The sequence below is a fragment of the Tamandua tetradactyla genome, chromosome 1 (assembly GCF_023851605.1).
Source record: "Tamandua tetradactyla isolate mTamTet1 chromosome 1, mTamTet1.pri, whole genome shotgun sequence".
Lineage (NCBI taxonomy): Eukaryota > Metazoa > Chordata > Mammalia > Pilosa > Myrmecophagidae > Tamandua > Tamandua tetradactyla.
Window position 1 is genome coordinate 98,442,717 of NC_135327.1, and position 266,169 is coordinate 98,708,885.

The window sequence follows — 266,169 nt, forward strand, 5'->3', positions numbered from 1 at the left end:
ATAGATTCCTGTCCTTTAACCCAGTGAATCTGTGGCACTTTGTTGCAGACTCCTGGCAAACTGAGACAGGGTAACTAGTCAAGGCCACCATTGACATTGGTGCAGGCACTGGGGACAGGATGGGAAAACCATAACCAAAGTGATCTCTGTTAGATGGTGTGAATTCAGAATGATCCACTGAAAGAGCCTAGCGAGCTTGATGAAGGCTGTGTCCCATCCTTCTGCCTCATCCCCAGCTTGTCCTTCCAGAATTTCCATTAAGTGTCAATTTTTGTACCTACTGAGCTTCCAGAAGATTCCCTACTGTACAGCTGTGAGCTGGGGCTCCTCAGCCAGCCACATCCTTGTCTCGGGACACATGGGGATAGTGAGCACAATAAAAACTAACAGCCTTTTGAAACAGACCCAGAAAGCAATATCTCCCCAAGAATAAAGTAGATGGTCTTGGTTTGACGTATGGTCCCATGAGAGTAAAAGCACTTTTACTGCCACTGAAGCTTCCTTTTCCCAGGCCAGAAAAGCCAATATGAGAGAACCACCAGAAATGAACCTAACAGACTTCAGTTCTGTTCTTCTAAGTCTGGGCCAGAGCATGCTGCCTCAACTGCCCATGGCCCTGTAGTCCATGGACTGACCACCGGGCACCACCTCCCTGTATGACGATAGCCAAGTTTCACAGATGTCCTTCAGAAATGGTTTCCATCCTTAATCCAACAGGGTTTCTCTGAGTGTTTTTAGCAGTACGTTATGCATTATGAGACCATGAAAATAGCATGGTAGTCAGAAACAGATCTGGATTGGATTCATTGATTAAACAAATATTTATGGGCATATTGATTAAACGAATATTGTAGGCAATGCACTGAAAATACAGCAGTAAACAGAGAGAGATGACCCCCACCCCACCGCCAACATTCTCACTTTCTGTGGGAGAGAAAAAAAATTAACACGCGTACAAATAAATATGTAATATAAGTTCAAATAATGATAAGTGCTAGTAAAAAAAATTCGAAGCAGAAAAAGAGGCTAGAGAGTGATTATTTTAGATGAGGTTGAAAGGGTAGAATTGTTGAGACCTGAATAAGGTGAGATCCTGACAGAGGAAACAGATCCTAATGGGGAGGGATGCGGAATGGACTTGGGGTATTTGCGGAGGTGGTCAGTGGGGCTGGGCAGAGAGTGCAAGAGAGAGTGCCAGGAGATGGTTTGAATCCCAGATCCTACCGCTTACTAGCACAGGACTTTGCTCAAGTTATTTAATCTCTAAGGAACCGTTAATTCCTTGTAACTAATAAGTTTTTTGGTCTCAAGTAGCAGAAACCAACTTTGAACTAGGCTAAACTAAAAAAGGGAGAATTTATGATAAAGACACAAGAATGTCTTCCAGAAGGCAAGGGCCAGGAAAGAAGCTGGGATTGGGAGAAGGACGTGAAGCAGATTTGGGGCTCACCAAACACCACCACCCACAAAGCAAGACTTCATTCTAAGGCTCACTGTACTTCTCTCTTCCTGACAGATTTCTTCTCTCTCTACAGCCTGCTTCTCTGTCCACATTGGCCTCCCCACAACTACTGAGCTTACTCCTTTAACCCAATGCCAGCTGTCCCCATGCCAGGCCTCTGTTCTGGTCCCACACCAGCGCTGAAACAGGGCTCAACGACATTCCAGAAAGAGCCCTCACTCACCAAAGCATGAATGAGTCATCTCATGAGTTCATAGGAAGGGCAGAGCAGGGGTCACCCTGCAAACCCACAGCAAATTCTTCACACCCCTCTCCTGCTCCCAAATCTTCCCAGCCACAGTGCTGATCAAGAGTGCTTTTCTTTTTTTTCCTACCCAAACACAGCACCCCACCCCACCAGGCTTCTCAGTAAATAGAAGCCTCACCTCCCCCACACGGCTTTGGTAAACAGGGGCAGCTTTGGTAAATAGGGGCATTTCACTTTCTTCCAGCTTCCGTAGCTGCAGGTGAACGCGCAGCATCACCCATTCCACCGTAGCAGTCAGCAAACAGACTCCTCCAAATGGCAGGACCCACTCTCGGAGAGGATTAATTTTGCTTTACAAATCACAGTTCCAGCCACAGCTACCTCTGAATCCTGATTCCAATTTTCTAAGAGAAAATACCCACTTGGCCCACCTAATGTCATATGCACATCTCTGGTTCAATCAGGCTGGCCAGAGAGCAAGGTTCCCTTCGTGGAGGGGTGTAGGGGGCTGAAATTCCTAGAGAATGCAGCATCCCTTTTGAGCTGGACAGGCATGCCCAAGGTGCCCTATGCACTCCTTACCATCAAACAGGGAAAATTCACCTCAGGGCTGTTGTAATAGCTAAACAAAGCAACATGTGAAAGGGGCATTACACAGTGTCTGGCCCTTAGTAAATGTTTCTTGTCTCCTCTCTCAAGAAATAAACTCCAGAAAATTATTAACAACAGTATTTAAATGTTGTTCTATCTCCCCTCTGCTAGGTAGATTCTGGTTTTATCTGATGGGGAACATCCCCTTCCACCTCACACTCCCATCTGGACCTATGTCCCACATTCCAGGCTCCTAAACTGCAGACTGGAAGTAATCCACTGGGGAAAGAACAGAGAAGCAAGGATTGGAATTGGCTTTGAAAGGGGAGTCTGGAGAGTCTGAGTGAGTTGCAGAGAGAGGGGCTTTAGGACAGATTGGGGGTGGGTGGGGTGGATATGAAGAGAACTGAGGAAAGAACGTTTGGAGAATTGCCAGCGTGGGCTATGCATTGGATCCCCTCTAATAATACTGGGGAGAAACCAGTAAGATTGGAATTCCTTTTTACTTACTTTTGACGGCTGGAATATTTCTTTGACTGCCACAGCCTACTGAGACCAAGCCAGGTGGGTGCCTGGATGCTATTTTATCTGCATATAGATAAAAGCCTTTCCTCCAGGAAATTACCATATTTGGGGAATACAAGCCTTAAACACTTAAACAAACTAGGCATGAAATGATTGAAGCATAAAGGCAATATAGCCTTCAGTACTGTATTGATTATAATCAGAGATTTAGACTATCTCTAGGGTGGTAGAGGTAAACATGATTTGCAAAATCTTCAGCCGATTACCTCTGGGCATGAAAAAAATTTATGGAGATTCTTCTGACATTTAGACAAACGATCCATTCTGTGTGAAAAGCAAGTTTCCTCAAAGGAATTTCTAAAAAATATGTTTGCTTTTCCACTGTGCAAACAAGAGTTTTTACTGATGTAGCATTCAGTATAAGAATGCCTTCCAGATCGCCCATGTACCCTTTCACAAACAATCTTTGATGAAAAATTAAACAGACACTAAAAGACTTCCTGCTACATAGCTAATGAACAGACAGGAACACATTCAGGAAACTTGAGTCAAATTGAAAATTTGCATCTAGAATCCATTAAAATAAAAAAGTGTATGCCTTTCAAAATTCTGATTTTAAAAATAATCTATTCCACGGAATGCTATGTAGAAAAGAATGAGCTAGATCTAGATGTATTGAAATGCAAACAATTATTTATTGTTCTTTTTTTTAAAGCACTTCACAGAACAATATGTTAAAGAAATCCAGGATGACAAAAAGGAAAGCAAGGAGAGGCCAACCAGGTATAAAAGAGGGTCAGGTCTGCCAGCAGAGGCCCCAAACTGTTTGGGTTGTAGGAAAGTATTATTGGAGTAACTATGCAACCTCTACATCTCTATAGGGGTTACACAAAACACTTGACTCGCAGTGCCCAGCTCCCTCAGTACCTATTTGTAAATATTAATGTAAAAAAAAAAATCCAAACTCTATATATGCATATTCTTGCATATGTCTATTAACGTATATATGCAAAGTCAGGTAACCAGAAAGATAAATATATAAGTTGTTATCGGTGCTTATCTTTGAGAAAGTAAACTGGGATGAGTGGGGTGAAGTGCTAAAGGGGAACTTTGTTTTACTCTATTTCTCTATCTGAATCTTTTACAATAGGGATGCAGTCACATTGTACTTGGTAATTAATCCTCATAAAAAAATTTTAAAAGTAATTCTCAAATGTTGTGGAAAATAATTTTAAAAATAGATATAAAAAATCACCAATAATCTTACAATTTAGATATAACTATTGCTCATAGTTTGTTATATGTCCTTCCAGTCTTTTCTTTCTACATGTTTTTAAATTAATTGAGTCTGTACTGAATACACAGTTTTACACATAGTTGTGTATCCTGTCATATAATTTTTCCTTGTCATTTCATTGGGTGCATTGTCACCTTAAGACAGAGTCAAACAGGTGGAATTATTGGGTCAAAGAGCATGAACTTCTAAATTTTTTTATGCATATTGCTAATTTGTTTTCCAGGAAGGTTGACCAACAACCTTCAGTTTGGGTAGCAACATATCAAAGGATCTGTTACTGTATTCTTGCAAACATTGAGAATTATCAATTTAGAAACCATAAAAAAATGCCACCTGATTATTATTCTTAAACTTTTTATTGAAGTATAAACACACAGCAAGTACACCGAAGTGGTCAGCGTCCAGAACAAGAAAGAGAATGAAATTCTCGCCCTCAGAAGCCCTCCTAAACCGCCTTCCGGTGATGATGTCCCCGGGAATAACCAGTATTCTGACTTCTAACACCTTAGATTAGTCCTGTTTCTCCCCTTTTGTCACAGTATTCCATCTTATAAAAAACTGTATCAATTTATTTATTTATCCATTCTGTCATTAATAGAAATCTGGAGGGGGTTCACTTGTGGATTATGACCATTTCCTTGGTGATGTTGGGCTGTTTGTGTTTCTGTTGGTGACTTTTTTAGGCAATTTTGTTGGGTATTGGAGAAGAAGTGCTAGGTCAGGTGTATTGGCTGTTTAGATATATATTCTTCTGTAAATTGTTTGAGCAGTTTGCCCATTTTTCTCTGGAATTGTCTGTCTCTTAATGAAGTGTATAGATGACCTTTTCCTGCTCTTTGGGTTCTTATTCTTTAATGGTGTTTTTTAATGAACGAAAGTTGTACATTTCAAAAGACTCCAGTTTTTCCATTTTTTTTCTCCTCCATGGCTGATTTTTGGGTCTTATTTAGGAAATCTTTGTCTACCATAAGTTCTGCTCTATTCTCTTCTGCTGTTTGATTTTTTTATTTAAATTTGCATTCAAACATTTTAAAAGTAGTTAAACCATATTTTCTTTTGTGATATTTTCCATTTATTTTAGGTCTAAAAATTATTCTCTTATTTTGCTATTAGAAAATATATACCTAAATTTTCTTCTAAATTGTGTGGATTTTTGTTTTTGTGTTGTTTTCTTTTTTAACATTTGGCTCCTTAATTCACAAAGAATTTATTTGGATGATATTGTGAAAAGGGAATCTACATTTATTTCCCCCTCTTTCCCAATGCTTTGGGATGCTTACTTTATAACAGAGTGAATTCATTTATATCCTATAATTTACTTCTTAACTTTCGTGTTATAAAGAATTTAACCTTGCCCAAGAAAGGTCTGGCTTTTCCCCTCGGTTCCTGGCAGGTGACCTCTAAGCACTTAGAATGTCCTGCCTGATAAAAGTGTCTTTTTTTAACCTGGGGGCCTTGGGCCATGCCAGATAATCTAACAATGTGATTCATGGTGAGGACTTTGGGTCACATGGTATCAGCGTTCCCTTGGAAGGGGTGGGTGACAGAGGTTAGCCACACAAGCAATCGACCCTGTCCATGTGATGGAGCCCCAATAAAGATTTGGGACATCAAGGCTTGGGAGAGTTTCTCAGGTTGGCAATGCTCCACACTTGGAGGACAACTGGAAGCTCACGTTTGGGACTTTCCTAGTCTCTGCCCGGTGTACCTCTTCCCTTGGCTAATTTGTATCCTTTCACTATAATAAACAGTGACTTTCAATATAAAAGCTTTCAGTGAGTTCTATGAGTACTTCTAACAAATTTGCAGAACTGAGGGTGGATCCTGGAGATCCCTGAGCTTTGCAGTTGGTGTCAGAACTGAGAGTGGTCTTTCGGGCTGTCCTCTTACTTCACAGCTGTCTATTACAACCCATTATATCTTGTGGTAGGTTCAGGTGTCAACCTGGCCAGGTGAAGGGGCCTAGTTCTGTTGCTGTGGACATGAGCCATTGGCATGTGAAGCTCATCTGTCACTGATTGCATCTGCAGTCAGCTAGGGGGAATGCCTCCTGCAATGAGTGATGCTTAGTTTAGTTGGCTGCATGCTTAAATGACAGAGCTCAATGCAACGCAGCCCAAGCAGCTCAGCGTACCACATCTCAGCACTCGCAGCTCAGCCTAGGCCTTTGGAGGTGCAGAAAGGAATCATCTCCAGGGAAAGCTGTTGGAACCTAGAAGCCAGGAAAGAAGGTCAGCAGAAACCGCCCTGTGCCTTCCTATGTAAGAGAGAACCTCAGATGAAAGTTAGCTGCCTTTCCTCTGAAGAATTACACGTTTCTAACTAAATAAATCCCCCTTTATTAAAAGTCACTCCATCTCTGGTGTGTTGCATTCTGGCAGCTTTAGCAAACTAAAACATATGTCAAAGCTGAGTTGTATGTCAGTTCTTTATACGGTGATCATTGATTTTAAATATGTATTTTTAAATTGCCTAGGAATTGTTCCATCATTATTCATCTTTTTCCAACATTGTTTTGACCATATTAGTCTCTTTACTCTTCTGAGTAAACTTTGGACTCATTTTTTTCAACTTCCAAAAAACTCCTTTGAGATCATAGGTTATAAATTAGAATTCTTGAAATCAATAACAATAACTTGCAAAGAATATGGTTTCGTTTTTGTTTTTTGTTTTGTTTTTAACATATCCAGTCAAATTTTATCTTTGAAAAAGCAGTTCAACACTAGAATTCAATAACCTAATCTAAATATGCACTTGACAATGAAGCACACCTGAGTATGGGGTATAAAAAGGTTTCCAAAAGAGCCATCTAGTACATCATCTCCAAATACCCAAATAATAAATCGTTTCTGTAGATTTTTCATTGAGTGAAATCATAAACAAAGAACTGAAGATTTATTGCTGTGATAACAAATCTGTAGTACAGTAGTATGAATCTTGGGTATTAAGCATAATCAATTGAATCAAGTTAAGAAGTTGAAAATTGAATAATTTTTTTTTTCTTGGCGTGTAAAAATCTACAAGCTTGGGCGGTGCAATGGTGGCTTAGTGGCAGGATTCCTGCCTGCTATGTGGGAGACCTGGGTTTGATTCCCAGTGCCTGTCCATGCAAAAAAAAAAAAAAAAAATCTACAGGCCAGTTGCCCCAAGAGCAACTGAGATATCTAACTTGTCCAGTTGAGACTAGACATTATGTTAAACTTCCATTTCTTCTGAAGGCCATAAAAATTATAATTCCAATAGCCCACAAACCAAATAAAATTTTTTTAAAAACTGTAGAAAGAAATTAAAACTATCCTCAAAGAGCCATTTTTTCCCAGCCCAATTTCAGCAATTTTTTCCCAAGGGGGAAAAAAAGCATTCATGACTATCACAGATGAAAACAAAATGAATGTCATTGGAATCAGTTATTTTCCCTACTAAGGTATAAAATCTATATAGAAATTTGATACTATACTTTAACAAATTGTACTTATAGTTCTGATTGAATTTTCTTTAAACCCTGTTTAATATAGTTTTAAAAACTGTTGTAAAAATGTTGTTTTCATGATTTTGAATCTGGTTCCAGTTCTTCATCATTTATTATTATATCAGTATTAATCTACTGGCTACCAATTCTAATCAGGAAAAAAATCTTGGAAATCTCTTTATCAGGATAGCACATTCAGCAGAAATTACTGACGTGCTAGCAAACCGTACAAAGTGCAGCTCTCCAGAAAGCACATTTTGTTGGTTGTTGCATTGTCTGAATATTCTTTACAATGATTCTTGATGAAAGACCCTTTCAATCTTGTAAATATTAGTGTGCACAGTCTCACTAATATGTAGTTTCACGTCCTTGGGCAGGAAGGCTGGTTCACAGCTAGCGAAAAGCTAGAGGAGTCTAGGTTTTAATGGCTAATAAACCTTACATCCTGCAGAGTAGGAAAGCACTTTTCCTTTATTGCTACTTAAGAATGTGGCAGAATGTATGCTGAGGTAGCTCAGTCAGTCCTTATTCTATTTTTTTGTAAATTTGCTCTCAAAATTTTTCTAGAAGGGTGACATTTCTAAGAAGCTGCTGCTAGGACCGGCTTCCATTGAAGTCCCTAACGCTGGGCACCTGGCTCTCCTCTTCTGCAGCCTTATCCAGGCCCTGAGTATTGTCCACGTGCTGTACGGGTCCTTTCACTGTCACACTCCCACAGTTGGTTTCTTTCCAGGTGGTGGATTTGAGCACAACCCTGGGCCATTAGGTTTGGAAGCATCCGAGCAAAGGTCATCTGTTCTAATTGCTTTGTTGGCAGTATAAGAAAAAACCTGATGACCTCCCATACCGCGACAGTTAAATATTCCAACTTTTTCATTCTCTTTTCTAGCCATGTTATCCAGACACTGATTTATTTCTTTATGACATATCTCTCCCAAAGAGAAACAGTGACGTAGAACTTGAGAATCAGAATAAATATTCTCCAGGTACCAAGAGAAAGGTCTGCCTTGTACGTTTTTTCTTAGACCGAGTCTTGATGATATCGCTCCATAAGCTACCTTTGTAACACCTGGGAAAATTATGTAGAAGAAATTCTTGAATGTATCCATCCAAACTTCTGCAAGTCGTCTGTTATTGATAATCTGCCCTGGAAATTATCTCCTGGAATTGTGTAAGGTATAGCTTTATGAAATACATGTCCAACAATTTCCAAAGTACTTCCACACTGCCAAATCCTAAAAGAAATTTCTAGGTTTTCTCCTCCCCCAAAATCCATTCCAGTATCATATGTTCCAATTTCCTGAAAGTAATCTGTCTGTTGACAAAAGGCTTCCTGCCGTTGTTGGTGCTCTGACAGGAAGAGTCGGATCCCTTTTTCTTCTGTCCATTTCTCCTCGGGGAACGGAATACCAGCGAAAATTGAGCTACCAGTTGAATCCACCATAGGTCATATCAGAACCTGCCATGTGCTCAGAAGTATCTTTGCTGACCATGTCAATGACAGGACATGCTACTGTTCTCCTGTCACGTTTGCCCTGGCTAAGAGAGGCTCAAGCCACCCCGCTGTACACTCACAATGAGCACCTAAGAAGGTCATCTCTTTTTTTTTTTTTTTTTAGAAAGTGATTTTCTTGTTGTCCCAGGCTGGATGTCACATCTTTCTAAGGCTCAAGCCAGAGTCCACTGCAATCCCGCAGACTGAGGGGAAAGAGAACGTAAATCCAGTATTGTACATAATTATTCCTTCCTTTATGAGAGAAGAAAACTTTCTTTTGCCAAATAGGAGGTTTGCTCTACAAAGGACAGTAGGACGAATTCAGTTCTTAATTGGGGTTTCAGGGAAAGCAAAAACACAGAGACTGAGCATCTTCCCTCTGCGCAGCTGAGAAGAGCTTAGGTGCAGGAACCCCCCAATAATGTGTGAGCACATTTAAAGCAGACAAACAGTGGGGGAAAGCTATTGTTTTGTTTTTTTTTATTAATTAAAAAAAAATTAACTAACACAACATTTAGAAATCATTCCATTCTACATATGCAGTCAGTAATTCTTAATATCATCACATAGATGTATGATCATCATTTCTTAGTACATTCGCATTGATTTAGGAAAAGAAATAGCAAGACAACAGAAAAAGAAATAAAATGATAATATAGAGAAAAAATAAAAATACAAAATACAAAAAATATATATAAAAAAACAAAAAAAACTATAGCTCAGATGCAGCTTCATTCAGTGTTTTAACATAATTACATTACAATTAGGTAGTATTGTGCTGTCCATTTTTGAGTTTTTGTATACAGTCCTGTTGCATAGTCTGTATCCCTTCAGCTCCAATTACCCATTATCTTACCCTATTTCTAACTCCTGATGGTCTCTGTTACCAATGACATATTCCAAGTTTATTCTCTAATGTCGGTTCACATCAGTGGGACCATACAGTATTTGTCCTTTAGTTTTTGGCTACTCTCACTCAGCATAATGTTCTCTAGGTCCATCCATGTTATTACATGCTTCATAAGTTTATTCTGTCTTAAAGCTGCATAATATTCCATCGTATGTATATACCACAGTTTGTTTAGCCACTCGTCTGTTGATGGACATTTTAGCTGTTTCCATCTCTTTGCAATTGTAAATAATGCTGCTATAAACATTGGTGTGCAAATGTCCGTTTGTGACTTTGCCCTTAAGTTCTTTGAGTAGATACCTAGCAATGGTATTGCTGGGTCGTATGGCAATTCTATATTCAGTTTTTTTACCTCAAAGAAGTTCATCTCTTGACCTTTACACACAGCAGCACTTTTTAATCTAGCTCTGCTCAATCCAGGATATTGTTCCATTTGAATTACATGAACCGGTGCTTTTAATTTCATCACGTAACTCTAGAGGTCTTTTCAAACAGTCTCTTTCACTGGCATCATCCACCAGAACAATTTCTTGTAGCATGTTTCTTGGTGAGCAATTCATGACACCAGGGACTGTTCACAGAGCTGTGATCCAAGCCTCATTGTGGAAAACAACCTCAGTTGTTGTGGGAAAATTATCTGGCTACACCTTTGTTTTACATCCTTCTAACCTAACAACTGGTAAAGATCTCTTGAGTGCAATTATCTCACTCACCATTAAATTGAACAGATGGATTCCAAACATCTCTTTCATCTCTTCTTGATCTTCCTTAGGAAAGATGACTTGTTCCCCCACTTCTCCAGGACCTTCATGAGGCTTTTATACTGGTTCTAGAGCATTCCCAGCAGGAAGTCCTCTTTCCTTTTTTTCATCACATTTGTTGCATTCACTGATGTAAAGCAGTAGGAACATATCCAAGAATACCTGATCAAGGAGATGGCTAGGACCACCTTGCAATATGCAAATTTTCTCATGGTATTTTAAGTCAAAAGCAAAATTTTAAATATATATGTTTAAATAAATAATTTTATATAAATTTGTTTTTATTTTATAAATTTTATATAAATTTATTTTTAAATTTATATAAATTTATTTTATAAATGTTACATAAAATTATTATATATGAAGTTAAAAATTGTGTAAAAATACACAAATATCCTGAAAATTATTCCAATCCAGTTTCATCAGATAATATATTCATAACCCCAAAGTGGCTTTTCAAATGAATTCATATCTGAAATCCACATGTCCCATATCTCCTCGGTCAACGAACTAAGGCGGTGGCGAGCATTCCTCGGGCCACCCCGGGTGGTTATGGCACGGTCCTGCGGGCGCTACTTTAGAGCCATTTCCCGCCTCCTCAGCCATTGTCCGCCTACTCGGCCACTGCCCTGTTTTTTATTTCCCTCCCCTCCTCTTCTCCTCCCCCCAAATCCATTCCAATATCATACGTTCCAATTTCCTGAAAGTAATCTGTCTGTTGACAAAAGACTTCCTGCCGTTGTTGGTGCTCTGACAGGAAGAGTCGGATCCCTTTTCCTTCTGTCCATTTTTCTTTGGGGAACAGGATGTGCTGCCTCCTTGGCCACTGCCCTGCTTTTTATTTCCCTTTCCTTTCCTTCCCTTCCCTTCCCTTCTTCCCTTCTTCCCTTCCCTTCTTCCTTTCCCTTTCCTTTCCTTTCCTTTCCTTTCCTTCCCTTCCCTTCATCAGCTTTATAATGAGATCTTGGTTATAAATTGAGTGGTGATTGATTCTTGGCCCACTTTCTTGTCAGATGCCAGCAAACTGAAGTTCCAGGAGGCAGTCCCAGCTCGGGTAACAGGAAGGCATAAGGCTCTGTGTTCCCAGTATCTTCCATGCCAGATTCCATAGAATGTATGCCAACTAATGAGGTGATTTCTGGAACCTTCCTGCTGTCCTACCAGTCACAGGTCTCAGAATTGCCTCCATGGATATTTAAGCGAAAGCAGACAATTGCAACAATATATGGGTAGGAGATGGTCAGATTTGACTGGACCAGCAAGGAAATCCAAGCCAACTTGCACAGGCTCATTTCAGCCAAGTTATTAGCTTTGCAATAATTCAATTCCACGTTTTATACAGTTGAAATTTTTGAACCCCACTTATAGTGCCATTACAGTGTATTTTGACACATGGTTGATTTCATATAAATTGCAAATACATATGTATCTATGTATTTTGTTATTCCAAGGTATTTATAGTTATTTCAAGATATTTTATACTTTTAATTACCATTCTAAATAAATTTTAAAACTTTTTATCTCCTTTTGTTTTTAAGCACTCCATCCCAGGATTTATTTGCTGCTGTTGTACAGCGCTAATTTCCCAAGTCCTCCCCAAATTACCAAATTTAATTATAATGCATATACAATGCAAGCAGGAAAGCACAAATCTTGCCTGAGCTAGTGATGCTGATTGAAAGGCCAGACTCACACATTAACTAAGTAAAATGATGCTATCCAGATGCTCATTCAGGTTTCAAATTCATGCTCATCAAAATGACAAATAGGTCCATTGCATGGCCTTTCCATGTCATGTAGATAATCATTACTCCAAATATGAAGTTCATGAATACAAAGAATATTCTGCTTTTGTTTGGGTTTTGCTTTGCTCCTGATTGTTTGTGCCACAGTTGATTTTAAGTTTCTTGTTCTTGAAAATTAGTTGGACATTTGCATGGTTCATGAAAGTACCTGCTTGAGACCTGGCTGCAGGCTGTAGGATGGGGGCCATTGGCCTTTTGCTTCAACAAAGGGCTCAGCTCAGCTTTTCACTAAGCCTCACATGGCCACTTTTGTGCCACATTATGCCCTCTAATATGCAGGTTACAGAGCTAGGATTTTCTACATCTATGTAGCTTTAATCAGAGCACTTTGCAAAAGAGGTGGCAAGAACAGGGGGGAAGGTAGTCAAAAGCCTGGACTTCAGAGGCCTTGGAAAGACCCCCTACCCCAAATATCACTCCCGCTTAGATGCTACTGTTCTCAACATCCATTATCAACATTCACTATCAGTAATTAGCTAATTACTTCTGTGCTAAACACTCTTGTCTCTCTTCAGACATCATTTAATATGTAAATTGGTTTTGGAGGTGTAAAGTCATTAACATCTTACTTTGAAATAGTTTCTCAAAATTGAAGAAACTGTGACAATTTGAAAGCTGAAGCCCTGGGGGATGGAGAAACCCTCTGAAAAAGTGGGGGTATGGGGACGTGGGGGGTGGGGATGGTGCGTGGAGAAGTGGAGGAGCAGTACAAAGAGCTAACCAACCTGCAAAATCTGAGGGAACAGCCCCCATGTGACGGCCATCACTTTGGGCACCAACAGTACGTTCTGGGTCCCTAGCTCCACCCTCACTCCAAACCAGCTGGCTACAAATTCAAGGGTTCCTACAACCAGCCTCAGGTTCGATAATTCTCTACAAAGACTTATGGGACTTGCTGAAAGCTACTATACCCACAGTCATCTACAGGAACAAGATACAACCAACCGAAGAAAGAGACACATAGGGCAATCTGGAGGGGTCCAAACACAAGAACTCCCATTGTCCTCTCCCCATGGAGTCATGGGCAGCACTACCTTCTTCTGACCATAATGTTGACAATATGCATGGAATGTTGCCAAGCAGAGAAGCTCACAGGAGCTTCTGTCATCAGAGATTTACTGGTGCTTAATCACATACTACCCACATAGCTGACCTTTAGTCTCTACCCTGCTGCAGGTCTGGTTTGTATTTTAGTCATGAGCTCCTGTGGAGGTCAGGACTGATACTGCATGGCAAAACCTCCATAGAAGTCACATTGTTGGACTATCAGTGGCCAAAGTCTCCAGGCAAAGACACTTCTATTAGGCAGAATATTCCAGGGAATATTTCCTAATCCTCCTGATTTTGTGTTGTCTTTGTTCTTGACCGCTTACCCAATCTACACACTCATTTCTTCCCAGGACACTACAAAATGTAGGAGGGCAATGAGGTCTTTTGAGCAAAACATGGACTTCAGAATCTGACAGCTCTGTAGGCAAAGCCTGTCTTTGTTTCTTAGCAGGCAAGTTTGGGCTTTTCATTAAACCTCAGTTTCCTTGCCAGTACAGTGGGAATAATGGCAGAAAGGCAAGGTCCTGGCAGGAAACCAATGGCACACTCAAAATGGGTTATTTGATAAGAATTTAATAAAATTTAATAAAGGGATTATTACGAAGCTAGGGGCAAGATGTAAAGAAACCCCAGGAATAGTGCAGTTCCTTAATGCTAGAAACAGTGAAGATCGTTTCCAACTCTAGACCTAAAGAGATGAGGGATATAGGAACAATTGCTAGAACCCAGAAGGAGCAAGTCATGTTGAGAGCCTCCAAGACTGAGCTTTTCCATCCATGGAACCTGATGTGACTGTACAGGTGGGGAACTGGGGCAACAGGTAGCCTGTGCTCACTCATCTCCTCCCTCTCACCTTCTGCAGGTACTTCCCATTTGATGAACCCAACCAGAATCCAGAGGGTAAGAGAGCTGGTAGATGAACCTACAGATCTTGTTGAAACACAGCCTCCTGGGCCCACTTCTAGAGTTTCTAACTCAGTGGTGGTGGGGAGGGCAGAGACTTGATTTTGCATTTCTAACAAGTTCTCAGGTGATACTGATCCAGGAGGGCTGGGAACCACATCTGGAGAACCACTGATGGTCTGGGGGCACTAAGGAGGGTGGACAAAGGTGGGGAGTGACTCTGCAGGAGCAAGTGGTAGATATACAGCAGAGCCACTGTGACAGAGCAACTATGTCCCCAGGAAAGAAGCATGTTCTTAATCTTACCCCCATTCCTGTGGGTGTGAACCTGTTGTAATTAGGAGTTTTTGAAGATATATTTAGTTAAGGTGTGGCCAATTGAATCAGGACGGGTCTTAATCCTATTACTGGAGGTCTTGTAAAGAGAAAGCCATGAGGGAGGAGCTACAAGCTGGAAGTCAGTGGAGAAGAGAAAGGAGAGGACAATGCCAAGTGTTGGAAAAACCAAGGAACCCAAGGATTGCCGGCCAGCCACACTGCTGCAGACCCCAGGAAGATGCAAGCCTCCGAAACCGTGAGTCAGTACATTCCTGTTGTCAAGCCAACCCATTATGTGACATTTGTCACAGTAACTGGGAATTTGACACCCACTTTTAGAGTTGGTACAGGATTGCATAAAATAATGTGTTTAAAGTGTTTGTCATGCTATAGGTAAATATTCCCTTTCCTTCATTTCAGACTTTAGAGTGCTCTTTGACTCCTCCTAAACTTTTTGTTTCAATCAAATGCTTTGCTCAGATCTCCAAGACCTGTAATCCTGACCAGAGCTTCACCTCACTGGTTGGTGTCTGGGACTTCTCCCAAGCTCAGAGCACTCCTGTTCCTGCTTCAAGTTTACTCAGCTTCTGGCCCTGGGATTGTTCCTCTCTGCAAGAGAGTCACTTTCAGTCTGACGTACTGACACTTTCTCTTTTGTACCTGATACAGATTTTCTCTTTGGTTCTCAAGGCTTTGTTTTCTTTTGTTTTAAAGAATTTATAACCCAGCAGTCGTGAGACCTATACCTTTAAACTTGTCCCTTTTGAAATAAATATTTTGAAATAGGGATGGTTTCTTTTTCTTCAAAGAGCTAAACAAAACAATATATATATATTTTAATGTAAAATATGCCTTGGCTATAGCATTTCCTTTCAAATCATCAGATTCTAGCCCCATTCATTGTCTTTGAGCTATTTTATAACTCTTTGCAAGTAACTGATGGGTAACTGTAATTTGTAAGTAACTGTCCTGTCTGGTGGTGATTTTAATGGATTTCCTCCCCTCTGTGGAAAAACCAGTTTTGTCTCTGTTTGCAATTCATTTCAACAGTCCTTTATGTCTTATAAATCTGTGTTGTGTTAAAACTTTTTAAAAGTGGCACTTTGCCCAGCTCTTGATTTCTAAATGCCATGCTACATTAAAAGGACTTCTTGGAGAAAAGGCTGATGTCATGTCCAGGACAGAAAAGGTGCAGGATGATTCTGGAACATCTGATTGCACCAAAAGGTAAGGAAGAGCTCAAGAAATGATGGGGACATGTTGAAAAGGACCCAGGAGCCAGTTTGAAGGATCCAAAACTCAGACAATTTGGACATCAAAATAAATAATGATGGCAAAGGATTTAACCAACTAAAATAAAGTAAGATTCCATGAGTCCACCCTGATTAGATGAAGTATGCAAACATACATTCATACAAATGTGAAGGAGAAAGAAAAGCTTTTCCTTATAGTAGAAATCCAGTCAATAAATGTAGAAAGAATGACGGAATTAGAAAATCATCATTTTTGATAACCATCATAAGAATAACTGATTCTGATAAGAATCAGAAAAGGATCCTAAAGTGTAGATACAATTTTAAGAAGTATTGTTATTTCCATAGTTTTGAAGTATCTCCCACGAAATACTTATTCATTACAAACAGTTAAATAGTAACTTTGCAGTATAGAGATCTAGCACACATTTCCTTAACAAGTGGTCAAAGTTATCATTACCTTCATGGAACATAAGGATGTCATGTGCTTCCTGATACACTGCAGAGAAGACCTCAGCATCGCTTCTGCCATAACCCTGCCATCCTCTAATCATGAGGGCAAGAGCACATAAACTCAAACTGAGTAAACATTCTACAAAGTATCTTGACTGTACTAAAAAGAAAAAAGTCAATATCATGGAATACAACAAAAGAATTAGGAATTATTCCAGATTATAAGAAACTATAAAGATTACAACAATTAATGCAACCTTGAATTTTCTTTTGCTACAAAAGATGCTATAGGGACAACTGGCAAAATCTGAATAAGGTCAATAATACTTTAATAATGTTTAACATTATTAATTTCCTGATTTTAGTCATTGTGCCATGGTTATGCAAGATAATTCTTGTTCTTAGAAAATAGCCAGTGATGAAGACTGAAAATACTAGGTGCCTTTGCAACCTGTTCAAGGTCCACCACTGATTACTGTGGTACTTGGCTGACCAGGCCTCCTCTCACTCTGCGATTTTTTCCCTGGACCCACACTGCCTCCAGCGACTGTCATAATCGAATACTGATTCAGTGAGACTAAGATCTCAGAACTACCTCGGGTTATTAGAAGCCTCCCTGGTAGGTAGTATTGCAAGAGAAAATAGAGAATGCACAGATAATTTTTTTTAGTTGTGCATTTATTTTTTTTTTTAATTTTTATTAATAAAACCAATCAGCATACAATATGAACATTCTTTTTCAATGTTCAATTAATGGTAGTTTGATAAATACACCTATTGTTTGATTCCAAGTTGAGCCATTCTCTGGTTAACTGGCAAATCTCTTAACCTGGGTAAGAACCAGCCTCCTCCTCAGGGGTAGAAATTGTTCGTTGCCTTCTCACTGGTCATTCTATCCCACCCCTCACTCCCTCAGAACAAGGTGATAACTCTTAATTAGTCTAAGCCAATTATGATAATTCCATTGCCTCTGCCAGTAATTTGTTTAGGAATTGGTGTGTGGCACAATTTTAGCAAATGAAACATCAGGGGCCATCTGCTGGTTTCCCTCACTCTTAAAAAAGGAGCACAAGGAAGAAGCATTTCCTTTTCCATCTCTAGATTTTGCTTTATTTTGCTGGTGGTGCCTAGAGCAGCAGCTTTCATTTGCAGGCTACAAAGGAGAAGCAGGCTGACAGAACAAGCTAACCCAATGAGGAGCAGGAAGCTTAGAGAAAGTGGGTAACCACTCTGATCCTCTAAATTACCTACAGTGGACTGTATGGTGGCTCCCAAAAGATATGACCATCTCCTAATACCCATACCCTGCAATGTTACCTAATTTGGAAAAAGAGTCTTTGTAGATGTAATTAAATAGATGATGTAATCATCTTGAGGTGAAATCATCGTGGATTAACTGGATGGGCTCTAAATCCAATGACAAGAATAGCAAGTTATTCATTTGTGTTAGAAGAGGAGAAGACATGGACACAGGAGAAGGCCACAAGAAGACGGAAGCAGAGATTGGAGGGATGTGGCCACAAGCCAAGGAACACCTGTAGCAACCAGAAGCTTTAAGAAGCAGGGAAGGATTCTCCTCTATAGGGTTTGGAGGAGTTGCAGCCCTGCAGACACCTTGATTTTAGACGTCTGGCCTTTAGAACTATGAGAGAATAAGTCTCTGTTGTGCCTTTAGAACTATGAGAGAATAAGTCTCTGTTGCTTTAAGCCTGTAAATTTATGGTAATGTGTCACAGCAGCTGTAGGAAACTAATACATTGTCTAATCAGAATGAAGGCTCCGTTAGGGTGGGAATTTTTGTCTTGTTCTGTTTTATCTCAAACATTCAGAACGTTGCCTGGCATATAGCCCATGCTCAATAAATATTTGTTGAGTAAATGGACAAATGATTGAACTCTGGAGCCTCCTTATAGTAGAGATCCTACTTATGTGAGCTAATAAATGGTCCTTATCATTCATATTGACTTCTCTATCACTTCCAGCCAAAAGCGCCCTGACTGACACATCCCCTGTAAATTAGGGTCACTGTTAATGTCATATGTGCCCCATGGGGTTGTTGTGTGAAAGCACTTTGGCAATTCATGTACTAAATGATGATATGCAGTAAGTGGGAGGTATGACTCAGAGGCCCTTAAGTGCTGGATGCTTAAATAACCACCCCTCTGAGTCCAAAAATTAAAGAAGTTCATATACATTCCTTCTGGGCCTTAACATAGCTGTAATTTTTGTTTTTGACAATAAGCTAAAAATCCCAGCCTCATTCAAGTCTTTTCAGTAAGCTGGAAATTACAAAGCTTTAAATCCAAGGGAAAATGGTCAATAGAAAGGCCTTTAGTAACTGGAACATTAAAAGCAGAGTTAACAATGCTACAAGGTTTCATTTTCTGGCATTGCATTTTCTTAGCAGCATGTCATCTGTGTTTGATTATTTGTCTCAGTCCAGCAGGTGATTGTGCTTCTAGCTCCCTGTAGAACTGAGTGCTGGTTTCAATAAGAAACTAAGGCCTTTCTATCATCTCTAAGGCATTACTTAGTTACAGTTTGGGCAAACTCTTAGCATATATATACAAGCAACCATTACTAATTTCGTTTTATGATTCTAGCTACTATAGAATTCCTTTCCCTGTGAAGACATTTCAGGAAATTAGAAATTAGTTTATTTTTTTTCTGTCTAAGCATGTTTTGAAAATTTAGCCCAAGTTAAGTATTGCTATTACTTGGTCTTCAGACTGCAAAATCTTTCACACCGCAGTCTCAGAGATATAGATTAGAACTGTGGTGGTTTGAAGCTGTATGTACCCTAGAAAGACACATTCTTAAATTTAATCCATTCCTGTGGGTGTGAGCCTATTTTAACTAGGACCTTTTGATGAGGCTACTGCAGTTAAAGTGTGACTCACTTCATTCAGGATGGGTCTTAATTCTATTACTGGAGTCCTTTATAAACAGAATGATAGAGAAAGAGAGAAAGCTACAGGAAGCAAGAAATGAAATCAACAAAACCCAAAATAAAATGGAGAGACTCACAGATGCTGCCATGTGCCTTGCCATGTGGCAGCGGAGCCAAGGATCTCTGGCTGATGATTTTCAGGAAGAAAGCATCACCTTGATAATGACTTGATTTGGACATTTTCTGGGCCTCAAACTGTCAGCCAATAAATTTCCATTTTTAAATCTGTCCCATTTCATGGTATTTGCTTTAAGCAGCCTAGGAAACTAAAGGATCTCTGGAGAAATGTCTCAGGTCCTTTGCCCCATTTTAAAAGTGAGTTGTCTTTCTGTTGTTGAGTTACAGGAATTCTTTTTTATTATATATTCTGTGTATTAAAACCTTACAGAATTGTCACCTGCCATGCCAGAGACCCAGGCTCGATTCCCGGAGCCTGCCTATGCAAAAAAAAAAAAAAAAACAACAACTTTATCAGATATATGATTTCTAACTATTTTCACTCATTCTTGTAAGTTGCCTTTTCATTTCTTGTTAATGTCCTTTGCATAACACCTTTTAATTTTGATGTAATCTAACATACTTTTTCTTTTGTTGCTCATGGTTTTGGTGTCCTACCTGAGAATCCATTGCTTAATATAAAGACCTGAAATTCTCTCCCCCACCATTTTCTTCTAAGATTTGTATGTTTCAGCTTTTACATTTATGTCATTGATCTATTCTAAGTTTATTTTTATATATGGTGTGAGACTCAAGGACCAATTTCATTCTTTTGCTTGTGGATATCCAGTTTTCCTAGCATCATTTGTAGAAAGACATCTTTCCCCATTGAGTAGACTTGGCACACTTGTTAAAAATCAATTGGCCATAGATATAAGGGTTTACTTCTACACTCTTAATTTTATTCCATTGGCCTATTTGTCCTTTCAGATGTAGTTTTAAAGAGTAAACAGTATTCACTAGTTTCTTCTGATTTGGGGTAATATAGGTATACTTACTATTGATAGGTGACCTAATTTCCCCCTTCCATCCCACTGCGGTGCATTTTAAACCAGCAAACTGAAAGGTTTCCAGCAGTGGTTCCCAACCTTACCTGCACATCAGAATCTCTGGGGTGTGGAGATGAGGAAACTTTAAAATGCAGATGCCTAGGGCACATCTTCCTAGATTAAGATTCAGTTTGTTAGAAGTGGTTCTGCGAAACAATATTTTAAAACACATTTGAGGTGATTTTAATGTGTAGCTGGGTTTGAAGACTTCCGTTCTGGAGTTTATTTGTATGAAAAATGGAAGATACACTAAGAAACAATGAATTCTAAGAGAAGAGATTTGAAGAATTTCAAATTTGAGCTTCATCTAAGAACATCCTCCAATTCAGAGAGGAGGATCAGTTGTGGGTACATTATGGTTTCACCAAGTCCTTAAGGGTATGAATTCTAGGAAACGGGGCTTCAATAAAAAAGCAAACATAAACTGGAGATGTGATTCGAAATGGCAGAGTAAACAAGGGGTTAGCTATCCTTCCCCTCCAATTCTTACTGAAGTACAGAACGAAGATGAAGGATGTAGTAAAACAAAACAAACCTGATTAGTAGAGAGAATAGAAACATGGACTCCACTGAAGATCAAATCAGAGGAAGAATGAGCCAAGGGGTTCAGAGAGCATGACAGAAAGATGGGAAAAAAAGAGAAAAACTAAAAGTCATGGAGTACAGATCTAAAGTTGTTAATAATTTTGTTAGAGGCCCTCCAGAGATGTAGAAAAGGTAGAAACAGCCAAGAAAGTGTTGAAAAATCTCCCAGAGTTGAAGAAATAAGACTCTTTAGTTTTATTAGGGCCTACAGAATACCAAGCGGAATTAGTGAAAAATTTAAAACCACTCTTAGACACATCCTTGTGAAATGTTTGAACTACAAAAAATAAAGAGAAAGTTCTAGTCAGGGCAAAGGAAACATATTACTCGTATTGGAAGACTCAGAATCAAATTATCTGGGGTTTTTTTTCATCAGAAACAGTAGATGGTTAGAAAAAAAGGGATCAATTCACTACCCAGGCAAACTAGAAATCAAGTATAAGAAAATAGAAAGAAATTTTCAGATATGCAAGAATTTGGAAAGTTTACTCTTCACAGAAGACTTTGTTAAAAAAAAATTACTCAAGGTTGAAGTCTAGCAAACAAAAATAAATCCAAGAAAAAGAAATACATTGAATACAAGGAAAATTGATGGAACAAAGAACCAGTAAATTTATATTTAAGTCCAAATAATTAAATATGGATGATATTATGGATAGTATGGATTTTTGAGGCAATTGTTAAGAAAAAGACAAAATTAATTTTAATAATATTGCTTACTTAACCCAAAACATCCAAAGCATTATCATTTCAAAATATAAGTATAAAAATTATTAATATATTTCTCATTCTTTTTTTCATACCAAATCTTGGAAATCCAGGGTGTATTTTCAATTTACAGCATATCTACCTAGACAAGCCACATTTCAAGTCCTCAATGGCCTATGTGTTCACTGCTACCATAATATACAACACAGATCTCAAGGTAAGATTTCAGATGATCTTAAGAAAATGGAAGTGTAGGTCAGAAGTAAGAGAGAAGACATGCTGAGAGTTGAGTGGGCAACAAGTAAAGATTTTGACAATGATAAAAATTAATATTCACCAATGCAAATAGAATGTATAACTTCTAAAACACTGGAGAAAATAGTGCAGCCAATCAAACAAAAGGCAGGAATTTAAAAGAAAATTAAACAACAAAACATGTCTGATAGTTAAAAAAAATTATAGTGCATCCAAACTTCGGAATACTGTGCAGTCATTGAAGAGAAGGAGGGATGTGTCCGTGGTCAGCTGCTGTCAGTGGCCCCCGATGATCCCTGGTTCCTAGCATTCATGCACTTGTGTGTTTCCCTCTCCTTAAGTGTGGGCTGGACTTGTTGACTCTCTTTTAATGAACAAATATGGCAGAAGAGATGAGCTGTCACTTCCAAGATCAGGTTATAAAACAAATGTGGTTTCCATCTTGGGTGCTCTTGGAACACTCCCCCTGGTGAAGAGTAGTATCCATGCCCAGAGACTATCCTGCAAGGCTGTGCCACATGCCAAAGGACTGAGGCCTGTCAGTAACCAGGTGAGCGAGCTTGGAAGCAGACCCACCTCCAGCTGAGCCTTCAGATGAGAACACACTCCAGCCAACAGTTTGACAGCAACCCCATGAGAGAGACCCTTTGAGCCTGAGGCACCCAGCTAAGCTGCACATGAAACCCACAGAAACTTACAGGATAATAAGTATTTGTTGTCTTATGCCACTAAGTGACGGTGTAATATATCAGCAATAGCTAAATAATGCAGTAGTTAGATATTATCATTAAGTATTAAGAAGACCAATTGCTATTTAGCACATATACTATGATTCCATATATATATATATATATATATATATAAAATGCAAAAATAAAAATATACGACAGAATAAGATTTATTGATATATGATTATTTGCTGCCTTTTCCTCTCTCTCTCATTTTCTCGCCACATACAAGTCAGTATTTACTTTCCCTCATCCCTTTTAGATGCTGAGCCAGGAGAAATGCATATAAAGAGACCTGCCAGAAAGTAGAGGGAGTTTGGTGAGAGCCCAACCCAGTCTACACAGTAAAGAGCTGGAGGTGAAGGAGAAGAGATAGAGAGAGGAGAAAAAACATGCATGAGCTGGGGCTTGACCAAGATTTTTGTGTTTCAGTACATGAGAGACCCCAGAACATCTCTGAGGTATAAAGGAAAAGGGAAGTAGGGCAGTGCAACGGCAGCTCAGTGGCAGAACTCTCGCCTGCCATACTGGAGACCCGGGTTTGATTCCTGGAGCCTGTCCATGAGAAAAAAAAAGAAACAGTGTATGGGGATTTTCAATGTTATGATGTATGTTATGTGTACGTTATGAATTGCATCACTGTTAAGTGTTTTTAAGAGATGGGTACACAGATTGGAAATGCTTTTTAATTTAATATTTTGTGGGTGGACTCTTTTTTCTTTGAATTTAATTTTATTCAGAGGCTGGGTTATGTGGGAAATAGAATTTATTAGGATTATGTATGGATATAGGTAAATATTGGTACATAAAAACCTTGTAAGGAAGCAGGGACGGTCTTTCATTTTTTTATTCCATGTTGCTCTGTATTCAAATTTCAAAAACAAACCTACCTTTTTAAAAGATAAAAATCTGAAAAGATAAAAATCCAAGGGACCTATTTCACTGAGACTTCTGTGAGATGTTGACAGTTTTTTCCCCATGCTCCGGGATTTTGAAGCATGGGGAAAAAAGGATGACAGTTTCATAAGATTTTTGGAACACCCCCTAAACAATGCTCAAAAGGCAATCTGTAAATCAGGTCAGAGCCAGGATGCAGAGCTAAGGGAACTCTCAAATACTGTTGGTGAGAGTATAGACTGGAAAAAACAAAATCACTTTCTGGAAGGTAGTTTGGCTTTTAAAATATCTGCAGGCAAGTCATACTTCATCCCCACTCCTATGGTGGCCAAACAGCTTAGTTACTTTTTGCCTATTAAAGATATGCAAATGCTCAGTGGCCTTTAGTTTGCTCTGCTGTAATAATTTGTCACGTATCTCCCATGTACTTAGCACTGTGCTAGCAGCCATGGGATTCAAACATCTGACAATATTTGTCCCTACTTGTCAATCCTTAAAAATATGATCAAGGCAGATGAGCAAAAATACATGGATAGTATTGGCAAAGTCCCTTGAAGGATGAGAGAAAAAATATGGAACTATTAAACTTTACCATCAAAGAATGCCCTGATACTGTGTCAAACATTAGGGACACCCAAATCAAAAGGCCAAGCCCTTGATCTTGAGACTAACTCTTGTGAAGCTTATGTAGGTAGCAGAGAAGCTTAACCTACCTATATGTATACCTAAGAGTTACTTCTGGAAGACCACTTTTGTTGCTCAGATGTGGCCTCACTCTCTCTAAGCCCAATTCTGCAAGTGAAATCATTGCTTTCCTCCCTAAGTGGGACATGATTACCAGGGGTAAAAGTCTCCATGGTGGCGTGGGAGATGACTCCCAGGGATGAGCCTGGCCCTGGCACTGTGGGATCAACAATTCTCTCCTGACCAAACGGGGGAATAGAAGTGTAACTAATAAAGTACCAGTGGCTGAGAGAGTTTAAATAGAGTCGAGAGGCTACACTGGAGGTCACTCTTATGCAAGCTTCAGGTAGACATTGCTACCTATCATAATTTGCTAACCCCTAACCAAAACCATTCTAGCCAATCTTAAAGAACACCTAGGGCAGAGTGTACGGGTGGTTCAGTGGTAGAATGCTTGCCTTCCATGTGGGAGATACAGATTCGATTCTCAGACCATGCACCCCCCTCCTCCCCCCCAAAAAACACCTATAAACATCAATATATAAGGTTTTACAAAATGTATAAGATTCATGCACTAGGGTAACTTTCCAGAAACCTACGACCTCCAGATGGGTCCCTGGACCAGATACATCCTGAAACCTAGAGCACCCAGTCTCTCCAGAATATCAGCTAGTTCCATCTCCCTACACCATATAATTGACAGCCCCTTCCAACATGAAAAAATTAGAATGGCCATAGCCCAAACACCCCCAAAAGAGTGGGATAGAAAGATCAAAGGTGATAGTGGAGTTATACAGAGAAGGAAGGGTTTTAGAAACAAATACGATTGCTAGATCATTAATTTGATATTTCTCTTAGTCTCCAGTATCTTAGAGCAGCTAGAAGTAAAAACCTAAAATCGTGGAATTGTAACCCATACGAAACTCTGAAATCTGTTCTACAACTAACTGTTGTGCTGTGCTTTGAAATTTATTGCTTTTTTGTATGTATATTTTCTTCACAAAAAAGAAAAAATCAATTGTTATGAGAAAAAAATATTTATGCCTTCTAACCTCCTATATTCTGGGGCACCTAGAAGGAAAAGAGGATGGTATGGTGGCCCATGACAAACTCTAGTGTATGTCCTGTAACTATTTGTTGGAGAGTGGTTTGAAAACTATTACTTTTTTCTTTCTTTGTTTTGTAATGTTATATTATACAATAAAAAAGTAAAAAAAAAAACAAACACCTTGTCTATTAAAAAATATATATATGGATAAAAATAAATAAATAATAGGGGGTATGGGGTAAAATAAATAAGGTAGATTGAAATATTAATGGTCAATAAGAGGGAGGTATAAGTATGGGATGTATGAGGTTTTCTTTTTATTTCTTTTCCTGGAGTGTTGCAAATGTCCTAGAAATGATCATGGTGATAAATACACAACTATGTGATGATATCGTGGGCTACTGATTGTACACCATGTATGGACTGTATATGTGTGAAGATTTGTCCAGAAAAATATATTTTAAAAAAATCTGATCAAGGAGAGAAAACAGACCCAGCAAGCAATGTGACAGTGTTGGGTGTACTGAGACCATATACAGATGGTCAAAGTATGAAACTCCACGGTACGTGAAAGCAGGCAATCACCAGGCCCTGCTAATAGAAACACCACCGCAGCAACTAACCAACACTCGCTCTACACCAGGCGTTGTGCAACCGCTTCACTTGTGTTGTTCCCTTTACCGCTCACAATGACCCTACAGGGAGATCCAAGGACTCTGAATCACTTACTGCTGTGAGTGGCAAGGCCAGGGCTGCAATGCCAGCCTGCCGGCCTTCAGAAATTGAGCTGGGCAAGGGCAAACTCCCTATGGATTCAGATCGACTGGGGAGACACAGCAGGAAGACCGAGCCCACCGTGGGCCTTGAGGGGGTGGCAGGTGCGGCCAGATGCAGGGAGGCCCTCAGATCTCGCCATGTCAGCACAGAGTCCCTGGGGAGTTTTCCGTGCATCGGGGAGACAAAGGCCCTGATGGGAGAGGAGGAAAGTCATAAACTAAGAGTCCTACGGAAATTCCTTGCCGCCGGATGTTTATACCTTTAGCTAACGTTGTTAATATCGTTCCAGCCCCAGATGAATATAATTTCAAAAGATTTAGGTACCATTTGCTCGCTGAGTGCTAGCCCAATTGCATCCTGATGCCACAAAATTCTCTCCCACATTTTGCCCTTAGTGGCTTATTGTGTATGCTTTTCTGGTTTTGCTGCTGTGCAGACTGATTTTTGAAAAATGAAAAATATAGAAAAGCTCAAAGGGTACTACAATATCAGTGTAACTCACTATACAGATTTAACAGATGTTAGCATTTTGAAGTGTTTGGTTCAGATCTATTTTACTCCTAAAAAATAAAACATGACAGATAAGTTACTTTCTGATGCCTCCTTCCTCTTGTAAGCCAGCACTTATCAGGTGCTGAGTATGTGTCCTTCCAGCCTCGCCTTTGTAGCTTTATCAGACATGTATGCTGTGTCTTTCACATAGATCTTAATTGTTTGCGGTCATAATACTTGTCCTTTGCTTTCCAGGTTGGATAGAAGCCTGTGGTATGGACTGCACCTGGGTGAGGAAGCTCAGGTCGGGTTTAACAGGGCTTGAAGGCCCAGCAAAGGCTACTCCAGATCCTGGTTTTCTGTATTTTTAACATGAGAGAGGGAGCCTAGGAAGCAATTCAACAAATATCAGCAGGTGTAAGACTATGCATTTCCTTCTTTAACAGGAATCCTTTTTCCTCAAAAAGCTTTTGGGAAAGTGAAATTGGACTGATGTAAACATTTTTTTTCAATAAACAGCAACCAAAACACAGTAGTATAATATTTTTCTATAAAGTCCTCAGTAATGTAAGAATGAATTTGTAAGATTCATTTGATGTATAAAGTGCTTACAAATCATTATTTTATTTAACATCTTATAACATCAACCCAGTGAGGTAATTTGGGCACTTATCATTATTTTCATTATTAAAGTTTCTAACTGAAAGCTGGAGAGGGTCAGAGACTTCCTTAAAATCAACTACATCCTTCCCTCCACTCATTCCCCTCTTTTCTTCTATCCATCTATTCTTTTAACAAATGTTTATTGAGCACTTACTTCATACAAAGCTCTGTACTAGTTCAGAGTACAGAGTTAGTTAGCTAAAAGTTAGCAAGACCCTGACATTCAAAAATTTTGAAGTGTGTAGGGGAAAAAGATCAAATAAGCATATAAATTAATATGAAATTATAATTTTGACAAATTGTCACAGGTGAAGACTATAGTGCTATGATAATATGTAACTTGATAATGAGACTCAAATCTAGTTTGCTCCCAATTCCCTGCACCTTTTACTAACTACCCCACGCCTCCTGGGAAGTAGCCAAAATCCCATCCTAAAGAATATGCTGTAATCTTGCTTCTGAAATTTCCTTTCTTGTAGATCACTGTATGTGTATCACAGTTGTCATTACTGGGGTATAGCAGCACGGAGTCAGGCTTCAGATTTAGAGAGCCCTATTTTCAAATGTTCATTTTGTCACTTTCTATGTCTGTGACATTGGACAAACCATTAAACCTTTCTGAGCTTCAGTTTCCTCGAAAGTAAAACAGAGGAATGCTAGTAGTCCATGTTAGCACGTGGCATATAATGCCCACGCAACAAATGATTGTTACCATTACTTACAACCAAGAATGTTAGTTCTTGTTAACTACGGACACTCAAACCCAGGGAAATCGGGTGGTTTGTCCAGAGTGAGGGCGAAAATCTGATGTCTAAATTAGAATGTTGTGCTATATGTTCATGAAATATTCCTTAAGATAAGAAATAAATGTTGTAAGTTTGAGGACAAATAAAAAACAAAGGAAATAAATATATATACAAAAGAAAAGGACAGGGTCTTGGGTGTTTGTGTTTATGGAGCCATCATTTTCTGTAAAGAAATCCGTTTGAGTAAGAAGCTTCCAGCTAATGCACTTTAGCTGTATGTCTTAGCAGAAGAGGGAGTGGTGCTAGGATTCTCTAAACACCCTGTGTTTCTGGAAAGCTTAATGTCAGGATTTTTATTCCTGGAAGAGCACGACAATAGATTTTCCCATTTACATTCAGTAAGACAATTATCCACTGATTATAATGCATCCTAACCCTCTGGAGATTATCTGGGCATCATTTCTATTACATTCTTGGCTACTGGCTACCACTTCTTTGATGTCTCAGCATTATCCAGAGAAGGAAATTATTGCCAATGGATCTACATACATCTGATGGGTTCTTTGGAAGGAGGCTATAAAGGTGCCAGCTGAATGGCCCAGAGAGCCCTGCACATGCACACAGGTGTAAGGGACTAGGGTTTGAACTGGACACTGAAGACTGGTGCTGATCCTGCCTGACCAACTCACATGCTGTGCAACGCGGGCTGGCCACCAGCCCCTCTTAGCTTCAGCTTCTGCACCTTGGTTTCTTGTATCTGTCACATAACAAGTGCTTCTTAAGTGTTTAGAAGGTTCATTTCTAGGCCATATATCTGGTCAGTGATACACTGGTGCTAAAACTAGGGTTTCTCAAACTATTGACATTTTGAACCGGGTAATTCTCTGTTGCTGGGGGCCGCCCTGTGTATTGTAGGATGTTTAGCAGCATCCCTGGCCTCTCCCCACTAGATGTGAGGAGCACTCCAACCCCACTTGTGACCAAATGGTGATGGTCCCTTTCCCCAAGCAGAGAGCCACTGACTCAAACCCAGGTCTGTCAGCCTCTGAAGCCCACAGTCATTTACTACCCTGCATTGTTACTCATAGATACTTCATGATTCCCCTGCTTTAAAAAGGAATTTACACAAGTTTTTTGTTTTTAATGACAGTCACATATTATAGCCAGTGGTTAAGCCTAACTGTAGTCAGTGACTCTTGTCATTGGTTATACAACTTCCCTCTTTTGGCCTTTTGATCCTTAGTGGAAACTGCTTTGCCTCCCACCCACTCCCACATGAGGTGCCCACTGAGTTCAGGGTCCCCTTTCTCCATTTCATCCTTTTTCTACCTTTAGATGTCTTAAAGTTTTAGCAAGTTAACATATTGTTATTTTGGAAATAAGGAACAACATTTTGAGTTGAAAGCATGGGGGCCTCATCAGCAATCCTTAGCTCCAGCTGCCCATTGACACCATTTGGGGAATTAAAAAAATAAAAAGATCCCCCAGACCGACTCTTGGGGGTTCTGACTCAGTTGGTGGGGAAGGAAGGTTATTTTTAAAAGCAGGTGACTATCATGGACTCAAGTGCTGAGAAAATTTTTAAAATCACCAGAGTAGTCACTGCATATGCTGCGCCTGTCAATCAGAATCACCAGGGGGAATTTGTGAAAAAAAAACATGTTATCGACCCGGGGCAGAGATATTAATTGGGTACTTCTGGGGTGGGGTCCTAAACTTTTCACCTGGCAATAACCTAGGTGATTCCAGTACAGGCAGCCCACGGACCTCACTTGGAGAAACACTGCCAGGAATTTAGTTTGCAGGAGTCAGACTGGGTTCTGCTACATACAAGCAACTTCACCTAGAGTAAGATCTGAAACTTCCGGAACCCCAGTTTCCTAATGTGAGAAATGGGGATAAAATAGAATGCACTGCACTGAGTTTCTGTGTGAGTAAATGAGGCGTGGCACCGATATGAAACCTCAGCAAATGTTTGTGGTCATCATGCCTGAAGTCCTTGGAGTCCTAAGCAATCTTGATTATTGTCCTTACTAAGTGTTTTTTGTTTGTTTTGGAAGTTAAACCTACCAGTACAAATTGTTTATAGATTACTTTTTAGACAGGGGGAGAGGTATAACAAAGTTGGCATCGCCCACAGGGGTGCCTCCCAGCTGGCCTTGGCACTGTTTGTGAATATCTGCCTCTCTTACGAGTGTAAGCACCTCCACAGAAATTTCTCACGCCACAGCACCTGATCCCTCTCTCCCTTTCTGTGCTTTGTACACCTTTATAGAATTGAATGGCCAGTACACTAAGTAAGGTATTGAATTTACCGTGAAAAACCAAGATGCTGTTGATTTCCCCTCTGTTTAGAGTGAGGTACATTCTATCTCTTCCACTTCCAATCTGCAGCCTGATCCACAGAAATCCATAATCACATTTGTAAAAACAATCAAACCCATCACCTCGCTGAAGGACAAACTCCATGTGAGTGTAGATCATGCTGTTACCCCCACATCAGAACTGCAGCCACTGAGGAATGTGTGTGAGTGTTTGCTGACAGCATGGAGTTGTTTCTCCAATAAGAGCACTGTTTGTAAATGTGACTTCTACCTCCCAAGGCAAACAATGGACTTTGGACCTGTGCTTCAAGATTCACAATTACTTGACTTTACATTTCATGCTGACTAATAACATTGATGAGGAGACAGAGAGAACCACAAGATGGGTGTGAAAATACTATATGCCACTGAAGAATCAGACCCTTGTTTTGGAACACAGTGACTACCATGGGTCCATTATCATTATCTGATTTGACAAAGGTCTCACTGACCCGTGTTGGACATTCATCGAGCAGTCCTAGAATGTTCTCCACACTAGCGGCCTCCATCTAAACAAACATATTTCTCAGCAAAACACAGCTTTATTTCCCTGAAAGAAGCCAGGTGGGTCCTGCGTGAATACACAGCCAAAACAGCAAAGAGAGCCTGAAAATGCAGCTGCTCAGTCTGTTCTTGGGAAGGAAAGAATGAAGTTTGTTATATCAATAGTGTTAGTATGCAAGCAAGCCATATTCTAAGTGTTTAGAAGACATGCAGAAATCATTAACACAGCAGGCCTGAGACTGCTGCCCTTAGAAAGACCTGCTGGCAAGTTTAGTTTGGGAACTTAGCTCACTAGTCCTAAATTGTTTGGACAGTGTGGTTTAGCCGACTACCTGCTTTGCTTCTGGGAGTCTGAAATTTTGGTACATGTTAGACAGAGAGTGATTATGTGACCAGCCCCCAGTAAAAATCCTGAGCTCTGAGCCTCTAATGTGCATTCATACCTGTCATCATAACTAGTTGCTAGAGGAATTAAGCATGTCCTGTGTGACTCCACTAGGAGAGGAGTCTTGGAAATTTGTGCCTGGTTTCCACCAGGTTTCACCTCACACACTTTTCCTTTTTGCTGAATTTGCTTTGTATTTTTTGCTGTAATAAATCATAGCCATGAGTTCACTATATGCTCCTCTTGGTAAATCATCAAACTTAGAGTGGTCTTGAGAATACTTACCAAAGAAGAAGAGTTGCTAACAGAATAAAAGACTCTTTAAACTAAATGCTTACAAAAACTTGATGCCTGATATCACTGTAGCTTTTAAATTATTCAGGTTTGGTGGAATTGTGAAATGGTGCAGTCACTGTATTGCATCCAGGCCAAACTTGGCATCACAAAGACAGAAAGAACCTAGGCCTTTTGATGAAATGTTTGAGCTGCCTAATGAACAAACTCTGAGATCATTTTATCTCCAGACTTATTAAGTGAGATATTATATCATCTTCTTCTTGCTTAAGTGGTTTTTAATTGGGTTTCTATTAATTGCAGGTAAAGTATCTTCAAAGGATCATAGGATTATAATTTTTGTACCTTGCCAGTAAATTTGGATAGTAATTTCAAAGGATTATAGGTACTGATATGCTTGCTTCTAAGTATATACTTTTCACAGACAAGTTGATTTTAGATTCTAGCAATTCACTTCATTATTTTAACAATATGTAATAACTAGAGCTAGACAGTTACTTTGAAGTGCTAATTTCATGTAAATGTGATATTCTGAGTTGCTGTGGATCAATAGTGAATTGTGTGTAATAAAGAGGATCGGCAGACAGGGTACTTTTTTTGATCAAAGCCTCATGACACGAATCCTAACAACACTAGGGATAAAGGAAGAAGTTAACACAAAGTTGGAAAAAACCTGCTTCAAGAAAGGTTAAAGTCTATACACCCAGGTCCCTAGTTTTCATTTCTATCTAAAGGGAAAAGTCTAGGGGAAGTGGTCTACGGCAGGGTGGAAGCAGCCAACCGAAGCCTATCTCTAAAGTTTCATTTGATGTGGCTTAGTAGAGTTGAACATTCCAAAGAATAGGGAATATATTTATTGGAAAAAAATTTTATGTAAAAATCAGTTAAATTGTAACCCTGGCAAATGGGAACTTTAAAGGAGATGGTACTATTCTCATGGCTAGGTAAGATGATGTGTATGAACTGAACAGCTCTACCCTCTTTGTCTACTGGGCCCACATTGTTTAAAAGTTTAAAGTTTATTCCTTTGGGCTTCTATCCTTTCCTTTGACAGATATTTGAGTGCCTGCTTGATGCTAGGTATTGAAACAAGTACTAGAAGTTAAAAACATACTGGGTCCTCATTTTGTGGAACCTACCATCCAGTTAGGAGATAGAAGTAAGTATAATTACAACTGTGATAAGTGCTACAAAAATTATAAGTGCTATAATTACAACTGTGATAAGTGCCAAGTTCTAAAAAAAGCATATAATAGGACAAGTTGACCTAACTTTGAGAGTCAAGGAGGACGTCACTGAAGAAGTAATTACTGAATGAAACCTATAGATTGAGTTGGCATAAATTAAGTGAAGAGAAGGGACAGTGCATTCCAGGCAGAGAGAGGAAATGGTCTGTGCAAAGGCCCTATCAGAGAGAAGTAAAGTCCTGGCAGCGGGTCAGCTTGAGAAGAGAGACCAGGAAGGATATCTTGGAGCAAGAGGAAGCTGACAGATGCAAGACCATGTAGGGCCTTGAAAACCATGTAAATAGTTCTTCTATATCCTAACAGTGATGGGAAACTGTGGAAGAAGAGTTTTATGATCAGATTTGCATTTAAAAAAATCACTGTGATTGCAAAGTGGAAAATGGCTTATAGGAGAGTAAAAGTGGTTTCCTGGAAAACAGTCAGAAGTCTGCTGCAGTTTTCCAGGAAACAAATGATGATGACCTGGTCTAGAGGGGGGTAGCTGGTGGAAATCGAGATGGGGACTTATGGAAATTGGTGGACTAGGACTTCTGGGATATCATATAAAAACTGAAATACACCAAAGTGGATAAAATACATAAAACCTTTTTCTGAGAAAATACGTTGGAGATTTGGAAGAAAAGACATGGTAGATATTATGGCATGGCTCACTCAGCTTCTAGCCTAACCTCCTTCTAACGTGCATTCCTGTACTGTGAAGTCTGGAAAGCTGAAAATAGCCTCTCTTGCAGTCAGATTTGCAGATGTGATTTGGGTTGTGCCAATCAGACACACTGATATTAGATGTGAATTCAAAAACGAGGTCATAAGGGAGAGATACAGGACCAGAGGCCTACATTTTGCTGGTGTGGCTCATAGCAGAACAGATGTGGTTCAGATGGTGTTTCTGATTTGACATCCAGCTTCCTGACAGTGGCCAGAGCAGCAGCAAACCTGACAGCCCAGATCTCCACTCCTGGCACATAAATGCTCAATACATTTGGGCTGTTACTGCTATACTTAGTATTCACAGCAAACAACAATATGATGCCCATGTGCTGTAGTGACGGTACACCCTGACCACTAAGGTAGTTCCATCCTGAAGGAAATACTGTTTCATGGTTTAATGCACATAACATTGGTGTCTCTATACTCCCATTATGATCCTTTTAAAAGCAGCCTATGGTCCCATAGTATAACACGCTAAAAAAATAAACAACAAACAAAAAACAAACCCAAAAACTGGTTCCACTAAATGTTCAAGAGAAAACTTGCCTCTTGTAACTAAAAGTGAGCAATCTTCCTTTAAAAATCCCTTAAATGTTACAATACCAAAAAATGACTCACTAAGAGTAAGAATGAATGGTGACCTTCAGTGTCTCGTTAACCTATGCAGAAGCTGTATTTGAACCAGGAAACCTAACAATGTTGCAACTTCCTCTACAAGGATAATTTTACAGTAACAGATAAGAATTTTTGATCAAAATTTAGTAGATTGAAATGCTAGTGATTTCTATTTCTTTTTCTGAATTGATGCAAATGTTCTAAGAAATGATCATGATGATGACTATACAACTATGTGATGAAAAGAAAAAGAATGTTCATAACGTACATTGATTGGTTTTATTAATAAAAATTTAAAAAAAAGAATTTTTGATCAAAAGTTAAAAATGTCAACAACGGCATACAGGATATGACTCTGCTCCTAATTCCCAAAATAGTTTCTCCCGTCTCTGAATTTTTGGTACCTATCTGAGGACATTTCTATCTCTTAACTTATACAGTGGTTATTTATATACATGTCTGATCTCCCCAATATACGAAATTTTAAAAGTGAGGGAGGAACACTCACTGATCTCTAGCCTACTAAGAATGGTCCCTTACACAATGGAGGCAGTTGACCTATATTTAATGAAAGAATTGGTGAATTCTTGTGGAAGCCTCAGTTATAAGCTTACTAACCCATCTGAAAGAATATTTACAAGGAGTTCATATGCATACTCCTAAACACTTTGATTCGTCTTCTAGATAAAAATGGTGGGAAAAGGTTAGTAGGAATGTATAGGTTGGGGGCAGCTGCATCACTGATTCAGACAAGTGTTTTCTTCCTTTGCTTTCCATTATCATACCCTGTCATAGGTGATAGATGTGGCAAAAAATAACTATTTAAGAGGGAAGGAGACCTACCCTACTTACAGGCTGTATAATTATCATCAAGATGTTGGAATTCTCTGGGCCTGAGTTTTCTACCCATAGTAGAGTTTGATGATGTTAGGTTTCGTGGTTCAAATACAGCTTCTGCATAGTTTAAGGAGATATTGACAGTGAAACTGGAGTTCACTATTCATTCTGACTCTCTCTATATATTTAGTTTCTTCTTGTCACATTTGTCTTGTGGTCACTATTCTAGAAAACTGAAGCTGGGAGGGATCTTGCCTGGCAATTCACAATTCCGTTTTATCTTATGTGCCAACCCTGATCTATTAGTACTGACTTTCTGAATCACTATGTTGGGAAGGATTCTGAAGCCCTATTTAGGCTCAGTGGGAGAGACAGCGATGATCTAATAGTAATGTCTGCCATAAGGTAGGGAAGGGAATGGCAGACAATAAGCCAAGATATGTAACCCCTGATCTAGCCCAATGCTTTCACTTCACAGGAGGAAAATAAGACAAGAATGTCAGGTAACTTGTCTATGGTGTTGGCTAATCAGTAGCAGAACCAGACCTAGAACCCAGTCTCCTTGTTTTCTATTTATTTTTCTTATATATCAAGCTCTAATGAGACTTTTGATTTCCTATGTTGTCAGCATTTGCCATCACGTATTTGTGTAGTTTTTCCTCCTTCTCTAAATCATTTTGAACTTGTCCCAAACTGTTCATTTTTGCAACTTGAGGGCATCTGAATTTTAAACTATATCTTCAGCCTGATTTGTATATTTCATTTCCTATTTTGCCATTGGAGAGGCAGTAGAGTTCAGCGGTTAAGAGCATGGGCAGTGTAGTAAGAGTGTCTGACTTGGAATCCCTGCTCTACACGTAGCGGTGTATGCCCTGGGTCAAGCTACTTAATCTTGTCTTAGCTTCCTCATGTGATATAGGGATAATGATTTTACCTCTGCTTGAAGTGCTCAGTGTCAGCTATACAGAGAATAATATCATAAACAGGATCATTCCTTTATCCCAAGATGAAAAAAAATTAATTGATAATTACTTTAGGGACATATTACCTATTAGGATTTGTAATGAGTGTGAACTATGAATGGTCCCTCAATTATGAAGCAGCTGCTTTGTCTGTAGGATTAGTGGAGATACATCTAATAATACTAAGTATTCATATAACCATAATGATTTGTACCAGAACCTCTGAGATTCAGAGACTCACACATAAAAAAATCACCTTTTAACATGTAAAAATTAATCTTTTTATTAGCATAGTACTTAATCATGGGCTGAGCTTACAATATGCCAGGCACTGTGTGAATTGCTTTTACATGGACATTTTAATTTACTTCTTAGACAACCTTAAGAAGTTAGCATTATTTGATTCTCATTTTACAGATGAGGTTCCAGGAAGCAAAACTTGCTAAGGTTCGCCCTCCAGAAATCCATATGCCTAAGCACTTTCCTCTACTGCCTTTTCATCTGTGGACACTGACTATGCGGTGGGCCAGTGGTTCTCAAGCAGGGGTGACTTTGCCTTCTAAGGGACACATGGCAAAGTCTGGACGTCAGGAGTGTGGCTACAAGTCCTACAGTGCCATGAACAGCCTCCCCTGCAACAAAGAATTATGCAGCCCAAAATGTCAATAGTACTGAGGCTGAGAAACCCTGTGATAGGCTATAGAGCAATAGTTTTCACACAGATGATCACTCTTTCCACAGCCCAGTAGGTACAATTAGTATCTCCATTTTACAGACAAGGAGAGATGGTCTCAGAGCCAGGAAGTGGCCAAACCAAGACAAAAACTAGGTAGTTTGTATCTAGAGGCCTCCTGGATTTCCTGGCCGAGACACCCCATCACGAACAGCTTCCTTTGCTAACAAAACGTGCATAATCAAGTAACATCTGCTTAGCTAGGATGCATTTTAGAAGCCAACACCCTTTAACTGAGCAGGAAACTGAAAATTCCCACCTTGGTGGGGGTGCCTCCAAAGATTAAAAAAATATATTTCCCCACAGTTCAGAGAAAAGAGTCTCTAGAAATTCTTACTCATTGATCTTCATCTAGGAGACATTCAGATCGTGGCTTTAAAGAAAAAACCTAAGGAGAAAGCTAATTTTAGGCCACTAACAAGCTTTTTCAAGAATAATTAGCTCTGCGTGGGTTTCAACTGTAATTTTTTTTTTCCATTTGTTGTAGGAGCTGGAGAGCCTGGAAGCTTATTTAGAAGAGGAAATGAAACTATGAAAAGACAGTAAAAAGAGATTCCTCTTTTTGGGGGGAGGCAAGGCACAATTTGAATATGAATAATCTCTCATCTTATTTAACTGCCTCAAGTACGAACAGAAATATATATATATATATACACACACACACACACACACACAGATATTTGGAAGAACTTGCCAAGAACGGGGTGTTAGTTTCAACAATAAAGCTCTATGCAAATAACTTCCTCTCGAATTCAAGGCTTTTCTTAAGCAGAAAAACCAATGCTAATAAAATAGCGTGGGGGTTGGAGGTGGAGATAGGAAAAGAAAGACATAAAAAGCTTGAAGGAGGGAAGAGCGAGCTTCTCTGTCAGAGAGGAATTAGTGAAAAAAAAAAAAAATGTAAGAAGACGGGAAAGACTGAGTTGCTCTGGCAATCGGGACCTGGCAAGGCAAGGCGTCTCCCTGAATTCGGAATGAAGGGCCGGAGCGTCAGCCAGATGCACTCATGCGCCCAGCGTTGGTGGGGAGCTTGGGAACTGAAGGTGGGGGTGGGATGGAGTGGAAGGGGGGTGGTTAAGAACCTCCCAGTCATTCGATTTTAAATCCTTCCATGAGGTTCTCCGTGTGCGGACGTGGGAGCCTGATGGTGGGTACTCGCCGCGACTGGTTCTGCAGCACTCCAGCAGCCCCGCTGCCCGCCGCGTACCAGATCAAAAGCTTTCCCAGACATTCCGCGGTGGTGACGGTTCCAGAAAGCCGAGCCCCGAGCGCGGCGATTGAAAGACGAATCGCTTGACTCCGGAAAGGGCCTCAGAAACGTTAATCAGTGGTCAGTTTGGAGACTGGAAATGGGTCCAGCGCCGCAGGTAGCGGGGTGGGAGACCCCAGCGCCTTGTCTGGAGAGTCGCACACATCGCCCAGCTTGTTCCGCAGGCCTGATGGGTCTTCGGGAAGGTTAAATGCCATTCATTTGCCTTTCCTTCTGCCTGGAACCGTCAGGACTAGGGCGTGGCTGCTCCTTCTCAGAGTCAGGAATCTGCGTTAGAGCCACCTAGGCAGAGGCCCTCCCCGGGCGTGCTGCAGCCTCTATCACACACATCACCGTGCTGGAAAGCTCAGTTTAGCCTTTTCTTCTGTGCTCATAGTTCATCAGCATTTCCTGGTTTGTCTGTATATTTATACATTCTTCTCTGCTTATTATTATCTACGTCCTCACTAAAATGTAAGCTCCATGAAAGCAGGAACCTGGTGTATTGAGTGCATGCCCATAGAGGGCGCTCAGTTAATGTAGGTTCCCTTCCCATCCCGCCACCCGCGACACTCGACGGATTTCCAATCTCCAAATTGACCCCAGATTACCCGATGCTTGCATTTATGCTTGGTTCAAAGGAGAGGAACAAGCAGACAGTGAAGTCTGTTGGGCTTTCCTGTCCATAAAGGAGGTCTGGCATTTTAACTAGAGCGCTTTTCTCCCTCTCGCACATGACCTGCACAGAAGACCCAAATTCCCACTAAGTTCTCCTGTTTCTCCGGCATGAATATGCATTACTGCCTCTGGATGTCGGGGTTACAGCCTCGGGCCCTGGTCCCACAACGATTCTGTCCGTCATCCGTCCCTACAATCCTCCCTTCATCACGTATTTTGTTCGTACTCGACCGGATTGCTTCGGTTGGACTCCGTCAAGAGGTCGAGTCCTCTTCTTCAGTTCGATACATATGCCTCCTGGAACTTTCTAAAACCACCCTCTGACGCCACTGTCGCTTCTTCCTCCTTCCCTAGACCAGAAACGCCATTCGAGGCACGTTTATTGGGAACCAGCAGCGCCCGCGTTGGGCAGTTGGGACCCAGGCCCCAGCCCCCTCTCAGCTCCCACCTCCCTCAGCCCTTCCCACCTGTCCACAACCCGGACTCTGAACTCCTCCGACTGCGTCATGGAATCCGCCGGCGTCTTCCAAAGGGATAGCCCCACCTCCTTCCTCAGGCTTGACTCCTTATTGGTGGAAATGTGAATCACTCAGCGGCCACAGCCCGCTCTCCCCGCTCGGCCCCGCCTCCAGGGCCGACCCAGGCTCCTCCTCGGCGCCCCGCCCCTCCCTCTCCCTCCTCCAGTTAATCGGCCGAGAAGTTCTGGGCAAAGTATTGGGAACTGGCAATACTTTGCTCGCGGTCCCGGTGCGAGCGAGCCCGGGACGGGGGAAGGAGAGCCTAGCGCAAGGTGATAGAGCACAGCGCGGCCCCGGCCCCGCTGTCCGCCTGTGGGTGGCCTTCTCCACCCTGCCTTTTTGCGGCCGGTGCGGGAATTGTCAGCTGGGCTTTGCAGGGTAACTGAAGAAGCCCGGTTTGCTTGATCTCCAGTCTTTGCGCTGAGCTGGGAGCCGGGCAACGGGGAGCTAGGCGGTGTCCTCCGGTTGTGGAGCGCGCAGGTAAGCGCTAGGGCGTCCGCCACAATGGTGCGAGGGTATGGTGGGGATCCCGCCGCCGGGCGGGCTCGGAAGGGGCTGCAATTTCGGGGGCGCCATGGGCCTCCGGGGGCTGGAGTTTGACTGGGGGCTGTGCCTGCTGTCGCCCGGAAAAGAGCTGGGTGGTGGGGCAGCCCCTAGCCAGGGGGAGCCGCCCTCGTCCCCGCGTCGGCGCCTCGGGTGATAAGGGCCAGGGGCTGCCCATCCTAGGGCTGGGTCCTTAGAGGGACTATTGGGTGGCTGCTGACTGGAAGAGCGTGCGGAGCGCCGGGTTCTGGGTCCGCACGCCCGAGGATGCGGCGCCGAGCAGCTGCCCTAGGTAGCGGGGAGACGCCGAGTCCAGGCGGGAGGCACAGGAAACCCGTCTAATTGGGCCGAGCACGCGACTAGACCACATGAGCGGGATGGGGCGCGCCGGCTCGCGGGCTCGTCCGCTTCCCCTCTCCCGGCCTGCTCGACCCTCGGCTCGCTGGAGCGCTGTGCCCTGGCTGGGAACCCTGAGCACATCTGCCCCCTTCGGGCTTCCTGGCGAGCTGGGAAGCGTTTGCAGCCGCTGGAGTCGCTGACGGGCACTGTCGTAGGTCGTCCACATACTATTTGAAGCGGCTTCTTTGGCAACGCACCTCGCCAGCCGCCTTCTGTACACTGGTGTGCGCGTCCTCCACCTCGAGACGACCACCGTATCCTCAGTCGGGACTCTGAGCCAAGTGGGCTGTGAAGTTGTCGCTTTTCCCATGTGTCCAGGAACTACTGTGAGGTGCTTCTGCGTCACTCTCCCCTCCCTCCCCAGATATTGCACTGACCCTCAATGTTTTGGTACTGCGAAAGGGGTATTTAGAAATAATTTAAACTGGAGCTGCAAAAGAGATACGTCCACAGATTGGCTTCTGATCACACACACTCTACCCCAAGCGTTATAGAAGGTTCCCCTTGCCTGCCATGGGAGACCAGACAGGCAAGCCTGGGCTGAAAAGCACCCAAGCTATACGACCATCCCTCCACCAGACCATCCCTCCACCAACTCCGTGGCACACCATCCTGTTTGGTTTCTGCTTATCTCTCTCTGAAAGCATCTCCTTTGGTTAGTTACTATCTGCCTTCACCCACTAAAATGTAAGTTCCAGGAAAGCAGACACCTCATCTGTTTGGTTTATGACTTGATCTCCAGTGTCAAAAACTGTGCCTGATACACAGTAGGTGCTCAAAAAATATTTTTGGGATGAGTGAATGAAAATCTCTGTAAAATGTGAGAAATGGTGATTTTATGCAGGTTTGGATTTTCATTTTTATCTTTTTTTTTAATGCTGGGATATCAGGAGCTCTTATTTATTGAGTACCTACTAAGTACCAGGACATGTACAAGGCACTCTGTAGAGATTACCTCATTAAACATTACCCTAGTTTTATTAGTTTGGCTGTTTTAACCGCATGAGAAAATGAGGCTCCAGTAGGTTAACTAACTTTCCCAAGGTTTTCCAGGATTCTCGCCCATTTTTCTGTTGTGCTGAGTTGCTTCCAAGAAACTAAAATGTGCTTTCTAACGTTACGGCCAGTAGATATTTAATTTTATTTGTAGCAAAAGCCACTGCTTAGCCAAAGGAAAATTTGTTATTTAATTATGATTGATTTATATTTCTGGTAATAGCTGATAGTTATGCTGTAGACAAGATACTGCAAAGCTGCTATTGGCTACAATTCCTTATTTAAACTTCACCATCCTGGCAGGCAGTCATGTGGAGTTGTCTCTGCTTTACAGATGAAGAAACTGAAGCCTAGATTCAGGGACTTACCCAGAGTCAACAGTAAATTGCTAAGCTAGATATTAATAGTCTTTCTGACACTCCACCTTACCTTCCTTCCACTGTAGTGTAATGTGTCTTGCCCCCGCTATTTAATTTGATGTTAACTCATTATGGCAGAGCCCAATGACACAATGTATTACAAAACGAAGTTGGGCTATAGCTGGTGTCAATATCAAGTGTCTAATAATACTGTTTTCAGAATTGTTTAGAGTCTTACCGCCATTGATTTTTATGGTTGAGTTTATGGTTTGTGGGCCTGGGCTTTTAATTTAGGGGAAAAGGAAATTTTCCTTTCACTTAAATCTTTTAAAAGGCGAAGGTGTGCACTCTGAAGAGAAATCCAGTTGATCTTTACTCACTGTGGTAAATGAAGAGCTTTGAACAGTAATGCTTTATGCCTCTTAAGGAAAGTGATGAAAAGTAGTACCTCTGTTCTCATGTGAATGGAGAGTTGAAAACTATTACTATTTCCTAAAGCATCTGCAGCAACCTTCTAGTAAAATAACTCTCTCTCCCATTCTCCTTCCCACCCTCCCTCCTTCCCCCTTGAAATCGAGGGAAGGGGAAATTGAAGAGGTGTGGCATGGTTTCTACTTAAAGGGCGGGAATTAAGGATTTCTTTTTTTCCTTCTACTTCCATTCTGGTTTTATGGGTCAGAGATAGTATTTTCTCACTCGAGTGTCTGAATAATTGTAATTACAATTGTAATTTATAATGTGCTTCTCTGCAGTGCTTTATCTTCTTAACTGTTAATTCCATTCCAGAGAGGGTTGAAGAACCCTCCAACCTAGAAAGCCCTACAGAAGGGAAGGAGAGAGGAAGGGTGGGAAGGGGAGGGGAGGGGAGAGTGAAACACTGGGGAAGATGGAAGCTGTTGAGCTGAAAAAATCTTCCATGCATAACTGAGAGTGGTTTTTGGTTGCCTGCAAATTCCTTTCCTATCTAAATCTACCTATTAATCAGCTCTCTGCTCTCCCCTGGACCTTTTGACTTCCTCATTAATACTGTTCAGACTGCGTTCCTGCAAACCCCAAATTCTGTCCCACCTTCTCAGTGCCCTTTGCCTCAGTACTTCTGGTTGCCACTGCAACATCTTATTTCAGGGTCTTAGGGACTTCTTCCCACTGGTGGATTTTCCTACCTCGCATTGCTAAAAATTCTTTAGTGGCTTATCAAAATATTGATAGCAGCAGCAGTAGTAGTAGCTGCTGAATCTTGATGTGCCAGGTATTGTCCTAGCCCAGAACAACACTGAAGCAGCTCATCAATATACAGATGAGGCCAGGAAAAGTCCACCACCACTTTACAACTAATATATGAGCTGAGACTCAAACCCCAGCTCTTCTCTCCGTCCATTTAAGTAAAGACCTCTGAGGCTAAAGCCAGGATTCTGCAGTCAGGCTCAGTCTCCTACCTTCTTCCACCGTTTCCCCAGCCTTGTGCTCTGGCTTATTCATCAACAAAGCCCAACACCTTTGTCCATGTGCTTCTGTCACTTAGAAAGCACTCTCATCTTCTCTCCCATAAAAGCCTACATTTTACAAGGCTGAGCTCATAAACCACTTATGGCAGAATAATCTCTCTGAAACTAATCTTGTTTTCATAGTTTGGAAACAAGAAAATCCTGTTTCTGACCATGTAATATGTTGTTAGATTTCTTTCCTTTAACGCTTTGTAACTTCCCCACCCCCCCACCTCCTCCCCATAGTGCCTTATAGCCTAGTTATTTATGCAAATGTATTCCCTCCCTTATAGATTTTAAATACCTTGAAGGTAGAGTATGTTTTCATCACATTTTTGTTCTTCACATCACCAAGTGTGCTGTCCTGTATGTAGAAGGTGCTCAATTTAAGAAAGAATACAAAACAGTCACCTCTAATTAGAGTCTGTTAAAATAGTCTATGAGAAAAGTAATTGGATTGTGGCATTTTGTTTTCTACTTTTTAAAAAGTATTTTCCACAATACTTTACTGGCTTCAACAATTTATTGTGAAACAGTAGAATTCCTAATTATTTGAATCCACGAAAAGCACCTATTCTGGCTGTTCTCGCCTTTGGACCATGGAAACATTGCAAGACATCTCAAATCCACATATATAACAAACATTGTGGAATAAATATCTTGCATTTATAGGCACTGTAACATATATATATAAAACAACAGCATTATATATGTATATATATATGAAATGCTGTTGATATTTTAAAATGTATTAAAACTGTTACTGTATCCAAACTAAATTTTTGACAGTATGACAGTATTTTATTGGCTAATAGATATTGCTAACTTTTAACCTGATTTACAAGATCCTTAATGAATTGGCTCTTGCTTCTCTGTCCTGCCTCAAAGCTCACCAATCTCCAGTTTCCTCTGTATTTTCCAGCGGCCTGGAGCTAATTACAGGACTCCATGTGTCCCGGGGCCATGAACAATGTACTCCACACCCCCAGTTTTTTCATAATCTTCTGTCCTTATTCACCTGGTTGATTCCCACTCATCCCTGAAGTTTCAGGATGCCTTCCTCTGCCTCCTTCCTGTTGGAGTGGGAATAAGTGGCCCTCTGTGCTTTTCTGTTTCCTGTGGAGCACTTACCATACTGTTTTGTACCCATTGGCCATGTGTCTGAATCTTACTCTAAACCAGTGTTTCTCATTGGGCTTACATAAGAATCACTTAGAAATCTTTTAAAAATTTCCCCTTTCCCAGGGCCTGTTCTCAACTTTCTGGATCTTGGCCTGGGGTGAAGAGAGTTGGTCACTAGAATTTTGTTTGATACTTTAGAGGAGTCTACTAGCTCTTTATTATAGGAATCCATTATTTATTTTAAATATTTTTATTGATAAATCTTCACACACATACATTCCATACATGGTGTACAATCAATGGCTCACGATACCACTGTAGCATCACATAGTTGTGTATTTATCACTATGATCATTTTTTAGAATATTTGCATCACTCCAGGAAAAGAAATATAAAGAAAAACTCATGCATACCATGCCCCTTACCCCTCCCTCTCATTGACCACTAGTATTTCCATCTACCCAATTTATTTTACCCTTTGTCCCCCTATTATTTATTTATTCTTTATCAATGGTTTTTTACTTATCTGGATAAAGGGAGCAACAGACACAAGGTTTTCAAAATCACACAGTCACATTGTAAAAATTATGTCTTTATGCAGTCCTCTTCAAGAATCAATATTTATTAGTTGTATCTTAAATATACTGTTGCATGAATGTAGCTTACTTTATCCAGTTACTTCTTTTTTTATAACAGCTTCATTGAGATATAGTTCCCCTACTGTATAATTCACCCATTTGGAGTGTGTACAATTCATTGGTTTTTAGTGTATTCACAAAGTTGTGCAACAATCACCAAAATCAATTTTAGAACATTTTCATTCCCCCCGCCCCAGAAGAAACCCTGTACCCTTTAGCAGTCATTCCCCATTTATCCCCACACTCCCCCCCACCCCCCATCCCCTGGCAACTACTACTTTCTGTTTCTGTGAATTTGGATGTTTCATATAAATGTAATCTTTTTGTGTCTGGCTTCTTCCACTTCACATGTTTTCAAGGTTTATCCATGTTGTATCATGTGCCAGTATTTCATTCCTTTTTATTGCCTAATAATGTCTCATTGTATGGATATATATATAATATATAAAGTGGTGGATGTTTCCATTCATTACTTGATGGAACTCATATTGTTGTCTAAAGCTCCCTGACAGATCCTAATGAGCAGTTGAGAACCAACTTGGATGAAATGCTATGATTTTTAGGATGTGCTTCAAAATCCAAGGATAGGGAGGGAGTATAGATGAAACAGGAGTGTCAGTGAGTTGATGACTGGTGAAGCTGGGTGATGAACTTCACCATCACGATGGGTTTTATTATGCTCTTTTCTTTATCTGGGCTCCCCACCATGGCAAGCATTGACCACATGTACTGAGCAGCACTCAGAACGAAACTAGTCCATATGGAGATGTGCTGTGAGTGTAAAGTACTCATGGAATGGTGAGAAATTAGTATGAAAAAGAATGTAAACATATCCTAACAATTTTTAAATACTGATTACATGTTTAGGAATGATAATGTTTTGGATGTATTATGTTAACATATGATCAAAACTAATTTCACCTGTTTCCTTTTTCTCATTTTAATTGGCTACTTAAACAATTAATTACATATGTGGCTTTCTGTTGGACAGCACTGCTCTATACTTTTGTATTTGTTTGAAATTTTCCATAAAAAATTTTTTTTAAACAATGTCAAACTCATCTGAATTTTAAGGGAAAAGGTCAGGAATAAAATATTTTCATAAAGAGGTCCTCTATAAAAAGATCAGGAATATTGATTTGTTCAAAGATAATTGTTTGCAGAAGCTTAGAGCAGGCAACCTGTAGCTTTCCGATTTCATATCTCATTCCTGACCTTATTGCATATGTGTGAAAAATTTAAGAAATCTTTTATAATAAGTAGAATAGCAACCCAAGGGAATAGAAGAATTGCCTGTATAATTATTTATCTAATTCTTTTTGTTTTGAAGATGATGAAATATTCCCTTATCTTGGAAAAATATAGAATATCAGTGGTAATTTTGTTATTCTTAGTCACTTTGTTCCCTGATTGAATTTTCCCTTAACTTGCTTTATAACCACCTCTTCCTAACTATATTGTTTATTTGAGAGCCAAATCGATTGTTTCTAGACTCCCCAAGACCCCTCAAGTATGGGTGGAATATGATTCTTAAATAATAATAAAATGTATGGATTTAAAGCTGAGATGCAAATAGCTTTCTCATAAAATTTCTTTAGACCACAATTGTGGTATTATCTCAGTGCCAGTGTTTACTCACAAAATAATAGCCAAGGTGGTAAGCCCAGTTCCCTGGCTTGATGTGGACTAGAACATAGTCTTCTCTGTGGTTTCTGAGATCGTGGGAGCGGATCTGAATTGAAAGGCAGTTTCGGTGTAACTCAGGGCAAAATCAGATTGCGACGAGCAGCCCAGCAAAAGAGGATTGTGACCGTTAGTAAAGCTTGCGGTTTTGTTTATTTTCTGCAGTTAAAATACTGAAATCTGTTTTTGGATATGTGGGTAAAACTTTTTTCAATGATAAAATTTCTCTATTGATATATGAAAAGGAAGCACTGTCAGATTCCCATACTTGTTTTCTGTCCTGATACCAAATGCTATCATATTCACAAGAAATTAAAAGTTACTATGATTTTCTTTCATACATTTAGTAAGTATCTACTGAGTACATACTATGTGCTAGGCGCCAGGCTAGGGTATGGGGATACGGTGATGAATGACAGATGTGGACCTTCCTTCAATGAGCTTGTATGTCCAGAAGAGGTTATCAACATTATACCATTACTTAGAGAATTTATTAATTACAGTGGGGATATGTGGCTCCGAAGGAACAAGTTGGATTTTAATAACTACTCTGGAGACAGTAGTTCCATTGCCTCATCATAGTCATGATGCGGCAGCTGAAGGTCTGAAGAAGGAGGGGGATGAGATACGCAAAGCCCTGCCCTTTTTGAATCTTTCTACCAATTGTAGGAGTAGGGACTGAGTAGGGGCAGGAGCTTAACACCCCTTCACAGGTTTGTATAGTATCAGAGGATTGCTTTCTCTGATACTATACACATTCAAATACATAAGCAGGTTTATTGGTTAATGGGAATTAAATTCAGAGTTGAGTCTTAACCGTCTTTGTAACTGAAACTGAATGAGATCTAACAACCTTAGCATAGCACTGAGAGTAGCTTATAATAACTTGCTTGTTCCATTTCTAGTGTAACTCATTTGTTTAGCATCTGAGATGAGGTATGTTAAGAGATTTGAAAACCTAAAGCTATAAGGAAAGGCCACTTGGGTAATTTTCACAGGTTCAGAGCTGCTTCAAGCAGATTTCTGGGCATATAGAGAATTAATTGATGTTTCCTTTGGAGCTTGCTGACTCACTGGGGAATGGGGAACTGTCTAGTCTTTAAAGGTGGCTATAATTTAAAGAACAGTAATCATGATGGCAGCCAGTAACTCTTGAACATTTCTTGTGTGTCAGGCTGAGTGCTTTACCCAACTACCACGTTAGATCTTCCTGTAACTTGTGAGGTGGTTATTATCATTTGAATTTACCAGTGACAAAACAGAGGCTGGGGAGCAGTTACTTGCTCTTTGGTTGTCCAGCATCCATCTACTCCTTGTCCGTTTGAGAGATCACTTCTGGTTTCTAGATACAGTTTCCTGGGACCAGAATGAGGGCCCCATCCCCCTCATCCCAGGCCAGATGCCCCCATCCTAGACTCTGAGTCCTGTGCCAAGAGTAAAGGAGATTCTGCTGCCGAGGGTGTGTCCTGACCAGGCCAGTCCTGTCCATACAACATTGCTGTGGGCTGGGTGCCTGGGTTCGTGGCCTCTGAAGCCGTGCCGGTCCCTGCCCCACCGACCTTCTCAATTCCTTGAACTCCTGGTATTTTTTCAGTACATTTTCTTTGGCTTCATTTGCTACTTTGGTTTTTGTTACCTCCCTCCAAAGAATCCTGACTAACCCCGGTGTGTTAGTTTTCAAGCTGCTGGAATGTAATTTCCGGCACCAGAACTGGAATTTAAAGGCACCAACAAGAGGTTCCCTTCACTCAAGAAAGGCCGATGGGTTAAGAACCCTTCTGTCAGCTGGGTGGTCATGTGGCTGGCATCTGCTGGTCCCTTGCTCCTGGGCTCCGTTGTTTTCAGCCACTGTCCCTGTGGGGGTTCCTCGCTTTACTTTTCTGGGGCTGGCTTTCATCTCTTGGCTCCCCTTGGCTCCCTCCAGGTTCTGGCTTTCTTAACATCTCATGGCAACATCTGCTGGGCTCCGAGCATCTCCAAACGTCCGTGTCTCTGTTCACCACGTATCCACATCTGTATCAGCTCTGCTGTGAAGTTTCTGTCAGCTCCGAGGCTTCTGTTATTTCTCTCACTTCTGTCATTTCTGACTCTCCAAAATGCTTCTTCTTTTAAAGGAGACCAGTAAATTAATTGAGACCACCTGGAATGGGTGGAGTCACATATTCATTTAATCAAAATTTAGTACCCACAATTGGATGCGTCACATCTCCATGGAGATAATCTAATCAAAAGATTCCGCCCTACATTATTGAATCAGGATTAAAACATGACTTTTCTGGGGTAGATAATATTTTCAAGCTGGCACACCCATCCTAGAGAGGGTTAAGCAAATAGCGTGCAGTCACGAAAAGCATGTGGCAGAGCAGGGCTCCATTTTGTCCCTATTGCCAGGCCCCTTGCACAGAGAGCCTCTCAGTGTGGTGAAGCCCTGGACTGGGGGCAGGGGGTCAGAGGATGGATCCAGTCCTAGTGGCTGGGCTCTAACTTTGTGTAACCTAGGACCACTTACTGTCTCTTTGGGCGGAATTGCCTGGATGAGATAAATTCTACACATAATCTAAATGGCACTCGACTTGAGACAGTTTCCTCCTTGAGATTTTTTTGATATCCTGTGTCCCAGTTTCTAGAGGCTTTCAGTTTGAGACTTTGGTTTACCAAGTGTGGTCTCAAGCCCAGCAATATCAATACCACCTGGCAACTTGTTAGAAATGCAAATTATGGGTCCTCACCCCATGCCTACTGAATCAGAAACTCTGGGGGTAGGGGCCAACTACTTGTGATTTTACAGGCCCTTCAGGTGATTCTAATGCACACGAAAGTTTGAGAACCATTGGGCTAAGGCAATTTAATTTTATTAAAAAAAAATTATTATGCCTAAGGTGCTGTCCAGAAGTGGGGACCCTGCAAAGGTTAATTAACTACAGCTCCTACTTTCAACGAGCATTCACTTCAGTTGGGGAGACAAATATAAAAGCACAGTTGTCTGGTACAAGAAGGGGTGTGTTACCTGCTATAAAGGAGACATGAAAGAATTACAAGGGCACAGATGGGGCAAAGGGGGACACTTTTGCAGAGAATTGAGTATTTGAGCTGAACCTCAAAGGACTGAGACCAAGGAAGGAAATGGAAGGCCAAGAAGAAAGGGCATTCCATGTAGAGAATGTAGCAGGAACCAAAGCATAACATTTTAAGGGATGATAGGCCCCCCAGTATGATAAGGGGAAGGACTGTTTCAAAAGGAAAGTGGTAGGATATGGGAATGGAGAGTTAGGTTGTGGCCAGACTGAATTGGGTCCTGAATCCCATAGTAAGAGTTTGGACTTTATCCTGTAGACAGTGAACAAGGGAGGAAGTGACATGATGGAAGCTACCTGTACTTTGGTGGTGGCAAAGAGGATCGGAGGCTGGGTACTGAGGCACAAAGTGATGACCACAGTGGGAGAGGAAAGGAAAGGGACACCACTAGGAAGTCTTGGAAAGTTAAAATGACAGCCCCTATGAACTGGGGCCTGGGGGTGGGGGTAGGGATTGAGGGAGAGTTCAAAGATGATTCCATAGTCAATAAAGGACAGGTTATTTAGTAAATGGCGTTGGTAACATCTGGCAAAAAGTAAAATTAGAGCCTTATGTTATACCTTTACCCAAATAAATTCCAAGTAGGTCAAAACTTTAACATTAAAACAATTAGGAACGAATAGAATTCCATTTTAATATTAATGGAGAAGGAAAGGCCCTTCACAAAATGACATAAAATCTAGAAGCTGTAAAATAAAAGATTGATTAATTTGACTACATAGAATTTTTTTCAGGGCCAAAGACAATCAATCAACTTAGAAAGAGTTCCGACAAATCAATAAGAGAAAGAGAATATAAACAGACATTTCACAGAAAGTGGCAAATGACTCTTAATTATGTGAAAATCTTAATCATAGAAAGAGAAATGCATATTAAAACTTTTAATGAGATGCTATTTTTCACCTGTCACATTGGCAAATATCCCAAAGTATAATATTCTGTTGGCAAGGGCTTAATGAAATAGGTAGTTATATATTGTGGTTGGAAATATAAATATAGGTTCAGTCTCTGTGGAGAGCCATTGGCAGTATCTGTCAACATTGGAAATGCAATTTTTTTTGAACCATCAATAACCATTCCAGGAATTTTATCCTACAAATATGCAAATGTGGAGAATGATGTACGTGCAAGGTTGTTTATTGAAGCTTTGTTTGAGTAAATAAATGGTTATTTAATAAAATATAATAAAAATAAATAAAATAGTGGAGCAGTTAAAAATGAGTCAGCTCTACATCTACTGATATGGAAAAACTCCCTGAGATTTATTGTTAAGTTAAAAAAAAAAGCTATAGAATATGTAGGTATACGGTATATATATGGCATATGTATATGGTTTGTAGGACACACTTGCATTTGAGTAAACATGTACCCATATATATATATATATATTTTTATATGTGAATATATATGTATATTTATACATTTATACATAGGCCTATACATAAAATGAGTGAGCTGGAGCTGACTCACACCTGCTTTGTGAAGGCCAGTTGTGCACATCTCTTCTCAACTTCTTGGTCAGTAATTTCATGTTGGTAACTTGAAATCATCCATAATGGGAGGATTTACACCACAGCAATCAACAGATGCTACATCTAGCATGCTACAACAGATGCTAACAGGGCTTTAAAAAATTTTTTTCAGAGTGCCAATTGTTTAACATGTGCTAGCACCCACTGTGTATGTATAAATATGAAATATATCTTGAAGGATACACAAGAAATTGGTAACAGCAGATCTCCCAGGAGGGGGACTGGGTGGCTGGAGAATAGGTATGAAATTTAAACTGTACCTTTTGAATTTTGTCCCAGGAAAATATATTACTTATTTTGAAATAAATATATAAAGCAAACATAAAAGTTACTCCAGTTTCAGGCCCACATGGCTTTTAAAAAAATTGGTAACATATATACAACATAAAATGTGCCATTTTACATATTTTTAAGTATACAATTCATTGGCATTCATTACGTTTACAATGTTGTACTACCATGAGTACTTTCTATTACCAAAACTTTTTTATCATCCAAAATGGAAACTGTAACTGTTAAGCAATAACTCCCCATTCCCCCAGCCCCTGGTAACCTCTGGTATACTTCCTGTCTTTGTGAATTTGCTTATTCTAGATATTTCGTATAGATGGAAACATACAGTATTTGTCTGCTTGTTTCTGGCTTCTTTCACTTAGCATAATGTTTTCAAGATTCATCCTGTTTGTGGCATGTATCAAAACTTTTTTCTTTTTTATGACCGAGTAATATTCTATCGTGTGAATATACCACATTTTGGTTATCCGTTGATGGCCCCTCAGGTTGTTTCTGCTTTTTGGCTATCGTGAATAATGCTGCTCTGAACATTGGTGTATGAGTATCTGTTCGAGTTCCTGCTTTCAGTTCTTTAGAAAAGAAACCCAAAAGTGGAATTGCTGGATCATATGGTAATTTTATGTTTAATTTTTTGATTTACCACCAAATTATTTTCCACATTGGCTTCACCATTTTATATTACAGCCAGCAATGCATGAAGGTTTCAGTTTCTCCACACTCTCATCAACACCTTTTATTTTCTGTTTTGTTTGTTTGTTTTAAAAGCCATTCTAGTGGGTTTGAAGTGGTATCTTAATGTGGTCTTTTATTTATTTATTTTTAATCACAGTTAAGTGGAATTTGTTCCAAGAATGCACGGGTGGTTCAATATAAGATAATCAATGTAATATACTACATTAATAGAATCAAAGATAAAAACCACATAAGCATCTCCGTTGACACAGAGAAGGCATTTCACAAAACCCAATCATTTTATGCAGAAATACGCTCAGAAAAATAGGGGTGTAAGAGAATTCAACTGTTTAGTTTGTAAGCTGCTGGAATGCACTATGCCAGGAACAGAACACCTTTTAAAAAGGTAAATATATTAAGTTGCAGGTTTGCAGTTCTAAGGCCATGAAAATGTCCAAATTAAGGCATCCAGGGAAAGATACAGGGTGACATCTCCTAACTTTCTCTTCAGACCTTTTCAGTGGCTTCCCTGGGGGTGTTTTCTATTTTCTCCAGCAGGGTCTGGCTGTGAGGTCTCTGTTGGCTCTGGTAAAATGGTTCCCTCTTGAAGGACTCTTCCTTTAAGCGACTCCACCTTGAATTGGTGGAGACACATCTCCATGGAAACCATCTAATCAAAAATTATCACCCACAATTGAGTGGGTCACATCTCCATGGAAATAATCAGAAAGATCCCACCCAGCAATGCTGAATGAGGATTAAAGGACACGGCTTTTCTGGGGTACATAATAGCTTCAAACCAGCACATCCCCCAACATGATAAAGGGCATGTATGAAAAATCCACAGCTGGCATCATACTCCAATTCAGTGTGGGTTTTTTTTGGGGGGGGGGTGCATGTGCGTATTGGCCATTTGTGTATCTTCTTTGGAGAAATGTCTAATTAAGCCCTTTGCCTACTTTTTTTTTATATGTTTGCACCCTCAGGACTATTCAACTGATATAGTGTATGTGACTTTTGTATTAATTATGGTGCCTCTGACTATTATAGGGGAAATGAGAAAGATGAATAAATTGTAAGGGAAGAGAATGGTTTTGGTTTTGAACATGTCAAGTTTGAGGTGGATAGGAAATATCAGTGTGCAAATGTCCAGCAGGCAGCTTGGGAGAGTGGACAAAGCAGGTCTTCAGTTCTGGGAATCAGCAGTTTAGTTGAAATTATGATAGTGCAGACATTTCCAAGGGGGTCAGGAGGACTCAACCTGTATAACCTTTCAGAAAGGTCCTGGGATAGAAAAGAAGACACCTGTATCGCCATGGGGAATGCTATCCAAGAGGTAGCAGGAGGGTAATTAACCAAAAGGAGGACATTATTATGTTAATAATAGTGGCTGCCTTTTATGGAGTGCCTCCTAGAAACCAGACTCTGTTTTTGGTGCTTTTTGAAAAAACATAGCCTGATTTAATTCTCACAACCACACTATGAGGTGGGTACTATTTCAGTGATGACAGATTATTTGAGGAGGGTCATTCCAAAGAATAAATCAGGCAAGGCTTCATGGTAACAATGTTGTAGAGACAGACCTTGAAGTATGGTAAACTTTCAGCAGGTAGCGGAGAGAGAGAGATTTCAGGCAAAAGGAGGAGGGTTATGTGATGTGGCTGGAGGGGAGGGATTCACAGGAGGCTGAGGGCTGTGCATGGCTACTTTCCTTTTCTTATTAGAGAGTCACAAAATGTTTCTGAGCTAGAGAATATGCTTTAATCAATTCCACTGATAGTTAAGTATAAAAATTAAATATTTCATTACTATTACTTTTCTTGTATGTTTGTTATGTGGAGAGGGATGATAGGAGACTGAAAAAAGTATGAAATGAAAAATTTGTTGTAGATAATGTAGACGGCCTATGAATGCAGGTATTGCAAGTGTCTGCAAAAGTCAGGGTATTACAGACAGTCTCAGTTCTTATTTTATTTTATTTTTTTACTTAATCAAGCTCAATTTGTGGTAGTTTTTTTTCTTTTTCATCTGTCAGTGCATTATGGAGGCTGTGTTTTCCAGAATATTGTGAATGGGGGATAATCAAAGTGAAGGTGAATAAAGAAATGATTATTTGTTGACTTATGTATATGAATTATTTATTAATTATGCCCAAGAAGTCATGATCCTACTTCGCAAGGTGGTAAGTCCTGCCTCTCTTCTTTAGAGAGATCCTTTGTTTGCACCAGCAATTCTTTAACTTTATAAATATACATAGTGTAAAATGTCACCAAAATTAGGTTTTCAACTCAATCTTTCTCTAGCCCAGAGTTGTCTTTATGTTTGTTACATATGTGTCATTAAGTAATAATACCAATAAGTGACAAAGAAGAAAGGGGTAATGGTGCCATAAACTTGGTTCAGAAAAAGAACTGCCTGGACTTCTTCATGCAGACCTGCTAATGCCTCATACATCTGACTTGTAATTCCTGTTTTTCTAGTCTTGAGCCCATGGGCCAAAGTAGCATTCCATTTTGTTTGTTACTTCAAGTTCCATATCATTTGTTCCTTGATTAAGGGCCTGGAAGTCTCTTTTGTTCTCTAGCCTCCAAAAGGTTTTGTTTTCATAGGTATATGTAGATAGGTGTAGCTAAGTGTTTGTGTAAGGTGACTACCTTTTCTGAACCAGAAACCAGGACATCTTTGCCGGACAAATGCTGGGTAACATAAGAACAGGACGTTGAAATTTAGGACTCCTCTATAATATGCATGGAGTGTGGTCCCGAGAGACACCCCCGTTTTGCTTGCTATGAACTTCACAGACTACTTGGGCAAAATAACCATGTTCAAAATAACCAAGCCACACACTTGGGTCTTGTTCTAGCTCATTAACTTAGGCTGCGGCTTCACAAGCTATGGGCTTCCCCATGTTGTGGGTAGTACTGTTTTCCCTCTCCTTCTCAGAGGAGTTGAGTGAGAAAAAAACACATATTAATGGATATGATGGCGGCTCTGGAGGAAGCAAGGGCCAGATGATGGCTGACTGGGCAGGGAGCCAGCTGGAGGGGTTGTGCACATAGAAAGGGGACAGGGGTGATAGATTTCTCTGGGCCTGTGTCTCAGAACTTCAGCAACACCAGAACTACCTGGAAGGCTTGTTAAAACACATTGCTGGGCCATACCCCAGTCTCTGATTTAGTGGATCTGTGGTGGGGCCCCCAGATTCTGCATTTCTAACATGTTCCCAGGCTAGGCTGAAGCTTCTGGTCCAGGAACCCCTTTGTGAATCCAAGCAGTGATTCCATGAGCAATAGATAGAGTCTAATTTGGGGAGGAACCAGAGAATGTCAGATTGTCATAATCCCTGATTTTGTATGGCATGTCCACCTTTGCAGATCAGTTTAATAAAATCCTTTGCTTCTCACAATAACACCGTGAGTTAGGCAGGACTGATATTAACCTTGTTTGTACAGCTAAGGAAAAATCAAACCGAAGATAGGTGAGTAACTTACCCAAGGGGCAAATGGCAGAACTGAGACTTGCATCTAGCTTCTGACCACAGATATAGTGCTCCTTCTACATTGCATTTAAAGCTAGGAAAGAGTTTACCCATCATCTGTTCTGATAGTTTTCAGAGTTTGTTTGTTTTAATCACACCCCCTCTCCCCACAAAACATAAGTTTTACATGTTAACCCAGTAGGATATACATACATATATGTATGGAATTGAGCAGAAGTTTCATATAACAATTCTTACCTTTACTACTTTCTTTCCTATTGTATTCCATGTCAGTTATTTAAATAGACTTTGAATTTTAGAATAGTTTTAAATTTACAGAAAAGTTGTGAGGATAGTACAAAGATGCCTCTATGCCCCACATCCACTTTCCTCTCTCATTAAAAGTTAACACATTAGTATCTTATTATTAACATTAACATCTTAGACTAGTGGTATTACAATTACACTAATGTCACAATTAATGAACCAATATTGATACATTATTGTTAACTAAAGTGTATACTATAGCCAGATTTTTAAAATTTTTACCTAGCATCCTTTTCCTGTTCCTGAACCCCATCCAGAATACCACCACTACTTTTAGTTGTCGTGTCTCCTTAGGCTCCTCTTGGCTGTGACAGTTTCTCAAACTTTCCTTGTTTTTGATGACCTTCACAGTTTTGAAAATTACTGGTCAGATACCGTAGAGCATGTCTCTCCATGGGATTCATCTGATGTTTTTCTCAGGATTGAACTGAAGTTAAGGATTTGGAAGAAGAATCCAGAGGTAAATACTGTGCTGGTCTCATCATAGCAAGGGTATGTGAGATATCACGAGTGATGTTGACCTTCATCCCTTCAGTGAGTAGTGCTTGTCATGTTTCTTATTGTGTCCTGGTGTGAAAGGATGTATGTCCCCTAGAAAAGGCATGTTTTAATCTAAATCCCATTTCATAAAGGCAGAATAATCCCTATTCAATACTGTATGTTTGAAACTGTGATCAGATCATCTTTATAGAGATGTGATTTAATCAAATGTTGTTAAGCTGGATTAGGTGACGACATGTCTCCACCCACCCACTTATTAAGTGGGTCTTGATAAGTTTCTGGAGTCCTATAAAAGAGGGAACATTTTGGAGAATGAGGTGATTCAGAGAGAGCAGAGCAGAATGACATAGCCATGAGAAGCAGAGTCCACCGGCCAGTGACCTTTGGAGATGAAGAAGGAAAATGCCTCCTGGGGAGTTTCATGAAACCGGAAGCCAGGAGAAGAAGCTAGCAGATGACGCCGTGTTCACCATGTGCCCTTCCAGCTGAGAGAGAAGCCCTGACTGTATTCACCATTTGCCTTCTCACTTGAGAGAGAAACCCTGAACTTCATCGGCCTTCTTGAACCAAGGTATCTTTCTCTGGATGCCTTTGATTGGACATTTCTATAGACTTGCTTTAATTGGGACATTGTCTCGGCCTTAGAACTGTAAACTAGCAACTTATTAAATTCTCCTTTTTAAAAGCCATTCCGTTTCTGCATATTGCATTCTGGCAGCTAGAAAACTAGAGCACACTGTAAAGTCACTCTTCTCCTCTCACCCCTTTCCATATGGTACTCTTCAGATACAACCCACAGTTAAGGACTGGGTAGTTATGCTCCACCTGCTTGAGGGTGAAGTATCTACATAAATTATTTGGAATTCTGCATGGGATATTTCCCATTTTTTGTATTTGTTCTAGTTTGCTAGCTGCTGGAATGCAACACACCAGAGACAGATTGGCTTTTAATAAAAGGGGATTTATTTTGTTAGTTCTTCAGAGGAAAGGCAGCTAACTTTCAACTGAGGTTCTTTCTTATGTGGGAAGACACAGGGTGATCTCTGCTGGCCTTCTCTCCAGGCCTGTGGGTTCCAGCAACTTTCGCAGGGTGATTTCTTTCTGCATCTCCAAAGGCCTGGGCTGAGCTGCCAGTGCTGAGATGAGGTATGCTGAGCTGCTTGGGCTGTGCTACATTGTGCTCTCTCATTTAAGCACCAGCCAATTAAGTCACACATCATTCATTGCAGCAGGCACACCTCCTAGCCGACTGCAGATGTAATGAGCAACAGATGAGGTTCACGTACCATTGGCTCCTGTCCACAGCAATAGATCTAGGCACCATCACATGGCCAAGTTGACACTTGAATCTAACTACCACAGTATTCGATCTGTATTTATATCAGTTTAGACTTGTGATGGTTAGATTCTGGTGTCAACTTGGCCATGTGATGGTGCCCAGTTGTTGGTCAGGCTGGTTGATAAATCATCAGTCAGTTGATTGCATCTGTGGCTGATTACATCTATGATCAACTGTACAAGAGATAATCCATTCAGTTTGATTTGATCCAATTAGTTGAAGTCTTTTAAGGCAGGAGAGAGAATTTTCATTGCTTCTTCAGCCAGAGAGCCTTTCTTCTAGAGTTCATCGAGACCCTTCATCAGAGCTGCCAGCCTCACAGCTTGCCCGATGGATTTTTTTCATTTAACTTTTTTTTATTGTGAAATATAACATATATACAAAAAAAAGAAAAAAGCAATAATTTTCAAAGTACATTCCAACAGTCATCTATAGAATAGATATCATAGTTTGGTACAGGTTACCATTCCTCAGTTTCAGGTTTTTCCTTCTAGCTGTTTTGTAGTTTTTTTCACAATTTGGATTAAAAAAATATATTTTTATTGAGAAATCTTCACACACATACAGTCCAACCAAATCATGCAACCAGTGGTTCACAATATCATTACATAGTTGTGTATTCCTTACCATGACCATTTTTAGAACATTAACATCACTCCAGAAAAAGAAAAAAACTCATACATACCATACCCTTCCTCTCATTGAATCACAATATTTCAATCTACCCTATTTTTATCCTTTATCTCCCTATGTTATTTATTTATTTTTTATCCTTTTTTTCTCCTCTGACCCTACCCTGGATAAAAGGAGCATCAGACACAAGATTTTCATAATTTCACATCCACATTTTGAAAGCTGTTGGCCTATGGATTTTTGACTCTTGCATCTTAAAAATCTTCTATTTACAGATAGCTCCTGTTTCTCTAGAGAACCCTGACTAATACAGGAATATATATTTTATACTTTGGATTATAATCCAAATGTACTTATTTGTTCTGTTCAGATTGTTCTAGCTTTGGCCATTGTGAGCTCAGTTGGTTCCAGTATCCCTTTGACAGAGCCCATCATTGTGATCTTTTTGAGTATGACCTTACTTTCTGTTTCTGGACTCATCTTGTATGTTCCCTAACCCAGCTCTAGGAGGTTTTTGTTTTTAATGCTGATCTTGATCTGTCAAATGTATCTCACTACCCACTACCTGGGCCACTAGCCACAATTTGAGACATACTCACCCAGTTCCACCCCTCATATGTTAAAGATCAGGAAATTGGCACCTTGAAAGGTTCAGTGGTTCATATCCAAGGTCACACCTACGTAGGAGGAAAGCCAGCACTGTGACCTAGCCATCTGGACTTCTGTCCTGTACTGACAGATGCAGGGCACAGGATGGTTTGACATTCTTATCATCTCACCCAAGTCCTTGTCTATAGACAGTTACATGTGAATTCTGCCCACCCAGGTCAGAGATAGTGCAAAAAGATGCAAAGGGTATTTGGCCAACCTTCCTTGTGGAGGTTGCATTGGAAAGTCTGAGTTATCCAATCACAGTGGAGTTTTGTAATGGTGGACAAATTAGAAACCTACAGCATACAATAGCTGAGGTCAGCACTTCACAACTGAGGTTTGACACATGATTGGCCTCTGTTTTGTAGGGGAAGAGGGGACAGAACTATTTTCTGCCTTTCCTATGGGGAAATCCAGAAAGAAGTGAGCTCTAGCAGCATAATCTCCAAATTTGACTTCCTCCTGTGGCCTTCTAGGATCCCCAGAGACTAAGTTGAAGAGACAGGATTTTGGAGTTCTAAAGGCCCAAATAACCTGGTATTAGGATGTAGTATAAATAATCAGCTACACTGAGAAGCATATTTTCCTTTGTGATCGATAGTAGTTTAGATAAAGGGAATTGTAAAGGACAAATTTATTTCTTACTCATCTCTCAGGATGTTTTATTTCAAAATACATATTTTTTTGTTCTTTTTGGAATTGAAGGTGGGAGCTATGGTTGAAGAATTCTTCTTCTAAAGGGTTTTAAAGGAATAAGGTAGCAGTGAGGTATTAAGACATTTTGTTTGTAAGTGATAGAAACCCATCCAGCTTAGGGACAAATTAAAAGAAAATGGCTTATGTAGTGAGCAAATCCAAGAGTAGCTTCAGGAATGGCTGAACCTAGGGGCTCAGATTGGTTCATGTGCACCCCTTTTGTTGCCTTTTCCTAGCCTGTTTTCATCTGCCTACATTCTTTGGCAGGTTTTCTCTGTACCAGCCACTTAGCAGTCAACAACTTTATTAGTTTTGCAGATGCTTGTTGGTTCTAACTGTCCATGCCTGGGTCTTGAACCTGTCACTGGGGCACTGGTGGCCAGGTCTGGATTGGGTTTTCCTTTAGGAACTAGGGATACAGCTGGTTCCTTAGAGGAAGACGGAAGTACTGTTACCAGAAGGGGAAGTTTCTTGGGCCAGCAAAAATTAATGCCCACCCATTCTCAGTAGTGTAGGAACACTCAGGATGAATGCTTGATGAATGGGTAAATGCCCAACTTCCATGCTACCCATAGTTTTGTTTATTCAGTCCCCTACTAATCCATTTATTTTGTGGACTTGGGAGTTCTAGAGAGACTTCCTTTTCATTCCTTGATTAATGTACTATCCTGATTGCCAGCCTTTGTTAGGCCTCTAGCAAATGCTGCTTCTTACTATCCCTTTTGCTCATTTCAAGGCTAATCTGTTAGTCTTTGCTAGAATATGATGAGCCTTTCTTCTGTAAACCTCCACATTTATTGTTTAATCACATCAGTGTTGGACAATTTATGGTTGATCTAGCTGAATGGTCACCATAGATCTTCTGACAAATCTGTTTTGCTATTGGGGCCAAGAACATAACTTCTGATCTTTCTTTTTTCTGACTCAGATCATTAGTGGTTAATTCTAATCCTTCCTTTTTTTAGGGAGAGAAGGATAAATCTTTTTATTTGTAGATGAGCCAAGAATTATTAGTAGCAGGTTTTTAAAATTTTTGTTTGAAAGTTTGATTATTGAAGTCCCTTTGGCTTCTTTTGTTTGTTGTTACCTGTCTTCTGCAAATATCACTGCTTATTAGCACCTCTTTTGCAGGTAGAAAAAGTAAGATTAAGGGTGTAATTAAAATCTTGACAGCATCCCATGGTTTTTTCTTGTTTTGCTCTGGAGGGGCTGCCTACTCGATTTTTCTGTGCAAGACCAGTTTCATGTAATGACCAGCATGAATTGTGTTGGATTATCTGTGGATTCCACTTAAGCAGCCTTTTGGTGTCTCCTTTTACAGCAGGAAGTTGAAATTTGTCTTCAGAGACATCTTCCTCTGGAAGATTTCAGTTTTTTCCTTTTACTTCCCTATTCAGTTCAATCTGGAGCAAATTAAAAATGAATTAATGCCAAGTTGAAAAGAGGGGAAGTGTTTGGGTCTATTATCAGACCCAGAGTCCCTATTATCACTATATTTCACAGCTGAATAGAAAAGATTTTTAGAAATTTGTCTCTATTAAAACAGATAATCAAGTTTGCTATACATTGATTTTTTTTTTTAATGGAACAGGTGCTCTCATATATTTTAATTTTTATGTGAAAAATTTAAGGCAATTTATGAAGGCTGTATATCAAGAATACTTCAGTGAATCTTTAGCCTTATGCCAAGTTTTCTGGGGTTCTCCAGAGAAACAAAGAACCTGTTTACAGGTGTATGTGAATATTATGAAATTTATAATAGGAATTTGCTCACATAACCGTGGGGATTGGCAAATCTAAATTCTGTAGGACAGGCCACAAGTTGGGCACTCTGGTGAGGTTCTCAGTGAATTCCCCAGGAGAAGCTCACTGGAGTAGAGATGGAAATTCTTCTTTCTGACTGCTGAATTCCTCCGTTCTTGCTTTAAAGTCTCCAGCTGATTGGATGAGATGTCTTTCATTGCTGAAGGCAATTTCTCTTGTTGGTTGTAGATGTAACCACCCATAGATGCGATCAACTGACCAATTATTTAAATCTACGAAATACCCTTACGATTACAACCAGGCCAGTGCTTGTTTGACCCAATAACTGGGCAACATAACCTAGCCAAGTTGACACATGAACTTAGCCATCATATTAAGCTATTTCATTTCTTGGGTCTCCAAAAAAATAATTTAAAAATACAGAAAAAGAAACGTATTCTGAAAGTGCCATTAACCAATCATTAGTCATTAGATAATGTAATGGAAAAAATTATCCAGTATTGCACATTGATTTTTGTATTGGCTAGTTTCTGTGTTTATTTAAAATAGTTCTTTACTAGTTCAATGCCGTCCCTTTTGTTTTTTTTTAATCTTCAAAATATTTGTATCTAGGCTGTGGTCAAGATTCATAAAAATATCATTTTGCTTAGGTTTTTCATTCATTTATACAACACACAAACAGGGCATGCCTTTGTATCATGAGAATATTTTTAGAAGACTAATGAGGTGGAAAGATTTGTGTTTTATTCCCTTGGTTTCCCTCTGTTCAGACACCTGCAGTTGCCATTAATTACTACTCCCAGGGCTCTGTCCCTTTGTCTGTTGTGCAGCTTTTTAAAATAATACTGGGAGGAAAGCTGGGTGCTGAAGCAAATATCTGCTTTGGAATAAATTGATTTTTTTCTTTTCCTTTTTTGGGGAGGGGTGGGTAGCTCAAAAGAAGGTTCATTTAAGAGTAAAAGCTGTTTTTCTTAAACAGGCATTTTTTTTCTTTTCAAATTTTTCTTCAGTCTGTTCCCAGTATGAGCGCCTCTGGTTACCTAATTTTTTTCTTAATCCAAAAATTTTGAATACCTTTTATGACTCCTGCATTGTTTCAGAAATAGAGAATGTTTGCTTTGTTCAAGATCTCTTTTCAGTGGTTCTTGGGCCAAACCAGTGCAGATCATTTGAGTTGGAAAGTGGCTACTCATCAGCCTGGCATTTAAAAAAATTTATTCATGGAAGAAATAAGTATGTTCTCATTTAGAGGTTTAGCCTATTGCTTTCCTTTTAGGTAAACTTTTTTTTTTTACTTTTTGTTTTTATTTTTTATCATCACAATTGCCTTTTTTTAATTTGTAAAAAATAGCATATATACAAAAAGCAATAAATTTCAAAGCACATTGCAGCAATTAGTTGTAGAACAGATTTCAGAGTTTGGTGTGGGTTATGATTCCATAATTTTAGGTTTTTACTTCTAGCTTCTTTAAGATACTGGAGACTAAAAGAAATATCAATATACTGATTCAGCAGTCCTTGCTTGTTAAACCTTACCTTCTCTGTGTAACTCCACCATCACCTTTGATCTTTCTCCCACTCTTTAGGGGAGAATGGCTATGTCCATTCTAACTTTTTCATGTTGGAATATGAAATATTTCATATTTCATTGATAATATGGGATAGGGGGATGGAACTAGCTGATGTTCTGGAGAGGCTGGCCCCTCTGCATTTCAGGACTTTTCTGGTCTAAGGACCCATCTGGAGGTTGTAGGTTTCTGGAAAGTTATCCTAGTGCATGGGTGGCATCTTATATAACACCCTAGATGTTCTTTAGGATTGGCAGGAATGGTTTTGGTTGGGGTTTGGCAAGTTATGGTAGGTAGCAATGTCTAACTGAAGCTTGCGTAAGAGTGACCTCCAGAGTTGCTTCTTGACTCTATTTAAACTGTCTCAGCCACTGATACCTTATCTGTTACACTTCTTTTCCCCCTTTTGGTCAGGATGGTATTGTTGGTCCCACACTGCCAGGGCCTGACTTGTCCGTGGGAGTCATCTCCCATGCCACCAGGGAGACTTTCACCCCTGGATGTCATGTCCCACATAGGGGATGGAAGACAATGATTTCACTTGCAGAGTTGGGCTTGGAGAGAAAGAAGCCACATCTGAGCAACAAAAGAGGTCCTCCAGAAGTAACTCTTAGGCAAACCTATAGGTAGCCCACTTCTCCACTACGTACATATGCTTCACAAGAGCAAGCCTCAAGATCAGGGCTTGGCCTGTTGATTTGGTTTGTCCCTAATGTTTGACACAGTATTAGGGGTTTCCCCAGTGGTAAAGTTTAATAGTTCCATATTATTTCTCCTATCTTTTAGGTAAACTTTTAAATTTAAGTATAACATACTTGTAGAAAAGTACACAAGGTGTAAATGTATAGTTTAATGAATTTTCATAAGATGAACTCATCTACATTCAGATCAAGAAATAGAATGTTACAGGCTCCTCTGAGGCCTCCTTCATATGCCACCCCCAGTCCCTATCTCTATTCCCAAAGGACGGTGGCTACCCTGATATATAACACCATCATTATCCTTGCCTGTTTTTCTCATTTATATAAATGGGATTTATGGGGTCTGTGAGAGTCACTCATATTTTGATGTGTTGAGTAGTTTGCTCATTTGTACTGGTAGTAGAATTCCACTGTATAAAGATACCAAAATTTATTTATCCGTTCTATTACTGGTAAACATTTGTTTTTTTCCCATTTGGGGCTATTATGACCAATGCTGCTGTGAACATATTTGTACATGGCTTTTGGTGAACAGACACCAGCATTTTCATTGAGTATGTACCTAAGAATAGAGTTGCTGGATTACAGGGTTGGCCAATGTTTATCTTTAGCTGATTTCCCCAAACAGTTTTCCAGAATGGTTGCAGTTTACATTTCTTCTAGCGATATACAAGAGTTCTAGTTGTTCTACATTTACACTTGATATTTTCTGCTTAACCATTCTGGTTGATGATAACGTAGCTCATGGTTTTAAATTGTGTTTCCTTGATTATTAAAGAAGTTGATTGACTTTTCATGGACTTATTGTACATTGCTTTAAAAAAACAGTGATCTTAGCTGTGTTCTTTGGTCATTTAAATCACAGCCTGGATTTCAGTGTTTAAAGAAACAGACAACCAAGTATTAAACAAAAAACCTAGGGAAAAAATTGATCAGTATTTGTGAATTTGTGATATGAACTTCTGGGGCAAAGAACAAGTCTTATTTCCTCACCAGTATTACTGTGTTGTTGTGGAAATGTAAGGATATATATGCAACTACAGACTTTGTGATAAAGTTTCTTATCCCACACTAATTGAGTTAATAGTTAATGCACTGGATATCATAGGGAATGCTAAAAAGGTGAATATAGTCTTGGACCTTCAAGAAGCTCAGATATGTACATGACATTGTGAAATGATGCTGTTATGGAGCATTGGTGAGGAAGATGGGATTAAGCCTTACGAGAGGAATGCATGGACATTTCATAAACATAGGAGCCTTTAAACTGTGCTGTAAAAGATTTTGTGAGTACAGGTGGAAAATTTGTGAGTGGAGGTGGACATTTCTTTCAGGCTAAGAAGTAGAGAAGTTCCAAGAATATGACCTGTTTGAGGTATAGCAGGTGTCCAAGATGGCTGGATCATAGAATGTGCAGAGGGATATGAAGGAAGAACAATGTATTAGAAATTAAAGAGAGTGAAATAGTTTTTCTTAATATTCAAACAGAAGCTATCAAACAATTAAAAAAAGACCAAAACTCAGTAGAAAAATAGGTAATGGGTATGAACAGATAGATCACCAAAAGGAAATAAACTCAATCTTCATAATATGAAAAGATGCTTAAAATGATTCATAATAAAAAAATGCAAATTTAAGAACATGGAGATTGTGTCCTAGCTGAGGTTTAAGAAGACTGTCTGATAAGAGATGATATTCAGAAATGTGTGCAGAAAGTTTCCTTCATTTGTGGCTGGCAAGAGAATAAATTGCTATAAACCTTTATGGAGGGCAATCTGACAATCTTTTTCAAGCTTGAAAATGTGTACAGTATCTTACCCAGCAATTCTCCTTTTAGAAATGTACGTTAAAAGTATTTACACTTGTACAAAAGGATATGACAGTAAAAGACTGTTTTACTAAACATGTTTTCCTAAACATGTTTCAATGGAGTACTGTGATATAAATTATGGTTCATCCATTCTATGACTTCCTGTGCAGGCAATGAGAAGAATGAGGCAGCTCCCTCTGTACTGATAAACTGGCATGGAAAAATCTCCAGGACCTATTGTTAACTGGAAAAAAGGAGGTGCAAAAAGTATATAGTGTGATAGTATTTAGGTAAAAATTGGGAAGGGAAGGAAACACACACATGTATCTGAAAAAATAAATATAAAATTGATTGTATTGGCTGCTTCCTCAGAGGAGAATTAATTGGCTAGAGGACAGGGATGGAAAGACGACTTTTTATTGTACAGACTTTTGTAATTTTTGAATTTTGGACCATGTGGATATATTACTTATTTAAAATAAATAAAATAGCCCTGCCTCCCCTAAAATAGGATTGAGATCATGGAGAACTCTGAATTGTCATCTAAATTTCCATGTTTAATTAATATTTGGTGATGTATTGGGGTTGATGAAATTCTTTCATGTGCATTCATTCTCACTTTTAATGCTCACAGTAACCAACAGTGGTTGGTTTCTATTTTACAGGGGGGACAGCTGAGACTCAGGTATTTATTACAAAGCCATTCAGTAGCTGATATTAGATTTGAGAACATCAGTAGTATTATTTAAGAAATATCTCACTATAATTTTGTTATTAAAAGGAAAAAAAGGCAACAGGTGCATGGGTAGTTCCGTGGTTAGAATGCCCACCTTTGATGCGGGAGACCCGGGTTTAATTCCTGGACCTTGCCCCCGCCCCCCCCTAAAAAAAAAAAAGAAAGAAAGAAAAGGAAAAAAAAGGCAGAAACTAGAAAGTATTTTTAGGCTGAATGAATATATTATACTGAATCATAGTAGTTGAAGCTTAATAATTGGGGAAGTATTTATTAGCAGTTTTTATCTAGACCTTTATCTGCTTACTCTTGTACTATGATCAAGTCTTAGCTGTTCACTCCAGATTAAAGTTTGGTTTTAATAGACACTTTCTTCATCAGTGTATGTGCTGGTTTGAAACTGTTGTATACCCCAGAAAAGCCATGCCCTTTGATCCTCATTTAATATTGCTGGGTGGGATCTTTTTTATTGTTTCCATTGAGATGTGACCCCCCCCTAATAGTGGGTGGTAACTTTTGATTTGATGGTTTCCATGGAGATGTATGTATACCCATTCAAGGTGGGATTGCTTACTGGAGCCTTTTCAGGGGGAGCCATTTTGGAAAAAGCTTTAGATTCCACACAACCAGAGACCTTTGGAGATGCAGAGGGAAAATGTCCCCAGGGTAGCCTTATGAAATGAGGAGAGAAAGCTAGCAGATGTTGCTGTGTGCCCTTCCAACTGGGAAAGAAACCCTGAACTTCATCAGCTCTTTCTTTGATGTTAAGGTGTCCTTCTCTGGATTCATTAATTTGAACATTTTTGCAGCTTTGGATCTGTGAAGTTGTGACTTTGTGGGTTCCCTTTTTGGAAGCCATCTTGTTTCTGGTATATTGCATTCCTGCAGCTTACAAATTAAAACACTGGGCAAAACAGTTGGAATTCATTTTTAAAAAAGGTGGTGAAGGTCTGATATTTTATTTGCTTAATGCATCCTATGGATTTGTTTGTTTGAAAGATCCAGAAAGGTCATCCTCATTTTTTATTGATGGGAAGGAAGGCATTGGATTTGTTTCTTACAGACCTCAGGGTGATGATGATGAATTTATGTGTGTCTGTCTGCTCTGCCACAGTGTCAGCAAAGACCAGGCAAATGTGCCCAACATGAGTGAGTTAATGTGGCTGTCATAGAATCTGTCCCCTTCCTTCCAGAATAGCAGTTTCCTCTCTTAGGATCTATTCAAGCACAGAGACTGGTGGTGATTATAATGGTTAGAGTAGCAGTTAAATATACTCCATCTTATTTGACCTTTTGGCACTAGGTGAGACAGATAGGAAATGGCTTATTCTAGTTATACAGATGAGTGTATATAACAAGAGAGGTGTAGTTATACATATGTAAAAGGATATGTCCACAGTCTCACCTTTTTAAGTGGTGGAGTAGACTATGAATCCAGTAACTGTGTTAAGTAGAAATTCAGTAGAACAAGAAAATGTAAGGAAACATTTTCATGACCTTGTGTTAGGCAAAGGTTTATTAGATTTCATACCAAAAGCATGAGCAGCAAAAGAAAAATTAGATAAATGGAACTTAATAAAAATTTAAAACTTTTGTACATCAAAGGATATTATCATGAAAGTAAAACGACAGCCTTCAGAATGGGAAAAAATATTTGGAAACCAAAAATCAGGGTTTATTAAATTTCTAGAATATATAAAGAAATCATTCAACTCAACAATAAAAGACAAACAAGCCAATTTAAAAATGGGCAAATGACTTTTCTCCAAAGAAGGTGTACAAATGGCTAATAAGCACATGAAAAGATGCTTAACATCATTAACCATTAGGAGAATGCAAATCAAAGCCACAATGAGATCCCATTTCACACCCACTGGAATGGCTACTATAAAAAAAAAAAACAGCAGGAATTAAGGTGTTGAGAGGCTATGGAGAAATAGGAATGCTCATTCATTGTTGGTGGGAATGTAAAATGATGCAGCCACTGTGGAAAACAGTTTGGCAGTCCTCAGAAAATTAAGTAGAGAATTATCATCTGCTCTAGAAATCCTACTTGTATATTCCAAGCGATTGAAAGCAGGGACTTGTACAGATATTTGCACACCGATGTTCATAGTCTCATTTTCACATTATTCACAATTGAGGAAAGATGGAAACAACCCAAGTGTCTATCAACGAATGAATGTATAAACAAAATGTGATATATGCATGCAATTGAATATTATTCAGGCATAAAAGGAGATCACCCTGGGACAGGCTTTGTGGTATTTTAGATATACAGCAGCTATATTATTATTATTTTTTAATATTTATAATGAGATATTTTCCTGCACCATACAGTCCATCCTAAGTAAACAATCAGTAACTCACAGTATCATCACATAGTTTTGTATTCATCACCACGGTCATTTTAAGAAATTTTGCATTGCTCCAGAAAAAGAAATAAAAAGACCCATACATCCTATATGCCTTACCCTTCCCTCTCATTGACAGTCTACTCCAATTTATGTTTTTGCCCCTTGTCCGACCCCCCCCCCATTACTTATGTATTTTTTTGCCCTCATTTTTTACTCATCTGTCCCATACCCTGGTTAAAGGGAGCATCAGCCACTAGGTTTTCACAATCACATGGTCACATTATAAAAGTTTTATAGTTATACAATCATCTTCAAGAATCAGGTCTACTAGAACACAGTTCAACAGTTTTAGATACTTCACTCTAGCCAGTTCAATGTACCATAAACTAAATATCCATTTGTAAGTGTGCATTTAGAGAGACAGGCCACATGTGAGCAACTAAAGAGGTTCTCTGGGGTTGACTCTTAGGTATAATTATAGGTAGGCTTAGCTTCTCCTTTGCAAGAATAAGTTTCATAGGATGATCCCTAAATTGAGGGCTCAGTCTTTTGAATTGGTTGTTCCCACTGCTTGCAAGAATATCTGAAATTCTCCAAATAGGGAAGTTGAGTATTTGCTCTTTCTTCCCAGTCCCCCAAGGGGACTTTGAAAACATTTTTATTTTCACAGCAGCTTTATTAAAGCCTTCACATGACTGAGTTCATGCATGAGGTTAGCTATGGGTCACTCTCATCCTGGGAGGAGTCAGCAAGTTTTTTCATGGAGATTGATCCCGGGCCTGCTAGAAATAGAATTTTTTACTATTGATCTGGAGTATGAAGTGGAAATTATACTGTCCAAATCCCATACCTCCTTTATTCCCTCTGCTAATTCTTTCCGCTTTGATCATTTGACAAACATACTGGGCTCTTTGTTGTTCTTCACTCAAGCACCCTCCTGCCTCGGGGCCTTTGTACTTGCTACTTTGCAGATGGCACAATTGGTTGGTAACTTGGAAGTAGTTGGGATTCAGCCTGATCTGGTAGCTTCTAGCATAGGCTTTTCTGAGCAGGGCCAAAAACTAGTTTGAATGGAAAAGATCTGTGAGGTCACGGTAACTGAGCTGCTCAGCAATGGATTGCTAAAGGAACATAATGATGTTTTCAGAAATGTAAATTCTGTAGCTATTTATCCATGCCTACTGATATGCCAGGCCCTTTGTGGGTGCTGGGGATACAACTGCAAAGTTCCTGCCCTCAAGGAGTTTGCATTATAAGCAGATAAGTAGAAATGTCAGGTAATGGTAGGTGCCATGGAGAAAATGAAAGCAGTGCTAAGGTGGTTAGAGAGTACGGAGAGCTGGGGGTTGCTATTTGATTTTTTTTTTAACATTTTTTTCATTGTGAAAAATAATATATATGCAAAAAACCAATAAATTTCCAAGTACTTTTTAACAAGTAGATATACAACAGATTTTAAAGTTTGGTATGGGTTACATTTCCATGATTTTTCATTTTTTCTTCTAGCTATTCTACAACTACTTGTTGCAGTGTACTTTGAAATTTATCGCTTTTTTGTATATATATTATTTTTCACAAAAAAAAGAAAAAGAGAAGAAAGAGTATAATAGAGAAGATAGTATTTAAAAAATGAATATGACTGCTGAGTCAATATATTATAATATCTTTAGGTCTCCAGTGTCTTGGAGCAGCTATTTGATTTTAATTAGAATGGTCAGAACCTCTCCTGTAAGGCAGCATTTTTTTTTTAAGATTTAAAAAATATTTTTATGGAGAAATCTTCACACACATGCAGTCCATACATGGTATACAAATTGTGGTTCACTATTTCATCACATGGTTCTATATTCATCACCATGATCGTTTTTTAGAACATTTGTACCACTCCAGAAAAATAAATAAAAAGTAAAAGGAAAAAACTCATTTATCACATACCACTTATTGCTCCCTCTCATTAACCACTAGTATTTCCATCTACCCAATTAATTTTGTCCCTTAGCCCCCCTATTATTTATTTATTTTTTTTATCTATACTTTTACTCATCTGTCCATACCCTGGATGAAAGGAGCATCAGATACAAAGTTTTCACAATAACATGGTCACATTGTGAAAGTTATATCTTTATACAGTCATCTTCAAGAATCAAGACTACCGGAACACAAGCTCAACAGTTTCAGGTGTTTCCCTTTAGCCACTCCAGTACAAAAAGGGATATTTATATAGTGTATAGGAATAACGTCCAGGATAACGTCTCGACTCTGTTTTAAATCTCCCAGCCACTGAAACTTTATTTTGCCTCATTTCTCCCTTTTCCCTTTTGGTCAAGAAGCCTTTCTCGATCCCATGATGCCGATTCTGGCTCATTCCGGGTGTTTGATCCCATAATACTAGGGAGATTTACACCACTGAGAGTCATGTCCCATGTGTGTGGCAATGATTTCACCTGCCGAGTTGGCTTAGAGAAGAGGACACATCTGAGCAACAAAGAGATTCTTGGGGGTGACTCTTAGGCCTCATTTTAAATAGGCTTAGCCTGTCCTTTGCAGGAATAAGTTTCATAGGGGTGAACCCCAAGATTGAGGTCTTGGCTTATTTTTTTGTCCCTATTGCTTGATAGAATATCAGAAATTCTCCAAATAGAGAAATTGAATATTTCCTCCTTTCTCTCCAGTTGCCCAAGACTTTGCAAATACTTCTTTATTCACTGCCCTTATTACTCTGGGATATATTGGGGGCATCACACTAACCTGGACAAACCAACAAGATCTCATGCCCAATTCAAGATTCCTGTACTGATGGTGTTCAACTTAACTGAACATACAAGTTAAATTAGGTAATATGGCTACCCAAAAATATAAATCTTATATCAAATAACCATCTCTCCTGTAAGGTGCCATTTGAGCAGAGATGAGAAGAAAGAGGAGAAGCACAGAGGACACTAATGTCTGGAGGAAGATTGGTTGAGGGAGAGATAACAGTGCAAGGGCCCTGAGGCAGAAGGGTGGCTAGAGTGAAAACTAACAAAGAGCCTAATGTCGGTTTGTGGAACAATTAAAGTGGAAAGAATTAGCAGATGAAGTATAGGAAGTATGGAATTGGGACAGATAATATATAGATATATATAGATATAGACCATATAAGAAAAAGAAATGTAAAATGTTCATCTATGAGGAGGCATTAGAGGAGAGAAATTTATAGTGATCCGTTGGCCAGTTCAAAACAAGAGTCTGGTCCATGGAAGGAGAGTCTTTGTCGAGAAATATCTTTAAAACCAAGGGAATGGATGAGATGACCCAGAAAAAATGTGACTGAAGAAGAGACATTTATGTATTGTGCAGAGGAGAAGTGGTCAGTGATAGAAACTTGAGCCTTCGTTCCAGGCAGCAGGAGGAGCACAAGAGACAAGAATGCCCCTGAGATCCGCAGAGTCTGAGGAGCCAACTTGAAGGCCTTCTTGATGTTTGTGAAGGGATTCATCAGAAAATGATGAAATCGTGACCATCCTTTAATAGCCTTTTCCTCTAAAGTTTACAGAGCACCAAACAATTCTGTGATGTGGTTCAAGATCAATATCTTTCTTCACTTTTCGAACACTGTAACTCAAAATTGACGCAGCGATGGGACTTATGCAGAGTCACAGGTTTGTCTGCATCAGAGTTGGGACTTGAACTTAATACTTTTGACTCCCAAGTCAATCTTCCCATTAAACTGAGAAATGTATTACTGTGACATGGGGGAATACTTTTGAGAAAAGCAGAATTTAAAATTACATGTACAGTACGAACTCAATGACAAATCAGATAAGTACCTAGAAAACATTCTGGAATGAAATACAACAAAATTTTATAACTCTTGCTAGGTGACAGGATTATAGGTGATTTAAATGCGTGTCTTTTAATACTTTCAGGTAGTGTGAAATTTCTGCAGTGAACATGTTTTCTGGGTTGAGCCTGTAGTCTAATGGGTTTTGTTTGGATAAGAATTTCTTTATGGGAGGCTTCTTCTTTCAAGGAAGATCATGTACCCACACTCTCTGCCTTCCGTCCTGTAAGGAGGATTACCTTTCTCTGCTCCTCCGGACGGCCATCCAATTGTGCGTGGAATCGCAGCTGCTCTTCCTTACTCAAAGGCCTTGCCCTATGGATTTATCCCCTCTTTCCTGCATTATCAATTTCTCCATCTAGTGGATCATTCTCATCAGCCAATAAATGTGCAAAATATACCCTGAATCCAATCCCTCCTCATCAGCTCATCATTGACCTAAGCCATCATGTCACCTCTGGTCTATATACATAAAACTATAGTTCTTGGCGAAAGTGACTATATAATACACACACACACACACACACACACACACACACACACACACACACACATACACATAGCATAACTATGAAAGAGGAAGAAAGGTCTTGTATGCAGAAAAGCTTTATGTGATTTTGTTTGGATAAGAATTTTCTTTCAGGCAGGCTTAGGTTCCAAGGAAAATCATGGTACCCGCACTTTCTGTCTTCCTCCTTTTGGAAGCCCTTTTGGGGCTGCTACCTCCAGTGTTACCTGGAGACTTTGTCTGTGTATGTTCTAAGGTCTTTCCTGATTACCAAGGAAATGTTTCAGATTGTCCATCACTATTGTTATGTTCATTAACAAGAAGATGATTTTATTCACCATCTGTTTTGTCTAACATTTTGTAGCAAGAGTGATCCTGTGACACATGCTGTTTCTTTCCAGTTCCTGCCATTGAATATCTGATGGAGTATTAGGAGACATTCCTTATTTATTAAATAGAGCCTCAGTTGTACCTTTGTCTAAAATGACTTGGGGTTTTCTTTTCATTCATTCATTCATGCAGCGTTTATCAATATCGAGCAACTACTTTGTGCCAGTTCTGAAGCTAGGTGGTGAGCACACATATGCAATTTCTGTTTAAATTGGACTTCCTTCCATGGTTATGGGCTATTTAATCAGTTGGCTACTGCCTGACTGCTTCCTAATGTGCTTAATCTACTTTCTGATGACGCTAATCTATTTGTTTCATACTGAGAGTATACTCAGTTAATAAACTTTTATTCAAGATGAAGATTGAGAATCTGGCTATAAGTCACAGAATGCAATACTTTAATAAGAGACATTTAAACCTACATTCTGAACAGCCTTTCCTGCAGGGATAGGAAATTAAAACCTGCTAGTATAATTTTCTTTGAAAGAAACTCCTGGGAAAGTTTGCTTGGTTTGGAAGGATATGGGTTAACTCATTGGTAGAGCTGACAAATGTACAGTTTAGGTTGTATATTGGGAGTCAAGCTAGAGCCAGAGCTACTAGAGTGATGAGGCAAAATGCTCAAGTGAAGGTTTTTATATTTTCAGCCCTTTAGGTAGTAATATGTTTGAAAATGCCCCGAGTTAGTAATATGTTTGAAAATGCCCAGAGTTAAAGTGAGGTGGGGGTAGAGGGAATTGGTGGGGAAATGTTTTAAATCTGGGAAACCTGATGGTATGACTTCATACATCTTGTTTATAGGTTCAGCTGATGGTTTGCATATTGGTAGGGCTGGGCAATGTTGGAAATTATCTTGTCTCTTCCTGGCTTTAAGCAAGTTCCAGAAGCAAATATCCATGATCTCCATAGGGTTGATGTAATGCACAGATTTTAAAATGTTGTGGGATTTCACCTTTGAACATTCACATGCCTAGCGTGAATTGCATTGAATAAGATGAACAACTTGAGTGCCCAAGTTGTTTAATTGTTTCTCTCTTAATTCTGTTTAGACTGTTGATCCTAAGCCAAATAAAATATTAGTATTGTTGAACAGAATTGAGTGCCTCATACTGGTGCCCGATTAGTTCAAGTGCCTCTCGTTGCATTCAGAGACTTTATCCATGTCTGAGATCTCCTTTCAGAGCATAAAAGAATGGCCTCTCTAACTCCTGTCCTTCTTTTAGTTAGTTGATGCTATAATCCAGTTAATAGTGTTCCACGGGAAGTGTTGCTATCAGTGATACAAAGGCTTTCTCTACATTCTTATTCATGCTTGAATAAAATGATTCCCCTTTATGTTTTAAAAAATGAAAACATTGGAGGTGTCGCTGGAAGTGCTTATTCATTCAAGCTGAAGATGTACTGTGGGTGTTATGTCTGATGACAGAGAGCTTTTGTAGCAGGTTTATGTCTAGAGTGTTTTGTTTGTGTTTATGTGTGTTTGTTAAGACGGAAGTTTTTAATAGAGAGATTAGTTTCTGGTGGAGACCTAAACACAATCTGCCTTTGGGTTGAACTTTTTTCCTCTCCTATGGTACCTTTTGTTATTATTTACATGGGAGAAAAAGGTGAAATCTTTTTCTTCCCCATTTCAAGATATATATTTTTATGCTCATTTATTACATCTTTACCAGTAAGTTGGGAACTTGAGGGAAAAGAAAAGTAGAGAACATCACCCCTTCTGTGAGAGAGAGAAAGAAAGATGGTGAGGGATCATGTGTACATGGGCATGTGTGTAATAGTCAAGTTTAGATTATAAATACCAAATAGTCTTCTGGTTTTGTAAGCCAGATTTCTTTCTCAGCCCTAAAAGGGTTTTTATTTTTTCTGTCAGCATTCACAGTCATAAATTCTATGTATGTGTTTAATATAATGCAGTGACTTTGGTTTGCATTTACTTTTCATTTATTTCCCTTTTTGACCAGAAGAGATATAAAGTTAAATATAAATTCTGAATGCATAATTGAAAAAGTAATTATGATTTACTTGTTACTTCAGCAAAGAATTGCTTTTATTTAAAGCCATTTTTATTTTTAAGGAATTTGAAAAATGTCCACTTACAGATCCACTTATGTTAGGCCATTATAAATGTTTTTGAAATAAGATTTTGGTTGATTTCTTTGTCATTCTGTTTCCACAATTCAAAATCTTCTTCTCTTCTGCCCACTTTTCATCCCCTAATTTCACAATAATCAGTAATTGGCGTTGGGAGTCTTTCTTGGTTGTGGGGAGGATTGACTTAAATATTAAATGAATAAATATTAATGGTAGGCCTTTAATACAATTTCATGTAAGTGTGGCTTTGATCTGTTATGTAAAATTTAAAGCTTAACTTTATATAAATAAGAAACTTAACTTTTTTTAAAGAACTTGGGTTCAGTGCCTGTGAGTTTGTGACTTGATTTTTGAGCATTGACTTTAAGCAATGTTTTGTGGTGTCCTGAGCTCCAGATTACTTTGAAGTATATAATCATTTTAATTATGAGCAAAGTAGTTCTGAAGGGCCCTCTTTCTTTCCTTTCACTCCTGTCAGTTTGGCCAAGAAGTTTTAATTGTTCTATGTGTTGAACTAAATTACTTTTGCTTTCCCCTTTTGGGAGCTTTAGTGAGTTTAATTTCAACTTAAGTTATAAGGACTTAAATCAATGTTGATGCTGGCATTTTGATTCTCAAGAAATTCCCCTTCCTGTGTGTGTGCACATATCTTTGTGTGTATGTGTCAGGGTGGGTGGATATTTGTTCCACTGATCCTTGATTGCATTACTATATGTTTTTACTGGTAAAGAAGTACAGTGTGTTAAAATCAGGGGTTTTCCAAAGAGCTCTGGTGCAGTGCTCAGTATTCCCACTTTATGGCCTGGCCCGGGAACATAAATCATTTATAACAATATTTCCATGGCAAAACAGATTGCGAATTCCAAGTAATTGATTTACGCAGGAATTAACTGTCCACTTGGAAGAACTGGAGAAAGAACAGCAAACTAATCCCAAAGCAAGCAAAAGGAAAGAAATAACAAAGATTAGAACAGAAATAAATGAAATTGAAAACATGAAAACAATAGAGAAAATCAATAAGACCAGAAGTTGGTTCTATGAGAAAATCAATAAGATTGATGGGCCCTTAGCAAGATTGACAAAAAGAAGAAGAGAGAGGATGCAAATAAATAAGATCAGAAATGGAAGAGGAGACATAACTACTGACCTCACAGAAATAAAGGAGGTAATAACAGGATACTATGAACAACTTTACGCTAATAAATACAACAATTTAGATGAAATGGACGGGTTCCTGGAAAGGCATGAACAACCAACTTTGACTCAAGAAGACATAGATGACCTCAACAAACCAATCACAAGTAAAGAAATTGAATTAGTCATTCAAAAGCTTCCTAAAAAGAAAAGTCCAGGACCAAGTAATTGATTTACAAACATACTTTTTAACTATAATATGTCGGTAAATTGGAGACTTTTTAAATAGTTCAGTAAGGTTAGGCAATCTAGTGAGAATGACCTCATTGCATCTCTGGGTAAGGACTTGTTTGTCAAATGAGCTTATTATTATAATTGGTGGGTATTGAATCATTCCCCTCACAAAAGACATGCTCAGCACCCACCCTCTGAACTCTCACCCTCTGATCCTGTGGGTATAAACCCATTTGTAAATAGGACCTTTGAAGACATGATGGTTTGAAGCTATATACACCCCAGAAAAGATGGCATTCTTAAAGCTAATCCATTCCTGTGGGCGTAGACCTTTTGTGCATGGGACTTTTTGATTATGTTATTTCAGTTGAGGCATGACCTAGTGGGTCCTAATCCCATATTGGAGTCCTTTAGAAGAGGTGAAATTCTGAGAATCAGAGACGCAGACAGAGAAGCTGAGCGAGGACACAGAAGCTGAGCGAGAAGGACATGAACAGAAGCTCAGAAAGAAAGCCACCAGTGGAGCAGCCAGAAGCTAAAAGCAATGACTCCAGGGAGAGAAGGGCCAGCAGGTACCGCCTTGTGCCTTGCCATGTGACTAAGGAGTTCAGGGTTGATGCCTGGATTTATACATTTTCACGTCCTCAGAACTGTAAGCTTGTAAATTAATAAATCCCCCCATTTTTGGTATTTTGCCGTTTAGCAACTTTAGCAAATTAAAACAGAAGATGTTATTACTTAATTAAGGTGTGCCCAAACTGAATTAGGGTGGGCCTTGATCTAATATAGCTGAAGTCCTTGTAAACAAAGGAAATTGACACAGAAGGGGATGCCACAGGGAACAGGCAAAAGCTGAAAATCAGTAGAACTGGGAAGAGAAAGATGTCATGTGCATTACATTATGATGGAAAAGCCAAGGAACCGCAAAGGTTGCCAGCAGCCAGAAGATACCAACCCAAGGAGGAAGCAAGCCTTCTAGCCTCTGAAACCGTGAGCCAATAAATTCCTGTTGTGAAGCCAACCCATTGTATATTTGTTTTAGCAGGTAGGAAACTAAAAACAGTGATTATCTTTTTGAAATCGAACGCTCATCAACCACGCTATCTCAGGTTGTCTCTCTCTTCCTGTTTTTCCTGCCGTCCCACTTGAAAGGCCTGGTCCTATTTCTTGACCATAAAGTTAAAAGGCTTAGTTTTATAGTACCAAACCTTATTTGTGTGATGGATCACTAAGCTTCAGATAAGGAGGTGGTCCCCTTCTTAAAACTGAAGAGGTTGTCCTCATCATGAACATAAAATAAGAAGTTCTCTTGGAGTCTTGGAATAAGAAAGCCATAAGGGATTTTAGTTCATTTCCTTCAGTCTAGACATAAACTGAGACCTAAAAATAACCTAAACCACCACTGCTTTGGTTGGGGATCCCTGAAGGCAGAGTCTGAAGAGAGGGATTGGGTACAGCCAGTCTATCTGGGAGGTGACCCCAGGAAGCAGAATGAGGGAACAGGGAGAAGAGCGAGTCAAGAAAGGAAGAAAAGCCAGTAACAAGGGCATATTGTGAAGGTTGCTGCTATAGGCAATTGGGGATAGATTCTGCCCCCAGATTCCTCCCTCTGAAAGACAGGAGGCTGGCACACTTATATAGCCATTCCTTTAGCCCCAGGTTGCACCTGGGAGTGTTAATCCTCCCATGCTGTGGGCTACCCTTATCATCAGCTTCAGAGAAAGACCTGAGGAACAAATGAGGCACCTGTGTTGCCTGCAGTGGGAAGCTGTCTGCTTGAGTCTACCTTGTTTGTAACAACCCACCATGGCAATAGCTGAAGTCAAAGTGGACCAAGGAATATGACAGGGGTCATCAAGAGCATCTACTGTAAACACCAAAAAAAGATTGGTTAAATAATGTATAGCCAACATATTTCATTGAATCAACAAATTGAATGAAAGATCCACCATTAGTTTTTGTACCACTAAAGAAGAAAAATATGTTGCCAAGTAAACAATGATAGCCAAGAATGTGAGACATGCCAAGTGTCAGAGATGTGAAATTGTGGGGAAAAGTTTCTCCTAAAATTGATAAAGCATGCTATATAATGAATACTATGAAGCTGTGCTGTAGGTCTGTATGCCTTAACATGGAAAAATATTGAGAGTATATTGTTAAATGAAAATTGCAGGTTATACAACAATATGTAAAGTATGATACCTTAAATGTAAATAAGCAGGTTAGTCAACTCTAGATGGATTTATACCAAACTGCCAACATTAATTCTCACTAGTATGTGAGATTACTTAAGATTTTTCGTAGTAAAAGTGTACATGATACCATGAAGTTAACAAAGAAATAGAAATAGATGCACAGAGACTCCCTGACTGTCGAGTCTTTTAAGTCATTGACAGATCATGAAGGACAGGTCTAAAACATTTTCTTGGACGTTGTTTAATTACTTACTCTTTCTGTTGACTAGGGAGCAGCTTTAGGAATAACTGGTTTTCTTTGGTGAATCATATGCAACTATAACACTTTGTATACACACCTCAGAAAAGTTTTCTCCTAGGCTATTTTCACCTATCCTCTCTTCTCTTCTCTCATTAGTCAAGATGCTTCAGATCCCTCCCACTGCTCTTGTGACACTCAATGAAAGTTGAGTGGCTTCAGTATTGGCCCAGGCAAATAAGAACTCAAAGAAAGATACAGAACTAAGGATCTGGAGGCCTTTAGTAGATATTTGTGGATTATCCACTCAAAGAGAAGATGGAGACTTCTTCCATAGACTAGATAATAGAATTGTAGTGTGGAAGAAGGGGTTCTTAAATATTATCCAGTCCAGAACCACCATCTGATGCTGTAATCTCCTACACAACTTTGCTGATAGGTATCATTTAGCCTCTGAAGGGTTCTACGGTGACAGAGAGCTCAGTACCATTGGGTGAAACTCATTCCAGCTATGAGCTATGAGCTATCTAATTGTTAGTAGGGTCTTCTATTCTTTTTCTTCTTTTTAATGATAGGCTCAATCTGCTGGCTTTATTTTCTATCCATAAGCCTTAAGAGTACTTTCTGAAGTAAAATAAGTCTGCTTTCTTCTGTAAAGCAGTACTTTAAATATTTGAAAACAGCTGGCTGTCATCTGAGACTTTTCTTTTTTAGGCTTATATTCCCAGACTTGAAACCACTTAAGAGTTTTCTGTCTTTTCCTCTCTTGGATAGCTAAAGGAGAATGATTCTCCATTACCTGTCCAGGATTTTCTGGGGCTTTGAGTTTGTTGTATATTTGGTCAGTTTTCTTATTTCCATCTTTTATTTCCAATAAAAGATTTATAAGTGAACATTGGATTTTTTTTCTTTTAAAAAAATTCATTGAGGTGAAAGTCTCATAACATAAAACTAACCATTTTAAAGTGAACAGTCCTAGGGCTGTCCACGGTGGCTCAGTGGCAGAATTCTCACCTGCCATGCCACAGACCTGAGTTCGATTCCCAGTGCCTGCCCATGCAAAAAAAAAGAAGAAAAAAAAATCTAGAATAAAAAAATCTTTTATAAAGTGAACAGTCCTGTGACTTTTTAAAACTTATTTAATTAAAAAATTTAACAAATGAAATAAAACATTAGCATATATAATCAGTAATTCACAATATCATCACTTAGTTGCATATTCATCATTTCTTAGAACATTTGCATCAATTCAGAAAAAAAAATAAAAAGACAATAGAAAAAGAAATAAAATAAAAACAGAAAAAAAAGATTATATATACCATACCCCTTGCCCCTCGCTTTCATTGATCACTAGCATTTCAAACTACATTTATTTTAACATTTGTTTCCCCTATTATTTATTTTTATTCCATATGTTCTACTCGTTTGTTGACAAGGTAGATAAAAGGAGCATCAGACACAAAGTTTTCACAATCACACAGTCACACTGTGAAAGCTGTATCATTATTCAATCATCCTCAAGAAACACGACTACTGGAACACAGCTCTACATTTTCAGGCAGTTCCCTCCAGCCTCTCCACTACATCTTGAGTAACAAGATGATATCTACTTAATGCATAAGAATAACCTCCAGGATAACCTCTCGACTCTGTTTGAAATCTTTCAGCCATTGACACTTAGTCTCATTTCGCTCTTCCCCCTTTTGGTCAAGAAGGTTTTCTCAATCCCTTGATGCTGAGTCTCAGCTCATTCTAGGATTTCTGTCCCACGTTGCCAGGAAGGTCGACACCCCTGGGAGTCCCTGTGACTTTTAATATCTTAAAAATAAACTGTGATATGACTCTGTGTCTTTGTCACATAAGTGGTTGGAGCTCTTTGGGGCCAGTATAGGGTCTGCCTGTCTACTGTCACCAGCACACATCATGGAATCTGGTTAGGGGTAGGAGTTCAGCATGTGTGTGTATTTATACTTGTTCAAATCATAGTTTAGTTTATAGCTTATTTTTATATTCACTTTCTGTTTAAAATATCCTTTCTTTCATATGAGAAAATACTATGTTCTTTACACAGAAATAGTAACTCCTAGATATATTTGGCAATTTGATACCCCCCCCCCCCACCACTGCCCCAATATAAGTAAGTTGTTGGCGTGAGTAGGAATGAATCATTATGCAAAAATTGTGAGGTTGGGAGTCATTCTTTGTTTGTGACTGTGGAAGGGTATTTTCTGTGACAGGAGAGTGTGTAACTTTCAGGGGAAGCCACGGGGGAATCTTAATCTGCAATTGGGAACACTGTTCCAGAGGTTTTTGGTTTTCTGGTGTTTGAGTAAAGCTGGGTTGCATATATCCAATGGGTTGATTCCTTGGACCAGAACATGGAATGATGCTTGGAAGAGCTTTATTCAGAGAGTGTCCTGAATGCCTTTTTCTCTATTTTAATACATTTTTGGAAGGAGGTTAGTGAACAGTAACATATCCCACCCTTAGGAATTCAGTTTTGCTTTTATTTTCTAAATCCTATTTTATAGAATTGTGGAAAGTCTTACTTTGAATAGATCTTAGAATCATTGAGTCACCCCTCCACCTGATGATTTCATCCTTCCTGCAACACCTTGACTTATCATCATCAGGGAAGAGAACTCCCTGTCTGTTTTTAGACAGCTCTAAGCCTTGCTAGAACTCAGCAGTCCAGCCTCTGTGGTAAGAGATTGATCTCTTTGTTTTAGCAAGTTAAAGGTATGAATGGGGACAGGAAAAATGAACTGTAAGGCTCATCCTTTTTACTTTGAGCTCAAGCCAAACAAGAAACCTTTATGAGTTTCCTTTGGGTGCTGTGGGAAAAAGAAAAAATTTTAAAAGTCAGTCCTTAACCTCATAGAGCTAATGATATAGTTGAAGTCAGTCTCTGTCTCACACATCCACATCCACACCTGCTGTAACAGCTCACATATCCAAAGGATATAATGGAAAGTGAAGTCCAAACATACACGAGAGGTGAGTGGAGGAAAGAAAAATCATTGCCACCTGGAGTTGGTAAGGTGGCCCCTGAACTTCTTAAAGGTGGCTTTAAGAAGTGGGCAGGACTTCTATGGCTGTGTGGCGTTTTGTTGCTTAAGAGTCCACAAGTCCAAAAGCTGTTTTATAACCCTCTTGTTCAGCTAATTAATTAGTTAAGCTTTGCTTTTTAACAAGAGGTGATATTTGGACTGAACAAAAGTAACACATGATATGTCTCTCATAATGGCCCATATCTAAAATACAATATTTTACCTAACCACAATTTTCAAAATGAAAAAATACTGTGACAGTTTTATAAAATGACTAGAAATTCTACTCTCATTGACTAATGGGTCTAGGGACCCTCCTCTTGCATGTAAGTCAGTTTGTGACTACTTCAACCAATAGATTACGGCAGAAATGATGCTGTATGACTTCCAAAGTGGGGTCATGGAAGGTGAGGCAGCTTCGGCCTCCTTCTCTTGAGACAGTAGTTCTGGGGAAGCCAGATGCCATGCAGAAAGATGACTACCCTGCGACTGTTGCACTGGCTGCATAGGCTTTCCAGTGCACAGTCCCAGCTGAGCCCCCATCATGTTCAAATTCAGGCACTACTTTTCATGCAAACATTTAATAAGTGCTTACCTTGTGCCAGGTGGTGTTCTAGTGCCAACTGAGGTGCTAAGCTTCAGGAGACCAACAAGTTGTCACTGTGGTATCTAAGTCCTTGGAGTAGTACCTAGTGCTGACTAGGCTTGTTGAATGAATGCTGGACCTGGCATTAGGTAGGCAGAGCACGCACCTGTGCACACACATACACATGCACAGGATTCTGTCCTTAGGAGAGAGAACAGGATGGCAAGGGGCTGGAAACCAGGGAGGGGGAGAATGAGTAAATTAAATGGACATGTTTAGCCTGGAAAAGAAAATAATTGCTTGAAAGATGGAAGGATTGTCACCTCGAAGAGGACTGGTGCTAGTTTTTGTTTTTGGTCTCTGTTTGTCATCAAACAATTTGGTAGATTTATTATCGAATAACCTGGCAGCTGCAGTTTTGCCTTAAGAATGCTGCATGCTGAAATACAAGAGAAACATTGATGATGGAATTCATCAGAAAAAAAAAATCAGACACTGACTCCATTCATGCCAGAATTATTGCTTCATGTTTTGTGATTTCTGAAGATATTTTTTTGCAATAATGTGATAGATCTAGGTTGTTCATTAATTTGAAATGTCACAATTAAAGAGCCTCATCGAAGGACTTCATTCAGGAGTTATGTACCTTGTCAAGTGAAAACAAAAAACAAACAAACAAATGCCATTTTGTGATACAAGTCTTTGGATAAAATAGTGCAAACAGAAGAGCCCTTGGCATTCTCTTTGGGGCAGTTAGGGGTGGAGGAGGAGGACAGGTTAGGTTTATTGAAATTTTAATTCTTAAAATATCATAGTATTTGGAAACACTTGAATTTTCTTCTTATTAGCGTCACCACAATCTCAGTAATTAAATCATGTAAGTTAAATGTAAATGGGAAAAGGGAGGGTTTTGCTCAGTGTCTCACAGTAAATATAGAAAAGTGTTATAAGCATTTTTGTAACCAGGCTATTGCATTTTAGAATACGGAGAATTTACCCATCTCTTGAAGTTAAGAGATTTAAATCTTTGGTTTCTCCCCATTTAAATTATTTTAACTTATACCTGGCTTTAGATGGTGTGTTACTCAAGCTTCTCTAGAGAAACAGAGCCAACAGAGGTATCTGTAAAATGAGATTTATGAAGGTATCTCACACAGCCATGGAAATGGAAGAGTCCAAAATCCATAGGGCAGACTGTAAAGCTGGCAGCTCTGATGAAGAAGGGTCTGGATGAACTCCAAAGGAGAGGCTTGCTGGCTGAAGAAGCAGTGAGAGTCTCTCTTCTTCCTTAAAAGTCTTTGACTGATTGAGTTATCTTATTGTGGGAGACATGCCTTAGTTGATCGCAGATGTAATCAGCCACAGATGCAGTCAACTGACTGATGACATAATACACAAGCCTTTCCGTTGCTGCAATGGTCAGGCCAGTGCTTCCCTGACCAGACAACTGAGCAGCATCATTTGGCCAAGTTGACACCAGAACCTAACCATCACAGATGGACAAAATTTTAATTTTTTTGCTTGGTTTTATTTGCCTATTAAAGGAAATTATTGCTTACTTATTGTCTCCTATCCATAATAGGAAGCCTGATTGAGTAAAGGATTCGTAATAAAACTGTGATTGTCTCTTCTAATTTGTGTTTAATTTGAAGCACAAGAAATTTGCTAAACTGACTTCCCTGGAATAAAATGATTATGTCAAGGAATGTTCAGAAAGAAGCAACCAAAGCCACATCTGTTTTTAATATTTATTCTAGGTAGTGACATTTTCAATAGTCCACCCAATTTAATTATGTCATGATGAAGAAACAGCATCAAGGAACATGAAAGCTTTTCTTCGAGTCACATTTCCATTTTATTAAATTCTGCTTGCCTGGTTTCTTTCAGAATTGAATCTGTTTATTAGCATGGCTTTAATATTAGATGGGTTTCCTTGGAGATATGTATAGATATGGAGGTATAGCGTTGGCATTGATCTTGTCTAGTTTAATGGAGTTCTTCTTAAAAGGCTATGGTCTTATTTAGTCTTTAAATTTTTCTACAAAAGCAAATATAGAACCTTGGAAGCTAAAATTTCAGATAAGTTTGTGGTTGTGAATTTGGTGCTTTGTTGTGGGTGTATGGTGGTTTGAAAGGAAGTATGTCCCCTAGAAAAGCCATGTTTTAATCTAAATCTCATTTCATAAAGGCAGAATAATCCCTATTCAATACTGTATGTTTGAAACTGTAATCAGATCATCTCCCTGGAGATGTGATTTAATCAAGAGTGGTTGTTAAGCTGGATTAGGTGACGATATGTCTCCACCCATTTGAGTGGATCTTGATAAGTTTCTGGAGTCCTGTAAAAGAGGAAACATTTTGGAGAATGAAGGAGATTCGAGAGAGCAGAGAATGCTGCAGCACCACGAAGCAGAGATCATCAGCCAGTGCTTTGGGGATGAAGAAGGAAAACGCCTCCTGGTTAGCTTCATGAAACAGGAAGCCAGGAGAAGAAGCTAGCAGATGATGCCGTGTTTGCCATGTGCCCTTCCAGATGAGAGAGGAACCCTGACAGTGTTCACCATGTGCCTTTCCAGATGAGAGAGATGCCCTGACTGTGTTCACCATGTGCCTTCTCACTTGAGAGAGAAACCCTGAACTTCATTGGCCTTCTCGAACCAAAGTATATTTCCCTGGATGGATGCCTTCGATTGGACATTTGTTTTAATTGGGACATTTTCTCGGCCTTAGAACTATACACTAGCAACTTATTAAATTCCCCTTTTTAAAAGCCATTCTGTTTCTGGTATATTGCATTCCGGCAGCTAGCAAACTAGAACAGGGTGTCATTATGGAGGTATGGAGGTAGGGCAGAGGTTGGGGGAAATGATGGTATTTTCAGTTATTTCCAATAGGCCGACCAAAGGAACAGACTGTAGGTCAATGAACCCAACAGATCCCAATCCCAATCCTAGAAATTTAAAGAAAGTTAAACTTTGAAAACTGTAGAGAAGTAAAAAAGGAACCTGGGAGGGAAATATTAATGACAACTTGTTCAGAAACCAATTGAATTTTTGTTTCTGTTTTTAATATTTGTTCCATGTTTCCTCCAAACTATCCCAAGTGCAGTTGTGCCTTGTTATGATGAAACCTAATCTTTGGAAATGCTAACTAAATTATGGGGCAGATTTGACATAAAAACCTGATAACTATTTTTACAGTCTCCAGGCTGTTTTCTTTGGTCATGCATTTCAACCGATTAGTATGCTCAGATTACCTCATTTACATCTGTGGGTGGACATGTCTCCATTAGATCATTTTTCTCATTTTCTGTTGTATTTTACAGACATCTTTACATTTTCACAGCTGTGAGTGTGTTCAGTATTAAATATCAGTTTAGCTGTCCCAGAAGGCCAAGAAATGGTCTTAGGAACTTCATGAGTATCCTCCTGCTCCAGAATCTTTGGAAGAAAGTGGCCAATTTAGAAGCTGCAGACCTTTTTTGTTACTTTTTTTCTGGAATGAAATGACTGAATCAATAGACTCTGAAATGGTTTCTCTTTTCCTTTAAACTTATGAGGTGTAAGCAGACATTTAAAGTCTGCCTCTGGGTCACGAACATTTTCATCCTGTTTACCGTGTCATGATATTGCCATGGTCTGACCCAGAGCATGAGGGATGGAAGGTCAGATCTTTCAGCATGAATCTGACTGTTGAGCACTGGATGTGTCACTATAGGAGTGTAACCCATGGATGTGGTGTAAATTGGTTAAATCACAAAACGCATGTTCCCATAACCAGGATAAGGAATTAATGATGTATAGAATTTCAAATAACCAGTATATGAGGAAATATTTTAAAGTTAAAGGGAAAGAGTTTTTGAGGTTACATTTAACCTGGAAGTTTTGTCTAGTACAGAGTCATTGTTCTGTTTGGAGCCACAGAGAGAAGACAGTCTCTGCAGGCAGGACTTACTATAGCATCTTATCTTTGTAGAAGGAGCAGTAACAGTACTCTCCTCCTTGAGTTCCTGCTTTGCACAGACATTTGTAATACTGGCCCTCAGCCCTTTAACACAACTGTGAAATCTGAATAGGAATGGTTTCTTTGTGTTGCTCATTTGATGGCAAAATCTGAACTGAACTGAAGTGTCAGACTGAATAGATTTTGTTATATGGAAACTCTTATTAGATTATCTCCACAGAGATGTGGCTCTACCCATTCCAGGTGGGTTTTGATTAGTTTCCTGGAATCCTTTGAGAGAGGAGAAATTTTGGAGTGAGCCTCAGAGCCACGAGAACCATGAGAGCTCACACAGCCATAGAACTTTGAAGAAGAAGAAGAAAAACACCCCTGGGGAGCTTCATGAACAAGAAGCCTGGAGAGAAAGCTAGCAGACATCACCATGTTCATCATGTGCCTTGCCAGTTGAGAGAGAACCCCTGAACATTATCGGCCTTCTTGAACCAAGGTTTCTTTCCCTGGATGCCTTGGGTTGAACATTTCTATAGCCTTGCTTTAATTTGGACATTTTCACAGTCTTACATCGTAAACTAGCAACTTATTAAATTCCCCTTTTTAAAAGTCATTCTGTTTCTGGTATATCGCATTCCAGCAGCTAGCGAACTAGAACAACTGACATGAAGCTGTTTATGGTCCTTATTCCACTGAAGAGGAATAATCGCATACCTTGCTGTAAAAACATTAATGTGCTTAATTAATGGGCCTACAGCAACATTCTATAATTAAGCACATTAGTGTTTTTATAGCAAGGTATGCGATTATTCCTCTTCAGTGGAAGAATGTTGCTGTAGGCCCTGCTGGAGATGTTATGATTAAAACATTGCCAGATAAACAAAAGCTGAGGGAATTAGTTGCCTTTAAACCCATCCTATAAGAGATGCGAAAGAGAGTTCTACAGGTTGAATAGCAAAGACAGTAGACAATAAATCAAAGCTATATGAATTATAAAGCTGTCCGGTGAGGGTAATGACATGGATAAATATAAATGCTAGTGCTATTGGATTTTTGGTTTGTAACTCTGCTTTTTACTTACTATAGGATCTAAAAGGCAAATACATAAGATTTGATGATATAATATATAAAGATATGTATATATAATTTATAAAGATATAATCAATTTGGGATTCATGATATGCAAACATGTAATTTGTGACAAGCTACATAAAGGTAGCGAGATGGATGGATATAGGAGCATGGTTTGTGTGTAACACTGAAGTTAAGTTTATGTCAAATTAAAGGAGATGTTTATAGATTTAAGATGTTAAATTTAAGCCCCAGGGAACTTCACAGAAAATATGGGAGAATATGCAAACTCATAGAGACAGAATTAGAGTAAAAGGAGCCAGAGTTGGGGGCATAACGGAAGGTGGTGAGGATACTGCAAAATTGTGCATGTGATTAATCTCATTGAATGGTATGCTTGGGAGAGGTTGAGAAAGGAAAGCTTATATTGTGTGTAAGCTTTTACCAGAATTGCAAAAAAAAAACAAAGCAACTAAAAAGACAAGGACAATGACAATTGAATGCAATATATGAGGACATGACTCCAGGGATGAGCCTGACCCTGGCACTGTGGCATCGACCATGCCTTCCTGACCAAAAGGGGGAAAAATTGTCACAAAATAAGGTATCAGTGACTAAGAGAGTTCAAATAAAGTTGAAAGGCTATTCTGGAGGCTACTCTTATGCAAGCTTCAGCTAGATATTGCTTTACCATGGTTTGCTAACCCCCAACCAAAACCCTTGCTGCCAACCCTAAAGAACAACTAGAGCTCTGAGTTCTACAAAGGTTCCATACACTATGATTAGTTTCCAGAAACCTACAACCTCCAGATGGATTCCTAGGCCAGATAAGTCCTGAAACCCAGAGGGGTCAGCCTCTCCAGAATATCAGCTAGTTCCATCCCCCTATCCCATATTACTGACAGCCCCTTCCAACATGAAAAAGTTAGAATGGGCATAACCCAAACACCCTTACCGAGTGGGATAGAAAGATCAAAAGAGAAGGTGGAGTTATAACAGAGAAGAAAGGATTTAACAAATGAGTATGACTGCTGAATCATTATATTGATATTTCTTTCAGTCTTCAGTGTCCTGGAGCAGCTAGAAAGAAAAACCTAAAATTGTGGAACTGTAACCACACCAAACTCTGAAATCTGTTCTATAACTGCTTGTTAAATGTGCTTTGAAATATATTGCTTCTTTGTATATATGTTATGTTTCACAATAAGAAATAAAAAATAAATGCAATATATGATTCTGTGTGGGATATAGTAAGGGAGGGAAAAAGGCTCAGAAGAACATGTGTGACTTTGGGGCATATGAAAAAAATTAGAATGTAGCTTATAAGTATGTCTGTTACATTGCTTGAGCTTGATAAATACACTTAAGATGCTTACATAAGTGAATATCCTTTGTTCTTAAGGAATGTACACAACAATGTAAGTGTTAAAGGAAATGATGTATGCAACCTACATCATTCAGAAAATGATTGATGGATGGATAAATAGAAAGATAAAGCAAATGTGGCAAAAAGTTAAAATTGGTGGATCTGGATATCGGGAAAGTTCTCTATATGTGGTCTGTATTATTTCTTTAATTGTTCTGTGTGTTTGAACATATTTCAAAATAAAAAGGTTTAATAAAAGGGAATTCTGAAATATTTTTGGCTTCAAAGTTTGGGAATAAATATACATACACCGAACAGGAAGTAAAATGGTCAGAACCATGGAAACAGAAAGCTTTGAACTTTGCATTTGTCCTAATTTGACATTTCAGAGACTCTGAATTTTCTACAGTAAAGTAGATAAGACCTGATACCAGGAAGTTCCTATTTTGGTGACAATAAGCGTGGAATGTGTGGACTGCCATGGGACTGAGAAGAACCGTCTAAAGGACATAGATTCAGGAAGCGAAAAGGGGTCAGTGTCAGGATAGGAACTGGACACCCCTGGCTACTAGTAGACGTCATGCTTCAGTCAGGAAGGGTGGGTCTTAGCTGTATTCAAAAGTGTGTGTGTACAGATACACACATATGTCAGTCTTTTATGAGAAGGTCTATACTTAGATGGTTTGGTAGATGTGGTTCAGTTCATTCTGTATTATATGAGTGCCGTTCTTTTCAAATAATCCCATTGTTTTCTTTATGAAGTTCTGAGGTACAAGAACCTCTTGAGACAGTTTTAAGGAAAAGTCACTTGGGTCTGGCAGACCCAAAATGCATTTTTGGTGGTGCCCACAGTGTGTGGAGCAGATAAGCAGGAGGCCTTATAGAACAAAGCAGATTTTTCCTGTTGTGTTACATAGAGAAATGTGAGCAAGGTACAGCCCAGGCAATCAGTGCTTACGGAGTAAAGAATGTTCAAGAAGGTTGTTTGTAAAAGTGATGAATACACAACTATGTGATGATACTGTGAGCCACTGATTGTATGTATACATTGGATGGATTATACAGTGTGTTAATCTCAATAAAATTGCATTAAAAAAAAGATACAGCCCATATCCTTGGAGAAACAGACTGGTGACAAAATTACCTTGCGTTTAGGATAAGTGGAGTAAACTCAAAAGAGAAAGTTGGAATGGAAGGTTGGAGTCAGAACTCAGGAGGGGCCTCAGTGCCACTGGTACATAGTTTGGACTTTATTCTGTATGTTATTTGTTCTCTGATTTTGCAGGTGGAGGAATCCCAAGTAACAATATGCCATACTTCAAATAACTGAATATGTTATTTTATGCTATGTGAGATATCTCTTCTATGTGATTCTAGTATGGACAAGCGGTAGTAGATGCCAAAAGTTAGAAGAATTTGAAGGGAAAGAAATTTAAAATGGAGGAAAAGTTTCCATTGTATCTATTTTTTTTTTCTTTCTGCAATTTGAGAACAGGTGACTAATATTTGATTTTAGTGGTTGGGGACACTGTGATCCTTGATACAGGGGCTGTAGGACCTCAAATTGAAAGCCAGTGCTCTGGGCAATGATGAGTCACTGAAGGTCTTTGCACAGAGAGGGGTGGCATGATTAGATAGAGGCTTTAGGATGGTTGGGGTGGTTTGAATGCGAGAGCCCAGAGATAGGCAAACATGGAAGGAGCTGTTGCAAGAATGCAGGCTGAAGCAGTGGTTGCTCCCTGCACCATCAGATGAGTATTAGAAATAGAAAGAAGGGAAATGCCATAAGAGAAACTTTAAGAAATATCATAAATGCAATTGGTTTATCTCTACTTTTCTCATTTTTATTCTTCAGAGGCACTTCTAAATGGATATGAAGAAAAGCCCAATGAGGAGGATTTCTAGGCTTTTCCTAGGGTTTAAGCCAACATTTTGTATATCTGTGTAGAGGGTTGTTTGCCTGAAACTGTCACCTGAGCTAATAGAGTGCTCCTTCTTAAGGAACCTGTGTGATTCAGCAAGTACTGAAGAGTTAAGAGTTGCCTGGGAGGTGTCGATTTTCAGTCCATAGCTTTCTCTGCTTTTCCTCGGTGCACCTGCTCTGCTGTTAACCTCACCTGTGCCTATAATAGGGAATCGTCAGACATATTTATTCACTGTTCCCCATTTCCTCCTTCACCTCACCTCAGCAACCCACTCAGAAGCTACACCCTAGTACTCTCATTTCTGAGCTGGGTAACTCTAAATTGCCTTTTCTTCTGGTCACAACCCCGTGTCTCCCCCATCTGTTTTTTTCTCTCAAGAGGTTCTTCAGACTCACTATTCATTTATTCCCTTGACCCCCACTCTGTTTTCGTAATCTTTCTAGCTTTTTCTTCCTATTCACTTCACTTGCTTCTTGAGGTACCTGGACTACATAGCTATGTTACTCCTTTGCCACGGGTACTAGTAATTTCCTCACCCCTCTGATGTCCTGTAGTGTTCATCATTTTCCCCATCTCTGAATCACACAACAGTCTACTTTCTCTCTTCTCAGACCAGAAGTCTGATAATTGGGTCCCTTACAAACCCATGGTTTTATTGTTCACAGAACCCTTGATGTTACTTGGAAATCTTTTTGCTGATGCAAAGTATATATCCTTTCCCATTTTCTGTAGCAGCTGTTCCAAATCCTAACTACTTTCTTCAAGGATACAGTTTTCTTTCCCCATTTCATTTCAGCATTTGACTTTGTCATTTTGTCTCGAAAACAGAAGTCCCTAGGAAGGAATTCTCCCAACTTCTTTATACACAGTCTCCAGAATTATCTCTAGTTTTCCTCTGCATAGATTGAGCTGTGTTACTTCACTCTAAGACAGCCCTGTTTCCCAGGGGCTCCTTATGCCATCCCCAGCCTTTTTCCGAAGGGTCTGGTCCAGATTATTCCCTTTCTGTATTTTCAGTCCTTCCTCTTTATTAACTTCTTCCATTCGTCCTATAGACAGGTTCAGGTTTCCTGCTAAAGTAAACAAAAACCTTTTGATTTTACTTTTCTCTTTGTACTACTGTCCCTTTTCTGTATTTTCCTTACTTTCTAGAAGCAGCTTGTACTCCCTCCCTCTGTTTTGTCACCTCCGAAATACCCACCCTAATTTGTTTTAATCTAATTTTCCTTTCTTTCTCTCCTACATTTGTCTTAGGTCACTGAAGACCTCACTACTTGCCTCTCATCTTCTTCCTTGGCCTGTCTATATCTCTTGATACTGTTGACTCTTATATCAGTTGGGATGAGTTTGGCTGCAAGTTAAAAAAACCCAAGTAAAAGTAGCTTTCATAAGAATGAAAGGCTACATAAAAGAGATTGCATCATTTACTATGGCAATTAGTGTTTATACTTCTTTTTCTTTAGCAGCAGGATCCTCTATTATTATTATTTTTTTCTGGGCACATTACCTCAAAAACAGCAAACAATGACAACAAACCTCATTATCCCACCTCCCATGCAGCTAGGTGTGGCCATGTGATTCAGATCTGGTCAGTGAATGTTAATTAGGAGTATTGCGTGAGACGTACAAAGAAATCTAATAGAGAAGAAAATCATTTAGCTGGAGTAAATCTCTTTTGGGTCATCTTTCTTTCCTTCTTCTGGCCTTTAAATCTGAATGATGGCTAAAATTTCAGAAACCATCTTGGACCCTGAGGTGATTTTTGAAGATGAAAGTCAGCATAGAGTTAGCCTAAGTCCTTTCTGACCATAAAGCTGCCTTATCATCTTTGAAATGCTTACCTCTGGATTTTTACATGGGCAGGTAAGTTCTTTGTTTATTCAGGACACCAAATGTAGTTTCTAACAGATAGCTCTGCTCTCTTACCCAAGTAGAAAACTATGCAGTTTTCCTCTCTCCCTTTTACTCCCAACATCCTAAATTATGGATTATACTTTGGAAATATCTCTTGGTCCTGAAAACAAGATAAAAATATGTCAAGAGTACCCATTTCACACCCATCAGATATTTTACAATTAAGCATTTCAAATATACCAAGGGTGGGTAAGGACATGTAAAATGGAACTCGTATTTTGTTGATGAGAGTATAATTTTGATCAAACACTTAAGGGGATAATTTGAATAGCAGTTAAGTTCAAGGTATTCTTACTTTATAACTCCATGGACCCACAGTTCCATTTCCAGGAACTTAAAATTTTCCTGCACATGAATCAGGAGGTATGTATACTCTGCTGCATTTTTTTTGTTACAACAAAAATTTTAAGTGGCTTAAATGTCCATAAACAGGATATGAGTATATAATTTTCATATTATATGTGAGCATATAATATATTCAATCAATGGAATTCTATAGAGCAATTAAAATGAAAGAACTAGAGCTATATGTATAATTATGAACCAATCCCAAGATAAATGTTGAACCAAAAAATTGTGTTACATGACAGTATGATGCAATTTATATAGTTAAAAAAAATAAATAAAATTTTCTTCACCTGTTCTCTTCTGTATGACAATTGCTGCTGCTACCCTTATTTAGGACCGCTTTTTTTTTTTTAATCAAGTGTATCATGAAGAGTTCAGTGATTCACCTTCTTGATCCATTCTCTCTATTTGACACAGCTATCAGTTAGTCCTTTGCTAAAAAATATATACATTTAACAGCAACAACAAACCTCAGGCTTCCTAGTCATATAGGATAACGTAGTCCACACTGTTGTCATGGTATTCAAGATTGTTTCCAGAATCATCTCCTTCACTCCTCTCCTATCCCATCCCTAGTGGCTTCTCAAAGTTCCTCTGCCACATGTTCTCACCCTTTCTTATGGAAAAACCTTCCCATCCCCAACTTTCTCTTTTGAATCAGGCAGAAGCCAAAATAAAATCTTCAAAGCCCACCTCCGGAGTCAGCCTCTCTCCAGTGTCTTTCTGCCTTCCCATCCCAAGGCAGAATTGGTTGTTTACTCTTCCGTATACTCCCAGAACATGACTCTCACTGATGATATAAGCACCTGGCACATCATATGCAGTTCTGACTTTGCTAAGAGCTGGTTCTGTGCCTTATGTATCTTAAGGTCCTTAGAACCCCTTTGCATAATTTTAGCACACAGTTCATGGTCAGTAAAGGTTGTATTGAAAGAACATAGCTGATATTTTCTTTTGGATATTGTGAGAGAAAGTTACTCCTAACTATAATCTATATTCACTGTCTCAGCGTCCTTTGAAAAATTCACACAGTCTAACCCACTGAGCTTCATAGGGAGGCCTTTTCAAGTTCATCTCTTATTGGAACCAGCTGCTTAAGTTCCTCTTTGTGCTAAAGTTGATAGAAATTGTGTTTTATGCAGTGATAGAAAGGATTGTGCGGTAGAGATCAACCAGGAGACTCTCAAAAGCAGGTGATGATAAAAAAATTCCATCCTTGAGAATGTACATACTTATTTTGTTTTTTCCCTTGCTTTATAAAAGTAATTCTTATTCATTGCAAAATAAATATCAGAAAATATAGAATAGAAGTGTGGAAGAATAGAAGATTTTGGTGTATTTAAATTTTTTAATTTAATTTTATTTTTTGCTGGGCACATAGAGGTGCACAATAATTATATGAAAAAGGGATCATTCTATACATTCTCCTTTCCAACCTGCTTTTTTAAAAAACCTAAAGTAGCATGAGTGTTTGTCCACATCAACAAATAGAGCTGCATCATCATTCTTTTTAAATTCAGGTAAACTTGTACTGTAAATTATGAATCTTCAGTGTATAGCTATATAAATTTGATAGATATATAACCTGTTTACCACCCAGATGAACATATAGAGCCTCTCTAGTAGTTTCTTTGGAGTGATGGAACAGTTCTGCAACTTGATTGTGGTGGGGCTCACGTGAATATGTACATACGTTAAAACTTATGCAACTCGCAACACACAAAATGAATGGATGTAAAAACTGGTGAAATCTGAGTAAGCTCTGTAGTGTAGTTAATTGTACTGTCAGTCCAGTGTTAACTTCCTGTTTTTGACTGTAATTATTTATGATGTTGCTGTTGGGGAGAGCTGGGTGAAGGGTATACTAGACCACTCTGGACTATATTTGCACCTTCTTGTGAGTCTATGATTATATTAGAATTGAAAGTTTAAGACAAATGCTCTCATGCTTGTTCCATCATTTTTTTTTTTTTAACAAATGCATTTCATTATTTATTTAGATGTTTAAACTTTCGCACTAAGTTTTTACAAGCTGGTGAACACTGACAAATTATTTCTCCCACAGAACTATAACCACACATTCCCAGACAGTATAAATATATGGTTAAACTAACATTAATACACATCACGATTTATCAATTACATAATAAAACAAATTATCAAATATAAAAATATTAAGTTATACAGCTCAAAAGGCATTTAAAATATTAGATGTCTGCTGAATCAGTAGAATCCTTCTTTTTTTGCAAGAGAGTTTGGGGATAAAAGAAAAAAATGACACTTCGAGCAAAAATAGTTGGCGAACAACTTCTAATAGTTATGGGAAAAAATTACAAGAATTTCCGCAGAAATTTTGATTAAGAATTATTGTAGCTACCCTAACAAAGTATCTCTACCTTTAAAAAAAGATTTACTAAATTAAAAAAAAATTTATTTTAACATTTGTTCCCCCTATTATTTATTTTTAATCCATATTTTTTACTCATCTGTCAATATCGTAGATAAAAGTAGCATCAGACACAAGGTTTCCACAATCACATAGTCACACTGGGAAAGCTATATCATAATACATTCATCTTCAAGGAGCATGGTTACTGGAAAATAGCTCTACAGTTTCAGGCACTTCCCTCTAGTCTCTCTTAATATACCTTAAACTAAAAAGGGAATATCTGTAAAATGTGTAAGAATAACCTCCAGGATTACCTCTTGACTCTGCTTGATATCTCTTAGTCACTGATACTTTGTCTCATTTCTCTCTTCCCCCTTTCTGTTAAGAAGACTTTCTCAATCCCTTGATGCTGAGTCCCAGCTCATTCTAGGATTTCTGCCCCACATTGCCAGAGAGGTTTACACCCCTGGGTCCCATGTAGAGAGGGGGAGGGCAGTGAGTTTGCTTGCTGTGTTGGCTGAGAGAGATATAGGCCACATCTGAGTGACAAAAGAGGTTCTCTGGGGGTGACTCTTAGGCCTAATGTTAAGTAGGCTTAGCCTTTGTTTGCAGGGATAAGTTTCATATGAACAAACCCCAAGATTGAGGGCTTGGCCTATTGATTTGGTTGTCCCCACTGCTTGTGAGAATATCAGGAATACTCCAAATGCAGAAGTTGAATTTTCCCTCTTTCTCGCCATTCCCTCAAGGGGACTTTGCAAATACTTCTTTATTCACTGTTCAAATCACTCTGGGATTTATTGGGGGCATCACTCTGAACGAACCTACAAAATCTTATGCCCTATTCAAGGTTCCATATACTTATGGTGCTCAATTAAACTGTTCATGTAAGTTATATTATATTATAAATATAATAATATAATATAACATATATTATAAGTTAAATATATTATTATTAATAATATATTATTATTTAAATAATAATTCACAGGACAGTAATAGAAGGGATTCTTTTAATTCTTTTAAAAGTCTCACATGTAAGTTAAAGTTTTAAAATATGAATTACCATGTGTTTTCAACACTCTGCAGTATTGACATTCCTTTGTTCTTTCTCATGCAAAAACATTTTTAACTTGTATACTTAGTCCCTACTGTTGTACACTCTTAAGCATTCCTAGATTGTACCAATCTCAGTCTTTATCATCTATCTTTCCTTCTGGTTTCATTTGTGTCCCAGCCCTCCTCCCTCTATCATTCTCACATTCAGCTTCATTCAGACATTCAGCTTCATTCAGTGTACTAACATTATTGTGTTACAATTAGGTAGTATCGTGCTATCCATTTCTGAAGTTTTACAATCAGTCCAGTTTCACAATCTGTATCCCTTCAGCTCCGGTGACCCAAAATCTACCCTATTTCTATCTCTTGATGACCCTCTGTTCTTAACTGAAATTCTCCAAGTTCATTCATTAATGTTAGTTCATATCACTGAGACCATACAGTATTTATCCTTTTGTTTCTGGCTAATCTCACTCAGCATAATGTCCTCAAGGTCCACCTATGTTGTTATATGCTTTATGACTTTACTCTTACAGCTGTATAATATTCCATTGTATGTATATACCACAGCTTGTTTAGCCACTCGTCTGTAGATGGATGTTTGGGCTGTTTCCATCTCTTGGCAATTGTAAACAATGCTGCTATAAACATTGGTGTGCAGATGTCCATTTGTGTTCTTGCCCTCGTGTCCTCTGAGTAGATACCTAGCAATGGCATTGCTGGGTCATATGGCAATTCTATACTTAGCTTCCTGAGGAACCACCAAACTGCCTTCCACAGCAGTTGTACCATTTGACATTCCCACCAACAGTGGATAAGTGTGCCTATTTCTCCACATCTTCTCCAGCACTTGTTGTTTTCTATTTTATAGATGATGGCCATTCTGGTGGGTGTGAGATGACATCTCATTGTGGTTTTGATTTGCATTTCCATAATAGCCAGGGAAGTTGAGCATCTTTTCATGTGCCTTTTAGCCATTTGTATTTCTTATTCTGAGAAGTGTCTGTTCATGTCTTTTGCCCATTTTGTAATTGGATTGTTTGTCTTTTTCTTGTTGGTTGAGCTGAACAATCTCTTTACATATTCTGGATACTAGACCCTTATCTGATAAATCGTTTCCAAATATTGTCTCCCATTGTGTAGGCTGTCTTTTTACTTTCTTAATGAAGTTCTTTAATGCACAAAAGTGTTTAATTTTGAGGAGTTCCCATTTCTTTCTTTTTTTCTTCAATACTCATGCTTTGGGTGTAAGGTCTGGGAAACCACCTCCTATTATAAGATTTATAAGATATTTCCCTACGTTTTCCTCTAAAAGTTTTATGGTCTTAGATATAATGTTTAGATCTTTGATCCATTTTGAGTTAAGTTTTGTATAGGGTGTGAGATAAGGATCCTCCTTCATTCTTTTGCATGTGGATATCCAGTTCTCTAGGCAACATTTATTGAAGAGATTGTTCTGTCCCAGGTGAGTTGGCTTGACTGCCTTATCAAAGATCAACTGTCCATAGATGAGAGGGTCTATATTTGAACACTCTATTTGATTCCACTGGTCAGTATATCTACCTTTATGCCAGTACCATGCTGTTTTGACCACTGTGGCTTCATAATATGCCTTAAAGTCAGGTAGCGTGAGACCTCTGACTTTATTTTTCTTTCTCAGGATATTTTGTAACTATTTGGGCCACCCTGCCCTTCCAGATAATTTTGGTCATTGGTTTTTCTATTTCTGAAAAGTAAGTTTTTGGGATTTTAATTGGTATTGCATTGACTCTATAAATCAATTTAGGTAGAATTGACACCTTAACTATATATAGTCTTCCAATCCTTGAACATGGTATGCCCTTCCATTTATTTCTTGTAGTTTTCTTTATATAGGTCTTTTGTATCCTTAGTTAAATTTATTCCTAAGTATTTTATTCTTTTGGTTGCAGTTGTAAAGGAAATTTTTTTCTTGATTTCCCACTCAGATTGCTCATTACCAGCGTATAGAAACACTACAGATTTTTGAGTGTTGACCTTGTAACCTCCCACTTTGTTGTGCTCATTTATTCACTCTAGTAGTTTTGTTGTGGATTTTTCAGTTTTTTTGTCATATAGTATCATATCATCTGCAAACAGTGAGAGTTTTACTTCTTCTTTTCCAATTTTGATGCCTTGTATTTCTTTTTCTTGTCTAATTGTTCTGCCTAGAACTTCCAACACAATGTTGAATAACAATGATGACAGTTGACATCCTTGTCTTGTTCCTGATCTCTAGGAGGAAAGTTTTCAGTTTTTCCCCATTGAGGATGATGTTAGCTGTGGGTTTTTCATATATTCCTTTTATCATGTTGAGGAAGTTCCCTTCTATTACTTTCCTGTGAAATGTTTTCAACAAGAAGCGATGCTGAATTTTATCAAATGCCTTTTCTGCATTGATCGAGATGATCATGTTGTTTTTCTGCTTTGATTTGTTGATGTATTACACTAATTGATTTTCTTATGTGTACCATCCTTGCATACCTTGGATGAATCCTACCTGGTCATGGTATATAATTCTTTTAATGTGCTGCTGAATTTGATTTGCAGGAGTTTTTGTTGAGGATTTTTGCATCTATATTCATTAGAGAGATTGGTCTGTAGTTTTCTTTTTTTGTAATATCTTTGTCTGACTTTGGTATGCAGATGATGTTGGCTTCATTGAATGAGTTAGGTAGCTTTCCCTCCTTTTCAGTTTTTTTGAAGAGTTTGAGCAGGATTGGTAATAATTCTTTCTTGAATGTTTAGTAGTATTCACATGTGAAGCCATCTGGTCCTGGACTCTTCTTTTTTCGGAGCTTCTTAATGACTAATTCAATTTCTTTACTTGTGATTGGTTTGTTGAGGTTCTATTTCTTCTCAAGTCAATGTTGGTTGTTCAAGCCTTTCTGGGAAGTTGTTCATTTATCTATATTGTCTAGTTTATTAGCATAATGTTGTTCATTGTATCCTCTTGTTACCTCCTTATTTCTGTGGGGTCAGTGATTAAGTCTCCTCTTCCATTTCTGATTTTATTTATTTGCATCCTCTCTTTTCTTCTTTTTGTCAGCCTTGCTAAGAGTCCATCAAGCATTGATTTTCTCATAGAACCAACTTCTGGTTTTGTTGATTTTCTTGATTGTTTTCATGTTCTCAATTTCATTTGTTTCTGTTCTAGTCTTCGTTATTTCTTTCCTTTTGCTTGCTTTGGGGTTAGTTTGCTGTTCTTTCTCTAGTTCTTCCAAGTGGACAGTTAATTCCTCAATTTTTCTTCTTTCTTCTTTTTTGATATAGACATTCAGGGCAATAAATTTCCCTCTTAGCTCTACCTTTGCTGGGCATCCCATAAATTTTGATATGTTGTGTTTTCATTTTCATTTGCCTTGAGATATTTACTGATTTCTCTTGTTACTTCTTCCTCTACCCACTGGTTCTTTAAGAGTGTGTTGTCGAGCCTCCATATATTTGTGAATTTTCTGGCCTTCTGCCTGTATTAATGTCCAGCTTCATTCCTTTATAATCTGAGAAAGTGTTTTGTATGGTTTCAGTCTTATAAAACTAATTGAGACTTGCTTTGTGACCCAGCATATTGCCTATCCTTGAGAATGATCCATGAACACTTGAGAAAAAGGTGCATCCTGCTGTTATGGGGTGTAATGTTCTATAAATGTCTGTTAAGTCTAGTTCATTTATTGTATTATTCAAATTCTCTGTTTCTTTATTGATCCTCTGTCTAGATGTTCTGTGCATTGATGAGAGTGGAGAATTGAAGTCTCTGACTGTTATGGTAGTGTGTCTATTTCTCTTTTCAGTGTTTGCCTCATGTATTTTGGAGCACTCTGGCTCATTGCATAAATATTTATTATTGTTATGTCTTCCTTGTTGAATTGTTCCTTTTATTAATTTGTTGTGTCCTTTTTTGTCTCTTTTAATTGTTTTACATTTGACATCTAATTTGTTGGATATTAGTATAGCTACTCCTGCTTTTTTCTGATTATTGTTGGCATGAAATATCTTTTCTCAACCTTTCACTTTTAACCTATGTTTATACTTGGGTCTAAAATGCATCTCCTGTAGACAGCATATAGATGGGTCCTGTTTAATCCATTCTGCCAGTCTATGTCTTTTGATTGGGGAGTTTAATCCATTAACATTTAGTGTTATTACTCTACAGGCAGTACTTTCTTCTACCATTTTGCCTTTTGGATTTTATATGTCACATCTAATTTTTCTTCCTTTTATCTTTACTGATAGTCTTTATTTCTACACTCTTCTCCATACCTCTTTCTGCTGTCTTTTCCTATCTGTCTCTAGTGCTCCCTTTGGTATTTCTTGCAGAGCCAAATACTGTTGGTCACAAGTTCTCTCAGTGATTTTTTGTCTGAAAATGTTTTAATTTCCCCCTCATTTTTGAAGTATAATTTTGCTGGTTATAGAATTCTTGGTTGGCAGTTTTTCTCTTTTAGTATCTTAAACATATCATATTACTGTCTTCTCACCTCCATGGTTTCTGCTGAGAAATCCATGCATAATCTTTTTGGGCTTTCCTTGTATGTGATGGATTGCTTTTTCTCTTGCTGCTTTTGAAATTTTCTCTTTCTCTTTGAATCTGACATTCTGATTGGTAAGTGTCTTAAAGTACATCTATTTGATCGGTTCTGTTTGGGGTATGCTGCAATTCTTGGATCTGTAATTTTAAGTCTTTCATTAGAGTTGGGAAGTTTTCAGTGATAATTTCCTCCATTAGTTTTTCTCTTTCTTTTCCCTTCTCTTCTCCTCCTAGAACACCCACAACACATATATTTGTACGCTTCATGTTGTCATTCAATTCCCTGAGTCAAATTCTTTTCCCTGTCTTTTCTTTTGTTTTTGGATTTCAGATGTGCTGTCCTCCGTTTCACTAATCCTATCTCCTGCCTCTTGAAATCTAACATTGTAGGTTTCCATTTTTTTTTTTCATCTCTCCTACTGTGCCTTTCATTCCCATTAGTTCTGTGATTTGGTTTTTACAGACTTTCGATTTCTTCTTTTTTGTTCGTCCCTTGCCTTCTTTATATCCTCCCTCAATTTGTTAATTTGATTTTTGATGAGATTTTCCACATCCGTATGCACATCCTGAATTAATTGTTTCAACTCCTGTATCTCATATAAATCGTTGGTTTGTTCCTTTGACTCGGCCATATCTTCAATTTTCCTAGTATGATTTGTTATTTTTTGCTGGCATCTTGATATTTAATTTCCTTAATTAGTTTATTCTGGAGATTGTTTTCACTTTTTTTACCTAGAATTTTCTTGCTGGATGACTTTTTTGTCTGTTCTTTGACATTCGATTTAGCTCATCCTAGACCTCTAGATTAGGCTTTGTTTAGAAGATCAGAAATTTTCAGTTTGTTTCTTGCCCTACGTGTATGGTGCCTTTTTTTTCCCCCTTGGGAGGGTCTACTTAGATATTATAGACCCCAGTCAGATTTTCCAGACCAGACTGGCTTCCTCTCTGGAGGAAAGAGTCGTCTGCATCAGTTTTCCCTGAGGGTCAGACCCACCAGGTTGAAAGACTTTTCTATGAAGCCCCTAGGTTGTGTTTTTCCTATCCTGCCCAGTATATGGCACTTGTCTGCCTGCCAAGTCCTACCAGCATAAGGTCATGATGTGGTACCTTTAATTTCAGCAGACTCTCCCTGCTGGGGGCATGGTTGACAAAGAGGAGAGTTTGTAGGCTGGCTTTAATCGCTTCAGTTTTCCAGACCCTGGGGTCTAAATTCCTTGACGGAGGGATTCCACCTGAGCTGGGCCCCTCCCCTCTCTTGGGGAAGGCACAGCTTCCAGGAAATTACTTCCTTTCACCTAACCAGCTCTTTGCCTCTCAGACAAGCTTAATTCTGCCCTTGCCTGGGGCAGGTGGAGCCTGAAAAGCCCTGCAATTGTATGCAAAGAACAGTCAAGCTGTAGAAACACAGCCTCAGAAAAGAAAAGAAAAAAAAAATTCTTTTCAGGGCAGGACTCCCCTGTTTTTCGGGTTTCCCAATCAAGAGCTAAGTTAGTATGTTGCTCTGTGTATCTCCAGGTCCTGTGTGCCCCCTCCTTTCCTTCAGAGCCCAGACCTTTCTGATCTGAGAGAACCTCTGTTTTTTTTTTCCCTTTTTCCATCCGGCCTGCCCCTTCTGAGCCTGGACAAAACCCAGCAACCTCAGCTTTTACTCAAGATTCATCTGAGCTGGGGGCCTATTTTTATTAGTCAGAATTTGTTAATTAATTTCACAGTTAGAGCTTGGTTGAGCTCAGCCCCTTGCTGTTAGTAGTTTCCTTTCCCCTCTGGGAAGCAGACTATGGGGGAGGGGCGCCGGCCTCTATGACTTGGGGGACTCACGGTTCCGGGTGGTATTGCAGCCAATCCAGCTTGTCCAGACTGGGATACGCTGTGTGTCCAGTCACTGATGTGGCCCTAGCAGTTGTCCTGTACTCTTCCTGGCTATTTATTAGCTGCTCTGGAGGACGAACTAAATTCCACACCTCACAAAGCCACCATTTTGGACCCTCTCCCTGTATTTACTAAATTAAAGAGCATATTCTACATGTTCTGCACAAGACAAAAGCAACATTTTACTCAAAATATTTAATAGCCCCCTCCCATTTATTTGTCAGGCCCTCCTGGTTAAGTTGCACCTCAAAGTGCAAACATTAAATTAACTTCAGGGTTTTTTTGTCTGGAGGCATTAAATGTCGATTTTCATAATGGAGGTTTTCTCTAACATCACAAAATGAGTTATAGATATTAAGTAATCACCATAAGACTTGGTGAAAATCTAACAAAATTCAATGGCTGTGCAAACCTGATGTACACTGGTACAAATGTGGGTGATGTAAACATGAGGTCAACAGGTAATGCTTGCAATGTTTGAAATGACTGAAGGAATAAACCACATAAGGTCTAGAGTGTTCATAGTTTCCGGAATTTTAAATTCTGTGTGATACTAAAATATACAAGTATTGTGCTGGGTATTTTGGCACCTAATCTCTCTAAATTTCTGATAAGATTCTGTCATGAGAAGAGATTTAAAAGAGGACTTATAACTCAGTACTGCATGATTTCAGGAAAGGTCAACTGTTACAAATGATAAGCCCATTTTAAATGCTGACCAGCAAGAAATCTTTTGCTACGTGTCCAAACAAGCTAATTGTAACCCATACATAGAGGCTGCAATTCTGTCAGACTTGTAGCATCGTGAAACTGCTTTCCAGTACTTCTATGAGAGCTTCACTGGACTTATTCACCAACATGTTGGTTAATATATATGACAAATTAGGTCCTTCTTCTCTCAAGTTCCACTTCCAAGGCAATAGTATGAGGCACCCTGGTTTTATTGCATGCAGCATTTGTTTCTGTGACCACTGGAGTCTTTGAAGTGCAGCTGTATCTTAGGATGATGCTTCTCCAAATGCAAAAGCTGCTTGCTGTTAAAAGCTTCACGCCGTTTTTGTCTTATGAACTATCCTGCATCTTCATATTTCATTCCACCTTCAGTTAATACTAGGGCAACAAGCACTGGAGCTCTCCCAAGACCTGTAAACACAATGAACATCAGTGCAGCCACCAGGTGCACATGAATGCCTTCTTTTTCTACAAGAGCAGTGTCCTAAGTTGCTTCACATACTCTCACTATTGTTCTAACTCCATACTTCTTAAATTCCTCTACAAATTTGCTTATAGTTGCATCGGTCAGATTGTGTGTAATAAGAAATCTCGTGTTTTTGTATGTGACTTCCACAGGAGCTGGGCGGTTCATTTGAGCCATGTTAATTTAGTTTAAAAACATTCAATACAGGTGGGCCACTGTGGCTCAGCAGGCTGAGTTCTTGCCTGCCCTGCTGGAGACCCGGGTTCGATTCGGGTACCTGCCCATGCCAAAAAACAAAACAAAACAAAAACACTCAATACAGCTGTGAAAGAATTCTAAAAATTGAATACAGAAACAATGTAAAGAAACTGAAGTCTGCTCCAATATACTCCACTTGAAATTCTCAGTGCTTTGAGTGTGAAGTTGGGAGTAATGGGAGATGACATGAACCTCCTAACTAGAAGCAGCGATTCTTCAATCCAGCAATACTGAGGCGATGTAAAGTAGTGCACTGAGGTTTACCCCATCCAGATCAGAGCTCTTGTAAAATGCTCTGCAGATTTCAGTTCAGCACTTCTGTGTCCACGCTTACGGGGCTTTCTTGGTGGAGCAGTAATGAGTTTCTACCGTTCACTTATCTGCATAGAGGCCGTGCTGTGCCTGGCAGTGTTCTCCACTGCCCTTGAGAAACTCCATAAATGTGCGACCAAGAACACCACAGAAAGGAATATGTTTACTCATTGAAGATTGTGGCCTAATCATACAGCCATCCCGAGGCGGTGGCGAAACAGGTGGCAGCGGTGGCCGCGGCTGCAGGACAGGAGTGGCGGTGGTTGTCGCAGAGTGGCGACGGTGGCACCAGCCTCCACCATGCAGTGAGCAGCTCCGAGGAGAGCACCCAGCCAGCCGGCAGACAAGGGAGCCAATCTGTGCGCCGAGGCCTGTTCCATCATTTTTAATAGAATGTTTTATATGTCATTATATAGATATACGGTAAATTATTGAACCATCATCTTCTCATTTAAACATTTCCCATACTTTTTACTGTTCATCTCAAAGTTGTGTAAATACTATACACAGCTTTGAGAATGAACAACCTTGCACATATTTTTCACAAAAGCTTTTATCTTAAAAAAAGAAAACGCAAATACAGGTTCTCGTAAGTCATTTCCAATGGCTACACACAATTTTCAGGAGCATCATGTATTATATAAAAAATACTTAGAAAAGATTCATTTAAGGATAAGTTGCAGAGCAAACTCAGCTTTACAGTCTTTATTCAAGGGATAAACCTATGTGACGTTAGCTAAATTTTCATGGTGCTGTTCATTCTGATTTCTAATCTGATTTTGAGTAGCCCAGCCGGGGCACAGGTTTCTTGAAACCATAATGTACTTTATGTTAATCCTTAGTGGTTAGAGATCAGAAGATAGATATGTTTTTGGTAAAGCACGTGTTAAATAAGGGTTATTTTCCATTTTGTAGAGCTGGTACCTTATTCTTAGCAGTTGAGGAAGGTTTTTTTTTTTTTTTTATAGTAGTATTCATTTACTTATATTCTAGTGATAATTATGTCTTTGATCCAAGTAATTTGGTTATTTGTCATTAATGCTTATAACTCAGACACATGAAAGGATTATAATGGAAAGATGATTGGTTCTTAGACTTCCAGCAAAGAGGACTTAACACTTATCAATAAGATCAGTGTTGAGCCTGCTGTGTTTGCCTGTGTAATATTTGAATAAAAATTTCTTGAGGTAATTAACAGTGGTGTTTTTCAAATAAGATTTAATTTTTCACATAAATACTGCTCTTACCTGACCATATTTTCCATCACAGCCAAGTCCTTACTCTTGGCTCCAGCTGAGATAATTAACTTTCTCCCACTGTTACAATTTTAGAATATTATACCTACAGTCTAAATGCCTTCTTCCATTAGAGCCAGCCATTCCATCCCTTCTTTTAAATTTTGCTTTTTTCATTTTATCCATGGAGCCAGGGAAAAATTGTTAACTTTGTGAGTTACACATCTGTTGACTTTTCTTTTTAAACAACTTTTGATCAGAACTGGGAGCAAATGCAAATACTGGTCTCACTTGGAGAATTTTCTTTATGAAAAAGAAAATTTTCATTCTTCATATGCAACAAAGTTAAAGCTTTGCTCTACGACTAGTTTTACGTGGGAAAAGATGCATAATCAGAAATCTTACTAATGACCTAAGTCATGAATTGTGAAACTCATCTTATTTGGGTCTTTAGGCTGACCTATGGATGTCCGTATCTTTATAGTTTTCTGGATGTTTTTTTCTCCTTTACCAGTTGTGCTTTTTTTAGTTATTCATAAACTCAAGATACTGTTTTACATGTGAAATTACTCTATAGATGTTCTAGTTTGCTAGCTGCTGGAATGCAATATACCAGAAATGGAATGCTTTTAAAAGGGGGAATTTAATGAGTTGCTAGTTTACAGTTATAAGGCCGAGGAAATGTCCCAATTAAAACAAGTCTATAGAAATGTCCAATCAAAGGCATCCAGGGAAAGACACCTTGGTTCAAGAAGGCTGATGAAGTTCAGGGTTTCTCTCTCAAGTGAGAAGGCACATGGCGAACACAGGGCTTCTCTCTTGGCTGGAAGGGCACATGGCGAATACGGCGTCATCTGCTAGCTTTCTCTCCTGCCTTCCGGTTTCATGTAGCTCCCCGGGAGGCATCTTCCTTTCTTCATCTCCAAAGGTCACTGGCTGGTGGACTCTCTGCTTCGTAGTGCCGCTCTCTCTGAATCTCTCATTTTCCAAAATATTTCCTCTTTTATAGGACTTCAGAAACTAATCAAGACCCACCCAAATGGGTGGAGACATGTCGTCCCTTAATCCAGTTTAACAACCATTCTTGACTAAATCACATCAACCAGGGAGATGATCCAATCACAGTTTCAAACATACAGTATTGAATAGAGATTATTCTACCTTTATGAAATGGGATTTATATTAAAACATGGCTTTCTTAGGGGGCATACTTCCTTTCAAACCAGCACAATAGATTTTGGGACTAAATCAGAATTATCAAGAAAGAAAACATTTTCTAAAGGGCGTATATTTGTGTGGTTGCCTTTTTTTTTTTTGACATGGGCAGGAACTGAGAATCGAACCCGGGTCTCCAGCATTGCAGGTGAGAATTCTGCCACTGAGCCACTATTGCACTGCCATGTGGTTGCCTTTTGCCTTCTAGATTTGTTCTTTTAAATATCTAGAACATCTGAAATCTGTTCTATAACTAATTGTTACAATGTGCTTTGAAATTTATTACTTTTTTGTATATTCATTAGTTTTCACAAAAAAAAGTCTTTTGTGATGGTAAAAAAATATATATATATATTCATTCCTTCTAGCCTCCAGTGTTCTGGAACATCTAGAAGGAAAAATCTGAGTTGATGGAATGGTAGCCCCTGGCAGATTCTGGGATCCGTGCTGTAACTGCTTGTTGAAGAGTGCTTTCAAAACTATTGCTTTTTCCCCCTCTGTTCCTATATATGCTATATTATGTGATTTAAAAAGTTTAAAAAAACTCTAGAACAGTGTTAGTTAATTGTCAGACTGAGATGCCTCATATTTGACTCCCTCTTCTGGGGGTTTGCTGGTGGTACTAATGATATTTCCCCCCTTGAACACATGTACTGAATGTTCCTATCCTCTTTAGTCTCCATTTAAACCTTGAGCTGTGAACTCCCATCTCGGTTGGGCCCCATTTCTGCGGGCATCTGCCTGCTTGGCCTGCTATTACTCTGAATCATTGCTGGCCTTATGAAACTATTTTGGGCAGCCCAGCCTTTCCGTTCTCCTCCCATCTCCGTGAAGCTGGAGTTGCTGCAGCATCATCAGACCCAGCATGGAATTTGAATGTGAGGGAGAGAAGGCACACTGGTGTGTGACCTAGCGGTCCACCTCATAGGACAGTAGGGATCTGCCCCACTGCGGACACTTGGTATCTTGAAAATTTTCTGTTTTCAAGTCATCTCAGAAAGGTCTTTTGAAATGCTTAAAATTAAGGCAGTTTGGTCTTTCCCCCTTTTTCTCTCATTCTCTGTAGGGTGCTCATGGTGCTTGTTTGGTGGGTGGTGCTCCCTTGCTCCTTGGCTGTCCCCTGCCTCAGTTCTGTGGGCCGCAGTGTGTCTCTTGACTGGATTACTTGCTCTTCCTGTAAGTGGTGCAGCTTGGCACGTGGAAGAGCATGGCCTCCAGGAGGCAAACTTGCATCCACATCCCAGGGACTGTGTGCAAATCCCTCACCTTATTAAGCCTCAGTTGCCAAAGCTTTAAAATGGGAATAAAAATGTGCCCGCCTCACTAGGTGGTATAAGGATTAAGATAAGACAGTAAGAACTGTCAGTCAAAGGTCTCTACAACTATGAGACTACTGGCTGGAACTATCAGTGAGGGAAGTCCTTTGACCTTTGTTAAGGGAACGCTGTATTTCATCTCTTAAGTATTTAAATTTATAGATCAGTCACTGAGACCCAGAGAGGCAGTGCTTGTATCTGGCTAGTGTGCGTAAGAACAAGCGTGAGAAGCCAGATTTTCTAACTCCCAGTTTCAGTGTTTTTTTCCACAAAACCGCATAGTTTCCCTGTATGTTGTTGTCTCAGGGCTATGTTTGAATCATTCTCAGTTTTGGTAATGGAGGTATTTGTTAGTCATCAGAAAATACTTTTCCCTCTGTATGTATACTTTTCGTATGTCTGTATCTGTCCTTCCATATACATACTTTTCTCCCCTTCCTCATCCCTTAAAAAAAGTAGTTTATTAGTTCCCTGTTGCTGCTGTAACCAATTTTAAGTGGTTTAAAACAATGTGAATTTATTCTCTTAGAGTTAGAGACTACTCTAGAATTTTAAAACCAAGGTGTCACAGGGTTGCTGCATTCCTTCTGAAAGCTCTTGGGGAAAGCCCATTTCCTGTCATTTCCATTTTGTAGAGGCCACCTACATTCCTTAGCTTGTGCCACCCCCCCCACCCCCCCCCCCACCCCCCCCCCCCCCCGCCCCATCACATCTCCTTTTCTCTCTGTTTCCATTGTCTCACCACCTTCTAATAAGTCTGATTTCTTGCCTTCCTCTTGTAAGGATTACATTGACCCTACTTGATAATCCAGGATAATCTCTTAATTTAACTTAATCCCATCTGCAAAATCCCTTTGTCATTTAAGGGAACATTCACAGGTTCTGTGGACTAGGAGGTAGACATTTGGGGGCTGTTACTCTGTTTACCACAGACACCTGCCTTAGAGCCTCAGATTCCCAAATTATCCTTCTTTTTCAGTGTAGTTCTGAATTTTTCCAAATCAAATCACATTGTCTGCTCACATTTTTGCTAGCCATTTGTTCTCCTCTCTCGTGGCCCCTAGTGCATACCTTCTTTTAGAACAGACCTATTCTAGAAATAGAAGCACTGACACCACCTACTCAAATCACTGTTCATGGTTCTCAGCTTCTTATGTTGAGGAGGGAATGGTTGGGGAATGGATGTCTGGGACATTCTGTCTTCCCACTGCTTACTTTCTGCCTCTGAATATGTACTTCCTGTGATAACATTAAATCATTTTTGGAATTAAAAAAAATCATCTTCAGATTTTACCATGTTTGTATTTGGGATTTGGGTTGAGGAAAGGTTTACCTTGCAGTTTTTGGCTAAAAGTCATATTTGAATTACTGTCAGCAGAAATCTCATTGATGAATTCATTTAGTCAGGGGTCCTTCTTTTAAACCTGAGGTCCCTACTCTCCACCAAGGCCTTCACTTTTCTGGGAAGATTCTAGGAATCCAACTTTCATTAAATTTTCAAGAGGTTTTGATCCAAGAAAGGTTAATGTTGATAACAGGTGGGTTGTTTTCTATTTTCCCTCACAGGCAAAAGGCCCTTGAAAGTACACTGCGTGTATATATATATATATATTTTAATATGCGATTTCTTTTAGCTGAATTCCCTATTCATATTGAAATAGACCTCCCACTGAAACCCATGTCTCTTTTTGCTGTCAGAAATAAAAGGTTTATTTTATTTCTGCTGGCATATTTTGAGATATCTTTAGAAACCTTTGTTTGTATAATATAATAAGATGTGGGAAACCTTTGTTAAGTATAATTTGAATCTTGGAAAAGTGATATATAATTTGTTTGTTTAGACAGGAATTGAAGATTAAATGTCTTATTTTTCCCCCCATATTTCCCTGAACAGCAGATGTTTTATTTGCAGATTTTTTACTTTCTGTACATATTTTCTTTGGAACTGAAAAAACAAATTTCCTTCAGTGTTTTGCAATGCATCCCATTCCCCATTGATACTATTTGCCCTCTCTTTAACTCCTTTTCTTACAAAGAATGTATGATGTTTTCCTTTCTTTACCATTAATTTTGCCTTCTTCACCTTTCCTTACCTTTGTCTTGCCTAATGGGGACCCAGAGAGAAGAGGACCAACTTTTGAAGCTTGCTTAACTTCCATACATTGCGAGATATGTGGGGCTTACCAATAGTAGAGAAAGATTGCAAAATATCAAATGGCATCCCAGGATTTTCTAATTGAGCCACAACATATAATTTAAAGTTTAGAGAGTAAAATATAAATGACCAAAGGTCATTATTTCACTTTCTTAAAAAGGTTTTTAAAAACAGGTACAATTTAGAATCAAACGCAGATGACTGTGAAAGGGAATGCATCAGCTGTACCACGTGGACCTAACCTGTCAGGTGAAGGGTTATTGATTTGGCAGGTCAGCTTTGAATGCCAGTCAAAAGAGACAACCTTATATGAAATACCTAGAATATACAAATTCATAGAGACAGAAAGTAAATTAGATGTTACTAGGGGCTAGTGAGAGAGGAGTGGGGAATTACTGCTTAATGGGTACAGGGTTTCTGTTGCAGGTGTTGGAAAAGTTTTGGTAATGCATGATGGCACGACATTGTGAATATAATTACACAATTGAATTGTATACTTGAAAGTGGTTAAAATAGGACATTATTTGTTGTATGTAAGTTTTCACAATTTTAAAAAAAAATGAAGCCTTACATTGGATGGAATCTCCTTTCATGACAGGTTCTTGTTTTGTTGTTGCTTTTTAATAAATGATGTTTTGAAGATGATTATTCCTTTGGCATCAAATAAGATGTACATAAATGCACTTAGAAAACCTAGGGGCACTATGCAAAAAATAAGGCTAACTGTCATGAAAGGAGTTTGTTGCTTTTGACTGAACTCATTTAAGTTCATTTTTGTTTAGAACAGCGAGGTATTCAGGTTCATTTGGTCCAATTTAATTATTTTATAAATAGGAAAAACATGACATAGATGGTCTTTACAGCGTATTGCAACTAATTACTGACGAAGTTAGTGATAAAATTCAAAACTCCAGACTCCTGACCCATGGTTTTTCATTATACCATATTGCCTGTGTTCCATGGAAAGGGGGAAAGGCTGAAGGTTGAAGGAAATAAATTTCAAACCTTGTAAATTAGACTACAGTGAGGTATACTTATACACCCACCAGAATGGCTAAAATTTTAACAACTATCAGTACCAAGCGTTGACTACCAAGTGTGGCTGGTGGGGTATACAAAAGTACAGCCAATTTGGGGAGCTGTTTGGTGGTTTCTTATAATATATGGCCCCACAATACTGCTCCTAAGTATTGACCCAAGAGAAAGACTTACACACAAATGTTCATAGCAGCTTTATTCTGTCAACCAAAAACGTTCATCAGTGGTGAATGGATAAATTGTGGTATATTTATACAAGGGAATACTACTCAGTAGTGAAAAGGAGTGAACCGCTGATATAAAGAACAATCTGGCTGAAACTCAAAAACACTGTGCTTGGAAAAAGAAGCCAGACACGAAAAGAATATATACTGCATAGTTACATTTATGGAAAGTCCTGGAAATCAGATCAGTGATTGCCTAGAGTGAAGGTAGAAGTTAAGTGAAAAGAGTGTGAGGAAACTTTTTGAATGAGAGAAATGTTCTGTATCTTGATTAAGGTGGTGGTTACAGAGATGTATACATTTTTCCAGACTCATCAAATTGTACACCTAAAAGGTACATTTTATGTATTTGCCTCAATAAACTTGGTTTAAAAAAAGAGAGAGGATAATGAGAGGCTAAGGTGTGAACAACAAAGCACAGTTATAAAGCACAAAAATATTTTCACCATACCATTGAGTTTTCTCTTGCTCCCCCCTGTCTCAACAGAACTGTGGTCCTTCTGTTATCATCCCTTGGTCACTTGCCTCAGAGCACAGATATAACTATATGCAAGCATAGCACTGTGAAAAAAACTGAACATTCTGCCCATTGACATTTCTGTGAGCAAGTTTCTTCATGTCCAAGCATATTCTGCCAACTTAAGTAGTAGTAATCATGAGAATCATTTAGAGCTTCAGTTATTAATTCTTTAGTTTCCAAATTTTTACCAGCATATGTATATATGCAAATGAAATAATATCCCAAGATGCGCCAAGTGCTGTCCTGTTCTCTAGGAGGAAGTTTAAAGGATTTGTAGCCTGAGTAGGTAGAATTTATAGCCATATTCTCTGTTTAAAAGCCTAAAAATAAAAACGTTGGAATCACAGTTGGTGTGCCGAGTCATATTTTAAATTCTGTAAGTCTGTAGCTCAGAGAGATGCTGTTCAGAAAACCCAACTGCACAGACAGTTTATCTTCATCATGCCACCGTCCTGCCAACTTCTTTCTTTGGAGTTTTCTTTCAGCAATATCTTGGACTAGATCTGAAGTCATATGAGTCCTTGAAATGAGTTCTAGACATAAGATGAAAGCAACGTTGCTTCTGAGTCATAGACACTATTTCTGAGTCAAAGTAGCGGGCTTAAGGCTTATTAAGTAACTCCTGAAACCCAGGGCTTACTGTGGAGAATCTAACTGAATAAAAAAATTAGTGATTATGTTCATTCAAGTTTTTTTTCGTTTTTTTCTCTCAGCCAAAACAAAATAAGGCTAACTATTTTTTGTTACTGTCAGCAACCTTGCTTTATGGTCTCACTTATTAGTTCATTCACCAAAAATGTATTGAGTGCCTATTCTATGATGTGTGTTTTGCTAGGATCAAGATATAAACATGAATAAGAACAGTGTCTGACCTCAAGCAGTCTAGGGAGACAGGCATGCAAATACTTCACTGTAATAAATATAGTTGCCAGAATCACGTATGTGCAAAGGTATATCCCAGTGCATTCATGCTGGGTATGTCAGGGAAGCTTGGCCAGCAGGCCTCTTTTCAGCTGCGTTCCCACCCCCACCCCATGCTGGCTACTGTACCACGCCCTTGTGAAGGTGGGGTGGCTGCTGCACAGGCTCAGAGACAGTTTGTGGGGAACTGGAAGTGGATGGTATCCCTGGAAGGTGAAGGTGGGATGAGTAGTTACGGCATTTGAGACTAACGTGTAGCACAGACAGTGTGACTCTTTGTCTTGTAAGTGGGTGGTCCTTGATCCAGGCGATTATGCATCACAGTGGTCTGGAAAGCTTTTTAGAAAATGTTCAGACCTAGATCCTAGAACTGCTAGATTAGAATCTTCAGGAAGAGGATGTGGGCATGTATATTTTAAATCTGTCTCCATAGATGATTTTGATTTACAGCCAGATTACCTATTGTTTGCAGATAATGAGGTTTCACTGAAGAATTTTGAATAGGGGCATGCCATGAACTGATAGTTAAAACTGGAAAGCTTTTTATGAAATGGTGTCCAACTTGCAGACACTGCTTCTGTAAGTACAAATGGGTCTCTAATTTTTCTCAGTTCAGAACACCTTGGGGTTATTTGTTCTAGACATAGGGAAATAATAGGCTGCCAGAGCCTTGTAATTATACATTACATTCCAAGCCTGGGATAGGAGCTGACCTGGTAATTGTACTGCCCTTTCATCAGACCTCTTCATGCAAAACTGAGGCTGGTAAGATTTCACTCAAAGCTATTTACGGATCATTTTAATGAAACTGAATAAGCTTTTTCTCCTTACTGAATAAGCTTTTTATCTTTCTAATTCCAGGTGTGTAATCCTGCCTTAAAAGTAATCTGTAGAAACCAAAACAGTTATGGAACCCAACCTTTTCCACATCCCAAATATGTATAAAATAATAGCTACAGAAAATCTGCTTTGAACAGTCTGTTGGTAGAACCTACTTTGGTTCCTGCTTTTGTCCTCTTGATAGATAACTCAGTGATGCTGTTTGCTAACAGTGATGCAAAAAGGCAGCAAAATGGTTCAATCTCAGTAGGAACCGCTGAATGCCTTTTTCGCCCTCAGAAGCTAGAGAGTGCCCTTGCAGGGGATAATTTCTACTCCAGGGATCTAACTTGGAGAGAAAGCTATTCTTGTAGAACTCATTTGAGATATTTCAATGTTTCTTGCTTCCATCAGGCCTCCCCAGTGGCTACTTGGAAGGAAGAAAGTTTATGTCATTCAATTAAAGGAACACTAAGAAAAGGAGTTGAAACTGCCTTGCCTCTTTGAGTATTCTGTCTGGAATTGGGGTATTTCTTCTATTCTTGAAAATACCCAGCCAGGTATTACCATAGATTGGCATCATCCTGGTGTTCCAAGGTTAGGGGGACAAATTAAGTCAGACAGGCATGCTGGCCTCCATGCAGGAGTTTTCCTACCCTCCATACACACCTGGTAGAAGTGAGTAACTCAAGGGAGTTTGTCATTATACCTGTAGGTAGGGTCAGTAAAGAATCTACTAGGATAATTTATGTTGGCTCAGTGCGCTCACGTATGTGGTATTTAAACACTCAGCTCCATGGTCATATACACATTTATTAAAATGACATATACCTATTAGTCATCTTAACAGCATTTTTTAATGTTAATTGCATGTTTAGGTCCATGGTGCTCTTATGTTGTAAAGATCAGAAGACATAACAATGATGAATTACTATGCCTCCTTCCTTGTCTCTTTCACATACACATCTATATGCACATAAAAATATAAATGAGAAAAGAGGGCACTAATAATAACTATATATAGTTGACTTGTATTCTCCCTAAAGAAGGGAAAACCAACCAAGAAACAAGGACAGATCTGATTCCTGGACAGAACCCTCAACCTCATAACTCTAGGTAAGTGTCTTGGGAGAAAAGGTATCTTGTTGAAGATAAAAGCCATCAGATTGGTGAGCCTGTCACAGAGGAATCAAGATCCCAGCATCTAGAGGTAGTTGACATCGGCCAAACACTTAGAAATGCAACTGGTGCTCTAGGAAAGCAATCAGCCCCCATCAGAGTCTCAAAGCACCAGTTCAACCCAGCCTGTTCCGAGATGGGCAGACACTGAGGAAATGGTTGTTAAATGTCAGTGGGACAATATGGGGAAGAAATTTGGCTGGACCACTGCTTTTCATAGATTCTCTAATTCTGTGCAGGAATTCAAACTGGGTACTATAGTGATAGGAAAGTCACAACTTAAGGAAAATGAGAATGAAAGTGTAGAAGGGCTAGACTCTCACCATTTTCCCCATTATTTTATGTTTAATTTTAAGTTATTTCATATAGCATCTTGAAAATACATTCTCATTATTAAAATGTTGAAGAACAAAATTAATTTGATTTCCCATGCAAATAGAGCCTCTGCCATTTCGTTAGGTATTTCTTTGTATCTCTATTTTCTATGTACATTTTTATGTAGTTTCAATGTACATTTTTACATAGTTTAGTACTATTTATTAGTATTAATAAATTAATAGTACTAAATACTATTTAGTATTTTTCTCCAAACATGTTCACTTTACATGTTATGGTACTCTACAAACATTTTATAAAATACTATTTCATATTCTGGTGTTAATTTGCTTAATTTCTCCTCTGTGGTTGGACATTGAGGTTGCAGCCACATTTTCCCTATTACATACTGAGGTAAAGGGTAAGAGCATATAATCTTTTGATTCTGTTTCTGAATAGATTTTTTTTTCCTATTTTGATGCTGTCAGCAATATAAATGTCAAAACTGCCAACCCTTCTCCTTATTAGATAGCAACATTTAAAACAATTTTTCTAATATCATAGGTGGAAAATAGTGTCTGAAACTGGGTTAGGAAAGAGGAGACTTGATCGGAATGATACTGGAGTAGCTCATGGAGCCTCAGGGCAGGAATCAGACTCAGCTGGACCTTGGGAGGGCCTGAAACGTGGCAGAAGCCCTGTCAGTCTCTCTCTTCTCCCCACCGCGGCGCCCGCCCCCTTGGTCTCTCTTCATCTTGTCTCTCTCTGTGTGCCTGTTACTTTGGCTCTGGCTCAGTCTCCTTGCATACATGTGTTGTCTGTCTGTGTGTCACTCTGCGTTTCTCTGTGGTCCTTTCTCTCTGTCCTGCTGCCCCTGTGCCTACATTTTTCTTCATCTCTATTTCTCTCTGCACAGGATCAAAAAATAATTGCCCCTGGCATTCCTCCTTGTTTCCCAAGTTCAGTGGTCAGCAGAGTCTGCAGAGCCAGCTGTGTCAGGGTCCCAAACTCAGGACAAAGAGAACCTGATTGTCTCAGGTCGGTCAGTGTAATGACTGCCCTTGGTTTGGTGTCACCCAGCATCCAGGTAGGGTCGGGGTCTAGACTAGACGCTGGGCCCACCCTGAGAGTTGGAGGGGACGGTTCTCAGAGAAGGGAGCTGAGGAGAGGACGCACTCTCATGGCACCTGTGAAAAGACCATGTGTTTTCCCTATCTTGATGCAAGGTGCTCCTCTCTGCACAGATGGATCAGCAGGCGCGCCCTGTGTTCTTTTGTGGGCCTACTGAAGATGGTGAAGACAGGTCTCTTGATAATCTGTCTCAATTGATGAAAAATATCTTGTAGGATTAGATTTGCAGGATCCCTAAAGTGAAGAAGACTTTGCTTAATTGGCCCCCCAGCTTATACTGCAGAGAACCTCCGTAGTCATGCTTTTGATGTTGGTTTTTTCCCTTTCCTTTTTTTTTTTCTTTCTGTCACTAAAACTGTGATTCAGTTCTGTCACATCTGCTCTTTTTTAGCCCCTTGCATTGACCCTAAGGTAATAAACTTGCTTTGTATTCAGAATTAACCCAATGTTTTTCAAGGAGATGGGCTATCTATCACTTTCACCCAGAGATTCTGAGTGATTGAGCGTGTGGCGGCAGCAGGTTCTGCACAGGAGACAGAGACCTTGTCCTGGATCCCCGAAGCAGGCCTGGGGGTTTAGGCACAGATTGCAGGCTTGGGAGACGGGCTGTGAGTCAGAACCAGGTGGTTAGGCTGAAATGAGGTCAGACTGATGCCCCGAGGCAGATCCAGGCCCAGAATGAACGTCAGACGAGAACCCGGAGTGTAGGGGCCAGGCGATGGTGGGAAGAAGGCTGGGGAGGGTAGCCTAGCGTTTCTCCATACTTCCTAGGGATCGGGCGCTTGTTGGAGGTTCTTCTCCAACCCTCAGCACTCACCATCCCACCCCCTTCGAAACCAAGAAGAGCACAGAGGCTCTCCCTTGGAGTTTATTGTAATGATATGTAATGATGTATGTATTTATTTAATGTTTGTGGAACCAAATTCTAAAAGCACAAAGGTATCCACAGAAAATGTAATTACCCTCCACCCTCGTCACCCAGGCACAATTCCCTGGGTGAGGAAATTGAGGCACAAAAGGAGCAAATTTGCTCAAGTCACGTAGTTAGCAGGGGTAAGCCTGCCTTTATGACACCAAAGTTTCTATTCTCTCCCCTCCATCCTGCTGCTCCCAGTTGGGGCTTTTTGTAACATAATATAGTGTAGTGTTTGTAGATTATTATTTTAACCGCCTATTTTCTCATCTAAATGATCTCTTTCTCTGAGGCCAGGCCTGCCCCATTGGTGCCTATCAGGGTGTGTGTCATTACTATACAGTATTTTAAAAGTAACCTACATCTCAGTTCTAAAGGTATTTAAAGATATAGAAGGTTCCAAATATTTTTGAGGTGCCTGCTGTGTACCCCTCTCACTGCCAGGTGTTGGACGCGTGGCACTGAAGAAGACAGAATCTCTCTTGATCATAGGAGGCATGCATGAGTTGCCTCAAGTTACTGACGTTTCCTACTCTATTTTTCATATTTCTTCCCTATGAATTTCATATTTCTTCCCTATATATATATTTAATCTTTTTGTGTGTGTGTGCTATATGGCAGGGTCACATTTCATTATTTTTCCATGTGAGTATCCCGCTATTGCAGCACCATTTATTGAATTTTTTGTCGTTTGTTGTTGGTTTGCTTTGGGGGAAGTGCATTGCCCGGAAATCAAACCTGGGTCTTCCGCATGGCAGGCAAGAATTCTACCACTGAACTACCCCTGTACCCCCCAAATATATATATTTTTAAATCCAGTGGTTTGACTTTGTACATAAATGTTTTATTTCAGCAGAAAATTTTTTAAAATCCCATAAAGCGAATGCTTTTGTTTATTTTTATTTTTAGTTAGGCAGAACTGTATTGAAATTAGAACATCCTAAGGGTAACAAAAAGCCCCAGGCCCTCCCAGACTTAAGAGTCCTTGTGAAGGATTCCTTGTGTCTGAATGGGAGTGGGCTGAGATGGCCAGTGAGGACCAGTCCTTGTATTTGCCCACTAGTGTAGAGCACCTGGGAAATGATGGGCCCCTGAAAGCACCCCCCTTACTTCCTGATGCTGCAGCCGGGTGTTGCCCTATTCTGGAGTTAGAACTTCCATTTTCCCCAGAAAAGAAGTGATATCTCTCCACTTTAAACGCATGCATAGACTTCTCTGGGGTGCCTGTATACATGACCAGCTAGCAGATTTCTATGAAAAAGTGTGTATTGAGTTTCGAACAGTTAACTCACAGTTATTCTTTTGGGACACAACCTCTCAGAAGGTGAAATTATCTGTGTTTGCGCTATTGATCTAGCTCTTTTGACCATAGACAGTGGAGTTGGGGCTTTTCAGGAGCTTATTATACTGATTTTGGAAAGTGATGGGTTGGTTTATGTGAATGCATATGCACACATGTATCTCTTTTAACCTATGTGGTACTATTTCCGAGAAGTAGAGTTGTAGGAACTGACTTTTTTTTTTAACGTGGGTCTGTATCTGCTAAATGTAAGTGAGGCATACAGATAAAAAGTCAACCGTTTTAGAGCGTGGAGGTCACTGACATCACATCCAGTTGGGCTTTTTAGTCTTTCTGTAATAGTTTTAGTTAGGCCCCTTGTCAACGAGCCTTCTGTGATCTAACTTGGTTCTATCTACCAGGAAACATAGAAGAAAGCCTTCAAGATCTCAGAGGATCCCACGCTTCATTTCTGGATACGCGTGTCAACATCCTCTCAAAATGAGGAGGAGTCTCCATGATCTCTTTCTATGTTCTAGAATGACTAATGTGAAAGCCACGATAAACAGGTGTTGTTACAGTTTTTACAGGTGTTTCCACATGTTGAAGTTGACTTTGACCCTTGACTTTTTTTTTTTTTTCTTCTTTTGGCTTTTACAAAGGGAATTTATTAAGTTACAAGTTACTATTCTAAGGCCATGAAAATGTCCAAATTAAGGTACCAACAAGGGGATACATTCTCAGAGGAAAGGTTGCTGGCATAGGGATTTCCTCTGTCATATGGAAGGCACATGGTGAAGTCTGCTGTCCTTTTCTCCTGGCTTCTGGTTTCAAATGGCCCTCTCAGCTCCTGTGGATCCTTCTTGCTTCTCCCTGGGAAGAAGTGTACAAACGTCCATTCATGTTCCCACTGATCTTTCCTCCAGGTATGTACGTAGCAGCGAGGTTACAAGATCATATGGCAACCCCACCCCTAGCCTCCTGTGGAACCACCACACTGCTCTTGGGAGGGGCTGCACATCTCAGCTTCCCCACCAACAGTGAATAGGTTCATCTCTTTCTCCACTTTTTATCTAGCACTTGTTTCTCTCTGTGACCCTTGACTTTTGTTATTTCATTCTTTCCTTTCATGATTTCACAAAAGCAAATAGATTCAGAAGACCTTATGTGGTCTGACCTGAAGTTATTGAGTCCCCTGTTATCATTTTGCCTATTTGTTTTCAGTTGAGCACACTATTTTAAAGTAGTCATGGTTTTCAAAAACTTTTCTATTGGAGTTTCTTCATCTATTTCAGAAAAATTCCCTGTTGAATCTTAGGACTAATCCCAAGTATTGCATGTCTGATTCCATGTAATTGAAAGATTATTTTGGGGGTAGAGGTTACTGGGATATAATTCACATACCATAAAATTTATCCTTTAAACTATACAATTTAGTGATTTCTAGTATATTCACAAAGTTGTACAATCATCAGCATTATCTAATTCCAGAATATTTTCATTTCCCCAAAAAGAAACTCCATGTCCATTATCAGTCTTTCTCCATTTTCTCTAAACCCCACACAACCACTTCTGCTTTCTTTCTTGATGCCTATTCTGGACAATTTCATGTATGTAGAATCAATAAATGGCCTTTTGTGTCTGCCTTCTTTCATTTAACATATTGTTCACAAGGTTTATCCATATTGTAGCATGTTCAAATGCCTCATTCCTTTTTAATGGCCAAATAATACTCCATTGTATGATATGCCACATTTTGTTCATTCATTCATCGATTGATGGACATGTGGGTTGTTTCCACATTTTGGCTATTATAAATAATGTTGCTATGAACATTTGTATGTACATTTTTATGTGGAAATACATTTTCTTTCTGTTGAGTATATATCTAGAAGTACAACGGCAGTCACAGGGTAACTATATTTAACCTTCCAAGGTGCTACCAGACAGCTTTCAAAAAGCATTGCACAATTTTACTCTCCAACACTAATTACCAATATTTTTTATCATTATAGCTAACCTAAAGTAGATATGAAGTGGTTTTCCATTGTGCTTTTTATTTGCATTTCCCTCATGACTAATAATGTTGAGTAACCTTTATATGTTTGGTTTTTTCACTATTTTTGTAGTTTCTTTGGAGAAATGTCTATTCAGATCCTTTACACATTTTTTAATTGTTTTTTTAAAATTTTAATTGTTGTAAGAATATTAAAATATGCTCAGTATAATATTTTTTACTTTATTTTTTACTTTATTGATAGTGTTCTTTGAAGCCCAAATGTTTTAAATTTTGAAGACATCCAATTTATTTTTTCTGTAGTTTTTTGTGCGTTAGGTGTCATATCTAAGAAAACATTGCTAAGTCCAGAGTCATGAAGATTTACACCTCTGTGTTCTTCAAAGAGTTTTCTGGGTTTAGCTCTTATATTTAGTCTTTGGTCCATGTTTAGTTCATTTTTATGTATGGTGTAGGGTAAAGAGCCAGCTTCGTTCTTTACATGAGAATATCCAGCACCATTTGTTGAAAATCAGTTGGCCAGAAATGAATGCGTTTATAACTGAGTTCTCAATTCTATTACATTGTTCTATATGTCTGTCCTTCTGCCAGTACAGCAGTATGTCTAGATTACTGTTGCTTTATAACATGTTTTGAAATCAGGAAGTCCTCCAACTTTATAAAGGTTATTTTTTGATGTGGTGTTGAGGCTTTGAGACATCTTTTCTCTGTCATCATAAAGTTATTAGAAATGTGACTTTTCTGAAGTGTCCATAAATTCAGTTTCAGTTCTAACTTCATTTTCGTGTGATCAGGCAGATTCCAAAAATTTGACCACAGGCTCTGTCTCAGTTTTTTTAATTATAAATGACATTTAAAATTCAAGTTAAAGGATAATTCTGGGAATTAATATAATGTAACATGGGTAGAAACATCCAGCATGGTGCCTGGTAAATAGGCTCAAAATAAATGTCAGCTTCCTGTCCTGTCCCTTTTTCATAGGTACACAGGGTTTCTTTATATCTTGTAAGACGGTTCTGAAGTCTTACTTAAAATCAGCCTTCTTTCAAGTAGAAACTGTCTGCTACAGCGTCATCGTATGGTTGACATTGCTGAATTTTCTACTGTATTGCGTGGTATTGTTTATTAAAGGATCATAATGTTTCAGATTTAGTTCTCTGCTATCTCCAGTTTCTCCAACAACAGAGTCTGACACATAAGATCACAATAAACATTTGTTACATGAATACTAAATGTTGGTCCTGTTTTTTTTTTTGTTTGTTTGCTTGGGTAAATTCGGTGTTAATTGCATGAAAATATGTTCCCAAGTAGGCTTGAACTACAGCTGCACGAGTATTTAATTTCTGAAGTATTTTCCAAAAGATTCTTTTAAGCAGTTTCTCCAGTTAACTTAGGGTTTTAGAATGCCTCAAGTAGCTCTTCTTTCCTCCTGATGGTATTGTAGTTCCCGTACAGATTCCTCCTGCATAGGCTCATTTCTGACTGAAATAAAAAGGTTCAAGTCTGAGCAGTTAACTTTGGAAAGCTGTGGGAAAGGGAAAGAGTGGGTCAAGAAATTAGGCATGGGGGAATAGACGTGATATTGAAGGATGAAAGAAGGACTTTTAGGGAAAATGGAGTCAGTCAGGGAAGCATATTTGTAGTCTCTGAACATTTCTTATGGTTGTTATGTGATAATCACGGTTTCTCATGACTTTCTAGACCGAAAGTCTAGACATGAAACTATAAACAAAGAGTGTTCAGGTGTTATTCCTGGCTGTCGCGAGCCTGATTCTTAACCGAGAAACTGCCTGTGAGTGTTAAGTTGTTATCCTCATGGTGTAGTCTTTAAAGGCTTAGTTTCTTAGAGGGAAAATTTACTGCTTTAGAGTGCAAATCATTTCATGGGCTCATAGGGTAATTGAATTTTAAAGCTAAGATCTCAGGCTGAAGGATGGTTTATGAAAGTTCATTCGAAGAATGTATTCCATGGTCAAATAGGTTTGAAATGAACTCAAAGTTTGGTTTTGTATTGGTTTCTTTTAACTGCAGGACCTCTCAGAGTCTTTAATGTGCCAAGATGTAATATGTGTGTTCCCGGGAGGGAATGTAGAGCGGCAGTCCTCAAGAGGTCTGGTCTGTTATTTTTGCCCCCAGAGAGAGCCCTGTGGGGAGTGGTTTTCAACAGACTGCATTCTGAATAATCACGATCCAGGCTAGCACCTTTATTTTTCAGAGGTAGAGTTTGATTTCTTAGTCTTTGCTAGTTGCTGTTTCCAGGAAGAGTCATTTCTGCTGGTATATAGAAGCCAGCTATGTCCTTTGTCTTATTGAGAACTGCCACAAAAGTGAGAGTTTACATTAGTAGTTACAACCAAATTCATAACGGACTGTATATTTTTATATGTAACTTTTAAAATACACTTTCAGCTCCTAAATTAGTGTTTATTTTTTTTTTTTTTTTTTTTTTTTTAAAGAGAGACGGAGGAAGGGAAGGAAAGACAGAGAGAAGGAAGGAAGGATGGAAGGAAGGAAGAAAGGGAAACAACTTTTTAAACATTTTCTTGTTTTATTGTATTTTGTTTGTTTGCTTGTTTTTTACATGGGCTGGGGCCGGGAATCGAACCGAGGTCCTCCGGCATGGCAGGCAAGCACTTTGCCCGCTGAGCCACCGCGGCCCGCCCGAGTGTTTATTTTTATTTGTTATTTTGTAGAGCTTAGTCTGTGTGGTACCTGATAATCTAATCTACTGAATTTGTAAAGCTATTTCTATAGCTTTGAGTCTGATATTCCTAAAGATTGAGGAGAGGAAGAGTCTGGAGAGGAAGGAACCATACAAAACAAGAGCATTGACTTCTGCTGTGAATTAAGCAAAGCATAGACATCCACTTTGTTTGGGGTTTTCAGATGAGCTTGATATGACTGGAATGCATTTTGGGGTACTGTGCCAGAGCAAACCATATACTGTTAAAACATGGGAACTGGCCCCTTAATACTCCCAAGAATTCTTCCTTCTTCCCTCACTCTGTGCACCTATCCACTCTTCATTCTTCGATGTCATCTAGTTGGGTTTATTTAATTTTCTTTAAAAAAGAAATAGAGAGAGAGATGGGGGAAAAATTAGAAGAGGTCTGAGTGGTATAGCTGCCCACACTCCAAGTAAATCCAGTTTGTGTGCATTGGTGTATGTCACATGTGGTGTAAACAACAGCACAGGATTCCCAATGTCACTGGTTTCATGTCACGCCTCTAGTTAAAAGGTCCAGACACCACTGGTTTTCTTATCTGCACTACTCTGCTTGGGGACTGCTAGCAGGTGTGATATTAATCAGATTCATTCTTTGGTGAGCAGGTCTATGATGTCTCCAATGCCTGAAACACAACCAGAGACCAGAGGGCCAGAGCAGGAAGAGGAATGAGACAGGTGTTGAGTCAGAATCTGAGGTTGGTGGGTGTTGGGAAAATAAAGAAGCATGGAGCAGGTAAACATTTTAGGAAATGAACCATGTAAATCAGGACTAGTTTTTCTCTTTAATTTCAATGATATGCATTCTTTATATTAAAAAAAAATCAAGCAAAACAAAAAAGTTCAAAGGAGAAGGCAAATATTACCCCAAATTCCTACCACCTATAAAATAACCAATGTTAACATTTATTTCAGATGTCTCTACACATATTTATAGAGAAATGATGAATAGAGAGAACAATAGATGAAGACAAATCATTATATAAGACTGAAGTGAAACTGAACTTACTTTTAAAGGTAAAATATTCAGTTTGATCATAGTTGAATTTAACAAAAGGAAAAGAATTTGCCAATCTTCTGAAAAGTAATTTTTTATCTTAAGAGTATTAGTTCTTTTAGATTCAGAAGAGAGATGAAAATCTGATAGGCTGGCATGATAAACAATTTAACACTCTTTTCCAAGATCTGTAATGATAAATCAGTATCAGTATCATCTCATTAGATGTAAACTCACGAAGAACTTTTAAAAGTTCTTTAAGTTCAACTGTAGATACTTTAGAATATTACTTTCCCTACTTTTGAGATAAAATAAGTTTTAGTTAAAACTGTCTTCTAACAGGTAGTGTTGAAGGAAAGGGGCAAAGTGCATCACTTTGATAAGCTAGCTAGTGCTCTAGTTGTAGGAAATTTTTAAAAATAATAAGCCATGCTCCTTGTCTTCAGTTGCTTCTCATCTATTCAAATCTCCTGCATAGTCAGCATTAATGCTTTTAAGTTTTTCTTGCCTTTTTAGCTCTAGTCTACGAATAACCACCCTAGTTTTTAAGGCTTTCTCTGCCTCTTCTTTTATTTGTAATTTTTATTGAACTTATACTAGATTAAAAGCATTTAATGTTCAGTTTCTTGCAGCAGTCCTTTCCCTGAGAGTGAGTAAAACTTCCTGCATTCTCTTTTCTCCCCACCTATACAAAATACATTCTCAAAACTAGTGGCTCATTGCTTTCTTTCAGGGTTCTTTGAAAGCATTGTTTATTATTACTTCTGTGATTTTGAAGGACAGTCCATAATATATCTGGGGAACTTAGTTTAGTTTAGTTTTGTTTTCTTTATTAAATAAGTGTGTTTATAGAACAATCATGCATAAAATAGAGGATTCCCATATACCACCTTGCACTGGTGTGATAGCACATTTTTATAATTGTGCTATTTGCTTGAAGTCCATAGATTGAAATCCATGGATTTAGAAAATTTTTATTCTGTTTACCACATATACAATTTAACATTTCCTCTTGGGAACTTAGTTTTATAGAATATATTTAAACTTAGATTCTCAGTCCTAGGATTATTTTTAGTAAGGTGAACAAACAAACTTGAAGTGTGTGCATTTGATCCATGAGCCACAGGGCTATTTAGTTGCATGTTATTTGAGAGTATTCAGTTAGCTCTTGTGGAGTATCATTCACCCTTAGCTTAATGGTTGCATTTCTGAAAAGACAATTAGTAGATTTTTATGGGTAGTAGAGAAATTGTTTAAATTCCCATTCACAGTTCATAGTGACTCAACTGACAGTCTTTTTAAATAAGCAATGAAATGTTGTCTGTGGTTGCCAATTGTTAAAATTCTATCCTGCAATTCTTAAGCAGTTGTCCATTAAGGGAGGACAACACCACCCATTGATTAAATTCAGACCACAAGGTATGATTTTACTCTCTTGGGTGGAGCCAGCTCTGCTTTGCATTTTTGTTTTGCATGGGCATCGAACCTGCGTCTCTGGCATGGCAGATGAAGATTCAGCCACTGAGCCACCATCGCACCACCCTGCTTTTGCATTTTAATTTGATGAAAATTAGATGCAGAAGACTTAAGTCTGGCGTTAGATACTAACATGAAATTAAATGCCAAACTAAAAGAAAGCAGTTCTTTGGAGTCAATCTTCCTTTCATTTCTAGGTGCAAAATTTTGTTAGGGTAGTGTTTCTCAGTTCTCGCTCTGCATAAGGATTATTTGGGGAGCTATTCAAAATGCCTCTGCCCTAGTCTCAACTTCAGAGTGTCTGGTTGAATTGGTGTGAAGTAGGGCCAGGCTTTGGTATTTTGTAGAAACTGTCCAGGGTGATCCTGTCATGCAGCCAGGGTTGAGAAATATTGTGTGATGACCCCTATTCCTTTCCGATCTCAAACCACCCCCCCAACTTTGTCCATTATGTTCCTCTCTATCGTCATATCCTACCCTCATCTTCAAGGTTCCCCATGGACCACCTCTTTCAAGCTTTTACTCACAACCCCAGCTCCACTGTTCTCTTCCCTTTGCAACTGCCCACAGGCCTGCTGTGTATCCCACCCTGAATTGTGCTCTGGCTTGTTTAATTTATGCTGGTCTTGTCTCATTTCCTCTCTTGATTAGTCTTCTGCCATTTACTTAGTTTCCATCTTTTAATGGTTTGCACAAACAGTAGTCAGATAATAGGTGCTATGTAGTTATTGAGTATATTGATTTTTATATTTTTATAAATTTTGAATTTTCAACATTATGACTATTCTCTATTACCTTCCTCGCTTTTCACTATAGCTTTCTTTATTGGCCCATATTTATCCATAAGTATTTCTTCCTTTGGAGACATGGAAGGATGAGGGGGAGTATAGGTAAACTGCAGAAGGAGGAAAAGCTCATTCCTGATTTCACTGTTCAGGAGTAGAGTGGGCTGACCCCTCCTCAGTGAGAACATTCAGTCATCCAGCTGTAGAGTGGCCCTTTGGACCCTGTGGTGACAATGCAATGTAAAGAGGGCCATCTTCATGACTGAGGAGTGGATCACTTCTATCAGATCTTTTGGAGAAATTGGGGTGATAATATACTCCTTTCCTCCCCTTCCTCCTCAACCTAGAAAGAATACTTTCCTTGTTTTGTCAAATACTGAGAAGGATATTCACTGCCAGTGTTTCAGAGGTTGCTATTTTTGGAGAGATGGTTGACAACTTCCTGATAAGTGGTTCAGATATGTCCCACCATTCCTAGTTATAAGGCATACTACCTTCGTAAAGCCTGTATTATTTGGGCTATGTCTCTGTAACAGACCCAAAATTTAAGTGGCTTTTACAATATTGAAGTTCATTTCTCTCTTTCATGTAACTGCCTGTCCTCATCCAATGACTTTCATTCTTGGGTCCACTAGTCTTCATCTTCCGGCCCTTAGGAATGGGGAAAGGACAAGCAACACATGCATATTTCTTTTCAGAATTATGACCTGAAGCACTGCTTCTGCTCACATATGATTGGCAGAACTTTAGTTGCATGGCTTCAGGAAGCTGCAAAGAAGGCTGGGAATATAGCCTCTGAATAGAAAACCATGTACCCAGCTAAAGAGAACTGATATTAATGGACAAGAAGCAACTGCAAGTTTGATAACTTCCAAAGACATCAGATCTAGCAGTTATCACTCCTGTTTGCTGGTTTGGGTAAAAATACACTAAACTGTTAAAAGAAACCTCAAATGTAGCACTAGTTATAGGAAAACTAAAGGACTTGAGGGGTATATGTGGTATTTTTAACCTTTCAGGGGAAGGTAGATGACTTGGAAGAAGATACAGAAACAGTACAAATATCAGGAGCAGAAATAGTGTTGAAAAAGCAGCATTTGGTTTTCAGGGTGGACTCTTGGCATCTTTTGAGGACAAGTATGTTTGGCATGGGATTTGCTAATCTGATCAGGAGAGTTGAACAGAAATTTGATGGGAAGGAAAAAACATTAAAATTTAATCAGATGGTGCTCCTTTTATCCAGGACAGATGAGTTAAAAAATATGGATTAAAAAATAAATAAATAAGAAGGTGAGGATAAGAGGTAAAATAAATTGAGTATTTGGAAAAAGTATCCCAGTTGTACCATTGTACAGAAATTAGCCTTATTGGCTTAGAAACATTAAACTTAATTTTGTTCCATTTGTACAGGGGTAACACACTGTATTAAATATGTAAGATCTTATCTACAGAGCTTTGATTACAGAAACTAATTAATAATTCTCTAAATAATGAAAAACAAATCAGTTGGGTAGGTGGAAATACTAGTGGTCAATGAGAGGGAGGGGTGATGAGTATGACGTGTGAGTTTTTCTTTTTTCTTTTTGTCTGGAGACAAAAAGATGTTCTAAAAAATGAATATGGTGATGAATACACAACTATGTGATGCTATTGTGAGCCATTGATTGTGCACCATGTAGGGAATGAATGTGTATGAAGATGTGTCAATAAAAATATTTTTTTAAAAAATTGAATCACATGGAGCACAATTGTCCTAGCAAAGGTAAGAAAACCAGTAGCAGAGGAGAACGTCAGTAATTCATAGAAGAACCACCCAGGAAGCTGGTTGATTATAATACTTGTAGCTCTTTGCCATTACAGAGTCAGAGAACTAAGCAAAGTAAACTTGAAACATTAAAGCTGGGACATTGATAATGATCAACTGATTATTCTCACCAGGAAGGATGGTTCTCGTGATAAGAATATTATTCTAGAAAAGAATACTTTACAGAAGTAGGCCTCTGGAAATCCAGACCCTAAGAGTGAACCCCTGGGTAAGGGAAAAAAAGATTGCCTTTAGATCAATATTATGGACTGCCATTCAAAGGCTATGGATGATACTTTCTTCTCAGAGAGAATAAGCCTGGGATGGATGACAGATGTGTTAAAAAAAAAAAGGAGCTTCAATCATAATTTCCCACTGGATGTCTCATTCTTTTAACCACTGATAATCTCTTGGTTTTCCTTGCTGATCACTTAATTTTTAGAAGACTGAGAAAATAATGCAGAGATTGATCTCTCTAGCTTCTTCCTGACCCAATGAAGAAGGATTGGCAAATGATGTAAAATGGCAGGATTCTGGAGATGAAGTCTTCAAGGAGGGGGCTGCTTTGGGCATAGATACACACTCTAGAAATATTTCAAATAGTTCAGAGAAAAAAAAAACAATGATCTCTCTCAGAGCCAAAGACTTAAAATGACAAGGAAGCCCCCCCAGAGAAGGGATAGCTAACATATGCTGAACTATCTATGTAATCCCAACTGATTCCATTGAAGAGGAGAAAATGAAGGCTCCTGTGGCAATAAATGAAGATGTTCAATCTAGCTCAGCAATTCAATCTAGCTCAACAATTCTTGCTACCATCCCTTGTAAATTATGTGTCCACAGAATGTAGAGATGGGTGAAGTGTATGTAGTCCCTGAGTGAGATGTAGACCTAACTTCTAGTAGTCAGGAAATAAAGAGTGTGTCAAAATTCAGGAAATACATGACTGATACTTTCAGTTGGTGCAAAATTATAGCAGGGGTTCAAAATAGAAGCATCACCATGGTGGGAGGTAGGATTCAGAAAAGGTTTCATGACGAAGGTGGTGCTTGTCATGGGCTTTAGAGGATGAAGATAATTTCCACAGATGGGAGACACAAAGGGGTGAAGAGGAATAGCAAGGACAAAGTCAGGGAGATAAAATAGGGTGGGTGGGGAGGCCTTGGGGAGTACAGAATATAGGTATATAAATGAGAATTTGTAGAAATGAAGCTTGAGTAATGGCTGTATCTCACTGGGCGTGCATGATTGGTTCAGTCATATAATGCTCACCTTCCATGCAGGAGACCCGGGTTCAATTCCTGGATCATGTACCCAAAAGAAAAAAAAATGTTATTTTACTGGGAAACTGCAAATTAGCTGGAACTATATTCCATTGGTCTTTATGCAAGCTTTTTTCCCAGTCTGGGAGCAAAACCTGTTTCTCAAGTAAAACCTGGCCAAGTATATAGAATACAGATTACAGGCCTAATAGATTAAGAAGTGGCTTTGTTATACGCCAGTGTTTCAAATTTCCTGGTTAATATTAAGCTGGGTTTTTTGTTTGTTTGTTTGTTTTTGCAGCCAGTGGTAATGAATAATGTGACTTTTGTCTTTCCACATCTAAGTCTTATTCCAAAGTAAGCCCTCTGCTTTGAAGGTCACACTTGTGTTGGGGGTTTTGACAAATGTTAATAGACTGAAAGACAAAAATGTTTTAATATCTGTAGAGTCCTTACTTGTTTTTGCTTAAAAGAGGAGTGGGGGATCTTATCTTCAGCTGTATAGAACCCTTGCAGGAAGCCAGAAGAGGAAGAAATGGGATTAATATCTGGTGTCTGTGCTCTGCAAACCAGACTCTTTATCCTCATTTGCTCACTTAATCCTTGCAATTACTGAGAAGAGGCTATTACTGTTTCCCATTTTATACATTAAAAACTGAAGGGTGGAGGGGTTAATCCATTTGTCAGGTTCACAGAGTTGATAATCAGGGAGCCCCAATTCAAACCAAGGTCTGACTCCTATCAAGGCACATGCATGGTGCAGCTTGTGTCCTTTGCTTTTTTCTTCCCAAATCATGTATTCTATTCCACCAAATGAATATGTACAAAATAAGCCTTAAAATCACCCTTGTTGCCAAAACATTTGGTAGTGCATTGGTCTAGTATTCTTCCCCATTCTTGGTGGAAATCAGAAGGCTCTTTTTCCTAATAGAAACCAGGACAGCATATGCTTGCGTGCTTTATGCCCATTTGACTTTTAATTAAAATACCATTTTACTCTCAGGTAGCACATGAGATTTTGTTGGTTTGTCCAGAGTGATCCCCTGATGAATCCCAGAATGATTTGATCAGTGACTGGAAAAGTATTTGCAAGCCCCCTTCAGAGAATGGTGAGAGTGGGGAGAAATTCAACTTCCCCAAGTTGAATTCTTGATATTCTCACAAGCAGTGTGGACAACCAGAGCTAAAGGCTGAGCCCCCAGTCTTGGGGTTTGTTCACATGAAACTTAACCCCACAAAAGATAGGTCAAGTCTACTTAAAATTTAGGCCTAAGAGTCACCCCCAAGAGAGCCTCTTTTGTTGCTCAGATGTGGCCTCTCTCTCCAGCCAATATGATGAACAGTCTCACCACCCTCCCCCTCTCTGCGTGGGACATGACTCCCAGGGGTGTGGACCTTCCTGGCAACGTGGGACAAAGATCCTGGAATGAGCTGAGACTCAGCGTCAAAAGACTGAGAAAAACCCTAGAATGAGCTGAGAATTAACATCAAGAGACTGAGAGAACCTTTTCGACCAAAAGGGGGAAGAGTAAAATGAGACAAAGTGTCAATGGCTGAGAGATTACAAAAAGAGTCGAGAGGTTATCCTGGAGGTTATTCTTACGCATTAAGTAGATATCACCTTGTTGTTTAAGATGTAGTGGAGAGACTGGAGGGAATTGCCTGAAAATGTAGAGCTGTGTTCCAGTAGCCATGTTTCTTGATGATGACTGAACAATGATATAGCTTTCACAATGAGACTCTGTGAATGTGAAAACCTTATGTCTGATGCTCCTTTTAGCTACTATACCAACAGAAGAGTAGAACATATGGAATAAAAATAAATAATAGGGGGAACAAATGTTAAAATAAATTCAGTTTGAAATAGTGGTAAATGAAAGCGAGGGGTAAGGGGTATGGTACGTATAGTTTTTTTCTCTATTAGCATTTTATTTCTTTTTCTATTGTCTTTTTATTTCTTTTTCTAAATCGATGCAAATGTACTAAGAAATGATGAATATGCAACTATGTGATGATATTAAGAATTACTGATTATATATGTAGAATGGAATGATTTCTAAATATTTTGTTTGTTAATTTTTTTTAATTAATAAAAAAAGTTAAAAAAAAAAACCATTTTACCTGACCCTGACCCATCGGCTTTTCTAGGGTGCATGACAATGGGAAGAGAGACCCCAGCTCACCTCAGAGGCACAAGTAGGGTTTCTGAGTTGACATAAATGCATCTGGCTTTTGACAGCTGTCAAAATTGGTGGCCTCCTGAGATTTCAAGGGAGGGGAGTGTCATAAACCCTCTCCCCACCACTTGGCTTCCAGATAGTTTGTTAAAATGGAAGCGAGTCTCAGACTGCATCTTGTCCATACCTCACATACTTATATTGGGAAGAGGACACAACCGTGGTCATACAACCTGCTTCTGTGAAGTTGGCGGAGCCCTCACTCTGTTCGTGGGGCATGCTGACATGACCTGCAAGAGGGACTTACTCAAGGCAGATGACCAGACTCCAGCAGGAGGACCTACTCAACCTGCCCAGATCCCGGTCCAGGGACTGCCGAAGCCTCGGGGCTGCTGCAGTGTTGTAATTCTTGATCTGGGTGGTGTTTAGGTGAGTGTTTACAGGGGTAAAATTTCATTGAGTGGTATGTACACTCAAGATTTTGTGCACTTTACTATATACCTCTGTAAAAAAGGGGAAAAGAAATCATTCATCTTAAGTTGTTCCCAGTCTGTAAGCAGGGGAACTATTTTATATTATTCAAACCAATAAAAACACCTAGAGTTAGAGGTTTTCCATGGGAAGGTCACTTGGAGGGGTGGAAGGGTCTTTTGTATGTACTCTGTTCATCATCGCCTACACCTCTGAATCAGCGGCTCTGACCTGAGCCCTTTTGAGGGATTCATCATCACCCTCTCTGGCAGGCCAGCAGAATGGGGTCAGCGAGCTGCAGAACACACCATGGTTGAGTGCGGTTCCTCTTCGCCAAGGCACCCTTCTCAGGACTCCTACCACGGTCCTCTCTCTGGTGACCCCCAGCCTTTGGGGTCCTTAGGGTGGAAGCAATACCTGCCTCACTCCAGGTGACCACCTTGCCCCTGGAGCACCTTACTCCGGGGCTACGGCTGCTTTCATTCCTTATTCTGCGCTATTTTAAGCCTATCCTTTCCCTGGAAGTTAGCTGCTTTTCTCAACCTTTAAGCTGCCCTTGGTAATTTTAATTGAATTCCTTGTGAGGATAGGCACGATTTGGGGAGCAGAAAGATATTCTTTGCTCAGCACCCTCAGATTCAGCCCTGGGGGTGGAGGGGATTGGGGCTGTGGATTAGATTCCACCTTTGCTCCTCCCTGAAGGGGGACTGGGGGCTGGGGGTGGTGCTGCAAGAGGGCGTAACTCTAAGTGCCAGCTCGCATTGGCCTACTAATACCTTAGTCCTAGTAGCTGTTGCCTCACAAGTGAAAGTTGGCAGGATTAAGAGAGAAAGAGGACTCTTTTTAGTTTCCTCTGGGACACAGTTATGGTGGTTCTTGATTTGGCTCAGTTTTAGAATTCTCATGACTCTCATTTCATTGCCCACCACTTCGCAGGCCTCCTCTCATTCCATACTCTCCTTTGTAAGAACCCCAGCCTTGAAAAATAATAATAATAATAAAACCACTCAGTACACAAACAGAAACCCTTGTTTGTATTCCTAATCCAATGTAGAATGAGTAGCCATAGCAATGGCTGTCCCTCCCCCCCTCTCCCCCACGTTTCACCATTTGGGGTTCCCATCAGGGTTTTTTCCCTCCTTTCTCTAACTGCAACAACCAATACTATTATTAAAGAAGCTGTTGATTTATTCTTACAGCCTGTGTTGACAGTTTTCAACCAGATTGCATTTACTTCTACTTCAAATACAATTAGTCAAGCACCCATAAGTAAAGCTAACTGTATGAAGAGGCTGATGTTGGTTTTCTTTTAGTCTTATTTATTGTTGAATGCAATATATAATAAACAAAGGCATTTGGAGAGTTATGTAAGAGAAATGTGGAAATTTAGTTCTGTGCATACAGGTACCTTAATTTTATTTTCTGAGATTTTGATATTTCTCACCATTGCCTTGGTTTTGGTTTATGGTTTTAACAATAATTGTTTCTTTTAAGACCTAAGTACTAGTTAAAGGTATAGGGAGTTTGAGTGTTTAATGATCAATCAAAAGCATGATGTCATATCTAGCTGGATCCTGCACAATCGTATAACACTCTTCTTTTAAAGTTAGATTATGTGTATACGACTAACCTGATGGATTGGATTTAATTTTTGTTACTGTTGTTAACATGCTTGGGGAAGTTGTAGACATTTATTTGAACTCAGAACTCTGGTATTCTAAACCCAAACAAAGCATTTTAGTCATCCATAACTTAGGGCTGTGGACGAAGCCCATGACAGATACCACTTTAGTGGTTCTGGGGCCACATGTTTCCTTTCTGCGTTCTAGAAGCTCTCCAGCAGAGCAGGACTCTGAAAGCCTGCAGGGGTTGGGGGTGGCAGATGGTAGCCCAGCTACCAGTGGTAAGGGGTGTCCTTGTCTCTGTCCCTGCCAGCCCTCTCTCCCCTCCCTAGTAACTTGGAAATTGGTATGTGCTGCAGAGAGAAATGGAATGTTACCTCTTCCAAGCTAGCTGATGATTTTCTCCCTCCTGAGTATAGTAGAGCTCCAAGGTTTCTCTGGTTCCAGAGGTGGGATGGTAGCTGTTATCACCCAACCTGGCCACTTGGGGAGTGCTAATTTCTAGCACCAGGGTTGGAGGCTTGGATCTAGTCCTGATTCAGCCTTTTGCCTGCTGTGTGACTGGGAGAGTTACCTAACTTCTCACAGACTCAGTTTTCTCCTCTGTAACATAGAGACAGTGCTCTCCCGTCACACTGTTGAGTAAAGGAGATGGTGCATGTGGGACGTCATTCATATACTGCCTGGCAGTAAGTGGTATGTACTAAACAAACAATCAGTGTGTTAATTATTAATTTGCTAGTAGATGATATGAAAATTCTGCTTTCTCTCATAGTTTTTGTCACACCATGTTATACGTTTACAGAAGGTGTTCCCCCAAACCTTTGGGAGGACAAAGCCCTTATCATAGCCCCCCTCTCCCCCCAAAAAAAACAGAAAGGAATTTTGTTGTCGTGTTGGTAAAATACACTAGCACAAAATTTACCTTTTTAACATTTTAAAGTATTCTATTCAGTGGCATTTAGAACATTTTCAACGTTGTACAATCAACACTACCATCTAGTTGCAGAACATTTTCATAATCCCAAAAGGAAACCATGTATTAATTCAGCAGTCACTCTCCATTCTTTCCTCTCCCCAGCCCTGGACAACAGCTAATCTACTTTCTGTGTGTATGGATTCGCCACGTCTCAATGTTTCATATAAATGGACTCCTATAGTACATGGCCTTTTGTGACTGACTCATTTCACTGAGTTGTACTGTTTTCAAGTTTCATCCATGTTGTAGTAAGTATCAGTATTACACGGCATAATAATATTCCTTATTTCTATATCACCTTTGGTGTATCTTTTTCTCGTTAACTAGGATGGGAATAACTTCCTGTTGGATTATTATCATTTTATTATGCCGTCCTAGTGGGTCTGAGTGGATCTCACTGTGGTTAAGGATGATTTTTTTCAGCATTCATTTTGTTTATGTTTGGACTCAAATTTTCTTTCTAAGGTTCTTAAGCCTTACCAACAAAGCCACATGACAAACCACCAATAGGAGTGGGGTGTGAGCAGTTTTTCCTTTACAGCCCCTGCTGTAAGTAAGCATCTTGGCTTACTTACAGATTACACACTGTAATCTGCAGTGTGGATAAGCCGCCTGCAGACAATCGATGGTTATTATAGTTGATATCTGATCTCTCTCACTTTTTCTCTCTCTGCTTTTCTTTTGGTTTTAGGAGTTTTCGTCCGAGTCACCCAAAATGCTTTTAAAGCGCATTGACTAAGAACTGACCCCCCAACCTGTGTGGGGGCACCCATCCTTTTGGCTGCAGGCTGCTGCTTACATTTTGACTGTCTCCATGCCCAGTGACCAGCTGCTTATGATGAGTGACGAGAAGAACCTGGGGGTGTCCCAGAAACTGGTCTCACCTTCAAGGAGCACCAGTAGCTGCTCCTCTAAGCAGGGAAGTCGACAGGTAAAGTTTAACTAATGTAAATTTAAAAATGCAAATCTCAATTCACCAAGAAGTTTGCAAATTAAAGTGTGTGAATTTATGTGGGAATTCCTACTTCTCTCAGGATAAGAGCTCAGTCATATCTTAATTTAAAAGAAGAGTCAATGCAAGATAATTTTATTAATGTAGTGTGAGTGCTTTCCAGGTGGAAAAAACTGTATTTAGCTATTTGTGTTATTTTATTCATATCCCACAACCACATAGAGTTGTTTTTTTTTTTGCAGTGGGCTGCATGGTCTGTGGAAGGCAAGCATACATAGGGTTTTGTAATATGGCAGGATTAAGAATATTACTAAGAAAATTTGCATTGAGACATAAACAAAATCATTACTGTAGAGAGGATGTGGAGAAATAGGAACACTTATTCACTGCAGGTGGAAATGTAAAGTGGTACAACCACTGTGGAAGATACTTTTGGCCTTTACTCAGAGAACTAAATATTGAGTTGCCCTACAAGCCAGCAGTTCTGCTACTCGGTATATGCCCTGAAGATCTGAAAGCAGGGACATAACAGACATTTGCACACCAGATGTTCATAGTGGCATTATTCCCAATTCCCAAAAGATGGAAACAGTCTGAGTGTCCATCAGCAGATGAATGGATAAACAAAATGTGGTATGTACATATGATGGAATATTATGTAGCAGTAAGAAGGAATGAGGTCCTGAAGCATTTGACAACATGAATGAACCTGAAGGACATAATGCTGAGTAAAATAAACCAGTTCCAAAAGGACATATCACATGATTTCACTAATATGAACTAACTAGAACATATAAATTCAGAGTCTTAAAATGTAGACTGTAGTGTAGTTAGAGATAGACAGAAGCTGGAGAAGGGGGAGTGGTTACCTAATATGTGCAGAATTGTTAATAAAGTTGAGAGTAAGTGTTTGGGAATGGATAGAGGTGATGGTAGCTTGTTATTAGGATTATAACTAATAGCGACTTATAGGTAAATTTGATTGAAAGTGGTTGTGGTAAAGTCAGGTATGTAAATAAATACTTGCATGAACTACAAATGTAAAAAAATAATAGAGGGATATATGGGAGAAACATAGCTATTGCAAACTATGGGTGTGCTGATTTGAAAGGAAGTATGCCCCCTAAGAAAAGCCATGTTTTAATATAAATCCCATTTCATAAAGGTAGAATAATCCCTATTCAATACTGTATATTTGAAACTGTAATAGATCATCTCCCTGGTTGATGTGATTTAGTCAAGAATGGTTGTTAAACTGGATTAGGGGATGACATGTCTCCCCATTTGGGTGGATCTTGATTGGTTAATTGGAGTCCTATAAAAGAGGAAATATTTTGGAGAATGAGAGATTCAGAGAGAGAGCAGAACGAGAAGCCACAAGAAGCAGCGAGTCCACCAGCCAGCGACCTTTGGAGATGAAGAAGGAAGACGCCTCCCGGGGAGCTTCATGAAACAGGAAGCCAGGAGACAAAGCCAGCAGATGATGCCTTGATTGCCATGTGCCCTTCCAGCCGAGAGAGAAACTGTGACTGTGTTCGCCATGTGCCTTTCCAGATGAGAGAGAAACCCTGAACTTCATCGACCTTCTTGAACCAAGGTATCTTTCCCCAGATGCCTTTGATTGGACGTGGTTTTAATTGGGATGTTTCCTGGGTCTTAGAACTGTAAACTAGCAACTCATTAAATTCCCCTTTTTAAAAGCCATTCCGTTTCTGGTATATTGCATTCCGGCAGCTAGCAAACTAGAACAGATTTATGGACTATAGTTAATAGTAATATTTTAATATTCTTTCATCAACAGTAACAAATTTACTGCACCAATACTATGGATAAATAGTGGGGGGTGGGGGATTAGGGGTATGGGAGGATTTGAGTTTTATTTTTTATTCCTATTTCTGTTCTAGAGTAATAAATACTCTAAAACTGATCATAGGGATATATGTGTAACTATCTAATGTTATCTAATGAGCCAGTGATTGTATACTTTGGATGGTTTGTGTGGTACGTAAATATATCCTAAATGAAATTGAAAAAAAAAATTTTTTTTTAAATAAATACTATAAAATCCATCCCTAACCATAGTAATATCTGTATTTTCCCCATGAGGAAGTGACTCATACCTACCAGCTTACTTCCCATAGATACATAGCCAGTAACCGGCAGAGAGAGAAACTAAAGCTCAGTCTATTTGGCTCCAAAGCCCACACATTCCTTCTGCCCTGCTAACCAAAACAAACACACACCAAAATCACTTTTCCGGTAATTATAATGTCCCTTCCTTCTCTTCCTGCCCCTCACCAAACCTTTAATGACAGCTTCTAATCACTGGTTGCCCTATTAGTAACTTTGATTTTCACCTGCTTAATTTCTCTAATGAAGAAGGGAACCTAATCAATAGAGAAATGGTCAGAAGGAATTAAGTAGGAGGAAAAAAGAAGAGAAACAAAGAACTTTTAAATAGCTGTCAATTACATGTTGTTTCTTGGTTTTCTTTCTGATAAGTTGGCAGAATTGGCCTGTTTTTTTTCTTTTGCATGGGCAGGCACTGGGAATCAAACCCAGTTCTCCGGGCATAGCAGGCGAGAACTCTGCCTGCTGAGCCTCCGTGGCCTGCCCTGAATTGGCCAGTTTTTAGATCAATGGCAGTAAATGCACTTTAATCGTTATAATTCTTCCTCTACAGTTAGGTAGTAGAAAGAGTGAGCTGTCAGAAAGCTGTGGGTTCACGACTGAAGTGGTCTCTGAGCCATTTCACTACCTGTTGGCTGAGCTGGCTTTGCCTTCCCCCTCCTGGGAAGTACCGTGACCTAAGTCCTCTGTTCCAGATTTGGAAGCAATGATCAAGCCACCACCCACCGCGGTCCATTCACGTACCTGTGACACATCATCACGGGTCTCCCCATTTGAACGTTTCCTGGAACAGGAAGGTGTCACTTCACAACCCTACTTCATGACATTAGAACCTAGGATTTTAGAAAAATCAGAGTCTGCCATAGGCCTGACATTTGGGGAGCCCGCTAAGGTTTCTCATGGGGGCTTTGGAAAAACTTTTCCAGCACTGTCATCAGTTCCTCTGGGGCCTTAAACAAAAATGACTAAAATTAGCATTTCTTACACTTTCAATAGTTAGTCATTTGGTCATTTATTCATTCATCTAATAGGCACCTGTTTTTTTGGTTTTTTTTTTGACGTTTCTTTAATTGTGAAATATAACAAATATACAAAAAAAATCAATAAATTTCCAAGTACATTTTAACAAGTAGTTATAGAGCAGATTTTAAAGTTTGGTATGCGATACAATTCCATGATTTCTTGTTTTTTCTTCTAGCTGCTCCAAGATACTGGAGACCAACAAAAATATAATGATTCAGCAGCATACTCATTTGTTAAATCCTAACTTCTCTGTTATATTCGTCCTTCTCTTTAAATAAAATACATACATAAAAGCAATAAACTTCAAAGTACATCACAACAATTAGTTGTAGAACAGATTTCAGAGTTTGGTATGGATTACAATTTTACGATTTTGGGTTTATACTTCTAGCTGCTCTAAGATACTGGAGACTAAAAGAAATATCAGTATGATGATTCAGCACTCATACTCATTTGTTAAACCCAACCTTCTGTGTACAAGTCCACCATCACCTTTGATCTTTTTCTCACCCTTTAGGGTTATTTTGGCTACACCAATTCTAACTTTCTCATGTTGGAAGGGTTGTTGTTAATATGGGATAGGGGGATGGAACTAGTTGATGTTCTGGCAAGGCTGGCCCTCTGTATTTTAGGACTTCTCTGGTCCAGGGGCCCATCTGGAGATTGTAGGGTTTGGAAAGTTACCCTAGTGCATGGAACCTTTGTAGAATCTTATATGATGCCCTAGGTATTCTTTAAGGTTGGCAGGAATGGTTTTGGTTGGGGTTTGCAAGTTATAACAGGTAGCAATGTCTAACTGAAACTTGAGTAAGGGTGATCTCCAGTGTAGCCTCTCAACTCTATTTGAGCTCTCTCAGCCACTGATACCTTATTTGTTACATTTCTTTTCCCCCTTTTTGTCAGGATGACATTGTTGATCCCATGGTGCCAGAGCCAGGCTCATCCCTGGGAGTCATCTCCCATGCCGCCAAGGAGTCTTTCATCCCTGGATGTCATGTCCCACGTAGGGAGGAAGGCAATGGTTTCCCTTGCAGAATTGGGCTTAGAGAGAGAAAGGCCACATCTGAGCAGTAAAAGAGGTCCTCTGGAGAGGTGACTTGAAGGCATACTTATAGGTAGGCTAATCTTCTCTGGCTACATATATAAGTTTCACAAGAGCAAGCTTCAAGATCAAGGGCTTGGCCTGTTGATTTGAGTGCCCCTCATGTTTCGCACAGTATCCGGGATTTCCCTGATGGTGAAGTTCAGCAGTTCTGCATTTTTTCTCCCATCCCTCAAGGGACTTTGCCAGTACTTTTTGATTATCTGCTTAATATACTCTGGGATGTAGCCAGGCTTTACATTAACCTATACAGGATTAGAGGCCCTCATTCTTATTTCAGGCTCCCTGTGTTTGGATTGTGTAAATGATCTGTCTGGACAGGTTGAGTTAGGTTATGTGCTACAGAAAATTTAGGTTCTGGACATAATAAAACTTTCTTCCTTTGGTCTCAAAGAATAGGAAAAGTTCTAAAATACAAGCAATGTCTTCCTTACCTCTGTATTCTGAATTACCTTAATCCCTACCTGACTGGCTTCATTCTTAATCTTTAAACACCAGGTTATTCATATATATAATAGCCCCTCAAAACCCAGAAATAACAATTACCACTCCGGACTAAATGTGACTGCTATAAGAGCTTACAATCTAGGCCCCAGTTTTCTTATAAGTGTTTTCCAAATACGATCATACAATATTTGCTCTTTTGTTTCTGGCTTATTTAGCCACACCAAATATCCAACAGGTTCATTCACATCGTTGCATGCTTTACAACTTCGTTCCTTTTTGTAGGAGCACTGTGGTCGATCATATGTTTACACCATCATTCACCAATCTACTTCTCAGTTAGTGCATCTGTCAGCCATCTCCATCTACGGGGCCTCGTATGTAATGTCCAAAGTCCACAGTCCATCAACACTCAATTTTAGATAATTTCATTGTTCCCAAGAGAAAGATAGCCAATAAATGCACCCTCATCAAATAATAGTCATCTTTTACATTTAGGATCTCCCACTTAAATATGCATGTAATGTTGCTTTCTAAATGTAAACATTTGGTTTTCCTCTATGGCAGAGCAGATGGAGAATTTAATACATTTATTTATTTTGGCTTTATAACTACTTGTAAAGACATGTTTAATTTTGATACCCATTTTTTCATTCCATCCCTTTCCCATCTTTCTTTTAAAGAGAGACGTTTTGTCGCAGGATTGGCTTAGCTTTTCCTCCATGTTGTCCACCTTGATAGTCCATGTCCATTATGATACCAAAAACTGGCCCACAGTTGGCCTTCAGTTACTGAAGATGCCTCCCAGATGCCAGAACCTTACACTCTTGCTCCCTAGCTCTTAGGGTATAGTCATATTCGATGGTCTCCTGATTGTTAAATTCTGTTTAGTGCTAAATATAGTATGCTTCCAGTCATTTTAGTAGGAAACACATAATGAAGAATTTCATTTGAGAAATATTAAAATATAGCTGATGAAGATAATGTGCAACAACTGACTTGTTTTTAAAACCCAGTTAAATTATTTTCAACAATAACAAAGAATGTGTTCTGTAGTGGATTATTTGCTTCCTTTACTCTTTGCAGATCATAACCATACATATATATATATTTTTTTTTTTTTTTAACATGGGTAGGCACCGGGAATCGAACCCAGATCCTCTGGCATGGCAGACAAGCATTCTTGCCTGCTGAGCCACTATGGCCCGCCCTCCATACGTATCTTAGTGGACATGTATTTTTAAGTCATTTTCAGGTTGCTCTATTCTTTTCATTTCGTCTGGAGGAGATGCATCTTCTGATACTGATTTTATTGGTTGTCTTAGCACTAATTTCCTCATGTGCTTTGGAATCATGGTGTTCAGTCTCATCTTGAGTTGGCTTCTTATGCATTCTATGTCTACACTCACCCTGTCTCATCTGGGGATTTTGCCATTACCTGGTGATTTTGCTGTTTTCTGAGGGGTTTGCCATTGTCCGGGAATTTTGCCATTGCCTACTTCCCATCTCAAAGGGCTCCAGGCCTGCAGCTAGAAGCTTCTGTTCCTTGGCTGGAGTCACATCATCATGGAAACAACCTAATCCAAAGGTCCCACCCAACATCTCTGCCCCTCACAAGATTGGATTAAAAGAACATGGGCTTTTCTGAAGCACGTAAAAGATTCAAATCAAAACAGTAACAGAAAAAAAAATTTTTTTAAACCATGGAACTACCCTGTACAAACAATGAACTGTAACTTAAACCATGGACTTTAATAGTACAATTATAAAGATGTGCTATATATCACTTGTAACAAATGTTCCACAGCAGTGCAAGTTTTGGATTGTTGGGTGGTGTATAGGAATCTTGTATTTTGTGCATGATTGTTCTGTAAACCCACAACTTATCCATAAAGGAAAAAGAAAATCACACTGAGATGGCATTTCACACACACTGGCCATGACCAATATATTTTTTAAATTGAAAATCGCAAATGTTGGCAAGGTTATGGAGAAATAGGAACCCTTGTACATTGATGGTGAGGATGTAAAAGAGTGTAGCTACTTTGGAAAACAGTTCATTCCTCAAAAAGTTAAACAGCATTACCATGTCACCTTGCAATCCCACTTCCTAGGTATATACCCCAAAGAATTGAAAGCAAGGACTCATATAGGTATGTAAATACCAATGTTCATAACAACATTTTTCACTGTAGCCACAAGATAGAAACAACCTGTGTCTATTGGCAGATAAATGGATAAAGAAAATATGGTATATACATAGAATATTATTACCCATTAAAAGAAATGGAGTTCTAATGTATATTTCTGCTTGGAGGAACCTTGAAAACATCACGGTGCCATTGTGAATGCAACTAATTCCACTGAATTAAATAATTGAGAGTGGTTACAATGGAAATTTATATTGCATATATGTTTCCACAATAAAAATTTAAAAAAACTTATCAAGATAGTTTTGATTGGATGGAATGCATAGTGATTAGAACATAAATTGCAGAATCTTGATTCTACCCATTTATTCATTCTGTGACCTTGAACTCCCCAAGCCTCAGTTTTTTCATCAGTAAAATTGAAGTAATAATAATTTTCCCCCGTGAAACTAAAACACTTAGTTTCCCAGTTGCTAAAATAAATACCATACAATAAGTTGGCTTAAACAACAGGAATTTATTGGCTTGTTATTTTGAGGCTAGGAGAAGTCCAAACTGGAGTTGTCAATGAAGTAATACTTTCTCCCCAGAGACTGTAGCATTCCTGATCTGGCTGCTGGCGATCCTTGGTTGGTACCTTTTTTGTATTAGGCAGTGGATTCTCTTGACTTCTGGCTTTTACTCCTCCCTATGGCTCTTTCTCTCTCACTCTCTGGCCTTTTCTATAGGATCTCCAGTAATAGGATTAAGACCCGTCCTGATTCAGCTGGTGTGGTGGTTTGAAGCTGTATGTGCCCTGGAAAAGACATGTTCTTAAATCGAATCCATTCCTATGGGTGTGAACTCATTGTAAGTAGGACCTTTTAATAAGGTCACTTCAGTTAAGGTGGGCCACCTCAACCAGGACAGCTCTCAATCCTGTTACTGAACTCCTTCATAAGAGAATGAAATTCAAGCAGAGAGAGAAAGCCACGAAAGCAAGAAGCTGAAATCAGTGAAATCTGGAAGAAAAGGGGGAGACCAGCAGATGCCGCCATGTGGCCGAGGAGTCAAGGATCCCCAGCGCCCGTCTTCAGGAAGAAAGCATTGCCCTGATGACACCGTTATTTGGACATTTTCCTGGTCTCAGAACCGTGAGGAATAAAATCAGTTTGTTTAATCCAACCCATCTCATGTTAGCTGCTTTGAGCAGCCTAGGAAACGAAAACAGTTGACCACACCTTAACTAAAATCAACATCTTCACAGGATCCTATATACAGGGAGTTCACCCCTACAGGAGTGGTTAAGATTAAGAACATGTTTTTTTGTGGTACATAATTCACAGCGTTTAACCCAGGGAGAAACTCATAGTAGGTACTGAGGAAAATTAATGTTCATTTTTATCATTAGAGTTAGCATTAATTTTAACTTCATTCTTAATTGTTGAAAGTATAAATACTTATAGCAAATAGTACTACTTTTTCTTTCTCTAGAAACTTTTGCAGCGATCATACATGTGCTTACTTAGACCTGGCTGTCTTTAATGTAGTACAAAACAGTTTTATGGAAGAATGTAATAGAATGTTTAATAATTTGGCTGCATTTTTTTATCTTCAACTTCTGGCATAAATCTATACTTAAAATAAGTGAAAGAAGTCAGTGATTCCTTGCCCTGACATGGATGGTAATTTGTTTTCCCCTCAATGCCTATACTCCTTTGGGCACAAGCCTAAGCCTTCCCTCATTGGTTATAGCTGCTTAGAGCACTGTGTTAAGTAGGATTCTGCAGTTGAGTCTGGGTTCAGTGAGTAAGAAGGCCACATTTTTCTATGCTTTGTAGGCATTGGCAAGGAGGGTGGCAGCGTGAGTGCCATATTTATCATCCCTTAGTGACACTGGAGAGTTGAAATCAAGAGATATAACCTTTACATTCTGCTATTGGGAGAATTTTTGGCAAGTGAAGTTTTGCCTCCATAAAATAAAGGAAAAACTCACCCCCACCTCCCCTCTCAGGGATGTGGTAAGAGAAAATTGAGTGTGTTCTGTAGCTAAAAGGTGTTGAAATTCTTTGGAGAAAAGTTCTCTGTAAATTTAATAAACTCTTACAATTACATATGAACTGCCTTTAATCTGTCTGATTCCGGAGCCAGAGCTGAGACGGCCCAGTTTCAAAGGTGCCTGACACTATGCAGAAGGAATCAGTCTCTTTGAAGTAGACCGCTTTTCAGATACAGTGCCTTTGGAAGTTAATTTTATGCATCTACTGGGCTAGGTTATATTGTCCAGTTGTTTGGTCAAACACTGCCCTGGCTATTGCCATGGAAATATTTCATAGATAAGATTAACATCTACAATCAACTGACTGTATGTAAAGGAGATGTTCTTCAGTAGAGATGGTGGGACTCAGCCAGTCAGTTGGAGGCCTTAAAGAACTGAAGGTTCCAGCAATCAGAAAAGATTCTCCTTCAAGACGGCACCATGGATTCCTGTCTGAACCTCCAGCTTGCTAACTCCCCTTCGGAAATTCTGACTGTGAACTTTAGCATCATCACTCTTACTGGACTTTCCAGCATGCTGGCCTGCCTTACAGAATTCAGACTTGCAGCCCCCAGAATGGCTTGAACAAATTCCTTAAAATTTAATAACTCTCTTTATATGTGTGTGTAAATATATATATCCTGTTGATTCTCTGGAGAACCGTGACGAATACAGGGCTTTTACAGTACAGGAAACTTTTTCTTTTTTAGGTAGGAAATTCCCAACTAAAGGAACCCAGCCTTTAAAAAGTTGTTGGTTCCTTCTGACTATCTTAATCATATCCTATTATTTGTAGGGTTCAACTTCAATCTCGACATCAATATTCTCACCCATTCCAGGCTTTAGCTGGACATACTGTCCTTCTGGCTTTCATGATTTTTTTGACAAGAATTTTCTTTTATTGCTTTAAAACTTTTTAGATGATTTAAAAAATGTAATATGTGCTTATTATAGATTATTTATAAGATACGTGCAATCTGTATAAATTGTGGTGCTCGCGTTTACTTTTAAGTGGCTGCTGATAGGCCAAGTACAGTGAAACCCTTGGTTATGAAGGTCACCGATGACATTGGTGAGTGGCTTCCTTGGAGCTGTGGAAATGAAAGACTGTTCAAGTTAGAATAGGTTCAGAGAAATAAGACACCCCAGTTCTACCTCGTCCCCAGATAGGATTTGAGAGAGGCCTTCATAAATTTTGTTTTGGCATCTTGGGCTTGACTAAGTCCATGTTTAACACTGCCATCTTCTCTCCCCACATGGCTAATTCTTTTTTTATTACTTCATGGTTCTTTGTGGACATGGTTCTGTTTACACATCTATCTCTCAGTACCTAGCACGAGGCTTTGCATATGGCAGCTGCAAATTATTGGACTGAATTAACTGGATGCCAGGAAATTAAATTTCCTTGTACCAGAGGCCTGGAAAGATTTCCTTCTATCAGAGGGATAGTGAGCACAAGCCTAAGCCTCCTTCCCTCGGGGACATATTGTGAGGCTCCATTAAAAAAAAAAAAAAAAGACTTCTCCATTGAGTTTATTTTGGCAAAGAGTGAAATCCTGAAAGGCTTCTGCTATATCTGTGGTCTGTGAGTGCACTATTCTATTGGAAAGTATGGAGCAGAAGTGGTACAAGTCTTCGTCATACACCAGCCTGTGCTCCAACTGGCTCTGCCTTTTGCCAGCTGGGTGACGCTGCCATGTTATGTAACTCCTCTGAGTCTTGGTCTCTGTTTCTCTCTCTCTCTCTCTCTCTCTCTCTCTCTCTCTCTCTCTCTGTTTTAGGTATGAGATTTGAGTAATTATGCCTACCTTTCAGGACTGAGGTAATAAATAGAAGTACCTAGCCGAGCACTTGATTTAGAATGCGTGGGTTAAAGTAATGAATGAACACGCGTGCAATTGTTGGGTAGAAAGAGTATTCACAAAGCTCTATAGATACATGAAGTGGGTTAAGGGATATAGTCTATGTGGGAGAGGAAATTGCTATTTAAAAACTGTTAAATGTGAGTAACCGCAATTTCCCCTTGTCTTTTCTCCACTGCCCCCTTACTTCCTAGAACTCTCAAAGAAACATATTTCAGAAGCCAGATTGAGCTAGATAAAGATGAATGAATATGTATTGTCTTTATTTAAGGAGTCCTGTATGCCCTAAATTTTATTTCTTCAACCAATATCTGCTGAGGACTTATTAAAAGACCCTAAATGAGGAGATGTGAATCTACGAGGGACAGGACAGCCTAACAGACCATTACAAATAAATTGCCTCTTGATTGGGGGCGGGGGGCTGTGAGTTGTAAGGAGAGCTGACCTTCATGCTTTTTTTTATGTGTTGCTAACATTTGGTATTTAAGTCAAAGTGAATCATGCTAAAATAAATTGACAAGTGCTTCACTCATGATTACAGGGGATTTGAAATAGAGAGTGCTCTTGCTAAGTTACGTCTGTATACAAATAGGCGATTCCCTCCTGTCACCCCTGCTATCCTGAGCTAAACTAAGGTCACTTTTGTGCTCCCCCAGAGTCACCTGAAGAGTTTATTTATGCAAACTATAACATTATGCTGCACTCAGGGATGCCAGGCTGGCTGGGCTCTGTGCCAGAACCCGCAAGACACGTGAGTTGAATGCAAGAGAACTTACCAGGGAATGAAAAGCGAAGGAGGGCTAGTAATGTCCAGGTGTTTATAGTATCAGCTGTTGGTGTATTGAAAACACTTAATCTCATTTGTTTCTTTTAAATCATGTGTTAAAGACCCTGAAATTTACCAGCTATCTATTGTAAGGATGAGCTGAATAAACACCACAAGAAAGACCAGTTGAGGACGAGATACCTTGGAAAGGTCACAGTTGTGTCACATTGTTCTTTGTTGGTTGTAAAAGATGAGAAGTACTGAACATGGACTCTGGAGCCAGACAGCCTGAGTGAATTCTGGTCTCACTGTGTACAGTTAACTTTGGGGATGCATTACCTAGCCCCTCTGTCTAATATCCTATTAGGTTGTTACAGGGATTAAATAGGTTAATATGGGCCAATTGCTTAGTTAGAAGAGAGCCTGGGTGTAGGAAGTGCCGCAGAAGTGTCTGATGAATAAACGTTCACTTCCCATAAGCAGGGGAGCCCTGGGTGCCCTGCAGCACCTCAGGGTGACTGGGCTGCTGCTTTAGAATCCTCTGAGCTGGAAGGCTGGGTGCAGAATGCACAGTTGGACGCCTTGGCTTATATCCAGGCTACTCATGGAGGAAAAGCTGGCAGGGGACACCAGAAGTTAGCAAGCACTGATAGCATCTTTACAGCTCATAATATCCTTTCATGCTCTCCTTTGCAGTCTTAAAATAACCCAGGGAGGTCAGTATTGTTTTCTACGCTTTAGAAGGGAAATAGGGCCCAGAGACATTAACTGGCTTGTTCAGTGTCACACGACAAATAAGTGACAAAGAGACCCAGTGCCATCTACCTGGAGAACACTGGGTTTCTTCAGATGCTAGGGGCTTCATCCAAAGTTAATTCAAGTTCTGCATACAAACAGTTGTTACTATAAATAAACCAGCATAAGCCAGCATCTCTGTGAAGGCTGGGACAAAAAGAGCATGAATGAGTGAGGCAGCTTTACACCTCCCTGAGGTCTGTTTGCCTGGAGCTGTTTCTGTTTTTTTTTTAGTATATGTATCTTTGCATCTTAGTTTTCTAGAGTCTTATTGTCTGACTCTTTTACTTCTCTTTCTTACTCTCTACCTTTTGACCGTATCTGTGGTTGTGGCATTGTATCCTAAAGGTAGAAAGAGCAAAGAAATGAAACTCAATTCCCAGTGTATTGCCACTTTTAAGTCTTGGAACAAAAACAGTGGATATAGGAAAATGTTAAAACTTCAGCTAAAATTAGTAGTCAGGGCTTCCTTTATTCTCCATGTCCACAAAACAATAGAATGTCCAATCCATCCCATTCTCAGAAGGACAGAGAAACTGAACTCATAAAAGTCTTCTAGAGGTTGCTAAACTTTTTCTTCTACTCTCAGTTCCAGATAAAAAACATAGTAAGTATATCTTAGTGAGTTTTAGAAATAGCACTTTGTTAAAAACTATGTTGGATGCCTTAAGAAAATAATTTTATTTATTCATCATTGGCCCTGGCCGTAGTGCAGGATACAGGAAGGCAGAACACTGACTCAAACACCTGTTCAGAGTGCAACTTACCAGCTATGCAGTTACTGGAATTTTCTCTAGAAACTGTTGATGCAAATGTGAACTGCACCGACTCAACAGTTCTTTCCTGAGGAGGGGACAGTCTGCTTCAGTAATTTGATCATATTAAGATACCACAGTTCAGAAATGACTTGGTAAGAAGTAGGAGAGAGGCAAAACTGAAAGCTTCCCTGATGTCCCTCTGAGGTCCTCTGTACCTTGGCCCTGCTGTTGAGTCCAGCTGTGCCTCCCTAGTTCATCTCTGGCCTAGTGGTTCCTCTTGCCTGCTGGCTGAGTGGTGGGAACTTGCCCTTGGAAATACAAGCCGTGTCATTTTTCATAGCACTAATTATTAGATATTCAGATGGTCCATCCTTTATGCAGAGCTGGGATCCAAGAACCTTCTTAATTGAGAAAGAGACATTTAAGATGAAACCAAAAGTCCAATTCTGATTGAAACAGAAATCCAAAATTGGTCTGGCATCCAGATAAAACCGTCACTATATTAACTGAAAATCTTTTGGCAGGTATTTCCATGCCTGACAGTCCAATCATCAAAGATGATATTGATGATCCTGAGGCTTTAGAAGATCACAGATGCCTTTAAAGTCATTAAAAAGTCATTAAGGTTGGGTATTTCCTGGTGATCTTTAAAAACCTAATAAACAGACTAAGCAACTCACTCATCAGTCATGCCAGATAGAGGTAGCTACCAAATTTCCTTCCCCAGCACTCTTAAGCTGTAGGGAGAGTGAAAGTTTAAATCGTTTTCTATTTTTGACATCATTGCAAGGGCAGAGCTGAGAATTCAGCCTTTGAAAGGTACATCAGAGATGTACACATGGTAACAGCTGTGCTGGAGGGATGTGCTCTCAGCAATATGGAAATGAACTCTGCCAGCTCATGGGCATGAAGAAATGCTTAGCTGCCTTTCCAAGTAAAAACAACTTTCTATATTTGGAACTTTTAGACATTCAGTAAAACAGACCGAATTTAATGCCGGATGTCAGTGCCAGACTGTCTTCAGTTAAACTGAAGCAAAACACTAAGAAGCCACTTTCCCCTGACCTTGCCATGGTTCTCTCTCCACCTGGTAATCATGGTGACCTTTAAGGCTGACACATCACAGGATGGCACATCTGCCCAGTGGTGTTGGGGACCCAAGTCCACCCTGCACCATGAATCTCAGGGTCTTCAGCTTAAGAATTGTGTCCTATTGCAGGCTCACCGGGTGTATGAGGGACAGCAGGGACAGCAGGAGACACTGCCGGGACTCAGTCCCTTTAATCAAGAGAAACCGACATCTCTATTTTTTATTCCTGTTCCAGATGAGTACCAGTTTACTCCAATCCAGCACACATAATTAAAACCCCCCATCCTGAGGGGCTTGGTGGGGCCCTTTTTATATCCTCTTTTTTCCCTAGACTCATACATTCCAGTAAATACTTATTTAGGGTTGAAGTGCCCCAAGCAAGACGATTATGATTAAGACACAGTCCCTATTCTCACTAAACCCACATTGAGTGAGGAAGGCAGACACCACAAGGGCTAGTGCTGTCATTAAGGTTTGTAAGTGTTGACTGTCATCAGGGGAGGGAGAGAATTTCTTCCTGGAGGAGGAGGTTTAGGGTTACGTGAAAATTCTCCAGGCTAAAAAGTAGACCAGTCAGCCTTCCAACTGGAAGAAAGTGAATCAACAAAATTTGGTAGCATTAAAAGTCATGGGCTAATTTCTTGGCCCCTGTTTGGTGGGATTTCAGGATAGGAGGCCTAGTAACCCAGAGCAGGGTTCTAGACCTTAATTATGTCTGTGCATAGGGTAGTCCTTCTTAACTCCTTCAAATTGCTTCAAGATCTCAAGTTCTTTCTGAATTTACCCACGACCATCTCCACATTGCATGGGATTTATTCCTTGTTCGTCATCAGAACTTACATATTTAATTTTTAGTAAAATATGCAACATGCTGTATGTGCCAGAATGATTAAAAATGTAGGTTCAGAGTGCAGAACAGCTCCCGGGGCCACGGCAGGGAATGGACACACAGCGTACCCCAGTCTGTACTGGCTAGACTGACTTCGAGACTCTGCTGTGGTGAGATCCCCGAACGGCGCGGGCTTCCCCGAGCCGCGGCAGCTGGTGGCCGGAGCTCCTCCCTCCCTCCTTCCCGGGCCGGCTGAGAGTCTCGGAGAGGCAAGTTTCCCAAGCCGCGGCAGCCGGCGCCCCTCTTTTGCGGGCGGCTTCCTAGACCGGCTACGAGTCTCGGATCAGAAGGCTACCCAAGCCACGGTGGCCGGCAACCGGTGCCCCTCCCCCACGGTCGGCTTCCTGGTCCGGTGGCGAGTTCCCCAGGCCGTGGCAGCCGGCGACCGACACCCCTCCAGGGAGAGGAGGAAATTTCTGACAGTGGCAGGGACTGGGTCCAACCAAACACCAATAGGGGCATTAATAAAGGAGCCACAGGGTCCCCTCAAGCCGCGGCAGCTGGCGCCCCCACCACGCGCAGCCCCTCGGACCAACTGAGAGAATTGGATCAGAAATCCCCAGGCCGCGGAGAATGGTGACGGGGGGGAAATCCCTTCCAAACACATGAGACAAACGTGTGCCATGAGCACCACCTACTGGGCAGGATAAGAAAAACAGAACCCTCTTCCAACCTGTTGGATCCAACACCCAGGGAAATCTGACTAAATGCCCAGAAACCAGCAGAAGATAATGGACCACGCTCAGAAGATTGAAAATATGGCCCAGTCAAAGGAACAAACCAATAGTTCAAATGAGATACAGGAGCTGAGACAACTAATGCTGAATATACGAACAGAAATGGAAAACCTCTTCAAAAGTGAAATCGATAAATTGAGGGAGGACATGAAGAAGACATGGGCTGAACAAAAAGAAGAAATAGAAAAACTGAAAAAACAAATCACAGAACTTATGGAAGTGAAGGATAAAGTAGAAAAGATGGAAAAAACAATGGATACCTACAATGATAGATTTAAAGAGACAGAAGATAGAATTAGTGATTTGGAGGATGGAACATCTGAATTCCAAAAAAAAACAGAAACTATCGGGAAAAGAATGGAAAAATTTGAACAGGGTATCAGGGAACTCAAGGACAATATGAACCGCACAAATATACGTGTTGTGGGTGTCCCAGAAGGAGAAGAGAAGGGAAAAGGAGGAGAAAAACTAATGGAAGAAATTATCACTGAAAATTTCCAAACTCTTATGAAAGACATAAAGTTACAGATCCAAGAAGTGCAGCGCACCCCAAAGAGATTAGACCCAAATAGGCGTTCTCCAAGACACTTACTAGTTAGAATGTCAGAGGTCAAAGAGAAAGAGAGGATCTTGAAAGCAGCAAGAGAAAAACAATCCATCACATACAAGGGAAACCCAATAAGACTTTGTGTAGATTTCTCAGCAGAAACCCTGGAAGCTAGAAGACAGTGGGATGATATATTTAAATTACTAAAAGAGAAAAACTGCCAACCAAGACTCCTATATCCAGCAAAATTGTCCTTCAAAAATGAGGGAGAAATTAAAACATTCTCAGACAAAAAGTCACTGAGAGAATTTGTGACCAAGAGACCAGCTCTGCAAGAAATACTAAAGGGAGCACTAGAGTCAGATATGAAAAGACAGAAGAGAGAGGTATGGAGAAGAGTGTAGAAAGAAGGAAAATCAGATATGATATATATAATACAAAAGGCAAAATGGTAGAGGAAAATATTATCCAAACAGTAATAACACTAAATGTTAATGGACTGAATTCCCCAATCAAAAGACATAGATTGGCAGAATGGATTAAAAAACAGGATCCTTCTATATGCTGTCTACAGGAAACTCATCTTAGACCCAAAGATAAACATAGGTTGAAAGTGAAAGGTTGGGAAAAGATATTTCATGCAAATAACAACCAGAAAAGAGCAGGAGTGGCTATACTAATATCCAACAAATTAGACTTCAAATGTAAAACAGTTAAAAGAGACAAAGAAGGACACTATATACTAATAAAAGGAACAATTCAACAAGAAGACATAACAATCATAAATATTTACGCACCGAACCAGAATGCCCCAAAATACGTGAGGAATACTCTGCAAACACTGAAAAGGGAAATAGACTCATATATCATAATAGTTGGAGACTTCAATTCCCCACTCTCATCAATGGACAGAACATCTAGACAGAGGATCAATAAAGAAATAGAGAATCTGAATATTACTATAAAGGAGCTAGACTTAACAGACATTTATAGGACATTACATCCCACAACAGCAGGATACACCTTTTTCTCAAGTGCTCATGGATCACTCTCAAAGATAGACCATATGCTGGGTCACAAAGCAAGTCTTAACAAATTTAAAAAGATTGAAATCAGACTTCCGGAGAAGATGGCGGCTTAGTAAGACGCGCGGGTCTTAGTTCCTCCTCCAGAAAAGCAACTAAAGAAACAGAAACAATATGAAACAGCTCCCGGAGTCACGACAGAGACCAAAAAGACAGCGTACCCCATTCTGGAACAGCTGAACGGGCAGGGAGAATCTGCTGCGGTAAGATACCCGAGGGGCGCGTGTTTTCCCGGCTGGGGCGGCTGGCAACTGGGGTCCCCTCCATGCACGTGGCTCCCCGGTCTGACTGGGAACGTTGGATAGCGGGGCCCTCCCGTCACACTTGGCGTTTCGGGCCAGCTGGGCAATTAGGACCGGCACTCTCCCAAGCCGCGGCGGCCAGTGACCCCTGCCTCCATGCGCGGTTTCCCGGGCCGACTGCCGTGCAGACAGACAAGCACCACGAGCGCCACAAACTGGGCAGGAAAAGAAAAACAGAGCCCAGAGATTTCACAGAAAAACCTTTCAACCAGCTGGGTCCCACACCCAGGGAAATCTGATCAAATGCCCAGACACCAGCAGAAAATAATGGATGACGCTCGGAAAATTGAAGATATGGCCCAGTCAAAGGAACAAACCAATAGTTCAAATGAGATACAGGAGCTGAGACAACTAATGCTGAATATACGAACAGAAATGGAAAAACTCTTCAAAAACCAAATCAATAAATTGAGGGAGGACATGAAGAAGACATGGGCTGAACAAAAAGAAGGAATAGAAAATCTGAAAAAACGAATCACAGAACTTATGGGAGTGAAGGACAAAGAAGAAAAAATGGAAAAAACAATGGATACCTACAATGGTAGATCTAAAGAGACAGAAGCTACAATTAGTGAACTGGAGGATGGAACATCTGAATTCCAAAAAGAAACAGAAACTATAGGGAAAAGAATGGAAAAACTTGAGCAGGGGATCAGGGAACTGAATGACAATATGAAGCGCACAAATATACGTGTTGTGGGTGTCCCAGAAGGAGAAGAGAAGGGAAAAGGAGGAGAAAAACTAATGGAAGAAATTATCACTGAAAATTTCCAAACTCTTATGAAAGACCTAAAATTACAGATCCAAGAAGTGCAGCGCACCCCAAAGAGAATAGACCCAAATAGGCGTTCTCCAAGACACTTACTAGTTAGAATGTCAGAGGTCAAAGAGAAAGAGAGGATCTTGAAAGCAGCAAGAGAAAAACAATCTGTCACATACAAGGGAAACCCAATAAGACTATGTGTAGATTTCTCAGCAGAAACCCTGGAAGCTAGAAGACAGTGGGATGATATATTTAAATTACTAAAAGAGAAAAACTGCCAACCAAGACTCCTATATCCAGCAAAATTGTCCTTCAAAAATGAAGGAGAAATTAAAACATTTATAGACAAAAAGTCACTGAGAGAATTTGTGACCAAGAGACCAGCTCTGCAAGAAATACTAAAGGGAGCACTAGAGTCAGATACAAAAAGACAGAAGAGAGAAGTATGGAGTAAAGTGTAGAAAGAAGGAAAATCAGATATGATATATATAATACAAAAGCCAAAATGGTAGAGGAAAATATTATCCAAACAGTAATAATACTAAAAGTTAATGGACTGAATTTCCCAATCAAAAGACATAGAATGGCAGAATGGATTACGACCCAGCAATACCACTGCTAGGTATCTACTCAAAGGACTTAAGGGCAAAGACACAGACGGACATTTGCACAGCAGTGTTTATAGCAGCATTATCTACAATTGCAAAGAGATGGAAACAGCCAAAATGTTCATCAACAGACGAGTGGCTAAACAAACTGTGGTGTATACCTACGATGGAATATTATGCAGCTTTAAGACAGACTAAACTTATGAAGCATGTAGTAACATGGATGGACCTAGAGAACATTATGCTGAGTGAGTCTAGCCCAAAACTAAAGGACAAATACTGTAAGGTTCCACTGATGTGAACCGACATTCGAGAATCAGCTTGGAATATATCATTGGTAACAGAGACCAGCAGGAGTTAGAAACAGGGTAAGATAATGGGTAATTGGAGCTGAAGGGATACAGACTGTGCAACAGGACTAGATACAAAAACTCAAAAATGGACAGCACAATAATACCTAAGTGTAATGTAACTAGGTTGGAACACTGAATGAAGCTGCACCTGAAATATGGTTTTTTGTTTGTTTGTTTGTGTGTTTGTATCTTTTGTTTTTGTTTTTTTTCTTTTTCCTTTTTATATATATATATTTTATTAGTATTATTATTTTAATTCTCTTCTCTATATTAACATTCTATATCTTTTTCTGCTGTTTTGCTAGTTCTTTTCCTAAATCGATGCAACTGTACTAAGAAATGATGATCATACATCTATGTGATGATACTAAGAATTACTGAGTGCATTTGTAGAATGGAATGATTTCTAAATGTTGTGTTAATTTCTTTTCTTATTTTTGATTACTAAAAAAAATTTAAAAAAAAAAAAAGATTGAAATCATACACAACACTTTCTCGGATCATAAAGGAATGAAGTTGGAAAGGAATAAGAGGCCGAGTGCCAGAAAATTCACAAATACGTGGAGGCTCAACAACACACTCTTAAACAACGAGTGGTTCAAAGAAGAAATTGCAAGAGAAATTAGTAAATACCTCGAGGCGAATGAAAATGAAAACACAACATATCAAAACTTATGGGACGCAGCAAAGGCAGTGCTAAGAGGGAAATTTATTGCCCTAAATGCCTATATCAGAAAAGAAGAAAAGGCAAAAATGCAGGAATTAACTGTCCACTTGGAAGAACTGGAGAAAGAACAGCAAACTAATCCCAAAGCAAGCAAAAGGAAAGAAATAACAAAGATTAGAGCAGAAATAAATGAAATTGAAAACATGAAAACAATAGAGAAAATCAATAAGACCAGAAGTTGGTTCTATGAGAAAATCAATAAGATTGATGGGCCCTTAGCAAGACTGACAAAAAGAAGAAGAGAGAGGATGCAAATAAATAAGATCAGAAATGGAAGAGGAGACATAACTACTGACCTCACAGAAATAAAGGAGGTAATAACAGGATACTATGAACAACTTTATGCTAATAAATACAACAATTTAGAGGAAATGGACGGGTTCCTGGAAAGACATGAACAACCAACTTTGACTCAAGAAGACATAGATGACCTCAACAAACCAATCACAAGTAAAGAAATTGAATTAGTCATCCAAAAGCTTCCTAAAAAGAAAAGTCCAGGACCAGACGGCTTCACATGTGAATTCTATCAAACATTCCAGAAAGAATTAGTACAAACTCTCCTCAAACTCTTCCAAAAAATCAAAGTGGAGGGAAAACTACCTAATTCATTCTATGAAGCCAACATCACCCTCATACCAAAACCAGGGAAAGATATTACAAAAAAATAAAACTACAGACCAATCTCTCTAATGAATATAGATGCAAAAATCCTCAATAAAATTCTAGCAAATCGTATCCAACAACACATTAAAAGAATTATACATCATGACCAAGTAGGATTCATCCCAGGTATGCAAGGATGGTTCAGCATAAGAAAATCAATTAATGTAATACACCACATCAACAAATCAAAGCAGAAAAATCACATGATCATCTCAATTGATGCAGAGAAGGCATTTGACAAGATTCAACATCCTTTCCTGTTGAAAACACTTCAAAAGATAGGAATACAAGGGAACTTCCTTAAAATGATAGAGGGAATATATGAAAAACCCACAGCTAATATCATCCTCAAAGGGGAAAAATTGAAAACTTTCCCCCTAAGATCAGGAACAAGACAAGGATGTCCACTATCACCACTATTATTCAACATTGTGCTGGAGGTTCTAGCCAGAGCAATTAGACAAGAAAAAGAAATACAAGGCATCAAAATTGGAAAGGAAGAAGTAAAACTATCACTGTTTGCAGACAATATGATACTATACGTCAAAAACCCGGAAAAATCCACAACAAAACTACTAGAGCTAATAAATGAGTACAGCAAAGTAGCAGGTTATAAGATCAACATTCAAAAATCTGTAGCATTTCTATACACTAGCAATGAACAAGCGGAGGGGGAAATCAAGAAACGAATCCCATTTACAATTGCAACTAAAAGAATAAAATACCTAGGAATAAATTTAACTAAAGAGACAAAAAAACCTATATAAAGAAAACTACAAAAAACTGTTAAAAGAAATCACAGAAGACCTAAATAGATGGAAGGGCATACCGTGTTCATGGATTGGAAGACTAAATATAGTTAAGATCTCAATCCTACCTAAATTGATTTACAGATTCAATGCAATACCAATCAAAATCCCAACAACTCATTTTTCAGAAATAGAAAAACCAATAAGCAAATTTATCTGGAAGGGTAGGGTGCCCCGAATTGCTAAAGCATCTTGAGGAAAAAAAACGAAGCTGGAGGTCTCGCACTGCCTGACTTTAAGGCATATTATGAAGCCACAGTGGTCAAAACAGCATGGTATTGGCATAAAGATAGATATATCGACCAGTGGAATCGAATAGAGTGCTCAGATATAGACCCTCTCATCTATGGACATTTGATCTTTGATAAGGCAGTCAAGCCAACTCACCTGGGACAGAACAGTCTCTTCAATAAATTGTGCCTAGAGAACTGGATATCCATATGCAAAAGAATGAAAGAAGACCCATATCTCACACCCTATACAAAAGTTAACTCAAAATGGATCAAAGATCTAAACATTAGGTCTAAGACCATAAAACAGTTAGAGGAAAATGTAGGGAGATATCTTATGAAACTTACAATTGGAGGCGGTTTTATGGACCTTAAACCTAAAGCAAGAGCACTGAAGAAGGAAATAAATAAATGGGAACTCCTCAAAATTAAACACTTTTGTGCATCAAAGAACTTCATCAAGAAAGTAGAAAGACAGCCTACACAATGGGAGACAATATTTGGAAACGACATATCAGATAAAGGTCTAGTATCCAGAATTTATAAAGAGATTGTTCAACTCAACAACAAAAAGACAGCCAATCCAATTACAAAATGGGAAAAAGACTTGAACAGACACCTATCAGAATAGGAAATACAAATGGCCAAAAGGCACATAAAGAGATCTCAATGTCCCTGGCCATTAGAGAAATGCAAATCAAAACCACAATGAGATATCATCTCACACCCACCAGAATGGCCATTATCAACAAAACAGAAAATGACAAGTGCTGGAGAGGATGCGGAGAAAGAGGCACACTTATCCACTGTTGGTGGGAATGTCAAATGGTGCAACCACTGTGGAAGGCAGCTTGGCGGTTCCTCAAAAAGCTGAATATAGAATTGCCATACGACCCAGCAATACCATTGCTGGGAATCTACTCAAAGGACTTAAGGTCAAAGACACAAACGGACATTTGCACACCAGTGTTTATAGCAGCGTTATTTACAATTGCAAAGAGATGGAAACAGCCAAAATCTCCATTAACAGACGAGTGGCTAAACAAACTGTGGTATATACATACGATGGAATATTATGCAGCTTTAAGACAGGATAAACTTATGAAGCATGTAATAACATGGATGGACCTAGAGAACATTATGCTGAGTGAGTCTAGCCAAAAACTAAAGGACAAATACTGTATGGTCCCACTGATGTGAACCGACATTCGAGAATAAATGTGGAATATGTCATTGGTAACAGAGTCCAGCAGGAGTTAGAAACAGGGTAAGATAATGGGTAATTGGAGCTGAAGGGATACAGACTGTGCAACAGGACTAGATACAAAAACTCAAAAATGGACAGCACAATAATACCTAATTGTAAAGTAATCATGTTAAAACACTGAATGAAGCTGCATCTGAGCTATAGGGTTTTTTTTGTTTTGTTTTGTTTTTGTTTTTGTTTTTACTATTATTATTACTTTTATTTTTTTCTCTATATTAACATTCTATATCTTTTTCTGTTGTGTTGCTAGTTCTTCTAAACCGATGCAAATGTACTAAGAAACAATGATCATGCATCTATGTGATGATGTTAAGAATTACTGATTGCATATGTAGAATGGTATGATTTCTAAATGTTGGGTTAATTTCTTTTTTTCCGTTAATTAATAAAAAAAAAAAAATGTAGGTTCACCAGTCAGGGGACTTTACCAGTTGGTACCTTTATAACCATGGGGAAGTTGAATTCTCTGTTCTTCGGTTTCCACGTTCAAAAAATAAGGATAATAATAATAATACAAGCTCCAGGATTGTGTATTAAGCTTGGCAATGAAAGAAAATGAGGTGTTTAGCTCACTGCCTGATATATAGTGAATGCTTAATAAATGTTAGCTATTATAATCACTTCATTAACATACCCAGCATATTTATTGAGCATCTATTATGCACTATTCTAAGTTGTGAACAAAAAAGAAAGGGATCCCGTTCTCATGAACCTAGAAAAATGTTCTCTAATCATTATATATTATTATTGGATAGTGTTTCCTGAAGCACTATTCTTGTCTCTGTGTGTATTTATTTTAAATGGCACCCAACACAGAGATGTGGATACAGCTCAATACAAACTACCCAGCGCCACTGACTTGATAACTAAATATCTTTTCTTAGATAGAGACCCCAATAATCAATAAACCTAGGAGGATTCTTTTTTATTTCGTACTATATACTTAGCATTGTGTTGGGGTTCTAAACAAGTTAAAAAGATGGCCCCTACAATCATTTGGCAGGAGTGAGGGGAACTGAGTCACTGGGAGTGGGGAGAAATGAAAAAAAATCATGAGTTTGTAAGTAAATGCTGAGTTATCTGGTGAGAGACATTAATGCTGCTGTAGTTTATCGGACTATATGATTGATTTTAGATAATTTAGGAATGTCATGGAGGGAGGTGGGAACTGAACTAAAATCTTGAAGGGTTTACATGGATGGAAAAGATCAAGAGAAGATGCCAGGAGGTTGGAATAATAATAATCGCAGAAGCAGGAATGAAGACAAGCATTGTGCCATGTTCATTGTTCATATTGCATGAAGGACCCTTAAATCCTTGTTGACTTCAGTGGACTTGGAGATTCTTAGGAAACCAAATGAGATTTGATATGCTGGGTTAGGGTGGTGTTTGGGAGTAGAGAGGAAGGGACGTAGAAGATAACATTCTGAAGATGGAATCAACAGGACTTACAGGAAAATGCTCAGGACCTTTACTTTCCAAGTGGTTTCCCATCCACTGTGTGCTGGCCTGGTGTTCTTTCCACAAAAATATGCTGAATTTGTGTTGGGTTCATCAGTGATGCTTAGCCCCATCATACCAATGTCCCCTTATTATGACTAATATTTTAATTTCTCCTTTAACTGCTTCAAGTAAAATTATTATTAATGTAATCTATGTATGCACATAGTTTTCAAAATATCAAGATAATGCCTTACTGTTATGTAAAAGAGAAATACAAAGAAAGACATTAATATGTAAAAAGATATTTCAATGTGTGAAAGTTCAGACAGCTACACCAGAAGACCTACCACAGTGGTCAGATATAGCAATATATAGAAGAAGGTGACAACTGTGAATGCAGATTGATACAATCTGTTGTATTAATATCTCAAATACTACAGGTAGCAAAAGCATCCGCGATTCTCTAACATGGTGAACAAAGTTTGGCATAGTGTCAGGCAGAGCAAAGTACGGTCTTTCCTTAATTATTCATTAATTACATTCACAGAGAATTCAGAGTATATTAAAACCATGCAGACATTCTCTGGTATGTGTGTGGAACACGGGTTCTGTCCTCAGGTAATTATTAGCAGGTTTTCGCTTACCAAAATGTCCGAAAGCTCTTTCGAAAGTCTTCTAGGATGTGGGACATTGTTTCATTGGGCAAAACTGATTCATCGTGGGACATCTGGTATCCCTCGCTCCTGGTCATTAGGTGCCAGAGATACCCCCCAGCATTGTGACAATCAAAAATGCCCTCAGGAGCAGTTGCTTGGTATGTGCAGAATGTTTAACTAGGGTCAACTGAAACGTTTGAAAATGGACAGAGGTGATGATACCACATTATTGTGGGACTAATCAACAGTGCTGAATAGTGTGTGAGTATAGTGGCAAGGGGAACTTTTTCATTTATGTCACCATAAAGAAAGTTGGAGGTTAAAACATGGGAATGTATAACACAATGAATCTTGTGGTGGATAATGTCCTGACTAACTGTACAAACACTAAAAAGTTATTTCATGAACTAGTACAAATTATGACACTGTTACAAGGAGTTAATAATAGAGGAGTATATGGGGAAGAAATGTACCTATTGCAAACTTTGAATTGTAGTTAACAGTACTATTTTAATACTCTCATCAACAGTAACAAATATACTGCATCAACACTATGGGTCAATAATGGTGAGGGCGGGAGGGTGGAATAAGGGGTATGGGAGGATTTGGGTTTCCTTTTTTTATTTTCATTTATTTTCTGGAGTAATGAAAATGTTCTAAACTCGATCATGGGTTTGTATGCACAACTATGCATTGATACTGTGAGCCAGTAATTGTACACTGCGGATGGTTTATGTGGTATGTAACTATATCTCAATAAAACTGCATTTTAAAAAATGCCCCCCAGGGTGCATGGGTGATTCAGTGGTAGAATGCTTGCTTTCCATGCAGGAGACCCTGGTTTGATTCCCAGACCATGTACCACCCCCCCCCCCCAAAAAAATAATGACCCCCATATTCCACAGTACTGCTCCCATTGAGAACCACTGGGCTGGATGAACCAAGGGAGAGGGTGCTGCTGGCTGCCAGATTTCAGACAGAGACTTGAGGAGAGTGGCAGATAGGAAACTTGGGATAGGGAGTCTTTAGATGTCTAGCCCAGAAAAGGAGTTAGCTGTAATACTTTCTTCCTCAGTCCAAGAGAGCTCCTACTTTCTTAAATACTTCAAACCTGGCTTTTCCAACCTAGCAACAAATTAAAGTTCTGGGTACAAGTAGAAGATAAAAAGGGGGGGGGGGGCAAAGATGTTATTTTTTTTAGGGAAAAAAATGCAAGTTGTTTTTGGGTTATTTACTTTGAGGACCCACAAACCCATTCTAATTCCCTTCCCTGTACCTTGACTTATTGATAGGAAGGTACTATATCTCAAGATCCAACATGAATCTCTGAAGCATTTTTGAAATTTAATTTTTGTTTCATTTTAAATCTTTTAATTCAAAGGAATAAAGAATTCCTTTATTTTTTACCCCATTTCATAAAGTGCAGTGACGTCTAATTCCTCTTGGCATTTGCATCTTGGGTAGTCGAATGTATCGAGCAGATGGACATGGTTGTTTAGTTTCAGTGTGCTGCAGGCTGCCCTCTTCATGGGAGTCTTAAAACAAACAAATGAAAAAGGCTTGATCCACTGAAAATACTTGCAGGAGGAGCTCGGGCTTTGGATTTTTAGTGACAACTCTAGGTGTGTTGTATAAAATTTTTGTTATTTATATATTATACAAATTTTTATATATGACATAAAATTTGCCATTTTAACCGTTTTCAGTGCACAATTCAGTAGTGTTAACAATATTCTTCTACTATCCATTGCCAAAAATTTTCTAACCTAAAACAGAAACTGTGCTCCCATTAACAAAACTCCACATTCCCCTTTCCCCCAGTACCTGGTAACCTCTAGTCTACTTTATGCCTCCCTGAATTTGCTTATTCTAGATATTTCACATAAGTGAACTTGTACAGTATTTGCTCCTCTGTTGCTGGCTTATTTCTCTCAATCTGATGTTTTCAAAGTTCTTCCATGTTGTCGCATGTTTCAGACCTTCATTCCTTTTTATGGTTGAACAATATTTCATTGTATACATTTACCACATTTTATTTATCCATTATCTCTTGATAGACCCTTGGGTTGTTTCCACCTTCTGTTTATTGTGAATCATGCTTTTGTGAACATCCTTGAACAAGGTTCTGTTTGAGCCCCTGCTTTTGGTTCTTTTTTGTGTATATCTAGAGGTAGAATTGCCAAGTCACATGTTAATTTCATGTTTTGATTTTTGAAGAACCAACCTCCCACAGCAGCTGCACCATTTTATGTTCCCAGGTATTTCATTTTTAAATAGTCACTTGGCTTAAAGGTGTTGGGCATATTTTAAATGCATGTCAGTTAATGGTGTTCAAGAACATAAATTCATTTACAGCATTATTACCAGTATGAAGTTTATTCATTTGCCAGTCAGATGCATGCCACTGACAGAACAGCGGGCTAGGTCTTGTGAGGAAATCAGAAGTGAACAAGACCTTTTTTACCTTCAAGGAATCTATTGCCCAGTAGAAATGATAAACCCTCACATATACTATTATAAGTAATAGTGAGCCATTCAAAAGGTAACATGAAATACTGATGGAATTTCTGGGAATGAAATAATACTTTCTCCTGAAGAAGGTGCATGGAGGAGGTAGAATCTTTAACCTCTTGACCTTAGAGATTCATTAAAATTTTTACATATAAAACACTTTAAATTTTGAGGGAGGACTCTCTAAGCTGAAATAAATATGAGCAGAAATTTTTTGTGGTCTCTCATTACTTAGTAATATGCATTCTCCATCTACTGTTCATCTGTAATCAGATGACTTTGAATAGTTGGTAATAAGTACTATTAAAAAAATCTCATTTTATATTACTACCTTTCAGAGGAAAGTCCCTTAATTTAAAAGTTGAATCTTTCTTCCAGATCTAGGTTTTTCCATTAAAGAAAATTCTTTCATGACTCCAGAGACTGGGGTATCACCACCATTTTCAAAATTCTAGGATGTATCTTTAACTCTGTTCAAAAGTGCAATCATATATAAGGCGGGTCTTTCAGGATCCTTATATAAAGAGTTCAGGTAAATAAAGAGTTACTAAGGCTAATACATGAATTCAGCAAAGTTGAACGGTACCAAATTAACATGCAAAAATGAGTCGTGTTTCTATACATCAGCAATGAGCAATCCAAAAAGAAATTAAAAAAAAAATCTATTTAAAATAGCATCAAAAAGAATAAAATATCTGGGAATAATTTAAGCAAGGATGTAAAAGACTTGTACACTTAAACCACAAAATATTGCTGAATGAAATTAAAGAATACCTAAATATGTGGAGAGAAATCTGTGTTTGTGGATTGGAAAATTTAGTTTTATTAAGATATCAACACTACTCAAATGATTTATAGATTTATTGCAATCCTGATCTTCTAGTTTGCTAGCTGCAGGAATGCAGTATACCGGAAACAGAATGGCCTTTCACCAGGCAAATTTAATAATCTGCGAGTTTACAGTTCTAAGGCCAAGAAATTGTCCCAATTAAAACAAGTCTACAGAAATGTCCAATCGAAGGCATCCAGGCAAAGACACCTTGGTTCAACAAGGCTGATGAAGTTCAAGGTTTCTTGCAAGGGAGAAGGCACATGGCGAACACAATCAGAATTTCTCTCTTGTCTGCAAAGGCACATGGTGAACATGGTCAGGGTTCCTCTCTCATCTGGAAGGGCACATGGCGAGCACAGCGTCATCAGCTACCTTCTTCTCCTGGCTTCCTGTTTCAGGAAGCTCCCTGGGAGGCGTGTTCCTTCTTCATCTCCAAAGGTCGCTGGTGGGTGCACTCTGCTTCCCGTGGCCATGTCGTTCTGCTCTGCTCTCTGTGAATCTTTCTCTGAAATGTTTCCTCTTTTATAGGACTCCAGTAAACCAATCAAGACCCACCCAAATGGGTGGAGACATGTCATCACCTAATCCAGGTTAACAACCACTCTTGACTAAATCACCTCATCCAGGGAGATGATCTGATTACAGTTTCAAACATACAGTATTGAATAGAGATTATTCTACCTTCATGAAATGGCATTTTGATTAAAACATGGCTTTTCTAGGGGACATACTTCCTTTCAAACCAGCACACCCAATCAAAATTCCAAAAGTCTTTTTGGTAGAAATGGAAAAGCAATCATCAAATTCATATGGATTGGCAAGGGGCATAGCCAAAAACATCATGAAAAATAAGGACAAAGTTGGAGGATTCACACTTCCCAATTTCACAACTAGTTATAAGGCTGTATTACTCAAAACAGTGTGGTACTGGCTCAAAGACAAATAAATAGACCAATGGAATAGAATTGAGAGTTCAGGAAAAAAACACACCTCTATGGCCAATTGCTTTTGAACAAGGATGTCAAGTCCACTCAATGGGGAAAGAATAGCCTCTTCAACAATTGGTGCTGGGAAAACTGGATATCCACATACAAAAGAATGAAATTGGACCCCTACCTCATACCAGAAATTAACACAAAACTATAAAACTCTTAGAAGAAAACAGGACAAAATCTTCAGGACTTTGTATTAGACAATGAATTCTTATATTTCACACCAAAATCATGAGTAACTAAAAGAAGAAATAAATTTGACCATCAAAATTAATCACTTTTGTGCATCAAAGGACATAATCAAGAAAATGAAAAGATAACCCACAGAATGTGAGAAAATATTTGAAACCATATATCTGATAAGAATGTACTATGCAGAATATATAAAGAACTCCTCCAACTCAACAACAAAAAGACAACACAATTAAAAATTGGGCAAAGGGCTTAATTAGACATTTCTCCAAAGAAGATATACAGGTGGCCAATAAGCACATGAAAAGATGCTCAACATCATTAACCATTAGAGAACTGCTAATTAAAACCACACCAAGATACCATTCATACCCACTCATGTGGTTATTATTAAATAAATGGAAAGTTACAAGTATTGATGATGGTGTAGAGACATTGGAACTTTTGTGCATTGCTGGTGGGAAAGTAAAATGGTACAGCTGCTATGGAAAACAGTTCGACATTTTCTCAAAAAGTAAACATAGAATTAACATATGATCCAGCAATTTCACTTCTAGACATATAAATTGAAAGCAGGCACTCAAGTAGATACTTGTACACTGATATTCATAGCAACTATTCACAAAAGCCAAAACATAGGAAAACCCCAAATGTTCATCACCAGATGAACAGGCAAACAAAATATGATGTATCCATGCAATGGGTACTTTTCAGCCATAACAAAGAATGAGGTTGTGATACATGCTGCATCATATATGTACTTTGAAAACATTATGCTGAGTGAAATAAGCCAGACACAAAAGATCAAATATTGTATGATTCCGCTTACATGAAATACATAGAATAAGCAAATTCACAGAGGCAGAAGGTAGATTAGAGGGTTCTAGGAGCTGGAAAAAGGGGGAATGAGGAATTATTTCTTAATGGGTGCAGAGTTTCTATTATGGGTGATGGTAGCACAATATTCTAAATGTCATCAATGCCACTGTTGTGTACTTAAAATGATTGGTAGATTTTATGTTATATATAATATGTTACTTCAGTTTTTTAAAAAGTTTCGGTTGCTCCAGTAGGAAAAATATTTCTGTTACCTAGTGGGTCCCATGTGCTGAACTCCAGGACTACAGAGAAACTAAGCTAGAGTGTCCAGAAATTCCTATAGATCCCATGCCCTCAGTTACTTAATGTTAAATGCCTGTGTCCTGGAACTGAAATTTAGCTGCATTCTGCTCCCTGGTGCTGCTCCAGACTTACTGTCCATCTCTGAGCACCTCTGGCCTCTACTAGTACCTCCTGCTGGTGGGCTGGAGATTTGACACAGTACCAATTAGTCAACATTAAATCTTGGCCAAAAATGATGTGTTTGTCAAAATTTGATTACCCTATGTTGGAAATGGTGTGCTGGTTTGAAAGGAAGTATGCCCCCTAAGAAAAGCCATGTTTTAATATAAATCTCATTTCATAAAGGTAGAATAATCCCTATTCAATACTGTATGTTTGAAACTGTAATCAGATTATCTCCCTGGATGGTGTGATTTGATCAAGAGTGGTTGTTAAACTGGATTAGGGGATGATATGTCTCCACCCACTTGGGTGGGTCTTGATTGGTTTATTGGAGTCCTGTAAAAGAGGAAATATTTTGGACAATGAGAGATTCGGAGAGAGCAGAGAATGCTGCAGCACCACGCAGCAGAGAGGCCACCAGCCAGTGACCTTTGGAGATGAAGAAGGAAAAAGCCTCCCGGGGAGCTTCATGAAATAGGAAGCCAGGAGAGAAAGCTAGCAGATGACGCCATATTTGCCATGTGACCTTCCAGCCAAGAGAGAAGCCCTGACTGTGTTCACCATGTGCCTTCTCACTTAAGAGAGAAACCCTGAACTTCATCGGTCTTCTTGAACCAAGATATCTTTCCCTGGGTGCCTTTGATTGGACATTTCTATAGACTTGTTTTAATTGGGACATTTTCTCAGCCTTAGAACTGTAAACTAACAACTCATTAAATTCTCCTTTTTAAAAGCCATTCCATTTCTGGTATATTGCATTCTGGCAGCTAGCAAACTAGAACTAGGTTTGTATCTTGATCTAGATGGTAGTTACTGAGTGCATATGTAAATAAATTCATAGAATTGTACTCTTAAGATTTGGCATTTCATGTGTATCTCAGTAAAAATTAAGAAAATAAAAATCAGTGACCTCAGTTGCTGAAGTATTGGTAATTTTGATCCACCCTGGGGTAATTCTGCAATGAATTATGCACGTGTAAGCGTTTTAAATAATTTTTCTGAAATTTTTAGTGGGTTTTTTTCTGTAATCCTTTACAATTTTAAATTGTTATTCAGTCAGTTAGTTGAAACAACCTAACTAGTCAACAGTGGAAGATTAATTGTAGCAATTATTTTACCTCTTCAGAATTGCAGCCATCTTAATACTGTAAATGTTGACACACACACCCCCCAAAAAAGAAAAGTTTCTGAATCAAAATCAAGTGGAAAAAGGCAACTTCTCGGGAGAAAACAAAAGGTGAAAATACATGTTGCAAAACCGTGCCTTTGATATTAATATTCCCAATACGTAATTTGAATTTTTTCAAATATAATTTGAAGATACTCATTTTTCACCTAATCATGGTTTTGACCAAGTTGTTATATTTGCTGACTTGCATTGTGTCATATTTTTTAGCCAGTTCCTAAGTCCCCCACCACCTGGCTTCTATCCTGATGTCTCTTGCATTTGGTTAAAATTCAAACTGAAGTCCAATGGTGAGGGAAACAGCAACTGCCATGATAATATCAAAGTGAACAAAATTAGAACTCTTTACAACCACCAAGAGAGAGAGAAACATTCCCTTCTAACAGAGTTTTTGAAAAAAATCAAATTTGATGCCAGTATATTATTGCATTAGATCTATAGAGTCAGGGGCTGTTTGGCAATTGAATTTTTCTTCTCCCCATCACAACTAGCTAGCCTCACCATCTTGGATTGATTTACTGATAGGATGAAGTGTGCCTTAATGTTATTATTGTTTTTGAAGATAGCCACTCAGCATGAAGTCTTTTGTTGGAACAGGACAGCTGGGAAGTGGTGGAAGGACTGAGGGGAGAAGTGAATTACACCCAGGAGCCACCAGTTCAGAAAGGATTTCTTCTGAAAAAGAGGAAATGGCCCTTAAAAGGCTGGCACAAGGTAAGACAGTGGCCTTGGCCTTACCTTTATTTACACCCACTAACCCCAGTCCTGGGTTCATAGGCATTTATGTATATATTTTTATTGTTAGAGTAAGCAGATAGAAATTTATTGGTACACATGTAAGAGGATATGTGGGCACTCTCTCAAGGTGATAGAGGCAAGAGGCAATAGGCAGTGTGGGACCATTTGCATTATGTATTAGCTTTGCTTATACCTCCTTCCCTTTCCTTGTTCTGGGCTTTTTCTTCTACCTTCCCTTCTCCCCGGGAAGGTTCCTGGTAGTAGGCAGTGCATTTGGGTGTGTCGGTTCCTTTTGCTGTACATGACTCACTCAGGTGAGGGTCATTTGGCTTCAGCTGGATCTGCTGTCCTGGGTGTTTCCTGTAAGTGGGTAGCCCCCAAGTAGGGGTCTATTCAGGCCGTCCTCCTTGATTAACCATCCTTACTTAAGGACTCCTTCAGTGTATTTTTCTATCCCCTCTCTCTTGTTCTAGCCTGCCTCAAATTCCCCCTCAGAGAGTTCTTGCCCCTTAATCTTAAGGGGTGCTGAGGGATGAGGGTCTGTCTTCTTTAGCCTTTTCTGGCTTGTCAGGGGTGGTGGGGTTGGTGGGGGGAGTGTGGGCCCTGCCTGACGAGGCATGGAACCTTCTGACTCTCATTTAAGGCGAGTGGGGAGGAGTGCAGAGGTCAGTTGGAATGGCTGAAAATCCTCACATCAGCGTTAGTTTGGTGTGAAAGGTTTCTAGTCTGGAAGAAATAAAACTTGGTGAAAACCTTAAAAATGCAAAGGCCAATTAACAGCAAGAGTTGGATAGAAGTGAGTGGGCTTAGGAGACACTTTAGCCACGAAAGACTGGGTGACTTAGCTAGTTGGCTTGTTCCTGCTTAACTGGGGAATAAAAGGGTGCATGCATAGGTACTTACTATTTAATTTGAGGTTTGAAATTTGAGACCAAGAAAAGGATGTTTAAATAGAAGATCTTAATGTGCCATACTTTCTTCCCCACAGAGATTCTTCTATTTGGACAAAGGAATCTTAAAATATGCGAAAAGCCAAACCGATGTAAGTCTTCTTGTTTTTCCAACATGCCATTAAAGATTCTGAAGGGCTAATTGTTGTTAGCTCAGGGATGAGATTGTGCACATTTGGGGATTGCATTTCTCTGAACTGGAAACCACAGGAGATGACGGTTTCTTCACTTGGAATAGAGGTATCTGCTCCCCATTGTCGTAGCTGAGTAGGCTCAGTTCAACCATGAAGTTGAGGTATGGGGTCTCTTCCTTACACCCCATAGGGTATCCAGGGGTCTGGTTTGGTCTGGGATTGTTCTGAGGGGTTCTCTGGGTGGGAGAGGACGTCCTTGTAGCTAGCTAGCAGGAACAAGCAGGGGGTGGGCATCTCTCCCACTCTTACATTGACGAGGGGTTGGCTGGAAAAGGCCCTGTATGAGGACGATAGTGAAGTTCCATGAGGGCTCTTAGTTTCCTGTGTGTATTCTCCCTTTTAAGTGACTTCTAAGTGAATTTAGACACTAAAACTCATTCAGTGGAAGTCAGTACAGTTAGTGGGTTAATTTACTCTGTGGAGTCAACCGCATGGGCACACTTTTTGGCTTCCTCACTAACTGGCTGTGAAACTACTTATTGTTTAACCTTTTAACCTTTGTCTCCTCCTCCATAAGATGGGGATAATGCCTCCTGTCTCTCAGCTTAAATAAGTTAATGCATAAAAGCACGTAATTCCATACTGGTCCATACAAAGTGCTGGATAAATTTTTAGTTATTTAGTATTTGCTACTAGTGGATATGGAAGGTGAGGGTAGAGGAATGGAGAGTCCAGGATCTTACTGTTATTTTTAGCACCATGATTCTCAAGTGGTCCTCTTTGTGCTTCTGCAGATAGAGAGAGAGAAGCTGCATGGCTGCATTGATGTTGGGCTCTCCGTGATGTCTGTAAAGAAGTCATCAAAGTGCATAGATCTCGATACTGAGGAGCACATCTACCATCTGAAGGTGAGACTACGTGCTGAATTCCATTGTTCAGGGGGTGTCATTTATTGTACCAGGTAAGGACAAACCATCCTCTGGACTCACTGCCAATTTGTAGCTATTTATGATGCTTTTTGTATATTTCCAAATACTCAGCCAACGTGTAGGTTTCATTGCCATGTTGTTTCTCAGTGGATGCAATTGATATTTACATGGAACAGTTCTGCATTGTGCAGGACTGTTTCACTGCTGAAGCTCAGCATCCCTGTCTCCTATGAATACCAGTAGTGTCCCCCATCCAGTAATTGTGACAACAATTGAGGACAAAAAGCCCTTCCTATTTCCAAATACAGCCCCTACGTCAGGCAGTTTCATCCTTGATTGAGAACATTTACCATAGGTTAAAATATGTTCCCTGAAATACAATACAACACTTATTACACTGAGTCTGTGAGTTGTCTTATAACTTCAGCTAATTTTATGGGAATTACATTAAAATTCTCATATCACATTAAAAAGTTGGGAATTGTTTTCCTAGAGTGACATCTGCAAATAGTACCTCTGGATGCTACTTCACTTAACCTGTGTTTCTCTCTCTTCACTGGAAGTATAGATAATTAAATGCCTGAAGCATATGATTGGGAGATATAGTTCTATTTCACATTTTGACCTCGCTGCTTACTAGCTGTTGACCTTTGACAAAATTTTTTAATCTCTGAAATGTTCGTTTTTCTCTCCTAAAAAAATGGTAATAATTATAGTGCTGACCTTGTAGTGCTGTGTATAGAGAACGTGGCATAATGCCTGGCCCATGGTAAGCTCGATAGGGTTAGTTATTATAAATGACTAGGTGTTCTAGTTTGCTAGCTGCCGGAATGCAACACACCAGAGATGGATTGGCTTTTAATAAAAGGGGATTTATTTTGTTGGTTCTTCAGAGGAAAGGCAGCTAACTTTCTCCTGAGGTTCTTTCTTACGTGGAAGGCACAGGATGGTCTCTGTTGGTCTTCTCTCCAGGCCCCTGGGTTCCAACAACTTTCCCTGGGGTGACTTCTTTCTGCATCTCCAAAGGCCTGGGCTGAGCTGCGAGTGCTGAGATGAGGGATGCCGAGCTGCTAGGCTATGCTACATTGCGTTCTTTCATTTAAGCACCAACCAATTAAGTTAAACATCACTCATTGCAGCAGACACGCCTCCTAGCCGACTGCAGATGAAATTAGCAACAGATGAGGTTCACGTACCATTGGCTTGTGTCCGCAGCAACAGAACTAGTTATGCTTGCCTGGCCAAGTTGACAACGGAATCTAACTAACACAGGTGTTAACCCAAATGTTAGAAATTAATTGAAAAAACGTTAAGAATCTTTTCTAGAATATTATAAAAACAAATTACTTGGGATGTTGAAAGCATCAGTCAGGGTTCTCTAGAGAAACAGAACCAACAGGAAACATCTGCAAATAAAAGATTTGTAAAAGTGTCTCACGTGACTGTGGGGATGCAAGAGTCTCAAATCCATAGGGCAGGATGTGAGGCTGGTGACTCCAATGAAGGGTCTCAGCAAATTCCACAGGAGAGGCTGGCTGGCTGAAGAAGCAGTGGAAATTCTCTCTTCCCTTAAGTTTTCAACTGATTGGGTCAAATCCAACCGTTTGGATGACCTCATTTCCTTTGTGGGAGACACACCCTTAGTTGACAGTAGATGTAATCAGTCACAGCTGCAGTCAACTGACTGATAATTTAATAAACCAACCTTCTAGTTTGTCAGTCAGCCACAAAATGTCCTTGCGGTTGATTGTTAGGCAGTGCTTGCCTGATCAGACGACTGGGCACCATCACTTAGCCAAGTTGACATCAGAGCCTAACCATCACATTAAAGTTGGGGCCTGAGGGTTGGGAAGGTATAAGCATGAGGTGGTGAGTGCCATGTCTTAGCATGTCCCTGACTTGTCTACAGCATGTGCCCGGTGCTTGAGCAATACATGCTTAACTCAGACATGTGTTTGGTGGACTGAAGGAGACAGGCAAATCCATGCTTGTTTTGTGGACTATTCTAATGTCCTCTAGACTAGTTTAGGTCATTTTTCCATGCACTTCCCATTACTGTTACTTCTAGTTTTTTTTGATATGTCAGGAGATAATGGGTTCTAAAAATTAACTGTCCTTATAGTAATTATTGATTCCTAATTTTTAAAGAATTGGAATGCCTTAAAATACATTGAGTACTAATATCTTAAACATGGTTTAATATTTATCCATGTTGATGCAGTTTAAGTTCTTTTTTGCCTGGTTTTTTTTTTTTTTTTTCTCATTCTTTTGGACATCCAATAAAAAGAAGAGTAGAGGTTTGGGCATAGACTAGGTTAGTGCAGAGGATGACACAATCAGTCTGCATCAGGATTCCTATTAACCACATTTAGGAAGGAAAATACATTTTAGGAACAATGTAAAGTAAGGAGCAAATAGATGTGAGCCAGTTTTTATTGCTTCTTCCTGTAAATGACACATTAAAGAGTGCCTGGAAGAGTTTTAAGTCTTGTGTGTACTTCTATTAATCAGCAACACAAATGTAAGAACCACATAACCTTTCCTAAATGATTGATGCCACTGACATTTATTTCTGCGTGTTTGCTCTCAACCGTGCCATTCCTAAAGGTTTTAATAGGATTGACCTGAATTTTTCTTCTTGAGAGTTAACTTACTATGCATCCTGCTGGTCATTTTAAATTGCAGATTGGTTAGTCTCTGTCTCTTAATATATAACTATCTATCATTTTTCACTCTGAAAATACTGATAATGCCCTCATGCACTTGCAAATATTTTAACTATTGAGAAATCTCTGTGGTCCATAGTTGCTTGCTATATTCTTCTTAGTACTTTTATAAATGTGAGATATTTTATAATAAAAGTTGCTAGCTACAAGTATTCTTTATGGATTTTAAAATTTGTTAGTCACTCATCTGTGGAGAGGATGGCTAAATATTTATGTGTGTATATATGTATATATATATATGAAAATATATATATATGAAAAATACTAGAACTCACATTGAAAAGAATTCACATTGAAAATACTAGAATTTCACATTGAAAAGTTGGGAATTGTTTTCCTAAAGTGACATCTCCAAATAGTACCTCTGAATGTTACTTCACTTAACCTGTGTTTTCTCTCTCTTCACGGGAAGTATAGATAATTAAATGCCTGAAGCATATGATTGGGAGATATAGTTCTATTTCACATTTTGACCTCGCTGCTTACTAGCTTGTTGACCTTTGACAAAATTTTTTAATATCAGTATAGAACTCGCTGATAATGCTTTCTGATTTTTAAGTCTATTTCTGAGAATGGAAGAAATGTTCTTTTAAATAACTTTCACATTCATTAACATATATTCCTCAACATTGTATTCTTTATCAGAGAAGATTAACAAGGTTAAATATTTTAGGGATGCTTTACTATCCTTCCAGATCAATATATTCTTTCCAGGGAAAATTGATCAAAAAAGTCTGATTTGTAAAAAAATAAAAATAAAAAAGAAAGCTGGTGTTAAGATTTTCCATAGGGATAGGGAAAGCTAGAACTAGAGAATTTGGAAATACTTTAAAAGTCTTATATAAGAATAAATTTCAGTTTGTTTATTTTTATAAAACTGGTACTATTTTGCCTTTTAAAAAATAGCATAACAGTTGGGCTCTTTATAGATTATACAAATATATGCTTTTGAAGACCATTTTTACTTTTCATTTCCTCCTCAAACTTTTCTCCACAGATTACAAAAAAATGTTAACTGCGATGTTATTTCTACATTTAGGCATGTACCAACATAAAAAGAGTGTTTGGTGTAACCTTAATTTGGTGAATAGTCTCAGTGAGTGCCTCTCTCGTTCACCCCTTGCATTTTCACATGTTTTAGGTGAAGTCAGAAGATGTCTTTGATGAGTGGGTAACCACGCTCCGCCACCACAGGATGTACCGTCAGAACGAAATTGCCATGTTTCCACACGAAGTTAATCACTTTTTCTCAGGGCCCTCTGTCACCGACTCCACATCTGGGGTGTTTGACCCCATTTCAAGCAGGAAGGTAATAAGTGCTTTGTCAGTAATGAACATAAAAGAAGGGGCAGCTTTGTTGAAGGAGTACTATCAGGGGAGCTGCGTCTGAGGGACCTGTCTGAGGCAGGTTTGGGGGGAGTTGCAGGGTAAACTTGAGGCTGGTCTTTAATTAGCTGTGTTTGCTCAATCAGTCAGATCCAGGACCAAATGAGTATCTATTAACTGTTAAGAAAGTAACTGAAGAATAGCATGCAAGGAGGAATACAGTATCTTCACATGTTGTAGCTTTCTCTTGACCACTTTGACTTTGTTTTTCTTGTCTGATTGTAAAATGCAGTAAGTATATTTATGGCTATGCAGGATTGCAAAATCTTTCCCAACATTTATTTCATGAGTTTGGTATAATTAACATTTGACAGGAGAATAAATAAAGACCACAGTCCAAGGCCCCGTAGCTTGGTCTGGCTAAGTTGGGGCAACAGCTGAGGTCTTAGAGTGGCCTGTGGAATGCTTTGCCAGACACTTCTTCCTCGTTACGGTCGATGGCTTCCATCAGCCATGAGGCTACTCTGTTATCCTTTACCCCCAGTGTTCCCTCTGGACTGTGTTTTCATTTGTAATGTGCTTTTGTTGTCTGTGGAACAGCGTAGCAGTATATCACAACAGAATTCATTTCAAACCGGAAGCAATTTGTCATTTTCATGCGGTGATGAGACACGTGTTCCATTATGGTTGCAATCTTCAGAGGAAATGGAAAAATGCTCAAAAGGTAAAGTGGTTTGAAACCTCTGCTGCTTTCTCTCACAGCTCTTAAAGTATACTATTTTGTATTTACAACTTACATGAACTTGTATGCCTCATCTTGACTCACCTACATTCCCACTTTTATTTTCCTTGGTAACGTTGTATGCATGATCAAAAAGACACCTTCCTTGCAGAGCCTTACATCTCTACCTGAGTGTGCATGTGGAGAGGTTTTCTCTCTTTCCTACTCTCCCTCCTTATGTCTGATTTTCACCATGGGTCCACTAAATTACAGTCTCCAGGGGTAGGGTCTGGACAGCTTTTTTTTTTTTTGGTATGCTGGGGGGGTCACATTTCATTATTTTTCCATGTTAGCATCCCATTATTGCAGCACCATTTGTTGAATTTTTGTTTGTTAGTTTGTTTTGCTTGTTTGTTTTTTGGGGAAGTGCATGGACTGGGAATTGAACCCAGGTTTCCTGCATGGCAGGAGAGAATTCTACAACTGAACTACCCTGGCACCCCCCAGTGCCAAAAATGATTCTCATATTCACTCAAGATTGAGAATCATTGTTCTAGAGGTGAGTAGGTAAACCAAATCTAAGCCCCATTAGATGGGTGTTCTCAATCCTGGCTATACACTAGAGTCACCAAGAGAGCTCCTAAAATACAGATAGGCAATGCCCAAGCCCCTCTTCCAAAGAACCTGATTTGGAACGAGGGTTGAGAACCCTGCTGTGAGGAATCTCACCATTCCAAAAATTAATTAGCTAAAACTTACCTGGAATGCTACCTCTGTCTCCCACAAATCACCAGTGTAGATGATTTAAATCAGGGCGTTCTGATTTAATTGCCAGGGGTGGGGCTTAGATTATATAATTAAGAAATTTTCTCCAGGTGATTCTAAAGTGTAGCCAAGGTTGAGAACCACCACTATTAGAGACACATGCCAGGTGGTAGCCTTGAAAATTGCATTTGTTCTTGGGGACATTTAGGCTTTGCCCCTTCAATAAACATCACTCTGAGTGGTATCTTGGGGCATGTGGTTCATGGACCAGTGCTTTGGCATGGCTGGGAACTTGTTAGAAACGCAGAGTCTCAGGCTCACCTCAGATATACTGAATCATACACTGGGAGTGGAGCCTAGTGAGCTATGGCTTAACACATTCTCCAGCAGATTCTGATGATACTTTTTAAAGTTTGAGAACCACTATCCAGAGGCATCTGTACCTGGACTGTCCAGCAGAAACAGCCATTAGCCTCCAGTGAATGGACAATTGTGGACTCTCTTCTGAGCAGACTGTTGGATCAGTACTCTCAGGTCCATTTGCAGCCCTGCAGGGCATTCTCATGGCTCTCATGCAGTTCCCCAATGGACAATGTGACCTTCATTTTCCTTTCATCAATTCAGTTTACATTGAGTCCTTAGAAGTGGATAGTGGCAGGCTGGTACTGCGAAGTTGGTAACAGCGATGATGCTGCTGTTAGCTCAATTCACTTAGTGCTTCCTGTGCGCCAGGTGCTCCTCTAAGCACTCTGTGTATGCCGACTCGCTAACTCTCAGGACAGTCCTGTGAGCTGGGTGCTATCGTTATCCCCATTGCTTACATGAGGAAGGTGAGGCACGGAGAAGTCGTGTGGTCTGCCCAGGACTCCCAGCTCATTAAGTGGATTCAGACCAAGTGGTCTGCTTCCAGATCCATCCCCTTACCCAGTGTGCTCTACTCCCTCTCCTGTAGAAAGGAAGTAGCCTTTCTTATTCTCACAGATATAAAATCAAATATAGAACAATAAGAAAAATAGCTGGCACCTAGCATAGTAAAGTTTGAATGCCAAGAAAATGCTGTGAGTCCTCCCTTTCTCCCCCTTGCTAATGGAGAATTATGAGGACTGTCCCCCTCTCCCACAGACCTGGCGCACTGTCACACCTACCTGGTGGAAATGAGCCAGCTCCTGCAAAGCATGGATGTCCTACATCGGACGTATTCGGCACCAGCTATCAACGCCATCCAGGTTAGCCAGATCCCTCTTTTGTTTGCATTCTGGCATTCTGCTTTCCTTTTTCCTCCCCAGCCTTTGACTAACCATGGGATGTTGTCTGCTCGGTTGCTGCAGCCAAACTCAAGGGGATGGAGATGTTCACTTTGCTGGGCATTTATTCCTATTGGTTTGGTGGATCTTATGTCTGTCCTCTCTTTCCTGTTTTGAAACAAAGGGTGGAGCTTTTGAAAGTCCCAAAAAAGAAAAAAGATTGCACAGGAGGTGGCGGTCCAGAGCTATTGGCAAAGATGCTAAAGGAACACTGCAGGTAACCATTGCCCCCTTCAGTAGGTCACCTTATTTTCTAGTCCTGCTCTGCATGCCATATGCTGAGGTCTGCTTTTACTCAAATAGAATATAACATGAGTGAACATTATGTAGTTATTTTTCTCATAAATACCTATTACAGAGATATGAATTTAACCACTTAGAATGTCTGGGTACCAGAATAAGCATGCAATGGGTACTGACATGGCGAGAGAATGTTTTCTAAGAGAAAAATGGCATGAAGTTGGAGGGGCTGCAGCCCTCCAACTCTCAGTTTTTCCTTCTCTAACATTTAGGCTGCCCTGTGCCCTGCTTGGGTGTGTGCCTTGTTTTGTGGCTGCTGTGGCTGTGTGCTCTGACCCACCTCTTCTGTGGATGCTCAGTGACTGTATCATCCTTTGAACCCTCTGGCCTGGGTCTCTGGGAAGAGAGCATTGTGCAGATTCTCTTTTACCTCCTGTCTCCAACTTCCCAGTCCCCCAGCGGAAGTTCACAGTGTTACACCACAGCTGCCTTTTCCAGTGTCCAGCTAAGCAAGAGGCCAAGATTTGCTGCTATTCAATTAAAACAATGTCAGAGTCAAAATAAAACATAAACGTTGACATAGATCATCTGATATGCTCTTATGCACTCTTTGGTTCAAGGCACTTTATGCTTTTAAAGTGAAGAGTGCTCCATGTACAAATACGTCGGAAGTCACATTGTTTTATAGAAGCACCAGGTGCAAATAACAAAATGCATTTTTAAACTTGTCCACTCTTTGCAACCTAGATGTAGGATGCTTTTCGCCAGGATGAAGGAATTGAGAATTAAATGTGAAAGAGCCTGGCAGCTTTAGATGTCCTTTTCAACCTATAACTTTATTGCTCCTATTATTTCCAAAAGAATATATGATTTCTCAAGAAGGCAGTACAAGTTGCTCTGGAAAGTGTTTTCTTGAGTTTTCATTTATTTTTCCTTTAAGTTATCACTCAGTAGGAGACATAGCTATAAAATACTCTTTTCTTACTACTTTCCAAACATAGTACTAAGTAAATATTCTAATCAATCTGCATCTGAAAAGAAGTATCTTCTTTTGGTGTCACTTTAGGTCCCTAAACCTTTCTCTGGCCCTGTAAGACTGCACTCCTCCAATCCTAATTTGTCAACACTAGATTTTGGAGAAGAGAAAAATTATTCTGATGGCTCTGAAACCTCATCAGAGTTTTCTAAAATGCAAGAAGATCTATTTCATATTGCCCATAAAGGTAAATGAGTTTTCTTTCTTCCTAATGTGCTTGATGAAAAAGTTAAATACATGTAGGGGGAATGTCCATAGAGAGCAGATCTTGGTTGGTTCATTTTCTGCTCTATTAAGATTTGGGGCAACCTCATTGTTTTTTTATTTCCCTGATAATGGCATGAAGTTTCATTTTAAGCCCTTGGGTGAGATAACAGAGTTTTAGGTTTACTGTAAAAGCTGAGCAATTCATATCCAACTGATAACAGTGTAAATTGGTACTTCTGTGGGAGGTAATTTGACTTTATGTTTAAACTTTTTTTTTTGTAATCTGCCTGTCCAGCAATTCTACTTTAAGGAATTCATTTGTAGAAATTAATTTATAATTTATCCAAACAAAGATATCCATTGTGGTATTGTTTACATGTTCAACATCATTAGCCATTAGGGAAATGAAAATTAAAACCATGATAATATGTCACTATACACCTGTTAGAGCAACTAAAATTTAAAAATGCTGACAGTACCAAATGCTGATGAGAATATCTCAGGTATAGCCACTCTGGAAAATCATTTGACAGTTTTTATATATAAAACTAAACATGCATTTTCTGTTGCACTCCTGGGCATTTGCCCCAGAGAAATGAAAACTTGTGTCTGCACAAAAACTTATACACAAATAGGTGTGTTCAGAGCAGCTTTATTTGTAGTAACTGAAGACTAGGAACAACCCAAATGGGGCAGGCCATGGTGGCTCAGCAGGCAAAATTCTCACTTACATGCAGGAGACCCAGATTCCTTTCCTGGTGCCTGCCCATGCCAAAAAAAAAAACAACAAAAAAACCCCAAATGCCCTTCAGCGGATAAGTGGTTACACAAACTAGCACATCCATACAATGGAGTACTACTCAGCAATAAAAAGGAACGAGCTATTGACACATGTAGCAACTTAGATGGATCTCAAGGACATGCCAAGTGAAAAGAGCCAATCTCAAATGTTACATGCCACTTATATGATTCCACTTATATAACATTCTTGAAAGGAAAAAATACATACTGAGGGAGAAGACGTTAGTGTTTGGCAGATATTAGGTGCAGGAAGGAGGTATAGGGGAAGGACATGAGTATAACTACAAATAGGGTAATAAAGGGATCGCATGGTGATGGAAAGTTCTTTATCATGATTGTGGTGATGGTTACATGTATCTACATGTGATAAAATTGCATTGAACTAGCCTCACACATACACAAATTAGTGCATGTGAAACTGGTGAAGCAGAAACAAGGTCTGTAGATTTATCAATGTCAGTTTCCTGGTTTGATAATGTACCATAGTTATATAAGAAACGTTTGACAAGAACGAAGATTGCACAACTACAGATGACTATGGTATGCTAGTGTCACTGGTATGAAGGCCAGAATCTTATAATGACCTCAAATTGGATATAGGATACACAGATTTCTCTGTACTGTTTTTGCAACTTTCTGTGAGTCTATAATGATTTCCAAATAAAAAGATTTTTTTTTAAATTGAAGTAACCTAAATGCCAAATAGCAGAGGATTGGATTTTTTTAATGCAACATAATCATATAATGGAATACTCAGCCATAATAATAATAATCAAAGCTTTCTTACACTGAGCACATCACTACCATGTTAAGTGTTTGCTAAACAGTTTACATGTATTGTTTCCTTTAGTTCTAGCAGCTACCTATGGCGTTGGTATTATTATCATCTCCATCATACAGATAAAAAATCTGAAACTCGGAGCAAAGCTGAAGAGCTTCCTGAGGGCTCCACAGCTACAGAGCAACCAATCTGAGACGTGAATCCTAACCTGGGGATCTCCGAGTCTGACTCCTGATCTGGTGTTTTACTGCCAGTGCAGATGGAGTAGTCAGGGTTATTTTGTATTGACATAGAAAGAGGTTCCAACATATCATTAGGTGGAAACAAGACTATAAAACAATATATATGTATGATCCCATTTTTTTTTAAGAAAAGAAGCTATAAGCTTTTGACATATTTGGGCATATAAAAAGGATATGAGGCGGGCCACGGTGGCTCAGCAGGCAAGAATGCTTGCCTGCCATGCCAGAGGACCCGGGCTCGATTCCTGGTGCCTGCCCATGTAAAAAAAAAAAAAAAAAGGATATGCATGAAAAATACACATGATGGAGTGTTGCTATGAATTTAACCATGTCCCCATGATGATATATGTTCAAGTACTAACCATAGGTCCTGTGGAAGTAATGGATCTTTGAAGATGTGACTCATTAATATGAGGCCAAACGGAATCCGGGTGGGCCTCTATCCAGTACTATACAAGTCCTGATGAGCAGAGAGAGTTTGGACAGGGCAGTAGGAGTGAGGGCGAGATAGACGGAGACAGATTGCCACGAGACGGAGGCAGAGAACAGAAACAGAGATTGAGTTATGGATTGCTAGCTAGCCACCACCGAAGTTCAGAGAAGGTGCAGCCTGCTGACCTTGATTTGGACTTCTAGCAGCCTCCAAATCCACGAGACAATAAATTCCTGTTCTTTAAGCCAGCCTGTCTGTGGTATTTGTTACAGCAGCCCTAGGTAAACTAAGGCCAGGGTAGAGCTATAACTGCTTATTATTTTCTTTCTGCTTATCTTTTTTTCTTAATTTTTATATATTAATCATTGTTTTTAATGGTAAAATGGGTTAAAAATTTTTGAAAGGGGAGGGCAGTGATTGAAGTGGGAAGGGAGAAGAGTCCCTGCACTCCACTGCCTTCTTCTTCTAACCTCACTTTTTTTTTTCCTTCACTTTATTTATTCTCTCAGCTCTCGCTTCCCTGCAAAATCTAAAATGTATAATTGGTTATGAGGAAAACATTTTGTGCTTTTAAAAATTCCCAGTTCAAACTCTTGTCCTAACCACCATTAGAACTTTCTGTCAGTGTTGTAGAATGCTTCTGTAAACTGCGTAGAATTAGATACCCTGCCTCTGAAAGCTCTTTAAACACTCCTTTGGGCATTCTCTGCTATTAATGGATCTGTGTAACTAGGTAGTTTTTAAGTTTTGTTGGAGGAAATGCCTATAAAATACCACTGTTATTTTTAATATTATAAACTGCCTTTTTTTTTCTGAAATGAGAAGATCATGCCTCCTTTCAGAAGGGAAAGTTCTGAATTTTTACTCCGTTGAAGAAGCTGCTTCCTCAGCAAGACAGAGGCGACTATTTTGTGTCGACCCATTGATCCCGTCTTCCTGCTGAGGTCTGAACCTCGTTGGAAATCTATAATGGGCCTCAACCAGCTGCTCTGTCTCTGCCGGCTTTGTGAAAACTAGCTGGCTGCAGGGCTGCCTCCTGCCTAGACTAGGTCAAGGTTTGTGCTCGAGAAAAGCCCAGGTGCATTTATCAGCCTGCAACCCATGGGCTCAGGGACAGTGAATTCCACAGGGAGCCTGACGAGTGTTTCATTCCTATGGTTTTATGGTATACTGACAGAGATGGAAAGAACTCCCTCTTCCAAGTTCAGAGAGTCCCTCAAACACAGACTGTAATCCAGGGGCCCATGGAATAAAGACAGTGCTTGGGTTCACTCTTATTCCTGTGATCTTACGTACTCTTTCACTTCCAGGTGGTCAAGCTCTAAGTATCTTTTCCTTTCTTTTCTTTTTTTTTTCTTTAACTTTTTTTATTGTATAATATAACATATACAAAGCAAAGAAAAAAGCAATAGTTTTCAAAGCTGTCTGCAGCATGTAGTTACAGGACAGATCCCAGAGTTTGCCATGGGCTGCCATACCATCATCTCAGATTTTTCCTTCTAGCTGCTCCAGAATATAGGAGTCTAGAAGGAATAAGTATTTTTTTTCATCACAATTAACTTTTTGTTTGTTTTGTGAAAAATAGCACATATACAAAAAAGCAATAAATTTCAAAGTACAGCACAACAGTTAGTTATAGAATAGGTTTCAGAGCTTGGCATGGGCTACAGTTCCACAATTTTAGGTTTTTACTTCTAGCTGCTCTTAGATGCTAGAGACTAAAAGAAATATCAACATAATGATTCAGCAATCATAGTCATTTGTTAAATCCTACCTTCCCTGTTTAACTCCACCATCATCTTTGATCTTTCTATCCCACTCTTTAGGGGTATTTGGGTTATACCCAGTTTACCTTTTTCATGTTGGAAGGGGCTGTCACTAATATGGAGTAGGAAGATGGAACTAGCTGATGTTCTGGAGAGGCTGACCCCTCTAGGTTTCAGGATTTATCTGGTCCAGGGACCCATCTGGAGGTTGTGGGTTTCTTGAAAGTTACCCTAGTACATGGAACCTTTTGTAGAATCTCAAATATTGCCCTAGTTGTTCTTTAGGATTGGCTGGAATGGTTTTGGTTGGGGTTTGGCAAGTTATGATTGGTAGCAAGTTCTAACTGAAGCTTGTGTTAGAGTGACCTCCAGAGTAGCCTCTCGACTCTGTTTGAACTCTGCCAGCCACTGATACCAAGCCCTAAGCATCTGATCTTACTTTCTTATTTTGGTTCTTATGAGTTTCTCTAGCACTTTGTTGACTGCAACACTGTTCTATTGACTGTGATTCCAGAGCAGCTGAACTAAAATCAAGAATTCTACTGATGTAGCATAGTCTTTGTGACCGGGTGCTTTCTCTTCAACTTAGTTAAATGCATCTAACTTACTGTTTTATAGAAGTTAAATCAAATCATCTCCTTACTGTTTTGTAGAAGTTAAATCAAAATGGTAAGCAACCAATATATGTAACCCATTTCTAGGGCAGGCCACGGTGGCTCAGCAGGCAAGAATGCTTGCCTGCGATGCCAGAGGACCCAGGTTCGATTCCTGGTGCCTGCCCATGTTAAAAAAAAAAAAAAGAAAGAAAAGATGTAACCCATTTCTAGTTTAAAAAGAAGTTTTTATATATATATATATTATAAGCTTTAAATCTTATTTTTTATGATTTACACTGAACTAATTCTTACTGGTTCATGTTTCTACTTTTTATGTGTATTGACACACATGTAAGCAACCAGAGAACAAACGTACTAAAACCTAAAAATTGGAAGTAATTTGCATTAGCTTTTACGTTTCTCAAAATGTATTTAATCTCTTCCTTTACCCATAAAACCCATTAACAGAAAAAAGAATTCCATGATTAAAAATGTTTGGGACACATTGCTGACTATGGTTCTCTTGGGATCTACAGCAAAGAAATCTAGTAAATATTAAAGGCCCTGAGAAGTTCTGCAGCAAAACTTGTTAGCTTTGTTTAGCTCATTTTCAGTGTTATTTGGGAAACTTCCCCCCACTGTGCCCCACCCCTTTTAGTTAACAGCGGTTAATAACCTGAAACTAAAATTCCTGAGAAACATACTCCAGAAAGCAGTGTAAATGTAAGCCTTTTAGGAGCTAACCGTATACACTGCTGCATCAGAAGGTCTGGCCATCAAACTCTAGGCCACCGCTGTGATAGGATGAGGGACTTTGACTCACCGACCAGTTTCTCTGGGCCTCAGTTGCCTCATCTGTTAAATGTCCTCAAGTATTTGTCCTGTCTCTTTTGGGTCTTTTACTCTGTAATTACCTTCTATGGTTAATTACTTTGCACCTAATAGAAAGAATTAATACTGTTGTTTATTGTTACAAGACTGTTTTAGGAGAGAGAGTTCTAGTAGCAGAAACAGAAATGGCCAAATTTGGTAAGCTTATTTAGGGTGGGAAAGCAAGTAATAGAATAGAGCCAGAGTCAGGGTGCTTTCGATAGAAGTGGATGTTCAAATTCTGCCTTGGAAGGGAAAAAAAGTGACACTTTCTCAGTAATTTTGCAACTTCTAGAAGGCATTTTATAAGGCATGAGGGAATCCTCATTTACAAATATAAAAGTTAAAAGTGGAATAAAGTTAAGCCATATTAAATTAATTGATACTTTTGTTTCTGGAATTTTTTTCCTCTGTTGAGTCTTAAAACTGTTGAGTGATCATTTTCCAAACTGTTTTAGCTCATAGAAGCATTGAATAAAAAGCCAAGTATGTCACAGTGATATCGCTTTCATAGACTAAAAGATTTATGCCATAAAGAAAAGCAGATCATTTACTGACAGTAAATTAGAATTCAGTGTAAAAGCATGCTGAACAATTGGATCCATGTAACAAATAAATAAGTAGGACTATTTAATAAAATTAAATCTAAATCAGTATATCTAAATCAAAGCCATATGAATATAATATGGGTTGGAAAATATCTTAAAACCATAGAAATCTTGTGAAAGTTTGAAAATTAGAGGAAGCAGATCACAGAAGATCAAATCATCCCAAATATCTTGGGAAAAGCCCAACATGTGTTTTTCATGAAAAAGAAGGAAAGAAAATGAGTTCTGCTGTGTGTGAGATGCCCTATGACTGTAAGATTTCTCATTGTTTCCTGAGATATGAGCATTATCCACATCTATACATGTGGAAACTGAGGATTTGTCTAAAGCCCAGACAGCAGTAGGCGGATGAGGTAGGATTTAGGTTTGCCTTATTACAAAATCTCTTTCCACTGCCCCCATGTGGGTGGTACCCCTGTATTCTTAACTGTTCCTCAAGACCTTAATCTTTTTGGATGCTGAGAAAATTCTAAAGAAGGAGCTTAATAAGTAGAGCCCAGGTGTCCTTCAGTCTCTGAACTCAGCCTCCAAAGCAGGATTCTATATTCTCACTTCCTAACTCAGTGAAAGAATGGCATGGAAGCCCAATGAAATGGCACAGGTAGTGACCACCAAGAGTCAACGTGATTCCATTACTGTCAGATTACTGGAATCACCTCATTTCCTCTCTTTAAGGAAGACATTTGGGCTGTTGAGTAACAAGCTTACAGACTCACAAATCAGGGAGATGTGTTAGATGAAGCTGCATTTCAGCATGACATCTTACATGTTTTATTTTTGTTCCCTCTAGTCTTCTTGCTCTTTCCAAAGTTTACATTTTAAATTGTCACATATCTACTGAAACATGCAAAAAATATATTATAAAATAGTTAATTATATATCCATCCCAATCACAGACCAAGAAACAGAACCCACTGCCAGCCCCTTCCATGCCCCCTATGGCTCCTTTTCCCATCACACTGTCCTCCCTCCCAAAAAGAACCACTGTTCTGTCTTTCAGAGTAATCACTTTCCTGCTTTTCATTATCTTCTAATCACCTATGGATGCACATACTTTATATATATATATGCTTCTGCAAAAATGTGAAATGTTGTATACTGTTTGGCTTTCTACTCTTCCTCTTTATAGATAAGAAAATGTTCCCATTTCCTTAATTAGTCTCCAGAAACCCTAATTGTGTGAAGCTTCTTGTGTTCATTTCCGGGGGTTTCTGGTAGTCAAACCCAGCCTGTGTCCCTCTCCCTTAGTACAGCAAGGGCATCTGAGAAATAAATGAAGACCGTCTGAGGAGGAAACAAGTAAACAGACATGCCATAATGGGCTTCCAATATTTGAAGCCCATGAGAGAGGAAGTAGACCGGTTTGGCAATGAGGAGACACACAGGTAAATGTTGACTTACAATCAGAATGCGCTCTCTCGTTAGCCCCCTGAAGGGGGATGAACTGGTTTCAGAGAGAACCAGTGAGTGATCTGAGAAGCTTGGGCTAAAAGAGTGTTTGGCAAGGAAGCTGGAAATGCAGAGGAGTGGGTCATTCATGGGGCAGCGTGGCCTTGGTGATCTTTGAGGATTTTTTGTAGCTCTGAGCAACTAAAACTTTCTCTGTGACTTTGTTTATGATCAGGTATCCACAGACATGATCCACGCATATGAATCTTTCAATTTTTTTAAGCTTTTTATTTTCCTCTAGTAAATTTTGGAATTGCTTTAGAAATAAATAAGAAAGCACCCCAGTGACAGAATATTCCTGACCTCAGGGGTCTTGTATCTAAAAATTAATATAAATGTGGCCCCCCATGAGCAGCCTCTAATCGTGTGTGTTGGGTCATTAGGTGGCTGTGAATGACCACTTTTATGTCCTCCAAATGGGCCCTTAAACGTCATTGAAGAAATTTAGTGCATATAAGGGCTATGCACTAAATGGTCAGACAATTTAGAAACCATTGCAAACCTTACAATTAAATGTAGTAACTATGTAAATTTCTTTTAGCTTCTTTTGTGCCCAGCAGTTTTCTCAGCTGTACATTTTGAACCAAATAGTGTATGTTCTGCTGATTTTTAAAAATTTCATAGGAATCTTCTAGTTTAGTAGAAAACCTGATTTTACTGCAGGTGATCCGAAAGCCAAAGGAATTGGTTTGGCAAAGTGGCAGCCAGCTGTGCGCCACATTTATTTAATTTAGAGCAATAAAGATAGTGAAGTGGTGGTTCCCTCAGGACACATGCAGATGGGCCCCGAGAGAGAAAGAAAGGGGGTTCCAAAAGGGGATTAAAAGTACATCAAAATGGGGTGATACAGGGTGGGCCACGGTGGCTCAGCAGGCAAGAATGCTTGCCTGCCATGCCAGAGGACCCGGGTTCGATTCCTGATGCCTGCCTCGTGTAAAAAAAAAAAAAAAAAAAAAGAGGGCGGTACAACAGTAGCTCAGTGGCAGAATTCTCACTTGCTGTGCCAGAGACCCAGGTTCAATTCCTGGAGCCTGCCTATACTAAAAAAAGAAAAAAGAAAAGAAAAAAATAAGTACATCAAACGCAGTGACTTCCTGGTGTGGCCTACTGCTCTCCTGCTGAGCTGCTCTTCTAGGACTCAGACTTGGATGGATATAGATTTTGGTCCGTCCTTTATTCATAGAACCACTAACCTGCCTGACATTTACAGCATTGTTCTGGCAAAAGACTAAAAGAACTACTGCCCAAACTTCAAGAGAATGCAGTCACGCCACTTCCATCCTCACGCATGCATCTCTTTCATCATCCTCACTGCCATTATCACAGTACCTAACATTTATTATGTGTTACATGGATGCATTGTGCCAAGTCCTTTATGTGCATTTTCTTATTTAATCCTCATAGCAAGCTTATGAAATGAATGCTGTTATTATCCTCCTTTACAAATGAGGAAACTAGAAGTTCAGACATTTTGTATACTTTCCACGGTCATGCAGCTAATAAGTGATGGGGCTGGGAAGACTCCAGGGCTGACTTTGGAGCCTGCACTATCAATCACTCTCTTGTACTGTCCAATATTTTCCTCATTTGAATTATTTAAATCAAAGAGTTAAGCATATTCTGTAGACATATTAGAAAATGTCAATATTGTTGACTCTTACCTTCTTTGTCAGAAGAAGCACCATATCTGTGTGTTTGTGTTTCTAAACCAATTGCTTATTTGTACTAAGTGAAGGTGCAGTAAGTCCATCTCTAAATGCCCCGACCTCTGATGAGGTCAGTAGCAGCCTATAGAGATGTTCAGTTGTCCTCATGCTATGGAATGAATGAACTAAGTCAGTGATGCCTGTTTAGTTTCCATGTTTCTAAATAGGCCACTCTTGGATAATGATACCTCTAAAAATGCAACCCTGTGGAATTCAATAACATGTCAGGCCATTTGAGAAGTATATCTTTGATCGCTTCCTTCTTTGGCCCTCTGAAAATAAAATATAATGAATGAGATTGCAAAGATAATATTCAAATGCGATATATATGATAAGTAATTTAGATGACACTTTTGTCATCCCTGAGAGATAATTTGTACATTTTGTGATCAAACCTGATGAATTTTGGGCTATATGTATTAATGGTTTTTAGAACTTCAGTTTAAGCTTTTGAGTACCTAATAATACTAAGATGTCATTGTACCTAAATGCTCAGTCCAGTTAACAGAGTAGATGAATGGCAAGTTTAGAGGTGGGTAATTCTGGGTCAGGAAGATGGTAGGTGACACCTTAATTTGAAATAATTCCAAACTTACAGAAAAGTTGCAAGAATATTACAAAGAACAACCAATACCCTTTTATCCAGACTTGACATTTTTGTAATATTTTGCCATGTTTTTCTCTCTCTTTCTAAACACACACGTGTTTATTTTTCCGAACCATCTCAGTGGGATTCATACAGCTTAGATATCTATCTTTACCTCTTTATATTCTATTATATGTTTTCTAAGAATAGGGATATTGTTTTACATAACCACAGGATAGTTATCAAACTCAAGAAATTTAGCACTAAAGCAATATTTTTATCCATTCTCCCTTCCATATTCTAATTTTTCAGTTATCCCAATAATGCCTTTTTATAGGTTTTTTTTTTTTTTTTTTTTTTTTTTTTTTTTTTTTTTATGGCATGGGCAGGCTCTGGGAATTGAGCCCAGGTCTCTGGCATGGCAGGTGAGAATTCTGCCACCGAGCCACCCTTGCACCACCCTCCCAATAATATCTTTTAATAGCATTTTATCCCTTCAATACAGGATCTGGTCCTTGGTCAAATACTGCATTTACTTGTCATGTCTCTTTAGTCTCCTTTAGTTGGGAACAGTTCCTAACCCTTTCTTTCTCTTTTATAAAGTTGACATTTTTTGTGGAATACAGGCCAGTTTTTAACAATAGGATGTTTCTCGTTTGGGGGTTGTGTGATGTTTCAGGTTCAGCTTTCATATCCCTGGTCAGCATACCACAAAGGTTGTGTTTCTCTCAGGGTGTTATACCGAGAGACACCCAAAGTCCATCTGCCTCTCATTGGTGATTAATTTTTATCAACTCATTAAGATTTCATCTTGTTTTTTCACTTTAGTTTTACTGATTTCCTCCGATTGGTTTTCAAACATTTTCAGTCTTTGGGGTACAAGCAAAACTAAATGCTGACAATTGAGAATCCAGAAGCATAGTCCTTTCAAGTGTCAAAGTATTCATAAATCAGCAAAATACAATAAAATATAAATCATGGATATTTATAGTGAGCAGGGGCCTCAGAATTGACAAATGTATTTTTTAATGTCAATTTCCAGTATCCATTTGCCATACTTAGAGATATTCAAGGTTGTTGTTAATTTTCGTGTAGAAAAAAATCACTTTTCTGCATTTTGTTTTTAAGTTATGCCTCTTCCTTTATTCCTTTTTATAATGGTTATATCGTTCTAGTTTACTTCACTTTACGGTCAGCTTTTAATACCATCTCAGCGGAAAGAGAGAAGATGAAGCAGCTGATGGAGCAGGATGTGGTCTCTTCCTCGCCGTCGGCCCAGGCCCTTGGTCTGAAGCGTGCCCTCTCCTCCGTAAGTTAGACCTGCAAATGTGTGCAAAGGCCAGGACTTTGTCATGTTGCCCGTTTACTTGGTTGTGCTGAAAATTCATGATTGAGAAAACCAAACGGATTATCCAACTTTTATTCTAATTTCGTCAGATCTATTTATTCTAAATACCGAAATTCAGTCTGACCCAAATCCTAGCAGCTGGTATTTTATTAAGGGTTAGATACTTTAAGTTTGGTTTCCTCCTATTTAATTTTTTAAAATATTTTTGTTTGTTTCCATGAAACGTTAGTTGTGTGTTTGTGTGTGTGTTATACAGACATGTTTGTTAGTGCCTACAAAATCTGATGATTTGGAGGGTATTTTTGGCTTTGAGACCCCACAAGCGTGGATGACCTTCCAAATATCAGGGGTTGGAGTGAAATTTAAAATTCACGCTCTTCTCTTTTCTACTGCAAAGGACTGATCCCATTTAGCTCTCTTTCAAAGGTGTGAAAGTTAGTTTGTTTACTTAGATAGCGCAAAACAATTTTCTTCCCGAGGCACAAAGAGATGAGTCATATAGAAGTGTCTGCTGGGTGACCTTTGTTGCTTTGTAACAACAGAAACATCATGTCAGACCTCACAAGTTTTTCAGCAAGCTGCCCTGTGACTCACTCTCTGTCTCTCTTTAATCACTTTCAGCACATTCCTCAGCATAGTTGGGCTCCATTGATACCTGTGTCCTAGAACCCTTCTTTGGATAGCTGCAGCTGTTTGGTTATTCTCTCCCCATTCTCTATCAGGAAGCTGGAGAAATTGTAAAATAGCGTGTTGCTCTTATTCTTTTGCTTATGCTTTGGAATTCCTGCTTTTAAAAGAGAGAGTACCCATCCAAAGCAATTCTGAGTTTTCTATTTACAATCAAATAGGGCAAATTAATTTCAGAATCTTGCTGTCAGAAGCCAAATTGGGGATTGACCTATCTAGGAAGTATCGATTCATGTTTCCTATTCATCATGTCACCAGGAAAAGCAATGCTCTTGGTGTAATTGTCATGATGAGGCCTTTACCGGTACTATGTATTGTTGTTTTATGATACTTAAGGAATATTCACTTGGTGGGCATGCCAATCATGCTGTCTTTGAAAGATAGAAATAGCTTTGACTTATGTGTAAAATAAAATTTAAATGTCTATCCCAAGCAGCTGTGGTTTCTTTAAGATCAGAGAATGAAAACAACCCCCTTTTGGATTATAGTGGAAAGCCAGCTAACTGGACTGTGTGTGCTGTTTAGGCTTGAGAGAAGCCAGGTGGTTCATTCAAGTTGATTTCTTAATGGTCCAGAGCATTTCACCTCATTCCCATCAGGTTGGCTTTTAGTGCATTTCGAAGGTGCCTAAGATGGGCCCCCAACACACCCTTTCTCCATTGTCTCACTCTCCCCTCTCCTCCTCCTGTAGAGATCTGGCCTCATTTTACTAATCTGCTCATGTGGGAACAGCCTTAGAGACCCATTTGGCCATAATATGCAAGGCCAAAGTTGTTTTTACCTTCACAGAGTTCACTCCTCACCAATATTCAGAATTTGGAAAATTAGGATAAAACAGAATAACCTTGTCTCTCCTTTTCTGGCTTAGATTCCTGATTAGATTCTAGACTTGTTTTTTTTTGTTTGTTTTTTTAATATTTATAGTCATCGCAGGACTATTGGGAGGGGTGTTTTTTAGTGTGTGCAATTTTGTTTCTTTTCTTTTGCACTTCTGCCCTTTACCTACAAAGAAAAAGAAACTGCTAAAATACATTTTTGAGGCCATTATAAGATTCTGGCCTCCATACCAGTGACACGTTGGCCAGGAGACACTAGCACACCATAGTCATCTGTAGTTGTGCAATCTTCATTCTTGTCAAACATTTCTTAGAGGATGCTCAAGGATTTAACCCGTACCATCCCTTGGCACTAAAGTGAAGCCAAAAACCTTGTTTGAGATTGAGATGGTGGATGAGACAGTGCCATGTCCTTCTGCTTCTGGCAGACAGGCGCTTGTTGTTTTCTGTAGAAACAGAGCTCGAAGGATATTAAGGAATGATGAGAAAAAAAGAAAGGAAGAAAGAAAGAAAGACACAGACGGGCTCAGGGGGTCTGAAGCTTGAGTTTAGTTCAGACAGACTTCAGACAATTTTATTCTCAACCAGATCCTAGTTATATACCACAGGATGTCAATAGATATGCAGGCATTTCCTGAGGGAGCAAGATTCTTATCTCACAGTGTTCTTCATACTTAACGTAACTGTTTGGGGTAAACATTCTCTTCCTCCCAGACTGCTCTACATAACAATCGCCACAGTTTACCGCTGCCATCCCGAGGCCAGCAGCTTGCAACAAATTCTGTAGGTCTTGCTTTAAACTCTTGGCTTCTACAGGCGCTGTGGACCCTGATGGGTGGGAAGCATTCTGAACTTCCTGGAAGAGAGTCAGGAAGACAGATAGACAGGATGGATCTGTATGCAAGCCCTCATGGAGCTGTTTGTGGGAGTATCTGGGGGTGGGGACGATCCAGTGAATTTGCCCCCTTCCAAAGACAGGTCACTTTGAGAACAGTTGGTCATCGGGTGTATAGGAATATCAGCACTAAGGGAATACCTTCCCTGATCTTTGGGCCAGTTCTCTCATAGTTCAATGGTTGGGTCAGGGAATTGGACCTGCCCAGGGAGAAATAAAAGAGGTCATGGGTGGCCTCACATATGTCACATCTCATCTCTGGGCCACAGTCCTTAGTCCTCATCCAGGTAAGTGAGGTTTGTTTTGGTTTGGTTTGGTTTTAAATAAAATGTCTTAAGTCCTGAAGAATGAATAAAAAGTCAATGCCTGTATTGGAAAACGGTAAAATTAATCCTACACAAATTACTACTTCCCAGCACACTTCCTATGGTCCAATTCAACTGGTAAGATAATTAAATAGCATTAAAATATGTCCAGTCACAAGGGGTAAAAGGAGCATCCTCTTCAAGGATGGAAGAAGCTTGGGCTCATTAGGGAGGGAGTTGGCAAAAGAGACTAAAGGCGGTTGGGAAGGAGATGTCATGAAACCACTAGGTGTTATGAGAACTGAGGTGCTGGTGATTTCCTTCTCCACCACCCTTCCTGACCCCTGCTTCTGTCTCTACAAATGAGATTAGAGAAGGGGCATCGTTTCTCCTTCTCTAATGAGTCTAATATTTTTTATCTCCCAGGCATCTCAGAACTGGTGTCCTTTTGGACAACTTCAGGGTCAAAGCTCAGGAAGAGGTTGACCAATGCTCTCCTGTCTCTCCTGCCAGGGCCCGCTGCTGCGTTTTGGGGAAGCGTCCGTTTATTAATGTAGCCCCACTATTTTTTTAACATGTTCCAGGCCCTAGCACAAAACACAGACCTTAAAGAACGCTTACGCAGAATCCATGCTGAGTCTCTGCTCCTCGACCCCCTGGCTGTCGCCAAGTCGGGCGACAGTCTGGCAGAGGTGGGTACGGTTTCTCGTTGGGAGTTCTATCTGACTGCTGCCCCACCCCACCCCCGCTCTGGGACGCCCCTGTCCAGTCGCAGGGCCTCCCCCCATCACCATCGCCGGGTGGTGTCCCCTGCCCCGCCCACCTCTTTTCTGGTTCTTGGGAGGGCTGGGCGGGCGGGATCCAGGAGGCTTTCTTGGGAGCATGCTGCTAGCCACATTTTTTAAATGCCTTTTTGGGTTGTTTTTTTTTTTTACCAGAACTTCTCTTCCTTTTGTATTTCTTTACCCTATTCCCTCATATCACCACCTTCCGTTAGGTATTACTTGCATGGGAGCAGAAGAGAGACAGCTTCTCTTGTAATTTCTGAAGGGACCTAAGTTGCTCTGGTCAGTAGAATCCCAGCTCCTTGCCATCTTCCAGGAATGATTCCTTGCCCTTTCTTTGTGGCTGTTCCCTTCCTCCCTTCTTGTGATTTTTTTTTTCTTTTAATGACCAGAGAGAGAATTATATGACAATTGAAATGAATTGGTCAGTTAATAGCATTTTATGAAGTTCTTTTCTCAAGACTTGGGATGTTTATCCAAAATATTCTTTGAATGTATTTAAAATACATTTTATTTTATTTTAAATAAAATGTATTTAATGAATGTATTTAAAATGAGACAGTTGAGAAAGATGCCTAGTGGGTTACTTTACAAATAAGTGGAGAACGGCAAAGAAGGTTAAAATTGTTTTTTAGCTGTCTCCTTTATATGTCTCAGATGTGCTAGATAGCTCATTAACAGATTTATTAGACTGAGTACATAGAGAATAAAAAATAAGAAAGGTAATATTCAACCGTATGTGTAAATTTCTGAAGGGGGCTTCTAATGTTTAACCTTAGTCCTTTCTTCCCTTTTCCTATCTTCAAAGAAGTCAAAACCCTCACACAGTGCCTCCAGCCCTTGGGAAGCTGAGTGTCGGGCGATGAGAGGACTGAAGGCTGACGTCTGCCTGCACGCAGAGCAGAAAGCCGCAGGAGCTGCCCGCCCTGTGCAGCAGCTCACGTGCCCCTTTCTCTGAGGCTACTGGCAGTGGCTGACAATTAAATTCCTTTACAGACACACTAGCCCAAGAGGTTGTTGCTCAGTTCCTTTGGCTCAGATTTAGACAGACTCACCCTCAGGACTGGGCCCCCAGACCTTATTTATGATGGCCTTGATTTAGACTTCAGCGTGGCAGTGTTCTCCCCGGGCCGCCTTCCTTGAGTGGTCATCCTTGTTACAGCACGTCCCTGTCACTGTGTCCAGCCACCATGGAGGATCCTTCTCTGCCAAGCCCCATAGCATTCAACAGGGTTCTGTGTGTTTCTCCAGACAGTACTTACCTCTTAAGTAATATTGTATAAATTGCAGGCAAGTGGATAGATAAATGACCCTTCGTTTGTACTTTCATGAGTTTATTATGCTTAGTGTGTATGCTTGTGGCTATTTGCAGTTTGGGATGGAAACCAGAATCAGAAGTCTTTTAAAACGCGTATTTTAAACTTGATCTCCAAAGCAATACACCAGAAGGTTTAAACCCTGCACATTATCCTTGACGGGTGTCGGCGGTGACACCCTCCAGCACACATGTTCCAAAACAGCCTTCGCGAGTTTTGAATCAATGATGCGGTTGTCGTGTTTGTCCTCTCTCTCTGCGACTTTATGTTTTCCATATTTTATCCTGCTTCACTGAGGGACTTTGGCTAATTTTCCCAGCACCTAAAAAGCCATTGTGCCCTTTAGGAAATAAGTAACAGTGAGTGTAAGTGGCCGCTCCAAAGCATGACAGCTTGTCTCCACTTTTTTTTTTTCAGATAAGTCACAGTCCCCTTGAACGCCATCGGCAGTGGGGTCACCACAGTGTGCTGTGCTTCTCGGACCTTTAGCTTTCTTTCTTTACCCCATTACTTCCTTTTACCTACACAAATTGCCCATCTTTGGTTGAGACCTGGCTTCATGAATTCTAAAACCCCCTCTCGTATAGATGCTGTGCCCACATCCCATCAAATTCATATACCTGACCTGGATGCGAAGATTGGTTATTACCAAGTTGTCAGTTCTTAGATATTTTAAATTCTAAATGAAAAAGGCTAGGCGACCTTTGGGGCTAATTCCAATTTTAAAGTCCATTTAATAGTCTAAATAGGCAAGAACTTCAAAGGGAAGGAAACTGGCCTTACTTGTCCACCAATCTGTTAGACTGCATTGTCTCACAAAATCTTAACCATTTCTGGGTGATGAGACTTTGTTTGCTTTATTTGTACTTTATTTTCTAATTTGAACATGTATAAGTTTTATCCTCAGGGCAAATTTTAATTGTGAAAATATTATGGTGCAAGGTTGTTTGGAGGAGGTTTATAAATAAAATTACATATATATATAGTATGGCTGCAGTATGGTTATAGTATGTTGTGTGAGATACATATATCATATAAATATATATAACATGTACACATGTTAGTATGGTTGTAATGGCTTTCAAACTAAACACAGCTATGTATAGAAAAAGGATTGGAGAGAAATGTGTCAAAATGCTTCTGTGCTGTGTTAGCATAATAGGATTGTGGGGATGACCTTCACTCCCTTTTCCCTATTTGTTTAATTTTTTATGATGTATGATGTAAACAACCACTCCTGCCTTACATCCATGAGGGGGAAATTTTGAATTGAACTGCCTGGATTACTATTGTAATAGATGAGGTCCTGAGTTGTGCAAGACACTGTGCTGGGGACTGTGGGACCACTGCAGTTCTGCTGGTTTCCGTACGTCTTATATGAAGTTGCTGGGGTAGTGGGACACCAGAAAGAGTGGGCTTCTTCTTTTCAGTGCTGGTCATCCAGGAAATCCTTCTGATTAGGAGAAGTAAGATCTAGAGAGCAAGAGTGACTGGTTATAATTGATGAGTAGAACAAGTAAACCGTTGCTGTCTTGTGCGGCAGTAACACACGAAAGGCACAAGACAAGCATCGTTTAAGTGAGCATAGCAGGAGCTCGAGTTATTCCCTGCCTGCCTTCCAACCCAATAGCACTGTGCTGGGCTCTTTTGAGGGGAGAGAGACCTTTCCCTTGAGGGCGACAGTTTGATGGATCCTAAGTGATCTCTTTGGTTAGCCTAGGGAAGAAGTGTAATTTCCAGAAAGTAGGATAGATATGACAATGGGTAGTGTCTTTAATACCTGGTCATGTATCATCTCTAGGAAGAACCCAAGAGAAAGGGATATACATTTAAATGTGCCCCTGGAATAAACATTTCATAAAGAAACTGCTTGCCTTTTATTAATTATGAAAATCTTTTGTGGCCCTTCTGGCAGAGCATCCCCTCCTTGGGTGTAATTTATGTTTAGGAGATTGAGACATATGTCCTGAACTCCTAAAACTTCTGAGTGAGACATGATCTGCGTTAATTTTTTTTTTTTTTAAGTTTTTACAAATTCCCCCTTTATTTATTTTTTTTAATTTCAAACATACATTCAAAAGCTAGACTGCTATGATAAACTTCTGTATACCTATCACCTAGATTTAATAGTAACATTTTGCCATATTTCATTTATTTTTTCTTTGCTGAAAGTTTAAAGAAATTCCCAAACATCATGACGTTTCATCCCTACATACTTTCTAACATATTTCCCAAGTCAGAAACAAAGAAAACAAACAGCCCATTTTCCTAATGGCACCTAATTGACAATAATTCCTACTATCATCTAATATTCAGTCCATTTTCAGTTTCCCTGATTGCCTTTTTACTCTTCATTAGATTCAGGTCAACTTTTTGGCAAGAATAGTTCATAGGTGATTTATCATGCCTCAGAGTGCATCACATGAGGAGACAAACCATATCTAGTCGTCCCACTGTAGTGTTAAGATCTGTGTTCAGTGGTGACAACCTGGTCTCTTTGACATAAAGTTTTACTTTCCCCTTACAAACAATAAGTAATCAGTATGTGGCACCCTGCAAATATCTAGTTCCCATCGACCTTCCATGTAGGGTGTTGACATTTGTTGAGGACCATAGCCAGAATCAATTTTTTCATGAGGGATTATAAACGGATGTTTGGTCTGTTTTTTAACTTTTTTATTGTATAATATAACATATATACAAAGCAAAGAAATAAAAAGCAATAGTTACAGAACAGATCCTAGAGTTTGTCGTGGGCTACCATATGATCCTCTCAGATTTTTCTTCTAGGTGCTCCAGAATATAGGAGGCTGGAAGGCTCAAATTTTTTTATCATCACAATTGACTTTTTTCTTTGTTTTTGGTGAAAAAAAGAACATATATACAAAAAAGCAATAAATTTCAAAGCACAGCACCACAATTAGCTGTAGAACATATTTCAGAGTTTGACACGGATTGCAATTTCACAACTTCAGGTTTTTGCTTTTAGCTGCTCTCAGATACTGGAGACTAAAAGAAGATCTGCCTTAAGTTTTGCTCTCCAAATTGTTCTGGGACTCAATTATCAGTTAATAATGATATCGAAGTAGCTCCTTTATCAACCTGGTGGAAAATGTGTGCTGTCAGGAAGCTCAAGGAAACCATTTTCCCGTCTAACTCAAAGGAATTGAGTCACCTTGTCCTGAATATATTTTTCCTCAAGATCTGGGCCTATTGTCACCTCCTCTGACGAGCACTCCCCAAATCACAGCCCCCGAATCAGAATCAATCTCACCTTTTTCTCCACTTCTCTAGCACTCTGTCTATTCCACAGTGTTGACCTGATAGGTGCATTCTCTATACTCACTCATTTAGGCCAGAAACTTTGTCTTATTCATGGTTAAATCCCTCCATGGACAGCACAGAACTATATAGAAAGCAGTTGTTGAACTTACTGAGTTGAATTGAATTTTCCGCTTCAAATAGAACGGAAAGCACATTCCCGAAGTATTTAGATCCTTCCCAGAGTGAAAGTCCTGACCCACTGGAATAAACTAACCTCCTCAGTGAAAGGGGGAATGGAGGGCCATGCAAGATGGAAAAATAATGATATTCTATTGTCTTGTTTGTATACTTTTAAAGGGGATTGGAGAATTTCCTTCCCTCTGGGTGGAGAAAGAGAATTGTCTCATTCTTGCATGATAAATGAATGATTGGGCCACCAGAGGTGCTTCCAGACCTAAACACAATGCTTGTCTATCAAAGCGTAACTCAAAAGCGAAAGCAACTTGGCCTCTGCAAAAGCACAGGAGAGGAAAGCCATGTTGCACCGAACCAGCCACAAAAAGACATGCATTCAGTACAATTTAGGGGAAATTTTAGGTTGAAAAGAAACACCCTGCAGTGGTAGAGAATAAGAGGATATGATTCAGAGAGTGTTTGAATTCTTTTCTCCTTTAAATGAACAAAGACTGACCTGGAGAATCATTTTTACCTTGAGATTGGTTGTGTGTGCCTGGGTGGTGATAGTGTCTGTAAGTGGGGTATGCATTTGAGGAGAACTTCATTTTTCATTATATTTTGTGGGGAGCTTATATCACCTTGACTTTGGAGCTTACCTCAGCTTTTAGTTGCTTGTTTGCATGGACCCGTGACCTTATACATCATGTCACTAAATAATTTGTTTTGCCTTTCTTGAGACTGTTTCTAAATATAAACATTTTTGTTTTTGTTTTTCAAATAGGAAAATGCCAGGGATGAAAACCGTGTTCTGGTTCATCAAATTTCCAATGAAAGTAGACGCTCCATTACTGACTCCCTTTCAGAGTTTTTTGATGCACAGGAAGTTCTCTTATCGCCCAGCTCTTCAGAAAATGAGGTTTGAGCACAGCTTTCAGTTAGGTGCCTCAAAATCCATTTTGTTGCTTTGTTGATTAATCTGTTCAGTGAATACCCATATTTTGGAAAGTTAACCCCAATGGCCTGTTCCATCATTTGCATTCTGAGGAGCTTTTCATACCTTATACCCAAAAATATAATATGATACAAAATCTTAGAAGAAAAAATAGTTATAGAAGTAGCAGGTGTTGGACACTTCCTCATTTCTGTTAACTTATTATACCTCTTTTTAATCACAAGTTAATCATTTTGACTTTCTTTGATGATACATTTCCATTACAGTGAAAGAAATTCACATCCTATGTAATTTTTAATCATGGAATTAGACCTATGTTAATTTATAATAGTATACAATACTTATCATTACTTATAATAATTAGTTTATAATATATAATAATATTGTTCTTAATTGATGTAGAAGTATCGTACTTTGCTGAATAGGCAGATATCATATTTAGCCCAGCTGTGTAGCCATATTATTACTTTTACCCCTAAAGTATAACGTGGCCATCTTGTTTATGTACTAATTTCCATAGCAAATTCTTCTTTTCCCTCACAAAGAGTTCAAAGACAAACTATTAACTAGTTGTCACAATTATTCTAACAACTAAAATCTTGAGTTTACTTAATGTTTTCCTTGTGAGAATCAAGAATGCATAAGATTTTTAATAACAGGTGTTTGCTGTGAACACCTCTTAGTGTATGGACCCCTTATGAAAACAGCATCCAAAATTATTTCTGTAGATTTATTCTGTGAGACTCAAATGTTTGATCATTTGGAAAAATTATTTTATGAAAATAAGGCTCTTAATTTGCTTTTATCCTGATATACGTTATTTCTTCTTTCCCATAGATTTCTGACGACGATTCATACGTCAGTGACATAAGTGATAATCTTTCCTTAGACAATCTCAGTAATGATTTAGATAATGAGAGACAGACCTTGGGTAAGATTTAAATTATTTGATGTCTGAATGTCTGGGTCTTCCTTGAACACTAATAAACACATATAGGGTTTCTGCTATAAGCAGAGAACTGTAGCAAGTACTACATAAGAAAATTAAGACGTGGTCCTCATTTAGGAATTCCATAGGGCTTATATAATAAAAGGTCTGCTTTAAGTGGTACTTTAGCTTTAGGTTCTTCAAGACAACACATTTGAAATCAACAAGGCGAACATATCCCTTTGTTACTCATGGATCTCAAGGGGGAAAATGATGAGCAGGAAGTGCATTTCATAATGTTAGTTTGGACTGTGGGTATCGAGAGCGCCTGGCTGTCCCCAAACAACTCTGTTTAGGACTTCAGTGAGCAGACTAAAGTCCATTTAGGGATGTGCTGTTCAGAAGAGTCTGGCTGCCGTCCTGGTACTGCTTGTGTACAGTGTGGACCTGGTACCTCTTTTGTGAAGTAGCAGCTGAGGAGACTCTTGGCTCTTGCCACGGCTGGTCGAAAAGCCTGAGGAAGTTGTCAAGATCTAACAACGATCGTATTAATTTGAAGGTGGTGGGAAAGGATGGCTCTGTGGTGCAATTTAATATTAAAAGGCATACACCACTTAGTAGACTCATGGAAGCCTGTTGTGAACAGCAGAGTTTGTTATTGAGGCAGATCAGATTCCAATTTGATGGGCAGCCAGTTAATGAAACAGATACCTGCACAGCTGGAAATGGAGGGTGAAGATACAATTGATGTGTTCCAGCAGCAGACAGGAGGTGACTGTTATAAAGGGAGCCTGCCATTTTCCTCCAGAACTCTGTCCCTACAGACCAAGAGTACATTCTCAGTTAGAAAAAACTCAATTTGGTTCCACCGAGTCCTGACTGCTACAGTATAGTTTTCTCCATTCTTTCATTTTACCCTTCCCTATTCCTTTATTGTACTTAAATAACGATATACGTGCACAAGTATATTGCTTTTTTTCTTTTACTAAATGACTAATGATATGTTTTTATCAACATCAAATGGAGATGAGATGGGGGGAAAATACTGGTTCTGTGAAAATTTTCCCTTTCTCCATTAGTGGCATGCTCATTCAACTCTTATCTTTATAATTCCAGTAAGTTATTTTGTGCTTACTATTTAACAGAAATGAACAACATAAAAAAATCCTACATACCTTGTTTTGTTGGAAAATTTTAATGTTTTTCAAATATCATTATAAAACCAAGGACAATTTTATAATTTTTTGTATGGAGCTGTTACATGTAGGGCAATCTGTCTTTAAGTAGGGATAAATTACTCCAAAAGAAATGAATCCTAGATAATTTTCCCTTCCAAGTCAAGCATCTTGTTTACATAATCTCGTTTAAAAAAAGAATCTGTTCAATTGGACAGTTCTCCCTCATGGGTTCTGTAGCATCAGATACTTGCAGACTTGGTATTTAGTATATTTGGGGGTCTCCAGGTTTGCTGTACTGTGCTTTGGACATGTAAAACTCTCCTATGTTTATATTTCACAGAAGACAGGGAACGTGTTGGGTAACCTTTTGCTATTTTAGTACTTTCTAGCACAATAAATATGTATGAATTATGACAGTATGTTGTTATTTGAGTGCCAAACAGCTTCCTCTCTGGGGACCACAATATAGAAAAAAGACAGATAATTTCACTATCTTCTGAGAGAACAAACTTTCAGCTTCACATCTGATAGACGTGCGATGCCTCACCATGCTCTGTGTTTCACTTGAACTGTTTCTGCAGAGAGTGTTCCCTTGATAGGAAAGCCTAAGACCCAATGGCTAGAAAGGAGAAGGCTAATAATATAGGAGCAAGTTCATGGGCTACTTATTTTTCTAGCAAAACAGTTGAAAGAGAAATGAAGACACATCACTTACTCCCTTGACAAATAGTGCCCATGCCCATGAATGGCACATCCCTCCGTGGGTGAGGAAGACTGACGAATGCTGGAGTCCTCGTTTTCTCTGAGGCTTTTGAGAGGAGGGAACAAGAGTGAATGGAGAGCCCGAAGTTGGGATCAGGACTTGCCCCAGAACCTCAGACAATGGCTCACTGGCCTGGAAAGGCCTGTGAGAGGCTAAAACCAGCTCTGTCCTACCCCACAACCATTTGCCGGCCACTAACGCTTTTGCAGGAACAAACACTGGGCAAACCTAGCTTTCTTCTTCAGCAATATTTAAACACTAGAAATGGGTGTCCTAGTTCTTCACAGACATTCTCTAAACATCAGTGTTCTATTGAAAACATTGGATATAGAAATAACCCTTGGTATCCTGACTATGACACAGTTTTGCCCACAAAAGGAAATCACACTGGTTGATATTACTGATAAAGTATTACACAGAATTTCTCTGAGCCCATAGTAAACTCTCGGTCTTTAGAAGGTTTCCTTTTAATTTCTTCCCAAGACATTACTGGGCACGTATGTGATGTGTTGCCGTGGTTTAAGAACATGGATTTGGGGACCAGACTTCCTCAGTTATCCCCAGCTCTGCCACTTACTGGGGCAAGTTACTTTACTCCTCTGAGCCTCAGTGTTTTCACCTGAAAAATAAGGATGATACTATCATTTGTCTCTTGAGATTGTTATGAAGAATAAAAGATAAATACTCAGAAGGGTGCCTCACAGAATAAGAGCTATGTATATTTTAGCCATGACAAGCAGTAGCATTCTTTCATGCTTTTAGAGTAATCAAAGAAATTATTTTGAGATGAAATGGAAAGCTGTTTTTAAAAACTACTATCATTTGTAGCTGTTTACCTCTGTGAAGCAGAATCTTTCCCCATGCTAACAATTAAAATTCAAAAATTAATTGAGGGCTTGGATGAACATGAGACTGTGAAGAATGGCCTCAGTTTCATCTTTTTCTCTTCATCAAAGCAGCAGTCTCTTTATTCAGAGTGATTGACTTCATAAATTGTTCAATAAATTCATACCAATCAAATAGCACCTTCTCAAATGTTGGTGTAACACAGAAGATTTCACCTGAAATAGGCTCGGTTTGCATGGGAAAGGAATTGTGGAGCATGAAGCAGTAGGAGTAGTCACAAAGGAAAAGGGAAAGATTTAAATACCTAAAATGTAAATGTTTAATTCAACATAAAACATCATGGTCCAAATTTATAGGTAAATGGCCAGTAGGGATTAAAATGTAAAACAAATATTAAAGCAGAAAATGAGGATCTTAATATACAAATAGGAAAACAGACAATTCAAAAAAGAGGAAGTTCTCATGAAAGTATTCCATACCTCACTAGAAAATGTTAAAATATAAGTCAAACAAGGAGATCCACTGTCTAAACAATTTGAAAAAAAATTAAAAACAAATGATAAGCCTGGGAAGAATTCAGGAGTGGACACCCCTCATAGGCTGCTGGGAAATGCATAAATTGATGCAGACTTTTTGAAGAGTGGCCTCATCATATGAGTCAAAAGTCTAAAAATGTTCAGAGTCTTTGACGTACTATCCCATTTCCATAAATCCTAATCAACTGATCAGATACAATTGAATAGCAAAGTCTGTGAATCTGTAGATCTTAATAACTGTTTGATTTTTTTTGTTTGTTTTTTTACCATAGTAAAACAGTAAATCAAACCTAAAACTCTTAACAAGTGATGAATGATTCAGTGAATTATGGGGTATTGATACAATTTAATATTTTTACAGTCATGGAAAGGATGTTTTAGGATAATTCCATACAGCATGGGAAAAATAGCTGTTAGCTGAATAACACAATATAAGCTATAAGTACAGCATGGCCTGTATGAGGGGAGAAAACACTAAGTGAAAATACTCCAAAACAAATAGCTATTTCTTGGTGATGGGACAGAGAATAATTTTTATTTCCTTTATAAGATCCTTGTAATAAACACGATTGTTTTTATCAGAATTTCCAGTTTTTTAGAAGTGAAGAAAATTTTAAGACAATGTGCTATATCCAATTTCCAGTTTTATTGCAAGTTATATAAACTGAGGAACCAGCCTTTGAGTGGGAACTTAAGGGCTTCCCTGTGAATAAAATGGACAAGTTTCAGTATATATATAATGTTTTAAATTATTTTTTATTGACATGTATTATATATTCCATACCACATGTAACCATCCAAAGTGTACAATCAGTAGTTCACAATATCATCGTATAGCTGGGCATTCTTGGCATTCTGGGCATCGTGATCGACTTTTTTTTAGTTTTGGTACATAATTTAGTTGCTTTGAATTCTTTTGCTTATTTTCTGGCTTCTAGTGGTATTCTGGATTACTGAGCTTAATAGTACAATTGAATACTTGATAGGTAAGGTTTTATCTGTGGGTTTTTATTTTTTTAACTAGTAAGATAAAAAGCTTATTGAGACAACCAGGCTTACTTCCCTTCCAGGGCCTGTTCTGGAACGTGGTGGAGGCGCCAAGTCCAAAAGGAGAACTTGCTTGCCGGCTCCCTGCCCCAACACAAGTAACATCAGCTTGTGGAACATCCTGAGAAATAACATAGGGAAGGATCTGTCCAAAGTGTCGATGCCGGTGGAGTTAAACGAGCCGCTGAACACGCTGCAGCGGCTCTGTGAGGAGCTGGAATACAGCGAGCTACTGGACCAGGCGGCGCAGACCCCCAGCGCCCTGGAGAGGATGGTGAGGAGAGACCCCCGTCCCCCGCCCCGCCGGCTCACGCTGATCCCGGACAAAGCCGTGCATTCTTCTGCCCCAATCACTCAATAACCAGTTCCTGAGACACCGGGTTTCAAAGAGAGAGAGTTTATTACTAGGTGTGTAGTAGGAGAGCAGATGGCTTATCTGCCCAAAATCTGTCTCTCCGAACTGCAGTAATTCAGATGTTAGTAAAAGATGGACAGGGTTTAGGATAATGAGCACAGAGGCCCCCCAGATAATGCAATGAGAGGTGATCTGATTATTGAGCATGCACAGATTGGTTACATGCTCAGTCACAGAATGTATGTAAGAAAGTGGTGGAATGACGTATAGATGACTTGTAGGTTAAAGTCTGAGCTACTGCGCATGTCAGGCAGGCTCACTTTGGTTAAATCCAGTCTCAGTTATCAAGATAAGTTTGGACTTGGGGTGGGTTAGCTCGGGGCTGACCCAATACCCTTCATTAATAAACATTAAAGGCTGCCTTTAATGATCACAAGGCTCTAAAGTTGAAAAACTGGATAATTGAGTACAAATGAAGGTTAGTCACAAGGTTTTTACAATCACAGGGGCAGAAGATAAAAGCTATACAATCATTATCAGAGATCAAGGCAGCTGGATTACAATTTAGAGATTTCAGGAATTTCCCTCTGTCTACTCCAATCAATATACCAGAAAGCAAAAAGGAATATCTATATAATGATTCAGTAATCATAATCATCCCTAAATCCTGACTTCTCGGTTACAGTGTGGCTGTCCAGAGCCAACCCTGGTGGATCCCAGAAGGCGCTCTCCTCTCTGACATTTATTTCGACTGCTCTTCGATTAGGTCCATTTCTCAAGGCGTCTGGCTCCCTCTGCTTCCCCTGTCAGCATTTGCCGCTGGCGGCTTCTCTGTGATAGCTGGTGGCCGAGGGAAGTGTGCCCTGTGGTTTGTGCTCCCTCTCCCTGTGATTGCTCTGATGTGACTGCCTGGAAAACCGGTTCCAGGTGTCTGCACCTGTTTATTTTTACTAACCCTGGGTGAACAGAATTTAATTTCATGAGCTGTTTTCCTCATCCAGGGTAAATTCTCTTCGAGAATGTTTTATTTATGGAATTGTCCCATCAGTGCCTAGATTTTTTTGAAAAGTGTTCACAGAGGGGACTTTCACATTAGAAAGGTTCTTCACTTTTTCCTCTTATTTTTATAGAGTAAGTTTTAAAAAAAACCTTAGAAAAATCCCTCTTCAGTTATCTACCCAGAATACTTCCAAGTGAGGCACGTCAGATAGGGAAAGAGGGAGGGGAGTTGACCCTATGGTACCACAACAGGAACACTGAGCTTAGTAAACTGTCTGGCTGTACATGCTGACTGGTCCTCGAGTTCCTTCTTACAACTGAGTCAAGAACCCTAGGGCATCAGCCCTTGGCTGAGGTCTCCATTTCTTCAAGACTCCTGCAGCTCTCTGGCATCCCAAGCACAGGTTGTTGGCTTTAGAGGGGGCTTCCAGGTGATTCTGATCCTTCTCTTGCTGTGTGGGGAATTGAGCGTGGGGAAGGGGCAGCAGCAGTCGTAAGACTGGGGTCAAATCGACCCCTTCTGTGTGACTCTGGCTGACCGTTCTTGAAAACTGGGCATCTCTTCCTCTCCCTGCTTCCTCCTGTGTTATCCGATAAACAACAATTGTCTGTATGGAATGCTGGGGTATCAGCGTCCCTCCGAAATGCAGACTTTCTGCTCTGGGCATTTGCTGATTGGCCGAATTAGAGTTAGCCTTGGCCTCGCTCTGCTCTGCTCCGCACACCTAGAGGGGCGTGCCCTCGGTGAAGCCTGCTGACCACCTCCATTGATAGAGGACACTATTCTTCCTTAAATTCTGAGCCTTCTGCAATTTTAACCCTCACTAAAACTTTATTGCTTTCGTGACTTGAAGATTACAGAGAAATCTTAACTACTGGCTGAAATAGGACCCATAGTTTTTCCAGTCTCTGGAGCCTCTTCCCGTCAAAAAAACAAAAAACAGCTTTCTTGATACTACTGTAATAAAGATAGGAGAGAAGATCACGCTATGTTTTTTATCTTCTTTGTTACTTTTCCCCAGATAATTTCTCCTGGAAAAGGGAAAGGCATATAATTTCGAAAGCAAGTATTAAAATCAACATTTGTCGACAGCTCTTTCCCCTAAAATCAAGATGCAAGTACTCTGTAAGGTGTGTCCTTCTTATGGTAACTGAGAGCCCCCAGGATATTCAGCTGATTGACTGGTATAACTCACTTTGGGAAGAGGTTTGAGGAAAGGCTGTGCATCCCCACAACACTCTCAGTAGGAAGGGAAAGTTCAGGAAAGCACTGAGCAGGAGCTTATCCCCTGGCTTTTGTTTACTGTTCTGCAGGTCAGCTTGGGCTCCTGCACAGATTCTCTCCTGCAGGGAACCCAAAAGGAGGGTGCCCCCTCCCTCCCTTCTCCCCACAGCCACGTGAATGACTAGGTTCTTTAGAAAGTTTGGTGTATTTTAAGTTGAGGAAATGATGCAGGGTGGATTTAGCATCCCACATGGATAATGTGGTCTGACAGGTGGGATGTGGGGAAGCAAAGAGGAGCACACACCCCGGGGGGTCAGGGACGAAGGCAGTCACAGGTGGGACTGGTTTGAGCACAGTGATTGGCTTTCACACCTACAGTGTGTGGTGGTACGGTGGGTCCTGTTGGACCAGGGGTTTTGCAGAAATCTTAGAGAAGCTGCTAAGTGACTCGTGAACAAAGCACTCAGCTTTTCTTCTGTATGGGAAAGTTCATGGAATGTGCTGAGAGGAGCTACATTGAGATGGTTACAAGATATTTGAAAGGAAAACTTGCAATTACTGCTTAGGTTTAGAATTTTTGGGCAGAAAGAAAAGAAGGAAAGAAAGAGGGGGGAAGAGGAAAAGAAAGAGAAGAAAAGGGAGGTGGCATATAAATCTCTTTGGTATCTGAGAGACAGTTCTCAAAGGGGAGATGATAAAAATTGTGATTGCCTCAGAGCAGAGTCATTGAAGTATTTTGCTCATTCCATGTTCACATTCAGTTTCCCTTCTTTTTGATTTTTCATTTCTCCTCCCAGAAAAGCAGAACTTTTGAAAAGAGACTGTGCTCTATCCAGTAGCTTGTTTCCCAGGCTCAGAGAATGATTTTCACAGGTTTTCTTTTATCAGATAAGTTTTTAGGTTTCTACATTGTCATCTCTAAATGTTTAAACTTTTAATGCTTATCCTTGAATTTGGAGGTAAGTCTGGCTTTTTTCTAGGCCTACCCCCCAAACCTTAGAACAATACCAGGATTCATAAATGCCGAGCTTAAAGGTACTGAGTGGACTCAGCCTAACAGTTCAAAAAACAGGATGAACGGGTGGTTCACTGGTCGAATGCTTGCCTTCCATGCGAGAGACACGAATTCGATTCCCAGACCATGCAACCAAAAAAAAACAAACAAAAAAAAACCCAGCATGGTTCATTTTATAAACATCATCACCTCTATACCCTCTACCACCTTTTAGGCATCGAAACAAATGAATAGTTTAAAAATGTTTGGTTAACACTAATAAACCTGTCACTAAGACACATCTTTGACTTTCTGATTAAAAAAAAAAAACCAGACAAATAGAGGTGTTATTTTATTTCTTTGTGAAAAACAAATCTCTTGGTGACAGGGAAATAACAGAAAGTTCTCTCCTCCCTACTTTTAGGTCTACGTGGCAGCCTTTGCAGTGTCAGCGTACGCATCCAGCTACTTCCGTGCTGGGAGCAAGCCATTTAATCCTGTCCTTGGAGAAACATACGAGTGTATACGTGAGGATAAGGGCGTCCGTTTTTTTTCAGAACAGGTGCTTATATACCCTTTTTTGTTTTGGGGGAGGAGTTGCTTATGCCTCCAACTAAATATGCTTCTGAAATATTTATTTCCCACCTTTCACTGGCTTCAAAGGAGCTCAGATCATTACAATGCCATTAAACATAGAGGTATCGGTTTCCCTTCCACTGAATCCTAGCCTCTGCTGGACCTCACCTAGAGGTGCTGGTCATTCTGAGCGCTCGCTTGGCTGTCTGCACTGAGAGTGTCCTTTTTGTTTAAAGTCACAGCAATAGGAGTTTGCAGAGTATGAAGGATATGCCCAGACTGCAATTTAGCGATTTGAGATGTGCCCTCGTTCATTAAGGACATTTATTCTAGTTCATGGACGTCCCCTCCCCTAGTCAGAAAGGGTAGCACCAAATAAATGTAGTAGTACTGATTTTGATTGAAGGGGGCTCTCTCATTCATGTATTTATTCATTTAATCAATAAATATTTACTACGCATATATCATATGCCTGGCCTTGCCCCCAGTACAGACTGGATACTGCATTGGGGGCAGGAAACAGACAAGAATCCCTGTCCTAATCTAATTCTAGATTCTAAAGAATCTAATGGGTCACATACCTTACACTTTTGCTGCCTGGGTTCCATCGGGTTCCATTAGACTCTTCCCACCTGAGAACTAGCAAAGAATAATGTTCAAGAGCAGATCTCTGGACCTCTAGAGCAGTCTGGGTTCAAAGTGCGGCTCTACCTCTTACTAACTTTATGACCAAGGGCGCGTCCTTTACCATCTTTGTGCTGTAGCTTCCTCTTCTGTAAAGTGGAGGCGACAATAACATGGACCTTGATGGTTAGTGGTGATTAAACGAGGTGCCATCTGTACAGACTTAGAACAGTGTCTGTACACAAAGTATAGAATGACTGTCCGCTGTCATTATTGACCCATGACAGCAGGATTTGCATTAGTGGAATATTGGGAGTTTGCTAAATATCTAAGAATAGGAGATTGTTTCGTTAAACTAGGGTGAATACTTACTGAGAATTAAAAGCAATCCTCCCACCCAGGTAAGGCAGCGACTGAGCACATCACCCTCTGTGTGTCCCCTGAATGTCGACCTGAGGAGATTAATCATTGCTTCAGTATGTTTCTCTCCTCTCAATTCCTAGAAAACTGAGGGAAAGGGGGGCTGAATTGCTGAAATATAGTTTCCTGTCGTTTTTCTGCTTGTATATAAATTGATTTGTATTATGGGAGCTGGAAGAGAAAGGTGGTGTGACTGAGACTTAGGAAGGCAGGGCTCGTCTTAACTGTAAATCACAAGGAGTAGTGTCTGGAGCTCAAAGGAAAGTGAAGATTCACTAATCCCAAAGCACATTCTCAGTAATTTTGCAGTTAGAAGCTAAGGCTAGAAAGAAAACCCTAGCTGATTTCAGGGAGGCAGGGGGTTAAATCAGCAGTTAAAGGATAAAGCAAACTGTCTGATTCAAATTCAACTGGGTGATTTAAATACCGAATCTAAAATGGAATGAGAATAAATGAAAACATAATTTGGTTACCATGGTACTATATGCTTTCAAGTGACAACATAAAGGCCCAAAATAGCCCCAAACTGCAGCAGACAATCCAGACAGGATAAATAGGCATAAAAAAGAGAATAGTAATGTGAGCTTGTGTGAAGCTGCGCTTCCATCCACAGAGCCCACCCCGCCGTGGGTCAGAGCCAACCTCAGGGTCTGCTTGTTTATCTCCCGTTAGGCACAGGAAGCCAAGCAGAGCCCCTGGACATGTGCACACACAGACGAAAGAACTTATGTAACTACGTCATTGGTTGCACAAAATGGATCACAAGGAAATAAGCAAAGAAGATGTCATCGTTAGTAGCTTAGGGTGTGCGGGGTGTAGGGGAGACCTGCTCTCAAATCCTAACAACACCACTTACCTGTGTGGGGCTGTCTATAAACTGCTTGAAACTTTCTGATCCTCAATTTTTGGTTGGAAATTTATTGATGGATATCGTATCTCCAAGTTAAAGAACCCGGAAAGAAATAAGAGTAACGCAGCTTTCTGCTAAACTTATTAATCAACCGAATCAGACGATCTGAAAAGCAGTTGCTCTCCCTTTCTACCAAGCCCCTAGACTTTGTTGCCTCATTGTTTTGGTGGGTACACAGATGTTTGAGCAAAGGAAGTTGAAGTAATTACTATTTCTTAGAGTTTAGCTACATCATAGCTTACTTCTCTGTATTATTTCTCATCTGAAAGACCCCAAAACACATAATCAAGATGACTCAGGTGGTGAGAAACTAGAGAAAACATTTGTTGTTCAGATTTTCCTTAAAACAGCTAAGTATTAGGTCTGTAGAGTGCTTTATGCTTTTCAAGCATGTACATTATCTTATTTGATCCTCAAAATAGCCCTGTGTGGTGGAGGTGCAGGAATTTCTTACAGGTGGAAAGTTTGAGGCTTAGACGGATTTGAGTTGTCCAGTGCCTCTTGGCTAATGCTAGAATGCAGTCCTTCTGCCTTCCGGTCTTTCCTCCTCACTCTTTTGGGATCTCTTGTGTAGATTTAGTTATTGTGTTCAGATCATCTTCAAACTATGGGATTTTGCCTGTTGCTGCTCAAACATTTACCTCCAACCTCACATAGGACTTTGTTGTCAGCTCCCATTGTGGGCCAGGGAATGGCCTTTGTGAATGAAGACCCTTCACAAGTAAATCATCAGTATTTCTGGCATATATACTAACCTTTTGGGGGAAGGTTTGTGCCAAGAAATAAGATTATTTAACCAAGCCAATACTAAACTACTTAAAGAAATGTAAAACTTATTTCTGTCCTGAGTAACTCCAGAATTCAAGACCAGGCAGATTCTGGCCCCTAGGAGAAAAGTATATATTTGCTTCCATATGCATGAATATGACCCTGGAAATCAGCCTAATTTAATGCAGGTTTGTATGCTTGAGGATTTTGTTGTTCCTCACATGCAATCTTTCAGTTATTAGTGCAAAATCTCTGGCTTGAAATATATATCACAAAAAACTCAACGAACACATACATTTTTTTTCCTTCTGACTCAACCCATACTATGTTAAATCTGGAGACACTCATCTAAATAAAATGCATCTGCAAGAGACTGCTTAATTTTCCAGGCAACTTTCGAAAGTGTATGGGACTTGCAAATTTTGGGGAATGAGGTATAGACAGTTCAGGGTCAGTCTTAGTTATATGATTCCAGGTGGCAGATTTCTCATTTCCTGGCCTTTAGAGAAATCCAGATACATACAGTTCAGTGATAGGACATATGAAATGATAGTTGCACAATTTACCTGTGTCATAGTGGCAGGGAAAGCTGAATTCTTGGAAGGCTCTGATTTGAATGTCTTTAGGTAAGGTAATGCTTCAGACCTGATTCTTAGGTAGCTTTCCTGGGTATATCATGTCAGCTGCTTAGATTGGGGGTCAGGAGACATGTGCTGTTCTGGTGGTATTTCTGTAGATAATTAAGCTATGTGACAAAGAAAGTGACTAGAGGGTCACTAAAGTCACTTAGGGAACTAGTACTAAATAATTCAATAACTCAATGTCTTAAAATGAGGGGGATTTTGAAACAGCATCTTCCAATCCCCAAAGGGGATATTAAAATATTGAATGTCCATTAATGTCCACAGGCACTCTCTTTCAAAGTATTATAGCAATTTTTTTCTTCAGCTCAATTTGCTTTATTCTTGTAGCAAGTTCCTTTTTAAACTCTATTATTAAAATGATAACAAATATTTTCTTACTGAACACTTCATTTTCTCTTTACTAACTAACCTTTGACTTGAATTATCTCAACATTTAATGAGATTTTTTGACCAAGAATTCTGAAAAGTACACTTGTAGCTACTGAGTGCTTTAAATGTGGTTAAGAAGACTAAGAAGCTGAATTTTAATTTAAAATTAATTCAAATTTAAATAGTCCCACATGGCTAATGGCTACTCTATTGGACACTATAGCCTAGAAAATCAGAAGCCCTTCCAGCAGTAATTTTTAAACAACGTGAATGACTATATATCTCATAGTTAGATTGAAAGAACCCTCCCAAACTGTTCAGGAAAGGAGGTGTGGTAAGAAGGTGATAATTTGGGGGGATTGGCTGTTCAATTTTTTTCCTGGTCAATCAATTGTTTGGGATGTCTAGAATAGAAATGGACACTGCTGAGTTAAGCAAAGAGGGGGATTTATTTGAAAGCCATAAGTAATCAATAAGAAATTTGAGTAATCCGCCTCAGAAAGTTTATCCTCCAAATGATGATCCAGAGAAGCAGTGATATTCCAAATGTCAGTGTCTTCCGGGGTGCACCACTGGGATAAGTCATCTCCAGCCATGTCCTATCCTAAGCCTGCCTGCCCTAAATTCAGACTCTAGGATAGGAGGTCAGATTGCACTGTCTTGGATCATGTAGCCTGATTTATCCAGGGAAAGTCAGGAAACCTGGGTTAAGAGTTCTATTAACTTTCCTGAAAGGAAAACACAGGTAAAAGAAGAAGAGAGGTAAATCAATGTTAGATATTGGTTGTCTGAGAACTGGGAAGTGTAATAAATAACACATTTGTCCAACTACATCTCAATTCTTTGTGACATTCATACATATTATCTTTTAATCTAAAAACATAAAGAGATAAATACTGAACACCTATGATAGATGTTTTAATATACCCAATCTTAAATAAGTCACAGAAAATTGGGGGTGGGCATTACATTTTTCTATTTTACATGTGAAAGCTTTCTCTTGGTGTGTTTTAGTAAGGAGTTTGATTTTATTTAAGAAAAACAAGCATCTGATACATGTGTGTAGTTATTCTATATAAGGCCATTTTTTGCAAAAAAAAAAAACAACACTGCAGAATCAAATATTCTTAGGCATGGACCAGATGGTCTGTGCAACTCCTTTATTTTATAGTCGAGGAATCCAAAACTTAAAAAACTCAAAGTCTGTTACAGTGGCCATGATCCACGTGTGGCTACTTGAGCATTTGAAATGATGCTAATCTGAATTGAGATTTGTTATAAGTGTAAAAATATGCACTAGATTTTGAAAACTTAGTATGAAAAAAATAATGCAACGTATCTCATTAGTAATTTTTTGTTGATTACATGTTGAAATAATATTTTGTGTATTTGAGGTTAAATAAAATCTATTTTAAACTTAAAAAAAAAAAAAAAAAAGAAAAGAAATAGGATTCTACCATGACATTCTAAACAAGAACAGAAAGGGGCAGGGGCAGGTGGATTCTAAAAGAAGGACCTCCTTTCTTCCCTGACTGGTTAGGGGTTGAGAACCCCCTGGGCAGGCCACCCACAGCCCCTTCCTCCTGCTGCCTGGCAGGAGCTAAGGCACTGGCTCTGAGCCTCAGCAAGGGACCAGGGGGTTGGGAAAGTCAATTCAGTCAGCTCTGCCTTGTGTTTTGTACCTTTGGGAAACGCTGGGTGTTTAAAGGATATTAATTGCATATCCTTAATTACAGCTTGTGTTTAAAAGTAGCTTTCTCACATTACACAGACCTTCAGTTGTTCGGATCATTGTTCAAGTCATTTAAACCTTTTACACAAACAGTTGCAAGTTTGTGTCAGAAAAAGCTGAATAGAGTTATTAAAAGTTATTAGAATGTAAGAGATTCAGATGAAGTCTTCTTTCCTTGCTCTTCATCAGGCTGAGCCTTTTTTCCTTTTCGTTCCTCATTTGGAGAACTCCAAGCACATATTCCTGGACACTTCTCTCCCTGCACACTCACACCACCTCTCTGAATATTTCGTTCATCTGCTGGTGGGCAGAGTTGTTACTACTGATTAAAGTGGCTTCTTACTTAAAGACACAACGGGAGGGAAATTCAAGCTGTTCCAACAAACCTGGCCATAAAGCAAATATAAGATGAATGAACGATTGCTTTGCAGTTTTCTACATTTCTAGATCAAGTCATCACTTAAGGTATTTGGTTTTTTTTGTTTTTTTTTTTTAAGAAGCCACTTACCAGATAAGTGAGTAACACTGAGCATAGGAGAAGAGAAAATAATTGGCATCTGCATTCTCCCCAGAAAGCAGAACAATAACCTTGACATCAGGAACCTAAAGACTGCCAGCCCGCCAGAAGACACTGACTCCTGGAGGAAGCAAGCCTTTTATTAGCCTCTGAACCCACGAGCCAGTAAATTCCTGTTGTTAAGACAAAATAAATAGTAATAAAAAAAACCTTGGCATCATCCTTAGTAGCTCTTTCCTTTTTTTTTTTTTTTTTTTTTTTTTTTTAATAAAAGGGGATTTGTTTAGTAAAAAATGTATAGTTCTGCAGAGGAGAGGCAGCTAACTTTCAACTGAGGTTCTTTCTCTTTCTTATAATCCACCTCCTATCCATCAGCAAATGCTGGGGTCTTCCTTCAGAATATGTCCAAAGCCAGCCATTTCCAGTACCTTCCCTGCTGGTGCTCGCCCCCTAGCCTGGTAGATTGTAATAGATGACTAGTGGACTCATTAACTGTTCGGATGTCCCCATAGCCACAGGAGGCACAGAGCTCCCACGAGGTCTTCCCCCAGCTCTCACATCCTCTCCCACTGTGCCCTGCAACTGCAGCTGGCGTTCGTGCTTCTCCTAAGACACACCAATCATTTACCAACTGTTGGCATTTACTGTGTCTTCTGCCTGGGACGCGCTTCTTCCAGATACTTATTTCACTTAGCTTCAGGGTTTCTGTTACTAGAGAGCTCTGCTCTTGTCAGCCTCTCTGGAGTAGCACTCCCACCCCCTGCCTCCCGTCTCCCCTGCTTTGTTTTATTTTTCTTAGTCCTTGTTTTTGCTGGTAGATTATATATGTACTTATTTGTTTATTGTCTGTCTCACCCACTTTTGTGTTAAAATGTAACATTCATGAGGGCAGGGATTTTGTTTCTTTTGTGACCAGGACAGTGTCTGGCACATCAGAGGTGACTAGTTATCATTTGATGAATGACATGGGAAGGATGGGCTCTTGGCCCCCTCCCTGGATGACTTTTGGCCTGGCGCTTGCCCTCTTCCTCACAAGCTGCCCTCGGTTGTTGTAGTCAAGTTAGGAACTAGGACTACACAGTTGGGTCTCTGGACAGCTGCAATTAAAGGGATATTTTTCTAGATCTGAGAAAGAAAAACTCATAAAATACATGATTATTGAAATACATTCTTTCCCCTTCTGCTTCTCCCTCACTCATCTATCTCATATAAATACATTCAAAGCATAAATCAAAATAACTAGGTCACGGTGAGGAAAGCCTTCACACATCCAAATAAGTGGTAACATTCTTAACTACCAGGGAAATTCATCGAATTGGAGCTTGTAAAAAGAAGGATACATGTCTTGTTATATAAATACTTGAATAGTAAAACCCATGTATGCTAATTTCTTTGAAGCCCAGGAATCCTTGCCAATCAGGAATTACTCTTATTTTTTTAGGACGGAGAAGAGGTGATAGATGTGTTAAAAAAAAAAAAAAATCTGAACTGGATTTATCCAGTGGGCTAGTACAGGGTCTACAGTGGGGCTGGGTCAGTTCAGACTCAAACTCGTTTACTGCCTTTTCTATGCCTTCAGATGTAATGAAAAAGGAGACTCAACCAAATCCCACACTAGCAAAGACAGATTAGATTGTGTCCATTATTTTCTACTGTGGTAGATATTAGAAAGTTTGCCCTCCTCTAAAATTAAATAATTAACTTTGACGTGCAGCTTTCTCAGGGCACCCAAGTTAGAGCCTCATCTAATTTTCAAATCCACTGGCACCCACTAGCCACTTTGGTGGAATATAGCAAGACATTGAGAACAAATGGTAGAATCTTAAATTTTCAGGCCAGAGATATCATTAGGCCTCGTTTTACAGAGAAATCAGTGAGAGGCGAGAAAGATTAGGTTCAAAAGATCCCCCGAGGGAAGCCTGAACGTAGCTTGTGGGGCAGGACAGAGCCCAACTCTGAGAGCATCGGCTTTGGAATCAGAAGACCTGCGTGTAAAGAACTACTTTGGCACTAACTAAATGTGGAGCATTGGGCAGGTTCTTTACTGTACTGAGCTGCTGTTTCCTAATTTATAAAATAAAAGTAATAATACTGAAATACAGGGGTCCTGTGAGAACTAAGTAGAAATACCACTCATGAAAAAAAATGAAATTTCATCTCTGCTTGATCCATACGGCAGATAATCCTGAGCACATTACATGTGCTGGTTTTTTTTCTAAGTGTGCAAAGACAGTAGTCTCAACCCTGTTTTACAGATGAGATAACTGAGGCTCAGAGGGTGAAGACATTTGCTCAAGATCACACAGCCAGTAGATGACAGCGCAGTGAAGGCCCCGATCTGTGGAACTCCTAAAGCTCTCACTCGTTCACTGATGCCTGGTAGATGGGCCATATATGTTTCATGAATAAGTATCTGTTGTGAGGAAATGTAACAAAAAAAATAAGGCATCAGCTTAAGTTTCCCTGGAGATTAAAATTAAATTTTAATCAGCCTCAAAGGCCTTTTTAAACCAGAAATAGATAAACAAAATTGTTGATATTTGAATGCTGATTCAGATATCTTATTCATTCAGAAAACATCTGTTGTGCTCACCTAAAGGCCCTCTGCTAAGCACTGATTCATTAATCATCCACAGTAGTTGCATTTTTGTGGGATGTATGTATACTTACAGCATAATAGGATTTCATATATAATTCATATGGATGGTACATATATCCCTGTTTTATGGGATTTAAAATTATTACAGAAGAGGCTGTAGTTTTATGAGCTGTATTCTGCCTTGATGTTTACTATGGCCACACCTATAAAGATGCCAAGTTCTCGGTCAAAGCTGTAATCCACCTGCTTCCCCCATTATTAGATTGTTTGTGGGAATATGACCTGCTTTATAATAACCCACATTAAAATGTCTACATTATGGGGGTAGGGAGCATTCCGTAGTTTCTGTCCCACTCACTGAGGTGTGTGTGTGTGTGTGGGGGGGTGGTGTTAAAGGGGAGAAGGTAGAAGGCAGAGGTTGGGGGTGGGCATTGTCTTGCCCTAATTTTGTTTTATATGATTCCAATATTCGAAAGTGAACTTCATTGTTTTCATTGAGAACTGACAGGGGAAAAGAACTGGTGGAGTGAATGGATAAATAAAATGTGGTACATACATATCATAGAATATTATCTAGCCATTAAAAGGAGCGAAGACATCATGTTGAGTGAAATAAGCCTGACACAAAGGACCAATATCGTATGATCTCAGTGATATGTTATAATTAGAACCAGCAAATTCATAGAGTCAGAAACTAGAGTATAGGTTACCATGGGCTGGATTGCGGGTAAGGAATAGGGAGTTAATGCCTAAGTTGACCGAGTTTCTATTTGGGTTGATGGGAAAGCTTTGGTAAGGGTGGTAGTGATGGTAGTGCAACATTGTGAACACAATTAACAGTGCTGAATTATATATTTTAATGTAGTTACAAGGGTAAATTTTAGGTGCATATGTTATTAGAATAAAAATTAAAAGAAAAAACATGGACTATACAATGCAGTGAACCCTATTGTAAATAATGTACCATAGTTAATAGTACAACTATAAAAATATTCGTTCATCAAGGGTAACAAATGTACCACACTAATGCAAGATGTTAATAATAGGGTGATTTGTGGAAATTATCTTATGCATGGTTTTTCTGTAATCCTACAACTTCTCTAATTAGGGGGAAAAAAAAGCATTCCAGAATGTAATGTTTTAAAAAAAGAATCCGTGGAAGGGGATATAGCATTCTATGATACAAAGTATCTTCAAATGATTATATTTAAAAAAGAAGAAAGCAAGGGGAGAGTTCCATTTCAGGAATTAGGTTTTTTAAGTCAATGCTTGTAGTAGAAAATGCCCTTGAAATTCCCATAAGCACAGCGAGGGATCATTCTTAGGAGGCATGTAGGAAGGAAGACAAGCCGGAAACAACACATCTGTATATCCCACCTCATGCTCTGTCTGGGGTTTATGTTCATTAACTAATCTGAGAGATACCCACACTATTTAAATCTTCGTCCCTATTTTTCTTGGGGCAAGCTGGTATAGTTAAGTTACTTAAACTTTCTAATTTCAGTCTCCTCATTTGTAAAATGAGGACTTTGGACTAGATGTTCTAATAAGATGTGTCTGGCAAAGGAGTCAGCCAAGACAAATTTCTGGGCACACCACTGGCTGTGTGACTGGTATCACTAACACTTAATTATCCTCACAGCACATGTACTGCTCACGTGCCTCAAATGTCCCCCCAGAAAATCGAGGAGCCATATTCTTTTTAGCTTCATTAGTGAATAAAACGGAAGTAATGTCCTGCCTGCCAAAAGGCAGAGAAATGTGCTACGGTCTCTGCTACAGGAGATCCTTTTTTCTAGAATATAGTTGCTTGTTTACTTAAGGAACTGTATAGTTCCAGATGTGAATAATCTTTCTTAGCTGTTGACAAATGTTTCTTCAGTAATAGTTTTGTTTAGCTCTTTATTGTAGTAGAAACATTATTCTTTAAAAACGTGGATTTATTGTGTGGGTGATTTGAAAAGATGCTGGACTTTGCGTTGCAGAGTTTTCAGAAAAGTTAAATCTGCTGAGCCAGAGAGCGCTGTTATGTTGCTTAGAAGTAGCGTTTAAAAATATTTACTATTTGCCATCTTCACTGAAACATTTGGAGATACTATCATAATAAGGTAATGAAGATGTTGAGATTGGTAGCCAATGTCAGATTGTATGGTTTATGAACTGGGAAGTCCTTGTGTGCCTGTGTTTTTATTATTTTCACATATAAAATGCATCTTTAATCTCATCACTTGCCATCTGACCACATGCCCACAAAGGATTTCACCTGCCTGTGTTCTCCTTACACCGGCAGGCCTGCGTCAGTTGAGCACGTTGGGAGTTTAGCCTCTTGAGGACAGACATGTTTAAGGAAACTAGTATAATGGCTTCCACCAGTATAAGACTGTGGGCCGTGTTACATCTCAGTGCAGGAGACAAGGACTGAATATCAAGAGACTCAAAAGTTAATTTTTTGTTTTTTGCCCTTTGTTTCCATCAGGTCAGCCACCACCCTCCTATTTCTGCATGTCATGCTGAGTCTGGGAATTTTGTTTTCTGGCAAGGTAATGTGCTAATAGATTTGACTTCCATCATTTTTGTAATGTTACACATTTTATCCAGAAGTTCCTGTAAATGCTTGATCAAAAGTTTTCCCTGGACTTGGGTCTTGTAGAATAATCTCTACCATTTGATGCTCTCACCTCTAATTTCTGAGCCATAATTGATACATTTTGCTTTCATAATTAGGTATTCAGGAGTATCATTTGGGTATTGACTTTTTAACAAATTTTTAGTCTTTATTTAGGCCACCGCCATTTTTTTTTCCTGCAACTTTTTCTTTATTTTATTCTACAGCTGCTTGAAATACCTTACATATTTCAAAAGACACTAAATATGTTTGGTTGTTTGAATTGCTAGTCATGTGATATGTTTAAATTTTTCTGGAACCACTAGACTGTTTTCCAAAGAGACTGAAGCATTTTATATTCTCACCAGCAATGTATAAACATCTTGCTAATACTTTTTATTATCTAACTTTTTTATTATAGCCCTCCTAGAGGGTGTGAGATGGCATCTCATCGTGGTTTTAATTTGCATTTCCCTAACGGCTAATGATGTTGATTTCTTTTCATGTACTTGTTGGCCATTTGTATATCTTTTTTGGAGAATGTCTATTCAGATCCTTTGCCCATTTTCAAATTGGGTTATTTGTCTTTTTATTGTTGAGTTATTTATATTCTACACATAAATACCTGAGGAAATATATGATTTGCAAAAATTCTCTTCCATTCTGAGTTGTCTTCACTTTTTTTGATGATGTCTTTTGAAACGCTGAAGTTTTGAATTGTAATGAATCCCATTAAAATTAATTTCTGTTGTTGAATTTATACATTGGTGTCATATCGAAGAATCCGTTTCTTTATCCAAGATCATGAAGATTTATACCTATGTTTTCTAGGATTTTTGTAATTTAAACTCTTATATTTAGGTCTCTGATCCATTTTTTAAATTAATTTTTGCTTAGATGTGATGAATTGTTCCAACTAAATTATTTTGCATGTGGCCATCCCCTTATCCCAGCACCATTTATTGAAAAGGCTATTCTTTTCCCATTGACTTGTCTTGGCACCAATTATCTTTTAAAGATGTTTTTAAAATAAGAAAAAAAATATTTTATATTTACCCACATATTTACTATTTCTGGTACTCCTTTTATTCCTTTGTATAGATCCATATTTCCATATTATTTTCCTTCTGCCTAAAGACCTTCCTCTAATATATCTTAAAGTGTTGGTCTGCTTTACAGCCTTTGTATGCCTGAAAAATACTTTACTTTGCCTTCATTTAAAAAGATGTGTTTCCCGAGTATGAATTCTAGATTGACTTTTTTTTTCAGTTTTAAATTATACTGCTCTATTGACTTCTGGCATTTTTCTGATGAAAAGTCAGCTATCATCCCTATCTTTGTTTTTCTCCCTGTAACACCCTCTCCCACTGCTTTTAAGATTTCTTCTCTATCGCTGATTTTAAACAATTTGATTGTGATATGCCCTAGACACATTTTCTTCATGTTTCTTATGGTTGGGGTTCATTGAGTTTTTAGAATTGAGAAATTAAGTTTTCATCAAACTTGGAAAATGTACAGCCATTATTTCTTCAAGTATTTTTCTGTTCACCCTTCTCTCTGGAATTCCAGTTACACCTTTTTAGATAGCTTGAAATTATCCCACAGTTCATTGATGATCTGTTCATTTTTTTCTTCCTGTCTTTTTTTCTTTCTTTTAGGGTAGTTTCTAGTAAGTTCAGTAATTATTTCTTCTGCAATTTTTCTTATTAAATCCAGTTTATTTTTCATCTCTAGAAGTTCAGTTTGGGTTTGGGTCTTTATATTTTTCATGTCTCTCTTTATCATCTTTCACTTTTCTCTACCTTCTAAACTGTGGAGTTTATTGCAGTCCCTAATGTCCTTCTCTACAGATTCTATCATCTGTGTCATTTCTGGGTCTGTTTTTTATTAATTGATTTTTCCCCTCATTATGGGTTGTATTTTCCTGCTTCTCTGCGTTTTTGGTAATTTGTATTGGATGCCAGATATTATGGAAATTAAATGATCATATGTGGGAGTTTTTCATATTCCTCTAAATGTTTCTGAGATTTTTATCTAGGACACAGTTAAGTTACTTGGAAACCATTTTATCCTTTTGAAGGTTGCTTTAAAATTTTGTTGGGCATGTCAGACAGCGCCTTAACCTAGTACTAATACTGTCCCACTACTGAGTCAAGAGCCTTCTGCAGCTCTAATGGATGCCTTAGATCTGGACCCTGGCAGTTGGGAGCATGGCGATTCCAGCCCTGTGTGAGCTCTGGGGATTGTTCCACAGGATCTTTCTGGAGGTCACCGGCCAGGTGTCGTTTCCCCACACTGCTCAGGGTTCAGTGAAGCCTGGCGGAGAAGTCCCTGCAGGTCTCCAGAGCTCTTTCTTTAAACTGCTGTCTTTCCAGTACTCTGCCCTGTGAATTCTAGCTGCCTTGGGTTTTCTAATCTGTTTTTCCTCAAGAATCTCACTGGCCTCCGCCTGGGTTCTACCTTTCTGTGGGCTGCAAACTTTCTCCAGTAAGCTGGGGCAATTTTATAGCTGCCTTGTTCATTTCCCTTCTTTCAGATCAGTATCTTATGCTGCCGGTTGTCCAATGTGTGAAAAACAGTTTTTTTCATGTATTTTATCTATTTTTGGTTTTTTTTTTCAGCTGTTTCAGGGAAGAAGGTTATCTCTTCCTGTGTTACTTGATCATGACCCAAGGAGGAAGCGACTCCCACATCTTTTTCATAGTCTGTCCTCTGACTTCTTTCTGTCCCGTATTCCCAAACTTACCTCTACTTACTTACCTATACTTTCTCCTAATCACGTGTGTTTTTTTCTTTTCTGTTTTCTAACTCCTTGAGTTATTTACTCGTTAGAGAAATCATCATCCCTAAATTCCTCCTTTCTGTCAGAATCTCCTTCTAATTTGCCACTCAGGTCTATTTCTCCTTCCTTCACAGTGCGAATGTCGCTCCTTTCCGCCTCACCCCTGCTGCGGTCGTGGTTCATTTCATCCTATTTTCTCGCTGGGGCAGCTGGTCACCTCTTCACTTATCACCTTGCTTCTCATCTCTCCTACTCTTGTTTCATTCTCCATGTTGCTTCCAGTTGTCTTTACAAAGTCTGTGTCTCATCACATCAGAGTCCTGTTGCTGCTAAATAATTATTACATGAGAAGTTTTCCTGTATAATAATTTGTTCTATTATGAAGAGGTTGATCTGTACCTTGACTGATCATTTATCCAGCCTAAGAACTCTTTTACTGTCATTCTAAATATGTAATATTTGGTATGTCATTTCAGATGTAAGATGGAAAAACAAATTCTGGGGTAAATCCATGGAAATTGTTCCAATTGGCACAACCCATGTGACTCTGCCAGCGTAAGTTCTTCTGTGAGAACTTGGTAGCATTTAGGGCCAAGGTTTAGCTTCAGGAACGTGGGGCCCATCTTTCCTGATGATACTGAGTGTGTTTTTTCTTTCAAGCTTGACAGTAGGTTCAATTGCTCTTCATTTTGATGATTTCACATCTTCTCCCTTAAACAGAAACACTTCCTAGAAACCAAAGTTCCCTGAATAGAAGCATTTTTAAACTCAAATTTCTACTTCCTAACAAAAAAAATTTTTTTTTTAATTTAACATTGTCATCACCCTCACTGTCAAAATTCCTCTTAAGAAAGGTATAAGCGTCACAGGGGAGTGACACATCAGGCCCCCATGGAGGAGGGCCTCTCTAAGCCTCAGTCTACTCCTCTGATAATAGAATTCATAGTATCTGCCACATTCGGAAGTTGAGGGACACGTGCTAATACGGGTAAAGGATACGGCCCAGGGCCAGCACGTAGGGGGCCCTCAGCTAGTTTGAGAAGGAGCGTATGGAGTGAGAAGAGAAGAGGCTGAGGACGGGGCATTGTGTCGAAGCCCTAGCTCCCCACCCTCCAGCCGGCTGCACTTAACCTCTGCGCCTCGGTTCCCCTGCCTGTGAGGCAGGAACCGCGTGGACGCTCCCACAGCCTGCCGTTCATTAGGGTTCACGGAATAATTCTTTGAACGGTGCCTGGGCATTCTGCAATGAAATACTATTATGTTACGAAAGTATTTGTCAAGTAATCTAACTCTCTCAATTATTGCCATATTCGCCCTCCCCCTCTGCTATTGTTTACTTAGTATATTGTTTCTTTCCTCAACTCACAAATTTATTTTGAAAAGAAAACTTTTTGTCACTACTTGAAATAGAATGCCAGTATCATTTACCATAAATAGGAAGTAACCATACAAATAAAGACTGTGAAAGAGACAATGTTATTAAACTCTCTCTTCCCTTTTCTGAAGTCTGCTCTTTTTTAGTTAGTTATGAAGGGAAATGAGTTGTTACAGGCAGGGTTACGCCCAGTGGAGACTTTCTCTTTGAGTTCATCAGAACTGAAAGGCAGTCGTGACAGCAATTGCATTGCTTCAGATTCTTTAGTTCCCCCAAAGGTGGGGATGTAGGTTTTTTTGCAGGTAGTACCTCAGGACCAAGTCATGGGATGGGATGTGGTGGGGGAGACAGGGGCGGGGGGGGGGGGAGGGGATTGGGAAAAGGAGAGGGAGAGAAATAGCCTTGATCTTACAGGGATTGCTGATCTTTCTTTATAAAGCAGAATGGTTGTTGGCATGGACTCTGGAACCAGACTACTTGTATTCAAGTGCTGGCTCTGCCATTTACTGTGAATCCTCAGGCAGTTACTTAATGTCTCTGATCATCAGTTCCCTCATCTGGAAAATGGGGATAATGTACCACCTATTTCACAGGCTGTTGTGTAGATTAAACAGATGATAAACGTAAAGCACTTAAAATAGTACTTGCTGAGTATGAATGTTAGATTTTATTATCCTCATAATTATTATTTAACTCCTTAAGTAATATCCGAATACTTTCTCACTGTAAAAGATTTAAGTAATAAGTATATAGCAAATTGTGAAAAACCCTGTAGCTTCCTCATTCCCACCTCCCTTTCCTGGCTCAGGACTATAGACAAGGCACCGCTGGCCCTCAGTTTCCTCCTCTGTGAGAGAGGGTACGGGCTGGCACAGGAGATCATCGGTCTCCTTGCTGCCTCCTGGCCCGTGACTCTGCCTGCTGAGTCCTGTGGCTGCACACGTGCTTCCCGGAGAGCGCTGGCACGTGGCATGTGCCCGGCACAGAGCAGCGCCCAGGCTGTGGTCTGGGAAGTGAGAGAATGAGTCATTCTTTGCATGACTGGTTTTTCAAAATGTTGGTGCTCTTTTGGGAATCATCACTTTCACTGTTCCCTCCTTTTCAGTTTTGGAGATCATTTTGAGTGGAACAAAGTGACCTCTTGCATCCATAACATCCTAAGCGGGCAGAGGTGGATTGAGCACTATGGAGAGATAGTCATTAAGAACCGGCATGACGATTCCTGCCACTGCAAAGTGAATTTTATAAAGGTACCTGGGGGGGAGGGGGGGGAGGGTGAGCCATGGTCTGGAAGGGCGGCTGGGGGGATTTTTTCACCTTCACTTTTGTGCCTGGAGCCAGCCCCACCTCCTTCACCTGTACCACCGCGTGGCTCCCAGCTAGTCCCCTGTTTCCACCATGTTCTCACGGCAGTAGCTGATTTATAAACATGTTATGTTATAAACATAAATCACACCATAGCAATTCTTCAACCAACAACATCCTTACAGGGGCCCACAAGGTCCCGCAGAGTCTGCACTCCGCGCATGTGCACACAGTCCTCAGCCCTCGCCCCATCTCGCCCGGTTCCATCCTCGCTGTGTTCCGCCTTGTTTCTTCATTTCCATCTGCTTGGGTGGCTCTCCCTGGACCCCCAGCCACCAGCACCTCCTCTTGGAGGCCCTTGTAGCCTCACGGGAGGCATCCCTGCCACTGGCGCACTTGCTTTCTGTTCCCACAGCCTCCTCACTGCCCCGGGCTCTAGAAGAGCTGCATGTGGTCTGTTCTGTCCACCACTGCCGCCCTCGTGCACTGCGCACAGCACAGCCTCTGCATTGCCCATGGAATAATAGAAAAGATGGGCCCGAGCCAAACAGTATAAAATCATCTTTCTTTCCAACTGCCTTGATTTGTACCCTTTCTCCATCTTCTCTCCTTCTTTAGGGCCTCTCTTGTCCTTAAAAATCCCATGCACGTAACATGACTTTAAATTAAATTTGCATTTAGTTAAATCAAAATCATAGGGATTGGGCTCTCGTTGTGGAATTTCACAAAGCACCTCTGTGCTACCTGTAACTGGTGACGTTTATAGAAAGGTGGCTCGAGACCTCTGTTATGCCTAAAAGTCAGCTCGGTGTTATGAGCAAACATAAAGCTAGTCGTGCCCTTATATTTGGGCAGTAAAATGAAAAATGGCTCTGTCTTAAAGGCATCATCTAAGCTCACTCCAAAGAGAAGCAAGGGCAAACAGCAGTAGGGATCTGTACCTCTGACCTGGCTGTGATGTCACCTACATTTTTCCCCAAGGATATATGCTCAGCTCCCATTTTTCCTACCCGCATCATTTTCATTCTCTTAGGGCGAGGGAGGATTTTTGTAGCCGTAAGAGATGAACAGTTAGAACTGTCCTCATGCCTTTGGTTTTGAAAGAGAAGCTGAAACCAGATGCACCGGTCACCCGTGGGATATGGCCACCTCCCCTGTGGCTTCCCACCGTACTGTCAACATTGAATTGAGGAAATGTCTTTAAAGAGGAAATCTGATTCCTGTTTCAGAAGAAACTTGGATTGTATTTTGTCTTTTACCTCCCCTTTTGACATGGCTGCGGAACTCAAATTTCATTTTAATTTTATGATTTAGCTCCGAGATGCTGTTACATCCCACCCTTCCTCGCACTTTTTTACCATAGCCTTGCAGTGCGGAACCCAGAATATGGCCTGAAAATGCCACTCAGCTTTAGTGGTTTCCAAATATGGATTCTGTTTCAGCTGAAAATAGTACTAGGATTTTTGATTTATAGAGAAATGCCTTCTGTTCTTTCATAGAGATTTTTAGGGCAGCCAGGTATTAGGAAGATTACTCTAGGGAGTTAGATCTCCCCCTGCTGGCATCATTGTGGTACTGCATAAAACCCACAAGGCTGAGTGAGGCTCAGCTGTCCCTGACTCAGCAGCACACAGTGTGTGGACATGGGCTGCAGGAGGTCCCCACGGGATGCTGAACAGACCTAGGTGTGTGAGTGTGGAAGGGGGGGCGGGCAATTAAAGAAACTGAAAGCTCAAGCACACCCCCTGATTGGTTTAAAAAGACCTAAATCCTGTAAAGAAAAATTAGATGTATTCAGTTTCTTTTAAATTACAATAGTGAGAGCCCTACCAGGGAACAGCTGTTCCTGAGGAATTGGGATTTAGCACCAGTTGTACTACTTGGCCGATGTCTAAGAGGAGAATGACCTTTCCTTCCTGTGTTATATGTAGCAGATTTTCTTAAATGTATCATACAAATGTTGGTTCAGTTACAAATTGCAAATATAGTGTTAACTTCATTTTTTATGAAATATCTAAAAGTGTGATTTTTGAAAATTAAGCCAGACCCCAAACTGGCAAACTAGATGCAGTGTTTATGGTTCTCTCTCTCTCTCTCTCTCTCTCTCTCTCTCTCTCTCTCTTTCTCCTTTCTTAATAGCTGTAATAAGTTGGGTCCCCAGATATTAAACAAGCAAGTCTTCCCTCTTCTAGGCAAAATACTGGAGCACTAATGCCCATGAGATTGAAGGCACGGTGTTTGACAAGGATGGAAAAGCAGTGCATCGGCTGTTTGGGAAATGGCATGAAAGTATCTACTGCGGTGGCACCTCTTCATCCACATGCCTCTGGAGAGCAAGTGAGTGTCCAGGTTAATCACCCCCAAGCCAGGGGGGTGGGGGCATGGTCAGAGGAACTGCAGGTGGACAGCACGTGTCCTTCTTCAGTCTCTGCCTGCATTTCTGTTCTAGGAGAGTTGTCCTCTTATTTCCTTTATCTAATATCTCGAAGTCGTCATCATGCTTGTCAACAGCTCCACAGTTGGGCTGCCAGGTCTGAGGTTCTTAATCTGAGAATGAAGCGACTGCCAGCCCGTGGTCTTCCTTCCAGTCTGCGTACGGTCTTTGAACATCACTCCTGTATCTAAATTTGGCACCAAGCAGGAGTATTAGTGAAGCAGAAAAAGTCATTCTTACGGGGCTCAAGGGTAGTTCAGTGGTAGAATCCTCGCCTGCCATGCAGGAGACCTGGGTTCGATTCTCAGCCTGTGTACTTCCCAAAAACAAAGAAAGAAAGAAAGAAAGAAAAAACAAACAAAAATTTCAACAAATGGTGCTGTAATTACCGGATGCTCACATGGTAAAAGAATGAAATGTGACCCCGGGCATATAGCATACAAAAAAAAAGTCATTCTAGGTTAGAGATAGAAAGTGTTGCTGGGAAAGCAGAGTGGCCTGGGGCTGTACAAGGCCAGGCATCTCCCTCTTATCTCCCCTGTGTGGTCCAGGGGGATGTTGAGCCCTGGAAGCAGCTGTGGGGAGAAGGCCTAGGGCACCCACACCTTCCTCAGCATGTCCCCCCAACACTTTAAGATCTTTGTCCATCTTCTGATCTAACACGTTAGTTGTTTCTAAGTCATAGTAATATTATAAAACAATTGTTCTCTGATACATCTGTTAGGATGCTTTAGGCTCATAAAAATAAAAACAGAAAACCATTCTAATAATAGCTTAAACCATTCGTATACATGCTGCTACTCAGCAGTAAGTGAGGAGGTGGGTGGCTCCAGAACTTTTTAGGTGACTTACCTCTGGCAAGGACTCAGATCGTTAAGGAAATATTCTGCCCTTCCCAGTGTGTTGGTGATGTTTGCCCTCAAGTTTGTAAAATGGGTGTCACAATTCAATCCCGTCTCCTCAATGACAGCCTAGTAGGCAGTAAAAAGAGGTAAAATAGGTCTTCTCCCATGCTTCTCTTTTTCTCAAACATGAAATATTTCCCAGGAGGACCCTGCAAATATGTCCTCACCTCATGTCAGTCTGAATTGGGTCCAAACCCATCCTGGAATCAGTCACTAGGGAAGGATGAGCCTGGAGAGATTCACAGTGACCTAGATTCATCCCTGGGAGAGGGCAGAGTGCCAGCGAAACAGAATTGTCCATCAGCAATTCAGAAAGGAAAATCTCTGGTGCCAGAAAAGCTCCTTTCAGTGAGCAGCTGCCGCATCTTCTACCATCACAGAGGTTGCCGTGAAGCTAGACTTAGTTGGCACCTGTGGCCTTCCTAGGTTCAGAGACACGAGTGAAAGTTTTCAAGTAAGTCAATCCCTCTCCTTTGCTCAGAGTATGAATCACGGGGGACCACTAGCACCTTTTCCGGAATGCTGAAGTGGTGCTTTGACTCTATATCTCTGCATGGAGCATGAGCAAGATTGCCCACCCTTAAACACCACTACTTCATCCAGTGCTTCCAGGAGAGAGGCAGATTTCTGAGGGCACATTGGAGCTTTGTTATTTCCTCATGTTTCAACTAGTTACAAGAAGGACTTCTCTAGCTCAAAAAATGGGTCCGCAGAAAAGTTCAGGGAAGGCATTGGTATTTGCATGTATGAAGAACGAGAACTAAAACTATGAATGAATTTTACTATCCTACACTTGATTGACTCAATACATAATTGTATGATTCTTAGTTGGAATTCAAGTTAGGACAGTACACTTAATGGTCTTAAATTTAAATGTATAGAATTTGGGGGGCAGAGGGGGAGTAGGGAGTTAGTGGAAAGAAGGGCAGGAATGGAAGAAGAGAATTAACATTTAGTGGCCACTCTGCTGTGGTGGCACTGCTCTAGGTGGCAGGCAAAGTTTTGGGAGAGTTTGACATCCCTTCAAATGAAAAATGAATTCTAAGTCTCTGCCAACAAGGAGAAAATGGGCCCAAAGCTTTTTCTCATATCCACTTCAACAAGAAATTATATATATATATTTTTTTTTTATTTATTTATTTTTTTTTTTAAAGGAAAGACAGAGAGAAGGAAGGAAGGATAGAAGGAAGGAAGGAAGGAAGAAAGGGAAACATCTTTAAACACTTTCTTGTTTTATTGTATTTTGTTTCTCCGTTTTTGTTACATGGGCTGGGGCCGGGAATCGAACCGAGGTCCTCCGGCATAGCAGGCAAGCACTTTGCCCGCTGAGCCACCGCGGCCCGCCCCAAGAAATTATATTTTTATAGCTTAAATAGCATAGAAAAAAGGGGGTGTGAGGGTGGTTCAGTGGTAGGATCCTCACCTGCCATAGGGAGACCCAGGTTCAATTCCCGGCCCATGCACCTCCCAAACAAACAAAGAAACCAACAAAAACAAACAAAAACCTCAATAAATGGTGCTGCAATAATGGGATACTCACATGGAAAAAGAATGAAATGTGACTCCGCCATACCACATACAAAAAAAAAGCATAGAAAAAAACTTCATGGCATTGTATAAATATTACATCCCAAACAAAGGAGGCCTTATCCTTGTAAATAGAAGAAAATTTTCTAGAGAAATACTCAGTACCTATTTTCTTAGCCAGAATATCTTAATAGAAATGGAACAGTTTAAATCTGAGAAGGAAAAAAAAAAGTTGTAGCTGGTCAGAGACAAAAAATAAAAATAGTGAAGGAATTAAAATATGAGTAAAATGCAAGTATGGGATGAACAATGTGCTTTTCTTTTAGATCCCATGCCTAAAGGCTCTGAGCAGTATTATGGCTTCACACAGTTTGCGCTAGAATTAAATGAACTGGATCCATCATCAAAGTCCTTCTTGCCGCCTACTGACACTCGATTCAGACCAGACCAAAGGTAAGAACTGTTTAAAGGTCTTTGTTTAAAGGTCTTTCTCTCCAGAAACGTAAAACTCTTTACAAAAAGTCTGATTCACATCCCCCGGGTGCCCAGAGGAGCCTGAGAAGAGAACTGCTTACGGTGTAGACACAGGAGGCTGTCAGCTTAGATCTAGGCTGAGTGGCCTTGAGTCCTCAGCAGAGCCCCATTTCTTTTGAAACACCACATAAAAAGTGTGTTTCTAAGAGCCTTACTGCATACAATGATAAAGAACTTACTGTGTATATACTGTGTATATAAGTCAAAAATATATAATCAAAGTCAAAACACAAATAAGAAATGATACAACTGAGAAAATGTACATTTGCAACTCATTTCACAAAGTGGTTCTAGAAAAGAAGAAGAAATAGATGGACTGATTAGAAAAAGTGGAAGCAGGAAAATGAACAGTTCACAAAATAGGACATACAAATGGCCCTTAAATAGTATGAAAAGATGCTCATCCTCACTCAGAAAAGAGAGATGCAAATTATTAAACTCACAGTGATGTCTAATTTTTTTAACTGGTCAGACTGGCAAAAGTTCGTATGTTTGATACATTCTGATGAAGCAAAGGGGGAAGCAGGCATTCTCATAACGTTGCTGGTGGGAATATAAATTGCTCTAACCTCCAAAAGGGCAATTTGGTAATATTCAGATTCCAAATTAATATCCTCTTGTTCTAGTCTGCTAGCTGCCGGAATGCAATATACCAGAAACAGAATGGCTTTTGAAAAGGGGAATTTAATAAGCTGCTAATTTATAGTTCTAAAGCTGAGAAAATGTCCCAATTACAACAAGTCTATGGAAATGTCCAATCTAAGGCATCCAGGGAAAGATACCTTGGTTCAAGAAGGCCAATGAAGTTCAGGGTTTCTCTCTCAAGTGAGAAGGCACATGGCGAACACAGTCACAGTTTCTCTCTCATCTGGAAGAGCACATGGCGGACACAGCATCATCTGCTAGCTTCTTCTCCTGGCTTCTGGTTTCATGAAGCTCTCCAGTAGGCGTTTTCCTTCTTTATCTCCAAAGGTCGCTGGCTCGTGGACTCTGCTTTGTGGGGCTGCAGCATTCTTTGCTCTCTCCGAATCTCCTGTCCTTTTATTTCTTAAAGAATCTTATCCACTATTTATTGCCAGCTAGCTTAGTACATAGCACATGACAAGCACTTAATATATTTTGTTTAATCTACATGGATGTTTGAAAAACAGCTGATCAAATCATGACAGGAATTAATATTAGAATAATACCATGATACAAAATCACACATACAATATCATTTCAGCTGTTTGAAATATGCATAGAAGAGGCTACAAAAGGAGGCTTTGCTGATGGTCTAACAGATAAGTTTCTGGTGCACGCAATGTAGAGGAAGGTGCGATAGCCTCCAAAGATGGCCCCGGGGCTGGCCGAGCATGGGAGGGGTCTGCAAGCGGGAGGAGGATGCTTTGACCAGCCGTTTAACTTAGGGAAGAAGTTGTAGCTTCCCCATGTTAGTTTCTTTTCTGTAAAATGAAGAGAGGACCAATTGATCTCAAGGACACCTTTATGTGTGTTAATGGGAAGAGAGAGGAGGCAGGAAACTTATTTACTGCAATAGCTCTGATACCATAATGAAATAAGAAAAATCAGAATATTGTAAGATGTCTAGCTATTGACTGGCCTCCAGACACAGAGTCAAGGAAACAGGTGAAAACAGGAAACAGCCACTAGAGGAATGAGTCTCAGTCATGTAAAAGGAGCTGAGAAAAGAATCCAGTGGGAAATGGTGAAAAAAGGTCAAGGAAAAGCCACACTGAGGGCTCGGCGCTCTCATGTGGAATACTTTCCCTTGCCTCCTGCCTTCCTTTTTCTTCTCACTGTTACAACGTAGTAAAGGTCTTTATGATAGCTATAGACATAGGGACAAAAGATGCTAAAAATGTAGTTGAGGCTCTGCTAATATGTTAATGGTCATGAGGAGCTCTTGAGCCTCCCCAGCTAGAACTGACCTCCTCATTCACCGAACTCCTATGAGTACCTTCCTTGCTTATGCCAATGCTGTATTTCTGATCACCTTTTGTTTGTTTTTGTATTTTGCATATCTTTCTCTTGGAGGGCAATGTCTTATTCATCTTTGTATCTCCATCAGTCCTTAGCCCAGGGACATGCATATATTGGATTTTCAGCAGATACTTGGAAAGGAGGGGTGACCTAAACACAAGGCAAAATGACATGGCTTCTTTAAGGCCCAGGGAACTAAATGGAGTAGCACATTATGAGTTAAAAACCCAGGATCCGGGCATTAGATTGAGACCCCAAGCTCTCAAGTAACCCTTATGTTAGTAACCTGTGAAGAGCCAAAGTGAAATGAGTGTGGCTGTTGCGGAAGCTCTAGTGAATGTCTCCTGATCAACAAGGACACTTAACTCTGACTGCTGGATCTCCAGTGCCACCCAGCTCAGTGTCAGCCCTGAGCCATTCGGCTCAGTTACCAGGGAACTCTGCCTGACCTTGGAGAGTTTCAGCTTAAGCGTGGATGTCTCAGTGTTCAGCAAAATTCAAGGATACCCTTAGGTGGGCTTCTGGAATTCTCCTTCCCCAGGGAATGGTAGCGCCACCAGATGGAAGGAACTTCAGTTTGAGTAATTGTGTACAGCAGGTCCATCCCCTCTCACTGGCCTTTTCTCACTGTAGTGAGGAAAAATCAACCTTTTGCATTTGTGTTAGCATGTGACTGTATTAAGTTACTGAGATTTGGGTTATACTTTTTGAAACAGTGCACCTATGTTCACTAATATTGTATCAAATGATATTTTTTAGTAAGCCTTATGTGTTAGTCAGGGTTCTCTAGAGAAACAGAACAGGACAGATCTGTAAATAGGAGATTAATAAAGGTGCCTCATGCAACCATGGAAATGGAAAAGGCCAAAATTCGCAGGGCAGGCTATGAAGCTGGTGGCTCCAACAAAGAGTCTGGACAGACTCCACAGGAGAGGCTCGCTGGCTGAAGAAGCAGTGAAAGTCTCATTTCTTCCTTAAAAGCCTTCCACTGATTGGATTCTCTCGTTGTCAGAGACATGACTTAGTTGATCACAGATGTGCCACAGATGCAATCAACTGACTGATGATTTAATACAGCAACCTTCAAGTATATCAGCCAGTCATGAAATATCCTTGCAACAACTGTCAGGCTAGTGTTTGCCTGACCAGACAAAAGGGCATCATCACTTGGCCAAGTTGACACCAGGCCCTAACCATTACACCTCTTTAACCCAGTAATTCCACTTCTAGAAATTTCTCCTGCGGGTATACTTATCCACATGCAAAATGACAGATATATAACTTCACTTGTTGCAATATTAATATAATATTTAAAAATTGGGAACAACCCAAATGCCTTTCCATTGGAAATTGTTTAAATAAATTAAGGTGTATCCATGTAATAAGATATTATAGAGCTCTCAAAAATATGAAGATATCTATGTACTGATATGGAAAGATCTCCAAGTCAAATGGTTCAGTAAAAAGTAAAACAAAACCTGCGTACAGGCAGTATGTCTAGAATGTGATCATTTATGTTTTAAAGGAAGGGATAAGAGTATATATTAATGTTTACATATATATATATGCCTAAAGAATCTCTAGAAGATGCACAAGAAACTAACAACAGGGGTTACCAGTGATGGAGGTGAAGGTGAGTGAGATGGGGGGGTGAGGAACTAGGTGGAATTAGAGACAGAGGTCAGAGGGAGACCTTGCCCCATGTTCCTTTTTAGAGATACATATTTTTTGAACCATGTGAATATATCACCAAGGCAAAAAAAAATCTTCTCCATGGCCAGTAACTGCTACTTCTCCAAACACATCCTGTCTACATATGCCCACATTTAGCTCAGAAGTAAATCTCACAGAAGTAAATGTCATGGTTTTCTGGAAAATCGTGTTTTCAAGAAAAACAAAAATAATATCTTCTCTAACAACCTCAAAATACTGTTTAAGGGTTATGGGAAGAGTCTTAACCCCTGTGGGAAACCATTTTAAATATCAGTCCGGGATTCTTGAAACTATTAGTTAGTAGTAACTATTAATATGTTTTCTTACAGTTATTCCTTTCTTTTTTTCCCTCAATGCCTCAGGTTTCTGGAAGAAGGGAACTTAGAAGAAGCTGAAGCACAAAAGCAGAGAATTGAACAGCTACAGCGGGAGAGGCGACGGGTCTTAGAAGAAAATAACGTGGAGCACCAGCCCCGGTTTTTCAGGTTTGCGCGTGGGTCACCGCTGGTGGGTGCTGAGGCCACGTGAGGCCTTTGGGGCTGGAGAGCGCCAAGCAGTGTGTCTCTTCCCAAATGAGGGCGAGCTCCATGACTTTCCCACTTCAAAGTGACGAAACGCCTCACCAGTGCCAGGGATTGAGTTTCTAAGGATCTCGGCCTTGGGCTCTCCCTTTCGCTGTTCCTGTAGGGCCGGAGTGTCTTCATGTTTGCCTCCCCCACACCCTCCTCCCCACCGCCCCTCCCAGGGCAAGTGCAGAGGAGAGCTCAGGAAAGACCAGGGTGCCAGATACCAGGCCAGCTTGTTCAATTCATGAGGTAATAAATGCTCACCCTGCAGGTTACCAGAATGGGCATTGTAAAGTCTAATTCTTGAACCGAAGAACTTCTGAGACACTTAGGCCTGGGTTTGGAACATTTACTATTATTTCTGAAATAACTTGCTAAGAGAGCCTTGTTAAAAACAGACCTGGGGCGTGTTCTGGTGGCTCAGTGGCAGAGTTGATACCTGCCATGCCGGAGACCTGGGTTCGATTCTCAGTGCCTCCCTATGCAAAAAAAAAAAAACAAAAAAAACAGACCTAAAGATTTAGAAGAGGCACCAGAGGACAATGCTTCCACCCTTATGTTAAATGATGGAGAAATTAATCCCAGTCTTTATGGGGGAAGTGCCAAAGGTAGAATGTTCCTGATGGGGCTATTTCCAGGCCAGAATTCTATAGGTTTTAAGTTTGTTCATTTAAAAAAAAATCAAAGTTAAAACATATGTATATGTAGAAAAGCAGCAAGCCCCTGACCTACCTGCCCCTTTCACCATAATCTTTGTGAGGTCATTTTTAAGGCTTTGCCTTAATGACTCTCCTTAACTAGTCCTTGAGACAGTTTGGTTACCCATAATTTTTAATGGTTCTCAAAAGATATCCAAACATTTTTTACAAAACAGTGTTTTTTAGGGTTTTTAAAATTTTTAAATGGGCAACAGAAGTAATTTTAGGGAGGATTTAACTCCTAAATTATCACCATCAGTAATAAAATGTATATCTCCAAACAGCAAAATAGTAACTGTTCAATATTTTATTAGATTTTTAAATTTTATTTTATTAAAATTAAATATTTTGGGCAGGCCACAGTGGCTTAGCAGGCAGAGTTCTCGCCTGCCATGCCAGAGACCCAGATTTGATTCCCAGTGCCTGCCCATGCAAAAAAAAAATTAAATATTTCATCTCCAAGGTATAACACTCTTTCCTCTAAAGTTGATGTGGATTTTGCCAGATCCCTTCTGATCATGTCCACGAGCTCAGGATATGAGCGTACTAAAGATCAGCTGCCAGAGCTGATTTCAAAATATTCATAACTTTGTTTAAATATTTAAGAAATAAGACAGATACTCCAAATCCTTTTTGAAAGAAGGTAAGATTAATAGACCGATCAATTGATAGATACGTATATGTTCTCTTAAGTAGGTTGATTCGTTTTTCTTTCATAAATCAGTCTGCTTCTTTTATAAAAAGGAAAGATCCACATTTATAAAGATGTTTGGATATCTTTTGAGGATCATTAAAAATTGTGGGTAACCGAACTGTCTCAAGGACTAGTTAAGGAGAGTCATTAAGGTGAAAGCCTTAGAAATGACCTCACGAAGTCTGTGGAGCATGAAAAGAATTAACACTTGAATGCAAAATATAAAAGCTGATGTAGGCTGTGATTGCAACTTTAGAAAAATTAGTCTTTGTATGGAAAAAGACTGAAAACAAGTGTAGCTAGAATGGCTGGGACTCTTTTTCCTCTGGGTTGTCTGTAAAATTATTATATTACTATTTGATCAGGAAAATTAAAAAGTTGGAGAAAAGGCGATAGTTATTCATCAGTAGCAGTCCTGCTTGGGACTGTTCTAATTAGAAGTCTAAAGCAAAGAGATTGCAGAGAGGAAGGTGGGGCATGAATGTTACCATTAACACATACTGAGAAATAAAGAAAGTATCACTGGAAGTTGCAAGTGGACATACAAGCATTTTTATCATACTAGCATGATAAAATCCCATATTCCTGAAAGTGTGGGAAAACAGGCACTCTCCACTTGTGTTGTTACAAGTTGTGAAGTCAGTCAAAATTACAAATGCAGACTCTTTAGCCCAGAGTTTCTACTGATAGGAACTTTTAATGTAACTGTACTCACACACTTATAAAATAATATATAATAGCTGGAGATTGAAGACAACCTAAATGCTTATCACCATATTACCTGTTACATCACTTTTGGTCTATCCGTGTGCTGGAAGAGCTTGCAATTATTTAAAAAGAAAATGACGAGTCCTTTATTGCTGAAGTTGCCAAACTTTTCCTCTAAAGGACCAAATAGTAAATATGTAAAGCCTTGCAGGCCTTCAAGTCTCTAGCAATTACTCAACCCCAGTACTGTTCATGAAAGCAGCCATGACTGGGCATGGCTGTGTCCTAATAAAACATTACAAAGTAGGCAGAAGGCTGGATTTGGTCAAGGCACCATAGTTTGCTGAGCTTCCTGCCTTATTGTACTAATGGGAAATGACCTCCAATATAAATTATGTGAAAAAATCAAGAAATGGAACACTATAGCACTACCATTGTGTAAAAAAATAGAGAGTGCTAGAGTTTGTGTGTACTTTTTTTTCTGAAAGAAGGAAGGTGATAACATTTTGCCTCTGAGCAGAACTGGGAGGCTGGGAGAGAGGGGTAGGAAGCAAACTTTTAACCATATACCCTGTTGTACCTTTTGAATGTTAATCTGTTTTCTTTCCAAAGAATAGTGAAATGTCTATTCTTTCCAGATTGTCATGGCTTCCTATCCCCAGTCCCATTTTTCCTAATGTTAACTTACTACATCATATAAACAGCCTGGTTGGTTTGTTGCTTTTACATGGTCATATCCAAGGCAGTGGCTGTCATCCTTGCCATGTTTTATAGATGACAACTCACCCCCCCGCCCCCGCCTGACTTCTCTGCAGTACCACTTTGCACAGTCTCTACATTTGAGAAGCTAAAGCCAGAAGGAACCAAAAAAATGGTTTCCAAACTTCCAGTTCCTTTAGTGGTCCAACATTGGACCATCAGGGACATTGAATGCACATGACAGTGATGGCCTCTGTGTGTGTGTGTGTGTGCGTGTGTGCGCGCATGCATGTGGGGGTGGGGAGGGAGAAAGATAATGTGAGGATATTTTCAAGAGTCTTCAAGTAATTGCTTCATCTTTGACAGGAAATCCAGTGATGATTCTTGGGTGAGCAACGGCACCTATTTGGAACTTAGAAAAGATCTTGGTTTTTCCAAACTGGACCATCCTGTCTTATGGTGAAAAAGGAAAGAAGAAAGATACGTCATGTACTTCTCCATGTGCTTGCTGAAGAAACCTATGTCTGTTTATTGAAAAGATATTATCTAGAATGATCAATCAGTTGTGCTTATCTTAGCATTCTAAGTATTTAAGTATATATTTTCTTCAATGGGTTTCAATGGATTACAGTTGCAGATGCTATCATGATCGTTTATATGAATGTAGAACATCTTGATATTTCTTTTTATATATGAACTGTTTAATAAAAATGAAAGATTGAGTGTTAAATGAGTGGGTTAAAAAGAAGCTTTAACACTAATTTTCCAAGGTTAGGAAAATTCAGATTAAATGTATGCCTTATAGAATTAATGTTAGAGGGAAAAAAAGCAATCTCTCCCAAATGCATTAAGAAATAAGCAGAAAACCCAGGGTTGCTCAACCATGCATATGCTACCCAAGTTTAATTTGGTAGCTCAGGTATCTTTCTGCCTCAGACAGCTCTTGAATTGCTCATACAAAACAATTCTGCTGGTGCTGGAGTCTGGAGAACCCTTTTATTTGCATTTTAGTGGTTGGGGGATGGTATAAGATTAATGGAACAGATGTTATTATATGCCCTGGGTATGGCACCCTCTTGAGGAGGAAGTTCTGCTGTATGTGCAACATTGTACCCTAAGCTGAAGCATTAATCAGAGAAATCCCCATAAATTAAATGTCATGACGGCATCCCGGATGGGCAGTAGGAAATTTCTCCTTAGTGAGAGTTGCGTCCGTCTCAGACTAAGAAACTATTTCCTGCTTCTCTCCCACCCCGAGCTTCCCTCCTGTTTGACCGCATCTGTGTTGAATGTGGAATGACCTAATTAGTGTAGAAGATACAGTTTCCACAAAGCAGTTTGACTTCCTGAAAGTTTAGCAACCTAACAGTTTTAAATAATTGAACATGTGTTTCTTAAATACTGTTTTGGTATTTTCTACCTCTTAATAAGCACCATATTTTAGATCTTGTGTAAAAAGTCTGACCATCTGCCTTATAGACAAATGTAGAGAACTGATGTTCTCCCTGTGTATTGTTTGTGTTCTGATAAAGCTTTAAGTGTCTTATCCTTTTCCAATGCTTTCTTGTTACTCTTGTCACTCTTGGAGTTTTACAGCAGTCTCAAATAATACTAATTATTGAATTCCAGCATCTGCCAAAATTACATTAAAACCAAAGCCTAATTTTTAAGACTTCTACTCTGATGTCAGTAACTATCTGTGGAATATCAAGTCTAATGATGTGGGAAAGATTTCTACAGAAAAATTTTTTTTAGATATTTAAATGATCTCAGTATGTGGAATGCTATTAATAAAGAGTAGAATAAAAAAAAAACAAAGAAAGCATAATTCTTCAATGTGACACTAGATAACCAATTGGAAAGTATTGCATTTTCAAAATGGATAGTTATTGTAAGTGGATCAATAGCTTTTTGGAATCTGCAAATTTAAAAATACCACATTTTAAAGCAGCAAATGACTCATCACATGTTCGATTCACTTTTTTCATTTTATTTAGACATCAGGATGAACACAATGGGGTAGCATTCCCTTGTCTAAACAGTTGAATGGCACAATCAAATTATTTGGTATTTCCTTATTCTTTCCTTAAGCATCCATCCAAATATTGCTCACAGATGTGAGAAAGCAAACCTCAACTAAAAGGAAAAACAAATTCTAGTTTTTGCAATGGGAGGGTAAATGTAGAAATTTAACAACCTTAGCTATTAGATAGGCCTGCTCCAGAGGCTAACTCAAAAAAATAACAGAAAACAAAACAAAAACCCACAGCCTGAATGGATATAACTTTGTCATGCAGTGTTTGGAAATTCTTTAATTGCCCCAAGGCTTATCATTTCAATTGTTCTAATACTTTATTTTGGTTATCACATGGATAACTGGACCAAGTATCACCTAGGCAGTCATCTTATTTGAGAAGTGAGGAAGGGAAAGTACTGTGATACAGAGCTGTGTGCCATAAGGTACCAGTGTCTATAGAGGGTTTTTCTGAAATATAAACAGCTTGGCAATGCACCCTGCTGTTATAGCCTTAAAACTACCTTGAGGGGAAAATGACTTCTTTTTTTCTTTTTTCCTATTCTTACTAGTACTCATCTACCTAATTTGTATTGCAAGGACAGTTTATATTTTTAAGATGAAGAAAACAGAAACATGGCATTGGTTAACAAGAATTGAGGTAGATTTAAATCTTCTGGACTTTGAGTCTCCCAATTAAGTAATGCCAGTCGCTGCACCATTTGAAATACATGTTTTAACCTCCATTTTATTCCTAACTATTCCTACCCAAATTTATGGCAAATTACACAGAAAAATCTTGGAAATGGGACTTCATGCAGTGAACCACATTGCACTTCTGGTGTTCTAGTTGCTGGCACTGACTACCCCAAACTTCCGGAAATCCATTTAGGAATGAGCCAGCAGTCTCCAGTGTGGCAGGGGAGCATATCATTTCCCTCCCAGACCTCAAAGCAACCTAAGGATGGTCATTTTCCTGAATCAAATGTGATTTTTTTTTTAAATTTTATTGTGGTAGATATTACTGCACAACATTTCCCAGCAGTTCAGCAGTATCAGTTACATTCACAGTGTGTGCTCCCGTCAATTACTAATACTTGCTCATCAGAAACTCTACCAGTTAACCATAAATCCCCATTCTCCCTTCCCTGTGGCCCCTGGTAACCTGTAATCTGCTTTGTCTCTATGAATCTGCATATTCTCATTTTTTCATCTAAGTGAAAATACGGTATTTGTCCTTTTGCGTCAGCTACTTCACTCATCATGACATTTTCAAAGTTCATCCATGTAGCCTTTTTGTATGGCTATAGTACATTTTTTTCCCTTCTTGGATTGCTTCTACCTTTTGACTGTCATGACTAATGCCGCTGTGAACGTTGGTGTGTACAGATATTTGTCCATATCCCTGCCTTCAGTTATTTTGGGTATATTCCTAGCTGCACCGTTTTACATTCCCACCAACATGTATGAAGGCCCTATTTCTCTTCATCCTCGTCAATACTTACTTTCCATTTTTAAATAGCCATTCTAGTGGATGTGAAATGGTATCTCATTGTGGCTTTGATTTGCTTATCCCTAATAGCGATGACGTTGAACATCTTTTCACATGCTATTGGCCATTTTTATATCTTCTCTGGAGAAAAGTCTATTCAAGTCTTTTGCCCACCTTCAGATTGGGTTGTCTTTTTTTGCTGTTATAATGTGGTCTCATCAGGCAGTTCATCCCGAGATACTAGGCTTGTTCTGGTACTAAACAGATAGGGTACACTTCAGGACAACAGCCCAGTTACCTGTGAGCCCTCAGTGTCTGCACAGCCCCACTGCCTCGTGTGCTTCCTGTGGGACTCTCTTAGGGAACAAACACAAAATGATTTTTTTTTAAATGTTTACTTCATTTGAGCTGTTGGTTTTCATATTCTGTTTTTAATTATTTCCAACAAATAATTTGCTTGGGTTTCGAGCACTGTCCTTCATCTGTATTTTCCAGAGTTGTGATAAGTGGTCTTGTTCTACTGTCAAAGATAGCAAGCCTAAGAGGAAATCAGTTAAGTCTTTGTTTAGCTGTAGAACCCTCAATGTAGGTTTATTACATATATACTCCAGGTTAGAGTATGCCTTCCAGCTATCACAGAATGTCCTCAGTCCTTTTAGTTATCATAGGAGCAACAAACATTGTTCATATGATTTTAGAAATAATAGTTCCAATGTGCTGGCATAATTTATTTGAATGTCTGATTTTGATATTAACATCTGCATAAATCTATTTTTGCTACAGACGATGATGGCTGTTTTCATGTGCTCAGGTTTCCTCTGCATTGTATTAGTCTGTGACTTGGCATTCCTTTTTATTTTTCTGTTTTAGAAATATGTATCATATACGCATCTGCACAGGATGACAACCTAAAATGTGGACCATTTTTGGAAGCTTTGATCTTGGAGAATTCAATGATCAGAAATTGTTCAATATTTTATTTATGATGTTTGATCTCCCTCTGTTACCCTCAGAGGATACTATTTTTAATGAATATCTGACCATTTGTAAAATTATTTTCTGTTTAAATCCTTTCTACCCTGATTCCAGTGCCTCCCAAAAAGGTCTTACTTGTTTGTTTCATCTTCATGTAGCTAGCCTACTATGAATAAATACATGGAAAAAGGCCACCTTTGTCTGTTTTTCCAGGTTAAAGAGCGTGGTGGCTGAAAGGGACAGTACGGGACTCTTGCCTAGGCTGTTTCAAGGAAGAAACAGATCAGGTTACCCAGAATGAGGGGTAGAATAACCTGGGACAAAAAGAAACTTGGAGACCACAGAGTTGCCATACTTTGTTCCCAGCATTTCCCAAGCATCCTACAAATGTGGGTCCCCCAGCCCTTGGAATGGGGGCCTTAGGGAGCTGGAGCCCCAGACTGGTCACCTCCTGCCCCAAGGAGCCTCCATCTACCCCAGTGTTCTATGGAAAGAACATTATTTTTTGTAATTACACTAACAACGAAACACACTGCCTACACACACCAACTTAATGTCCTTATAAATGACCCACTCCTCTCCCATATCTGAGTTGTATCCTTTGCAATGCCAAAAACAAAAGACTTCACTAAAGTTCCATTTGATTCAAATGAAATATTACATGGTGTCATGCGATGTACTAGGTTGCAGAGTTACATGCATAAAGCCATGTCTCTATGTTCTTAAAAACACCTAAAGAGACAAAAGTGAAGCAGGAACCTTGATAGGATCCTGCCTTAAAAGGGAAAAAAGACTATAAAAGATTTTATGAGGACAATTGACAGAATTTGCAAATGTACAGACTATTGATAATTTTATAAAGATATTGTTAATTACCTTACATAGACTCTAGATCCAGCCTATTTGGAGGAATCGAATCTACCATCAAGGAAGACCATTTTCCAGCATTATTCCAAATAATGTGTTAGTACACTAAAGGAAATCTTAAAAAGGCAATTTCAGAATATTTTAACATGTCAACCATCATTGGAATGAGCTTAAGGTAGCCTCAGATTACAACTTTAAAGAGGCAATAACATTTGGAAGTGTAAGTCTCAGGCCATTTGTTTACAAACTTAGTCATGTTATTTAGATTCTAGTCATAGCAATCAAATATCAGTGTTAACATATATCCTTCAGCAAATTGGGACATCACTCTCCTTGTTGACCTAATAAAGGATTCTTATAATGGACTTGTTAACTGGGATCCCTGCAGGAGACAATCCAACCCAGGTGGTTCAAGACACTTGAAGGGGCTACTTGTAGGGCTGGGAGCAGGTTTAAGGCATCCAGAGGTTAGCAACGTGTGTGGGGGGGTGCGGTCATGACCACCCCAGGCATAGAAAGGCAAAGCAAGGGAACAGTAGCTGGAGGAGGGGACGCCCATCAGGAGCTGGAGCTGCTGAGGGACCTATGGGCCCTGCCAGAAAATCCAGCCCTGGTGTAGGCAGAACTATCCCAACCTGTCTCCTCCAGCCTCTGCTGTCCTGACAGTGGCCCCTAGTGGCTGAGCCCGAGTGAGCATGGGAGGCTGGTGCTACCGCTCAGGAGGCAGCACCTCGGAGCGCTGACAGTAAAGCACTTGGACCTTACATTCACAGATTAATGTCTGAGCTTTCAGAATACTTTCAGAAGGTAAGCAGGTTTAAAAGCTTTTTTTTTTTTTGAGACTAGAACTTGTTAAATTGTTTCAGCTCCACCCTATCTCAGTGGTGGTGTCCTGTGAGCTAAGGCAGGCTCTCCTCTGTATGGTTTAAACAGACCATCGGACTGGGAAACATTTATCAACCTAAGCAGTGACTCTCTTAGGCTAATCCTGGGCTAATTTCACACACACACGCACACACAATTGGCTCAGACCCACCCAGCCCCACAAAGCCTCTTAACCAGCATTTGATCCTACTGATCTGGGACACTGTCACCAAGAAATCAGGATTTAAGGGATGGTTTTGATTACTGAATCATTATATAGAGATTCCTTTATGCTTTCTGGTATATAGAAGCAGACAGAGGGAAACTCCTGAAATCTCTAAATTCTAATCCAGTGGCCTCGATTTCTGATAATGATTGTATAGCCCTTATCGTCTGCCCCTGTGATTGTAAAAACCTGTGACTAACCTTCATTTGTACCCAGTTATCCAGTTTTTAGAGACTTGTAATTGCTAAAGCAGCCCCTAATGTTTATTAATGAAGGCTCTTAGGTCAGCCCCAAACTACCCCACCCCAAATCTAAAGTTATCTTGATGACCAAGACTGGATCTAACCAAAGTTGGCCTGCCTGACATGCACAGTAGCTCAGACTTTAACCTACAAGTCATCTATACCTCGTTCCTCAATTTTCTTTCATACATTCTGTGACTGAGCATGTAAGCAATCTGCGCATGCTCAGTAATCAGATCACCTCTCATTACGTCATCTGGGGGGTCTCTGTGCTCATCATCCTAAACCCTTCCCATCTTTTCTCTAATAAAACTATCTGAATTACTGCAGTTCAGGGAGACAGAATTTGGGCTGCTAGGCCATCTGCTCTCCTACTATGCACCTAGTAATAAACTCTTTCTCTCTTTGAAACCCAGTGTTTCAGGAATTGGTTATTGAGCACGTGGGGCAGAAGAACTCACGGCCATTGTCCAGCAACACCACCACTTTCTGATTGTTTTAGGTCTCCAACAACAACCTGTTGGTAACAACAACGTGTTCCTTTTTTTGTATTGCTTTTCTGCTGTCTTCAACATTTTAAAGCTCTTCGAAGATGGGGGCTATGTCACTGCCTTCCTCTGTGGCTCTTCCTGGGTAATTTATAAGGGACTTGCATCAGTAACTGTTGTGATGGATTTTTTTAATGAGCCAGGAATGGTCCTCAACTCTGGGAATACACAGCCCCCGTCTTGGATGGCTTTCAGTCGGGTGGGAGGCCGGTCAGCCAATCAACCATGTCCGAGTGGTCAGAGGGCTCTGTAATGAGACTGCCCATGTGAGAGAGTCCAGCAGACTTTAGGGATCAACAGGCAGAGACGATGGGGACTTGACTAGGCTGGTGATGGTGGATTGAGAGGAGGGTGGACCTCAGAGACAGCGAAGGCTGGTTCATGGCAGATGCTTCACATTCATCTGCTTTCCTTCTCCTGAGTTACTAAGAAATCTGAAATAATGCCTCATCTTCCTAGACTCACAGTAGAGTTATGTGTCCATATAATATTTTGTGACAAGATGTAAAATCTGACATTGGAATTCCTCCCATGAAAGGAACTGTCTTCTTCATTGAGCAAAAAAGGTGATAAAATACTTTGGATGAAATATGATACCCTGGGAGTGTGGATTGGCAGGAGACAAAGAAACCACAGAGGTGGCAAATTCCCAGGGCCACCGATTATTCAATTTTTTATTGCTTGTTTTGCTTCTTCTCCAAGCATTCAGTAACACCTTCCACACATATATGCCTCGTGTGGGTGGTATTTATGTTAAAGACAAGAAGTGGGATTCCATACCTGGATCAGCTCCAAAGAGCCAAGGAACCAGGGGAGCATGGGGGAGCCCAAAGACCGAGGACCATGAAGCCAGATGTGAGCATGAGAATGAAGTCCTGGGAAATATATGAAATCTTTGGAGAAGACCTGGTTTGAAGGCTTCAAGTGAAAGATGGTGGAGGACAAGGGGGAATAAGTGACCACAATACTATGTGAGTTAACTGGCAAATGAGTGGAGCCAACAAGAAATGACTTGGAAAGCTATGACTTCTTAGCGGTTATGGTATCGCTGCAGAGGAGATGGAGGATGAATGGGACCTGAAAGTTTCTCACAACCCAGATGGGTACCTATACAAGAATCTATCAGAAAGACAGAATTTCCCCTCCTAAAGAAAGGAAGAGTTTTTTACCTACACCCCACATACTTTCAAAAGAGATTTGTCATCTAACAAGAGACACACATCTGTATAAGATGGGGAAGTTAAAGATAAAAAAGAGATCAGAAATTGGGAAGAAAAGGCAGGGGACGGGTGTGCTAGGAGCTAGGAAAGTTGTGGGTGTGGCATTTGGGCTTTCTGGTAACCATGGGAAATAGGAGTCACAGAGATTTCCGTAGGTGATGAAAGGAGTTATACCCACTCAAGAGAGCAAACTGTCTCCTAGCACAAGATTTTAGGAAGCATTTCTTTCAGGGAATGCTTTCATATATATATATATATATTTATATATGAAAGTTCTACAAAACCCAATGGACCATGTCATCACCATTTTAGCTATACTGATGAATTACAACATGACTATGACTGTTAATTAGCCTTAAAAATTCTTTATCTGTATAAAGTATCTGAAGCTGAAAATCTCAGTAAAACATTAAAATAAGAACTGATTACAAATCAGTAAATGGAAGAATAATATGAATTGTAGTTGAATATGAATACAATTAAAATGAATTAGTCATAAACTATATTAAAATGAAGGCTAGATATGTGGATTTATGATTTGCACTAAAATGTGAAAATAATAATAGCACTTTATCTTAAGCAATCAATTTTTTTTTCCAATGTACTTCAGGTACTTGATATATAACTTGGAATATCTAGATCATAAAACAGAATTTATAGCCTAAATGATTTAAACAGCAATGTAAGACTAAACAGTGAGTTTGTATAAGGAAAATAAGATGAAAAAAAAAATTTTTATTGTCCCTAATGAGTTTCCAGGAGACTAAAGACAGTCTCTTCAGAAATGGAATGGGGAAAAGAATGAGCTCATTCTCATGCCGCGTGCTGGCTTGTACATCTTATTGGGCCTAGGATTCAAGAGCATGACATCCTATTACACTGCAATTCCCATACTCTATAACCAGGACCTACCATGCCTATCCCACTCCTTCCCAGAAGGTCCTGAAATACTGTTGCATTTTTCATTGGTTGGATTCACCCAAGTTCTTGGCACTAAGATTCTTGATCTTTTTTTTTTTTTTTAAAGAGAGGGAGGAAGGGAAGGAAAGACAGAGAAGGAAGGAAGGAAGGGAGGAAGAAAGGGAAACATCTTTAAACATTTTCTTGTTTTATTATATTTTGTTTATTTGTTTGTTTTTTACATGGGCTGGGGCCGGGAATCGAACCGGGGTCCTCCGGCACGGCAGGCAAGCACTCTTGCCCGCTGAGCCACCGCGGCCCGCCCAAGATTCTTGATCTTTTAAGATAAATTTCATCTCCTGGCCTCTTTCATGAGTAAAAGGTACATTAACATATAGAAGGACAGGTCACCCAGCCAGAAAACAAACAAACAAGCAAAAAAAACCCACATACTGTTTTGGTTTGTTATCGCTGCCAGAATGCAAAATACCAGAAATGGGTTGGCTTTTATAAAGGAAACTTCCTACAAGTTCACAGTTCTAAGCCCATAAGAATGTCCAAACTAAGGCATCCAGGTAAAGCTACCTTGACTCAAGAAAGACCGATGGGTCTGGAGCACCTCTGTCAACTGGGGAGGTATGAGGCTAATGCTAATTAGATGCTAATCTGTTGGTCCTTTGGGTTCTCATTTCAAACACCTTAACTGGGGGCATTTTCTTTCTGCATCTCCAAACATCTGGGTTTCCTGTTGGCACTCTCTGCTCTGTGGGCTCTGTTGCTTCTTCCAACATGGCTCCCTCTTAAAGGACTCCACTAAGCAGCCCCACCTTGAATGGATGCAGACACATTTCCATGGAAACCATGTAATCCAAAGGTCCCACCCACAAGTGTGTGGGTCACATCTCCATGGAAACAGCTTAATTAAAAACATCCCACCCAGCAAGACTGAATGAAGATTAAAGAACATGGCTTTTCTGGAGCATGCAACAATTTCAAACAGGCACACAAATCCAAGTTCTAGTGACCCGGATTTTTTTCCTTGGTGCTCTTTTGTTTCTGTGTGTAATATTTAAAATCATCTGGATAGGGAAGCAACCTGCCACTGAGTTCAGCAGTGCCTTTTCTTTTAAAAGTGGGGAAGGCTATGCATCAAGCTGTGCTAGTCATCCAGGGATCCTAACTTTGACCCTCTTAGACTCTGTGGGAGACCGGGTTCCTGTTGGGACAGTCAGTTGGTATTTGCCCAAATCCCCAGTGACCACTGACGTTGAGTGGCACAGTCTCACTTCCTCATCTTCCCAACTAGGTGGCATTAGAAAACCTTAATTTTTTTCGCTTTTGTATGGTCTATAAATACAACTTGGGGCAATCTGCAGTTTGTGGAGGACAAAAGCCTATTTGGAAACCCATCCCTAAAATCCCAACAGCCTTTACAAAACATTAACCAAGGTAGTCATGAAAACGCTTAGTATTTATTGAGAAATACTTTCATGAAATCAACAGCTACCGTTTATTAGCCGTGAATGTATGCCAGTCATTGTACCAATGGTTTAATGTAGATTTATTCATAATCCACAGCCACACTTGATTAACTCATCTATTCATTTCTGCATTCATCAAATAGATTCATGATGTGCCGACTCTGTGCTGGAAACTGCAAGATACTGGGAATGCAGGAGTAAGCCAAGACAGGCATGGTTTTCCCTGTCAGAGAGCTTGCATTCCACCAGGCATTAAAAAGTACTTTGACAATGAGTTACACAACAACTAATTAATTACAATTAAGAAAGTTACTTAATTAAGAAAGATGAGAATAAATTAGAGAGACCTTACTAAGTCTGTGGATCTGGGAACACTGCCAAGAGAAAGTGAAGCTTAAGCGGTGACCTGAAGATAAGCAAGAGTTGCTGAATGAGAAGTTGGGGACAGGAAGGCAATGTGAAGGCCAAGTGGTGGGGGAACCTCAGCACTTTTGATGAACTACAGGAAGGCCCATGAGGAGCCTTTCCAACAGAGTGAAGGTAGATGTAGGCAGGATGGAAGGATTTGGGGTTCTGTAGGAGCAATGGGAGGATCTTGGGGGGTTGTTACCATGTCAGATATGTCAGATATTTGCAAGAAGTCCTTATATGGTAGCATCCTTTACTTTGGAGAATGTAATATACATTACATTCTGTCATCGTATGAAAGCTGGAACAAACGTACATTAATCAAGCTTCAAAGAAAAGTATTGAACAAAATGCCACCTAATTATGTATCAATGAACAATTACTATCACAAGCATGGGATACACCAAGTCCATGTGACCAGCTTGTTCTATCTCCATAGGCAGAAACTCATGGCTTAGGGGCCCTTGTACGTGGGCCCAGGACAAAGGGACAGCATCAGGAGAAGTCACAGCCAGCTCCAGCTATTTCTCAACTGAGCGGTCTTGCAGGTGGGACAAGAATAGTGAGAACACCACCCCCATGCACATCTCCCTGACGGATGCTCCCCGGCTCTCTCAATGGAACTGGAACAGGATTGACTGACCCTCCCTTTCCCAGGCTACTTAGGAGTCTATTGCCTACCCTTCCTCTTAGCCTTTCTTTTTGTTTTAGAAACATTCATGGAGCCCAACAGACCCAGGAGCAGGTCTGCAGCCAGCTGGGGTCTTTGCCTATCAAGTAAGCATGGAGCCTCCAAGTCAGTGCCCACAGGACAGGTTTCTAACTCTCCTTCCCAAGCACTCCAAGGCACCTCCTTGTGACCTACAAATGCTGACTTTGGGTTTCATCTGTGTATATGGAAGTGACAGCCCAGCAGGTTGTGTAACTTGCCCAAGACCATGCAACAAGTGGCAGGACCAAGATTCAAACTCCTGCAACTGCACCAGAGGCCTAATACAGACTCAAATAAAGAAAATCTTTATTAATTTGTCTACCATGAACATAAGAGCCCATAATAATTGGACTAAAAGCCCCCTGTTCAAGCTGCCGGAATGCAATATACCAGAAACAGAATGGCTTTTTAAAAGGGGAATTTAATAAATTATAGTTCTAAGGCCGAGAAAATGTCCCAATTAAAGCAAGTCTATAAAATGTCCAAATTAAGGCACCAACAAGAGGTTACCTTCACTCAAGAAAAGCAGATGAAGTTCAGAGTTTCCTCTCTCAACTGGAAAGGCACGCAGCGAACATAGTGACATCTACTAGTGTCCTCTTTCTTTATGAAGCTCCCCCCTGGGCATTCTCCTTCATCTCCAGAGGCCGCTGGCTGGTGGACTCTGTAGTTCTCGTGTCTCTGCTGCTTTTGTCATTCTCAACCTTTCTCCAAAATGCTTCCTCTTTTAAAGGATTCCAGTAACGTAATCAAGACTCACCTGGAATAGGTGGAGTCACATCTCCATTTATTCAAAATTTAATACCTACAATTGGGTGAATCATCATGGAGATAACCTAATCAAGTTTTCAACCTATGGTACTGAATAGGAATTAGAAGAAACCATTGCTCCCACAATATGGATTAGGATTAAAACATGGCTTTTCTAGGGTACATAGATCCTTTGAAACCAGCCAGCCCCCTTCCCAGAGAGGCCTTCCTTGGTCATGCTATTGAAAATTCCAAACCTAATACCTCGTGTCCATACAACCCCTTACCTCCTCCTTTACTTTCTTTCCCATAGCATTGAACACTATCTGACACACTCCATATTTTCCCTATGTGTGCTGTTCTGATTATTTCACTATTAGAACATGTGCTCTTGAAAGGCAGGTGTTTAAGTCTGTTTTTGTATGTGTGTGTGTGTGTGTGATAATGAATTTATTCATGAATATATGATAGTACTCAAAATAGCAAAGAACGTGGAGAAAAAAGAACATGAAAAAATTTCAGATTAATATATATCAGCCCAATATATCAAAGAATACATCTATTTCTCATGTAATTAACAAAAATACCTTAAATGCAGGTGTGAGAATAGAAATATTCTCCATTTTGTGGAACTTCAAGGTAGTGGAGATTTCTTTGATCCAGTTTGTCAGAAAAGCTCATGTTACACTGTAAAATATGTATTTTACTTATAACATAAATAAGTAACTTATAAAATAAGCATTTCATGGCTTGGTAAAGTGCTACTTTCAAATTGAAAAAGACAATTAGTAAAGATTAAAAATTTTTTAATGCTTAAACATCATTCTGAATGTGTTAAAAATTTTTCTTCAGTATTCACTATGTTCATCACAGTCATATGTCCCCGATATGAAACCATAAACACTATTTTTAAAAATGTATTTTTAATGATAAAAATACATACACATACATTTCCCACCTGGTGTACAGCCAATGGCTCACAATATCATCACGTTGTGTATTCATCACCATGCTCATTTTTTTAGAGTACTGCATCACCTCAGAAAAAGAAATAAGAGAAAAGAAAAAACTCATACATTCCATACCCCTTACCCCTCCCTCTCATTGACCACTAGTGTTTCAGATTAATATATACCAGCCCAATATATAATAAACTACCCAATTTATTTTACCCTTTGTCCCCTCTATTATTTATTTACTTTTTACCCATTTTTTTGATCATCTGTCCACACCCTGGATAAAAGGAGTAACAGACACAAGGTTTTTTTACACAATCACACAGTCACATTGTAAATGTTATATCTTTATGCAATCATTTCCGAGAATAAAGGCTACTGGAACACAGATTCACAGTTTCAAGTACTTCCATCCAGCAACTTCAATGCACCATAAACTAGAAAGGGATATCGATATAATGCATAAGAACAACCTCTAGGATAACCTCTCGACTCTGTAAACACTATTTTGTAATTAAAAAAAACTTTTAGTTCACAGATTATTTCCAGGAAGTTAAAAATAACTACACCATTGCTAAATGAAGCTTTTCATGATACAGGAGGGTATTAGACTTGGGAAATCATTTTCCATTTTTTAAACATGATCTTTGGTTTTAAGCTGTCCTGATATCCTTTTTATTTGGATGGTTGTGCTTAGTAAGATATTCCTATGAGAGCATACTAGGGTCACTTGAACCATAAAACCAAATTGGGTCAATGGCCTAAATGCCACGAATTGTACATATCAAGAAATCTGGCACAGTGAATTCCCTGAAATCCACAACTGGTGTTTTAACTGTTAAAGAAAGTCAGTGCTGCCGAGGAGTAACTCACCTCCTTTCATCACGACATACATCAATTTATTAATGGCTTTAGCCATTGAGCCATTTGGAAATAAGAGTCTGTTGAGAGGAAGCTCATTGGAAAAAGCTGAATGAAGGTACACAGGTGCAACTCTTAAGTAGAAAAGCCCAACTTATTGCATATGCGAGCATGGGTGTGTCTGCCCCGAGCACATAAACCCATCCTATGTTTAGAGGTTGACTATTATTACTGCATTAACTCCACCACAAAGAAGAGCCCTATGCCTGTGGGTGAGCATGTCCCAGAGGTCAGAACTAGCTAGTGGTTTTCCAGAATTGATGAGATTTTGATTGATGCAAAAACTGGCCTTCCCCTAAAATGAAATTGCTGAGGTTTTTAACTAATAGGGCAAAGGGATGAAATAACATTGAAAATGATAAGAAGTCAAAGTGAATCCCAGAAAAGACATGTTTAATATCATAATTGAAGGCTGCTGCTGATCTCTCCTTGAATGATCAAATGCAAATGCCTTTTAGCAATGGCAGCATTCAAATCCCACAAAAAATAAAAATCAAGTAGTGACCCTTTAAGGAGCACCTCCATTGGCACAAACTGTGAAACCTGCTGGGGTGCGTCAGAGTAGAGCACAGTGTTCAACAATTCATTCACATTCTGCAGACAGTGGAAAACTGGATTTGGAAGGTCATGATAACCAACACATAGCAGGACTGCACAACTCCTCAGGGACTCAGAGGATGTGGGGCAAAAGGATTGTGATGAATCTAAAACAGCTGTGGAACACAAAGATCAAATCAGCCATAAATCTTGTGAAACAAGAAAGTACAGACAAAATCATAGCATCTCTTTGTATCAATCTGCTGTCATGAATGCAGAAGACAGTCCAAAAATAACTGCTGGCAAACTGGGTCTCTATCATGAAGCAATGAACAGGTGACATTCATGAATTCAGAAGATTCCAGAAATTGAGTTTCCAATAGTATATGCAATTTGATATCACGGAGAATTGACAAACCCATAAGCAGGGACTTTATTTGGCCACTGGTCCTACAACCTGCTCATCCTGAAGGCTCTTGGTAAGGCTAAACAACTCAGAAAATATCAGCTCTACAGAAAAAATGTGACAATAACAAAAGTCTTGTTTTGGTCTGAACTTGGAATTCAAATTCAGAGCTCCTTCTCATGAGTTCTCAATTGCTTCATTAAGAGTTTTTAAAATTTAGCCATCACAGAAAGGAGAACACTTTACCTTTGGCAGTTTCTTTCTTCTAAATCATGCCTTAAGTGACACTCAAGATTGGAAGTGGTCCCTTCCACAAAAGAGCTTTGCCCAGCATGATAATTCAGTATGTTCTTTAGCCCAATTACTAAAGCATCCTTTTGCCACCTTACTTTCCATGAAAAGGTCTCCAGCATCTTCCTTTCAGTACAGGTTTAAAAATACCTGTTCTTCTGCCCAAATCATTTTGTATTAACACTAAACCAATATTAGATTTTTAAGTAGCCAATTATTTCTGGAAAGAGGCTTCAATTGAAACTTTTGCATGAAATATTGTATAGCATGTCTCCTTAAATTATTCAGCTTTGCTTGTTCCTCTTCTCCCACGCACTCAAGCAGGCGAATGTTCTCAGAAATAGTCTCGAGCTGGTATGTATGAAAGAATACACAGAATTCTTCATGTCTTTTAAGAAAAGATTTGGGAATCACATAATGCAGGAAGGGAGCTTTGCTGGTTATTTCAGTCCCAAAGTTCAGCATCATTTTAGTTAACAGAGATGTACGACCCGAAGGGACTTTTCCAGCCAAAAGACGAAAGAAAACACCAGGCATGGACTGAAGCATGAACCTTTATTACAGGGGCTCACTTACAGGAGTAATGAAGGAAATTAATCCAGGAGTCAGACTGTTCTGATGGTGGCCAACACAGAGCTCAGTGTGAAAGTGTTCCTCACTGACGGGCGGCAGGGGCAGCAGGTTTTATAGTGGGCTAGACAAAGACGGCACAGAGCCAAGAGAGGGCATGCGCATGTTGCTAACATAGTTGACTATTTCTTAATGTTTGTCTCTCTGGGCATAAGTTTTCATGGAGTTAACCTTGGGGAAAGATAATGAAGGCACAGAGCTGACAGAGTACAGGCAGGAATGTACAAAACTGGAAGAGGGCGGGCCGCGGTGGCTCAGCGGGCAAAGTGCTTGCCTGCTATGCCGGAGGACCTCGGTTCGATTCCCGGCCCCAGCCCATGTAACAAAAAACGGAAAAACAAAATACAATAAAACAAGAAAATGTTTGAAGATGTTTCCCTTTCTTCCTTCCTTCCTTCCTTCTATCCTTCCTTCCTTCTCTCTGTCTTTCCTTTAAAAAAAAAAAAAAAAAAAAAAAAAAAAACTGGAAGAGTTGGGGGATATTGAAAAATGCAAGAATATTGTTCTGTTACAAGGAAAGAGACTGTCTCTTGTCCCTTCTACTGGAGGCATACCACATAGACTCCTGAGTCTCCTGCCTTGCTAATAGTGGGCTTGAAAACATAGACTTTGTCAAAAGCACAATTCAGCAGGTTCATCTGGTTTATGGAACAGTGTCCAAAAGAGTAAACATCTTTAGAACGAAAGAACTACCAATTCCAAGAGTTGTCAGAGCAGTGATGACTTCACAGTAACGCAAAGAAGAGACTAAAGCTTCTGGGTTTCCTTGGCAGTCAAAACTCCCATCTGCAGTGATCAAGTAAATGGTAGCCATCACGCTATGAAATTCTGAAGACCAGTCAGATATGTCAGGGCCACGAGAGCACCGGTGTTATCTGGGCCAAAGTACCATTAATGCAAGGTATTTGTAATAAGCTGGTCATCCATAATCATCATAAGATGATCATTTGCTTCATGGTATGGATCCGGAGTGTTGGTGGCCCAACTCCAATCACAGGGAACTGATGGGAGTTTTTTAAACTTTTTTTTTTTTGTATAATATAACATATATACGAAGCAAAGAAAGAAAAAAGCAATAGTTTTTAGAGCACTCTTCAACAAATAGTTACAGGACAGATCCCAGAGTTTGTCATGGGCTAAGATACCATCCTGTCAAATTTTTCTTTCTAGCTGTTCCAGAACATTGGAGGTTAGAAGGAATAAATATTTTTTTTATCATCACAATTGACTTTTTTGTGAAAAATAATATATATAAAAATAGTAATAAATTTCAGAGCACAGCACAGCAATTAGTTGTAGAACAGATTTCAGAGTTTGGGATGAGTTACAATTTCACAATTTTAGGTTTTCACTTCTAGCTGCTTGAAGATACTGGAGACAAAAAGAAATATCAGTTTAATGATTCAGCAATCATACTCATTTGTTAAACCCTACCTTCTCTGTATAACTCCACCATTACCTTTGATCTTTCTATCCCACTGTTTAGGGGTATTTCGGCTATGCCCATTTTAACTTTTTCATGTTGGAAGGGGCTGTCAATAATATGGGATAGGGAGATGGAACTAGTTGGTGTTCTGGAGAGGATGGCCCCTCTGCATTTCAGGACTTATCTGGTCCAGGGATCCATCTGGAGGTTGTAGTTTTCTGGAAAGTTACCCTAGTGCATGGAACCTTTGTGGAATCTTATATAATGCCCTAGGTGTTCTTTAGGGATGACAGGAATGGTTTTGGCAAGTTACAATAGGTAATAACGTCTAACTGAAGCTTGTGTAAGAGTGACCTAGCCTCTCAACTCTATTTGAACTCTCTCAGCCACTGAAACCTTATTTGTTACAATTTCCCCCTTTTGGTCAGGATGGTATTGTTGATCCCAGGGTTCCAGGGCCAGACTCATCCCTGAGGGTCATCTCCCATGTTGCCAGGGAGACTTTCATCCCTGGATGTCATGTTCCCCCTAAGGGGTAGGCAATTGTTTCTCTTGCAGAAAATTGCTACTTTTAAGTAGCAATTGAGACGAGCTATAAAAGCTCCAGGAGCTTGAGTTTTTCCATTCTGAAAGGCTTCTTGCGGAATAAGTGTAAAGCTTCACAAAATCTCATGAAACGTACACCATGGTTGGGTACAAAACTCAGCGTTCACAGACTGTCCACAAGAGAAACTATTTTTCCCGCTTTATTAGTGAAGGCAGTGTGCTCATGCCACTCATCCAGTTTCTTTTCACTTAGTAGGATTTTCACTTCATTTAGGGAGTTCTTCAAATTAAGAAATGCATTAAACTCTGTGTGGTCACAGGTGAAAATCTCACTGGTAGCTGGTAACTGCCACTCATTAAGTCTCTTACTGTAAGGAAAATGCTTGGCAGAGTTCAAAAATGTCAGCAAGAACATCTGGGCTAAATATCTCAGAGCTTGCTATCTGATGGACTGGAGACTTTCTGCACTTACTCATTTCCAGGAGAAATAAAAATCTCAGGTACCGGAAAGTCGAAGGAGGAACCAGGACTTGATATCCTCCGCTTGCGCCCACCTCGGGACTCTGGGTCAAGAGAGACTGCACTTAATTTGCAATCCGGGCCATTCTCCATTTCCAAGCTGCTTCCCAGGGCTTGGGGGTGGGGAGCTGCTCCTTGGGTCTGCAGCACCCCCAGGAACAGGGTAAGGAGGCCTGGAAGGTGGCCTGTGGGCCCATGAGTCTGCTTGTCTTGTTCACAGCAATCTCTCCAAGTACCTATTAGCAGACTCCAGTATGCATGGCACATACTAGAGGCTGAACGAGTATTTTTCTCTTTATCATCATTGTTCAATTAAACACATGAATGAATTTTCTCTTTATCATCATTGTCCACTTAACAAACATAATATATGATGATATAATACAATTTAATATGTAGCGCGAAACCAGGAACGAGGCTCTGCAAGAGCCTCCACGAACATTAAGAGGAAACAGGACTGGACTGCGTAGCCAGGAACGAGGCTGCAAGCCTGCAGGAACGTTAAGCAGAAAAAGAACGAATCAGGACCAAGGCTCCGAAGTTTCAGAAAGTAGGCTTTGTTAGTCTATGGCCATAGGAATAGGCCCGGTAGCCTCTGAATGTCTGAGCCCCGATCAGGGCCTAATACAAGATATTTACAGGCAAAATGGCTAGTAGCATCTTTCTAATATGGCAATAGGTTACATTTTGAAGGAGGTGATTGGATGCTGGCAGCGTTTTCTTAATTTGGTAACTGGCTACACTTGAGGGAGGTGATTGGCTGCTCACTGGTGGGAGGTGATTGGCTGCTGGTAGCCAGAACTGCTTGCTTGCTGCCAGGAGTTTGCTTGCTACAAATATAAATGCTGTTTATGTCTGAGCTGCTGATGAAAAACGCTTGCTAAATAAATGTTGCATCCTGCTGCACCAGCATCAGGACTCCCCCTGAAAGAAGAAGCAGGAGGAGACCTGCTGGGACTGCTCAAGACCTCCCCACGAGAGGACCTGTTAAGATTCCAAAGAAAGGCGCTAAACGCCAAGGTGGTCAGTCGTTAAGCATTTATTAGGAGAACATACGTGCAGAGAGCTGCAGCTTCCTCGTGATGTGCAGAGAGTTGGCAAGAAGTATGTGAACACCTACGACAACCACTCTTCAGATTACGTGGGGCTGTGGGACAGAGGTGGCTGGAAGTCGATGCTTGTGTGCCAGTTTTGGGAAAACATCTTGGTACATACTCTGTTCTCAGAACAAGATGTGCTTGGGGTGGGCAGCATTCAAGGTTATAGCAGTGAAGCCCAGTGTGCTTTCAAGGAATTATGGGGAGGGTTGTCTGGGAGTTGCATGGGGGGGGAGGGGTGTGAGGGTGAGGGGGAGAGACAAGGGCAAGGCCAGTCCTCTGTCAGGTAGGAAATGCCATGTGCTTCATGCAGCAAATTAACTTGGCGGACCAGACTGCTTTAGGGGAGTGCCTCCCAAACTTTTTCACATCCTGGCACATACAGAAAATAAAAGCATTGGTAGAATAATTAATTATTGTATCCAAAGGACTGAAGGCCTCAATCGCTAGACTAGTTGTCACAAATGTGCTGCACTGGTTGGGAAACTCTGTTTCAGGTGCTGTGTTTAACCTACTGAGGAGCCAATTTGGCTAAGGCCTACTTGAATAGTTCCTGAAGAGACCTAGGTTCAAGAAGGAGAAAATGGGGGAGAGTAAAAATCTAGAAGCTAACTCTTCATTGGCGTTCAAAGCCCTCCCTGTATTTCCAGTCCCAGTGCTTTTGGTTTGCTACAACTGCCAGAATGCAGCATACCAGAAATGGGATGGCTTTTACAATTGGGATTTATTAGCTTACAAGTTACAGTTCTAAAGCCATGAAAATGTCCAAATTAAGGCACCAATAGAAGAATACCTTCTCTGAAGAGAGGCTGCTGGCATCTGGGACACCAGGCACATGGCTACATCTGCTGGTTCTTCACTCCTTGGTCTCATTGTTTTCAGATTCTGGTTCCAGTGGCTTCCTCTCTGTGTCCTGTGGGTCCTCTTAGCTACTCCAGGGCTTTTCTCTATATGTTCTCTTGGCTTTCTATCTTCTATCCTCTCATAAAGGACTCCAGTAAAAGGATAAAGACCTACCTTGAATGGGGTAGGTCACATCTCAACTGAAATTGCCTAACCAAAAGGTCCCACCTATAACAGTTATGCACCCAGAGAATTGGATTAAAAGAACATGGCCTTTTCTGGGGTACGTAGTAGCTTCAAACCACCACACACAGTAACCCAAACCTTCCTTCAAACCTGACAAAATGCTCTGCTCCTCCAAGAGATTATGGGACTTTCAACTTGACTCTGCTTATGTTGTTCCCTCTCCCCATCCATCTTAAATCCTCCTCTGTTATGTCCCAAGCCTCACCTCAAAAAGGGTTTCCCTAGCTTTTGAAGGTGGAATTTCCTCCTCTGGACTCCTGGGTCCTTGTCCATAGAATTACTACATTTGAGTTTCTGACCCAGAATTGTAAAGTTTGGAGTAATCTCAGAGACAGGGTCTAACCCTTAATGTTCAGATGAAACATGTGGGGTCCAGGGAGGTAGAGGAGCTGGACACAGACCAGCTGGGGGCAGCCTTGGGGCTTGGTTGACCTGGTTTCCTACTGTTTCCAGTAGCTAGTTGAATCTCTCTTTTGCTAATGAAGAAACTTGATAATTTATTGATGGGTGAGAACCAACTCACTGAAGAGTCTATATGATCTGTGGCAACAGCCAGCTGGTCCTTAATTAAACATTAATAAAGCAAAGGCAGGTGGTGTTTAATAAAGTATTATCAAATATGCCTGAAAGCCATCAAAAGCATTTTTTCAGCACTCTGTGAGAATGGAGAATTGTCAGACAAGACATAAAAATCTAAATTGTGATCTGAGCAAATGTTTTAGGTTCTTGAAGATATTTTGGATAATAGAGGATTTTAAATGTAATTTCTTCACAAATTTTCTAGCCCCACAATGTTTATGGTTTGTGGCAATTTTAGAAGAAATGACAAAAGTTTTAGTAGAAACAAAATGAATGCCATACAATTTCCTCCTACCTTGAAAGTATAGCCAAAGCCATTGTTCCCAATTCTTCCCACTTTGCTAGAAATAAAGGAAGGTATAGAAAATGGCATTCTATTATCAGGGTACTAGAAATCATTAGCCTGGACTGCAGGAGTTATTTTAGGAGTCACTATTCCAGAGACCTTTTAAGAATAGAAGACTAACAACCTATTTTGAATGCATATTAATATGCCTGAAAATGAAAGGTGAATTTACAGGATTATGTTTAAGTGTTTGACTTCTTCCCAAAATTTACCCAACAGTCAGCAGTCAAAAGTTATGGCTTGGACTCCCATCTCAGTTTAAATCCTAGTATCAGTTCAGTGACGTTGAGCCAAATTTTTAGGCTCCCTCTCTAGGACTCAGTTTTTTCCCCACTCGTAAAATAGAGATAATACTTTATATAGAGTTGTACAAAGATTCAATGAAATAAAGTATATAAAGGCCTGGTGAGCACAAAGGAAGCATTCAGAAAAGGCTAGCTAAGACAGATAACACCTATTCTGACTAAGCTAAAAGTAGCAAAGTTGTGAAATAATTTTCGTTTCCTTTTTGTAATCCTTCTCATGTGTCTTTCAATTTCCTGATCTCCAGAAAAGTTCTATAGCAACATTTATGCCTTAAAGTGTTTGTTTGTTGCAATGACTTCCCTTGGGATATTCACTCTTGAAGCCTGTTTCTAAATCTAGAATGCAAGGTTAATCATTCCTGGAAGGAGAGGTAAGAAATGGAACCTTGAGAGTTTTCAAGCACGTTTGCTACACTTCTGTGCATCCTTCCCTGTAAGGTCCTAATAAAAGGCTGATTTTTTCAAAATTCATTTCCCAATAACATCCTGTCGCAAGACAAAATTACAGCGTTCTTTTTAAGCTTTCACAGCCAGTTACTCCCCTGATAATTAAAGCCTCTTAAGGGCAGGGACTGGCTTTATCCAGATACATGGTAGGCACTCAGTGACGTTGGTAAAATAGAACGGAATTCTGGGGAACCCTAAACTATCTACCATTCATCAAATACCATTTGGCTTTTAGACAATCACAGTAACTTTATGGGGGTAGGTATATCAGATGAGGAAACTGTGGTTTGGAGAAGTGGTAACAGCGAGGAGGAGGTTGAGATGGGACTCAAATTCGTCTTGTGCCAACACCAAAATTGTGACACAGCTGAGTCCTTATCAGCTGCCCACACTGACATGGGGAATAGATGTTGCTTTGCTTGTTGGGTTGGTTTTGGTGTTTTGATGGCTTTATTGCTTTTTGTATGAGAAAGAGTCAAGGAAGACGGATTTGCTTGCAGAAAATAAGCCTATTTGAATTCTGAAGTCATAGCCCACCGTTTCCTATTGGCTTTCTGAATTCCTTAGAGAAATCTCACTGAAGCTAGGCGCAAAGTGAGATAAATAGGTACAGTTCTTCAGGGAGTTAATAAGAAGCTTGTAGATTTTGAAGTATAGTATTAGAAAAAAAATTCCACTTCTATCCAACAGTTTGAAACAAATTAAACTCCAGGGTGTTAAAGTTGTCCAAAGCAGGCAGAGGCTCAGCTTCCAAAACTCGTTTTCCCCCCATCATTCAGATTAACAAGTTTATTGTCTGGTGCTTTTAACAATCAGTCAAGATTGAGTCAGATGCCAAGAAATTTTTTCCTTGCTCAACTGCTTTTCTATTTCAGATAGCTTTTCAAGGTCCTTACCTAACAATAAATGAGTATACAAGTTCCACTCTCCCACTCCAAGCATCACTCAGCTAAGGAGTTTTATCAGTAATAATTGTTAAAGATGTAAACATCACCCTTAGCTGCTCTATCAAAAGTTTCTCATTGTTTTCTTAGCTATGCTTTCAACCAAGGGTAGGAATAAGAAAGGCTTACGTTTTCAGTGACTTAATTTGTTTTGTTTTGAAATTTAACTTTTATTTATACATATGTATTTGGTAAAAGCATAAAACAAAAATATCAGGATAAAGTGTTATTGCCATTTCGTTTGCAGGCAGGAGTCAGGAAATGGAACAATGATAACATTCTAAGACAGTTCCAAAGTAGCTAGTTTGTATAATGATAACGTAAGAATGCCAGAATACATAGTGATTATTTCTCAAAGTAAGATAAGTAAGTTTTAGAAGAGAGAAGTTTCCATTATGCAATGACTAGAAAATCTCAAATAAAACTAAATAGTTATGCTATAGCTCAGTAAGTACCATTACACTGTTAAAGGTTAGTTTATGTTTCAGTTTAGTATAGAACTATATTTTGTATTTTACAAAGGCAGTACTTAATTATATTCTGGCTTTTATTCTAGATGCTTAATTAACATGTATAAGGTGACCGTTCAAGCATATTAAATGAAGGGCGTTGGTGATAATCATAACAATTTTTTGCAATTTACACATATTGTATAATGCTCAAATGGAATGAAGCCAGTGTCACCCAACTGGCCTCTTACACATATACATACCCACACAAACAGAACTAGGAAAAAAACTATCAAAGGCAATCATTCTAAATGTAATATGGCATCACATTAAAAATGCAGTCTACCACAGAAATAAAGTAATAGGATCAGCACCCACTGTATAAAGGTAACTGATTCCAACACAACATCAGTCATCTAAATCATAATGGCTTGTTGAAAACATAAAGTTTTCAGCATGAACTATTCTATGAAAGTCTGTGCATCTTCGAAAAGTTCCACATCTATAAGACCTGGATAAGGTTACATCTATCCTGATGTTTGTACAAACATCCGATCTTACAGTGAGATTTCCAGCCCTGTGTAAGATAGAGAGGGCTCCATGCAGCATATGCACCTTGGCTCTTGGAAAGCTTCATGTGCATAATACAGAAGTTGCTGAAGAAGTAAACTGCAGTGGAGTAGCTCAGCTAGGTTTCATTACGTCTTGACCTTTAAACCTCAGGAATGGTGTGATCCATCAGGCTCTTCATAATGTTTAGTGCCATCCGTTTAATGATAGAGTCAAAGATAAGAGCAGGCATGATTGCTATAGAAACTACAGTCCCAGAGGTCAACAGTATGTCTGCAATTTGAGAGTCCTTCAATCCAATGACATTCTGTCTATTGATTTCATAGCTGTTGTGTTCCATGAGAAGACTGTTTTTGGCTACAGAGCTATTTTTCACTGTGAATGTTATTTTTTCCCATTTTTGAAGATGAAGCCAACATGTCCAGTACTATCTGTATGCATGGTAACAGTCTGTTCAAAGGCCCTGTCATGAACGGTCATGGTAATCTTTTCCCCAAAAACCTGTTTGACCACTTTGTGTGCTTTAAGAGCACCAGCCTGCACAGTTTTCACCATTGATCTGAAATTCTTGACTACCAAATCTCAGACCAACCTATCTCAGACCTAAGATACTAGAAAATTAGCTTGGACTAGCTGGATAAATACATGATTATCTACTGATTTAAGCCTCAGGCCAATTTTTCTATCTTGATCCTTACAGAAAATAAATTCATGAATTCCTTGCTTAATTTCTGCTCTTTGAATTCCAACATCATTACCAGTTACTGGAGCCACTATATTGTTCACACTGGAATATTTTACGACCAACCCCTGCATTGGTTCTCCAGGGACCATGGCCATATTTGCACATATTTCTTCTCCATTTAGACTCAGGCCCATGTATTGAGTTTTGTCTAGAGAACTTCCATCTTGAACAATGGGAGCAGAAGCTGCTGGGTTGGCAGGGTTTGCAGAAAAGGCAGCTTAAGCCTGAATTACTTTGTCTTCTTTTAGGTCTACAAGATATAAAGACATATTTGCAGGATTTTTTTTTCCCAACCAGGTGATGGGCTTCTGTGCCTTCATCCATATCTTTGCCAAAGCTGCTTCCTCTTCCTCTTAATTTTTTCTGGGGGGAGTAGCATGATTCAGGAGTCGAACCTGGGTCTCCCACTTGGAAGGCTAGCATTCTACTACTAAACTACTTGTGCACGCTCTCTTAATTTGTTTTTAATAGTATGCTATATAATCAGAAAGTAAATTACTTAAATGAAAAACAAACTCAGAATCCTGGTGGCCTCACATGCAACCGCATTTGGCTCTGAGTGGGGCCTGCCCGGGGCCAGAGGGGCACTTTAAGCTGCTCTGTGCAGGTCATCATCAGCACGAGAGCTGAAATGAGGCTCCGGGATATCACGAGGTGGTGGGATTTAAGAGAGTACAGCATCTGAAACCCACACTGTTAAAAAACAGAACTTTTGTAATGTTTTTTAGGATCATTCCATTGATCTTCCTAGAAAAAGGATCTCTAATTTCACTAATAAGAACATGAAGGAGGTTAAGAAATCTCCAAAACAATTGGCTGCTGGCATAAACAGAATAGTTGAACAAACTGTGAAAAGCCCAAATAAACTACACAAGGTGATCTATTGCAGAAGAAAATTCATTATCCTTTTCCAAATCCTTGTTACAGAAAAAAACAAAAAACAGTCCCCTAGAGGTGAGGGCTGTGACATGGCAAATAAAATGAAGTGGCTTGTACCCGGCCACCTGCTTGAAAAATTATGCCTTTGTAGTTGAAAATATTTGGTTAACTCCAGTGACTCCATTCTTCATAGACAGAAAGCTCATTATCAAAATATAGTGGGTTTATTTCTGAGGATTCTCAGGACCATGAAACAATCACACAAGTTTTGTTCAGCCCGAATTTGAGAGTGAATGTAACTGTGCCAGTTTGAAAGGATTATGTGCCCTAGAAAAGCCATGTTTTAAAAAATTATTTATTATTTTTAAAAATTGTATAATATAACATATACAAAGCAAAGAAAGAAAAAAGCAATAGTATTCAAAGCACTCTTTAACAAGCAGTTACAGGACAGATCCCAGAGTTTGAAATGGGCTACGATATGATCCTCTAAGACTTTGCCTTCTAGCTGCTCGAGCATATAGGAGGCTAGAAGGAATATTTATCATCACAATTGACTTTTTTTGTGTGAAAAATAACATATATATATAAATGCAATAAATTTCAAAGCACAGCACAACAATTAGTTGTAAAACAGACTTCAGACTTTGTTATGGGTTACAATTCCACAATTTTAGGTGTTTACTTCTAGCTGCTCTAAGATACTGGAGAATAAAAGAAATATCAATTTAATGATTCAGCAGTGATATTTGTTTGTTAAACCCAAACTTCTCTGTATAAATCCACCATCACCTCTAATCTTTCTATCCCACTCTTTAGGGAGATTTGGGTTATGGCCATTTTGACTTTTTCATGTTGGAAGGAGCTGATGATAATATGGGGTAGGCGGATGGAACTGGTTGATGTTCTGGAGAGGCTGGGCCCTCTATGGTTTCGGGACTTATCTGGTCCAGGACCATTTGGAGGGTGTAGATTTCTGGA

General features: G+C 39.5%; 1 protein-coding gene, 1 long non-coding RNA gene and 4 pseudogenes across 8 annotated transcripts; 3 read left to right on the forward strand and 3 right to left on the reverse strand.

The window, feature by feature from the left end:
* The first annotated feature begins 2,731 nt into the window (after positions 1 to 2,731).
* Positions 2,732 to 15,121, forward strand: LOC143685594 (uncharacterized). Its single transcript, XR_013176717.1, has 3 exons — positions 2,732 to 2,864; positions 14,475 to 14,512; positions 14,929 to 15,121. It is a non-coding gene; the product is annotated as an uncharacterized LOC143685594 (long non-coding RNA).
* On the reverse strand, positions 8,144 to 10,969 carry LOC143685583 (polypeptide N-acetylgalactosaminyltransferase 1-like; annotated as a pseudogene).
* A 24,260-nt stretch (positions 15,122 to 39,381) lies between the features above and the next one.
* OSBPL3 (oxysterol binding protein like 3) lies at positions 39,382 to 243,480 on the forward strand. Of its 7 annotated transcripts, none has more exons than XM_077121476.1 (24): positions 45,015 to 56,273; positions 135,705 to 135,850; positions 136,294 to 136,533; positions 169,368 to 169,484; positions 170,497 to 170,550; positions 171,387 to 171,500; positions 175,389 to 175,556; positions 176,174 to 176,297; positions 178,182 to 178,285; positions 178,488 to 178,580; positions 179,670 to 179,826; positions 190,860 to 190,993; positions 194,340 to 194,447; positions 200,079 to 200,213; positions 201,087 to 201,180; positions 205,571 to 205,821; positions 209,545 to 209,682; positions 220,756 to 220,819; positions 224,143 to 224,221; positions 226,147 to 226,291; positions 228,539 to 228,683; positions 231,539 to 231,665; positions 235,805 to 235,927; positions 239,174 to 243,480. In XM_077121476.1, exons 3-24 carry the CDS (start codon positions 136,417 to 136,419, stop codon positions 239,268 to 239,270), a joined length of 2,688 nt encoding a protein of 895 aa, XP_076977591.1. In that variant the 5' UTR covers positions 45,015 to 56,273; positions 135,705 to 135,850; positions 136,294 to 136,416; the 3' UTR covers positions 239,271 to 243,480. The 7 variants fall into 7 exon arrangements, with proteins under 7 accessions (XP_076977571.1, XP_076977614.1, XP_076977605.1 ...); XM_077121481.1 differs by lacking the exon at positions 45,015 to 56,273 and adding an exon at positions 133,726 to 135,319; XM_077121456.1 differs by lacking the exons at positions 45,015 to 56,273; positions 135,705 to 135,850 and adding an exon at positions 39,382 to 39,691.
* Positions 243,481 to 253,782: 10,302 nt separating this feature from the next.
* LOC143685601 (cap-specific mRNA (nucleoside-2'-O-)-methyltransferase 2-like) lies at positions 253,783 to 257,695 on the reverse strand (annotated as a pseudogene).
* Positions 257,696 to 263,706: 6,011 nt separating this feature from the next.
* LOC143685612 (syntenin-1-like) lies at positions 263,707 to 264,578 on the reverse strand (annotated as a pseudogene).
* Positions 264,579 to 264,686: 108 nt separating this feature from the next.
* LOC143681064 (KATNB1-like protein 1 pseudogene) lies at positions 264,687 to 265,501 on the forward strand (annotated as a pseudogene).
* Positions 265,502 to 266,169: the final 668 nt, after the last annotated feature.

Excerpts from the sequence above, each read along its gene's own strand:
- OSBPL3 (XM_077121456.1), top strand. The coding sequence starts at position 136,417 with ATGCCCAGTGACCAGCTGCTTATGATGAGTGACGAGAAGAACCTGGGG. Across the intron at positions 171,501-175,388 it reads AGCACATCTACCATCTGAAG|GTGAAGTCAGAAGATGTCTT; the intron begins GTGAGACTACGT and ends CACATGTTTTAG. Across the intron at positions 235,928-239,173 it reads CACCAGCCCCGGTTTTTCAG|GAAATCCAGTGATGATTCTT; the intron begins GTTTGCGCGTGG and ends CATCTTTGACAG.